The 223,434-nt window shown below is 32.7% G+C and overlaps 7 protein-coding genes across 12 annotated transcripts; 5 read left to right on the top strand and 2 right to left on the bottom strand.

Annotated features, from left to right (window-relative positions):
* The first annotated feature begins 4,991 nt into the window (after positions 1-4,991).
* LOC111420529 (peroxin 6) lies at positions 4,992-12,226 on the top strand. Of its 2 annotated transcripts, XM_071196994.1 has the most exons (6): positions 4,992-5,324; positions 5,381-6,097; positions 10,486-10,709; positions 10,766-11,318; positions 11,378-11,968; positions 12,024-12,226. In XM_071196994.1, exons 1-6 carry the CDS (start codon positions 5,270-5,272, stop codon positions 12,173-12,175), a joined length of 2,292 nt encoding a protein of 763 aa, XP_071053095.1. In that variant the 5' UTR covers positions 4,992-5,269; the 3' UTR covers positions 12,176-12,226. The 2 variants fall into 2 exon arrangements, with proteins under 2 accessions (XP_071053095.1, XP_022909312.1); XM_023053544.2 differs by having other exon boundaries at positions 4,992-6,097.
* A 182-nt stretch (positions 12,227-12,408) lies between these two features.
* Positions 12,409-19,753, top strand: LOC111420519 (general transcription and DNA repair factor IIH helicase subunit Xpd). Its single transcript, XM_023053534.2, has 9 exons — positions 12,409-12,512; positions 12,579-13,167; positions 13,227-13,447; positions 13,509-13,642; positions 13,695-14,052; positions 14,112-14,283; positions 18,767-19,045; positions 19,105-19,281; positions 19,343-19,753. The coding sequence occupies exons 1-9, from the start codon at positions 12,508-12,510 to the stop codon at positions 19,685-19,687; spliced, it is 2,280 nt and encodes a 759-aa protein (XP_022909302.1). The 5' UTR covers positions 12,409-12,507; the 3' UTR covers positions 19,688-19,753.
* Positions 19,754-23,796: 4,043 nt separating this feature from the next.
* Positions 23,797-26,271, top strand: LOC111420539 (UTP4 small subunit processome component l(3)72Dn). The gene is made up of 5 exons (XM_023053558.2): positions 23,797-24,040; positions 24,099-25,405; positions 25,465-25,847; positions 25,909-26,001; positions 26,070-26,271. The coding sequence occupies exons 1-5, from the start codon at positions 23,949-23,951 to the stop codon at positions 26,187-26,189; spliced, it is 1,995 nt and encodes a 664-aa protein (XP_022909326.2). The 5' UTR covers positions 23,797-23,948; the 3' UTR covers positions 26,190-26,271.
* Positions 26,272-31,890: 5,619 nt separating this feature from the next.
* LOC111420499 (putative leucine-rich repeat-containing protein DDB_G0290503) lies at positions 31,891-74,839 on the bottom strand. The gene is made up of 6 exons (XM_023053504.2): positions 74,377-74,839; positions 64,025-64,329; positions 40,661-40,732; positions 35,544-35,834; positions 35,301-35,494; positions 31,891-35,243 (listed from the first exon to the last, which is right to left on the bottom strand). The coding sequence occupies exons 2-6, from the start codon at positions 64,224-64,226 to the stop codon at positions 32,208-32,210; spliced, it is 3,795 nt and encodes a 1,264-aa protein (XP_022909272.2). The 5' UTR covers positions 64,227-64,329; positions 74,377-74,839; the 3' UTR covers positions 31,891-32,207.
* Positions 74,840-96,905: 22,066 nt separating this feature from the next.
* On the top strand, positions 96,906-222,670 carry LOC111420504 (homeobox protein OTX2). Of its 5 annotated transcripts, XM_023053510.2 has the most exons (6): positions 96,906-97,257; positions 137,051-137,083; positions 170,220-170,289; positions 208,173-208,430; positions 215,012-215,184; positions 220,721-222,670. In XM_023053510.2, exons 4-6 carry the CDS (start codon positions 208,262-208,264, stop codon positions 221,351-221,353), a joined length of 975 nt encoding a protein of 324 aa, XP_022909278.1. In that variant the 5' UTR covers positions 96,906-97,257; positions 137,051-137,083; positions 170,220-170,289; positions 208,173-208,261; the 3' UTR covers positions 221,354-222,670. The 5 variants fall into 5 exon arrangements, with proteins under 5 accessions (XP_022909278.1, XP_071053066.1, XP_071053068.1 ...); XM_071196965.1 differs by lacking the exon at positions 137,051-137,083; XM_071196967.1 differs by lacking the exon at positions 170,220-170,289.
* On the bottom strand, positions 115,082-116,143 carry LOC139430116 (histone-lysine N-methyltransferase SETMAR-like). Its single transcript, XM_071196785.1, has one exon. The coding sequence runs from the start codon at positions 116,141-116,143 to the stop codon at positions 115,082-115,084; it is 1,062 nt and encodes a 353-aa protein (XP_071052886.1).
* On the top strand, positions 166,787-167,152 carry LOC139430100 (uncharacterized). Its single transcript, XM_071196749.1, has one exon. It carries the CDS (start codon positions 166,787-166,789, stop codon positions 167,150-167,152), a length of 366 nt encoding a protein of 121 aa, XP_071052850.1.
* Positions 222,671-223,434: the final 764 nt, after the last annotated feature.

Raw genomic sequence — 223,434 nt, 5'->3', positions numbered from 1 at the left:
AGTAATACCATTAAAAATATATCAGATTCCAAAAAAAATGAAGAGGAAGATGATGAGGACGTTGAAGATGAGGAATTGTCAACAATCAAAGACGTATTATCATTAGACGAATCTGCCGTAATTTAGATTAGATCAAGTTATTATCATTATTATCATCAAGCAGCCCTCTGCGTCCATTGTTGGACATAGATATTCTATTCTGTGCTGTCTGAATCCAATTGTTGGTCATTCTTTTGACGTCTGCGTCGTCTATTCGCTCGCGGTCTCCAGTCAAGCAACCGTTTTGTCCACTGCTCATTCTTCATTCGCGCGACATGACCCGCCCAGTTCCACTTAAGCTTTGCCACAATGTTGACCACATCATTTACGTCAGTTTGTCTTCATAGGTCTTCATTTCGTATGTAGTCCCTCAGAGTTAGACCCAAGATCGACCTCTCCATCTATCTTTGCCTTACTTGGACCCTCCTGTTAGTGGCTACCGTTAATGTTAAAGTTCTGGAGCCTTATGTCATAACCGGAAACACGCATTGATTGAAAGCCTTTCTTGGCCTTTTTTCTTGAAGATTTCTCTAAGTTTCCCGTAGGCTGCCCTGTTTGATTATCTCTCGATACGCGAACCATATAGCCAAGATATACATAGCTGTCAACCCTCTCAATCTCATTATCTCCAATGTTGATATTAGAGCTGGGAACAAGATTTATCATTAATTTTGATTTCTCCTCGTTGATATTTAGCCCGACTCTTGCACACACCTCCTTTAAGTCGTTCAGCATTAGTTTAATCTCTCCAAGGCTATCCGATATAAGTACTATATCGTCCGCGTAGCGCAAATTACTTAAACATTTGCAATCAATGTTTATGCATTGTTGGGTCCAATCCAGTTGTTTAAATGCACTTTGAGGACTGTGATGAACAATTTGGGTTCAACAGTGTATCGCCTTGTTTTGCTCACAATCAGTAACACCAGAGTATAACACCAGAGTTATACACCAAACGTGGCCAAAATGTATGACAAGGCGTCTTATCCTGCCTTCTCATTCAAATCAAGCTCGTACACTAGCACTGTTACAAGTGTGGGCACTTAATATCTTAATAATAATGATATATATTTTTAATTCACTAATTTATGGCAAACAATGTTCAACTTAGGAGTTAAACAAAATCAAATGATTGCATTTGAAAACTATTAATACAACGGGCTTGCTTTCCTTTGAAATTTGTTTATTTCTTGGTTAAATTGCTCTGGCGTTGAGTACGGATGGATTCCCTTGCTTTGTGTTTGAGTTGGAATGCTATGTGATTGGGTAGGGTTCCCAACACAACCCAACTGTATGTCAAGTTTAAACTATAAAGGATTAGATAGTCGTGGTGTTGGCTTATTTTGGGGTTCGGTTAACTTTCTTTGAACTCGTGTTAATATGTGGTTGAGTTGCTTTTGGGTTAGATTTGTTTTTTTTTTAAGTTGGGTTGGGTTAATTTGTGGTTTGGATGAATTGCCATGTATGGACTTCTTTTGTACTTGAATTGGTTTGCGGTGGAGTAGATTATTTTGTGGTTGAGTCCATTTGACGATGGATTGACTTGTTATTGGTTTAGTTTTTTTTTTACAAAGCAACCCCAATCAATCACGTGTAGAGTTTGAATTACAACCACTTGACTTGGAGTTGCTTAACCACTCTTGCTTTGAGGCTAGATGGCTTGCTTTAAAATCGAGTTACCTTCTGTTTGAATTTCTTTGGGCTCGAGTTGGCTTGCTGTAGAATTGGCTTTTTATAGAGTCGAGTTACTTCGTAGGTATTCTTCCGGTGTATTCTTTTCTGGTTGAATTGATTTGGTTTGAAAATGTCTTACTGTATGGTTAAGTTGTATTCGAGTCATGTTGGCTTGCTTTGTAATTGAAATAGGTTTGGGTTAGGTGAATTGGGTTGGATTTGTTTGAGGTAGAATCGAGCCTAATTTTGTGGTTGTGGTTCTTTAGAGTTGAGTTCCTTTGACAGTGAGTTGGATTGACTTGGACATTGTACTGACGTGTCAAGGTTTGAACTACAGACTTTTGTCTTGGATAAGATTTGATTTGTCGCCCTTAACACCAAAACTGAAAATTGTTTATATCTGCCAATTAATTGTGTAATTAACTACCTCATTACAGAGTCCTAAAATTTGTCAATACACAGCGTTAACAGCAATAACAGCGTTGTGGTCGTTGTTTATTGATCTTCTTCTTTCAACCAATCTCAAGCTTCGTTCTTAATTATTCTTTAGTTATTCACACAGATAATAATTCTGATCTAGTATAAGACGCAATAGAATCTTTACTTACCAACCTGTCATTATCGATAGTGATAACGACAGGTGATGATTTACAACTGGTTTTAATGGTATTACCGGTAGCAATAAATAATATACCCTTTTGCATTTAAGAGGAATATTTTACAACAACCAAAGATTTATCATTGTTGGTGATGTTTTCAAGGAAAACCTAACTTTCGGTTTTGATGTCAAACTATATGACTCTATATTACATATTATTATTCTCCGAACATACTATTCATCATAGATGATTATAGTTGCTGTGCATTTCTCTTTCCACTGAAAATGATTTATGATATTGTAATTATGAATGTAGTACCGTTCTTTTCCCTTCTTGGGCAACCGCAATCTGTATGGACCTAAATTAGGTTCTATCATGGGGAGAATATCAAGAAATTGAATTCTTAGAAGTTTCTATGGCGGCTGTGGAAGCCATGCTGAAAAGTGCCAGGTTGCCATACACTTACTAGACATTGAACTTCATACAGTTCTAGATGTACCATACGTTCTTCTACTTTTGTCCACGATACGATGGATCCATAGATGATTATGTCCAAACCTCGGTTTGGTACCGCCAAACTCAGTGGTTCTAACATCAGATATCCTTTAGCTCTATCGCGCAATATTCAAAGTGTTATAGTAATTAGACAATACTTACTCTCTACTAGTTTACCCATCTTCTTCATGTTTTAGTATCCAACAAATATTAAGACACCTAAAGAAATGACAATTTTTCCCATACAATGTTGTAATATTTGCAAATATTACTATTGGTTAGTCATTAATACCGGTAGAATAAGAAATCAATAGAAATAAATAATAATTTATTTATAATTAATGTTAACGATGTGCTAATTATACTCAGCAATAATTTTTTGTCAATCGCTATTGATAGTAATTTTTATCAGATTTTCTCAGATCTTCTGTGTCGATATATCAGATCTTCTCAGAAAATTAGGCATCACATCGCACAAGTCACCACAATGACGTGTGTTTAAAGATAGCTTTAAACATGATTATAAAGGTGTTCTGTTGCATAATGGGAATGCGCAATAAAAGTAATGATATTAAAATGGTTATCGATTTACCCAAATATCGTAAACACAACCAAAACGCTTTACTAAGTCGCCATGCATTTTAATACTATAATCAATTAAAAGAAATTGTCTAGTCATGTCACAGCAATATACCACGCTACTTTATTGATAACATGTTACAAGCTATCAATCATGAATCGATCGCATTGGCATGTATGTAAATTTTTTAAAAATTAAAAGAATCTTCCTTAATATCAAATCTTCTTTCTATTACATACACATATGTTGTATATGTAGTATTAAAACTTGTGCCTACCCATGTGTCAATTTGTATTTAACAACATTTCTTTTAACTACAGAGTATATAGGCATAGGCCTTAACCTCCTCTGGTAAGACTAACTCCACATCTTTGTGCACCAACTTCCACCAATTTACCACATGCTCTCCAGATTCTAACCACGTACGCAGATATTTCGGCAATGTAGCCAAAAGGCGTTTTCTCTCACCTAAGGTACATCGGAGGTACTTCCAAGGTACTTCCTCGAATTTTAGACCATTTTTCATGTATGGCTCCCCACACTTAAGAAGCAAATGCTCTTTGCGCTAGGATAAAAACAATATCCATTATTGCTTCACCTGTCGGATAACTCTTACGTTTATGCAAGATCGGATAGCTATAATCCAATGATATGAGACCCGGACGTCAAATCTGCAAACGGATTCATTTCGGATGCTTCACTTGCAAAAGACTATAGGTCATTTCAGCAAGAGTTCTAGGCTTTCTTTAGCTTTCAGCTATACGACCGTGTTGCTTCAGAGGTTCAAAACTAAATAGAATAAAGGTTTTTTAGGCAATATATTACGTTCCTCTGGCTGTACACAATATCGCTTCACTATAAAATGACTATTTTCATTATTTGCCATTGCGGGGCAAAGGTTAAGGCATAAAATCAAATGTGTTAGCAATGTATTATAAAAATTGAATTAATGAATTTCAAGAATAAGTTATCTTTTTCTATCTAAGCCCTAAATTAGTCCGAGTGACGACTTTTTTACACCTAATTGCCAAAGCTGAATCAGGATAATAAGTTCCAGAGTATTATTGGCTTATAGCAACGTTATCCCTAGAATACTCAACCTTAATCCTTAATCTCTGACTACTATGTTATGATTACTTCGGTTAAAACAAATTCTATTATCAACTTTTCATCATTGTTTTAATTAATAAGCAAGAGTTAACTTAAAAAAATCGCAATAAATAAAAAAAAATCCTTAAAGAGCCATTCCATATTTTAATCTCTAAGTGGCCAAGTCCCTGAAGACGGACCTGACTTTCTCAACGACTGAAACCGAAGGAATTTAAAATACAAATATTTTTGTCATACGCATAACGAAAATCCTAAACTGTCCTGATGTTTTACTGTTAAATTTGAATAATTTTTCAATACATTTTTTAATAATAAATATAACTTAGCTCGAACACCTGTTAGATGTTAGATAACAATTTGAAATCGTGGGCAAAACGAATAAAGTGATCCCAACATAATTTCGCAACTCTTTCTAATACAAACGATTCATATAAGTCGTTTTCTTTCTAATCGATATCAAAATCAAAAAGTTTCTAAACTCCTTATAGAATTTATAAAAAGTCATTGACTGTCAATTCAAAGTTCATAAAGTCAAAAACATAACCTCTCTTATCTAACCTAAAATGTAAAATCGAAGTACTTTTTCGATCAAAATAATTGTGTAATTTGTGGAAGTGCGTAGTGAAAGTGTATAAATAATGTTAAAGAATATCATCTTCACAAAGGAAAATAGTTGACACAAAAAATTATTTGATAGTTAATGAAAAATAGGAAATGGAAAAAATGTCTTCATACAAAATTTTAGATAACGCGTATATCCGGATTATATTTTATGTATCGAAGATTCGATTTAGAAATTTACCATCATTCTTTTTTCCTTTACACATGTACGTAGTTTACATGCAAATTTGTAAAAGAAGGAAATATTTTAATATAATTTCAGTGCCAGATAAATTAATCTTAAAATTATTAAGCGAACACTCGAATTTGTCGAATCATGATCATTTAAATTGCGTAATCGTTTCGAAAAGATATCAATTGGAAGTTGAATTGGGTGATTATGCCAGATTGGTGTCACATAACAAATTTAGAACTGCTCAAGTATTAGGTTTAGATATTAACTATAATAATATATACATTGGACACACTTTGCATCATAATTTAGTTAAAGATGGGATTACGAAATCAGCAAGAGTTTGTTTAATGAATGCATCAAATATACGAGTTGCAAACGAAGTAGAAATATGTATAAATAATTCCAGAAACGATTTCGGAAACCTCATTACAGATACGATTTTAAAAAACTATTTTCTTACTCCAAAAATTATTCGAATGGGTGATATTTTAACAATAAACATTCAAACTTACGCACCCGAATTTATTGTAAAAAATTTAAAAATTAAAGATGACCTTTACGTTAAATGCACTAAAATTAATGGAAGCCGAGAGTTTGAGTTACCTTATTTTTGTGTTTTTGGTAAAACTACAGTTAAACAATCCGCTCATGTTATGGAATTTATACCAAGAAAAGAACAAATTATTAGTTTTCAATCAAATAATATTGAAAATGTGGAAGAAAATTTAAATACTGCTTACCCTGAAGGATTTCAAACTAGATTTTCTTCATTGGAAAAAGCTATTACACCATTTTTAAAGAAAAGTAAGACTTTCTTAGTTTAATAATGATTCAAACATTAATTCATTGAAATTTTTTTATTATAAATAAATCTTTTGTATTTAAAGAGGTGTTTGAATACCTCTTTAAAGGTATTTAAAGAGGTATTTACCTCTAGTATTAGTTAGGCTATATTAGCTTAAAAAAGGCATGAATATTAAATAAATTATTTACCTCTGTGGTACTTATTATATTTTGTTTGTAATTAAATAGTTGTTGAAGTTTGTTGGTTTAAATTTGATTGATTATGTTAAAAAGAAGATTATGGTCATTCACCAATGATTAATGATTTTACACTGATTTCAGTCTAATTTTAAACTTGGTATTACTTATAACTACCATACCATATTCGAAATAAACGTAATTCTATCTTGTTGGGTTGTATTTTTAGTTGATTTGTGTTGTAGTCGTTTCTTTGAAATAATATGTGAGATCTTGGATATTTATCCAATTTATGTACACAAAATACTTTGTACGACATCAAAGTGAAATATTTGTCATGGTGTATACAGGGTATTAGAGGTTTGCTTGTCAGAAACTTACACTCTCTTGAGTCTTCTTACTAAATTGGAATTCTTAAGAAGCTATGTATCTATGTTGCCATTTGTCATCAATTTCTACATTAAGGTCCCTAGGAAGATCATTCTGGCGAGAGTACCAGGGTGCATCAACTGAGTTGCTTAATACTAAGACTACGCTTTTGCTAATTCAATTGCAAAGTTAAATTTCTTACAGCTAAACCTCTTTCAGTAATTGCTTGTAAAGGAGCAGTTCGTTATATGGTTTGCTTATCAGAAACTTACACTCTCCTCTTGAGTCTTCTTATTAAATTGGAATTGTTAAAAAGTTACGTATCTATGTTGCCATTTGTGAACAATTTTTACATTAAGGTCCCTAGGAAGATCATTATGGTGAGAGTACCAGGATGCATTAACTGAGTTGCTTAATACTAAGACTACACTTTTGCTAATTCAATTGCAAAGTTAAATTTCTTACAGCTAAACCTGTTTCAGTAACTGCTTGTAAAGGAGCAGTTTGTTATATGGTTTACTTATCAGAAACTTGCACTCTCCTCTTGAGTCTTCTTACTAAATTGGAATTCTTAAGAAGTTACGTATCTATGTTGCCATTTGTCAACAATTTCTACATTAAGGTCCCTATGAAGATCTTTCTTGCGAGAGTACCTGGGTGCATTGACTGAGTTGCTTAATATTAAGACCATGCTTTTGATAATTCAATTCCAAAGTCAAATTTCTTACAGCTAAACCTGTTTCAGTAACTGCTTGTAAAGGAGCAGTTTGTTATATGGTTTACTTATCAGAAACTTGCACTCTCCTCTTGAGTCTTCTTACTAAATTGGAATTGTTAGGAAGTTATGTATATCTATGTTGCCATTTGTCAATAATTTCTACATTAAACTCCCTATGAAGACCATTCTTGCGAGAGTACTAGGATGCATCGACTGAGTTGCTTAATACTAAGACTATGCTTTTGATAATTCAATTCCAAAGTTAAATTCCTTACAGCTAAACCTGTCTCAGTAACAGTAAATACTTGTAAAGGAGCAGTTTATTATATGGTTTGCTTATCAGAAACTTACACTCTCCTCTTGAGTTATCTTACTAAATTGGAATTGTTAAAAGTTATGTATCTGTGTTGCCATTTGTCAATAATTTCTACATTAAACTCCCTATGAAGACCATTCTTGCGAGAATACTAGGATGCATCGACTGAGTTGCTTAATACTAAGACTATGTTTTTGATAATTCGATTCCAAAGTTAAATTTCTTACAGTAAACATCTTTCAGTAACTGCTTGTAAAGGAGCAATTTATCATATGGTTTGCTTATCAAAAACTTACACTCTCCTCTTGAGTCTTCTTACTAAATTGGAATTGTTAAGAAGTTGTTATCAGTTGCCATTTGTTAACAATTTCTACATTAAGGTCCATATGAAGACCATTCTTGCGAGAGTACCAAGATACATCGACTGAGTTGCTTAATATTAAGACTACGCTTTTGATAATTTAATTCCAAAGTTAAATTTGTTACAGCTAAACCTGTTTCAGTAACTGCTTGTAAAGGAGCAGTTTGTTATATGCAGAATTTGGATTTCTTTTCTTTTTATAGGCTTTTTCTTAGGGATATTTCGTTTGTGTGTATCTATAATCCTTGGTACTTAGCCGATGGTCGAGTAATTTTTTCAAAAATCAAATTGATGGAAAAGAATAAAATCAACTTCTTCCATCATAGACTTTAATCTTTCTTACTTTCTTGTACAATTTTAAAATTACATTCGACAGAGAAATGAGTGAAAAATGGTTTTTTCGACTTTGGTATCATTGTCACCTTCACCAGTTCTTGCATCTTAGGTACATACTCCATTCTAAAAGATGTATTGATAAGATTGGTCATCTTAATAATAGCTTTCTATGGAAGTTGTTTCATAATATTCGACTGTATGAATTTTTGGAGACCTAATCTCAGAAATATTATTCTTTGCTCCCTACTTCCAATGGGACTAAGAGATCAAGCAATTGCTCGAAACCATCAATCTTGAACTCTACCAGTCTGTTCGCTTAATGTCAAATTTAGATTGCAAAATCATTTTATGCGAACAGTATTGACGAATAACTTGAGTTTATACCTCATGTGTCTTCAAGAGTCTCCAAGTTTGTGTCTTTCACTTATTCCTATTTCACAAATTATATAGAAGTCTATGAGATCACAACTTTTGTTTCGATCTGTTGCATTTTGCTTTCTACTTGATACCCCTTTCCCCTTAATTATTGTTAATGTAAGTTTACCACGATGTGTGTTATATTAAAGTTTTCACACACTGCGAATTTGTGTTACGGCACCTTTAGGAAGATAGATATGATCCATTCTTGTGACATGCCTTTGTTTGAACATAAAGCTGTGATTGTAACATTACAAATTCTTCCGTCTTTTACCGTATTATTTGGTCTTCCTTTGTAAAATGAGTTTCAGCAATTAGATAAATACCAGATTCATCTACTATACTATACTGGTCTGCAATTCTGGTGCTACAGCAATTCATTTACATTCTATTCAACATTTCTTGCTGAAGAGCCATTGAAACATTAGGCTCGATATTCCAAATTTGATATTAGCTCTTTCGCCAATTAGTCTAGGATACAAAGTTTTTTTTATGTGTTTACTTTTTCTTTTTCTGCTGCTCATTAGCTACAATACAATAAACTTTTGGTAGATAGCCGAGTGACCTTTACCTGTATGAACATATTTTGGTTTGTCATATTGCGCTATTAAGCGTTTTTCTGTACATCTGATTCACCTTGATTCTTTTGAGCATTATTTTTGTCTATGCCCTTATCTGTCTTAAGGTCCATTCCGTAATCTCTCTGTGAATTCTTTGATCCATAGAACTAGGGAATTTAGTTATGACTTTTCTTCCTGAATATCTGAACGTTCTCTTCATATATCACCTATCCAAACAAATTTAATATTTAAAGATGTATTGGATGAGAACGGAGTTGACCAGTGTCAATTATGTTTCCAATGATAATGGCGTGATATTACAAAATGTCAATTCATGTCTTACACCACAGTCTTACACAAATAAAACAAACATTATAAACCACACCTATCAACTCGAAAATAGGAGTCTGATATGTGAGTTCGAAATTAAAAACTTGGGACTTTGCAAATATTTCGTAGATGGTCTGAAACGGATTATTCTTACTATTAAAAGTACTTGCTAGTTTACTTGTAACCTCAATCAAGGCGCTCTATCATGCATTCTTGAGAATCGGATTGAAAGACTGTGTTGTCGTCATAACATCCTTGCAGCTGAGAAAATGTGAAGGAAAATGGAGTCATCGTGAATGCTTTATCGCTTGAATATAACATACGTACCGTCAAAGAACAAACGCTGATTAAGGACTGCACTCTCCTAGGAATAAAATAATGCACACTGCCAATGAGATACAGAGCTTCAACCAACACCTTTAGATTTCTATCAGTCTATTACCATTTTGTCTTTCAAATTAAAAAAAAATGCTATACATAGAATTGCTATACTTATGGAAACTTTATTGGGAAAACAATCCAGGCAATAATGGCACTTCTTTGTCTTACTTCTTGTCTCCCTTTAAGCCCATAAGTTCTTCAACTTTTTGTTTTCTCTTTGGAAATATTCAATTGAGTAACTGTTCTGTGGAGAAATAATCGTTGACGCCGTTCTTAGTCAAAATATTAACTAAAAAAATTTTTCTGATGATGTACTTGACAACCATCAACGATAAACTTTTGCAACCTTGAAAAAAATTAATTTGTGTATTCTAATTCTTGGTAATAATCTTGAAAATGTTATAACCCTTTTTTTTCTTACAGAAAAATTAAAATTATCACCAATTTTTCTTATCCACGGTAATAAAGGATCGGGCAAAAACTTTTTAGTACAAGCATTAGCTGATAAACTAGGATTAAGCGTTTATAAAGACTTTGGGAACGAACTTTCTTTACCTACCTACACTCAAACTGAAACCTTAATAAAAAATACATTTCTTCGAGCAAAACTTTCCGCGCCATGTATTTTTATTCTAGACAATTTCGAAGTAGGTTTGCTCCATTTAGAATCTTCATTAAATATTAAATTTCATTTTTCTTTTAGAGTTTCGGTAAAAATTCTGAAGGCCAATTCGATTTGCGTATTGTAAACTATCTAAAAACCCAATTACAAACGCTTCAAAGTAGTTTGAATCCGGTCATTCTGATTTGTTTAAGTAATTCAAAAGATTTACAACCGGATTGTAGTCGAATCTTTTTGGAAACGTTCGATTTTGGTTCTTTAAATCAAGAAGAACGATGTAGCGTATTAGAATGGTTAATTAAAGTACAATTTGGGATTCAAAAAGATGTTGATTGTAATGATATTAGTGGAAAAACTCATGGATTTTTATTTGAAGATCTTAAAGCATTGGTTTATTATTCTTATAAAAATGCTTATGAAAAGAATCGAAACGAAATGATTTCTGATGATTTTTATAAAGCTTTGGATATTTTACAAGCAAATTACACCGAAAGTCTTGGAGCACCAAAAGTACCTAAAGTACAATGGTCCGATGTTGGTGGGTTAACTGACGTTAAAGAAGAAATTATAAAAACTATAAATCTTCCATTAAAACATCCGAAACTTTTAAAAACGTCGGGATTAAAAAGATCAGGTACTTAAAAAAGTTTTATTTTAGTTTCTTTTACTAAATTTTTGTCTAAACTTTTAAAGGAATTTTATTATATGGACCCCCTGGAACCGGAAAAACTTTAATAGCAAAAGCAGTCGCTACAGAATGTGGTTTATGTTTTTTATCAGTGAAAGGGCCCGAATTACTCAACATGTACGTTGGCCAATCAGAGCAAAACGTTAGAGAGGTTTTTGAAAGAGCTCGAGAAGCATCACCATGCATTATTTTCTTTGATGAATTAGATTCTTTGGCCCCAAATAGAGGATTATCAGGTGATTCTGGAGGCGTCATGGACCGAGTTGTATCCCAACTTTTATCCGAAATGGACGGATTAAACGAGGAAGCCACTATCTTTATTATAGGAGCTACAAACCGTCCAGATTTAATTGACCCAGCTCTTTTAAGACCTGGAAGATTCGATAAATTGTTGTATGTAGGTCCCGCACAAGATGTTCCATCAAAAACAAGCGTTTTAAAAGCTTTAACACGCAAATTTAATTTGGATGAAGACGTTAATTTGGAAAATATTGTTGAAAAATGTCCAAAGAATATTTCTGGAGCTGATTTTTATGGGTTGTGCTCTTCGGCTTGGTTGTCCGCCGTTAGAAGGTTAATTAAGAAAATTGAGGAAGGTTTGTTTATTTGATTTGTTACTATACATAAGTATATTAATTAAATTATTTGTAGGAAGGCGAAAAGTGGAAGAGTTGAGTCATGAGGATGTTATTGTTAATTCTGAAGATTTTAAAGTTGCTGCTAAAACGATAAAGCCATCAATAAGTCCTAAAGATTTAATGTATTTTGAAAAATTAAAGCTAGAGTTTAGTGCTAAGAAATGAAATTATTGAAGTGATTTAAATTAACTTTGACAATAAATTTATGACAGTTAATTGGATTTTTTTTCAGACATATTTTAAATTAATCTTTATATTAAATTAATGCATTAACAATGAAGTTTTTAAGAGATTTTATATAAATATCTCAATAAATTATATTTGCAACAATTTTTCTTAAAATTAAATTATTAAATACAGAAATCTGTTTTATCATTATCAACAACTTTAACATTTGACATATCAAAACAGCATTTCTAACCTATCTAAACTTTAATTAAATATATAAATATAATAAATTAATAATAGTAAATAAAGTTTAAATGTGAATTAACACCATGAAGTAAGTACATATTACTTACAATTAATAATAAACGAACTTAATCTCGTTTTGTTTTAATTTTTTTAGGTTAAGTGTAGATGATTTAATAGTTTACTTCCCCTATGATTACATTTATCCCGAACAATACGCTTATATGTGCGAATTAAAACGGGCTCTAGATGCAAAAGGTCACTGTCTGTTAGAAATGCCTTCTGGTACAGGGAAGACGGTAACATTACTCTCTCTGATTGTCGCTTACATGTTGGAACATCCTCATGATGTGCGTAAATTGATTTATTGCTCACGTACTGTACCGGAAATCGAAAAAGTAATTGAAGAGTTAAAAAAGTTACTTAATTATTATGAAAAACAGGATGGGGTTTATCCTAGATTGACAGGATTAGTTTTAAGTTCAAGAAAAAATATGTGTGTTCACCCAGAAGTTAGTAAAGAAAGGGAGGGAAAAATTGTTGATGGAAGATGTCATGCTTTAACAGCAAGTTATATTAGGGAGAGACATAATTATGATGATACTACACCTATTTGTGGATACTTTGAAGAGTTTAGTATTGAAGGGAAAGAAAGTATCATTCCTTATGGAGTTTATAATATAGATGATTTGAAAGATTTTGGTAGGGAAAGGGGTTGGTGTCCTTATTTTTTATCCAGATATGCTGTAGGTTTAATATACCTTTTTAATTTTTCCATACAATTTAAAAAAAATCTTGATTTTAGATTACATATGCTAATATTGTTGTATACAGTTATCACTACTTGTTAGATCCAAAAATAGCGGAAGTAGTATCAAAAGAATTAACCAGGGAATCAGTGGTGATTTTCGATGAAGCTCACAATATTGATAATGTTTGTATTGATTCAATGAGTGTTAAAATTCACAGAAGAATAATTGACAAATCTATAGCAAATATACAAGTTTTAGAAAAATCTGTCGCAAAGTAAATTTATTATTTTCTTAACTCTCATTGCAAGTAGAATTTAATTTTGTAATATTTTTAGAATGAGAGATGAAGATCAAAAAAGATTACAGGAGGAATACCAAAGACTTGTTGAAGGTCTTAGAGATGCTAGTGTTGCTAGAGAAACTGATGTAATTTTAGCAAATCCAGTATTACCAGATGATATTCTAAATGGTAAAATTTATTTGCTGAATCACAATCTTAAAATTAATGATTTATTTTACAGATGTGGTTCCTGGTAATATAAGAAACGCAGAACACTTTATAAGTTTCTTAAAAAGATTTGTAGAGTATCTAAAAACTCGTCTTCGTGTTCAACATGTAGTCCAAGAATCTCCAGCTGGATTTTTAAAAGATGTTCAAAGTAAAGTATGCATTGAACGTAAGCCATTAAAATTTTGTGCAGAGAGATTAGCTTCTCTATTGAGAACTTTAGAGATATCCGATTTAACCGATTTTAGTCCTTTGGTTCTTATAACGCATTTAGCAACGTTAGTTTCGACTTACACAAAAGGATTTACTATAATTGTTGAACCATTTGATGACAAAACTCCAACAGTATCGAATCCTATTTTACATTTTAGGTTGGTATTAAATTAATTGTTTGTAAAAAGTGTTTACTTTTATTCATTTATTTTTGTAGTTGTTTAGATTCATCAATAGCTATTAAACCAGTTTTTGATCGATTCCAAACGGTCGTTATAACTTCAGGTACACTTTCTCCACTTGATATGTACCCGAAAATTTTAAATTTTCACCCAGTTATTATGTCATCATTTACAATGACTCTTGCAAGACCTTGTTTATTACCAATGGTTTGTAAATATTTCTTACTATAGAAATAGTTTTATATGAAAATTACCATTTAATTAAAAAAGTATTTTGATTTAACTTTAACTTAACAAAACACTCTATGTATAAAATCTCTAGTAATTCACGAAACATAATTACGTTATACATATACACAGTGTCAATTAATTATCGTATCCGACGTCGTCATTGCAAGTATGCAACCAATGTCACAGTATTGGTATTGCACTACGCAAATCGCGTATTGTGTTGCATACTTGCAATGATGACGTTGGGTACGTTGATGACGATAATTAATTAACACTGTAGTTATTTTGCTTGTTGATGCTGTACTTTGAGACATGTGATTTATAATATTGTTTGTGTATAGGTATACTCTTATTACTATCGCAATATCCTCAAAAATATGCTCTGAAATAAGGAAGGTAAAAAAAAGTCTTCAATAGATGTTGGCGCGTTAGAAAAACCTATGAATAAGATTGCACATAAATTTTGAAGGGTAATCTTTGTTTGTGGTAATTAAAGTGTGTATTTTTTAAAATGAATAAGTTAATCAAGAAAACCAGAAATTTAAATGATGATCAACCAAGTACGATCAAAGCTAAACATCATGATCATGAAGATACTTTGTCTGAAGCCCCCAAAAGCAGATCTGCATTTCAAGATATACAGCGCCAAAACAACAAGCGTAAAGCTAATTGGACTTGCAAATATTGTGGCGAATATTTACGGTTTGGGTTCATTGCCAAACTAATTTGCCTCTATGTGCAGAAATAATGGAGTATATGTCTATGTGTTATTTGCAATCAGCAACTGTCAAATGAAAGTATGAAACCGTCAAGCATTTAGCCACACTTCATTCTGAGTATTCTGATAAGCCAATTAACTTTCTTGCTGATAAGAAAAAACAATTGATGGCTATTCAAAAAAAAAAAATAAAAAATGCACGGAGAACTAGCAAGTTAAAGCTAAAGCAAAAAAAGCAAATTTCTTTCCTTGCAAGTAGATGAAATGCAAAAGTTTTACGAGAAAACTTTTTGTTTTATAAAAGGCTACCGACAAGAACGACCCCATATGAGATTTTTAAGCTTACCAATGACTTTGTCCCTGGTCACGGTATTGATTGGATGAAGTGCGTTAGTCTAAGTAGCGACGGAGTACGTGCAATGACAGGCGGTCATATTTGTTTAAACAAATTCAAGAATTAGCTATTAATTATGTAACAGTGTTTGGATGCACTGTAGTATCCATAGACAAGCGTTGGTGGTAAAAGGCTTTCCTTTAAATTTAAACATAACTTTGGACTAACTACATAAAATCTCGTCCAGAGAGGAAACGTTTTAAAACGTCTATTTCAGCTAAAAGACGAAGCTTTGTTATTTCTGAATGAACACCAACTATCTAAGAAAGATGCTATTTTTCCATTTTCCTTCGATTCCTCGATTTCGAGTGGTTAATAAAAGTAGCTTATTTGTGCGATAAATTTGCTACATTCTAGTTTTCTAGGTTTACATCTAGAAACACTATCAGTTTTAATTCAAAAACATTTTTCGGGGCTAATCGCGAACAAAAAAGTTTGGGAAACGCTGTTCCAGAAGATTGAAACTTAGCTTACATCAGTTCAATCTTCAAAAAAAGAAAGGTTGTGCCAAAATTATCGAGGCATAAATGTTAGTAGGGCAGTTAGAAATGGCAACGTCTTAAAAAATAAGATTAAAATGCAGTAGACTTGTGTTGATGTTTTCGTCGTCCAACAAGTAATTGAAAAACGCAAAGCGAAGGATTTGCCACCCACTTAGTCTTCATAGATCTAGAAAAGGCCTACGATACGGTGCTCACGAATAAGTTTTTTGAGATCGTGACGAAGTCATTAGTAGGGTGAATATTCGGTCCATTTGGAACATTTATAGGGACCGTAGGAGTGTCATTAAGATTGGAAACTCGATATCTGACTCCTTTTCGACAAGCAGGGGTGCAGCCTATGTACGTTATTTAAAATATACATCCAGGAAGCGCTGAAAACATGGAGAAGACAAATCTTGAAAATGGGTATAGAAATGGATGATCAAAGTCTGACAACCCTTTTTTTTTGCTGGTGACCAAGTTGTTGTAGCAAATGAAGAATATATTGACTTTGTATTCAGGTAATTCATGGAAGAATATCGGAAGTGGGGACTTAATACCAATATGGATAACCACAATATATGATAATGAAAGAAATAATGTAAGGAGTAGCTGTTACTTTGACGTGTGTGTATGCAATTATTAATTTGGCCAAAGACATGGAAATAAAAGAAAATTTAATGTTTAATCCTCTTCTCCAACTCGAACTCTTCTTTGTTTCTCTCATCAACTGGAACTCTCCCAATTGATCCAGGACTGACTCTCCAGTTCTTCTCAACAAATATACATAACTAAAAACTTCTCTCTGAACTCTCCAAGGAACTTCTCCAAGAGAAAACTCTTGTTCTTCTTCCCGTCTAAGATTTTAAACCCTTTCGTTCCGTGCACTCTTAATCTAAACAATCGTTTCCATTGACCGAACAACTCGGACAGTCGAAAACGTTCCGCATTAAACTAAAGTAGGGGAGAAATCATATAGAAAATCTTTTTCAAAATAATAGAGCAAAAATTTGAAAATCAAAGACACCAATCAATTAATAATTTTCTTCGCTTTTCTTTCTCCACTCCATGCTTGCACGACAAATGACAATTTTATGCAAAAAACGTTTTTCTATAGAAAGCCTTTCTATGAAAGCATTTTCTATGGCAAAAGTAAAATGCGCACCCACAGTTGGTTTGCAAAAAAAAACTTCCCTTTCTTCTTCAAAACAAGTTCGAAGCAATTAAGAAATGCGAACTCATATTGCTTATTGATCAACATTCATTCACACCTTTGAACCCAACGTACAGAGTTTTCTGAAGCTTAACTTCTTTCTGATGATTGAGTAAATACTTCCATAGTTGACACCAAATTCTTCCGAAATTTTAACCGAACCCGCGATTCGCTACAATAACATGAGTGATCCTCAACTACAAATAAACAATAAAATAGAAAGGTGCAAGAAATATAGATATTTGGACAGCAAAATTTCCGAAAAAGGAACATCTGGTACAAATATCCAGAACAGGGTGCAACAAGGTCGAAAAAGTGTTTGTATGCTAAATTTTTTATTGTGATCAAATGAAATGAAGCTAAATTGGATATGTACCTCAACATAGAAGAAGGGGAAGTAGACGAAATATATCCTGGATTCACGGGATCAGACAGACTATGACTGATCGAGTCTTTCCAGAAGAGGGATGGAGGAATAGAAATGGCGATCGGAATGCGGGATGCGGCAGAGGCTGTAAGAACTCCACGATACTCCTCCCTTTTTATATAAATAAAATTTATTTTACAGGAAACAGCTACATTTCTACAAAGTATTAATACATTTCTACAAATTATTTCTATATAATTTCCTTCTTTTATGATACATTTTTCCCAACGTTATAGTAATTTGTTCATTCCGTTCTCGTAAAATGAAGTTGGACGCGTATTTAACCAGTTGTGCATTTGATCGTTGATCTCAAATCGCTTGGCTCCAAGTGCTTCTTTGAGAGGTCCAAACGATGTGAAAATCGCATGATGATAAGTCTAGACTGTATTTTTTGCGTCGATACTGGTTGCGTTGATGGCCTAACGTCCGTGTAAAAAATCTACCAATAGCATACCCACTTTTTGAGACTAGAGCAAAGAACTGTGACCAACAATTTACCCGCAAACAATCGAGTTTTGGCTTTTATGGAGATTTCTTCGCTTTTCTTTTTCCACTCCATGCTTACTCGACAAATGTCAATTTTATGCAAAAAACCTTCTGCCATGGAAAACTTTTCTATGAAAGCATTTGCATTCTTACAGTTGGTTTGCAAAAAAAAATCCCTTCTTCAAAACAAGTTCGAAACCATTAAGAAATGCGAACTCGTGCTGCTTTTTGGTCATCATTCAGCAACCTTGGAATCCAACATGCTGGGATTTTTCTGAACCTCAACTTCGTTCTGATGATTAATTGAACACTTCTATAGCTGACTAGCTAACGAAATTTTAAGTACTGAGAACTCAATCTGCTGCTAGGGCGATGGAGATGCGCTTGATTTACAACACGTTCATGGATTTACTTCAATTCGTTGCACCAAACCAACTTTTAACCATGAAAGGGCAGCTTCCCCGAACTGGGCATACAATCTGCGGTAAATTTCGGCTGGTTCCACGAACCCGAAAATGAGATTTTTTTTTAAATTGAGAATCCCTTTTAAACCTTATTAGCTCACCAGTATATAAGTTTTCATAAGTAATCATTAACCTCACCCCATCTAAAGATCGTAAAAGATAATGAATGCATTAAATTTTATAGTAATTGATATAAATGGTAAATTTTATATAAAACTTTACTTAAAATTAAAAATTTAATTTCAATTAGTAGTTTACGTTTGTTTACTCCGTAGATAGTTTCAAAAGGAAACGATCAAGTGGCGATATCCTCAAAGTTTGAAACTCGTGAAGATATCGCAGTAATTAGAAATTACGGTCAACTTCTCGTAGAGGTTGCCACAAACGTCCCCGATGGTGTAGTTTGCTTTTTTACTTCTTATTTATACTTGGAATCGGTCGTAGCAAGTTGGTACGATCAAGGTGTAATCGACAATTTACAAAAACATAAATTACTTTTTATCGAAACTCAAGATTCGGCTGAAACTAGTTTCGCCCTTATGTATTATATCAAGGTAAAAAGCAATCTAAACGTATTTTTAATTAAAATGAATTACTTTTGAATTATTTTAAGGCTTGTGAATCAGGTAGGGGAGCAGTTTTATTATCGGTAGCTCGAGGAAAAGTATCCGAAGGAGTTGATTTTGATCATCATTTAGGACGAGCGGTTTTAATGTTTGGAATTCCATACGTTTACACTCAATCGAGAATCTTAAAAGCTCGCTTAGATTATTTAAGAGACCAATTCCAGGTAAAACAAATTTAATTTAATCCAAATCTTTTATAATTAAATTTATTCTCAACATTTTTAGATAAGAGAAAACGATTTTTTAACGTTTGATGCAATGAGACACGCCGCGCAGTGCGTTGGTCGTGCTATTCGTGGAAAAACCGATTACGGTATCATGATATTTGCAGATAAAAGATTTTCCAGGTCAGATAAAAGATCGAAACTGCCGAAATGGATTCAGGAGCATTTAAAAGATTCGTTGTGTAACCTTTCAACCGAAGAAGCAATTCAAATTGCCAAAAGATGGTTAAGACAAATGGCTCAACCTTTTACTAGAGAGGATCAACTTGGAGTTTCACTTTTAACATTGGAACAGTTGGAAAGCATGGAAGCAAGTAAAATCGAGAAGCAAGCACAACAAAATTAATTGTCATAAACTTGTGAATTGAATTAAATGAAAGAATGTTTAGTATTAATAAATATTTTTTAAGTACTTGGTGTAAAGTTGAGTAAACATACTGTATAAGGTTATCCAACTCCCAAAGGCCTTACTGTGACGTCATTGGAAGAATTGGCATTTCTGTCTTTATTTATAGAGTGAATTTCGCTTAAGATGCAATACACAAAAATATATTTTCATAGAAACGAGAGCATACCTACTTACTTTGTCCATGTCCAAGGACAGTAGAATCAAACAGGACTGCTACATCCATTGTTGTTTTGTAGCCAATGGGTTGGTTGCGCGTACTCTACGTTACAATTTGCCACGCCCAGTTTGCTGTCATTTGTTCTATGCATTTGCTGCTTTTTAATTTACTTTTGAAGTGTATATGAATACGTCTACGATATATGATATAACCTCTAAAAATACACAGCAAACGTATAGAACACCACAACAGCTGACTAGGCGTGGCAAATGGTGTGACGTAGTGAGCGGGCACGTAGTCACAACAATGGATATAGCAGTCCTGTTAGATTCTACTGTCCGTGGTCCATGTCAATATAATTTGACATTACAATATCAACCTCGATATAACGATCAGTACGAGGAACGCAGTGTCCGTTACAGCACAATAAAAATAGACAACAATTTAGCGCTGAATAACAAATAAAACTAGACTAACACTAGAAACATTCCGTTTAGCCGTACTTCTCTAAGACGACTGGTAGGTGATAGATGGCGATAGTTAACATAAAATATCACTATGCTGCATATTTTTATTAAACTAAAACTAGAACTAACACAAAACAACTAAACATTCGGGTTTAGCCGCACATCTCTAAAGTCGGCTAAATCTGAATGTTTCTAGTTCTAGGTCTGATGTTAGTTCTAGTGACAGTGGTAGGTAGCGCTAGTTAGCATAAGAAATCACTGTTGCATATTTTTATTGCACTAAAACTAGAACTAACACTAGACCTAGCACTAGAATCATTAGGGTTTAGCCGTCTTTAGAAACGTGCGGCTAAACCCAAATGATTCTAGTTATAGGTATAGTATTAGCTCTACATAGTAACAGTGCTAGTGTAAAACTAGAACTAGAAACATTCGTGTGTCTGAAGACTAGCCGGGCGTCTTCAGACCCAACCCGAAACTTTCTAGGTCTAGTGTTAGTTCTAATTTTAATTGTTATGCACCGCTAGATTGTTGTATATTTTTATTGAACTAAAAGTAGAACTAACACTAGACCAACAACTAGAATCATGCGGCTTTAGCCGTGTTATGAGACGCACGGCTAAACCCGAATGTTTCTAGTTCTACTTATAAAGTTACTTCTAGTGACAGTGCAAGTATAAAATTAGAACTAACACTAGACTTAGAACTAGAGTCATTCGGGTTTAGCCATCTTTAGAGGCGTGCGGCTAAACCCAAATGATTCTAGTTCTAGGTATTGTGTTAGTTCAACATAGTAACAGTGCAAGTGTAAAACTAGAACTAACACTATACCTAGAACTAGAATCATTCGGGTTTAGCCGTCATTTGATATGTGCGGCTAAACCCAAATGATTCTAATTCTAGGTATAGTGTTAGTTCTATGTAGTAACAGTGCTGGTGTAAAACTAGAACTAACATTATATCTTGGACTAGAATCATGCGAGTGTAGCCGTCTTTAGAGACATGCGATTCTAGTTGTAGGTATAGTGTTAGTTCTAGTTTTACACTAGCAATGTTACTATGTAGAACTAACACTACATAGAACTAAAATCATTTCGGTTTACCCGTCTTTAGAAACGCACGACTAAACTCGAAACTTTTTAAGTCTAGTGTTAGTTCTAGTTTTAATTGCTATGTAGCGCTAGATTGTGGTATGTGGTATATTATTATTGAACTAAAACTAGAATTAACACTAGACCAACAACTACAATCATTCGGGTTTAGCCGTGCGTCTCTTTAGACGGAAACTCAGAGTTATCATAAGGACGTCACTTTTTCCAAGCAAATCTTTTCCTTGACAAAACTACCCAATGCCTGTACAATTAAGGTATGTTGCATTTTATGTGGCACAGTGCAAGTGCATAGTAGTTTCGTAACTATGGTTACTGTATTCTAGTAATGTGCCCTATTATGAGCTGAACCCTATTGAGGCTGGGCGGTGGCTCAGCGGTTAAACTCTCGGGTTGACACGCAGACGTTCCGGGTTCGTGCCCCGGTTTAAACATATTCACCAAGCCGCCCACCCGTCCTTCGGAGGGGACGTTAAGCCGTCGGTCCCGGCAACCAGTCGTACACCTCTGGTTGTCGTTATCACCCATGTGTGTAAGGGGTTTGAACACATGGCTGAATGCGCGTTAGCGTTCTTGAAGCCACACCTCGTGAGAGCGTACCCGGCCAAGGGTTGATGAGCAGCTTTGCTCCACCTTGGTACGGAGGGGCCAGCGAGTGAGTGGCATCAATGAGCGGCACCTGACAGGGGCGAACCCGCACTGGGCCTGTGCCGTAGCACGCCCGGTGAGGGGGTCGGTCAGGAAGCGGAATCAGCCAGAAATCGAGTTAAGCTCGCGTTTATCATCTCAGACCTCTTAGAGGAGGATGTACAAGGGGCCCGTTGGGGCCTAGGTGCCGCGTATAGTATACGCACTCCCCGTAACATACATACATACATACATGAGCTGAACTTATTTTTCAAATTTCATTTTGCTGGTGTTTGGCTTTCGAGAAAAAAAATTAAACCAAAATATTCCGCCGTTTTTGATGGAGCGTAGCTCCCCAGGGGAGTCGAAGTCGCTCATAGTTCATATGTGGTTCATATAATATACCTTGGGTGTAAAAAGTACTTTTTTATAATTCGCGACTGTAATGAAAGCTATTACAGTACTGAAATGGGTGCTGTAATGAGACTCCTTACAGCATCCGATGCTGTAATGAGATTTTAATAACGTTTTATGGAATCAGTTCAAGTTGGTGACATTGGGTCATTAATTTTTCTAGTTGCCAATGTGACAATGTTTGTCATTGGATGTTTAAACATGTTTTTAGCATTGAATACGAGCAATTTCTCAATTTTAGGAGGTGTACATGAAACATTTTTTCAGGTGAATACATTTTGTGTTTTGACAATTTCTAATTGTCAATTCAAATTTCTATTTTCAAGTGTTACCAACTGCTTCATACCTATTTCCCTACATTGTTAAAATGTATTTCATTTTTGTTAAAAAAAAGGATAAAAACGCGAATTACAAAAAATAGCATAAAAACACGTTTCATAAGACTTAAAGCACTCATTCATTAAAAAACTCGTGGTTTTGCCACTCGTTTTCAACTTTAATTTGTGCATTTGAAGCGTATCTTACGAAACTAGTTTTTTAATATACTGTCTGGTTTATATATAAAAGCTCCAACCACAAAATAACTGTTTTGAATTACTATGTGGCTCCAATTAACGTTCCGACTGGTTGGTAATCCCTCAGATGCAATTACCTATGGCAATTACACCTGTCAAATAATGCCGCACATTTGAATATCACTGCATCATATGACATGTGAGATTGTATCTGACAACAATCTGAAACAAAGCTATAATGTCAATTATAATCTAATTATAATCTAATCATACTATTATTACTTTATTAAATTATTATACTCTTACCGAAAAATCACTTTAAAATGACGTTTTGATCTGTCATTCTGAACAAACTTCAACTTTATAATTTTAAAAGTTGAAGTTAGCGGCAAATTTAAAAATATAACATGAATTGGAATCTGTACTTTTTAAATTAAAAGAATGATACTGGTAATAATTGTTATTACCACTATCATCATTACCACTATTAATAATAAAATTGTTAGTTTAATTAAATTATTTCAGTTTAGACGCTAATGCCATCTTACGGTGAGATTTCGACATACAATCAGTCCCAAGATCTCCTATCAAAGATCCCTGGGGCTGATACCGCTGATACTATCGACTGCTTTTGACATGGGATATGTTCATTTATAGATTTTGCTTTATAATAAGAAAAACATTAATTTTTTATTTTAATTTATCAAACTTTAAAGACATGGAAATACCTGTATTATCATCATTTTTTCATGTTTGAATACGTTCTTAAATTAAGAAACACGTGTGTTTGTTTTGATGTTTATAGGTTATGTATTCTAACCTCAAACTTTAGAGTTAATTAATAGAGTTAAAACGTTTATTTTTTTTATAATTTTCATCAATAAAATAGAATAAAAGTGCTTTTAAAAGATGGTACAGGTTCATTATGCTAGATTTTATAAACCTAAAACAAAAGGAATTAATTGTATGACTCTTTCCAATTCAAAATTGGCCCTTTCCAGGTAATTTTTTTTTTTAATTTGGATATATATTTTATATTTAATAATTAATTAATTTTAGATCAGATAATTCAATCGAAATATGGAACATTGCAAACACACCATTTATAGAAATAATAATCCCTTACACATTAGAACAACATATTCAAGGATTAATTTGGGTTAAAACTCGTTTATTTAGTTGTGATTTACAAGGTTTTTTAAATGAGTATGATTTAAACCTGCTGGAAATCAAATCTAAGCTTTCCGTAACAGGAGAAGCAGCTTATTGTCTTGACACAGACACATCAAATCAACACATTGCTGTTGGAACAGACCAAGGATACATAAACATTTTTTCAATATCTGAAGAAAATGAAGTCCTCTTCAAAAAATTCCTCGATAAACAAGAAGGAAAAATTTTATGTTTAAAATACGACACCACGGGAAATTTTATTGTTACCGGAAGTATCGATGTTATAAGAATTTTTGATGTAAATCATGGTCACGCTTTACATAAAATGTCTACAGGTCGATCAGAAAAAAATAAACCCACCATAACTTGGTGTTTAAATGTCTTAAGCGAGTTTGTAATTATAACAGGCGACTCAAGGGGAAAATTAACATTTTGGGATGGAAAAATCGGTGCTCAAATTGAAACCTATCAATCGCATAAAGCTGATATATTGAGTATCTGTGTATCTGAAAACGAAGATACAATTTTTTGTGCAGGTGTTGATCCGATTATTTCAAGTTTCGCGAAAGTTAATGTTAAAGATGGTTGTAAATGGGTTAAAAACATTCAAAGACGAGTTCATGACCACGACGTTAAAGCTTTAATCCAACATAAAAATAAATTGTATTCTGGTGGTGTTGATGGTTATTTAGGTCTTAGTTATCATCCTCCAAAAACGTTGGTTAAATATCCATCGCTATATAACGATTCCGTTTCATTGAGTGAAACTAAAATGATGCTGTTACGTTATTCTAATTATTTGGAAGTTTGGAAATTGGGTGAATCAGAAGGTGAGGTTGGTTTTAATCAAATGTATCAGATCAAGAATGTACCCAAAAAAATCGCTGTGATTGAGAGACAAATTAAAGATTCTCAAGGAAATAAAGAGAGAGAATTTATATTGTGTTGTGCAATTTCAAAAGATGGGAGATGGATTTGTTATAGCACAATATCATGTGTTAATCTTTTAGAGTTAGAATATGTAGATGAAAAATTAAAACTTTCATCAACTAAATTAAATGATTTATGTGAATCTTGTACTCGACTTGGATTTACTCAATTTAATGAATTAATTTTGATTACGACAGAAAAAGTCTTAATCATCTATGATTTAGAGACTAAATCATTGAAAAATAAATTTGAAACAATACCACGTAAATTCTATTATTTTTATAAATTTTTAATGTTTGTGTTGAAAATGATTTCATTTTAGATATAACTAATAATGTATTATTATTAACAATTTCTCAAGAATATTTTTCAATCAGCGACATAACTGGAAACGCAGTTGTTTTTAAAAAGGATAATAAATTATGGAAATTTTATTGGGCATTACCTAAATATTCATGTCCCATTATATCAATGGCAATTGGTCCTAAAAGTAATTTGATTGTAGCGTATTCAGATAACCAACTATCTGCATATGAGCTTTGTAATAAGAAAATTATGACAATTTTTAAATCATTTAATTCTACAAGTTTGGATCATTATAGAAATAAACATTTGCCAATTAGAAATATAACATTTGATTTAAGTAATGATAACATTATTATTTTACATGATGATGTAACAATTGTTGTAATAAATAAAGATAAGGTAAATAAACGATTATTAAATTAAATTATATGTAAATAAAGTAAATCAAATTTGTTTCTAGATTCCAAGTGATGAATCTAAACCGAAAATAGCTAAATTGGATAAGGTTTTGTCAGGAAATAAAACTGGAATAAGAACAATAAATGGCCATCAGGTAAGTTTTTAAATTATTAATGTTTGTAGAAATTTATTTTTGATTTTTATTGTTCATTATTGTTGTAGCATCTTCTATATTTAGAACAAATTTCTAAGAAAGAGTGTGTTGCTGTTGAAGTAAATCCAATTTCTTTTCTAAGTGAGCTTCCACCTTGTTTGAAACAAACACTTTTTGGTAAAAAATGATGAATACTTGTTCTAATTTCTTTGTTTTAACAATAAATTAAAATTAAACTATGAAACTAAAATATATTTTTCATGAAACCGTCATGTAATGCAATTGCAAGGTTGTTTTTATAAAAGAAAGTTGATTATTTTTGCCTTCAACTTTTTCCTATCCTAAAGCCTAGTGTAAATTTTTTCTTTTTCCTCTTTAGTTAAGACTATGTCTTGCTTTTTTTGCTTCATCAGGCCTCTTGGGATGCTAAAGTCCTGCATTCGTGACAGCTTTTCTACGATCGTCCCTCGAATCGTCAGATCGAACTTGGTCTCTCCAACAACTGCGCCTCGCGTCAGATACTTTCAGTTCATCCCGTATGGCTGAGCTTCTTATCTGATCCGACCTCAGTGGTAGATGCGGACTTTGCTCTCCTTGGACATTTATTTGTGGCTCCATATGATGTCTCTTAGATATCCAGATATTCTGGAGCCTTTGTTGACTTGTGCTCTAACTTCTTGCAAATTTGAAAACAGTGCAAGCTCTGTCTAACGGGGCGACAATTTACTGTTAATTTGCTCCCGACAGACTTTCGATGTCATCATTGCTTCAGTCTTCTCCTAGAATATCTTTATGTTTAGTCCTTTCGTTTTCTGGTTTAGATTCGCTATAACATTCGCTGCAACAATAAAGGTTTATTGAATTCTATGGCTTTTTCGATAACGGATCGGACTATGAATCAATTGTAGATCTGTTTTGTCTGAAACCACACTGTTCTTCCCTAATCCTTACCCTCACCTCATGGATACCTTCGACGTGATAATTTTTGTTAGTAGCTTGCTTGTGCTGTTTAATAGAGTTGTTCTATACTTGTCAGTGTCCTTTATGTTTCCTTTCTTGAATACCGGCATTGTAACGCTATGTCCACAGTTGTCCGGAACCACTGTGGTAGACAGAATTCTGTTGATTAATGTGGTCAAGGCCTTTTCCAGATCCGGCTCCATGCTTTAGGCTTCCTCGCCTTCTTCGACCGACATCTGTTCTTGTTCTTCTTGGTCTTCTTGTTGTAAGTCCTCCCTGTTATCCCGTTGACTACCATTTAATGTTCGCATGTATGCTAACTATTCCTCGGGGGTTACGGAGTTGATTGTTCTTGATTGTTGTTGACCTGTTCGTTAACTTTCTTAGTACATGCCATATCCTCTTTTACCCTCCGTGCTAGTCCATGTCCGTCTTCCATCTCCACTAAAAACCAACCTCTCCCAGTACGTTTCTTTCAGATCCTGAAACATTCCATTAACCCTGTTTCTACCGGTGCGTGTAAATGTTGTAGATAGGCCTCTCTCTTTTCTTTAGCCAATGTCTTTACCTCTTCAGTGAACGAAGGTTTATTGCCATTTATTTTCACCTTCCTGGTTCCGAGTGCTTCTTTTGACTTTCGGTTATGCTTGACCTAATCTTATTCCATATAGTGTTTTGGTTATCGTTTTCTGTAATTGGGTTTAGAAGTAGTCTGTTCTGCTATAGCATCTTGGTTATATTGCACATTTCTACATGAATTGATTGTCGAGCTGAAATTGCGTGTATTACTAAAGGTAAACTTGTGCAGCTGTTTATGATCAAAAAACGTATTATTGATCCGTAGCTCATTTTGGGAGCATGTACTTATCAGCATTTCTCTGTTGTTGCTAATGGGATAGGAGTATTTCCAATTTGAGAATTAAATTCATCCATAAGCAGCGTTTTTGATTTTCTCAGGTAGTCCGTCTAGTACATCTTGAAGGTTCCTAAAGAATATAGTTCGCTGTTCCTTTTACTTTGTTATTTCTGGAGTGTACGCACTCACGTAATTTGTTCTCTCCCCATCGATCTTCGGTTGAGGTGCATGATATTATTGTTTACAAATAGTACCTATTCGATGTAACCCTCGAATTTCTCATGCTCCATGTAATTTGTTTGAAATTTGAATTAAAAAAATAAATAAACTCACGGAAGGTCAGGTGAAATGGAAGTAAATGCAATTATATAAATATTTTTGAGATCAGAAGAAAAGTTTGATGTAAAATACGGCAACAATATAGAAGACGAAGATTCCAAAACGTTCAAAGCAATTTTAGAAAAAAATCCGTACGGAAATGAATGTATATATTCAGTATGTAATTATCATGTATATATTCTTATATCCGACATATAAGAAAACACAAACTTGGCGAGAAACGAAAATTGATAGATTGTCTAATAAGAAAATTGACTACATATTATGGTCTGGCTATTCGCAGAAATATCAGTCCAGAGAATATGAAAAAAGTGATAATGGCCACTTATTATCACATATACCCTACAGACGAATTATCAGTGCTGTTCGCTAGAAGCTGAGAGTTGATGTGAATGGCAAAAAGCTAAAGCTTCTGGATCGGATCACTTAGTGAAGCATCCTCTACCACTTCATCCAGATATACAAAACATGTACTGCCAAAGTGAACTTGTTTCTGAAGAAAGTTGCAACATTCTTAACCAGTTAAGCAGTTAAATAGCATGCATAAGTGCAAAAGTAACCAACTCAGTTGTGTATACAAATAACTTGCAAGAACTGAGATGTGCCATATGTAGATGACCAAAAAGATGTTACTACTTACATGGGATTGACTTTTATTTCAATAACATACACTATGTACAGGGTGTCCCAATTTCGATGTCCGCATAGACCATCTCCGAAACTAAAAGAGATAGAAAAAAAGTAGCTTACATGTCATGATCTCGTTTTTCGAGAAAATGCTAATGCCGAAAACTCCGAACAGCTATCATCTTTTGTTTTCGCCCTATCGGCAAAAACTGAAAATTTTGCAAAAACGACAATCGCGAATATCTCACTTATTATCAAAGATGGAGTATTATAAATAAAACATTATATGGGCAATTTTTTACGAAGAATTCAGTGGCGTAGATAGAATTTTTTTCCCATCTTTTATTTTCGAGATTTTAGACGTAACTTTATTTTTTTAAATGGAAACCATAGTTGGCTATGAGTTAAAATAATTTGTTATTTTCTTCTGATAACAAATATATATAGTTTGTGGGGTATATTTCTTATAGTTATTGAATAATTAACAAAAATTCATTTTGTTCCATCTAAATCTAATGTATGTATTTAAAAGTTAATGTTGCTATGGTGATAACTAAGGCACGGAACTTTTGTGACAAAAGAATAGGATTTCCCCCCTCCACTTGTTCTCAGTGGCTTCCTAGAAAACTAGCCAATGAGAACAAGTGGAGGGGGGAAATCGTATCGTTTTGTTACAAAAGTTTCATGCCCTAGTGATAACCATACATACTATGATGGAATAAATTTTTCAATTTTTTTTGTTCTTTCTAAAACTATTGTATGTATTTAAAACGTAATGTTGTTATGGTGATAACCATACCATGAGGGAAAGCATTGTTTCCAATTATTGTCAAAGTTTGTAGCAAGGAGTTTGTAGTAGTATTTAAAAAATCACTAACAACTCTGGCATTATGTGCTGGTGCTCCGTCATATTGAAAATATATCATTTGAGACATATTTAGTGCCAAATTGTCGACCAAAGGCTCAAGTGCTGCCTTAATATATTGAGGTATTTCTCTGAGTTTAAGTTTTTATGGTAGATACTATATGGCAAAATTCTATTATCTAAAAGGGCACACCATACATTGAACCCCAAGCTTCTTTGAACACTCAGAGACTTCTTCGGTCCAGATAACATTTTGAACAAACAGCAGACTATTTAATTTTTCTAAATATCATCTACAAAATTCTAATCTTAGATTGACATCTCCGGCACGTAAATAAGGAGTTAGCCCCGCTTTGTATGGTTTATACTTATTTTTCTTTCATATTCGGGAGCAACGGCTTTTGGGTCAGACGTCTTGTTGCAATTTCTCTTGCAGGTCATTTTGGTATGTTTTTGTATGTGGTTTGGGAAAGGACCAAATATCTATTAAATTTTCTGCTAACCGGCTGAAGGTTCTTACGTGCGGTTGTCTTCTTTCTGGATATCTTGTGAAATAAAATTCCGCGGCTAACGTCGCATTCTTATCTGATAACATATAGCATTCCATCATGTTACATTTTTCATAATTTTCGAAATTCATTGTAAAGTTTTATTCAGTTTTGTTATATTTTGACACTTAACATGCTGGTGCATCGTACCAGCACATAATGCCATAGTTGTTATCGAATTTTTAAATACAAACTTTGGCAATTATTTGATACATTATGTTGCATCATAGTATGTATGGTTATCACCATAGCAACATTAACTTTTAAATACATACATTAGTTTTAGATAGAACAAAATGAATTTTTGTTAATTATTCAATAACTATAAGAAATATACCCCACAAACTATACATATTTGTTATCAGAACAAAATAACAAATTATTTTAAGCCATAGCCAACTATGATTTCCATTTAAAAAAATAAAGTTACGTCTAAAATCTCGAAAATAAAAGATGGGAAAAAAATTCTACCTACGCCACTGAATTCTTCGTAAAAGGTTGCCCATATAATGTTTTATTTATAATACTCCATCTTTGATAATAAGTGAGATATTCGCGAATGTCGTTTTCGCAAAATTTTCAGTTTTTGCCGATAGGGCGAAAACAAAAGACGATAGCTGTTCGGAGTTTTCGGCATTAGCATTTTCTCAAAAAACGAGATCATGACATGTAAGCTACTTTTTTTCTATCTCTTTTAGTTTCGGAGATAGCCTATGCGGACATCGAAATTCGGACACCCTGTACACGAGTCCAAATGATGCTATAGAACTAACAAATAAATTCTGTCGTCATATATAAGGCATTTCAGAGAGTATAGTGCGAACAATCGATGTTATGCGTTGTTTTGGGTCATTATGTCAATAGGTTTTGTAACGTATATGCGTTTTGCACCATTTCTCATAGTCTAAAGTCACAATTTTAGTGAGCGTTGAGTTACAGTTTCACCATTAAAAAGATATGGACCAAGTACTCCAAATATCAAAATACCACACTCTTCATTTACTTTCGAAGAGGATCCAGCGGGCTTAGTTTATGGGGATTTTCTGTACTTCAAAAGACTTGCCAAAGCTTATTCACATTGCCAATGATATGGAATATGGTTCCATCTGACATAAAAGAAACACAGCAGTAGTGTGTACATTTGACATTTCTAATAACACTTCTGCAGCTTGTATACAAGCAATTTTATCAGCAGTAAAAAGTGTTTGAATTATTTGAATGTGGTATCGACTTGTCCGCATGCTTCTGGTTTAAAATGCAAGTCTTGAAGTACTTGAATTTCCTGGACTTGTAATCATTGCGCCTTGATCCGTTATGATTATTATTATTTTTTGATCGTATTCTTCTGGGATGTCCTTTGCAGTCATTGATCACAGACTCTGTTATGACTCTATTATGTTTTAGTTTATAACTTATTCTTACTAAACCACTCTAGTTAATTTTATTTTAAATGTTTGGATAAATGCTCTTAAATTCTAAAAATAAAATACAAATGGAAAACAATAATAATTATATTTTGTTAGACTGATTATTTACAAACATGTTAAAACTTATTACTACCCTCTCGTTTTATCCCTATTTTTAAAAATTATTCCATTTTACATAACACGATAATACCAGATCAATACTATACAAGGTTCAAATTAGAATAGTTTTCTTTACATTTTGTATAAAAAAACTAAACGAAATCTTATTTATGAAATTAAATCAGATAAGTTAATTCATTCCATTAGTAATTCAAAACATGTTGAATTCATGGAATATGTAATTTTATGTATACATCATTTTTATAAGTAACATTTATAACAAAATAATTCTTAAAAAAAAACATACAAGTTACCAAATTATTGCTATATAATGGCCATCTTCAAAAAAAAATCACAAGAAAAAAAGACAAAAAGTGAATAGATTTTATAAACACTTATACATTATTAACAATGAAATATTTTCTATTCTTATTTTTTATGTCTTACTGAATTAATGAATTTGTATCCAAAAATTATTATTGGCACTACTTTTCCATTTGATGATTTTCAGCTACAGTAATATTAGTAATCGAATTATCCGAACTGGGACTAAAAACCCACTGTTTAAAACTAGTTTCCGTATTTCCATTTGATGACAATTGTATAATACTGCTTCCTTCTTGATTTTCACTTTTACGTGGAGGTACAGGTGGTCGATTACTGTATGTAGGTAAACCAGACGGTATTTTAGAACTTCTTATCGACGTAACCGTCACGTTTTTACTGGGATTTTTCGGCTGTTGATATTTCCCAGACGTCATTATTTCAATAATCTCTTTATCCATTTCAAATTCGTTTTTCGAATCGCGTCGTTCCGGCGACGTCGGCGGAGTTTTAGTCGTAGCGATAGGAATTCGCGATTTAATTGGAGTTTCCGGTTTCGCCAACGTTTTTGGCGGACTTCTTTCAAAGTTCGATCGTAAAATTTCAATTTGCGACTGACGTTTTTCGGGGATTTTTAACGGTTCATAACTGGACGTTGAAAATCTCATTTCAGGTAATTTTTTCAGTTGTTCTTCGGCGATTTCTTGTATTTTATGTAATTCTTTTTCAGCGTCAATTTTTTCAAACGGAGTTGGCGATTTCATTTCAGGAATACTTTCAGTCGAGATTGATTTCGTTTCTAAAGTTTTCGATTCAAAATTTTTTACGAAATTTTCAAAATCGTTATCGAGATTTTTCGTTTTTTGTACAACTTCGACTTCAGATACGTTTTTGTTATGGTTCGGTGTTATTACTTGAATTTCGGTTATATAAGTTAAACTGTTATTTTGTTTTTGATCTTGATGGTGATCATCTTTATGTAAATTTCCGTTACTTAAACTTGAAAAATGTAAATCTTCGCACATTATATTCGATTTATTTGTGATTGGTTCATTTACATCCGGTGATTTTATTTCGAACGTTAACGATGTTGGTCCTTCGATTGTAACTTCGTTTAAATCATGAATAGCTTCTGCTATACTTACATTCTTAATCAAATCAGGTGTTGATACTAAAATTTTATCGTCAGTCTTATAAAGTTTATTATCTTTTATTGTTGTGGATGAGGTTGTTTGTTGTGGAAATATTTCGTAATGAGGTTTCTTTTCGGAATATCGATCCGAAATTGTTATATTACTTACATTCTCGTTTAAATGTGGTTTAACTGGGATTTCATTTGGTTTTATCTTATCATTGCTTAACGAATGTCTAGAAACTTTGATATCATCAGAAACATTTGTATCTTCTAGATTATTGTGAAGATAATCTTTTCTTTCAGCTATTAAAAAATCCGTTGAAGCGTTACTTAAATTATTTGTTTGTTTTTGATTTATATTTAGTTGATTTTTATCATCCTCAAAGTTTAAACTTGACACAGCGTTTAATACGTCAGTTACAAAGGAAGAATTTTTATTAATGTTAACATTAATATTAGGATCTTCAATTTCAACTTCGTAAATTTCATTTTTATCGATAATTTCGTCGTTATCATTCTTTTTTTCAAAAATTTCATATTTTACATCATCGATAACTGGTTTTTCTTTAAACGATTCCATTGCTTTAGTTAAAGTTTCACTTGCTTCATTCCAGCTTGCTCTCATCTCTTTTTCTTGTTCTTCAATATTTTTCGTTGTTTCCTCTTTAATTTCTTTGATTTTGTTTACTAAAGCATCTAATTCAGGTGTGGTTCTGTCAAAGCTACTATCATTCGATTCATTATCAAACATTCTTTCGCCGGTTTCGCAATTTTCAGAACTATCGCTTTTATTAAGATTTAAAATAGCATCTTCTAAGTTACCCCATTCAGTTGATTTTTTCAACCGATTTCTTTGAAATGTATTTAAACCGTCGAGAATTAATGATAATCTCGGTTCTTTATTGATTAAGGTGTTTCGATACAGACTATCATTAGAGCTTCCAATTGAATCAAAATTTTCTTCAAATTGCCCGGGAGCTTTTCGTTTTTTTCCTAAAGCTGGAATTCCGGTGTCGGTTATATCTAAACTTTGCGCTCTTTCTAAAGTCCCCGTGTTACTTTTTATTCTTTGTATTTTTGATAAATCACCTGTACTGGCGGTTCTCCGATTTTGTTTATCTTCGCCATCTTCAGTTTGATGAATTGTAATATCATTTGAGTTTAATTCTATTGTATTAACCGATGATTGATTATCGGTTTCTTGGTCTGAATCTGATTCGTATTGTCTAATTTCAGGCTTTATCATATTCATAGGTATATCTTGAATAATTTCGGGTGTTTTTATTGGGGGAATTTCATTTTCCGCGGTATAAATTTCGTCTAAATTTTGATGAAGCTTTTCTTGATTTTCTTTTTGAAGTTCTGGAGGGGGAGGAGCTTTACCTTTTTGTTTCTTAACTTTTTCCTCCAAATTTTCTTGTGAGGACGTCCTATTTCTTCTCGCAGCTAAAGCTGCGTTATACATGTGACTTGGAATTTCTTGCGGGATTCCATTTTCATCACGTTTAATCCCGGAACCCGTTAAACTCCCCCCTCTTTTAAAATGTTCATCAAATGATTCGGGTTTTTTCTCTCTTTTCTTAACAGGAGGAGCACTTTTCTTATCAACCTCATCGAAACTTTTTACTTCTTTTACTTCTTTCGGGTCGGATAATTCAATATTAATATTATTATCATTTTGAGATAATTCGGCGATTTTAGGACTTTTTTGTTCTTTATTTTCGATTGGGAATACTTTAATACCAAATTTTTGATAACTAGAGTCAGTTTTTTGAGTTTCCGATTCAACTTTTTGTTGCGTTTTGTCAAAATTTTGTTTGTTTTTAAGTGTTTCTTTGTGATCTTCTAAAATTGTTTTTTCTAATTGACTTTTGAGCTGTTCCGGAGTTAACGCGTTCTTAATCGTTTTCTTTTGTGGTGTTTTTTGTACGGGCGAATCACTTTGCGTTCTCTCCAACGTTGTGGCATTACTTCGAGTTTTTTGGAGACTGGAATAATTTGAGTCAAGTGATTCATTTAATTCTTCAGCTTGGAAAAGACGTTTTTTAGCGGATCTATTAATCTAAAAAGTAAAATTTGAAAAATAAATCAAAAATTTATCAAAAAAGAGTAAACTTACTTGTAATAAATCTGTACTTGATGCGCTTTTATACAAAGGATGTACAGGTCGAGCACATTGGGTTGTTCCAGCACTTAATTTGCCGTTAGTAGCTTGAACAACAACTTCATATGGACTTGCGTAACTCAAAATAGTTAAAGCATCTTCGTATACCATATGCTCAAAGTTTATGGTTACACTTGTTATTCTATCTCCTAAAAAAATCGTTATACCATCGTTTATTTTAATCATTTAATTACTTACCTGGGTTTAATTTTCCAGATTCTGAAGCTGGTCCATGTTGGAGAACATCTTTAATAAAAATACCATTTCTCATATTGCCACAAATATTAAAACCAAGTCCGGTAAAATCGTGACTTCTCAATGAGACAACTTTGATTTCATTTTCTCCTATTGCGGAGTCGTCTACGGTTTTTTTCTTTTCGGATTTGCATGTGAGGGCGCTTAACGGTGCCCAATTGGCCCATTTTGGTTTGTTAGACGATTCTGCGGTTGGTTTTTCGATTATTTTTCCCAACGGTGATAATCCTGGTTCTATAAAAATTAAATTAATGCTAATAAATATGGTAAACTAGAAAATTAGTGATTTATTAAAAAACTTTAAAACATTTATTTTATAGTAAAATGTTTATATTTATTTACGTTTCCTTCAACGGAAAAATATTGTAAATTGACACAATAGAAGACCTTGAACGTAAAGTAATTGGTTTTATTACGATGGATGATAATTTAAATTAGAACATAACAAACGATAATAAGCAATAATAATCTATTTTTAAATTTTATTACATATTGACTCATAGTACCTATTTTGAAACTAAAACTTCTATTCATAATTCTATAACACAAATTTTTTATTTTCTACATACAAAATCGCCAGAAATATCAAGTGTGGAAGAGTATTGCTTTGCACCATGTATTATTTTCTAATGGTATGTCGGGGGTGCTCTTAGGCTCAGCGGTTTTTGCAAATACCCTTACCAAGCCAAATTTTATAGAACAGCCTGGCCATGGGAGTTTCAAAGGGACAAGTTGCCGTGACATTGATTAAGGCGCTTCTGAATCAAGAATACTACGTTCTTTCATAATTATTATACTTCACTATAACTTGCTAATTATTTAGTAACAAACTCATTCAGACAAAAAACTTAAAAAAGGTGATTTAGCTGCTCAAAAAGGAAAAGTTATGATGCTGATGTGACAAAATACTACTGTCCACAATTCTGAAAGAGCAATAAGTAAAACAGATAAAGACGGTAATATAATTTTAATTCCAAAAGTTGAGATAGTTTATAATGAAACGATGTTTGGATCAACGTTTACATGATTATCTCATTACCAGTAAGAGAGGAAACATGTACTATAAAAAATATTTTTCCATTTGTTGGATATTTGCATTTCCCTGGTTTTCAGTTTCCACTAAATAGTATGGCAATAAAATACAAACCAAGACAGCTTGGGGTATATCGAAGGAGTTGATTAATCGACATTTTTTCGTATTAAGCTACACTAATTAACTCAAAAACAAATCATTTATAAATTTACCATTATTTTCAGTTACCATTGAAAAGGGGAATATTTCAATATCAGAAACAAGAGTTTGTACTACATCGGAGAAGTTATTTACCTGTTAAGTTGAGTTGCATTAATCGAATGTGGGAAACACACGCGGTCCATGAAGCTGTATAATTAATGTTTGTGAACTTTGACATAAAGCAACTACGTATGAGGTCTAGGTTTGGATGAGACAAGTTTCATTAATAAATTTATGCACCTACAACACTAACTCAGCGTTAGTCCTAAAGGTATTAATCCTTTGGGTATTTCGTTTATATCGTATGTTCGTATATCTACCGAAATATATTGGAGATATATAAGTTTTTAATGAAAATTGAAGAGTTTTAGAAAAACACTAATTGTCAGCTGTTTTATGTCAGCTGCTTCTAATCGATATTAGCCATAGAAATATTTATCAGATTTTTTTTACTGCTAGCACCAGATCCCCAGTGTATCAACAAACATGTAGCTTTTTTGACGTTCGGCAGTACACGTCCATGTTTATTACACATCCTACATATCATTATTAATCTTGCCCAGAAGTGCAATGTAATGTGCAGATTCACAAGAATAATCAGTGAGTAGTTTGTTGGTGTTTTAAATATATTCCGTAATTTTTTCGAGGACTATACTAATATTTAGCGAAAGTTTATAAAAGATCTTTACCTCTTCAAGAGTTTTTGACAGAAGACATCCATGGTCATACAAGCGATAATAATACCAATTGATGTCGTATTTACCACAATAACAATTACCGGGCTCTGCTTGTACTCATTGGTATAATTCGTTTTCCCAGATAGTGAGCGTATTGAACACCACAAGAATACAAGTAGCAGATGATGTTGAATTACCATGAAATCGATTTGAATCCCTACGAAATAAATTACACATTGTGGATGAAGATGGGGATCAAAAAGCGATGTGAAGAATTGGTATTCAAAGAAAATCTATGCATTGACGAATCAATAATTCCATTCAGAGGACAACTTTTAGTAAAGCAGTATCTAAAAGGAAAGCCAAATCCATGGGAAGTAAAAGGGTTCATGCTTTGTGGTGCTTACTCTACCTGCTGGTTTGGAAGAAAAGTTTTAGACTGCTAATTCATCTAATAAGTAATATTCCATAGCATGAAGGACACAAACTGTTTTGTGATAATTATTTTACATTACTACTATTACTGCAAGAACTATTAGAAAAAGGTGTTTTCGTAGCAGGAACCAACTCAGCAATAGACTTGAAAAATGTTCCTTGAAGTCAGAAAATAAGCTAAACAAAAGTGAAAATATCAGAAAGCATTGAATTTCGTAGGTATTGAACCTGAAGATAGGACAGAAAGGAAGGAGACTAAAAACTGAAACGTCCGGCGATTATACGATTGTATCATATTCCCATGGGAGGGTTAGATAAGCGTGATTTTTTGTACTTTTATTAGATTAAGAAAGTGGACTTTAAGGGTAAGTTTCCATTACTTCAACCTAGCCGTTTGTAACGCTTGGTTAGAATATCAATCAGAAATGGAACGGCGAGGAGTAGCAAAAAAGGATAGCAAGGATTGTAAGGAGTTTACTATATCAATAGCAAAAGGTTAGCACTTTCTGATACCAAAACGAAATAGACCATTGTGCGAAATTTCCAGAAATGCATAAGTGCTAATCAAGTGCAAAAAACACATACTATTGCCGATACATAAAAAAGCAACGCTGCAAGGTACATATGGAAGGCATTCAATGCGAAAAGTGCCAAGTGCTCCTCTGTTTATCAAATGCAATGATAAGGTAAATGGAATATACCATAGCAGATGATATAACTAAATAGTGATCGCTGGTTTTCAGATTCCTACGGAGTTACACCAAATATGATTTCTGGTATCCTCAAGTAACTACAAATATAACGTACAGAAACAGATTTTAAGTAAAATTTATGTACAACACAAAGTGAAAACATTTATTTAAGTTTATTTATTGTACCTTATGAAATAACAAAAAAAAATAAACACGTTAGAAAAAGCAACATTAAAAAAGACAATAGATAAATCCTTAACCAAGTATTTGATTTAACCACTTAAATTTGACGGTCTGATATGGTGGTTTGGCGACATAAATGCTTTTTTCTCTTGTAGGATCTTTTGTTAACATACAATCGATTGTGGTATATTTCACTTTGTTGTATAATGTGCCTTTCACTGCATTTTATTTCCTCTATCACCTTTATGCCATTTTGTATGAAATTATGCACTTCCATTAATTTTATGATTAGAACTTTTTCTGGTTGTGTTCAGCAACAATTTCATCTCTACCACTTTATTATTGATTTCATTCACCTCGTCAACGATATAATCATTCGGTAGTACCCCTATTATTTTAAGAGGATCAAAACATTATGTCAAAAATTTTTGCATGATCATTTAGCTGATCATCGAATATAACGACTAAAATATTTTGATAAATCCTTAATTCCGAGGTAGTGTAATAACTGTATAGTAACGCAGTTGTATTTAAGGGCAAAAAATTACATTGACGCGAGGATCATCATTTATAAGCGTAGCCTATTGTTTGGGTGTTATGAACAGTTGCCAGGAAAAGGAAATGTAAAACAAAACCAACTATTACTGGTTAAAAGGTTTCATCTTCTGCACCATACTAGTCAGCTACAGAAAGTTCGTGACTTATTGTTAGTCCAGCAGTGGACACGAAATGGAAAATGAAACTCAACTCCACGCAAATTTCACGTATTGTATATAAATTATGTTGTATTGTTATATACTAACACCGAAGAATAATTAGGCATGACATAAGGCTCAAATGAAAAGAACCCGAGAAGATAAAACGTGAAGAACTCTTCTGGGGCTACACTCCAAGATGTCTACTCAAAATAAATTAATTGCGCACAACATCATCTTTATACCGATCTAAGTATCTGATATTCAAGTATGGGGATGCGCTAGCCATAGCAACGTCCAGGCCATCTAGACATGGCAGAATAATCTATAGAAAGATTAAAAGGTTCCTTCATCAGCGAGGAAATTAAATGGGTCGCTGGGAAGTACGAAGATAGCCTTTATCAACACACCAACGCACAAATTCAACACGTACTTCAGCATAACTCGCAACCTTGGCTGTCAGTGGATAAACTATTGTAATTGTAAACTACCATAACAATTATGTAAATTGATAGATGGTCTTGTTAATGCCCAGTTTTAATGCATCGCACCATTGGTGCTAAAAAACGAATAAAAAATATTTTGAGAAACCTACTTCTGTATTCACTCAAAGTGAAACAAAATGAGACTCTTAATATAGTTTGGTAAAAAATTGTTTTTAACATCGATATATGAGGTTGGATTTACCTTTTTTATCATATTTGGCAAAACAAATAATTGTTTTAATAACATTATTTGATGTCATCTTTATTACTTGTTTCACACAATAAACCTCTATAATTTTTAATAAAAGTTAAAATCTGTTATACGAATCAATATCAATAAAACTGTAATTAACCCTAATTGTAGGAATTAAATAAAAACATTGTTGACAATTAATGTTGGTTAGATGTTATTCTGACGATTTCATTCAACAACAACGATGTTCTAACACACTGACCCAAAGAGACGAATCGTTTCTAAAGAACTGAAAGGAGTTTAGAAATTACTTAGCGGAAAATCGATTAGCGGAACTAGCTCCATTGTGACATCCTACCTACTTGAACACTTGCCTAACATGCATACACCATTTGCGGTGTTTATTCAACGACACGTTTCGCAGGTAAGAAACGAAAATAAATTAAATAAATTTGTATAGTTTTACCTTTAAAGCCGGGATTGTCGAAGGCGTATTCGTCACCTTTTTCCGGATCTTTTTCCAATATAAGATGTTTCCCTGTAATAAAAAAAAATTTTTATTAAGAAAGTCTAAACGGATTAAGTTATTAAAATTATTTAGTTGAGTGCACACTATAATAAACTATTTTTAATTGATATTTTTACAAAAGGAGAAAGTTAATTGTCGGATAACCATCCATTTAAGTAAGTTGATTACTAATTGTTAAAAAAAGTAACACTCATCAACACTATTAATAAATTTACTAGAGCACAGAAAATTGATTGCATGTTAATTAAAAGAGTTTAGCGTTTAAACACTTTAAGATTTTCCTAAGGGGGGTCTTCGAAACAATATTTACGATTAGTTTTACACGAATCTATTCCCACATAACATTCTTGTGAAACAGTAGATTATGTTAAAAAGGTCGTAAATTCAGAAACATTTAATGACTCACGATAAAAGAAGCGGATTAAGAGAGTTTCAAAGTATAACTAATGAGTCGAGTGGGTCTCGTGTGGGAAAGTTGTGGTGATGATAATAACACCATGACTGTCTTCTAATCTATGTAACGCTACTCGGAGTCAATCGATTAATTGCATCACATCAATCACACACCTATAAGTTATTTTCAAAGTTTTCTTTTCGATATCTGTACTAAACGGTAGTTTATTGACCGAATTAGGAGGACTTCTTTAATGAATATATTAAATACTAATCTATATGCTAAAATTTAAACGACCAAAAATTAACATTAAATGATAAAGTATTCTAATACATAACAACTGTTTTAGGCTTTAAATACTTATAATATTTTAATATATGATAATTATTATAATTATTTTTTCTGATTCATTTTAATAAGTTAACCGCACTAACGGAATTATCAATTAAAATTTTTTGGGTTTTTCAACGTTTTTATTTGTATTGAGCTTAAAAATATTTTTGATTTTGTCTATTATAAACATGGATTTTTTTAAAACCTTATATATTAATGTTTATACATGGCTTTCGCAGGTTTTGTTTAGGCAGTCTGTTTGCGATTATAACAATCTACATAAAATACCTCGTCATTATTGTTCATCGTTATAGATATATTGCATATATCAGGATTTGGAATTTTTATATGATATTAACCAAATTAGTCATATGGCTGCAACAACCATGTGCAAATTGCGCCTGGGGCAACTGATGGCTGGGTCGAATAGCCCATCAGTTTGTCACTACTGGTCCCAAGCATTATTACTAGAAGTAGGTAATACTAGACCTAGAACTAGAAACGTTCGGGTTTAGCCTCACCAAAAGCCGTTGTACTTATAACACATTAGTATTTCAAGGAAATATGAAATATTCGTAACATGGAATGTCAGAACCTTAGATAAACTAAGAGCTCAACTTGACAACAATATAGGATACAAAGTGGCTAGGAAAGGGATTAAAGACAGTAGGACACATATTATATTTCGTAGTGGCAAGTAGAGAAGAAGTAAAGAATTGGGCGTGGCGATTATAGCAGACAATAAGTTTAAAAGGAGTGTAATAGAGTTTCAAGAAAATAATGAGCGAATATGTCCACTAATAAACGTCCACTGCCACACAAAGGAACATGAAGAGGGTATCAAAGTAAGACGTTTATGATAACTCAAGTAAGTAACGAAATCAAAATGATCTCTATCCTGTAAACTGCATGATAGGGAAACTCTAATTGCAAGGTGAAAATAATGTGAACGAAGAATTCATAATAAACCATGCCACTAGTAAAGATATGACAGTAAGCTCAACATGCCTCCTCAAAAAATAACCACAAAGAAATATGGATACTACTGAATGGAAACACAGAAAATCAATTAGACTACATTATGATAGATAGAAGAGGAGAATGCTGAATATCCAAGATTAGTACCCAAAGAGATAATAATGAAACTGGATAGAGATAGATTACAGTTGTCAAACCTAAAAAAAAAAGATAAATAAGATAAAAACTGATATCTGAGTAACATTAAGAAGTGACCAAAACAACAATAGATAGCAAAGACAATCTCTGCAGAGTGAAAAAGAAGTATCTGGCCGGTGCACCAAAAAAAAAAAGGAAGTGCACAACTTATAGTGCGATATCTCTTCTCCGCAGTATCTACAAAATATTGACATATATTATCAACAAACATCTTAATCCTCTAGCTAAAGGGATTATCGACATTAAACAAGCCTATGAGTCAATAGATCAAAATAAACTATACAAAATATTGGACGAATTGACGCTGCCACGGAAACTGGTGCGACTGATATAGATAATAATGGTATAATGGATTTAATTTAGCATTGGATTATGTAATAACACAGATGACCATTGGGAGAAAAAACTTATTAACAACTAAAAGTGTGCATTTCGATGCTTACGCGACAATATAGAGTGTACAAAAGCTGAGTCAGCGTAATAGGAGTACTCATAAATGAAGAGATATACCATAGGGGCCTCATTGGACATAAATACACACAAAACAAAGATATTAACACTGACAAGAGAAAGTCAACCGACATGCTTTGGAGTAAATGATGGAACCGGTTGAGCAATTTGTATACATGGGACGGAGCTCAGCTTTGATGATTATTTTTATTATTATTATTATATAACATCAAATTATAACAACTCCTAGAACCCCTAAAACCCCTTTCGTACAGTTCATCAGACTTTCAAGACTACTATTGGCAGGACATGTTATCAGGATCGAAGAAGGAAAATTACCAAAGAAAACTTTCAATGCTAGAATGCATGGGAAAGAACCGGTGAGGAGACAAAGGAGGCCATCGCTTCATTTGGGTTGTAGTGTCATAAAAAGGAAGGAACAGCTATATGCAATTCAAATTCTATTGATCATGAACTATAACAACGTAATCGAACAATTCAAGCAGCTGTTTTGTATCTAAGACATCGGTTCATGTTGGAATTTCAGCATTAGAAAAATTTCTTCTTTCTGTTTAGTTTGTATGTTTAGCAAATTAATTGTAATAAGAAATTGCATTATTCAATTCAACAGATTATTTTCCTCGTTGTTTATTACACGGTATTCGATATATTTATACAAGCAATGCACAGCTTTGAATATTTTAGCAAGATCACTCTGCTAAACGAGGTAAACGTAACAGAGACTTTCAGTTTTGTTAAACCATTTAATATTTTTTGCCGATTTAATTCTGGCAACATTCAGCTCTTTTTCTGAGAAATTATGCTGGCATACGTCAAAATTATCAAAAGAATGTTATATTTTAGTTGAATAGTTAGACTGGCTACAATAAACATGTTACCAGATGCAGCGGCATAAACATTGGATTTTTCTGGAAGATGAAGAATTAACGAAAGAATAAATAGAGAAGGAAAGTGATATTCATTAGAACTCAGCACAGAACTGAGAGATTCTAAATAAACTAAACCTATCATAACCATGGTCGATTTAGTTTATTTAGAATCAATAGACGACTGTTACAGTTTACAGCATCAAGGTCAACAAGATCAGTATGGTTGAGTTGGTGATCTTTCTATGGTTAAAGCAAACGAGAGTAGTTGATCACGAAATTTACTACGATATTTCATGAAGTTCTGTCTAATCTATCAAGTCCACCCCTTGATATTGAGAAAACATTAAACTGTTATATCATAATATTTATTCAATAAGATTTTATTCTAATAATTTATTTTAATTTTCGAATTTTCTCTGTTAATGTTTTCTCCTATTATTAGTACCCTTGCTTTTTTCTCTTGCCTAATAACCTGCTTTATTCTTTCCGCTTCTATTGTATACGCTACATGGTTTTCTCCTTTTACATTTTTTATTTTTCTCTTCCTTTATAAGCCCATACTGCTCGGAAATAATTTCCAGGTTACGCTTTTATTTATAGAACTAAAAAGTTATTAACTTAGTTTAGTATATTTGTTAATTTGTTATTTTGTAACATTCTAGTTGCGCTAATCATGTTCATTATTTTTTTTGTTAGTTTTTTTTCTGTTGTTTTTTCTATTAACCGTACTAGGTAAATGAAATTTGTTCACTGGTATTATTCACCAGCCATTATTTTCGCAGTGCGATTTGAATGATTTTGGGATTTCGAACACTTCGTTATACAACAGTCATTATTCATTATAAAGGGCTCAATAACATTGAGTTTAATGAGTATGTTTTAGAATTATTTATTAGGATATATTGTAGGATTCAATTAATCATTTCTCACATGCCGTTCTCTGTTGACATTATCTATAAATCTGGTAGTTTTCTGGAGTGTCCTTTCTGTGTTTGAGGATGGTGTTTTCGTTTTCTTTGGATTCTGAAAGTAATGTGTATAAGGTGATATAGTTTTTTGGGCTTCATCATATAATTTAATTCTGCCGTGTGAATCAATTACATGCTGACTGAGGAGTTGTGTATAATGTGGCAGATAACTGCTGTAACATTTCGTTTTGTTTCATGATTCATAATTCACTGAAGATGGTTTCCCGTCCATATTCAAGATGAGTACATAAACAAGTTGATTAATCAAGTTGTGAATCAGTAAGTTTAATTTAGCATATTTGTTTCTGTAATCTACAGTGGGCAGTTAAAAAGTAGGTGAGAAGTTACAAGTTCTCTTATAACTTCTCTAGCAGCTGTACAACCGTTTTCCAGTTTGAGTTATACAAGGTTTACTTTGATTTTTAATATTTGTTATTTTTATAAAAATAATGTAGACAATTTTTTATTTAATGTCCTTGCATAGACGGGTAATCTAAATGTATATCGTAAGTAATACAAGCTTTATCGAATCATAATGTGGTTTATGTATAGTCTGGTTTAGACCTTTATTAAAGTGATTCTCTTAACCCACGCATGGCACAGAAAGAGGCCAATCAATCAAATTCTTCTTGAAGATAGTGCACGGTTTTTATATGAAGAAATATAACTAAAAATAATTTTTAATAATACATTTTATTTCATAATTATGTTATTTTCGACTATGTCGACATTCCTTACATAAAAATTTTTGTTTTGTAACAGGTGTTGATTCATCAAATTATTCTGAAATTGGCACTTTATTGAGCAATACAGTACATCGCTATCATTATTATTAAATGTCTATTAATATTAAACAAAAAATGTGTACTCGTTACAATGACAAAAAACACATGGTAAACTCATTTCATATTTGGCGCAAGAAAAAAATGTATATTTAAATTACCCAAAAAGTATTGTGGTTAGTTTTACTCAAAAAACCATTGTATTTTAAGATTCATGCTTTCTGAACATAAAGAACAAACGTTTGCAATGAGATGATGTCATCAAAACAATGACATTCGCATTTTTACTGCAAATAGAAATTAACATATATAAACTATTAAACAAATTCCTACATTTCTCAATGTGTAAATATAAATAATCAAAAACTTATTATTATTAAAAATTGTTTATCTACTTGATATTTTTTAGTGCAACGTTAAATTATGTTTGGAATGGTCTGAACGCAGTCTACGACGAGGTCAAATATAATTGTATTGAAAAATGTTTAGATTTTAGGTCAGGATCGTTTTATCAATTAAAATACCTTATGAATTGAAATATAATCAATACTTATACTATCACTTTACCAATGTTTAAGTTTTATTTGTAATTGTATTTTAGACCTTAAAATATGAGAAATGAATTAAAAATTTGTCCGGAAATACTTTCTAAAGGAAATGTAGCACCTTAAAGGCATTAATAACACATAGTTTCTTACTAAATACATTAACTCAAGAAATATAATAAGAAATATTTATTATTCCATTTTTGTTTATAGAAAGTTATAGAAAGGTTAAAATTGAAATTCAGTGTATCATTAATGTTAAGTTGAAAAGAAATAAAAGATAAAGATTTTTATAGCCATCCAATAGTTTAAAATGTTCCAGAGTTAATATAAAACAAAGCGATAAGAATTATTGATATTATATTACGATTTGTTTTATTCCTTGATTGATAATAACAGATTTGTTATAGCGGTTTCTCTCTATAAATATTTGTGCATTGGTGTAATATTCAACGAGGTTAGTTGTTGACCCAAAAAGACACCTCCCAATATTTAATAGCTTTATCATTAACTTTCTATTGTATTTCTTTCTGGATTGTATAATACAAACAGCATCTCGATAAGTCTGAGATTAAAAATAGTTGTATCACAATTTGGCCATCAAATTTTTTGTGTGCTTCTATTGCAACGTGAAATTAACACGTTTACTCTCAATTATTGCTGTTTCACTTTAGTAGATATAATTACTAAGCCTACGTCTCATAGAAAAGTATATGGAAATTAAAATGAATATCAATCTGAAAAAAATTCTGGCTTTGAACATATTATCAGAGAAGTTATGAAACAAGTTCCAGAAAAAGCTCCAGAGATTCCAGAGGTTATTAAGATAAGCAATTTTATTAAGGTAAAATGCAGTAAAGTCCTAGTCTCACACAGCAAATGTTCAAATTATTACAAAAACCATTAAACCCAAAAATGAAGCACTTGCCACCTTGGCTTTAAAATGTCTAAACAAATGTTTAATCTGACAAACCACGTTTGTGACAAGAATGGTGAATCTTTTGGTAAAGGGCTCATTCACTAACTCTCGACAAGTGTCTGCGTTTTTAAAACGTTCCTGTTGAAGATAGAGAAGTTTGACACAAAAAATATCGTTTTGCGGACGATAAAAAGACCTTGCTAGAGATGGAGATTAAATGGAAGAAGGACAAGATAAAAACGAATTTAGTATGGGACGAGGTTGATCCTCGCCTTAATTAGGTTCGCCAATCTAAAATGCTATTTCTAAAAAGCAAGGAAACTGCAAAACCGGAAGCAAAAATCTAACAAAAGAAAGATGTCATGAGGGGAAGAAGAAATCTTTTTTCAAACAATTAAGAAAATACTCCAATATATCCATCATCTCAAAGATGTCTTTCTCAAATAACTTTTTTCATGACTGAAAACACGAAGAATTAAAGATATGAGACCCAAGGTCGTGTCTGCAAGTAAATTTCTAATATCCTCTACAAAAATGACTTGATTGAAGATGACTCATCTCCAAGAGTTACTTTATGGTGAATTGATTTGGAGTTTGTTTCAGGGTTGCAATGCATTGGGGTTGGGTTGGCATGCTTCGAAGTCAATCCTAATTCAATGAAATTCAGAAACAACCCAACATCACAATCACTTTTGAGTTGGTATTTGAGGTGGGTTACTCGGTGATTAGCTAGCTTTGGGATTGAGTTGCGTTGGTGTTGGGATATAGTTTATTTTTGTGCTAGTTTGAGATTGGGTTAGCTTACTGTAAGATTGACTTCTTTTGAGGTTTAGTTATTTTGTACTTAGCTTGATTTGGAGTTGGTTTACTTAGATTTTTGAACTGTTTTACAGTTGGGTTGGCTTATTTTTGGGTTGGTTTGCCTTGGAGTTGGATTTTTTTGTAGTATATTTTATTTGAGATTAGCTTCCTGTAGTTACGTGTGTTAGATCTGATTCTTTCTAGTTGAGTTGGGTTGCTTTGGGGTTTGGTTGAAGTTACTTTGGAACTGGGTTTACTTTGTGAATACGTTGCTTTGAGTTGAATTGGCATGCTTGGTTTTCTTTGGGGTTGGATTTGAATTAGGTTGGGCTTACTTCGAAGTTTACTTAGTGGATAAGTTGCTTCGAGTTGGTTTGGCTTCCTTTGTGGTTGGAAATAATAGTTAAAGCATGATTAAGTGCAAACGTGCGGGTTTAACATAAACAAATAAATAAAATTCAGTTGCATGAATAAAAAATGTTAAATTAAATGTCATATTTTATATGATATTCTTTTTCAATTTATGGCAATTGCTCGAAAATTAACAAAATTAACCAATACAGGCTATCGTCATCAATTTGGCTAACACTTGTGATCCGATTCAGACAACGAAAGAATTGGGAAACTGCAAATTATTCGCATATAACATATTGCATCTATACAACCAGATACTGAATGTTCGAAGTTCTTTGCAGTTTAGTGTTCAGTTTGCTTTTACACAGTTGTTATTTCTACAACTATTTCTTTTTTGCCATTTTTTTGCTCCTTTCCCTCTTGGTATTATTTGTTATTGGGAATATTATTAGCGCTTTAAATAGATGATGGTCACTACCTCCTAAAGCTTCTTTGATTACCCTGAACATTCCAGGTGACAAGATTCATTGTTCTGTTCTTCTGCTTGGTTCGTCGTCTTGAATTTTCCAAGTAATCCAAATTATGTACAGCTCATACTTGGTTAAATCAGAATTAATATCTTCTTTATATAAGGATAAGCAAGTTAATATTCCAACTTGATAAGTTTAGTATTTTTGAAATAGCAAGCAAGTAAAAAATGTAAAGTAAAGTATTTCTTACAATAATTATTTCACCACCTTCTTTATTTGATTCTTTTATATCTAACTGTTTAGTAATAGACAGAAGATTTACAAAAAAAGAAGAAGAATGCTGTAAAACTACCAACAACACTTATGTGGCGCTTTCTAGTCAGTTCTCGATTTGAAACGTACGGAAACAAGGACACAAGATTTTACATTTGACATACATTGACCGTTTTGGCTATGACGTCCACTTCTTGTTGTTCTTCTTTTTTATGCACACAATTTAAAGAAACTCTATTTTATTCAAACCTGCTTGTTTTTTCAATTGCTTCAATTGGATTTCACAAAAAAAATGTTATTAATGTTTTGAATGATATTTATATAATGTAAGAGATGGAAATAAAACGTTCAAGTCGTATTAGGCATAAAATTGTATAAGACTCTATTAAATATCGTGAGAATTTATTTGAATTACGAAATGGTGCATCGAAATATTCCTGTGTATTTCGCCTCGATGGAATTTCTAATGAATGCAATAATGGTGCGTTTCTAACGGGTCAAAATCAATACGAATATCGGCTCTTAGCGAGCCGCGAGAACCATATAAGTGTGTGTGCATTCTTCGGTTCGCGAGGAAGTAACAGTTTCTCTTGCTTTGGCAACGTGAACGTGTCGAACGAGAATTTCCTGCGACCATGTCCTCTTACGTGCCTTGCTCAAGTCCTCACAAATTAGCAACGGTACAACGGTAGTTTTCGGTTTTAAATTAAACTCTAATCGTTAAAGAATTACATTTTACATTTACCGAAATAGGTATGAACTAAATACGTCGTCTAAAAGAAATTATTTTGTCACATTAAGTAGGGATTAACGTGTAATTTTAAACAACAATACGTTTTCACTTTCCTCTAATGCTATGGTAGGTTAATCGAGGTGTTCAATGCGGCATAAATTACCGTGATTCATCTCAATCCAAATTAAGTAACTGTAATTATGTAAGAATTCTCACTGTAGTCATTGTCAAGGACAATCACGTAATTGTTAAGTTGAGGTTAAACAGGAAATTCCATTTGAGTAATCTTTAGACATTTCTCAAATATGAATATATAAATAAAATTTTACTGCTTTTGCAAACTTCTTTTTATTTAAGTAAAATGCCGTAAAATGTAAACGTATATCCGTTATCCTTGTTATTGGATACCAAAAATGTTAGAGATAAATTCTGTATGGTTTTAAATTCCGTTAGTGGTCCCATATGGGTATCTTGCTTAAGATTTCTAAGTGTTAGAGTCGACAGTTACAGTTATCTAAATCGTTATATACAAAGCTCTTTGCAAATACTTTGAAAATTACGGAATTTTTCTTAAACTCACATAAACATTATAGTAAATTGGCGTTTTTTAATGAATTCTTGGGTAACAACTAAACAATATGGCGTATAAAAAGAGAAGGCGATAATTTTAAATTGGACATAAATAATTTTGTAAGTCCACTATATACTTATCTTAGAAATAACTCACTTTCTCGGAAAAATGCAGAAAAAAACATGGTCAAACCACAATCGAGAGGAAAACGAAATTTTTAACGATTATCAATGAAAGCATTTACTTTTAAATGAAAAGCTACGCTTTGAAAGTTAACTTTTCATTTTTAATCTCGATCAAAATATTATTGTAAATTGTTTCAAAATTCATTCACTTGTAATAATCATGTCTTAATTTGTTATAGTTAATTTTTTTAGGTTGCCTTGCAATTGGTGAAATCTTTTACCACTATTTTTATAGTACATATAATAAGAAATATATATTTGTAATAGAATGCTCAAATAAACTTTCTTATTGATAAGGTCACGTTGACTTTCTTTAGAAATAGTTTGATTAAAACCTCCATTGGTTTTTTCAATGATTTACAATCCGAAAGAACCACATAATAAAAATCAATTAATAGCAAACTATGTTAAATTTACATGATTCTTATTAAGTTTAGTAATTTGCCGATGAACTATTCTATTGGTTAACAAAGTTGCGTGATAATGGTTTGAATATAGCTGTATTTGCAATAAAGAACTTTTAAAAATATAAATGTAAACTTAGAAAGCAGGAACCATAAGACAGCATATGCACAAGTATTAAGAAATTCCAAACTAGTACTTATATGATTAACGTTAAGAAAAAGAGTAGAAACAACGTAGTTGACGTTTGGTTTTATAGAGTCCTATTATGGACTAACTCTAACCTTTATGACTCAATTTTAGAATGTTGCCATCGCGAAAAAGGCAATCAATAAATTTTTAACGCATGAAGGTGTCTTTATTGAAAAATTGTTTAATAAAGCTTTGATTACAACAGGTATTATAACATGTTAACAAAGAAGAAAATGAATAGTGCGTGTAAAGGTTGTAATGCTTCTTCTATAGAACAATTTGAAGTAATAGATCAAGAAGTTATAATTGAAATAAGAAACCATAACATTGATAAATTATTCAGTGGAATATCTAAGCAAGAAAGAGCATAATCCGGAGTCGGCAAACAATAGGATTCTAAAAATCTCTCTAAAATGAACAACGTCACAACTCACGTGATAAGCACCTGATATCTGAAAACCACTCGAAAAAACAGTACATTCCTATCAACAGCTCCAAAAAATAACTAGCGTCACACTAGCGGTTTTTGGCCATGATACTGTGCAGGAAATAAAATAGAAATACGAGTACAACGAACAATACTTAATGAAAATGGAGAGGTGCCAATAGACTTCTGTTCCAGAAACAAACTAAAAATAAACCTATACATAACTTGCCACATAAATAAAAACATAAGAATACTTTTAACAACAAGCAGAAGCCACAGATCAATGAGAGACTACGTGATTCAAAGAAGAAAATGCAATACTTCCATCACAAATACTAGACGTTAGAGAACCCACATCTGCTCTGATCATTCAAAAAGCCACACAAATTCATTGAAAAATACAACCTAAAATCACTAATATACGAATGCACAAAGCACCAACACGAAGACAGAATAAAAACTAAATAAAACAACACTAAACCTGAGAAGGAGTTAAACGTGGAAGCAACCTGGTAGAGCAATCAAAAATGTGGCTTTACGCAGAGGTTATGCATCTGGCAGAACTAAGAAAGAATTGCAACTTATCTTACAAAAGCATACTCACAACCGCCACGTTAGGTGAATATACTCGCATCAGAACCGAAGTAAATTCTAGAATAAAAGCTATAAAGCGAGAATATTGAAATAAACTTATCAGCGATATGAACTAAGATCTGTATGCATCTTAAACTACAAAACCGAAAGAAGCCACTGAACAAGTAGGTATGTACAAAAAAAACGTGTTATTAAAGGAAGATTGAGAGAAATCTTTTAAGCAACTATACATACTCTATCGAAGAGATAACACACGTTAGTGAATCCGTAAGCACAAGAACAATTATGCAGATAGAAGAAGTAAAAGAAAAACTTGACTGAAAAACTGACACAAAGAGGTACACCAACTGACATCATAAATATAATACACAAATTCAACACTAACAATACGATCAATGTAAAGGGAAGAACTAACTGATCTTTGTTTAATTTATTATTGATCAAAATAATCGAGAAGGTGATAACTGTAAACCTAGTGTATAAAATGAGCCAAAATCTATATAATATACTTTGCTGATGACGCTGCAATAAACGCAGATGACGACCTTGAAAGGCAACTAATACGAATTGAACATGGCTGTCTCTACATCACAACCTAAATGCACAGTGGAGCAAGACAGCCAATACAATGTAACCTAGTAGTTAACAATCTCTCATCGAGCAAGTAATGGAGTTTTCCCTCATAGATCAAGAGCCTACATAGGGTGTGAAAAGTCTGATTATTAAAGCGTCCCCAATTTCAGGCTGCTTTCAAAATACTGTTTGGTCGAATAAATTCATGTTTATGGATATTAAACTGCGGATATATAACACCTGCATCCGACCAATAATGACTTAAGGCATTGAATTTGTCACAAACTAAGAACATGTTGAGAATAGGAAAAATCAAGGACAATCTCAGGAACGAGCAGATCGGTCAGAATTAAGAACTTCAAAATCAGAAACCCATGCGTTGTTTAGGACATTGTGAGATAGGGAATCCAGCGTAAGAGATTTTAGTACAACCCTGTCCCTAGAATATCAGATAAAAAACTACCAAAAATTGTACTTACAAATATCCCACCCAGAACCAGTCCACCAAGCAGACCATCAGAGAAGTGGAGAGACAGCTGGTAGTTAATTTTTCAGGAGATATATGTATAGTCGAAAATTGATTGAGATAGAGATGGATGATCACGAATTGGATTGCATTTACAGCGTTGCATGATAGACTAACAAAAGATCAAATAGAAAGTACATACTTATTTGCAGCTCTGAGTCGATGATACACTAATTAAATTTCAAGAAATGCTCAATCGTTGTGTATTTTAATAGCGAAGATTGTATTGAAGCAGAGTACGAGAAGGAGCTCATTTGTGGCTTATTTATGGTATTCGAAGTCGTCAGTCACCTTTTCTAATCTCAGTTTGTGATAATCTCAATAATATGTATAATGTTGTTTTTCGCACCAAATCCTTTCTGTATAATTCGCATCGATATAAAAAAATCATCTATTTAGCAATTCTAAGTAATATGCAATCGTTATCTTTATGCTCATGCTGGCATCCGGCTGAGGTGGTTCTTTTATTTGTTTTTCTTTCTTCCTACTTCTAGGAGTTGATCGATTTCACCACAAAGAAAAAAAATCAAACAAAATATCGCTTTCCTTTCATTCTTTTTTGATGCGTATTAGTTATTTATGTAGTCATGTTTATTATAAAATTGTTTAGTTATTTTAGTTACATTGACTTCTTTGCTCTTTTAGCGTTGGATTTTTGTACTTTTAGTCTTATTTTGTTTAATTTTAGCTTTTCTGTATAGTTTGTGCTTAAAAACGTTTCCTCATATTTCTGGCAACTGAAGCATTTTTAGGAACGTAGACAATTATTATTTAAGGAAATTCGAAAGCTAATAAAAATGAAATGTATTGGGAACAACTGGAAAATATTGAAAGCTGTTGTTAGTTATTGGACTTATAGGTCTTGAGGCAATGAGAAATATTGGGATTTATTAAATACATTGAGAGCATTTGAAATCGGAAAGCTTTGGAAGCTATTGAAAACCAGTAACAACGAAAACGTTAGGACTCATTTGTTAATTATTTTGAGTTATTTGACGTCAGTTGGAGCAATTGGGATGTTCGGAGAACCATTATCTTTAATGGCTTTTAATGGCGTAAAGGGTGGAGTAATGGCACTAACTTGGAAATATTAATAATGAAAACTATAGGGAGTTAATCGGTGATAGTGAGAAGAATTAGGTTGCATTGAGAAGCCCTGAGAGGCTTTAAATCCGAATGTTGACCCAGTAAAAGCAAAACCCACTGAGGGCTATAGATAACTATTCAAAGCAATGGAATGAACCAAAATTTTCTTTTAATTTAAAGTTCTTTAAAAAGATGTTCTAGTGAAAATATAGTTTATTTTGAATTGTGTTAGATATTTACACATAATTTGTAATATAGAATTATAGATAAATTCTTCTTCTTTCTAGTCGTTCTCAAATTGAGGTTGACTACGGTTTCGGGCTTTATGTACAGAGCCGTATAATCTTCTGAATCTGATGCATCCATCGGGTTGGTGAGCATTCTCTTTACCTTCGTCAGTCTATATTTCTCGATATTATCAACTTCTCCATATTATTATCATTTCTTGGTGTAACGTCCAAAAAAACGTCAGGATATTTGCATGACAAATAGAAGATAGTCTATTTTGGATGTTCAATTCTGTACGAATCGATTTGCTCGATCTGCGCATTGTCCACGGAATTTGAAGTACGGAGCACATTTCAAACGCATCAATTCTCTTTCTATCCGTTGTTTTAATTGTCCACGTTTTAGCCGCATATTGGAAAATGAAGAAGATCAGTGATTGAACTAGCACCATTTTAGTACTTTTGTTATACTCATTGCTCTTACAGCCAGTCCTATTCTTCTTCAGATGTCGCCTAGGTACATGACCTGGTCTACGATTTGAAATCTGCGTAATCATCCGTCCATTGCAGAAGTCGCTGTGTTAATCTTAAGGCCATATTTATTATTCTCAATCTAAACTTGGTTTAGTAGATCCACCGTTTCCTCTTCTGATGCAGCTATCAAAGTTGTATCGTCTGCATATCTCAGTTTTATAACCTTCTTGCCCAGAACCTCTAATAATACCTTTCTCATTATGTGTTCTCCATAGATGTTACAGACGTTTGAAGAGAATATGCATCCTCAACGAAGACTTAAAGGCCAAAGAGTATCATATGGTCATGTTGTTGTCGTAGACGTTTGTTACGAGTTTAATTAGGTGTTCAGGCACTCTCATCTCTCGAAGAACCCTCCACAGCATTTTCTAGTTGATCCAATCAAAAACCCAAATGACCATTGGGATATTGAATTCTCGGCATTTTTCTTTTCTTTTTACAAAACGTGCTTGCTCGTGATAAGATAATAAAAGAAATAAGATCAATTTTAAAATAATCTGAAATAACCACAAAATTTTAATTAATATAGGTGAGGTTCAAACACCTTTTCTCCCTGATTTAGTTTTTTTAGTGATGTTTCAAAATGTTTGGATATTAGTTTTTATAGATATCGATCGTTTAAAGAGTGTCATAAAAGCTTGTATATGGTAAAGTTGTAATTTGTAAATTGTAACGATAACTCGATAACAATTAGGGTATGCTTGCAAATAAAAATAAATTAACACTGCCTTATTTGATGGAAGTATGTCAAAAATTCCGAGATAGTATACAATAGAAATAATGATACCGATCGATTTTATTAATAGAAAACGATGCGAAGTGCAGCAATAAACAACATGGATTGGTCCATAATAACTGACAGAGATATTTGTGTTAACATAACACTCCAATCCATCTGTCACTCTCGTAACATAATTCTTGCCTACTCTAATTGAGAAATTATAAAGGTATGGTATATGTAAGTGTCTATCGTTAAAGTTGAATAGTTTTGCTGTATACATATACCGTTCGGAAAGTTGATTCTTTTCGCTTTAAAATAGGCATTCGCTCAAGGCTAAAATAGTTTTCCTACCACCACCTTTGCGCGCCGGTCAACACGACGGCGATGTTTTGCAACGGACGCTTTACTGTTAATGCATTATTCAATAGAAAGCAAACCGGGCCGTTCGTTGGAAGGCCCGGCCGATTAATGGAATTGGTGGTCGGGTTGCGGCGACCCGCGAGAGCCGGAGGAGCTCTTTTGCCTCGCTTCGAGCTCGGCTATCACCTGCTGGCCTTGTCACTTCGGTTAATTTACATATTCGGAACGTATAATTCAAATTTATTACGTCTCCGCCCATAAATGAAGAGACGAAATACTTTCTGGTATTGATATAAACAAGATTCTTGAAGTTTTAGAGGATTTAACCTTAGTACAATAACCAATGTATGTTGTATACGGATGCAAAGTACAACGTGAAAGCGACATAATAACTTCAGTGGTCGGCGGCGCATCAGCTTTGCAAATGACCCTCCTACGTGAGTTTCAGTTATATTGTAGCCGCGAGTCGCGTGGATGCACATTCATTCCTTGTGTAAGAGAGTAGTATGCAACGTCGATTCATAACCGAAGAAGTGATTCATTTCCTGCTACGATGCGAGAAATTTGCATAGAAAAATGATGTTGAGTCGTGCATAGTATATACACTGAATAATTATAATTATCCTTTGAAAATACCTTTCTGCTGCACCTAAACGTTTTAAATTTACAACATTTTGATGTTTCTTCTATAAGAGTTTATATTTATCCGTTTTATGGCCTCCACATGATGAAATATTCATCTGTACGGATTGTAAGTCTTAAAAACAATCTGGCTGTTGAAATATTTAAGAAATTCTGTACAATAAAGGTGGTAAACTATGGTAAACGTATTTACGGTGAACGTGACGGAGAAGCGGAAAAAGAACAGACACGAATCTCTGCCATATACAGAATTCGTCTCTCCTCGTCGTAAAATTCCGCATTCAAGGCAAACTGCATTTTAATTCCAATTATACACACACTCGACGGAATCGAGAGAGACTGAGAGACTTTCTGTGCGCAAAACAACCGCTCCCGCCAAGAACTAACCGATTTACTTAAACCGATTGAGGTCTACAACTTTGCTAATCGAAAGTAATAAATCAATGAAAATTCTCTCAGCTTTACAAAGTTTACAATTTATATTCTTATAATACATTCCAGTAGTTTGATGAATAACATTTTAAAAATTTCTATCAATTTCCTGTATCCGTGATTAGCACGTACTTGAATTTGACTCATTCCAATTCCAATAATAACTTTACCAGTCATTCAGAAAACAATTTATTTTTCGATTTGTATCTAAGGTATGCGGCATAGCTTAAGTACAATGACACACGTGTTTAGCATAAAATTGTATACTTTGGGCGGAGATTTCTCCAAGTGGCACTATACAAGGGAAGTAACAATGAGATTAATTGACGGAGATTCGAAATTGTGGGAATGACGATTGAATTTCTGTATTACAATACCAAGACTTGAATTAAATAGAGAAGGAAATTGTAAAAAATGTTACATGGGTTATATTTTTTTGTTCAAAATGTTTTAATACAAGATTTGACATTTGAAGATATTAAATTTATACGTGTAAATTATGACCAAGTTTCTATTTCGTAACCGGTAAGTTGACGATGGACTCCAAAGAATTCTACGTAGATTAGAAAGTAGCCTAAAGGTATGTAAGTAAGTATGTATTATTATATTACAAGTGATTACTCTTATCGTTATTTGGTAGAAATTCGCGCACGATTTTGGTTTCTTATTTATTCGATTTGTATAAAACTTTTTGTTTTATTTTTATCGAATTGCGTCTTTATTTTTATTTTGAATTGATGTTAATTTTGGACCTTTCAATCTTTATTTTACATAGGGTTCTTTATATGACCTTCACCTTCTATACTACGTTGTTCGAATACCTTCTATTATCGAAGTATTCGAAGAACGCGATTAATCAACTCAACAGTTTTAAAAGTTCTAACATAGTAAACGGAAAATAATTAGCGTTTCTTCTACGTCGAATTCGTTAGGATTGTAGATTTTAGGAGCTTTCTAGACTTTTTGTTTTGGACTTTCTTAGCTAATGGTCAAGGTCAACTATTTTTAGACAAGGAGTGTTTCTAGTTATGGTATAAGTTGTAAAGGTTGATAAGGAAAGATCATCTTTCGAATTGCTATCAACCGGATATAATGATGCAAAAACATTCTGTTCCAAAGGTGTCGAAATAGAAGGAATAGGATTTTTATATGGATCCACTTCAAATGTGGAAGTTTATACTTTACATATATTATATTACCTTCATTCCGTAATTTTTATGCAGCAAATTCCTAGTCTTAAAATATAGAACCAATTCTTACAATAAGGTCTTGTTGAAACAAAATATTAATTGCAGGGCCTCGGCTGTAAGTGATTTCTGTTTAATTAAATTAAATTCGGTGTTCTCTGGTCTTAGTTAGGCCCAGATCAATTCACCAGCTATGTTTTAACTAATATTAATTGTTCAGTCCCGGCCGCAAACTACCTCGGCTTAATTTTGTAAAATTCAACCTCCTCTGTTCTTAGTTTTGCCGAGGTCAATTCATGCAGGGACGTTGCAATACTCTGGCCAGGTTTGTTTTAACATGATATCAATAAGTCAGCCTTGGCCACAAGTGAGCTCGGCTTAATTGAGTAGAATCCAACGTTCTCTGCTCTTAGTTTGGCCGAGGTCAATTCCTGCTAACACGTTGCAATGTTAGTCAGTTTGTTTTAATGTAATGTTTTAATATGATATCAATTAAGTTCTGCGGGCCTTTGATTGTGTGTACCATAATTTATTAATAACGAAGCTGAGTAGATATAAGGTGATAGTAGTATTAAGATGATTCAATCGTACCTTGGTGGCAGAAGACAAATAGTCTGTTGTAATGATAGCTATTCTACATCAGAATGCATTTCTATTGGAGTTCTACAAGGGTCAGTGTTGGGGCCTCTGATTTTCCTCATTTACATAAATGACTTACCTGCTTTAATATCTAAGTCTTCAATTATATTCTATGATGACGACACTACTTTAATCAGCTGACATAAAATCCTCATTGATGCTATTGTAGTACATCGGGCGTCGCGCTCTGAATTGTAATAAAACAGCTGAAGCTGTCTTTACACTGAGAGGTGTTCAGCCAGATCTAATGGGTAAGCAATTCATAGATTTTTTGGGTGTTCGCTTGGTCCCCACATTGAAATGGGAGCAGCATGTAAGTATACTTTACGGAAGGCTGAGCAGCAACGTTTTAGTGTTGTGCATTTTAGGTGGCAATGTGTTGAGATCGGCGTTGAGAATTGCTTACTTTGCACTGTGTGAATCGCTATTATCATATTCTCTGTTGGCCTGGGGGAACTGTTTGGGTTGGTCTAGGGTTTTTCGACTGCAGCGACGTGCCATTCGTGTCTTATGTGGTGTGAAGTATCGAGACGAGTGCCGTGAATTTTTCATAGATCAGAAAATACTTGCACAACAATGTAGATAAATATACTGCCCACAGAGATATACGTAGCTACAGAACCTAGAGTCTGTAGACTCTCTAATTGTAAGTCACAGAAAGGTGTAGATTTTACTGCGCTCAAGTTTTACAATAAATTACCTTTAACGGTTACACTTTTACCTATGAGCAAGTTTACAACATTGATAAAGCAATTTCTGCTGTTGAGAGGTTTCTATTCTTATTCTGAGTTCCTTGAATATGAATTTTTTGAAAGGGATTTTGTGGCATTGGGCATCGGTCGTGACAACATCAAATCATAGAATGATGATCTATATGTGATTTTACTATATATTATGAGTTTTTTCTATATGAAGTGTGTAAAAAATGTATATTTTGGATGCACTAATAAATATTATTATTATTAAAAAATTGCTGAGCCTCGGCCGCAAGCGACCTCGGCTTAATTAAGTATAATCCGACGTTGTATTTTCTTAATTTGGCCAAAGTCAATCCTTGCTGGACCATTGCAATGAGCTGTTCACCCTTGTTATAACAATATCAATTGTAGAACCTCCGAATGAAAAAGCTCCACTACTTGGGATTCTATGGCAGTTTCACCGCTTGTTGCTTTCCCAAAAGATTTTTCTACAGTACCTGCGATTTGATATAGCCCGAAAGTTCGACCACAATGATTTTTCAATCATCTGGTCATTTTGTCAGTACATGAGGCGAAAATTTATGACGTTTAAGCTTTTTGTATGTGAGCTATTATTAAAAATAATAAGACTTGAACATTTTTGCTAATATTTGGTTTGCTCACCAAAATACTTCATAAATTTTAAAAAGACGTCTCGAGCAATCTAACGTTTATCCTGAGTAAATGCTGAATTTGCATTAGGAGCGTTGTCCATTAATTCAAGTAAAATTTTCTTTCTACCGAAAATCCTGTATTCATTTTCGGCATAAAATTTCCGGCTGCATTCATAGAAACAAGAACTGTGGCATCCGGGATAATATTTTCCATAAGGTCTGGTGATTTAGGAACACGAAGACTCATATCTCTACAACTTTTTTTTTTAATTATAACCAGTCATATCAACGGTACAAAAACAACAATCGATAAGGTAGTTATTCGGCTTTTTCCATAGCATTGGAGCAGAAAATGTAAATGCTTCTTTTTATTTTGTAACCATTTTCTTAGATTTCCATCAATGGTTATAATGTGAAGTGCTGAAACATCGATGCTTTGGAGATCAGTGCTTAAGAATTATTTCTGTAACTTTGTCTATAACGTGACCCTACAAATATGAGTCACCACACCGGCTAAATGATTTCCAATGACCTCTGAGTGCTACAAAGTTACGCATTTCCAAAGTACTCTGACAATGTTTCAAACATTATTAGTCCGACGGTGTACTTCGCCCTTCATAAATCATATCTTGTCTTAATTTGGGTCATTTTGTATAATAGGAATGATATCATTTTCTAAAACATTTATAAATTGACCAGTAGGCATTTCAAGAAACATAGCAATGATGATCGGCGCTTTCCATTGCACACCAAATTACACGTTTGGAATGAAGTAACTTCTCAACATCACAATGGAGAAATGTAAAAAAAAATTTCTTTTGCACATCCGACATTTTGTTGTTTATTTAGATATAATTATAAATCTACTTGGAACGATAATAGAATGTCTATATAATAAAACAACTAGAATTGTTGGATTCAGATCAGTAGAAGTTAAGACTTCTTTGGAGAAATCAACTTATGTTTCCAAAATCTTTTTTGAAAGACATTCTTTTGTATAATGCAAGATGCCAATAAATCCACATATGCTTCAAGAGACTCCATTGCAACCACAAAAACTGACCATGTTGTGTGGATTTCATGCCGAAGGTGTGATTGGACCATATCTTTTCGTCGATGAACAATCGTCATATTACGGTTCATTATTGTGACACGTTAGATGTCTATTTTTGGCCAGAATTGGATGAACTTAACATCAATGATATGTGATTCCAACAAGATGATGCCACACAGCTGGTCCAACAATTGATCTATTGAAGTGGAAGTTCGGTAACCGGTAATCGCGAGAAATGGTTCGAGTGGCCATCTCGCTAATGCGATTTAACGCCGTTAGATTCCTTTTTATGGGGTTCCGGCCTAGATGTCTAAAGGAGTGGTGCAATATTGAGTCCTAATGTCATATGCGGTGGTCATATGAATGATATCGAATTCCATAGCTAAATGTAAGCTGAATACTGCATCTGGAATAAATTTCAATCCAATATCTCAATTATTCTGTTTTATTTAACTCTATATAACTTTTCGTACTCATTTAGAGAAAGCATGGTTGCGCATCTTGGGGATTTTCTACAGTGGTTTTTCAGTACCCTTTGCTATCCAAACGGTTAAATACAAAATTGTCCAAATTGTTATTTTTGCCATTACCAGAACATAATATGAGTGCATTTTTATAATATCTACGAATATTTTTATAGAGACTTCTTAACCTTGTTGCCCAGTAATCCTCTAGATGAATTTTGCTATGCATCTGCTTATCACAGAAGAATTTTCAAATGGAATGTTTAGTAGATTCGTAGATAACACCTCATTACACCCCACAGCAAGTAATATAATACTGAATTTATGTTATTATTGAAGTGCTGCACAATTTAGTGTTACTTTGTATTATAATCAATACTTGTTATGAAAGGTGTTTGAGGGAGATTTGCAATTTTGTTCGTGTCTCTACAGCATATTTTTTATCATTGTATTTTCTTTCTGGATTTGCTTCATTCATTCGAAACTGATGTTATCTGAGTCTGCATCCTCTTATCCCAATTTTTTTAGCAAACGATTTGAACCTCCCAAAAGCTTATCTTCTTAGTTAGAATAGATCAATGTACTGGCTATGTATATAGCCAAATTTACTTGTAAATCGAAACCAGCCTTAAACGCTCTTATACCATATTCCTATTTAATTTATTTACAAGATAAATCAATAGCAACAACGTGTTCAACAGTTTTTTTTTTGATTCCAAGTTAATTGTTAGTTACAAATTGCAAGTTTTATTCCATTTAGTTTACAATTGTCTTGTGTTATATAAAAAAATGCAATCAATTAATTTATGATAGATAAAATATAATCTTAAGATTATATTCGAAGGACAAACCAAATCATAACAGTTAATCATAATCGTTACCTTGCTCCAATACACCACAAAGTGCTATTGTCAATTGCAACGAACTGTACCGAGCCGTATAACTTTTATTGCTCTGTGCAAATGTCATGTTTACCCAGGTATAAAAATACCAATGACGTCAGTAAAGCATTGCATAACGTAAAAAAGGCAAATATTTGCCTGTACAGCCATATAACAACGTTTTTGCTCTGCTACCTTAGAACGTATGGTGCGTACTGGTTATAATAGGTCGTAACAAATTCAATGCCAAATAAACAATCTACAAAACCCATCAAAACGCTAATGGTTTTTGCTATCGGGTTATATTGAAAATTGGATTAGATTCGATTATCAGAAATTACTCATGGTCGTTAATAGATTGGTGGTCAACAATATTGAACAAAGCGAATACTTGATAGTTTTATTAAAACAATGAGTATTGTAAATTCCAGGTGAACGCGAAACGTTTAGCGCATTACAATTTCAACATTCATCTAACCTTGTGTCGTGATGTTTTTTTCTTTTCAAAATAATAGCAGTAGTTATAGATAGCACAAATATTGCATGTTGAGTAATGAAATAGAAAATGAAGGTCTTATAAAGTTAATATATCGTTATTTCGACGAAAGTTTAAAAATATTATTATTATTTTTGAAAGTGGTTAATATGGCTCATTCGCAGGTGTTATTTTCTGCATCAATACATTTGACCAAGGCTACATGTTTCAATAATAATATATTCTTATATCATAAATCTAAAGGTAATTTGCAACTGCAATTACATTAAATTTAAAGTAGATATAATAAAGATAAGCATAATTATTAAAGAAGTCATTTACGTCTCGTGTAAATATTTTTAATTTCTATTACTATATTTTTATTAATTATTTTTTATCTTAAAACATTTTATTTATAAATCATTTTTATAGAACACCAACAGCATCACTGATCCCAGTCAACGACCTTTTAAAGCCGCATTGACATGAGACCAGTGGGCCAGTTGACAGACAAGCCATCAGGAAAGAAGAAGCCTGACCTGCCTATTAAGTGGGCTCGTGCCAATCCTTAAAGCTGTTTATAAACTCAACGATAAATCGTAAAGCTTACTAACTCCATTAGATTTCAATTAAACCAAAATTACTCATCGCTTTAAGAAACAATTTTCGATTAATAAATCATTTACTTACCATTCTTGTATTTTCCATATCGCTTCCATCCGTAATAAATAGCACCGCCAAGCACCAACAAGATAATAATCGTAACAACCACAGCCGTAGCTATCGAACCACCGCAAGATACAGTTTCTTGAGAATCTTGAGCTTTGGTTATTCCAAAGTGAAACGAAAATAAGATAACCAACAGGTACAAGTTGAACATTTTAGATTTCATTTTTAATTTTTTTGCCAATCCTTTTTGATCTCTTTATTTATGTTGTTTCTGTAACGTTGTTTTCATACGTGTCCATCCATTTTAAATTTACATCGACAATAGACTAAAACAAAGAAAGAAAAACAAATTTATTATTTTATAATTAACTATTTATTATAATTTTTAAATTAACTATTGTTTTAAAGCTGAGATGTTGACCGGAAAGCTAACTGTTTACCGAATGCCTTGATCGTCATTGTGTCAATTTTAATCATTCCCGACCAATTAACAAAATAACGGGCCCGTCCGTATATAGTTACAGTAACAGTTTCTTTTTAAACACAACGCAAAAAAGGAAAAGTTATCGTTCGTATTGAATTCAATAAATAATAATCGATGTACAAATTGAGATTGAATTACGTCAGGAAATTGAATCGAAAAACACCGGGCGTACTTTAACGCTTATTGTTATTTTTTTATTGTTTGTTGTTGTTGGATCGTTGAGTAAACAAGTTAATCGAAAAGGAAATGGGTGCGTGACAGATATGCAGGTCGATTAAAAGTACGGTTTCCGAGTAGGTAATTGGTGTTTATTATTGAAAAGATTCTTTCATATTGTTCGGTTAATTAAGGATTTTAAAAGCACATCATAAACCCAAATTAAACTGAATTAAACTAGAATCAGAAAATAAATGGGACATGAAATCATATCTTAATTCTAAATTTGTGAATTAGAGTTTTGACTTATTTAGGGCAAAGCAACATATTGAAACAATTTAATTATACGAGATGATAGCTTAATTAATTTTCTTCTCATTTTCTCTCTAGAACGCTCGGTCTGTTGTTTCTAATAAGGTCTCTGAAATATTTCCTGAGAAGTTGACTGTCAGCTATCTTGTGATGGTCTGCCTAATGTAAGTCTTGTACTTTTTAATTTATCTATAATCATGAAATTGTTCGAGAAAGTAAACATATTTGTGAGAATTCAGAGTAAGGCTAGAAAAGCTAATTAGTTTAAATGCAAAACTAAAAAATAAAGATCATTTTGAGATTTATGCTCAAAATCTTATAGAACAAATTCGAGAAGCTACGAAGAAGGCAGGTTAAAATATGTTAGTTACCTCCTTGAATTAGAGATATGATAAAAGTAACAAGATGTGCAGGAAGAATATGGTATAGATCCAGAAATACCGCAGATAAAAGAAAATTCAACTACATAAGCAACCAAACACATCACAAAATTAAAGAATTTAATCAGAGATGCTTCGAAAAATATCTTAGTGATTCAAACTCGGAAGCAGATAGAGACTCACTATGGAAAGCAACTTGTAGATTCAAACGATCAACTGTACGTGTGTCGCCGAAATAAATGGGTTAGATGCAGTGATAAAAAAACTAGATTATTTGCCCAACATCTAAGTAATGTATTTTAACCAAATAATATACAGTCGACAGTGAATATAGCACCTATTCATCAGCAAAAAATAACTATAAAGCTGAATAGAAGTTACCCTGGAAAACGATAATAGTATTTACCCTAAAAAAGCTCCAGGAATTGAATTCACCTGGCTTATTAAAAGAACTGCCAAGAAAAACAATTATTATGTTAACATACTTGTTTAATCCCTGCTGGAAATTGAAGCATGTCCAAAAATGATACACCGACATTGTTTTGAGAATACAGAAATTGGTTTTTCTAATTCAATTATTAGTATTAATTTTAGTAGGGATATTATTAGGTAAAGTTATCTAATTTCTTTGTTCATTTAACCATGAATTTATTAGTTCTAATGCCAAATTCTTTAGAAAACCTCTTCTATTTGCTATTGTTTCTTTATTGCGGGCTCTACTAAATCGCAGCAAGATCATAGAATTTATACCAGTAGTGTTTAGTAGTTACTCTTTGCCTTTATCTTAATGTTGATAACGACTTTACAATTTTTATAGGCTTCCTTTAGGCGGACAATAAGCTAACTTAGGATAAACTTAGGAAAGCAAACTTGGCGCAATTTTTCTCAAATATATGTAGAGCATCGAAATATGTTATATTATTTTCAAATAATCTTAAATCTTAAATTGTCGCATGTAAAGTTTCAATTCGTTCCATGCATAGGAGCTGTCAGAGTCTGCAAATAACAGTCTGCAACAGATTAATTTCTTGGAAAGCTGCAGTTTCCTTAGTATACATATTTATCATATAAAAGGCTTTAGCATCATATAATAATATGATCTTTATTTCACATTTATCTGGTTTGTTTGGAATAAAACTCTGTACTTTTAGTTACAATGTTGTGAAATAATTCTCTTATAGAGGCCAAACAATTTTCTTTCTGACGCTTTTCTCAGGTATATTTATCATCGAAACGTAAACAATTTGTGAGGAATTCAAATCTGGATCCACTCATAGTCGCCCTAAAGTAAACCACTCCATTCATCTTTGAAACTCTAGATATGTAATATAAACCAAATAAGGCTTTTATTTCAGTAGCAGTGACATCTCGTGTATATATCTATAGTTTTGTCGTCAAAAAATAAAGACCAGGCTTCTAAGGGGGTAGGAATGTGTTTGGCAAATCCTTTATTACTTGGAGCATGAGCATGAATATTACTCCAAGAAGTTTGCCTTGGAACTCGAGATCTTTCTCCACTCCACTTGAATCTATTTACATCATACATTCTTTTGGGTACATCCAATCCCTTCGTTAGATTCTTTTTCTGACTTTGCATCTCCAACATATTCACAGTTTTCGACATCACACTCTAGAAGTCGCGCAATATCGTACTTAAAATTTCGACTCGGACTCGCCATTTTATTTTGCAGCACCTAAGTACAAATTTAATGCGTCTTATATTATAATTGAAAAGGTTTCTTGATAATTTTGTTGATTTTACTACCCATGAGTGCAGAGACATCCTGTACTAATTATTTAAACCACTTATCGTGAAAATGTGTGAATAATAACGTTAATGATTAATCAAACACTCAATGACAGATGAATAAGAAACCATACAAATTAGTGTTCCGACACACTAAAAATATATTCCCTTATAAATTAGTCCCAGGGTGCTCGGGAGCCCTGGATATGGTTCTAGGGTTAAGACGGCAAAGATAATTATGCTCAAAAACCTGAAACTAACGGAACAAATTAGATCAAATAGGTATCTGGTTATTACCTGCCATTTTGAAATTGTTTAAAAGACTACTGTTGAAACGTCTTAAATCACTCATCAACATACCAGTTATCCAGTTTAGATTGTGTAATCGGCATTCTACAATTTCAAGTGTATAGAATGACAACCGTTATTTAGAATTTTAAGACCAAAACTAGTTATGCCGCAGTTTTCCTGGATGTGTCACGAACGTTTGACAGGGTGTGGATCTAGGAACCTTTCTACAAGTTAGGCAAAAAGTTGCCGTGGAACTACTGCCAACTATTGGAATCATATCTTTCTGAAACCGATCTTGGGTAGAATTCCACAAGGTAGTGTGTTAGGACCAATCTTCTATCTACTGTATACCACAGATATTCCAATTTCAAAAGATGATGTACTTGGGATATTCGCTGCTGACACAATTATTATGGTAAAGGAGTCAACTTAAAACAAAAAAATAAAGGTCCTCGTCAATTTTGCGTTAGGGCGAATAAACAGCAACTTAACTGTGTCTCTTGGAGGATGTTCGATTCCTCAAGCAGAATCAGCAAATATTTCGGTCTCCACCTTGATAGCAGACTTAACTGGAAGCATGTTAGATAAAAAGCTAATCAAATTTGACTTAAAAATAGATTTGAGTCAACTACATCTGTGATTAAAGAGATTAGCTATGGGACTGTATCATCATAGTGAAAACAAATTTCTTAGACTGATTACGCATCCTTACCGTTATTAAATGTAAGCAATCAAAAACTTCAAAATCAAATTAGTGTACGAAGTAATCAAAAAATTTTACAGCGAAACATCCTACTTGATAATTCATACTTCACTAATTCATCAGGTTCCTATTGCAAGTCATGAAAAGCTTCAGTATTAATCACTTTTAAGCTTAATACATGTTGACAGTGACAAACGTTTTCTGTCTCGATTTCTGTTAAAATTCTGTATTAAGCAAAATATTTTCAGTAATGCTATAATGCGTTAACTAATAGATACAGCAAGCAGATTATAGCTTTACAAAAACGCATACAGTTGTTGCCACAGCTCCTTTTGAAAAGAAAACTGGCAGAATACTTATAGGTCTAAAATCACTTTACCCCAGTGGTTGTATTTTATATATTGCATTTTCTGACACAATTTTACATTTGAATGAGCATGTTTGATGTAATTACCTTTATACAAACTTAACAGAAACTTGTGGATTTGATTGAAATAATTGTGGTTAGTATATATAATTAGTTCCACGTTATTATCAGTAATAATAAATTTATATATTAGTTAAATTAAACGGTTGGTTTGATTTTTCATTTTCTTTGTTTTATATAGTGTTAGACTTAATATCATATGTTTACCTTCAACAGTTTTCTATAAAATCGATATAATCGTTAAATATACACACATCACCTTGAATTTGAATGAAAGAAAAAAGAGCAAAATGAAAAAGTATCGATTAACAAAGCTAACATTTTTTTCAACATAATAGTCCAGTTATTTTAGGTATCAATACCATACCACTATTGATTGGTGTCAATCGCATACAATGGAAGTGATTCGTTTGGAATCCGATAGGTTCGCGTTCGACTTTAATTTACGACCAAGCGGAATGTTATTTTTCTTGCAGGAATAGTTCGTGTTGCATTCCTCTGATTCGATAAATAGAAAAGTTATGCGTCGTTCGATAATGCGTGAACCATTCGTTTTGAACAGGTTAGTTTTCTAATATACTATAATGCAAAGTGAGAGATAAGCAGAGTGTTGGTTAACGAACCGTGGATAAATACGCTTAGAATTGATGATGTATTGGTAAAAGAAGCCGTACGCCTTCGATAACTGTGTCATGTACTGGTTTACGCCAGATAATGAACAGTAAAGGAAATGATAAATACTCGGATGTATTAAGAATGAAAATAGGTGGGAGAAGAAAAAGGAAACTAAGAAGAAGTGATGAAGAAGTTATTACTGATTGATTCATTGAATAATGTTTAATTAATACCTATTGGAAATTAATTCGTTTCTTTTTTTCTGAATATAAAAACTATTTAAGGATGTTTAGAAATCTTAATTACTTGCATAAGTCAAAACATTCATTTGCATATCCGCCTACGGTTTTGTATCTTTTTCTCTCTAAAAATAATCTGGTCGAAATGTCATATTATCTACAGGATGATTCAGAAGAAGTGGGCGAAACTTACAGACGTTACAACGAAATGACTAGTAATAATAGTGCAATGACTAAAAATTAAATTTAAAGGTTGTGGAAAATCATACAATTATCTAATTTTATGTCCATAAGAAGTTAATCAAAATTATATGATATCCTCAATTATTTTTGGTAATCCCAATAAATCTTCGAGAGGAAATTCCGTCTGTATAGTTCTTTCTGTCTGCTGTATCTCTAAAAATATCAATCCAAAACAACATTTTTGAGAGATACATATGTAAGATAAATTAAAATATCGATCATTGTGAGTCTCCAAAGATCACTAAAGTATGGCGAGAAGAATTTGATAGATAGACAATCTGAGTTTTTTTTTTCGAACGTGCGAGGTCTCTTTAATCGTTATTTCTGATACCTATTTTTAAGAAGATTATATTGGCAATTAAAAATAAAGTAGCTCACTATAAAGTGAAGGTTGCTGCTCCAAAGCGAGAATATAGGTATTTGTTGTTGGATATGGAGAGAATTGTTCAGGAAATTTCTGAAATGGATAAACGTAAAAGCATTGTTATTTATGGTTTGATGGAATGTTTTTATGGGTTTAGTGGTTTGTATAGGTCAAGGATCTCAACGTGATGCATTATTAAGTTTGATTGTCACCAATCTCTTGTTCCCCTGAACTTGACGCATTTTCGACTTTCCTCAAGAGTTTCTGATTCTGTCTCCTTTTACAGGAAAACAGAATCATATATAAGAGATTCTACGCATTTTGTAAGTTTCGATTTGGAATCTCTATTTACTAGAGTACCAGTCAAAGATACTATAAACTCATTTCAGAGGGCTTACCGAACTATGACCCAGGGCTAACGGAATACTATTTAACATCTACGTATTTTAACTGGAAGGAAGAATTCCTTTATCATCGGTAATAAATGCTAATTTCTACATTGAAATGTTATCTGGATGATAATTTACCATGGAAACGGAAGCAGCCCCAAAACAGTTACCTTTCCTAGATGTTTTGGTCACTAGGAAGACAGATGGGGTCATGGAACTGGAAGCCTGTCAGAAGAAGACACACACGGGCAGGTATCTACAGGCTTCGTCCCATAACTATCCACAATAGAAGGGGACAGTGATCCAAGTCCTGTTCCAGCGAGCAGAAAGGATGTGCGAGGAAAAAAATTTAGAGAAAGAAGAAGAATTTCTGGAAGAAGAATAGTTACACTCTGAGGGATATTTTATAGCCAGTTTTATCTGCCTTCCTTATGTTTCAAGTGTGACGAAATAGATTGCAAAGTATCTGAAGAAGAACGATATCGTGGTACGATACGGTACAGTCAGCAAAATACGGAACGCTTAAACGTCAAACACTTTTTTATCAAAAGACGAAGTTCTAGTTTTAGTTCGAGAGTTTCTAATTATTGCTAATTACGATAATGTTTTTTTTAAAGCCACAAGGAAAAGAAAAATTTTTACCCAAATCACATCTAAATTCGCAAATCTAGTATTTTGTATATTACCGTTGAGATCCTGCACTCTGTTATGGATTCTCTAATTAATTTTTGTGTCGATTCTCCGAGTATAATATAAATCTCGTCAAGAGAAACCAGTTGAATATTGTATTCTGCGATGATGTGAGGTGTAAATGTGGTGTAAAAATTTCGTCACTCTGTACAGAACGTTACAAGATGCTAGCAGTGCGTTGTTTACCACTATGGTTTGTTTGGAAATCACACTTTTTTGCTAATGTACAGCTTGCAATATCTTGTTAAAGAATTAACGAGATATTTTAACTAAATTAGGATGTTTACTTTCAACATCTCTTCATCTTACTTAAGAATAAACAGCGGTCTCATTTCACTGTTTATCGAATTTGTGATATTGTCATTTCTTTGCTACCCCACCACTTGTCAATTCAGTCACTTTATGTAAGAAAAATCTATTTTCTGGATACTTCGAATACATATATTTTCGAATACAAAGGGGCACTGAAATAAAACCATTTACCTCTGTACTAAGTAGTTAGAACGGGGTAGTGTACAGAAATATAAAAATAATAATACTTTATTGAACCAAACTCAATGGCTGCTAAAGCAGAAAAGGCAAAAGTGCCACTAATTTTACTTGCACAAAACATTTTCCAACTAATTCCTTCCTTTTCAACTAACGAGCAACTTGGTACGAAATGAACACTGGAATTATGAGAAGAACAAAACTTACAATACACGACCACCTCTTCGAAAATTATACATAAAACGAAGATACACTACACAAGAGAATCACAAAGGAGTCGTTTCAGATACTGCGATAAAAACATCTTACTGCAGTAGACTTCTTAGGGAACCATAAGCACGCCTACATAATAAATTAATACAAGCACCAAAAACAAACTGATTATCAATGATAATTGTAAGTCTTATAAATAAGTCTTGACCGAATTCCCTAGTTTTAACTGTACTCCACCTATCTTAATATCAATATCATCATTATTAACAAAATAAATTATCTTTTTTAGTAAATAAATTACATTGAGTCTTGTAAGGGTTGACCAAACGAGACTCTTCATACATAAGTGACTTAAATCCTCCGTTATTTTATCACAAACTTCTGATCGATCACCAGGCAGGAAATCGAGATTAAGTTGGGAATCATCAGCATAAAGATGATTACAACAATACTTTAACTTTGAGAATAAATTGCTAGTATAGATTGTAAATAAGATATGAGCAAGGATAGATCCCTGCAGAACACCAGCAACCAATTTGATAGAATCAGAATACAATGACTTCACTTTAACCGCCTTCGCTCTATCAAACATATAACTCTTAAACAAAAAACCAGCACAATCACCACACCAATAAATTTAAGAATAGAAAATAAAATTCATGATTTCAAGTAACACAATCAATGATCTATCAGCATCAAGAGCTCTACATATATATATTATCAGTTATGTGTGGCACAGGTACACTGACTCCTGAAACCAAGTTGTTTGTCAGGTAGTATGTTATAAGTATCTAAAAATGGTCTTAATTGCTCCGCCATAATCTTTTCTAACACTTTAGACAAAACCGGAAGGATGATAATAAGCCTCAAGTCTTTAAGCTCTTTAACTAGTTTAGTTTTAGGAACAGGAGTCACCAGACCAGAGTTCCATACCTTAGGATAAATTGACATTCTCAAACAAAAGTTAGAAATATGACAAAGAACATTCAAAATACGACGACAATCCAACTATATCTAGAGAAATATTATCCGAACCAACATTAGTAGACTTAAACAAGAGCAGGAACTACTAAATAGAATCCACTGAGAACTCTTTGAAGGTAAAAGGAGTACTGTCAGAATTTAATCGATTCGTATGATCGAAATTCAGTAAATCATGGAAGAACAGAACAATTTCGATCACACAGAGAGCAAAGAGAAATTGTATTATAAATTATCTATTTGGTTCATATCCATTTCTGATATTTCTTAATATATGGCCAAATCGTTTTGGACTTGAGTCTCGTTAAATATTATTTAAAAAAATTAAGAAAACATAAAATATAATTTTTACACACAAAACTTTTAAAGCAAATAAAAATATTAAGTAGGAACTACGTAAGTATATTTCTATGATAATTTTCATAATATATGCACATATTTAGGTGGGACATCGACGCGACATTCTTTAGGAGTGTCACAAACATAAGTATTACATAAATATTTACACTACCATCTGCTAAAAATAGTAGGCATTTGTATTATATTCTTATCAATCGTTTTTATTGTATCTCTCTACATCCACATTTAAACGCTACCTACAACGTAGCTAAAACTGTAGATAAAAAAGTATTTGTACTGTAACGAATCAATCTGGATTTTTTTAATTATATCCTCTTCTATTGAATGCGCAGAAAATAAACGAAAAAACTAAACTTTCACCAGTGATTTTCGGTCAACATATGCCGCACGATTGATGATAAAAGGGGACCGATCCTTTCTTTTTTAAGGAGTGTCTTGAAAGATAATTTATTCAACGACTTCCTTTAAAACAAAATCTCTTCTCCTCTTTATAAACTAGAGCTTTACTTTTTACGCAAAAAAAATAAGTCGCTATTAACATCATTCGGTTGTTAATTAAATTAAACCAACTTGTTGATTTAAATCATTGTTTGTTTCGTTCTAGGTTTTTCCAGAATAATTAATGAAACTACACAAGGTGTATTTTTAATTAACATTCCAAGTATGCAATTCCTTGAGTGAATCACTTCAAAATATTTCCACGCTTTTTACCTTTAAACGATTTTAATTTTTACATAATTTGTCTGTTTTTTTTTTTTATTTGTGTTTTGTGTTATGTACTATTTTTAACCAAAATAATACGCCATACGCATTCTGATAAATTACCTTTGTATCCAGAATAGCCACCGCAATAGTCCTTGAGTTTAACATTGTGGTAATCACGATTTCAAAGTTTCAATCGTGTTGTGTGAGTTTGCATGAGAGGCACAATTTAAGAACAAGTAGGAATAGATAAACAAGTTGTTTCATCAGATTTTGATTTATTACACGAGTTTTAGACGTGTTAACCCATTTAAGACAATTAAATACAGCTTATACAAATTTAGATGGTTGTTATTGATTTTAATCAATTTAAAATAAATTGTTTTTAGACATTTTTTTAGATTAATTTTAATATTATTTTATCTTATTAATATAATAAAATTGCTTTATTTTTTTACAATTTACAATTCATTTCCAGTCTACTTTTAAGTAAAAAATGTTGTTTGTTTACTACCGTGTTCACTGAACCGACTCAACACAACCCAACCACACAGAACAAAAATGAAAAATGCTGGTTAACACACATACCTGGGTGCGTTTAGTCCTTCGAGCGAATAGGAAGATATCCTCGGGATCAACAACTAACAGTCAAAACCACAAGTAAAATTTAAAAAAAAAGTCCACGCGGATTTATAAAACTTTAATAATAATTCAACTTAATTAATTTAATATTTTAACATAAATAAGTAAAAAAAGTTAATGATTTCTATTTAGTGTTTCGATTAGTTTACGATAAACACAAAAAATTGGTAAAGGAATGTCGCGGCGTTCCAGAATGAACGAACTCGATGAGCCAACGAACGAACGAACGAACAGGTGTCGATACTACGATGGTAGGTCGAATACTGGAGTGGAAAGTCGGCAAAGCAGCAGGTGTTCCAGTTGCCGGTGAGGTCGGCTCTCGAGCCAGCACACAACCTCAACTTCTCTCTGTACCTCCAACGGGCCCCAAAACGTTCCTCTTTTGCCTGCTGCTCCTCCTCACTACTATAATACACCTTTTGCTGACCGACTCCCGGTAAGCTTCTTCTTCTCCTCGTTCAAGCACGAAACGCAGAACGTGTGTACCGCATATGAAGCACACACGTAATACGAAGAAAACTAATCTTGGATCTCGAATTCCATCGCAATTGAACGGACTTCTTTTTCGAGAGATACCTTATTTTTTTCGCTTTTTCTTCTTCAAAACCGTTCGTTCCATATTGTTGTCCTTATTGTGACTCAAAAAAGAATAAAATAGAACGGATGCGCATACTTTTCTATATTTAAATTTACTTCCTTCCGGTATGTTATTTGGTTTAGTTTAATTTTTTTAATTATGGTAATGTTACTAGCAGTTGACAGTACAAGGAATGTAAGCAAATAAACCATATTGAATTTAAACTATATTACTAAATTACTAAATAAAAAACTGTACGTGGAATAATTAAATTATTATAATCTAAATATTTAGTATAAAACATGGAGATTTTTTAATATACTGCAATTAACTGATGTTGCTCGTATAAGTAAACAAAACTGTTAGTATTATAAACACATTTATTCCCGGAATAATTCGAATGTAAGTTCTATGTAACTATGTAATTTTTACATAATTTTGATAAGTAGTGGCGTTCGTGTATTCAGTTATATATTATTTGATTATACACTTTTTTATTAAACAATATAACCTGATTGTACGATGAGGTTCAATATCATGTACAATATTTTTATTGAATTTTAAAAATTATTTTTATTCTACCACGTTCTAGGTTGTTAATAGATATTTTATTTTTTTTTAACCTGTTTTTTTGTTTTTTGTAAATTATATAACAAATCATTTTATTTAAAAACAACTTTTCATGGCACACTACAATACTCCCCCTTCCGTGAAAAAGAAATTAATATGAAGAGGAAGGTAAAACAATGGTACAACTTAAGAAAGTAATATGTTGTAATGATAAAAAATAACGATTATATGTTAAAATGTACTTTTCTATTCGGGGATGACACATGTTTATCTATTTCCGAATTATTAAATTTAATACTTTCATTAAAGATAAACGCGGGCTAGGCGATCGATATTAACAACAATTTTATCATTGCCTTTCTGAATTACGAAATATTTGGTTGCTTTTGTCAGAACTGTGAAAGGTCCTTCGTATCGTGGAGATAACGACGGTTTCAAACCTTCAATTTTAATGAAAACGAAATTTGATTTGTGCAAGTCTTTATGAATAAAAGGTTTTTGAATAGAGTGAAAAGACGTATTCACTGGTTTTAATTTTGAAAAAGTGTCTCTTAAACTGAAGAGGAAAGGCTCATAGTCAATAGATGGATTAGTAGGTATGAAGAACTCTCCAGGAAGTCTTAGTGGTTGCCCGTAAAGCAGTTCTGCTGAGGAGCAACCTAGATCTTCCTTAAGTGATGTTCTTAATCCTAGTAGGATGAGGGGTAGATTGTTGTTCCATCTAGTAGAGTCTCCTTTAGCGATGATAGCCGTCTTCAATGATTGATGAAATCGTTCTAACATTCCATTTGCTTGGGGATGGAAAGATGATGTATGTATTTGTCGTGTGCCAAGTAATGTGTTAAATTTTGAAAAGAGGTTTGATTCGAATTGCCGTCCCTGATCATGTGTTATTGTGGTAGGTATACTAAATCGACTAAAATAATGCCGGAAGAGTGTGTTTGCTATAGTAGAAGATGTGATATCTTTCAGCGGAAAAGCTTCTGGCCATCGAGTGAAGCGCTCGATAACTGTAAGTACATAAGTACAACCTAGGGACGGAGTGAGTGGTCCAATCAAGTCGATATGTATATGATCAAATCTAATTTTAGGAATTTTGATGTTGATGATTGGCGATTTTGTATGTTTTTGAATTTTTGCTTGTTGACATTTTAAGCAGGTTTTGGTCCAAACATGAATTTGCTTTGACATGTGTGGCCAAAAGAATCTTGTTTTGATTGCATGAATGGTGGAACGTATTCCGGGATGAGATAAGCTATGAATTTTGTCAAAAATTGCTTGTCTGAACTGTTGCGCAATATAAATTCTTGGAGATGATGAAGAGGTTTCACACCACAGTTTGATATCGGATTGTGATGTTGTTTGATGTGTTAAACGATAAGATTTTGAAGGATTGTTGGAAAATTGCTTATTTAGTAAGTTTTCCAATTCTGTGTCAGCAAATTGAGCGTTGCTAACGACTAGAAAATCTGGATAAGATGAATTTAGAGATCCGATGTTTGTTCTGGATAGAGTATCTGCAACAATATTTGAATTTCCTCTGATGTATTTGATATCTGAAGTAAATTGTGCAATATAACTTAGATATCGGGTTTGTCGGGGAATTTTGTCTGTGGACGAAAAAATTGATGCGACAATGGGTTTGTGATCTGTATATACTGTAAATTTATTTCCATGTAACGAATGTTTGAAAAATTTGATAGCAGAGTAGATCGCTAAAAGTTCTCTATCAAAAGTGGAATATTTGGTTTGGCATGAATTAATAAATAAATTTTTTGGAAAAGAACGCTAATGTCACACACAAATCATTTTATTTAAAAACAACTTTTCATGGCACACTTTGTGTGGTGCATGGCACACTACACTGATAAACATAACTTGGGATAAAAAGTTTATGGTGAATTTAAATATTTCATTAAAATTAAAAGAGCCACAATCCCAGCATTTGTACATACACTTACAGAATTCAGCTCTAATTGAATTGGCATCGAACATGGAGCTGATTTTGATACAACTGATGAGATATAAGATCTATTGTAACTTACGCCCTCGAAAGATTTAGTGCAAAAGTAGGTCCTTGATGAATGATGAACCTTAGTATTGGTCTAAAATCTTGTTTCTTTATGTCACTACTATCGGTGCAAAAAGTCAAGGCCCCTCACTTTAGAGATCGATATCTTCGCAAACGCTACATAAAAAAAATTGCGACAAAGTTTGTTGTAATCACTAAACATTTCTACGTAACTAAGTTAATTTGAATATTTTCGGATCCGCGGTTTTCTTTTTATCGCGAGTTAAATGAAAAATGTACCCGATTTTTTACGGTGCAGGCAACTTTATCCACTTTGCAATTTTTTTTCTCATAAACTACCTTATGGTGGGTTTCAGGTCACAAAAACATTGTGGATAATGAAAAAACGGACACGTTGGCCAAAGAGGCAGCGAGGAGCTCAATCCAGCTGTGGACTACAAAAAGCTGCCTAAAACAGATGATTAGTACAAGGGAACCTCAAAGGTAACTTTGCGGTGGAAAGAACTTCAAAGACACAGGCGGGTGAAGAGTACTGCGACACAAAACAAAACTACTAGCACGAAGGAAACCAAGAAAACCAAAAGAACTGGTTTTATGGCTTAGTAAAGGGAACCTAAGGTCGCTCTTAGGATTCCTGACAGGCCACAAGTCCCTAAAATACCATCTCTTCAACATTGGACAAGCTGAGGATCAAACTTGTCGACTTTGCAATGACAAGTCAGAAACTGCTAAACATATTCTGTATGACTGCGTGGCCAGAGATCACCTAAGTGATAAAATTTTGGGAAAGGATTGCCTGACACCTACTATGGTGCAAAAAGTTAAGGCCCTTCACTTTAGAGATCGATATCTTTGCAACCGCTAGATAAAAAAAAATTGCAACAAAGTTTGTTGTAGTCACTGAACAATTCTACGTAACATATGTTAATTTCAATATTTTCGGATCCGCGGTTTTCTTTTCATTGCGAGTTAAATGAAAAAAGTAGCCGATTTTTTACGGTGCAGGCAACTTTGTTCACTTTGCGATTTTTTTCTCAAAAACTGTATGATGAAAAAATTTCAATTTTGAACAGGTGGTAGCCTGATGTGTTCTTAATGAGGGACATATTTTATTTTCTCGATATTCCATACAGTTTCGCGGAAAATCGCGGTTTAGTAAGACGCCGTTACGTCGAAAACGGCTGGGTGGATTTCATCGCGGATTTGACCAAAATACGTCAAATAATTGCGTTTATCGGATACCGTTATCAGTTTTTCAAAGTTATGTCTCTAAAGATGGTCCTGGTGTGTCTTCCAGAGACAGAACGTCGCGCCTTTATTGCTTTATGTAGAAAGATAAAGGCGCGACGTACTGTCTGGAACGCAGCACCTTTTCCGATTGGACGAAACCCTCCTCTCCCCGCATAGCTTATTTCCGTTCCTTTTTAATTTATAAATCGCTCTAAAAAAATTAGAGAGACATAACTTTTAAAAACTGATAACGGTATCTGACAAACGCAATTATTTGTCAGATAGTTTTTGAGAAAAAAAATTGCAAAGTGGATAAACTTGCTGGGACCGTAAAAAACCGGGTACTTTTTTCATTTAACTCACGATAAAAAGAAAACCGCGGATCCGAAAATTTTCAAATTAACATATATCGATCTCTCAAGTGAGGAGCCTTGACTTTTTGCACCGATAGTAGTGACATAAAGAAACAAGACCTTAGAGCAATACTACGGTTCATCAAGGACCTACTTTTGCGCTAAACCTTTCGAGCACGTAAGTTACAATAGATCTTATAGATCTTATATCTCATCAGTTGTATCAAAATCAGCTCCATGTTCGATGTCAATTCAATTAGAGCTGAATTCTGTAAGTGTATGTACAAATACTGGGATTGTGGATCTTTTCATTTTAATGAAATATTTAAATTCTCTATAAACTTTTTTCTGAAATTGTTTAATTTCATTACCTCTGGTGACGTTGCTCAGTGTTATCGGTAGATTCTTTGACCAGTACGAATTAACACCTGTAGGCCTGAAACGCTTTTAGGGTGGCCCGACTGTCCGTAAAGATATTTATCAAAGCCTCTTTCAAGGTTCAAACCGGTTTATGACAAGAATTTCTGCCTGAAAAATGGTTGTATCCGAGTTTAAGGGCATCTTAATGCCTCATTTTGGTCCGTTGAAGCCCATAGCAACTCCGGATCCAACTATCTTTGAAGCATCGATGTATCAGATTCCGAGTGCTCTCTGAGGTTACCTTGCATCAGCCTCCTTTTGTATATACAAGTGAAGTGGTGTGACACCAAGTAGAGTTTCAAAAGCAGCCGTCGGACAAGATCTCATTGCACCCGTTATGTTATGACAAGCAAGCCACTGGATTTGTGTCAGCTATTGTCTTGTGATTTGTTTTTAACCACCACACCAACGAAACATAGGCGAGCATGAGTCTGATTATTGGCACATAGTCCCAGTAAGTCATTCGTGGTTTAAAACCCCAATTCCTTTCAAAGAGCCTGCGCCAGATCTGATTCGCCATAATAACCTTTTTCCTCACCTTGGCGATGTGGGAACTCCAATTTAATTTACTTATTTAAGGGTTATTTAGAGGGTGTCCCCCCGAGTGGTGGTTGGGAGAAGTCCTAGAAACAGGATTGCTATGAGTGTTAACAATAAACAACCGTGGACCAAAGACATGCGTCGCTTGGCCAATCACTCATATAGATTACCAGCTATTCAGAGTTTTTACTTAAGAATTGGAACGTGAAACATTAAAACATTAATTGGTAAAGATGAGAAAATAGTTGAGGAGATAGAAATATATAAAATGGGTATACTTGGTATCAATGTGGTCAACCTCAGAAATGTACATTTAGTTACGCAGAAATTCCGGTGAGGAGTCGAGTCAAAATATTAAACTGGAAAGCCAAGTTTTGCTAGCTTTCACATTCGCATGTCGTGTTCTGATGTATTCTAACGATATTTTGAATCATCAATATTATAGTTTGTCTAAACACAGTTCGAGAAAGTTCATTAATTGATTGAAAGGCACACATTTTATTTTAGTCTGGTAAAGTTTTGGATGTTTAACTGCTTTGCTCATGCTCAGTTAGAACAAGTCTGTTTCATCCACATTTTGCTTGCTTAAAATGTTGCTTTCGAAGTCTCAAATCGTATGAAAACTTCATTAAATCATATAGATCCTGTAAGTTGGAGTGCGTAGAACTATCAGAATGTGATGTTACTGGGCGGCTTTCTGATTGAATTTTATGTTTAGATAGCTTGTGAGTAAGATTCTGGTAACTCTGAAGATGACATAATATTAACAACAATAATGGCTTAATAGACACTGGGCCATTAAGTAAAAGTTCATTTGACGAAGCCCTCGAGCCATATAAACGATATTTTGTAAGGTATCTATAATTACAAGGTAACACCAGGTATAATTAAATAAAGCATTGAAGTTATTATATTGCTTACGACATTGTTTAATTTTTCTGCTATGTCCTTCCAAACAGTTGCTGCGATGAATTGACCCCTACATTCTTTACATTTCGTATCATAAATCACTTTATACATTTTCGATAAAGTCGTCCATACCTTTCAATTTGCTGTATGTATATCAACGGATTCATCATATCAACACTACCCTCTTTCTCTACTAGTCTTCTCTCTCCTTATCCTATCTCTACTTATCTCCACTTTATCTTAATATACTCATCATATTTAGAAATTCCTTTTATTTCATATCTGTCCTGTTTTGGTGGTCCGTTTGTTCATTTAACTTTACTGTCTCTGTTACATGTATGTGTCTATGTACAATATTTATTATTCTTTAGGGTTAGACCGAATTGTTCAGATTGGTAGGCATTAGCATTTATTTCTTGTGTTGAAGTAATAGTGGTTGTAGAAAAACTTATAGAACTTGTATTTGAATAAAAACTTATTTATGTTTTAACAATTATCTGGATTTTTTGCTTTCACTTCAATTGGTTTTGTACCTCCATCCCGACTGATACCCAAAATTCCGAAAATTAAACCTTAAAAACTTTTATTTTAATTAAAATTATATGTGCAGTTTACTGATTTATACCAAAAGTGTGATATATCGTTATTTTTTAGACCCCTGACATCAGGTTGGACCTTAATAACTTCGATATCTGACTACTACTAGATTAATAGTGTATTGCAAGCAAAAGAAAAATAATGAATGAGAGTAGTTAATAAAACTATCAATTTTAAATTCCAACATGTAATAAATCTGTTACACTACGGGAATGAAGCGGTAATAAAATAAATAAGAATCGACAATTACGTTGCAGCTTATGTCACACGAGTTAATTTCAATCAGAAATAATTCTGTCGGTCCTAATATAAATTCTTTTATATATTTTTTTAAAGTCGTTTTCAATTAGCCATAAATGTTTTATGTTGGTCATCAATCAAAAATGCTCGTTTCGACGAGACAAGCTAATGAGTAACGTGTAATGTAATTTCTAATACTGTATAATAATTATTTTGAGAGATATTGATTTATAGGGATTAAAAATAAATAATGATTTAATTTCCCAAGAAATATTTTAATGTTGAAGTTAATGAAAAAACAAGAATAACTTATTTTTTCTTATGTTTTATCTTCGTTTTATTGAAACTTCTTTGGAACGCATTCTCTAAAATAAATGAATTATTTAATGAGCTATTATTATAATAAAAACATTATAAGTTACCTAGGTGTGATTCCTAGAGTTTTAAAAATTTTCCTGGATGCTTGAAATGCTATCTGATCGGCGTATATATCGGACTTATAGATAACGTCTTCTATTCCTGATTGAATTATCAGTTTAGCACATTCGTTACAGGGAAATAGAGTTACGTAAATTCTGCAACCTTTCAGGTCGGATTGATTTTTATTGACAATAGCGTTTAATTCTGCATGACAAACTGAAAATAAAAACTAAAAGTTAAGTAGAATAAGTATATGTATATTGGCAATACCATATAAGTATTTAGAGTCTAGGCCTTGATTTTTTGCCCATGTAAAGTCCTCATCCCGACCGCGCGGCATTCCATTAAATCCAGTTCCAACTATCTTATTGTCACGATTTACTATGCAAGCACCAACTTGAGTTGAAGGATCTTTACTCTTTTTGGCAACAAGAGAAGCAATTCCCATAAAATAATCATCCCAATCTTTCTGATTTTCAATTTCAGATGATGCCGATTGTTGAGTACGTCCATAAAAATTAAAAATATGTATAAAATAAAATTTTGAAATTGGGGTACTCACTGTCTTTTGTTTAAACCTGACATTTTTGATGCAGTATATCGCGAATGAAGGTGGTAATCTAGATATTGGTGTAAAACCAAACATATCCAACAGCCATTAAATAGGTATTGATAAAAAAAATCAAGTATGAACTGATAAAAATCAATTATTTTTAGATAAGACTTTACTATAAGGTTACAACTGTTTGGTTATTTATTTATTCGTACAAGTTCATGTATCATACCCAAAAATGTTGCTCTACAAAATTAATTACATTCAACAGCAATCAACGTCGAGATATATTTACATATATACCTATAAAGACAGTAAAATAAAAGTAAACTAAATAATGAACAATAATAATAAAATCGACACAACATCGCATTACAAATCCTAGCATTCTGTACTATTCACCACTCCGTCAAAATGCAAATTAAAAGTCAACTTTTGATCAAGTGTGATATCAAGGTCCCGGACGGACGAGGATCGGTGTAAGACATCATAATCGAGCAAATAGTTATATATAATGTAATTCTGTTTCTTTGTAAAAGTTATTATTGCGCATTGCGAGAAATTAAATGTAAGGTAGTTATCAAAGCAATACCTGTACAAATCGTCAAGGTCGCTCTGCAGTTTGACACAGTCGTTTAGACAACTTATAGACATGAATATTTTAAGATCATCGGCGTACCTGAGACAGCGACAATGGGGAAAAGAGGCAAAAATATCGTTAATATAGATAAGGAACCAAAGTGGACCAAGATGACTGCCCTTAGGTACACCAGATGTAATTGAAAATGACTGTGAAAAGAACTCGCCAATCCGAACGACGAAAGTTCGTCCCAAGACATAGGAAGGAAACCAGTCTAACAGAGAGCTCGTAACGCCAATACGCACTAATTTGTCACGTAACAAATTATGATCAACTCTGTCGAATGCCTTGCTAAAATCCGTATATATTGCATCTACCTGAACATTATTATCCATGGAAGACAAAAGGAGATCCGTATACTCAATCATGTTCGTTCCCATAGACCGACCCTGAAAGAAGCCATGTTGGTTTACATGAAGAATATTTTTTAACTGAAAAAACACTTTATAGTATATCAGCTTTTCGAATACTTTACTAAACAACGGCAAGATGGAAATTGGGCGGTAATTAGCGGCTAAACTATGATCACCAGATTTGTGAACTCGTACAACATTGGCGCGCTTCCATGCCACGGGAAAAACTCCAGCCTTTATGGACAAAAATTATTTGATGAGGTATGGAACGAGCAGCAGCACAATTTATAATCAGAATTGATGGAATGCCATCAGAACCAGGACCCTTGTTGGACGACACTTGAAGCGCTACTAAAAGTTCCAACGACAACAGTATATCCCCAATCTCCTCATCAAGACGGGGATATAGGCTGCGGGTTGAGTAAAAACAGACGCAAAATAATTTGCAAAATGTTAAGTAATCCAACCGATTTCCATAACGCTTCCACTTCTTGTGCATACGGTTCTTTTCTCGGATAGTACGAATTGTTGATGCAGAGAACCAAGTAGGATATTGATTTGTTTTATGATAATTTTGCGGCAAAAACTTGTAAATTATTGATCCAAGCTGAGTATAAAAGTAATAAAGAGCAACATTTACATTGGCAAAATTAATACTTTGAGTTCCTACCAAAATATGTCTTTATTGGTCTGTGTATATTTAAAGCACATCTTTTTATTTACCTCTTTCGAAGGTAAACGTGTGCTGGTAGTATAAATCTATGAGGTTATTACTATGGCCTGTGATTTTTGAAAGTTGTGTTTTTTGACTTAAACTGTAAATGTTCCTTTACAAGTTTTATCAAGGTCTTTTACAAAAAGTCGGGATAACATTAATGGTCTTGAATTTATTAACTTGATAACCAAACCGATTAATACCGTCACAACAGTATATTTAAGTTTGATTTTAGATTTGATATTAAAGAACATATTTAATTAAATATATAACTTAGCCCAAATATGCGTATTAAAAGTCTTATTTTTAGTCCTCAAAAATACCCAATAATTTGCGACATGAGCTGACGAAATGACATTTATATTTTGAAAGCAGCAGGAAAAGATACAGTTGGAAAAGAAGTTATGCGGATTTCCGAACAATTTGTAGAATCGCAGATATAAAGAAAAAAAACATAGTAAAAAGAAAAAAAATATATATGTAATTAAATTAGATGTTTGAAACACTCTGTATAGGAAAAATTAAATTTAAAAAAATTTGTTGCGGTACTATTTCCTAGAATAAAATGTAATATTTGTTATCTTAACAAGCTTAAGATAATAATTCAGCCGGATTTTTGTTTGAAATGGCACTCACCCAGCTGGGCAAATAATTCAATCGTTTCATTTAAGTTGAATTGAAATAAATAATTTTTATTAAATGTTGTAATCGCGGTGAAATACCGAGAAAACTATAAGTGCGATATCAAATGCCAAATATGCCATACTAATTTATCAATATAAGTTACGTAACTCTATTTTTTGTAGATGGTTCCACTTCTAATGAAATCGAAAATCGATATCAAAATTCAACCGCTAACAAAAACTTGGTACGAAAATTGTATCGTTAATTGTGTAAATCAATTAACGTTTCCGATATCAGGCACACAGGATTGCTTGAAGCTCTTATTGATAGTCAAGGAATCTGTTGGCAATAATCTACTACAGATTTAATCTGCATAATCTTGTTCGAATCGAACCACACGTGAGTGGGGTTGTTGCTAGAGGATCGTTCTTGTCTGAACATGCAAGCTGTACGTGATCGTGACAAGAATGTTGAAGATACACATTCCACAAAAGAAATTGGTTTCTCTAAAAGGAATACTGTGGCAAATTAAAACCGCCACATCAATCTGAAACTCGTTTGTATAACATTATAAGACGTGGTTCAGGTCCTACTACATCTAAAATATTTTGGCCCCCCTCGAGATGCTTTTGAATATTTTATATCAGAAGGAATTTTATGGTAGTAGTCCACAGAAAAGTATAACATAGCGCAACATTAGATACGGAATAAAATTCTTTTCGTATGTGCGAATAGGTATCGAGTTTTGCTAGTGACTGTATATTCTATGTTGGACGACAACCAGTTGAAGGTCTTCAGAAAAATTTTGCATTTGGTAAGTAATGATGTATTACAAAGAGAAGTCAAAGAAAGTATGAAAAATTTGGTTAAGTTTTCGAACGCTCAAACCATCACCGATAATCCAAAACGTAGAAGGTGTTCATTCAGCAGGATATAGGTAGACAAAAACTAAGATATCAGTTATATCAAGAAAATTATGCGTTGGAACTTTAAGGCGATTGTTAAGTAACTAACAAAAATGATGTTAAACAAATAAGAGAAACTAGTAAAGACAGAAGGAAAGGAATATAGATAAAATATAAGTTATTTGGAAAAACTCTAGAGAGTATTGTAGAAAAGATTTCAAGGCGACATCTTTGAATGGGCGGTTTAAACCAGATAGAATAAAGCGAAAGGAGAGAAAATCTCTGTTGTATAGAATCTAATATTGCTAATAAATATTAGATGGAACTAAGAAGATAAATTTGATTTTTAAGAATCATTGAATACATATATTCTGATCACAATCGTTATATATAATTATTATTAAAAAATCATTAAAGAAAAAATACCATAAAGTTGGTTTTCGAATTTACCACCAAGTCTAGTTCCACTTTGTAACTTTTCGAGATTTTTTAATAAGTTAATTTTTTAAGAGATGACGACGTAAGGCCATAAAACTGTAATGAATTAATTAATTGAATAAATGCTTCATGGATTTGTTACACATTGTCTTAAAAGATGGAGATCATCCCTGCAAAGTATGTTTTATAAAAGAAGATTTATAATAATTATTACCCGTGAGAAATATAATTAGAAAAAGTTATCTAAAAAATTAAACTAAAGTACGATAACAAGAAAATAAGAACATAAATACTATTGAAGCAACGATAATGAAGCTATTAATTACTCAGCATAAACTCTACATGATCGTAACGGAATGTTAAAGGCATACCCATGATTAATGACTCGTTGCATATAATTAGAAGTCGAATGATTAGCGAATTCTGATGATAATTAGTGTTAGATATACTTAATCGTCATGAAGTGTTGTTTCATGTAAATCGTTGTATATAGAGAAAAACAAGCAATCGGAACAACAAAATTTGGTAAATATAGATGAAGAAAATGTTGACTAAGATGGCAAGACTTTCTAACAAGGAAAAATATTCAATATTTTTGTGTGGAGTGGAGCTTATTCCGAATAAACAAGCTAAGAACATTATTAACTTTAAGGAAATCTGCAAAGCTGTATTAACGTTGAACAACATTCTAACATTTCAATTACCAGAGAATAACTATACAAAGAATTATTGCTCATTAACACCCAAATTTGTCAGATGTGACGAAAACCATATTCATGCTCAATGTAAGAAGAAAAAAGCGAATCCTCCGAAATGATGTTAAAATGTCCACATAGAACTTTAAAAGAACAATCTTCGTCTTCAAAACCAGCTTTGTACCCAAAATTTTAGTGATCAATCTAGATTGAATCACCCTCGAAATCAAAAAGTAAGAAGTTACTTTTTCTTCATGATAACAATAGTTAATTTACAACAAATTTGATGTCCACTAATTTCACAACTGAAACTTAGTTACTTAATGAGCTACTTACTAGCCTTGTCCATGGCTAATTCACCTTTAAACACAATCCAAAACATTACTTTTTTAACATAAAGAAGAACTCAGTGTTCCCGGTTATACTATTTACAGAACTGATAGAGAATATCAAGTTGAAAATTTTGTAAATTCCAACTTAGGCAGCAACATTTATGCCAAATACCGCTAAGAAAGAGTAATTAGTTATTTAAAATACAAAAACATATGTAAATTATTGCAAAACCTATAAGACTATAAAATGTAATTATTACTTATTAGTACAAGACAAGGTCATGACATTTGGAATGGCAAATTGTATGTGATGCCCGATACAAGCACTACTTGGGTATGCGTTTCAATCATCAATAGTTTTGTCCTTTAGAGAGAGAGATAAACATCTCTCAGTTTTTCGCCTGCTGTTCTAAAGGTCGACAAGATTCTTGTCTATGATATTTAATTTATGTACTTGTAGACAATCTGTTATCATCCTTACGCATTCCAGTATTACTTTTGCTATGTACAACGCTACCATTTATATCTTAACTGCTTAGATCGTCGCATGCAAAATAGCACTAAGTATTTACTAACGACATGTGGTAAAAGTTGGTATGCTGTAAATCTTCAGAGCTGTTTTCTTCGAAGGCGGAAGTAAACGTAGAAGTTAATAGTTCTGGATAAAGCTGAGAATTTACGGATAATCCAACATTAACGGATATTGATAGCAATATATTCGCACTGTGAACTGGAGATGTCATTTCTTGAGTATATTGGATGGTAGTTTTCAATTAGCCATTTTGATTGTCCTTCCAAATAGTTCCTCTTATAGTGAACGTTTAATGGCATTATGATAATTTAGCTTGTTACTTCCGTTCTTATGGATTGGAATGATTATGTCTTTTTTCCATTGTTTGGGAAACTGGCCAAGTTCCATCCTAATATTTCATATATGCATCAAGGGTTTAGTACTAATATAAATGTATTATTATAATTATATGTAAACAACTTGAATAAAACAAACATTAAGGATGTGTATGGAATGACAACAAAATTACTCCAGAATATAGAACCCATAATAAGGGAAATACTGTGTAACCTATTAAATAAATGCTTAAGAGACGGTGTTTTTCCAAATGAACTGAAATATGTAAGAGTAACTCCAATTCATAAACAAGGGGATGCGAATAATAAAAGTAATTACAGACCGATATCACTAGTACCCGTAATATCCAAAGTCTTTGAAACTGCAATAAAAAACAGGATCATGGACCACATAAAAGACAATAATCTAATAACACAATATCAACATGCATATCAAAAAGAAAAATCAACAACATCAGCACTGCTTAGTGTAATCCAAAGTATAATATCTGGTTTTGATACGCAAAATTATACACAAGTAGTTTTCTGTGACCTGAGTAAAGCTTTTGACTCAGTGAATCACCAAATTCTTCTGAAAAAAATACAAAAATACGGCATAAATGAAAATGGAAATAAACTTATTGCTTCATACCTTCAGGATAGACAACAACAGACACACTGGAAGGGAACAATTTCTGAATGGAGAACAGTAGAAACAGGAGTACCACAGGGCTCTGTGCTCGGACCAGTTTTATTCCTGTCATATTTAAATGATTTACCAAAAGATATAAAGGCAGACTCAATGTGTTTGTATGCTGATGACACCTTCATAAATACCATTCATAAATAGTTCTAAAGACTTAGAAGACCTAAAAGAAAAAACAAATATAACATTAAATGAAGCAAAAAATTGGTTCGAAGTAAATAATCTACAACTGAACAGAGAAAAAACACACGTACTTACCTTCTTCACAAAACAAAACCAGGAGGTTAGAGATAATACTACAATGTTTCTAGGAGTTACACTATCGGAAACTCTATCATGGAGGGGTCACATAAAAAAATTGAAAGGAAAATTGGCAACGGCACTGAATTGTTTAAGAATGTTAACAAAAAGTTTACCGGAGGAAGAAATAAGGAATGTATATTTTGAGTACTTTCATAGTATGGCGATATATAGCATACTTACCTGGGGCGCATCTAGTGAAGCGGTTGAGATTTTTAAATTGCAAAAAAAAGCAATTAGAATACTTAAAAAATTAGGTTAGAGAAAGTTGCAGAGGTTATTTTAGGGAATTGAAGATACAGACTATACCATCCTGTTTTGTTGCGCAAAGAGAAACATTGGAAACAAATATAGACTCTCACAACTACAGTACACGAAATGGAAACAATTTACTGGTACCCTTACACAGAGTACAGAAGTCACAAAATACTTTCAAATATATTTCAATAAAACTATATAATGCTTTACCATCAAGAACAAAACAATTAGACGAGAAGAAATTTAAAGCAGAAGTGAAGAAACACCTAATAGAAAATGAAATTTATTCAATTCAAGAATACTATGAAAGTAAGATGCAGGGTATTACCTAGCAGAGGGAGAGGAAGAGGAACTTGAAGTTAATTTCATGTATTTCTTTTCTGTTTTTTTCTTTTTTATTGACGAATTGAATGTACCATGTTTTGTATATTTAAGAAATAAACTATTATTATTATTATCCGCTACACCTCTTAATTCAGCGCTGTCTTGGCGGTATCAGATTCAGTCTGTTTGTAGGAAGGTCTATTTTTGTTTTCATTCTTTGCGTAAACTTGGTTGTTTTCTTCCCCTTGCTGTCCGTCGTAATCTCTGTTACTCATTAATACTGCCCCACATAGATTATGCTGATGCTGTGTATCCCGATCTGGCAATTACCCTCCGTAACAAATTAGAAAGATTGCAGAACAACTGTCTACGCTTTATTTTTGACCTGGGTAAGTACGACCATGTTACGCAATATCGTAATCACCTTCAAATGTTGACTATCGAAAACCGCAGATCATTCCGTATACTGACAACGCTGTATAAGATACTTTCTTCTCGGACCCCAGGATACTTGTACACGAACTTTCAATTAATGTCGTCTCGCGGTCTGCCTACTAGAGCACAGTCTGATACGTTACTCATATTTCCCATTCATCGCACCTAGAGATATCATGGATCTTTCAGGGTGCAGGCTATAAAGCTTTGGAATAGTTTACCCATCGAAATACGTAACACTCGTAGTTTTCTGACATTTAAGGTGTGCTTAAGGGATTATCTATTATCATTACAATTATCGGAATCTAACTATTGATATCGCCTGCTTCTCTCCTCTTTTTCTTTCTCTTCCTCTCTATCAACTGTACTCGTTGTGTTGTTTTTCCTCTTTGCTCTTTTTCTTCTTTTTGCTTAAATGTTGAATTATTTATATAGCCATACTGATTTTTTTTTTACATACGTTGCTGGTTGGGTCTTTTGGAAGACATCGCCTTTGGCGATAAACTGACCTTTTGTCAACATGCATTACTTATTCATTTATGTGTACATATATATTATTTTTCTCTTGTATTAACTATGTGGCAATAAACTTATTATTATTATTATTAATAACTTTACCGTTATGTCACTTGATCCTGTTGCCTGCGTATTATTCAGAGATATTCTTATGTTGAAAATTTCCTCGTTTGGAGTTGTATCATTTTCCATGCTGCCTTTATTCTATTATTGCCGTTTTGATTATTTGATCCTATTTTTGCTCTTTGGTATTATATCTTCTCTTATAAACACGATATTTTAATTCCAGAGATAATCGATTTAGGTCGCTGGCAAGTTTTTGTCTGAATTTTAGAGGAAAATATGTGCTCATCTAGTTATTTATGATAATATATATTTCAATTATTAAAAATCTACACAAAATTCATTTTGACTCAAATTGTACTTGTACAGTTTTTTTTTTTTACCTTTTTATTACAGTTGAAATTTCGAGAGTAAAGAGTGTTATCTATATGAACGGAACTTCAGCGAATTATTTTATAAGGTCGCAATATAGACAACCTTCTTTACATAATTAAATTCAAACTGGCAAAAATATGTGTATAGGTACATTTATGTTGTTACGTTATTATTCCACCCCCTTTTTTTTAGAAATCTTTCCAATTTTTAATCCCTATTATTCATTCTTTATATACAGATCGAATAATAGCAACTATTCTATAGATTCTACACTACATTCGTGGAGGCTATCGTCAGTAGGTATTTTAAAATCTAAACAATCTCACAGTGGCATTACCCAGCAACGACGACTGAAACGCAGCAGCCTTTTGAAAGTCGTTAATACGACAAGAGATGAGCATTTACGCGGGGTCACTATAGAGAGAACCCCGTCGGTAGGTGGGGTAGTTGTTACGCCGAGGTGGCGGGCGTCAAACCCACCCCCATTGTTAGCGTGACACGGTGCCGGCCCCTGTGTTTGTATACTGTGGGGGTTATTATCGGTCCAATTTCTGTGCGACAACGAACCCCGTCGTCCCATAATATACAATTGACCGTGTAGCCGAAAACTTTTCAATTCAAAACTTGCTCTCTTCTACCAGAGTTCGACCGAGCAAACGTTTCAAAGCAATTTCAAATCGTTTCAATTAACCTAGTGGAAAATTAGCTGAATTCTACAGATGACAAATGACGAAATGTGGGTTATGGCAATTGAAAAGCTTGATAAGACTACAATGAGAAAAACTAAGAATGATATTGTCAGAAATCACAAAATTATGTTTCGATACATCTTTGTGTATATCGGTTTTTTTCTCATCAAGTAGTTATAGTATAAAAAGAATCGAAAATTGAAATAGTCTTTTAATTTTCTTTACATATTCGATTGATATCTATAAAAAAAGCTTCCAATTTCAATCTCACCTTTCATAACATACAATATAAACTTTGAAAAACGATCTACCTGATACTTTTTTTGTATTGTCGTCTTGACATCGGCGAAAGACGTTTAAATAGTGAAACCAAAAACCGAGGAGGTGTTAAGGAACCGGTCTTACCAATAATGGCAAAAATTGGACACATTGGTGTTGACATTGAAATGTCGGTGACATTGAGACGTTTGTGCAATTGACGACGCGACGGTTTTGCGAAGGAAACCCAAAAAGGGAATGCAAACTATTGTTGCAGATTGTATTTGTATACAAGACTGTAAATAAAGTTGGTGTATTTATGAATGAAATGCCCTTCTGTTTGACATTTTCAATTTTTATTTAGTTGTATGTTTATTAAAAGGGGATTTCTAAATTAGTAATTAGATATTATTAATATTTAAAATAAATGTATCCTAATGAATCTGCTGACACAAAGAGGTGCACCTGATGATATCATGAACATAGTATACAAATTAATCACTAACAAGTCGCCTAATGAGGGCCAAAGAAGGACTAACTGAAGAGCTTCCCGCACCAGGAGATATCAGGCAAGACGATGGAGACTATCGTTTCAATCCACCAGTATTAGTACAGGTTCTATAAAGCGAGGGAAGTCCTGAATATAGCTGTATCTACTTCAAAAACTACATGGTAGTCAACAATACCCCTATGGAACAAGTCACTATCCCGCAAAAGACTTGAGAAGTCAGATCAACGAAGCGTCCGTAATTTTAAGCTGCTTACGATATACTGTTTAGTTAAACAAATTCATGCATATCGTTAGTAAAGTGCGTAGATATACATGACTGCATCCGCCCAATAACAACTTACGACATTGAAATACGAGAAGGCACAAATAAACCTAAGAGCATTGGGTTGGGCATATGGGAAACTAAGCTCCTACATTAGCGGACAGAGATTCAGATTTAGTTGCTGGAAAATATTCAAGATAATCCCGTCCAGTAAGTCTCTGAAGAAAAAGAACGTTGTTAAGTCGACGCACCTTGATTAGGGATGCTGATATTTTTCCACGGTTTCCTGAAATACATCCTACATTAAGGCTAGGTTCTCATTAAGCGGCCAGAAATCTGAGCTGTCTTTTATAATTTGTAATTATATGATAATAATAAAATAAGTAATTATACAATATGCTTATGGGATTTCGGTCTGCTTGACCTAGCCGCCTAATTCGTACCTAGCCTAAATCTAAAAGATGCAATAAAATCTTCTTGTAATACTTCTTGTCCCGTTTTTTAGAAATTGGATATTCAATTCCTCCCATTGTAATCCATTACGACTATTGGATTGTTACCACTTCCCCTTTTCGTTTTTGCACCTCCTTCAATTTAATAGCATAGACTTTTCTTCTTTGAATGCTAATAACTTCTTCTATCATCAATTTTGTGTCCTTGAGGTTTTTGGGTATTTCTTTTCGGGATAATTTTATGCTGCCAGAGACGTAACTACTCTTAGACTAGGAGAATAAATATGAATGAAATAATGATTACCTTCATCAACGTGAAGAATATAACAATATGAAATATTCGTTTAGATCACTGATTGATAATGCAAAACAGATATTCGACTGCTTTTGTTTGGTTCTTTTGTTATGGATTTAAGTACGGTGGGTACTTCCGTTCCCTGCAGTATACATATACATATTTTAGGCCGTTATCTCCTATGAAAATGGTTCAATCAGTGCGTTAAAGAATGTATCAGAGCGGGAACTGATGGAGTTGGAGTAAGAGTTCTGAAATATGTGACCACTGTTGTTGTGAACCATCTCTTTCTTATTTTGAATTGGTCATTATTGAGGGTGTTTTCCCGTCATCTCTTAAAGTTGTCAAGGTAATACTAGTTTTCAAGAACGGTCACTTAGAGGCCCCAGTGGGCCCCTTGTGCATACTCCCTTGGAGGCTCGAGATGGTAGAGAAGATCTCGTTAGGTGACGACACCGCTTACTCGTTATAAGAACGGTAATATGACCTATATTGAGAACTAGAGACCTATAGCTATTTGCAGTATTTTCTCTAAAGTATTTAAAAAATTGTTAGTAACAGGATTTTCGATTTTCTTGACAAATTAGATGTTATTAGTAGTTGCAAGCATGGTTTCAATCGTTAGTTGTCTACTGATTATGGTAATTACGTGGTTGGATTGCATACGAGATCCAATCCTGACTTGTCGAACGTTTGTTCGGATGAGTCTTCCGCCAACATTTTAATTTTGCATGGTTATATTTTGGAACCGTTGCTGTTCATACTTTTGATACTATTGATTAACGACCAGTGCTCAATTTTGTAGATTCTCATTTGATTATGTATGCGGATGACTCATCTGGTGCGGATGCAGATCAGTTAATTTAATGCCAGCTGAATTTGCAGACCACACATAATTTCTTGGTCTGGTCTTAGATTGTAGGCTATCATTCGAAAATCACATAGAAAAATTACATATAAATTCACTACTTAATATGTAATTAGGTATGTATACTGACTTGTCTCAGCTACAGATGTAGCGCAAGTAAATGAAATAAATATTATCATTATACAGGGTCCGGTATTGCAAATCTTTTTCTTTAATAGTACGTGGTGGCATGACTGGAATTAGTTGCGGCGCGTTAGTGTTTTTAGCTTTTAACATTTTTGGGTGAATTTGTTTGAACATCATCAGCTGTCAAAATGTTTCGGGACAGAGCAAAGCGCGTTTGCCGTAGCACTACTTTTCACAAGACCAGTCAATCGACGTGATGCAGCGGGCGTCCCGTCTATGGTAGGATATTTTCCTCGAGGTGCAGTTCCTGCCGGGGGATCCATCTTATCGTCGGTGGAAGTTTGTAAGGCAGTTGGAAATGTGTCCCGCTAGAGACCAGGAGCAGTACAGATCGCTAGATTATATGCAAACATCAACGCAGTCCGTGCTTCACTTTTGGGATCTCTTAGGTAAACATGTGACTGCCCTGGGGTTGTCAGATCGTTCAGCTTGCCGAATTCTTAATGATGACTTACAGCTTCATGTATACAAAATGGTACTCGTACAACGATTTTCTGAACACAGTTGTGCGGTTCAGTGATGAGGATATATTTAGTAGAGATAGTTTGGATATATTAATCCAAACGAACTCCAAGGGCTCTCTTCATTTGGATCGGGTAACAGTTTGGACTGCGATATCAAGAGTAGGGTTCATTGGGCCAAATTTTTTCGAAGAGGAGAATTCCACAGTAACAATAAATTCGTTGCGTTATGTGGTCATGCTTGGTAATTCTTTTTTGCTAGCTCTTGAAAATTTTGCTGTTTCAAAGTATAGTTTTAGCAAGATGGGGCAACTGCCCACAAATCACTAGTTTCAATACGTGTTATGAAAGTAAATCTTCCAATGCGATTTATCTTTAATAGAGGTAGTCCGCACACTCGCCTGATTTTACCCCATGAGATTGGTTTCAGGGTCCTGCAACTCTGGACGGATTAAAATACAATATTCGTCATGAAGTAGTCAACATACCGGTTTCTATGCTGGAGACACAACGGTGGACACTTGCCAAATATTCTTTTTAAAAAAATTTTGTATCAAAGTTACCATATTAGTACATAATGGATTACAATTATGCAGTAATAAAAGAAAAACTGTAAAGTGAATACGGATAGTTAAAAATAATATATTGAAAGAAAAAAGATTAAAGATTAAATAAATGGTAAATGAAAAAGGGTCATATTTACATACTTCAAAAACCTTCCATGAACCAGCTTTGTATGAGCAACTACTTATAGCTAATTTACATCCGCTAGGGACCACCACCATATAAATATATTTCTTTTCGAATTTTAAACTGAAGTTTCTTCAGGTATAACTATCCTTAGGTACACAGGTTGTACCTATACTATACTATTGCATAACCTTTTATTGAGAGCAAAAAATAAGTATTTGTACATTGGAACATCTTAAAGAAATGATAACAAAGATAATAAAAAATTGTATAGAAAATCAATGACCGTTGTTATTAAATATGTATAATTTATAACATGAAGAAGAGGGTTGTAGCCGTTCCACCGATTCATTCGTCGTTCGTTTCCCTTTTCTGGTACGTTTTTCGTAAACACCGCGTCTACAAATCGCAATTTATTAACGTGAAGAGAGCAAAAAGGAAAAAGGGCCAACCGTCCGGTTCGGGCGCCGAGCCGCCGTTGCCTCCGGGGGGACGACGACAAGATATCAACATGAATTTAATATCGTATTTCGTAACAAGCGGCCAACTACGACACTGAAAGGGGCAGAAGAGGAGTAAAGCGGGAGGATTCCCCGTTGGGTCGTGAAGAGAGGAGGAAAAGCTTCGAAAAGAAAAGATCGACAAAAAAAAAGAATGAGAAATAAAATAAAAACGCCGCAGGCGGCGTCGAAAGTAGTTCGAAAGCTCGCTCCGCCCGGCGTCTGTGCGTCTACCAATCGCAATATGGCGTCGGCCGCCATCTTGAATGGGAGGTTAGGCCGGCGACGCGAGCGCCCCCCTACGGTTTAGTGCGCAACTAACGCGCACATCAACCAAGTGTTCCGTTGGCGTTCGCACGTTCCGTTCAATCCTCTGACGAAAGAAAATTGATTGCCAGTGTAATTGTCGATATTCAATTGCGGAGACGATCGAAAACGGTTAATTAATTCAACTACCCAGTGTATGTTATCATATTTTAAGGACTACTTCAATGATATCCTCATCTTTGTACATTTTCAAAAAGTGACTTGGCTACGAATTTGTTTAAATTAGTTGATTTCAACATTTTTGTTATTAACTTTGTTGTGATTAATGGATTGTATGCAATTGGTGAAGTGACTGTTTGTAAATAAATAGATTTTTACAGACTTATAAAACTTTGGGAAGTGTTTAGATAATTATTATATTGGTAAGTACTTAGACAATAATTATTTGTTTACATTAATTACTTGATTAAGAAATCAAATAAAATTGATTTAAAAATATCAAATTTCCAAAAAAAAACTTTATTTTCTACTGCGTGCTTGCATAAAGCTTTGATAAAATTGGGTTATTAGGATTTCTGATACATACAAGTAGGTACCATAAGTATGTTAATAGTTATTATCTAACTAATAATCTATTAATGTTTGAGGAAAGTACAAGTGTGAATTTATGGTATAGAATGATTTGCAAAAAATGCTCAACAGGGATTCAAAACTTAAATCATATTTGCGTTGTTTATAATTTCTTTCAGTTTTAAATTTTTCTGCACTCCTTATTAGTGTTGTTTTTCGGTGTTTTCAGAAACTACCGCCATACATGACAATGCAGATATTTAAAAGAAGAAGATAATACAAGATTGTATGTAATAGAAAGAGATAAATATGATACACAACCTCAGTAGCATAGCTGGTATATTAAAATTTGATACCAACTAACACTTTACTAACCATGTATATTTGTAAATTGGTGATATTGATAAATTGATACTTTGTCATGAAAATATGATCTGTTAATTTTGGAAGAATTTGTCACGTGAATAGACTTTTTGAAAGGGCTTTTAATTTTAAAACTATTAACTTATCATGAATAATTCCCATGAATATAGCTAGTTTAATCTTTTATGTAACATTACTTGTTTTTTGTTGACTTAACAATTACTGATATTGCAGAAATTGAGTTTTTGCAGAACTTTGTTTTTGAGGATACATGTTTACCTATATGGATAGATGCCCCACCATGAAATTAATAAGAAGGATAGATGCCTGTAGTGTAGGATAGATGCTCTATGGAATAAAATAAGTAAAACACATAGTTTTAAAGTGTTTTATTTATTATAATTAAACTTAAGCATAAGTCTAACAAAAAAATCAATGTTGTAGTTTTAACATGCACAATCATACCTAATTGACATTAAGTAGTAATTATTTAAAATTTACAAAAAATCAACACACTTAATATAAAGATCTATTCTACTTAATTTAGATTGAGCTGGAAAGGCTTTTCAGTTTTCCACATCTTGAGCATAGTTTTTGAAAAACATACAGTTTATCTGTATGTTTGTGTTTATCTGACTCAATAAACACTTAATCCAGTCGGATTTTTGTAGTTATTAAGGCATTCTATGCAATAATTTTCGTCTGTATCTTTAGGGCTTTTTTTTATCTATCTTATTTTCTGAAAAACATACAGATTTCGTGCAGCCACATATGGCACAATAAACACTTAATCCAGTCGGATTTTTGTATTTTTGTAGTTATCAAGGCATTCTATACAATAATTTTCGTCTGCACCTTTAAGGCTTTTTTCTTTATCAATCTTAGTTTTCTTCACGGGCCAACTTTTAGTTTTCTTTCCTTTAGTTAGTAGTTATTGGGTGAATTGTTTTCATTTTCACTGTAAATAATTTGTTTTTTTCGTGATCCTGGCCCGTCATTTGTTTTGGTGAAGCTTGATCTACAATTTTTGAAAGTGTTTCTTTTTCTACTGTACTATCTAGAGACTATGGAGGTGTATCATCACCAATATCAACATGTCATCACCATATCATAGTAATTTTCAGGATGGAATCCCAAATTGTCTGGATATTTCGTTGATCCTCACGTTTTTTTTATCAATTTCATCCAAAGCTGCGGGGGAATGAAGTGTGTGGTGACTGCGCTTCTTATTTAAATAATTAATACTTTGTTGCGATTTTTTGCAAACGAGGCGCCTATCCCATTGCGGCATCTATCCCGGTTTTAACCCTAACTACGTTCTTTATAAATGTTAACTAACAGCACAAACTATATAAACCAAGGTATTTGTTTACAATTAATAATTATATTGAAAAAGTCTAACTTGTTAGGACATTGATTTAAATTAGAATTAGTTTCGGAGTTTTCACCTAAAACTAGGTATACATAGAAAGTAATTATAAAGCTTGCTTGATTAAGGCATAGTCTGTATGTAATTAGGTACAATCAGTCATTGCTTAGATAATCTAAGGAGTTAAATTCTTAAATAGGCGTTGATCACCGTCGACATTCACATCAAGCGATTCAACATTTTATATTTTTGCAATAGATGTTTAATAATATGAAAAGGCTTTCCATTTCAAAATTGTTTGTTGTTGTTTATTCTTCTATTACTTAACATTAAACTATATTTTCTACATCGATATTTTAATTACTTGCATAAAAATGTTTTAATTAAGTGTGTTACATTCATCCTTCCATCAGCTAAATATTTAAACATTTGTCATTTTCTGTTCTCTTTAATTATTTGCTATCCCTCAGTTTGCAAGTGTTGTTTTATAACAATTCTTATTGATCCTAAAATGTGTACATCTTAATATTTTCATTGTTCCTCCAGTTTTGATGATTGAATACTTGAATAATAATGTAACGTATTGTGAATTAATATAACACAATTCTTTATTGCCGGTTTAGAACTGAATCAAACAAATTGATTCAACTTAAACTAAAACTAGAACTAATAGTAGCACTATTACTAGAACTAACACAAGACAACTGACGTTACGTTTACAAAAAAAAATGAATGCATTCAATGAAAATTTATTGAATGCCCAAAACCTACTAGCGATCCGCCGCAAGGTATCTATTGTAATGATAATTAGTCAATTACAGAGGATCTAAATATTATCTAGAATAAATCAATTTTTGAAACAAATCCACCTCTAGCAAACCATGTCCACAAGAGTTTACCAATTCAATCTTATGGGCATAACGTAATCTAACTTAATCCAATCAAAAATACAAATGCATCACAAAACCAAGATAAACCCAGAAGTTCTTACCTAATCCCATCACTGAACCGCAGAAATTAGGCTAACTAATAAATCTATTCTTAATATTTTTTTGCATACAAAAAACCTAACGAATCCCTTGTTGAGGAGGACACCAATTGCTAATATCAGTCGTCAAATATAAAGAAGAAATAAAATCTACGATGTGAGTGACAAATGGCGAAAATTTTTGCAACCAAATTCGTTGTAAAACGAATAATATAAACAAATAAGAAATGAAGTTGATGCGTACCGAATTGAAGTTTTCAATAATATTTAAATAACATAGATCCCAATAACCACGAAATACGGAAACCAACAAGACGAAATACGAAGAAATCTAATGGAGCATCAACTTTGTTGGTGGAAAATGAAAACATGCTAACTTATGAAGAAAAGTGTATTGGTTTCGCAGAACACTTAGAAAAATTATTCAGACCTCACACGTTCAATATTCCTAATTTCATAACGTCTGTGATAATGGATATAAAGAAAACCAAAATCCGGTTTTGAACCGTACCTTCCAAATTGTCAAAGTGAATGAGATACGGAAGATTATTTCTCAGATTTGACCAAATCCCTAACGTGCATTTCTTGAAGAGACTGTTCATTGGAAACCTGGAACTAGTTAGTTCCCAAGTCTTAAAACCAGGGAAGCTCAAGAACAACATCACTAGCTACCAACCGTTTAGTTTATTATCTATATTTTCCAAAATCTTAGAAAAGATAATCTATAATTGTCTATACAATAGAGAATCTAAATAAGATTCTGCACTTCCAGTTTGTATTCAGAAGCCAGTTCTTGAACAGCTATCAAATGCAACAATTATCGAACATAATTGAAAACGGATTTGAAATGAAGCATTGAAACAGCAAGGTGTCGGGTTACTACATGTATTAGTTTCTGGTTTACTAAGGTTTTTTCCAAGTTGACTGGGTACTGTTGTTTTCAGTTCCGTTCGGGGCTGTACGAACATGCTCGTTACACAAACATCCTCGTACGATGAAAACGATTTAGTGGCGACGTTGGTTAGTTATGTTTCCAATCATTTGGCAACACAACTGATCATTTTTTCCTCCTCTCCAAACGCAGCAAATGTACTTTTCATGTTTTCCTCTTTTTTACAATTGCGTCGTCATACCGAGTACTTTCTTGAGGCTCCTTTTCTCTGTTGGATGTGCCCAAATCTTCAGGTCTGATATGGGACGTTTTTGATATCCAGTTGATAGCCCGTTTTAACTCACAATTTCACATTATTGGGCACTTCAAAGTATTCATTAAGTTTTTGATAATTTTTAATGCAAAATGTGACCAATATGTAATGCAAAGAAATTTGTTAAACAAAAATACCACCAGTACATGTGGCACTATATGTACTATATGCCTGTGTTCTCCACGAAATTACTTTTATGTAATGTTGTAATATACATATATTTTTAATTTTCTAGTCTTTCATACAAATAGCTTATATATAATAATATACTAATAATTAATAATATACTAATATGAAGTAACTTTTCATGAAATCATGAAGTTTATTTAAAAACGTAACATAATAGATTACAAATACGGGGTGTCTCACGTAACTGGTTCGTTAGAACTTTTTTAGGTTTAAAGGTTTTAAAAAAAACCATTCATATAACAACACCTCTAGTTCAATTTATCGTTTAATTCCTATATTTATTTATTGTAGTTTCTCCCATATTTGTAAATTTATCAAAACATGCAGAAAATGCAGGAAACCGTTTGTATTTTTATTAGAAGGTTATGACATTTTGACAGTTTTTTGTTTAATGTATTTCTATTATTATTTGTACTATTAACTACGATTGATAATCTTTTAGTTTACTAGCTTTTACTTACCAAAAATAACAAACAGAAGATCAAATAAATGAAACTATTAGAACAAAAAGTTAATGACAAAAATTAGATTTGAATAAAAACATAAATTTATAATATAAATTTGTTATTAAATTGAATTTGGAAATGCAATAAAATACATTAAATTATTTATTTCGTTGTCTTCATCACTGGTGACCGGAAATATGCGATTTCTTTTGGTCTCGATATATCCAGAACTAATAAATTCTTTATCAATTTTTTGAAATTTTTCCTTGTGATGGGCGTTAGGTTTGTTAGGCATCTCTCATTAGGTGATCGACACGTCTTGTGCGAAAGTTTATTACATTCGCCATCAATACAAAATAAATTTCATATATCGGCGGTGGAATAATTTACCATGATGTTCAATAACTTACACCCGTCGTCAAATGTAACTAATGGCAACAATAATACAAACATGGATAAAAAACTGTCAAAATTCCATAGCTTTCTAATAAAAATACCTGTATTTCGTGCATGTTTTAATAAATTTCGCAATATAAGGCAAACTACAATAAATAGGTATGGGAATGTTTATAGATAATTTGTAGAGAATTAAACTCTCTTTCTGATAGGCTAAAAAAATATGGGGCGTTCCATTTAAAATTTTCGACTTTCTCGCCATTGAATATGGAGAAACAGTAATTCTATTTTTGACCATCCTGTATAAGATACTCCGATACAACAAATAATGACAATCTATTTGACAACATCTAAAGAGTACTCGTGCCAAAGTAGATCTTTTTTGAATGAACTTTGGCTGAGATATGGACTTTTAAAGAGCATGTTGAAATTTACCAAAAAAAGTTTAAAACCAAAATAACTCGAAAACGAAAAACGCTAGGTACCAATAATATTTATCAAAGTCAACCTATTTTTTTACGTACAATTAAATTGTGTAATAAAAACTATAACATTCCATTTAAAATAGCGAAATTATGGTCTACTTCCGGTAGACCGAAAGTGGCGGCCATCTTGAAAATATTTTAGATCGAAAGTTCCGAATGAACAACCCATGCTACCAAAATTTCAAATCTCTACGAATAGTGGAACTTGAAAAAGTTCTAACGAACCAGTTACGTGAGACATCCTGTATATGTATTAAAACGGTAATGTCTTATATTTTTTTTTATATGAAACACGTTCATTAAGTTAAACATGTATGCTGTTTTTGTGGACTATAGTTTATTTAGTTTTACACCAGTTCTCGTCAATTGCGATTGTGATCACAAGCGCTATCGCAATAGAGTTGAAAAATATGTATTTTTTGAGTAACTTTTTGGTGCTACAAAATGATATATACTGTAGCAGTATAATACACATTGGAGTATTTAACTGCAAAAATTTTACATTTTTGACCATCTAAACTCGAAAAGTAGTCAATTTAATTATTACACTTAGGTGGATTTAATCTATTTTGCATACAAATCTATTAAACATCCACAGGGCATATTTAGTTCATTCTTTTTTTGTTTCATAAACCTTGGATTCACCAATTTAGAGTAAATTATCTAAATAATTAATAGAAGTAAAAATAATTTAGCACTTTAACAATGGAAATAGTAATTTATTTATCTGCCTTTACCGGTTTCGCCTTTTTGGCATCATCAGAAAGCAACGTCAATAAACGAATACATGCACACGTTTAAGTTGTTCCATATGACAGGTTAAAAGCCTTTTAAAAGGTGTATAAAATGAAGTAACAATGAAATCAATGTAAAGAGTGCTGTTTCTATGTCTCACGTGGACTCACAAAATGATGTGTGCATGTATTCGTTTATTGATGTTGCTTTCTGATGATGCCAAAAGGCGAAACCGGTAAAGGCAGATAAATACATTACTATTTCCATTGTTATAGTGCTAAATTATTCTTACTTCTATCTAATACGCAAGAAGGTAACCAAATGGTAAGCAAGAAGAATCCAAATAAATAATTAATATCTTTCCTTAGAAAACAAAAGCTTCAAAGGTTTTCACGGTATTATTTCAGGCATATCAGTACACTCATTAAAATAGTCTTTGACGATTTGACCGCTTACTGCTGCTATCAGAACTTCAAAACTTGTTGGAAACTTGGTATATGTATTTAATACTTAATTAATTAATTCTATTTGGTAATTACTAGGACATCTCATATGGAGATCTGTTATCAAGTGCCTATACCGTTTTCAATATTGTTGATGTTCTTGTGGCTGTAGTTGTTCCCCATAAGTATTTTGTAGTATGTCTGTTCAGTAGTGTTGATAAGCTCCATTTTGTGATAGCATTCTATTTTGTGATTGGTCGGCTTTCGCAATTACACGATCATTTACAGGATGGTCTCAAGTCCCCTATCACATTTAACGAAGGAAGTTTATATGTTGTTATCGATAATGTGTTCACTACTTACCTTAACTGTTATTTGTTGCTTCTATTCTTTGTTGGTCCGTTAAACAAAACAAGATTTCTTATATTATTACATCAAAAAGACATCACCTCGATGTATCAATAATCAGGATTAACAGAAGGTTGAAGAAAATATGCGTTCAGGATAATTTGAGGTAAGAAAGACTAGTAAACCAGTAAATGTTACTTTTATTAGCATATGTAAAGATTAATAAATCTTTTTAAATATAATATAAAAAACGACTCGATTCATTAATAGGTTTTGTATGATTAAGTTGTCATAAAATAAAATATTCTTTCCACGTCATCGTTATATTTTAATTTGATATTTATATGGAACAAAAATGCAATAAAAATATGGGTTTGCTTCTTCAATAATATTATCTAGCACAATATTACGAATAAAATCAAAAATCCGGTAAAATATCGTTATTATTACTTCATAAAGTAATTTATGGAAAATTATTGCTCATTTATTTATGGGTATATTCTATGTACGCTGATTGGATTATTAAAATATACATGAATTTTACAAATATATTTCTAAATGGAGATTTGAATTTACATTAAATAAATGTTAAACAAATTTTACAAGAAACATAATGAGTATTATTTATTGTCGCGGTTCTCGAATACCTTTTACAAAAGTCAAAATTTTTTTTTTCGTTTAATCCTATCTCATCATCGGTGGTGGTGGAATTTTGCACGCCAAGGTCGACCCCCAGTGACCCCGACCGTCTTAACAAAGAGGGAATAAAATAAATATTATGATATGCGGACGGCATCGGTGTTATCTCGCATTAATAACGCGTTGCGGGGTGAGGAGGTGTATAAACTAAAAGCGGGAAACGAGAAAAAGAAAGATCGCGAACGAGAAACGTGTCGTATACCAAATAAGTACGCAATTAAAAGTGCATATATGCAATCTAGATAAAGATCGCGCATAATTTCCTCATGCACCGGTCGCACTCTGCCTTTAACTTCTTTACCTTTCTCTCTTTTATACAGACTACCAACACTTCGCTTTTTCTCGCCTTTTTCTCGTCTTTTACAAAGATTTCCCAGTTGTTTCTCATTTCATTTTCTTTTTATTCTTTTGTAATCTCAGCGTGAAGAAATTTCTTCTTATACAAGTTTCATCTTCCAACAAGTTATAGTTTTCAATCGTTTTTTTTTTGTACCACATTTTCCAACAAGTCGAGAATTTTCTCTCTGTATTACGTTTGCGTGTTTAACGTTTTAATTGGATGTGGATTTTTGCATGCAATGAAAATTTATTAGAAACTTGGTGATGTATACTTACGGGTTATTAAATTTATTGTTGGATACAAAAAAAAATAAAGATGAGTTTTACTTTAATTCATCAATATTGATGAATTAAAACTGTATCAAAACTTAAATCTACTTTCGTTTTAGTATTTTTATGTTCAGTAATTTCTTCAATTTACCATAACTACTACATTTAACTAACAACTTCATTTTCCACTTAATACGGAATTAAATTGTTGATAAAAATACTTATTGAAATGTTTAAATTGTCGAAGTATGTAAAAGCTCTTAGCCAATGAGTCACATTTTCATCATTATGTTAGGTATACTTTATTTATAAAAGTTTTTATATTAAATCACTGTTTTAGTAACTAAGCATTTAATGTGTAAGATGGTTTTCAATTTAGTAAACTAAATAAAGAATTACAGGGACAAATTGTAGAAATAACACTAAACATTCAGGCTATTTGTTAATATGCAGCTTGTTGGTTGTGGTCCATGTTAAATGATATAAAACAAAATTTAGGTAACCAGATCTTCAACCTTTTGGCAACTTTGTCTATCCAAGAAACACCATCTTTTTCTCTGGTGATGTTTAAAAATTCTGAATTCACTTCAGGAAAATATCTTTTGTCATCCATCCAGACTGCTGCAATAGCTCAGGAGTTCCTATAGAAGAAAGGAATAAAGAATTTACAAATTCAAAATGCAAAAAACTCAACAAGGAAATACTCAATTCCTCATTTTAGCATCTAACCCCGACGTCACTGTAAGTACTGTTGTTCCACTACATTTATAAATCATTAACAACGATTCTAGAGATTGCACGACTGGCGTTAGGAAATAATTAGAAGCTAGAGAAGCTTGCTATCCTTTTGCCTTCCATCTAGCTTCCTTTATCTGTCTTTATGGTCGAAAATTTTAATTGTGCCAAAAAGATCATGTGTCAAAAATAAGTAAATAAACGCCGGGACTATGTACATAGTATCCCATACTACCATTTGGAAGCATATAATTTTCAAAATACCATTACAAAACAAAACCGGCAAAGCAACGAGAAATACAATAGAAAGAATCCAAAGTTAACTTAGAAAGAAGCCAATACGAAGGAAAAAATTGTAGAAAGAAAACTTGTTTCATAAGTTTCTTGCTTCAGTCGTATTTAATATTTAAGGAAAGTAGGCACAAAAAAGCAGAAAATGCCCAAAAATGTTTGGTAATCTATTTCTAGCTTCCTTCTACTTTTTACTTGATATAAATAGTTATATCGTGTGGAAAAGCGTTAGGGTTTTCTTAATCTTTCCGAGAATGAATTGTAATGTCTTATGCTAATAACTGTAATAATAATAATAATAATAATATATATCTTTATTGCCCAACAAAGTACCAATTACAGGAGAATATTATACTATACAAAAATACAAACTTACATTAACACGAGAATCAATTAAACACTAAGCGAAAACATGGTAATCTTCTTTCAGGTTTACAAGCCTGCACATTCTTCGTATCGGAGCGCTGCAGGCTCGTTGGTTCTACTATTCTTCAAATAGAAGACACAGCTGTATCGGGTAGCGTGGCTGGGTACACTGAAGTTGATGTGAGAGAGTGATGATAGGTGCATTTAGAGTCGGCAGAACTGGTGAATTAATTAAATTATTGTGAGTTTCTGTACATTCTGTTTGAAGTCTGTGCTTTAATTCTAAAGCATAATTGTCAAAATTATAAATCGGCACTACATCGATGGTCAAATGCGAGCGAAATTGGTAGAAAAGTACCAATACTAAATTTAATTGCTCCAAACCCTCCACTGTTGTTTGATTGCGAGATGATCACCTTTTCTTTGGTATTTGTTGAACCCATCACATCTTCTACTTATGCTTCGTTTAGCTGGTTCTTGTATGCCATTTTCACTACCATCCATGAAAATCTGCCAAACGTTTATTAACAACAAGATTCTGTTGTAAACGGAATTCCAAAAATTTGTATAATGTAAATATGGAAGAAGAAGACGAACATTGAGCAAATCAAAAAACTTAAGTTATTATAACATGTTTTGATGAATAGATACATACTTTAGATTCTTTTCGTTTGGATATCATTCTAAGCCTGGCTGATATTTGTTGAAGTTCACAAGCTGAAAACTACAATCTATCAGAATAAAACATGATATAAATCAGTTACCATATATGTAGAAAAGTCCCAATAAATGGAGTAAAATAAATGGAGATGCAAGCAATTTGGATTATGGTGGTCATTAAAACGGATTACCTCAATATTCTGAATAGGAAATATGTAACGTTTTTTTTATATACGAAAAACATAGAATAAACAGAATTATAATTTGAATTGTGAATAGTGTAAAACACAACTGTAAATTTTACAAGTATCATAATCTTATAGGTTAGAGTCTACATTACAAGGAACGTTGAATACATGGTTGATAATCTCAGATGCGTTTTCATAACCAAACGCCTTAGTTCGCTGCTATATCTATTGCATAATTGTAGATCTTGATTTGCTAGTAAGTAATAAACACGCAGAGAAGTGGTCATTCATGTTACTAACACTATTAAACCCTATAAGCAACTGCCATATGACATTGCTGACATTTAGAGTGGAGTTTGAGTTTAAGGCATCTGGGTTGGTGTGTAATATATCACTCCTTATTAAATTGATCTCAACCCATGTTAAGGTAACACCAGTCTACCAATTTGCTTTCCTTGTGCAGCATATCAGTAGATAAGAAAAGAAAGTTTTTGACTGGAAGTGAATTTTCTTATCTATTTAAGATCAGTGCCCTCTGTCGCTGAGTGGTAAAACTTTTTGTGCAAAGCTGTCCTAAACATGATAATTTTTGTTCACGGCTGCTCTGAATAATTCGGTGGTAGCTTTTGAGAATCATATCCTTTTTATCCTTCTCTTTCCTGATCCTTTTCTACCATATAATTTCTCATAATATGTTCAAGATATGCCAGTTTTCTTCTCTTGATGGTGTTTAACACTTCCAAATCCTTTCCTATTCGTTCCATCACTGTTCTGTTAGCTACTCTACCTAGCCATGCGATGCTCAATACTGTTCTATAGAGCCATATTTCGAAAGGTTCGAGTCTTTTTTGTGTAGCCTCGATTTTGATTTGGCACATTGTGAACATTTTGGGGACCTTGATGAGTAACAAAGTGAATGCTTTAATCAGCGTATAAGTATATTCGATTTCTTTTAGTTCCTAATGACAAAAATCAAAAATTTCCAAAAGCTCACGTACTTTTCATAATATATGAAAAGTGAAAAGAACAAAACTGGGGTGTTGGGTCATCCTGGGTATCTCTTTACACTAAAGTGCTAGATTTTTTTAACGCTTGATGATTTTAATAAAGTTAGATAAATTATTTGTGATTATTTGAATAACAGGAAATTATAGAAATATTAATACCAATTTTGATAATTTATTTTAATAAATTGTTGTGTCTTGATAGTTATATGGTCGAAACATTATTCTATTACTCATTTCCAATTATAATCACTTTCTTCCTCTACATTAAACTAATTATTCAGCAATTCAGGTTGCGTCAGTGCATCAATTAAGAATTGAAAATGATAAAATCATTTGACAGACCGGACATATTTCGCTCATTATCGATTGATGACGATAATTAAACTTCCTTTAATAACGTATTTACTCACTTGACTAACCAAAGTTATTAACAGGAAGATTTGAATTTGCATGCAAAGTGGGTGACACCTTCGACACGGTTATTAATTGAACCGTAACGGTAAAAAGAAAATCCCTACAATCACGATCGTGACTCACTTAAAACTCGGCACACAAAAACCTTCCTTTTATTGTTAATAATTTTGTTATTGTTAGGAAAAAGAAATTTAAACGAAATAAATAAAAAAATGTTATTATATACTATTGTTTTAAAGCTTCCAACTGAAGCTTTCGCGTCGAGAAATCTCGTTTTATGTTATGTGCATATCTGTATATCAAATTCCCATTTGCCTTTCATTTCCTTGAAACGAGAATTACATCCGCATTTAGAAGATATGGCGTTGTCGGTTCGTCACTTTTTGTTACTCTTCTTCACCTACTCAATAACTCCGCGAAGAGAAGACGCCAGCATTTCATGAATTATGTAACGTAATGCATACTACAATAATTACATATACAATATAAAAATGGAGCTCGCAGAATTGTTTGTAATCTTTGATCTAAATTTACTTAAAATGCGTTAATTACCAACGTTATTTATATTTATTATTTCATTAAATACCTTGTAATAATAACAACTTGATGTTTTTAACGCGTTAATAAGACATTAATCTCAAAGCAATTTATGATACTATCAAATAGGATTGATTTGGTATTTTGTTAGTTTGTGATGCGTTATGGAGATAAAATTAAAAAAAATACTCTTTTTAGTTAAACTTGGACTGATTAACACTTTATCGTTACCTTCGTTGATTTTTGTAAAGTGACTTTTTTGTCATTTTAATGTTCTGAAAGCAGGGTTATTATATCGTCAATGAATCGGCCAATGTCGCATCGAATGTGATAGGACGAAGGCGAACCCTCCTTGTTCATGTCAACTAATGAAGGTCAAAAAAAAGGATTGAGAGTCTCCTGTCCATCAAGTGGCTATCACGGCAGATGATCTTCAGCGCACGGGCACAATTAGCTTAATTGAATTACAAAAGACCCCCTCCACTTACAAGTGTTGTGTAAAGAGATGAAAAAGACATATAATTAATGAAAATCATTAAAACTATAATAAAACTAAATAAAAAATTATAAACGAAACATAAAGTTTTATATTTAGTGTTTTTCTATTCGCTTAAACATAAATTTCATAATCCTTTGTATGTTACGAACCATAAACGACAACGTCGAAACCATATGGTACGGAAAATGCATAAGGTACGGTCTTAAAGTTCAATACAAAACGATGAGCGATATAACTGACAATTAGAACCATTAACTAACTGTGTTATTGTGTAATGGTGAATAGTAAAGCACTTGCAAACAAATTACCCGCACATTTCACTGCTCTCTTAAGTACAAAACACCAACAGAAATAGCTGGTCACGGTATGGTTCGTGAGTGAATTGCATTCCAATGAATTTTTTATAAAGTATCATGTACATCTATCTACATACTACCTCCATGTACATTTATCTTACTTTTTTATAAACAACAATGTAAGTAACAAAAAGAAATAAAATATATTTTAACTTATATAGTTATTATATATTATATTGGAATTGTTATAAAGTAACGAAATTTAATTTGTTTAATTTATTACTTTATAATTAGTATTGGGTGAAATGGATAATCAAATTAATCATAATTATTACTTTATCTATATATAGGTATATGGCATCTGCTATAACCTTATCATTGTGCTTAATTTTATATAGACCTCATCAAATTACATTCTCGAGTAAGTGGCCAGAGATCCTACATTACATACTTCAACAAGATATCTTAAATTACACTGCCTTAGAAGAAGTTAACAGGTTCCAGATTCCAAAAAGATTTTCCTTTCAACTCCAAAAAGAAGCTTGGGGATTTCAGAATTTTAAAGACGAGTCTGAAATTACATTCCACAGATTACATGTATTCAAAAAGATTGCACTGCATAGATTTCAAGTTTTAGTCACATTAGTCACATATTGCAGGCTTCAAGTAGAAGTCCAGAATTACACTGGACAGATTGCAAGTTAAAGTCGGAAATCGTACTGCATGGATTGTAGATTACTTGGAAGTGCAAGACAAAGTCGGCTGGAAGATGTTGCAAGAATGCATATACCACAAGATATTTGAATTTAACATATCTCGATTAAAAAATGTATCAAAGAAACTCTGAAATTATATTGCAGAAATAGATTTTCAGCTATATTTCAGCAAATATTCTTAGACTCAAAATAGTTAAGAATTACACTGGCCATAAATAGGGATTTAGGGATCGTTTCTTCTTTTCAATATTGCTAAATACATAAGAACTCTTAAATCTGTCTTATGTTGTTTATTTGCATTCAACGCATGCAGCAATACATAAATGCGAAATGCATGTGAACAATTCGAGCAGCATTAAGGCCACGTTACACGGCGATGATGGTTGGTTGTAGTTTTCGTTATTGTGCAGACACAATAGATTCTAGGATTGTTCACAATACCTTTCTTTCGAAGATATCAAGTTTACCATTTTTGATCCATCAGTATTTTTAAGTTAATGACATATGTAGCTGTTAGATATTAAGTGTAGTAGACTGGCATCTATAATTTTAAAATGTTTCAAATACCATTCTTCAACATCTGCAAACTGTTCATGATGGATGCCGGGATATTAAAATATAGCAATCACTGCAATTTTGATTTCCTCAAGAACTCTTTTGAAGAATAACGACACGAAGTCATCTAATCTCCATTTTCTTTACCAGTAGAAACACCCCAATCGAAATTTGCTGTTTGTCTTCTTTTGTCAAGCCTTTATCTTGTAGTCTCATAACATATATGTCGCTTAAGATTAGCCTCGTATTGTATGTTATGTTTGCGAGGAATTTTTACAAGAGTGAATAAAAAATAAGAATACGTAAGGGTTATAACCTTTTTATTAGGGAAAATAATAATTAAATATTATTTTTCATGAATGTACCGTATATCTAACAGCCGTTCAGTAGAAGATTTTCCATCCTAATATATCTTCCCCAATTCGACCTATTTATTTTTCTAAAGAAATCTAGTTTTCAACTTTTAATGGGGTTGCAATATCCCAAGATAAAGATGTTCTGATATCAAAGTACTGAAATTTATGTTTCTGGCAAATTCAATCTAACAGAATTGAGCAACTCTCTGGATCTTCTTATTGAGCTCTATATCAAGCCTTAAAGGCATAATAGCGATCTTATACTTCAATTGGTTACATTTGTGATAAGAACATAATGACATAATAATATTATTATGAATTACATGAAATGGCGAGCTTTCTCATCAAATTACGAAGTTACCATATTTTTTAAAAAAGCGTCTGAATCGCGAAACTCTTGAAGTGGTTAGTTCTAGAGAGTTAAGAGTGTTTATGCCATAATTCTTGGATGTAGATTAAAAAAATATGAACAATACGAAATGTTATATCTAATCGTGTATCACGATTATGAAACCTTATGCAACATTTCACTAATTTGTCTTAATTTAAGATACTAGCTAATATGAAAAGAGCTGGGAAAGAGAAACTAGAAATGGATTCAGGAGCATTCAAATTGTTTAGATCCATAAAAATCTCCAGCTCGAATTTTTGCACGATATAGTAAATTGCGACATGTTAAAATTGTATTATTAGAAATAGATTGTACGAATCATATTATAGAATAGTTATTTATATTACAAGTGGGCTGGAAACATAATTACTGTACGAGTGTGGAGAATTGCACGACGAGGTCGTAGACCGAGTCGTGTAATCACACGAGTACTGTAATTATGCTCTAGCCCACGTGTGATATACAGCATTTTATCTACGACTGCTAAAATTACTAAAAAATTAATTTCTTTAAAAAAGTCTATTTGACATTTATAAAAATATTTTGAAATGATTGTTGACAATTTTGAATTGTCAGTTTCAACAACATGTTTACTCATCTGGAATAAGTGTTTTGAAATGTAAAAACATAACAATTAATGTTTATAATAAATAGTATTGTTTCTTTGTAAGTAGATAACACTTTTTCTTTTGTATTGTTGCTCGTTTCAATAAATTAAGTCTGTTCTGATTGGGCTAAAAATGCGTTACGTAATGAAACCAGTGCGGTAATGAACTTCGTTACGTAACTCAAATCACCTCAAATGAGTGCGGTAATGATGACTTATCCAAGCTGTCGTAGATAAAAAATATTATACATGCAGCAATTCATTGTATACATGCAGCAGTTAATTGTATTATATTCATTATATTTATTGTACTGAATACAATCTCGTCTCACTGTCACTAGTCGTAGTAAACGTATTATACCTTATAGTATATTTTTAGTGCATAGTACAATCCATTTCTCTCAGTGTACAAGAAATAAACTGCATAACTTGTCATCCAACTCCGATTTTATTTTTTTTTGTGGCAGAACGAATATATTAGATGCTTAAACGAAAATTCATACTTCGATAAAACAGAATTGAATTATGACGTAGCATATCTCCTGTGTAGGGCAGTAATTGATCTCCAAACCTTAAAGTAAGCTGTTGTCCAAAAGTAACAGGTTAACTGAAAATTATTACTGGCTTATATGCCATACGTTATGTCCTTGTGGTCACATTGCGAACAACAATGATTCGTAATTATTTGAGAACCAATGATATTTTGACCTACAAGCTTAATTTTGAATATTGTGGTATTGGTCTAGTTGAAGATTGTCTAACTGATATCAGGATTATTTACCGATAAACCAGATGCAGGTATTGTTGTCTTTAAAAGATAGTCCTCATGCATTGGACTGGAATATTTATTATCAAAAATCTTGAGTTAAGAGAAACTTATTGACAGACATTTTTTTTCGCAGATTTCTATAAAATGTTAAGATACTAAAGCAACTGTAACTAGAATGCATGTCATCCGAAAACTTAAGAAGCATCTTGATTCTCTATTCTTTAACTATGAATAGGCATTATACATATTATACAGGGTGAGTCAATAGTGCGGGGACGGAAGATAGTGGCTATACTATTGAAAATAAAAGAAATGTTTTTATGCCATCATATATTACCATCAAAGCTGTATCGATTAAAATTATTTTCAGCTATACAGGGTGTTTCACTATTCCAGGACCATACTCAACTTCATTTTTTTAAATGGAACGCTATGTATTTTTTTACATATTCTGATTTGCTGTCTTAAATGCTACGACTGCATATCTTGTTTTTAAATTTTGAATGCAAGGTTGCCAAGTTATTATTTTTTTTGTGAAAAAGTTTGAAAATTCAGGTGGTCACTTAAAATTCGTTATCTGCATTAATATTGAATATTGAAGATTGCAATTTGGGGTGTCGATAAACAAAGCTTGGGTCTTTCGAACACTGTTCATACTATTGGATATCATTGTACAGGGTGTTTAGCAAAAGCGATTAATTTATGCAATGTTTGGAGAACCATAACTTTGTTATTTTAAATGGAACACCCCGTATTTTTCTAAGGTTTCGGATAGCCTTATTAATTCTCTTTTATTTTTGTTAAGCATATGATATATCTAATACGTGTACTTTTTGAGAAAATTAGACTGTTTTAAAAATGTCAGTATAAACGTGATTTATTTACAAAGTGTAGGCTATGGAACAACATTTTTGAACATATAAGTAAGTTTATGTCGAAAAAGATATAGGTGCAATACACAATATTAAAAAAAATACAATGAAGAATTAAGCAACAACCATTAACAAAACAAAATTAAAGTAAATGTTCAATATAGCCTCCTTGTTGTTGAACACAAGTTTCAATTCGTCTAAGAAATGAAACATTAACGTTCTGCAACATGTTTACGTTTATTGTTTCAAACGCATCGCGAATACGATTCATCATATTTGCTTTCGTCGTTGGTGGTTCTTCATATACCAAGCTTTTTACATATCCCCACAAAAAAAAATCTAATTTTGTCAAATCCGGAGAACGTGGTGGCCATCTAACAGGACCTCCTCTGCCTACCCACCGATCAACAAAAATTCTGTCTAAATGTCTTCTAACTATCCTACTATAGTGAGGTGGCGCACCGTCGTGCTGAAACCACATTCTTTGCCGAACGTTTAGTGGAACATCTCCTAAAAGTGCTGGCAGGTGATTTTCCAAAAAATTCCAATAAGATTCTCCGTTAACGTTTCCCTCGAAAAAATACGGCCCGATCAAACAAGATCCTACTATCCCTGCCCAGACATTTACAGACCATCGATGTTGGTGGTCTACTGGTCGTATAAAATGAGGATTGATAGTATCATAATAATGAAAGTTATGGCGGTTAACGTAGCCATTTTTGTGAAACGTTGCCTCATCGCTGAATAATAGATAATCAAAAAAATTATACTCTTGTTGAACTTTTTCTAATGCCCATTCCGAAAATTCTAGCCTTTTCTGGAAATCAGTTGCATCAAGTTCTTGTACTAATTGAATATGGTATGGATGAAATTTATATTTTCGTAAGATTCTTGAAACAGACGTTTGGCTGACGTTAAGCTCATTGCTTATTTTGCGTGTACTAGTGTGCGGGTTTTCAACTACCTTTAATAATACAGAAAGTTCGTTCTCTTCCCGAGTGGTTCGTTTCTCGCGATCTTTTTTTTCGTATTTGACGTGTCCTGTTCTTTCAAACCTTTCTTGAAGGTTTTCAAATGCTTCAACCCTAGGATGCCTACGCTCTGGAAATTGTTGAGCGTAAAGTCTAGAGGCAAGAAATGGATTTCGCTCTCCCGCACCCAAGAAATATACCATATCAATAAGTTCTTCTTGACTAAAATTCATTTTAATCAAACAACAGATTTTGGAAACACGTTATGAACAAACAAAGAGAAATCAAAACTTAATTGTTTGACACTTCGTATTGCTATAAAAATCTTTTCAAAGCCTACTTTTTTTTAATAAATCACGTTTATGCCGACATTTTTAAAGCAGTCTAATTTTCTCAAAAAGTACACGTATTAGAGATACCATATGCTTAACAAAAATGAAAGATAATTAATAAGGCTATCCGAAACCTTAGAAAAATACGGGGTGTTCCATTTAAAATAACAAAGTTATGGTTCTCCAAACATTGCATAAATTAATCGCTTTTGCTAAACACCCTGTACAATGATATCCAATAGTATGAACAGTGTTCGAAAGACCCAAGCTTTGTTTATCGACACCCCAAATTGCAATCTTCAATATTCAATATTAATGCAGATAACGAATTTTAAGTGACCACCTGAATTTTCAAACTTTTTCACAAAAAAAATAATAACTTGGCAACCTTGCATTCAAAATTTAAAAACAAGATATGCAGTCGTAGCATTTAAGACAGCAAATCAGAATATGTACAAAAATACATAGCGTTCCATTTAAAAAAATGAAGTTGAGTATGGTCCTGGAATAGTGAAACACCCTGTATAGCTGAAAATAATTTTAATCGATACAGCTTTGATGGTAATATATGATGGCATAAAAACATTTCTTTTATTTTCAATAGTATAGCCACTATCTTCCGTCCCCGCACTATTGACTCACCCTGTATATAATACATTCAGGTATAATACTTATTGCAATACTTACAAACAACCTTCCGACCAATTAAAACTATATACTATACTGAATAATTCAAAAAGATAACCTCGGTTTGAAACAGTATATTGTAATTGTCAAGTCACACATTACTCTCAATGTAATCAATTTGTTTTATGTCCTTATTGATTCCAGGATCAATAAATGAATTAATACCGTTGACATGGTAATTAATATGCACTATCTACCCGATACCTATGTTATGTTTGATTTGCCGAATATGATAACTTTAATACCAATGTATTAGTATTATGGACTGTCGGAATAGATTCATTATTGAAAATGGTAACGCTATACAATTCCGTTCTCTTTAAAATCTTGTAATGTTGATATAATTTGTCTAACTTATGTCTACAGAGTTAAAAATAAAAGTTATAAGGTAATAGTAATAATAGGTAATAATTAGTTAAATCAACAAAAATTAATTATAGCACAATGGTGCTACACAATTTTAAGGCTAAACGAATTTCATATAATACTTCAGCCCTACAACCGTTTTGAATATAAATATTGACTATTAAAACTATTAAATTGATAGTTAACAATTTTTTTCATGCGATTCTAATCTGTTGTGAATAGATTAAAAAAATCTTTCTCCACTTCGAGATGTCAGGTGTGGAAATTAATTAGTTTTAGGTATTTTAGATTTATTGCTTGAATTGAACAATTGAGTCGCTAATCTGGTCAATTATTTGAATAATAAATAAAATATGTTACACAAATAAATAAAGCTGCTGCACATTCCGACGAGTATGAACTAAAATATGATAAGAAAAAATATGATAACAAAAGATTTATGTTTCCTTTGGAACGTTGAACAATAGCAAAGTTGCACAAAAATATTTGTTGCATTAACAATTTATTGGTCTGGTAATTTTAGCAGATTCCTCAATACCTCTGTGAGTTTGTATTTTTCTGATAATTAAAAGTTTATAGAGCACACATCCATACGAAGAATAGTGAAACATATAGGTGGTAGTATGAATTGAAAATATTTTTAAAAGAATTTCTTTCACAGATAGGTAAATTTTTGATATTTTTTAATTTCTTAAAAATTAAAAATCTATTAAATGGTTTTATATTCAATTTTTAATATTTAGTGGAAAATATTAAATAATGAGTTGAATCCTATTGGTGTTATTGTGCTTTTCTGAAATAAGTTATATTTATTTTCAAAAATAACATTATTAGTTTCAATGTTACGGATCGGCAATACATTTGCCTTTAAAAAGTCCTCTAAAATGAGTCGACTACCTAAGAAGAACTGTTATTTTAAAATGTTACTAGTTGGTAATCTCGTTAGTTGTCAAAAATCGGCATCACACTCGATTTTCTGATGCGAGATGTTTTCGAAAATATAATTTGTCAACTGCAGCTCTGTGAATGTTCAGATTGAAATTTTTGGAAGACAGATCACCCGTCGATATATTCTGCCAAAATATGGAAGCATACTCACTTTACTAATTCTCTTCGAGGACATCCCTTTACAACAGCTGACAACTACGATGATCTAGACTTTTATTAGTAGTATCTAATTTTCTTCTAACAGTAGTCTTCTGAAAGGTAGTCTTCTGTGAGGACGGTCTAGTATCTAGTTACTTTCCAGCACTATCTAATCTTTTGCAATCAGTATTCAGCGTTTAATTAGGACGATCTAGTCCAATATTTATATTTAAGCTAAAATCTTTTCAAATCTTGTAGTTTTCCTCTATAGACCGTCATGGCATAATTTTAAATTACTAAAACAATGTAATAAAAATATTTAAGATTACAGATGTTCAAAATGTCTCCCATCATAATTAATGTATAAATTACATCTTCTCAAAACAAAATGTATTACTTTTTACAGAATGTCGCACGACTTTTGATATACTCTATCTTTTACCATTTACCATAAATAGTATAAGTGAATTTCAACTAGATTGGGGACTCCAAGTGGTCATACAACTGGCCTGTTTCTTCTTAACCATGAATGCAAGAATGTTTCGTACTGTTACCTGATTACATTTGATTTGTGTTAAAATCATTTGAGCATACAATAATGGTTTTGCAGAAACTAAAGATAATGATACCCATTCAATGTAACTTAACTTGAGTCTCCTGTTTAATACGGATTTTCTTATATCCATAAATGCTGATTATATCTATTAAATAACCACAAAAATTTAAATTTGCAGAATTCGATGTCTTGCATAAACACTTATGTTGACCCGTACAATTTTTTAGATTATACATACGTAGTACGACTCACAAACCAGGCAAATTAATCTTGTATGTAATGTTAAATTAGAAAGAAGGTGGTATTTTATATTTTGTGAAAAAAATGCATCTAAGGGGTTTAAAATTTATTTAGCAAGTATACCAATACCAAATGGTAAAAAACTCCTTAGTGTCAGTGAAAATCGAAATCAATCGGATTAGATATGTGGGTGGATTAAAGAGTTATTCCAATGAATTTTGTCTCTCAATAATTGTAAGCTTCATGATGGTTACTAAAAATGTTTGACAGGCGCCCCTATTAATGTGAAAACTTCGTTAGTTCATATATTACTTCATTAAAAATACATATAAGTCATGCTTCTTAATTGGATCGATGGTAAACAACGAGACATCCAATGATGGCAAAAAATAGTACTTTAAATTTTATTATAATAACAGAATCAAATTATCGTCTTAATGGAATACATTTTCTCAGATATTGTCCCATTGCATTGCGACATATCACGACCTTGTAAGAGGGTTCAAAATTTGGTTTGACCATCAAATAACCACTTAATTAGATATCAAACTTTCTTTGAATACACCAGGTTGATTTCAATGTCTTAGATATTGGCACCAGAGAATACAATTAACAAAGTAACAAGGATTTTCTAAAGATAAAACCGTTGCCAAGATAAGCTTACTTTTACTACAGCAATCAGTTAAAATAATCTGTGGCAAATAAAATTGGCCACAAAATCAATAACAAAAAAATATAATTTTTCCAAAAGCATTTAACCATTTAACAACGTACAATATATTTACAAATGAAAATTAAATTTAAAATTTTTTTTTTTAAACTTTAAAAGAAACTTTTCAATAAGTGTGACTAGCACACTTTGACCATACACCATAAGGTCTACTTGTAGAAATACTCAGCTGCAGTATAACTTATCCCATATCCTACCATTTCTACCAATCTTTTATAGAATTAATATGAAGTATGTCGTATAAGACTTCTTTCTGATCTTTGCCTTCATTTTCTGCCTCGCCTTCCCTCCCTCCCTCGTCTTCATCATTTTCCATTATTTCTTGTTCACGTTAATTTTCTTCATTATACTGGAACATTTGATTTATGTCCTGCAGACATAGCACGATGCATTCATAACGTAGCTCGTTCTTTGCAGAATAAAATATTCAGCTCTTCACAAACTGAATACATTTAAGCCCGTTAGATGAGTTAGTGGTTTTAAAACTTTATCCACATCTTCATTTACCCTTTTAACACACCCTTGATTTTGGCTGTGATGCATCCTTACGTTTACTAGATGTAGTTCAAGCCAATAAGACACTAACTGCTATGACTTTCGATACAAAAACCAAGTACCTACCCGAAAATACCTATTCCAGCTACCATTTTTCCATTATTATTTTCTCTTACGATTTCGTCCTTTGAATTCTGCTGCTTATTATTGATCAATAACTTCGTGTATTGTAATTACTTTGGATTGGTGAGCCGTTTTGGATGTCCGTACTATTAATAAATTTTTATTTTTTCCAATTTGAACTTGTGTGTTTTTTTTGCAACGCACGCATCTATATCTAAATCGAATCTGTATTCTACGAATCTTTTTCATTATGTCATCCAATTAGAAAACATAGAATATGAAGTGACCTCTCACAGACCGAAAGCTTTCTGAACCTCTTATGAATGAATCAGATGAAATCTATTGCGGGTTACCTCTGGGCGAAGAATTTAGTGATGTGCAGAAACCGAGGACGCTACTGAAGTGTCCATCGAAAAAGCTGTCAAAATCTATGCATCTGACTCTTATTTTAATAATGGGCGGTGTTGATCACGAGGTTTTTTTAACAATGAGTTACCACGAAGGAGAGAACGTTTGAGAGATAAAAAGAAAGATGACGCCAGTGGTTTACCCTGCCCTTTCCATTAGCTAGGAAAATAATTTCAATATTTTGAGGGGATTTGCGCAGGGATTTGGTCGCTATCAGGTGACTTATTTTTGCTTAGCGTTAAAGGGGTTCTTCTACCTATACGAGGGTTGATGTTTCCTGTTCTTCAGCTGATCAAAAAACTAGGTGTACCTGTTTAGTATTAAGTTGGTGCTCAACACAAAATTCCCCTCTTTTTCCTTGCACAACATGGTTCTGGGTTTAAACTTTCATTGTTCATTGAGTACTCCGTAGAACATTTTTGTTTCGTGCTGCCTCATATTTCTTTTATATCTTTTAAGCCAGTTGTTAAGAGAGCTGTTCTACATTTTCCATTCTACATTTGTCGTCATGTCCTCGGTGGTAAGCTTGTCGCTAGGTCTTCCTGAAATTGTTTTAGCTTATTTCTATCCTGCAGCAATTAGATGTTAAATCTGGATATTCTTTCTCCTTTCAATGTTTTTTTTTTGCGTACGATATTATAGCCCTTATTGCAGCCCTTATATATTAGCCTTTATTGAAATAGTCAATGCCAATGTTTGTTTCTTTCCAGCTCTTTATGTTCATGAGAATTGAGTTGTGACGGTCTATTTGATTTTAAGTATGTCCATCGGGGGATACCCAAGTTGCCTTAAATATTTATTTTCTTTAGAATAAGATGCTTCTCACTATTAAACCCCTGGAAGTTGCACTCCATTCTCACTGCTTTCCTCGTGAAGGCTGTTGACTTTTTTCTATTTGTGCTTTAAAGTCTTCAATTATAATCTTTATGTCATGGTTTGAGGCTTTGTTATATGCCCCTTCCAGCTCATCGTAAAAAGACATCCTTTTCTTTTATGTTGTTGTCCTCAGTTTGAGCAAGCACGTTAGTACCGCTAATACTAAAAAGCTTCCTTAACGTTTATTCCGCATGTTCTGGGACTCAATGGTTTGAAACTAATGATATTTTACTTAATTTAACTCTTGTCTGCTGTTATGACAGTTATAGAAAATGTCGTAATCCTTCTTATATAATTGTCCCAGTCTTGTACTTTACTAGGACATCTCCTAGTACTTGAAGAGCTGTGTTCTGATACGGAGTCCTCACGTTTAGCGTTAAGTCGTTGTTCCTTGTTCGTACCTTAGGTCGATTCTTTGGAGTCTGTTGTTCTCTTGCTCTCATTAACACTTATCCTGCATCCCACTGGGATTAGTTATCACAGTCTTCCGCAGGGTTGCTCAGATTTCCAGTGTTCAAAAACTTGGAGGTGAGAGTCGGAATTGCATCACTGCCCTATTTGGATCACGTTGAATTTCTACTTCTATGCAGTTTTCTATCAAAAATATGGAATTGTCACCAAAATTGAGAGGAAAATGAAATGGATTTTGGTTATAAAAAATCATAACTTTTTTAAAAATTGAGTTAGAATCACGGTATTTTTAGGAGATGCACTAAAAAGAGTTTAATTTTAAATAACAATCACGATACTTTTGCAAAAATCGAAATAAAAATGTTCAGAGTAGATAAAATGTAAAGTCACGAAAAGCAACAATAATTTAAACTTTTCAGGGTATATAAATTCATAACTTGTTTAATTAACTGGAGTGGCCTACACTTAACTTTCTCGCATATTTATCTGAAATTTCATATCGGTATATTTATCATGATTATAGAGGTTTATACAATATAACATGAATTTATCTCAATTTAAAGTCCTACTTTGTATGAAAAAATAAAAAATTGGGTGTATGGTCAGATAAAGTAGTACTTCAATATTAAATTAAATTTCCACCAATACATTTAGAGGCACACTTAACGTAAAGTTTTTGCACGATTTAAATTTTCTTTTTATACTTTGGATATGTATATGAGTAAGTATAAATGTGTAAAGTTTTTTAGATTCTAAAGACTCTTAAATTATTTGTGACTAATAAACACAGTTGAATAGAATTATAAAGAAATGGCTATATATTATGTAAGGAAAAGATAAAAATATCTTTTTTTCTTTTTGAAGTGGTTGGTAGAGGAGTGAGAATTTGATGGCATCCATCGTCCTTCCTTTCAGGCCGGTTGGGTCGTTTGGTTGGACAAAAGGACGAGGTGACGCGGTGACTGTCCGTCACCAACCTTAGTCCTCAACCTGCCGGTGATTATTTCAGACGGTAACGAGGCGAATTGAAATATAACCATTAATCACGCTGACGTCTTATTACTACCACATTACGCCTCGCCGAGAGTTAACAAGGCTGTTAAGTCGTGATCGAGAGCGCACAATCATCGCGCCTCACTAATTGAAGGAAGAAGAACGAACCAACGAACGAATCACCGCCGCTCCGGTCTCGGAGTCCTCCTGGTATGTACCAAAGAAGAGTTTCTGTGGCGTTGTTGTTCCGTCAAGGAGGAACTACGTCTTCTCGAAGGAGTTCCGAGAAGAAGTCGGACGTTCCGATTGTGTGGAAGTTGTCTGGAGTGTGTACGAAAAGTTTTTTGGGCTCAGGTGATTCCGGTCACGATCTACTCGGAGGGCTTTTGAACGCGCCGGCCGCGAAAGGGAGATTATGTTTAATCATTAATCAAATCCCGGGGACAAACGGAGAACGCTTTGTTACGCAGACCGGTGGAAATAAAAGGGTGTTTTGAATAATACCTTTTTGAACGTCCGTCTGTTCGATTGTTATATTTTCGTTCATTCGCAAATAATGGTTGACGTCGTTCTGAGAAATTTGATAACTAAATTAAAATGAATTATACGTTTCTTTTTAAAATTAAATGAGATTTTGTTGAAAAAAATAAATTATTTAGAGATCGACACAGTATTTTCTATGTAAACTGAGGTTACGTGTATACACGTGACTATCATTTAAAACTTTAATGGAAGTTTACGTGCAGAATTCGCGTGTTAACCGCATTACGGAGCGTCCGTTCCCGTTCGATATCGCGCCGTCGAATCGCGGCATAATTTCACAATTAACGAGTTTTCTTCTACAAGGAGAATATGTTTTATTTATATCAAGAAGAGACGTTATATTTTTTATGTATGTTTAAGTGGATGAAGAAAATACTATTCTTAAATATAGCCTTCGAAAATATTTCTTTTAATAACGAGGTTATTACATTACCGCGAACACAAACTGTCATAACTGAAATTATGTTGTTGGCTATTTTCAGTATGTAGTTTACAAACCGGACTGAAGACGAGGAAGAAGAATGACTTTGCAGTTTTACGGTGTGCTGTCGGAATGATGGACAATATCGTTAGGACTACGATCTCAACAAAAGGCACCGTTTTGAGCGTTCCTCCTCAATGAATCGAATTGATCAGATAACGATCTGAAAGGGTGGGTGCACGTCAAAATGTATACTACTGCCGCTTAAAGAAGAAACGGATTGTTATTATTACATCGTTAAAGTCACGACAGGTGGTTTTTAAAATTTACTTATCGTTTTATGCTGATTTTAAAAAAGTTTATTGCTACTGGAAACTTTATTGGCGAATCCAAATAAAAATTTGTAGTGTTAATATGAGCACGTGTTATCTTTTTTATTCGATAATCGTATTATAATAAAATAATAGAGTAAAACATCGATATAACAGACTAATCCGGAGAAGGGAATAAACAAAAGTGCATTATCAAGACTAAACTCGAATCTTTCTAGTTTTAGTGTTAGTTGTAGTTTTAGTTCAATGAAAAATATACAACAATCTAACGCTGAGTAACAACTAAAACTAGAACTAACGCTAGCATCAGAACTAACACTAGATTTAGAACTATAAACATTTGGGTTTAGCCATCTCAAACATGTGCTGTATATTTTTAAATCAAACAACATATTACTAAGTAGCAACAAAAAAAAATTTAAAAGCTTAGATAGATATAATTCAAACGACGAAAGAACCAACTTGCATCATCAAATTATTGCCCAAATGACATGTTGAAAAAAGGCAACGTGTGTGCTTTATATCCTTGAAGTTTGTCGAAACTTGGACGATAATTATATGACACAAGTTGGTTCTTTCGTCGTTTGAATTATATCATATTTTTTCTTAGTCGTCTAGATTATCACATTGCGAATCTTCCTCGTCGTAGCTATCATAATCTTCGACCAATGGCATGCTTTTATCTTGAATCTTTAACCTACAATAGATATCACCAAGTTTTTTTGAATTCTCGAATATGAGCCTATTACGTAGGGGTCCATTCTATTTCCCCAGAAGAAGCAGGAATTTGTAAAAGCTTAATAGCTAATTTCGGTAATTCATTACACTGCATTTCTGCCAAGCGCCAGTACAGCAAAAGTTTTGTTATGTTTTTACTCGGCAAAATCTTGAAAAACTCTTACATTTCATTTAAAGCTATCCCATTATTCACACCCTTCATTAGAAAGGTATTTAAAAAGAAAAGTATTAATTTCATCCAGATGTTGTTTCTTTAACCTATTATTGTCGTACAGTGGATGTAGTAATAAGCAGTGAGGTAGAATTTATCGTTAGGTAGCTCGAGAGATAGTCAAAAGTGTACGGCGTCTGCAAGGAATGTACAGTGCGATTGACATTTATTGATTAGTTCACAGATGAGTTCGTAAAATAAAATGTTTTCATGTACTTCCTCTACAAAGTCATCATCAAAGATAATAGATAGAACGCTCTGCTTAAATTTTTTACTGTTTGTGGTTTCAGCAGTAGCTACTCGCATGTATTCTATTGCACATAGAATGCCATAAACAATGCTTCATATCCTTACCCATTATTACTCATTATTATGGCACTTGCATTATCTGATAGCACAGCATAAACCTTAGACTTATACATATCCTCATGTATAACATCAATGGCTTCTGGAATTATTTTACATAATTTATGACGTGTTTCTGATTCTCCAGTGACATTTCAAGCATTGGGAAATTCTTGTGGGCCTACAAATGTTTGTTATATAATCACCACAGAAGTGCTTTAATTAAAAAATATACAGGTGTCCTTGAATAACCTCTCAGGATTTGAAGGAGTGATTTCTTGGCGAAAATTAAGGTGAGTTATCCACATAAATGAAAGCCGACTAAGGCTTCCTTTGGTGATTGTTTACATAGCTTCTTTAGCCACATTTTTTGAGTACTACCCTATCCCCACAAGGGGTAAAATCTGCAACCTTTTACACATTCCCCAAGGAATCACCCCTTAAAGTCTTGAAAGGTTATTCAGGGACACCTGTATGCTCACCATTGACTGTACTCAAACTGCAAGTCACGATTTTAGTATTATTTGAACTGTTCTTCCATCCATCAATTCAAACAACAGTTTCACTTTTAAAATGACTAGATGAAATTATCTTATTATGGATGTCATTAAGAAGGCGTGCTGTTAAAGTTTTCCTATTAGGAATCAGGTTTCCGTATGCAGGCCTTAGAGTTCTAATCATGTTAACAAAGTATTTAGATTCAATTCAATGTGCCATTGCATGTAAAAAAGAACTCAACAATGGCCTGCGTAATGGAATTTTTTTTCGGAGTTGGCAGTATCTCTAATACCGTATTATCATTACTGCTATTAGACAAATCTCTAACTTCTATAACATTATTGTCATCGTCTATAAAAGAGACATCCATAGCAGATATATCTAAAGCGCTGTAGCTGTTGCGATCAGTATCATTTTGACTTGACGATGCTTTTTTTAACATAATTTACTGCAAAATATTGTATAAGCACTTACAGCTACCAAACAGTTGTGTGGATACTACTTATTTATGTGTTTTAAGCCTGCTGATTGCAGTGGGTTTTAAAATAGAATTGCAGAACGTACATCTTACCGAATATATCTACCAGTTTTTGTATATTCAAAACGCAATTCTTCATATTCCGTTTTTCTAGGCCTACCTCCTCTACGACAGTACTTTTTTCGACTAGAATCAGTCATATTTAACGTATATTTTATCGCAGAACTAACACTACACCTAGACGTCTGGTGTTAGTTATAGTTTTGCAGTAGCACTGCCACTAAAACTAAATCTAGACCTACAACTAGAAACATTCGGCTTTCGCCGTCTTAAAACACGTAAGGCTAAACCCGAATGTTTCTAGTTCTAGTGTTAATTCTACTTTTCGTTCAATAAAAATATACACCAATCTAGCGCTGAATAACAACTAAACCTAGAACTTGTACTGTAACTCAAAACGATTGAAGAGATCGTGAAGTAATTGATTCAAACAACAAAAATTACCATAACATAATAAGGCCTAAATTGAAATAGATTTAATTCATTTTGATGCGGCATGTCGGACGCGTAAAAGTGTTATCTTCACGTGTGGATAATGAGACTTCTAAGATAGCTTTATCGTGTTTCTCTAAAACGCACTATAATTACATTAATTAATATTATGAATTTTCTACTTCGTTTACCGTGAATATAATAACGAACGATCCATTCGCATAACGCCTTTCTTTTTCTTCCTTCCTCCTTCTTGTTGTTTAATAAGTCTTTTGTATCTCATGACAGGAACATGAGAACATCACTCTTATCTTTAACTTTAAAAGTATGTACTCATACAAAAACATTATGTTTGTAATACAAATCTGTGTTATTTCATCGAAAATATTCTCCTCTTTTTAAAATAAACACAATTGTACCTAATTAATTTGAATAAAAGACGACGGAGGAGGGCAATAAAAATGCGTGTGCGTGCTGAGTCCCTCTTGTGTGCAGTTGTTCACGCACACGTTCACGTCGTGTCGGATACACACTTGGTGGCTTCTATACGCCCGCCTTCAAAAAAACACGAACTCATTGTTATCATCACTTCCTTGCCACTTTCGAGAAATTTTTACCCTCCTCAATTCGACAAGCGATTAATTAACGAACGAGTATACATAAGTGTAATTCTATCAACACAGAAATGGGGTGAGAGAGATGAATAAAACAAATAAATATGGTGTTAGTAAAGTGAACTTGGCGGGAAGCAAACTTGTTGGGGTGATTTTAATCTTATTTTATAATTAATTGCCACACATGCTATTTATAGAAACAAGAATAAAGAGATTTGAAAAAGAGATGTAGGTGAAAATAATTCTTGTAGGCAACGCACATAAAAATCGTGTGCTTTTGAGGAGCAAATTTGCAATGCCAGTAAATTATTAGATTTGCATCTTAAAATAAAAACTATAATTTACTGGTGTGTATACATTAATAAATCATCCACAACGGGGCAATGACTCTTTAAGGAATTTCAAGATATCGATTGTTGAAAAATAGCTACTAGAAACGGTCATAAATATTACGACATAGTCATAAATTAGCTTCCACGTACGTAACTTGCTGCAATTTTACCTTTTCCATTAAATGTTTTTATTTATTGCGTAGAAGTCAATTTTGAATATTTGAATGAATGTTTAAATTTATTAAAATCATAAAAAAGAAGAAAGTTTTCAAAACGATATTATTTCAAAAAAATAAATAAAAGAAAAAGTTATAATGATTTTATAACGCTAATAATATATTTTTTTTATAATGATTTTTTTAGAAAAACGCTAAATAACAACTAAAACTAGAACTGACACTAGCTTTAGAACTAACGCTAGACCTAGAACTAGAAACATTCGGGTTTAGCCGTCTTAAGAGACGTATGGCTAAACCCAAATGTCTCTAGTTCTAGGTCTGGTGTTAGTTCTAGTTTTGCACTAGCAGTGTCACTAGAACTAACTCTAGACCTAGAACTAACAGTGGTCTAGGTCTAGTGTTAGTTCTACTGACAGTGCCAGTGCAAAACTCGAACTAACCCGAATGATTGCAGTTTTAGGTTTAGGGTTAGTAGAACTAACCTAGACCACTGTTAGTTCTAGGTCTAGAATTAGTTCTAGTGACACTGCTAGTGCAAAACTAGAATTAACACTAGACCTAGAACTGGAATCATTCGGGTTTAGCCGTCTTGAAAGACGTACGGCTAAATCCAAATGTTTCCAGTTCTACGTCTAGTGTTAGTTCTACTTTTTGTTCAATAAAAATTTCATATAAGTATAATAAATATAATTTTATTTTTTCGATTAAATGTTTTTATTTATTGTATAATGTTTAAATTTATTAACATCATAGAAAGGTTTCCAAAACGTTATGATTTAAAAAAGTAATAATAAAAGAAAAACTTATAATGATTTTATAAAAAAAGAAAAAAAGAAGATAGAGGGGAGGTGCAAAATCTCTTCAGAGGTTGTCAATGCAACGATGCCATGGCAAGTCAGGTGAAGATGACGCGTCACAAAAACTGAATCTCAATATAAATGGATTTCGACCTCGATATGATCATTAAAAACGTAAGGAAAAATTGTGGCGCGATGGTCGCGACAAGGGCTCGGCGTCGATCGCGACCCAAAGATAATGTCCCTCCACGCTCCGATCTGTCAGTTTCTTCAGCACGGTCAGGCATTACCTATGCGGGAATTTTGGGATAGGTTCGGCACTCGTACTGTGGCGCTACCCACGGGATTAAGAAGAAAATCGGTGGTGCCCAGCCGACGCTTGCTAATCCGATCGCGATAAAGCTCGTTAGGTCGCCTAAATATTTGGATTCTATTCAAATTCATACCTGACACATCAATTCAAATGTATATTAATCTCTAACATTTGATTGTAATTCAATACATTCAAAAAGGAAAATTTAAGCTCAATGATGAAACACATCAATGTTTCAGCAAGCGTAGAGCGTAGAGTGATTTAAGGTGGAAGCAAAGTTAATGAAATATTGTAAGGATGAGTTACAAATATGTACAATTTTATTGACTGAACACAAAAAGGCAATTTAATAGGCAACTTTCTTGACACATTTATGAATTTATCATTTCTTTCTAGGCAATTTTCATTGGTTTAACATTTCTAGTATTTAGGAATGAATTTAAATTGTCGATTGATTTTAGATTTTAGAGATTATACTTATTGTACTTGTTTGTTATTAATGTTATTATAGACTAAAAATATTTTTGAAATACATTTTAAAACAATTTGTTATTGCTTTAAACAAATGCATATAAAGTTGGCTGCCTCTTCCATGTTTGGCATTGACAAGTTGTTAAAAATCCTCTATTTCTTCCCTATACTCCTCTTGCCATATATTAAGTTATTATTTTCAAAACCATCTGATAAAGCCGTCTCCTCCATCTTTCAAAAACACCTAACTTTGTGCTTTCGGAAGTACGCCGCTTTTGTCGATTGATGCTTGTGCTTTTCGGACCAATAATTATACCTTGCATACATTGTAAGAGGAAAGTGTAGCCGCCATTGAAAATATGATTCGCTATACTTAAGTGCTTAGGAGCCAAACACCATATTGTAGCATTAAAGTTCTCATTAACATATCGAGAATGGCGACCTAAGCATCGTTCTAGAACCGATTCCCAAACAAGTTATACAAGTGTTTCGAAATGCGATCTTATATTTTTTGGACAATTTGACACGTAATTAAGCAACCCAATTGTGAAGTATAGATGTGGTTAGAAATAGAATTATAATTTGCAAAGTTTTGTTTCCTAAGTGCAACAATTCAATGCAAAAGTAAGTCCAATTCGGTAAAAGCAATTAAATATAAGCTCAGAAAATATTTGTTCTTGTGTGCCAAATGAACACAATTTTTTAAATGACTCATGATTTACTGAGCTTAAAGATATCCAATAGGCCACTTTGATAAGAAGTCTGAAATTTCTTAAGCTTTTTGGACAACATTTTTCAGATTGGGAAAATTGTGCTCCTGAACGTTGTGCTTTCATAAAGAACACATTCATTTCTTTGTTGCGTAGATTCCAAATCAATCCAGTGCTTGATTGGAAAAGATCTCATGTTTATAAGTACGAAGGCTTTCACGGCCGGTGTGAATTAAACTAAGATTAGAACTAACACTAGAAACTTTCGGGTTTTGCCGTGCGTCTTTTAATAAAAGGTTTGACGTTTCGGATGCCATGTTGCAACCTTCTTCAGAAACTGGTTCGAAGTGACGAGATTAAAAATCGGTAACTATATATAAGTCGGAAAAACTAATTAATAATCAGTTAACGCTAATTACAAACTAATTAATAACTAATTGCGTCGCGTCCGGTGTGAGGCGGGAAGAGGTCTTTGTGTTCACCACCATCTTCCATGTTCTGCTAAGCTCCCAGCCATCCTCTCTGTTGACGTTATTTTTATGTCGGTGGATCTCTATGGCTTCTCTTGTCAGTCTTTGGTAGTATCTGTTGTCCCTAGCCAGCACCTTTGTTTGTTCGAAGTCTATTCGGTGCCCCTCTGCATGGCAATGTTCCGCAACCGCCGACTGCTGGATCTTCTTCAGCCTTACATCCCTCTCATGCTCCTTAATGCGGCACTCGACGTTGCGTCCAGTTTGGCCAACATAAGCCTTCCCACAACTACACGATAGTCGATAGACTCCCGCTCCTTTTAATGGAGTTAGTTTGTCCTTGGCTATCGGGAGTGTGTTCCGAATTTTGCTGACCGCGCCGTACCGCACTACGATGTCGTTCTTCTTGAGGTGCCTAGCAATTCGTTCCGTTACACCTGAAACATAGGGAAGACAGATAAATCCAAGTGGTTTTGTACTTACCGTGTCCTCTTTCTGCTTTCGCTGCTTGATGGCCTGGTTGATGTCCCTCGAAGTGTACCCATTCTTCTGCAGCACTTCTGCACCGACATAAAAATAACGTCAACAGAGAGGATGGCTGGGAGCTTAGCAGAACATGGAAGATGGTGGTGAACACAAAGACCTCTTCCCGCCTCACACCGGACGCGACGCAATTAGTTATTAATTAGTTTGTAATTAGCGTTAACTGATTATTAATTAGTTTTTCCGACTTATATATAGTTACCGATTTTTGATCTCGTCACTTCGAACCAGTTTCTGAAGAAGGTTGCAACATGCCATCCGAAACGTCAAACCTTTTATTAAAAGACGCACAGCAAAACCCGAAAGTTTCTAGTGTTAGTTCTAGTTTTAGTTCTAATCCATTTTTACTTTCCATTTCTTTGCATAGTTGTGCGAAAAATCGTGTATTCGACCAAGATCTTTTTTAATTTCACAGGAATTATTCTTGTAAACACTGCTTCTCAATTAATGGCATATGTAGATACTTGCTTTATTCTAACCTGTACATAAAACCAAGAAATTTCTTAATAATTTTAGTACAACAACAACAATTTAAGAAAAGCTCCTTATTCTTTACGAATTTTTACGTTTTGTAGAACAACTTATTATTTATTTTAAAAAGTATGGTGTGGTTTGGGGATTCTTGAACCCGATATGAATGCTTTTGGATGATCATTTAAAACGATTCTGTCCACAACAAATTAGTTATCTATGGGGATACACTAGATCAAAGATTTCATAAGAAAGTGCTTAAAACCATCCGACATGCACCTTAGTAGTAACGACCTCAATAGGGATCTGAACTCTGTTGCCGCGACTAAGAAGCTTAAGAAAGTTGCTAAGAGTCATGAAGAAAGACTTCCTCATCATTAAGGTTGAGGCCATATAGCTCCTTAATAATGTTGGATTACAAAGAAGAAAGGTTGTTGTAGCAGGATTGATTGTTTATGAGACGTCAAGTTACGAATTATTCGTGTATTTCTCGGCATGATTACTTATCTGCACATTACTGAATAAGCCCTGAACTGGTAGTACATTTAGTATAGTTGAGTCTTAATTGACCCAGCTCTAAATTTGGAGAGAATGGGAATTTTGCTACCTAGAATAAGAGTTTTTACGCATCTTTACATTGACTACACAAAATTCCTTTACTTTTCATTTTCAATTCTCTCAGTGGGTGTTAATTATTGCATAATTACCTCATTTGTAAGGACATACTCAAACTTTGGATGAAAATCTTCTGTTCATTTTCAAACCTTTAACAATAACCTGCTATATTCAACATTATGTAAAACATAGCAAGAGTTATCGCCTCGTTCTGCGATTATATGAAAGCATTGCAACATTCTGATTTAAAGAGTCAACACCACAATTTATAGAGTTGTGGAGGCTAACGATTTCCGTTTTTTTTCGTTTCTATTTTAGTTGTTGATTGGTCATGAAACTAGAAGCACTCTTCTATATTTTTGGTATTATTTTTGGTTAATACATTTGCGTATTTTGTTCTTTCTAACCGTATCCACATATGTTGGTTTTCTTCTTTCTAACTTTTGTAGAGGTTCGAAACAGGTAAACAAGTTATCTCCTTTTATTTTATAATTGTAGTTAGTCTTGTAGTTGTTCATGAAACTATTGGAAACCTTCGATACTGCAGTAAGTTTGTTCGTCATTGTCAATTTTTCTCATTTCTCTTATATTGGGATTGTCAAATCATATAACTGAAAGCAGGAAAAGGTTCATGGTTCAACTTCTTGCAGCAGATTTTTACAACGAATATAGTTTTCGAACTTGAAGGTTGAATTTTGAATTTGCTTTGGCCATAAAAGTACTGTCCTTGTTGATCCTTTATCTTGACTCCCCGACTCAGTATCTATCAGTATCTCAGTATATTTATACTCAGTATCTCAGAATGTATACTTTCCAATTTTGAATCATTTACGTCGCTGTGACTTTTTTGTATTTTATTATATTTGGATCCTCGATTCCACTAAATAATTTTCTCTTAATTATTACCATCTAGTACTCAATATGTAGTTTAATATTACTTATTTTAACGTTTCGTAATTGGCTAAGTTAATGTGGAATTTGGCAAAGACGATTACATGAACCGGTTCGAATTTGCAGCTAAGATTTTAAAACAACTGTAACATGCATCGCAATGACATTAATGCTAATACGCTCTGACGTCTTCAACACACTTGCATTGATATATTATTAACTATTATACCAAAGTTTGTTGCACTTATTTAACTAATCGTTGTAATGTTATCAATCATTTTGACTAAAATAATGTGCAGTAAAGTAACTGTATCCGTAAAAAATCTGTTGGGTTAAAATAGCACAGAGAATATTACCTCGATTATGGAAAATCAACAAAAACGAGTTATTGTTCTATTATTAAATCAACAACCGATAACTATCAATCGCGATTGGTAACGAGGATTATTTATGAATTGGTTGATTGGTTTTGTTAATTTTGACTGAGGTTGCATATATCATTGTAAAATATGATTTAAACAAATTTTTACAAAATTGTGCATACATTGCATTTTTAAACTTTAATTAAAGTAATTGTAAGTAATCATTTTTATTTTTAAACCAGAAATAAATCATATCATCAAACAATTCGATAGTCTTCGAAGTCGACCGATCCATAAGAAATAATCTCGGCCAACTTCGAAGACTATTTGGATATAGTTGGAGATAGTTGGAGCATAACTATTCTTCATGACACTTAGGTTGGGTTGGGTTGATAGCTGGATATAAGAAATAATCTCGTGATACTTAAGGCAGCCGACGTTTTCGAAGTCGGCCGAGATTGTTAATATAAATAAATAAATAAATAAATAATCGTTTATTGTGCAAAGCTACAAATAAGCAAAAAAAAAATCATAGCAGTTTAACAACAATGCATATATTAAATACAAGTTATTAGAACGAAAATAAGGAAAGCTACTAACTATTCGCTTCGCACAACCGCCGGGCGACAATTCAGGAACAACGACCTGATCTTCCATTGTCACCCTGATACAAAAGAAAGAGAAAAAAAAATAAAGTATACAAAAATAAAAAGATTTAATAATACTAATAAAACTAACATTAATTCACATTCCGATTACTTAAATTAATCTACATCAGACACAACTAAGAGAAGAGAAAAATGCGCATATATAAATTTTACAGACTTAATATAAAGATATCAAAAATTAAACGAAAACAAAAAAAATGAAAATAGAAAAAGCAAAATCAAATATGCCAGACCGTCAAATAACCAACCAGTGCTACCAACTGAAAGCGTCGCCCAATACATTCAAATATCGTCCCTGACTGATAATCAAAGTCTGACTCTCGAGTAGCCCCGCATAAAGTGCCATTCGAAACCGCACCACACATATCCAGCTATAAATCCAACCCAACCTAAGTATCACAAACAATACTTATGGCTGATGGCCTGATATAAGAAATAATCTCGGCCGACTTCGAAGACTACTTGGAGATAGTTGGAGATACTTGGAGTGGCCGACGTCTTCGAAGTCGGCCGAGATTGTTTCTTATATCCAGCTATAAATACAACCCAACCCAAGTATCAAAAACAATACTTATGGCTGATGGCCTGATACTACCACCATTTATTAATTAAACTATATTCTTTTTAATGCAATAAGCCGTTTTGAAAAATCACATTTAGTTCTTGAGAAATAAATTTTTGAAGTAATCGATAATTTTTTCGAATTTTGCAATTTTCGCCGATTAAGTTTTAAAAATTCGTATAACATCCATTTCTTGGAATATAAGTATGAAAATTTCCCAAAGTGTTAATAAAAGTTTCTTCTTTCCAATGAAGTAACCCGTTTTGAAAAATAACTTTTAGTTTTTGAGAAAACAATATTAGAAGTTTTGATAAAATTTTCGATATTGCAATTTTCATCGATAGTTTTCAAAATTCGCTATAAAATTAATTTCTTGAAGGATCCTTGTGGAAATATCGCCAATTATTAATTAAAGTATTTTCTTTTTAATGCAACAAGCCGTTTTAAAAAATCACTTTTAGTTCTTAAGAAACAAATTTTTGAAATAATCGACAATTTTTTGGAATTTTGCAATTTTCGTGGATTAAGTTTTAAAAATTCGTATAAAATCGATTTCTTGGAATATGTGTATGAAAATTTCCCAAAATGTTAATAAAAGTATTTTCTTTCCAATTAACCAACACGTTTTAAAAAATAACTTTTAGTTTTTGAGAAAACAATATTTGAAGTTTTGATAAAATTTTCGATGTTGTAATTTTCATCGATAACTTTCAAAATTCGCTATAAAATTAATTTTTTAAACGATCCTTGTGGAAATATCACTAATTATTAATTAAAGTATCCTCTTTTTAATGCAAAAAGCCGTTTTGAAAATCCCTTTAGTTTTTGAGAAAAAATTTTTTGAAATGATCGACGATTTTTTCGAATTTTGCAATTTTCGCCGATTACGTTTTAAAAATTCGTATAAAATCGATTTCTTGGAATATGAGTATGAAAATTTCCCAAAATGTTAATAAAAGTGTCCTCTTTCCAATGAACCAACACGTTTTGAAAAATAACTTTTAGTTTTTGAGAAAACAATATTAGAAGTTTTGATAAAATATTCGATGTTGAGAAAATTCTGAAATGCACCAGAAATTATAACCATAATGGCCGGATAGATATGCCGGATATCCGGCCGAAGGGGATGCCGAATATCCGGTATCCGGCTTTTCCAAAATCACTATCCGTTCCATCACTAATAAGTATATTTAAATGTAAATCTTAGCGTTCGTAGATAGAATCCAACTCGGGTTATTCCTCAAGTTGCTCTATTCCATGTTCATAGATAAACTCGGGGTATTCCCCGAGTCATCTATACGATGTATAAATTCAAGGACGATAGTTCTAGCTTTAATTGTTATTCAGTGCTAGATTGTTGTATATTTTTGTTGAACCAAAAGTGGAACTAGCACTAAACCTATAACTAAAAACATTCGGGTTTAGCCGTGGCTAAACCCGAATGTTTCTGAGCGGTGTGGAAATTATTCATTCAAACAGTTTAAAGTAAAGTTTAAAGATGGAAATTAAAATGGAAGAGCTTTCTGAAAACGAAGATATAAATTTGCTTCACTTCATAGAATCGCGAAAGGAAACAGGATTTTCACTATGTTTATTATGTAAATCTAGTTAATAAATTTATTATTTTTTCTCGACGTTCATTAACTTCCCAGTCAATCACATGCTAATTGTATTCAATTAACACCTCATCAATTTATAATTGCATTAATGTTTTCTCAATGACCTTAACAACTTATTTCCCAACAATTTCTTTACTAAAATATTTTGGTTTCTTTTTACAGGGTAACAGGAGTGCACAAAGGAGATTTGGTTTCGTAAGTACATGTTTTCAATGATAATTTATCTTCTTCATTTCATATATGGAATCGCTTATAAATAATAAAAATTATTTTTTAAGTGGAATAACCGCAATTTAAAGAAGAAAAATTGTACAAAAGCAAGTAAAATTTTCTTTATAACATACATTATAATTTAACCGGAATTTATTACCTTTTTATCGTACGTATCAATTATTATACATAACAAGATAACGTACATACAATGCATATATAAAAACATTCCCCTCGTCTTATTACCGCGTTAATTTACTGCTAAAAAGTTATCGATCATACCGTTGCCCGTAATAAATTATTACCTACGTACACATGAAACGGCGTGTTCCGGAATTATAGCCAACCTAACCAAAAACTGATTGGATCCGTTCGATTAAACGAGAGAACATCTGTCTGTTCATTTTAGTGATACCTTCGTGTCACCGGTCGCATACCATCTCTTTTCAACCCGTTCTTTGAGACGTACCCGAAAGAGAAAAATATAAAAGTATAAATGCGAACTAATCGAGTGGGTAGAACGGGTCAATTAAGATCTATTAATTGCGATGAGAAAACTCTCATTCAAAAAATTATAATAAATAACCGGACGTTCGATTTTATTGTCAGTCTTTCGCCGTTATCGCTATCCGATAACATCCTTTAATTGCTTGTGCGGTTTAATTTAGTTTTCAGTTAATCGATTTCGACTGAAACAAGAACGAGATATATAAATAAAATAAGAAATGTTATATATGCAGGTGATATATAATAATTGAATAGTGAACAAACGATGGGCAAAAACGGTACAACTTTTTCGTTAGAAGGTAAACAAGCGGTATCTGTGCAAACTGGGGTATTGTGCTATTTCATCTAACAACCTGAGGCGAGGATGGAACAGAGACGTTGGATAACGGCGGGGTCCATTCAATTTTGTACCCGGCGAAAATACTACAATAAATACACCGCATCTGTACCGAAATATGTAATTGATTTGTCACACCGTGTTGGGTAAATATTTGCCTTACGGCCAGACCGATTATGATCCGGGGCTTTTTGGAAAAATGGATGGTCGTTTATTGTTGAGCCAGCTGAATTTATGAGTTGCTAAAAATTGAGGTGAATACTATAGACAACTAAATTCAAATTGATACAATGGAAATTTCTGAATTAAGAACTAAATGTTAGTGTTTATACAGTTTAAAAATTTAATGTTATTAGAAATAAAATTAAAACTAGAAATTTCCGGGTTGAAAATTAGCTAAAAATTCACCTCTGAATTTGTTGCTGAAGAAGGTGGCAAAATGGTATCCAAAACGTAGAAATAAAATCAAAAATAATTTAGATTAAATTGACTATAACTAAAGAACGGTTTGACGGATTTTAATGTTTTATGTCAAAATTACAGCTTGGGTCTAGCTAAAAAATCACTATTTAATCTAATTTTCACATATCTGATTTTTTCTGGATATTTATGCATCTGCGAGCAATATTGTTAAGAATACAGTTTGCTATAACTTTTAGACTAAAACATTTTTTTCTAAAATGTTCCTAACACCATGCCAATATTATCTAAATTATAGTTCATACGTGTATAAAGTACGAGTGTCTTACGGTATCTTTCTAAGGACTGTAAAAGGTAATGGTGAGAATTGAGATTGGGCATTTTGTAATTTCGATAAAAGAAACTAAGTCGAATCGAAGGACGTATAGATCTTGATAATCGAATATAATTTACGACTTATGACCATCTAAGAAAGTAATTTTTGTGTTATTTTCGTGTACTTTAGCAATATTTTGGCGTTTTAGTGAAATTCGAAAGAGATTTCGAATCGGGCCATTTCCACTTTCGTATTTGCCGAGGATTAAGCTTTCGAATGAGATATTGTTTCACAAAATCGGTTGAGAGGTTCTCTTGTTATAATAAAAAACTGTACATATAAAATCAACAACAATTTTAGTTTGATTTCTTATAAAACCGGCCATGAATGCTTACAAATTTAGGAATACAATATTAACTGCCTATATAATAACTGCAAGTACATGATGTAAGCCATTCTTCACTTTTCTGCGTATTACATAAGAATAAATTTAAACCGTTCAAAATTTAGATAATGCGTAAATTAACTCAAGATGACTTCATATTGATTCAATGGAAATTTTTGAATTATGAACTAAATGTTAGTATTTACACAGTTGCTGTATTTTATAAAAGATTTAAAAAGTTAATGTTATTAGAAATAAAATTAAAACTAGCAACTTCCGGGTTGAAAATTGGCTAAAAATTCACCTCTGAATTTGTTGCTGAAGAAGGTGGCAAAATGGTATCCAAAACGTAGAAACGAAGTCAAAAATAATTTAGATTAAATTAAATATAACTAAAGAACTGTTTGACGGATTTTAATGTTTTATGTCACAATTACAGCTTGGGTCTAGCTAAAAAACCACTATTTCATCTAATTTTCACAGATCTGATTTTTTCTGGATATTTATGTATCTGCGAGCAAAAGTGTAAAAGAGCAATATTGTTAAGAATACAGTTTGCTATAACTTTTATACTAAAACATTTTTTCTGAAATGTTCCTAACACCATGCTTAGATTACCTAAATTATAGTCCATACGTGTATAAAGAACGAGTGTATTACGATGTCTTTCTGAGAACTGTAAAAGGTTAATGGGGAGAATTGAGATTGGGCATTTTGTAATTTCGATAAAAGAAACTAAGTAGAATCGAAGGACGTATAGATCTTGATAATCGAATATAATTTACGACTTATGACCATCTAAGAAAGTCATTTTTGTGTTATTTTCGTGTACTTTGGCAATATTTTGGCGTTTTAGTGAAATTCGAAAGAGATTTCGAATCGGGCCACTTCCACTTTCGTATTTGCCAAGGATTAAGCTTTCGAATGAGATATTGCTTCACAAAATCGGTTGAGAGGTTCTCTTGTTATAATAAAAAACTGTACATATAAAATCAACAACATATTTAGTTTGATTTCTTATAAAACCGGCCATGAATGCTTACAAATTTAGGAATACAATATTAACTGCCTATATAATAACTGCAAGTACATGATGTAAGCCATTCTTCACTTTTCTGCGTATTACATAAGAATAAATTTAAACCGTTCAAAATTTAGATAATGCGTAAATTAACTCAAGATGACTTCATATTAATTCAATGGAAATTTTTGAATTATGAACTAAATATTAGTATTTACACAGTTGCTGTATTTTATAAAAGATTTAAAAAGTTAATGTTATTAGAAATTTTAAAAAAAATTGAAAATTAGCTAAAAATTCACCTCTGAATTTGTTACTGAAGAAGGTGGCAAAATGGTATCCAACACGTAGAAACGAAGTCAAAAATAATTTAGATTAAATTGACTATAACTAAAGAACTGTTTGACGGATTTTAATGTTTTATGTCACAATTACAGCTTGGGTCTAGCTAAAAAAAACCACTATTTCATCTAATTTTCACAGATCTGATTTTTTCTGGATATTTATGTATCTGCGAGCAAAATTGTAAAAGAGCAATATTGTTAAGAATACAGTTTGCTATAACTTTTATACTAAAACATTTTTTCTGAAATGTTCCTAACACCATGCTTAGATTACCTAAATTATAGTCCATACGTGTATAAAGAACGAGTGTCTTGCGATGTCTTTCTGAGAACTGTAAAAGGTTAATGGGGAGAATTGAGATTGGGCATTTAGTAATTTCGATAAAAGAAACTAAGGCGAATCGAACGACGTATAGATCTTGATAATCGAATACATCCTTTGAAGATTTGAATTTAGTTAGACGACAATATCGTTAACATGTGTGGTGATTTTATTCGCCATAATATAAGGTATTGGAATGATATACTCGTAAGTCCTCACTGGATTCGTGAAAACCGTACTCAAAGACCACAAAAGTTAAATGTATGGTCGGGTATAGTGAATACTCAGTTAATTGGGCGTTTCTTTATCGAAGGAAACTTAGCAGCTTTCAATACACAGGAAAAAATATAGAGTAAAAATCAACTCTAAAACATGGTTCAGATCGGTCCAATTTATTTAGAGTTATTTTTTTGCACTATATAGTGTAGGTGAATAGATTAAAAATTTACACTAAATAGTGAGAAGATGGTGTTTACTAAATAGTGTAAAATCGTTACTCTATAACAGTGTATTATATGTAATCTAACTAGATGTTGTCGTCACTCTAATTAGATACATTTCTAATCTAATCAGTGTAAATTATTAAAAATTCGCTCTAATTTTACTCTATTAATTGACGAAATATCACTAAATAGTGTGTATCTTACACTTATTAGTGTTAATTTTTAATAGGAAGTGGAGTATTTTTAGGGAAGTTTTACGTTTGTAATAAAAATCAAAATTATAAAATATTTGTTTTTATTTTTACTTGTAATATATTGTTATAACTTAAATTAAAAAAAATTAAATTCTGTTTATACATATAACATATATAATACTTAATTCATTTTAAAGTTTCCACCGAGTCACCATCAAAACTGCATCTAATGAGTCTTCTATAAGTTTCCTATTTGTATAGTTGCATCAAGTTGCACATTTTTACCAATCTTCACAAGGAACTTGTATGTAAAATCTTCCGGAAGTTCCACTAATTTCACATCATGAATGTTTTATTTTGGCAAACATAACTAAAATAAAAATCGTTCTTTCTTTCTATATCGCGTAAATCAGGTCTCGAGTTCGTATCGAGTTCCGACTCGTTTAGTACGTTTAGTAGATGACCGTTAAATTTTAGCTGTATCACACCACATGTTGATCACGTGATACCAACGAGTAATCCCGAGCAAAATAGTGCGGTGCCTACGAAGTACCCGAAGGAAAAGTACACGTCTAGTGTAAAATTTAATGTTTTATATATTACATAACTTCACTAACATAAGTAAAAAAGAACTCTCCTTTAGAGAACTGTAAAAACTACTCTATTAAGTGAATAATATATGAACTCTATATTAATATTAAATATAGTGTTCATTAGAGTTATTTTTACCATGTGATATTACAATTTTTACTCTAATTCTTTTTACCAACTACTCTAAAATTTTTACACGACACGATTTTTTCCTGTGTAAGACGTAGCTGTTGCACAACTCATTTTGGCGTAAATGTTCGGCGTTATCTAGATGAGGTATTTTCTGGACAATGGATTAGTAAACGAGGTAGATTGATTGGCCTCCACGTTCACCAAATCTCAATCCTAAATACCACTTTTCAAGTATCCTCAATAAAACGCTTAATTAAGTAGGCATTATGTATTTTAGTAATTTGGTTGATTAAATTGATACGTTAAGTGCTCCATAAGATTTAGCTTGTATTGAAGGGTAGATTATGTTACGTTTGGAATCCCCGTATCCATTTCTTACACAACTAAAAACTAAAAAAATCTATTCTGGGGCAAGACTCAGGTCTATACCCATTTTGGACTTATCTTATATTTGTTTTATATATATATGTGTAAGTCCAAATAAATATTGTTCTCTCTCTCTCTCTCTCTCTATTCAGGTCTTTATTCTTTTTGCTGATATAAAAAGGTTATACGATACGCGGTTTGGTTTCTAAATGTAGTACATGTACAGTCTGACATATTTAATCATGTAGTACACTAAAACCGTAGCTATTACAGGTACGTGATGTTTTTCATAAATTCGATACAATTCACAAGCATATGATGTGCCTTCATCTACATATTTCAATAAACCTGACCGCTGCGCTGTCTGAATTTTGGCCAGTTCTGCATCTAACATTTTCATCAAGCTTATGTGGCAGTTCTTATCTTTTCTGCAGAATCTGTATTTCTCATAATTGCCAGACAATAGTAGTTTTACTATTGTTTGATCACAGTCAGTGTCAGTGTCCTTTTTTGAATATGATCAACACACTTAACATTTTTAAGTCTAACCTATTTGCTTTTTATCACATACTGATTAGTGAGGTGTTGAGTCGATTAGCATAACAGCGTTTTCCATGATTAGACCTAGACTTATTGGGATTGCTTTTATAATTTGAACAAAATATAAATAACACCAATTCTGCGTCAAAAACAGTAAAGTACAGTAAAAAGTACAGTAGTAAAATTTTAACCGACTCATTTTTGGTCCATTTGTTTAAAAAATTCCTTAATATGTGCACAAATACTATAAAATTGGTTTATTTTAAATATGAATGATGACTGTTATTAAATTGTTAGATCGTTATATATTCGTTTTTAATATCTGTGATATTAATATCTGTAATATTAAAATATTACTATTTAATTCCGAAACAAATCAAAGAATCATAAATTATTCAACAAATTTGCCATCAAAATTAGCTTAACTTGAAGAATATACAGTTACTTTTTTTGAATTTGTTTAAAAACAATTATAGAAATTTGTAAGCAAAATCGTATTTCAAACTTGAATTCCAAAATTTACATTTCTGTATCTTGTATAATCTTTAAAGACTTAATTAAGAATCATTTTAATATTCAAGAAATGTTTGAGTGCTATAAATTGTGTTCGATTCTTAATCGAGTTTATAACTGTTAAATATTTATTGCTACTCCGATCACCATCTAGTAGTTGTGGTTGTTCCTGGTACATGTTCTTAAACTTGATTTTGTGAATTTAGAAACGTATTCAACTGTTTAGACTTAAATCTAAACCTGAGATGGAGGTTCGTGAAATGTTACGTGTGATTGATGCTTCTGTATGGAGTGGAAAGGTGGACCTTGAAAACAAGAGTAATAAATAAATTGGAATATGAATATATGGATATTATATAATATGAATATAAGCTATAATCCATACTTGGAGGAATATAGAAGAAATGGGTCGCAAACATCCATTTATGGATAAGCATTGCAAGAATAAGAAGATAGACTAATGATCATTCAGCTGCATAAAAACTACTGTCTTGTGGACAAGATAAATATTTAAGTTTGTTTTGGCTAAGTTCCACCTATTGGTGAACTTTGTTAAAAAGTTCTTTCGAATTTTCCATGCAATAACTGTATGAAGCCAGTTTCTTATCTTCATCGAAGTGGAGCATCGCAAACGTTGCAACCTGTTTCCTCTCAATATAATCCAATTAGATAAGAAACTTATGTATGCTTCTTAAAATTGAATGTTTGGTGAAAAATCCCCAACAGTTACGAGAACTATCCAAAATTACCTTTGGTATCTTTACGGTGTTTATCACAAAAGTTTTAAAAGGAATATATTAGCTCATAAAACACGATAACATATTAATTTATAGCGCGATTATTAAAATGCAAACCCAAGCCAATTGCGTGTTGCATAGTTCCAGCACCAGATAGTGAAATTAATTAAGTAGCGGTACAAATGTTATAAGCTGATTAGTGTCATATAAAAATTCGAGAAAGATTATCATTTAGATTGATATTATTCTTTTCTTTGCAGTGACAATGTTTCTCGGTGCTTCTTTTAGTTCTTCTTTACTGCAACTATTCTTGTCGGCTTATTGTTTGGAACTTTGCCGATGATATTTTGTATTTCGTTTGCCCCCATTCTTTCTCTTCTTTATGCGTTTGTTTGGTAGTCATTTGTTACCAAATTAATTCAGGATACCTAAGAATACCTAACATCAACCTCTGGTGTGAGTCTTCGGTTACTAAAAACCGTAAGGTCAGAGTTCACATGTAAGCTGATAATTGTATAAATATACATCTGCAAGTATTGTTCTGCATTTATTCACTTTGTAACTTTGATATAGTTTCTAGTAATATTGACCGAATTGTATTGCTCGCCTAAACGACTCATAATCTCTGAACGAGCCATACCAAACATCACTCGATAATTTTCGAATTTAGAAGAGTTGCCATTCAAATGCTGATTCCACAAAAAAGAATAATCCAAACACTTCACGAGTAAGGGTGAGGTACTCAATCAGGTACTACAACCAGATAGTACTATATGCTATTCATACGTAATTTTTGTGATGTACTGATTCAGTATCATTTACTCTTGGCAATAAATAATACTCGAAACTCTCAACTGTGATTGGTTCAAAATCCCTTGTAAGAGATCAAACTAATTTTCGACACGAATTTTCGATAAATGAATTGTTTTTCACCAAACTAATGTTGGTTTAACAACAAATTTAGTAGTCAGTAAATGTGACTTAGAGAATTACAAGTTTTTTCCTAAATATTCTGGATAACCTGAAATAAAATTCTTTGTTAATATTGTTACTGTTAATATAAACGTTATCAAAACAATGTAAGTTTTATTTTTTTACTTAACCACCTTCAAAAAAGCTCTCAATCTCATCTTAATAGCTTCCACATTTTCTGGAAAAAAAGAACAGAAATTAAAGAGCATTCCCGATTCCTTCGACTCGAACTCTCTGGTGTCGTTCGAAGGCGGTTTCAAGATAAAGAAACAAGAAACGTTCTAAGATGATAACGGCGACGTTTTCTGTGTGTGCCCTGGAACATCAAGATGCTGGCAACAGAAGGACTTCTCTCGACTGCGTCGCGTCTGCCCTGGATCAATCAAACGGTGCCGGTTATCTGATCGCGTTCTGAAGAATTTCGCGTTTCGTTAAGTGACCAATTAAGAGAGCGCGGGACGCAGATGGACCTTTCTCTCTCACCTCTTCAGACCGATGCGGTCTTAATTAGGCCTTTGGATGCTGGTACGGTATTCGAAGCCGTAATTGACTAGATAAATTCGACGATATAATTGAGATGCTCGCGCCAAAGACGACAACGATCCACAATCGTATTCAATGTCCTTTTCAACTTTTATTTTAAAGAAATATATTTTTTACGATAATTTATTTAAAACTACACTAAATTTATACCTACCTATTTTAATACAAAACTGTACTAAAATATTTTTTTCTAAAAATGGTACAAAAATAAGTACATACTAATAAAGGCAATTTAAAACTTTAAAAACATTATTTTTGCACAGCTGTTAGCATTTATGCATATATAGATTTTTATCAATGCTATAATTTGACGGGTTTTAATACTTAATAATAGCAAGGAATATACGGGTGAAGTAGAATTAAAGAAGATATAATTATGAGTGATTTTAGTAATCAGCATTAAAAATGTTTCAGTAATTTTTTTATTTCTTTAGTCATTTTTCGTAGACACTTTTTTTTCATACTTCGATAGACAGTTTCTTTCAGTTCTGGTCAAGGGACAGAAAGTTCGAATTCGTCTTTTAGATAAGAACGATGTAGAGAGTCGGTAAGGCCAACGATCAAAGAGGTCGATCCGGCTCTAAAGGGTCCTTCTTCGGCGCGACAACCGTTTCGGATGCGTTAAAAAAATAATAATAACCCAAAAAGGTGCGAGGGAGGAGTGGGACGGGATGGTGACTTGGTCTTGGTTTCTTCTTGTCGTCGTCGTCGACAACGAAGACTTCGGTATAGGTAAATTTAAAAAAAAATCTTGTGACATTTACCAGTTTTCAAAAGGCCAAGTTGAAGAGATCGTTCGACCGAAAGCTAAATCGATAAGGTTATCCCTAAGGAATTTTTAATTATTTGAGAAATTTAGACTGCATTTACCTCAACCACTCTTTATGTTTGACGAAATTGATGCAGAACTGAGCCATGATATTTTTTTAAATTCAAATTAATACGTTTGTGAAAGTGGTTCTTAACAAAAAGTTTATTGTAATGAATAATTTCTAAAGATTCCACAAAAAACTCGTATCTCGTATATAAATGTCAGTCAAGTTTTCCCGTGTTCACCAAGCGTAACCAATTTACGGATATTATAATTTGAACGTTAATGATAAGTAGCACGCTAAAATACGTTTTAACTTATTAAGAGGGTGCGAATTAATGCTAAAATCTTAATACCGCGTTCTTATCGTTTTTAGAAATGTAATAAATGAAAGTGGGAAGTTTTTGGTTTTCAATAAGAAATTTATAAATCGTTTTGTACTTATTAAAAAAAAAAATACCTAAAGAAATTTCTCAACCCACGCTATCTCAACGACAATAATAACGGCCAGAATTATAACCGATAAATTATATTCACACAATTAAACGAATATTATGCGTTCGCTTTTCTCCTCCGTCTCCGCCTATCATCTTTCTTCGCCCCTTGTCTCCTAAAGATTCACCGGGTCCGGGAGCCTTAATGTCACCTCTTGGTTAATTTATTGGGTTTGAATTCGGCAGCGCTGTTTACTGCTTTATTTGTCCGAACCGAAGGTACGACGGTGGAGATGCGACTCCGGGGTCGCAGTAGCTCTTTCTGGGCCCACCGAAAACTCTTTTTCACACCGAACCTCTCTCGCATCCTCTTCTTCTTCTTCGTTCCTAACCGCCGAAGTCTTTCATCTGACGTATGATTTACGATTCTATGATGAGTTAAAAGAGCGCATGGAAGTTTATCGGTATAAAACGCAAAACGATAAAAAATATCACTGTTTTAAAATGGTATGTAATAATTGGCTAAAGATTTTATGGGAATGAAATCAAATTAGAATTAAATTCTTTTCTGTCGATTTTAGAAAGGGTTCCAAGAGATTAATTTGAGAAACAAATGTTATACACTTGTTACGTACTGTTGTAGATTCAATAAGACGTGCCATTGCGTGCATCATTATGCAATCATGGATAATTGCCGAAAACGCAAACTGTATTGAGTTCTCTAATACTTTAATAAATGAGTATCAGAAAGAGTTTCAGAAACAAAATGGAAGAAAACGAAAAGATTCTGAACAAACTCCTACTCCACAAGATTATCCAAATAAGATCTTCTTCTTTGCACAAGTCATGGACGCAATTTTGGAAATCCTTGGCAATTCCAGAGTCTCCTACAAGCGCGTGTCCTTCTTACCACATCTTCCATATTACATTCCTCCCGAATATCCTTGCTTCTTCTCTGATCTCATACTGTGTTTCCAGTGAATTTTCTTTTGCTTTCCGATATGTCTATCTGCGCTTTCGCAGACCCTGTGTATATCCCTGTGTCAAATCATGACTTATACAATTAAAAGAGAAATTATTCATTATGATTATCGGCTGGAAGATACAAGTCTTGAACGTGTGTCTGAAGGATCTGGGGGTTTGGTTCGACAGTAATCTGCTGTTCAGCGGTCACATAAGTAATCTGTCTTCTGATGCCCTGAAAGTTCTCGGGTTTATCACTCGAAACAGCTGCGAGTTTGCCAGATTGAGCTCAGTGTCCACTCTCTATAAAGCGTTCGTGAGAAAGAAATTGGAGTATTGTGCAATTGTCTGGTCACAAACAACTCAGAATAACATCTCCGCAATAGAAAGGATGCAGAAAACATATAAATGTATACACTTCCTAAAATTCGGGCATTATCCTCTTGTTTGTCCAGATTGTCTTAGTGCTCCACCTATTTTGTCTGACTTGTTGACCTGTTTTCTGACGTAGTTTTTGAGTTCTCTACAAGACGATATGGTTACGCCCAAATAAGTGTAGTCTGTTACTTGTTCCATCATATAACTCTTCACTTCTTGTTTACATCTGCGCACTTCTCCCTGTTTTACCTTACGCACTTGTTCTATGATCCCGTCCATTAAGATGTTAAAGAGCACTGAACTTAGGTTATCACCCTACCTTATACACACATTCAAAGGAATTTCTTTTGTGTATGATGTGTTTTTTTTTAATTGTTGTGACATTGTTTATATTAAGTTGTCTGATTTTTTCTATTATCGAGTCAAGTCAAGAGTATCGACTCTTGACTTGTTTTTTCAAAAACTCCGCTAATTGCTTCAGACTAACACCTCATTCTGAAGAAGTCGGGAAAAAGTGTTTAAGAAAAAAATTCCTTGGTAATTCTCTGGTTCTGATAATGTTCCCTTTTTAAAGAGTGAAATAGCAACTGCAGCTCCGTGAATTGTTCTGCTAGTCTTTCTCCTCACTTCACCAGCTCATTGGGAATATTGTCCCATGACTTGCCATTTTTTAGTTGCTTCATCTGCAACGTCACTTCCTCCGTTGTGAATTATTTTATTTCGTCTAGTTGTAGTCCTTCAACGAATGTTACATCACCTTTTCTTTCTGTATACAAAATTGTCCTGATTATCCTTCTGGATTTGTATAATGCATTTATTATGGTCTTCTTATTGGACAGTATTTGGAATTCAAGGATTCTACTAGTTATAAGGCTTAGATTAAGTATGGGGTAGCTCAAGAATCGGTGCTGACTTTTTCTAATATAAGTAAATGATACTGATGATACTGTTTTAACTTCGTATTCTCTAATCTTCATCATGATCCGGACAAAGTTTAGTTTTGGTCTGGTGATATTAACGTTGTATTAACTCGTAGCTGGGGTTTATGAAACAATTACTTAATAGTGTATATCGCAGGAACTGAATATATTACGTTCATACAATTTTTGTAACCTATAATAGTACTTGATAATCTTTTAGATGGAACTGTGGTGAGCTCTTCGCATCAATATATGAGGATTAGTAATTCGGAATTAGAGCAATGGGAAAATGCATATCATGAATTTAATAAGCGAGTTTAGCAGTATAATGATGGCCCTGATTTAGATCCCGATTGATAGAAATTGTAGAACAATTGAAAAAAAGCTGACTAACTTATATTATCAGAGACATCAAAGATTTGTCTTTGCTTATTCAATTCTGAAATGACAAATCGTGTAATTTTATTATATTTCTAAATCTAATAAGTAATGTAAAATTACCACTTGGTCACATATATGATTGTGCTGGTGGAATTAACAATCATTTATTAGTTTTTCGGCAAATAATTTCATATCAGTGGTTTTTCAATATTAAGTCAGCGATTCCGTATTATTGTCATTTTGTTTTAGGTTTCTTCTTCCATTAATGGAATATAGAAGTTTGTGGACTATTGTTTTCTCTCTCCATTTAATTTACCCTGTAAAAAGTACATTAGTACCTTCATATAATGAAAAAAAAAAAACAATCTTACATCATTAGTGTCGTCAAAAAACGCAGTGTATCAAATCCTTCGGATTTAATCGAATGATGATTTAGCTCATGTGGCTTTAAGTATTTGGAATGTAGTGCACATTGCAAAGTAATTTTCGTAGTCTAACTTGTTCTCATTGAACTATAAATCTTGCATATTTATAATGAAAGTTTCAATAAAAATTGAAAGCTTAGGCACGAATAAATTAGGATTCCTCCAACCCAACCCAACCCTCATTGTAATTTCCACTATATACTCCCCTCTTAAACTTTGTATAACCAGTAGTGATACTTTACCGCAACCTAAAAGCTTCTATACATTACTTTTTCCTATTAACTTACATTTATAAATTGAATTTCCATGTCTACAAGAATTTAATATTTACATTTTCGCTTGCTTTAGGAGGCTTATTTCATACACCTGCATTATCCTCTTCAGCTGATACAGAGACCGTCACTTCTTTGTATCCATGGAAAACGTTTATAAAAGCGAGTATTAGTATAGTACCATCGGAGCAACTCCCAAATATTCATTGAATAGTTTAGTTAGAGTTTTAATTGTATCTTGCAAAAAAAAAGCAATGATAAGCGTTCTTTGAATCATTAATCCATTTGGATTTAATATTATAATGTTTTTTATAAGATACGAGTTATTATTTATCACAGATAAAAAAATTTTTCGAATGACTTATCATGGAAATTGTAACTATGGAAGAGGAAGTTTGGGATTTATTTTAGTTTGAGAAGAAAAAAATATCATTAACGTTATTAGACTTGTCTTGCAAAACCTTAAAAAGATTTAAGATTAAAAATGTGAGTACTTGTACTGTGAAGATTTATATGGGCAATTTGTACACTTAGGATGATCAACGGTTTTTTGGATACTTCATATGAATTAATATTAATCTTATTTAGTTTTGTTGTTATAAGTTTCTTCAATGTTAAAAACTTGCTTCGCCTTTTCACAAAGAGCAAAACCAATTATTTCTCATAATACGTCTTCAGCATTAGATATGGCACAATTGTGCAAATCACCAACAAATTCAGTTCTTTCCTGCATTTCGATTTAAAGTAAATACATTATTATGAAATCTCATCTTCAAGATCAACATTTTCTTTCAAGTCAACATAATTGTGTTCCTCATATCTTATATACTGGGTCTTCTTCGGAATAAGAAAAAAAGCTCGTTTATTATAATTAAGGCGTACGTAATTGCATACAGCAATTTTCAATTTCATGTTTGTGATATTGGAGAGACCTAATTAATTCAATTGGTAGATTCGATATGATTTTGATTTCAAATTATAATCGAATAAATAAAAAAAAATAACTTTATTTCATTCAAAATTGTAATAACCATAATTATTTCAATATTTAATAACTTAATATTAAGATATAGAGATATTTCTACCTGCTTTAACATTTTTTTTCCATAGAATTTATAGCGGTGTGTAAACCGTTTGACGTAAACACCTCAAAATTTGTTCGTATTTCAGCTACTGTTCGACCACCTTTCTACCTTTTTTCAGGTAAAAACGATCTGAGGAATCGGTGCGATGAAAAAGTTATCGAAGAAGGTTCTCCCCATATTGAATAAGATAGCTGCTGGCTTCCGGACCGCAAACGCCCTCTTAAAAGAGGCTAAAGTTTTCGACAGATTCGCGTCATCGCGAGCAACGAAGAAGGAAAGGATCGTAGGTTAAAAGCGTGCTGGTTCGAATGATTTAAACGGTTTGACGGCTCGTGTAGAGTACTTAGGGAGCAGCTCTTCTGATTATCGGCCACTTATCGTACCCAAGAATCACAAAACATTGTTAAAGCGGCGGGGGTCGTACTTAAAAGGATACCGCAAAGTCCTTTTAGAACATTATTAGGTCCTTTCTTTAAACTTCCTGTTAAGAGGTGGTTGGTAACAATACGGTAGCATATTTAATTTATCGCTTATGATTGGATAAATGGGTGTTATTAGAGAAAGCACAGTGATTAATAGCGGTAATTAGGTATGAAGTTAAGTAATATAACGTGTTTATAATCTTTGTGTTAACTGGAGGATGTAGTAGATATTATAAGAAGTTATCTATCTTTGGTTATCTGTTTATATCGTAAGATATATTACTTAATTTAGCTTTTTTTATCCCACATTTTACACGGGTGTCGGCGTGGATACCATAAAAATAATTTACAGATCAAAAAAATGGTGAGATAAAAACCGCTAGCCGAAGTTTATATACGACATTAACACATTTTTTTCAAGCCATAAGAAATAATTACCTGGTACGGTGCAAGGAGCCGCTCGGACGGTCGCAAACCAGAAGAAGAAGAAGAAGAAGAAATACAAGAAAAAAGTCCCTTCCTCTTCCTTCTTAATTATGTTGTGGTGAGTAAGTGGTGCGGTCGTCTGGGTAATGGCCATTCTTTAATTGATGCGAAAAAGTGCGCTCTCTAAAGCTATATTCATAACGAAACCGAGAGCGTCTGTGGGTAATTAGAGCCTCGAGAGCTCTTGCTCTCGAAACGAACAAGTCTCTGGTCGGTTAATTGGTTCGAGATTTCGGTTTTGCTTACTTCTTCTTGACCAAGTAGAAGAAAATTAAGTTGTTTTGTGGTGATTACATGGTGTGCACGTTAAGACGGTTTACGTCTAACACAAACGGATGAAAATAAATCTACAAATTGGAAACCTATTTTTTACATTTTTTATGTAGTTTCTTTTAATTAAATAACTAAAGAAATATGTAAGAGTGTGGGTATTTAAATCTCATTGAATTTAGTGATATCTTTCTGATATTTCACTCTGTTTAACATTTATCTTTTTTTTTAATTAATTACAGAATCGCGTGAAGAGAATGTAAATAGATTTGAAATGTATTAAGGAATCTCAACAATTACAAACAGAAATTTATCATTTACTAATGCAATAAGATCTGGACTTAATGTCGACTTAACGTTTTATTACGGGCTCAACTTTAAATCCGGTTATCGCGGCAAAACGACATCACCACAATAACGCAATAAACACTTACACCAGAAGAATTAAAATTACTTCGGAGGTATTGTGGATTATAGGTTGGTTACTGGTAAAACGACCGGAAAACGTAAATACTTGCGGCAAGAGAAAATCTTTCGTGTTCAACTAAATTATAGTTATCTTATATTTAACACAACAAAAAATTGGTGTACTTTAAATGTGTTAATAATTTTATGTTTAGAAAGGAAATGTTTATCTTGTTGCGTAATGTATGTTTGAAGAAGTTGGATTTAAAAAGTGACGTTATGGACGTGATAGAAATAGTCGTTATATTTTTTTAGTACAGATTAACTTTTAAATTGAAAACGTAAAGCTTAATTTTTTTTAAATCAATTTTCCTCCCCCATTTCTACCGGTTGGTAACGCACTAATCCCGGTTGAAAACGGTCTCGGGAATGTCGCAGATGTATCGCAGTTTTGGGGTCCCGCGTGCGTATCTACATTGTGCGCGTCGACAGAAAGCTCGTCCCAACGACAAAAGCTCCCCGCGTTCCCGCCCCAAAGTTCGGCCGCAAAATAATTTTCTGCTCGGGCGAACGCCACCCCGAAATGTTTAACGAATAATACGATCCGCCAGGCGGAAGTAACGATTTACCCCGCAACACCCTCTCGGGAAAATCACGGTCCATAAGGACTAATGGAACTCCCGTCACGCCCTGTATATACTCTTACTATATATACTACTTTACAAAGAGGGCAGCTCCTTTTTGTTCACTTGTTGTCGGTCTGTTTTTGTGTATCTCTTGGGGACATACTGTGGATAGTATAGAAAAAGGAGGAAAGTAGCAGGGGTTCCGATTTGAAAATTATTTGTTTTGTTAGGGATGTCAATAGGTCCCTTGGTGACCAAAATACACGTGTTTACATAGTTATTTGTCAAATATAAGATTTTAATTGTCGAAATCATTAACAATATTCATTATATAAAAAGTTTTTTCTCAACAATCACCACATTTTAATGAGATTTTTTGTACGTATTGAGATTTCATTAAAAAAGTACACATTCATTAAACGTTGAAAGAAAACCATCATTAAAACAATATATACGTACATTTAGTTAAATTATGAGTTTATAATTAACTTTAAATGAATAACTTAATTTATTTTAATTAATCCAAATGAGGGACCCCCATGATCTTGTGCTTATGATTAAAACTAATTAAATACGCGATGCGATTACAACCATTATGCGAAATATTAAACACGACTCATCCAGTAATTTAAACTAAAAATATTATACATCAAATTTAAACTAAACCATATTCTCAAATATACTTTACCAAAAACTTTTTTGTATCAAATGCTTGTAAGAAAATTAGTATAAAAAGTAAATTTTCCGGTAGACCGACAAGTATCTCTTTTACACATGGTATAAAATTGTTAAAACCCAATGAAATGAAACAGAGAAGCGTGGAGAAATCCAAGAGGGTATTATATAAATAACACCCGGCAACTCCCCCATGAGACGGCAATTAGTTAACAAGAGGACTATTATTAAGGTCTTATTGTGATGCGCGTTGTACAACAAGAGCGCACATTTCGAAAGTGCTCGACATCGCATCTTTTATTCTCTCGTTACGAATCAACGCAAAGCAATGGCACCAATTACAACGTAAACGGACAAAGTCTTTCGATATAAACTTATGAAATATTATTGTAGATATTATTTTATAAGAAAATCGCCGTTTAATAAGGGGTTTAAAAAATAAAAGATATAATTGTGCCTAAAGAAATGATGCAATCGGTATTTAAGTCGAGCATTGAAAACATCTTTGAAATGTTTCACATGCGTTTCAACTTCCATGGTCGTCCTAATTAAAACTAATTAGAAGAGCCATCTTTAATTATAAAGAAACAGAGTTAGTATTGAAATTTAATGCGTGAGAATAAGTGCATTTATTTAAAATTTCTTTGGTTGTTGAAGAACAAAATTGTTGTTAATATTGTAATGGAACAATAATTTTAAATTAGTGTAATAGTCATGCACATTTGTACTAAACAATTTGCTACTAAAACATGTGTATAAAGGAAAGGACATCATCCTCGTTTTTCATTTGACCAAACTAATTCATACACTCCATACACGTTACCCCATACACATCATTCGGTTGAGACGTTATTAATATAAATATGCTTAAAACACAAGTTATCATTTCAACACTCTCTCTTGATGCTTGAAGATACAAAAACTTGATTCCATCGGTAATATCTGCAACGAGTATCCACTATTATAATAGCTCAGCTGTCTTTCTAATATGGATATCCATATTTATTGTATATCCATATATACACATCCTCCCCGGAAGATAAAGTCCAGCATTCCCACTTGCTTGGTTATTCATTTGTGCGTTTTTAATGAGTCTGTCGTCTTCGACTTTGAGTGTAGGCTAAAAGAACAACTTGAGATGAACAAATCCTTAATCGTGATTATTGAAACGAACAAGAACGATTCGATAAGGTTAAAATTCCATTAAAGAATTAAAGTAACTTCCAAAATGTTGCAATGAGAAAGAAAAGCAGTCAAAGTTCTATTACAGCGTGATGAGTTGTCCAGAAAAATCTTAAAAGACAAATGAAGAGCTTCCAAAGAGAACACACCGTTAGGACAAAAACATTTTCTACACTACTTAGCATCTACTGTATTAGATCTAAGTGTCAAAAATGGCTAAGAGTCCTCATTACGAATTAAGTACGCATTACCTCTTTTTCACAGAAACTATTCTATAAGAGGTACTCAATTATCATCAAATCAATAGAGTTCAGTCAACAGTGAAAACCATTTTTTTTTAAGATCAATTTGAAAATATGAATGAAGACTTTGAATTTGTTGATTTGGATCATAAAGAAAGTAACGATTATTCTAGAAATTAATTAGATGGTGATAAAAATTGTAAATGGTAAAGTCTTTTCCAGCTTCAATTCTGGTGCTAAAAGCGTTTCGATATCATATCAATAAACTAAGTAAAAAGCAAGAATCAGAATCAAGGATGCTAGAGACAGTGAGGAACTCAGTTATATTGAAAGAAACAGAATGGTGATTTTTTGCTCAACACGAAAGAAATCAGAAAAATAGAAGCTTAAAATACAAGCAGGAACTAGGTTTATTGTAGGTACTTATATGTTTTCTGCAGATTAATTATATCAGTCATATCAGTAGGCGCAATTTGGGAATTGCCTATCTGTTTATAAAGAAGTTAAATCAAGTAAAACAGTTATTACAAAAATTGGTGTAATTTCGTTGGATACGTAAAAGTTTACTGGTAATTGCAATCTGTTGAAATTTTCTTCTACAAGATCAAATTACAGTTATGCACAATAGTTCAGAAATTACTACATTATTCAGGAATTATTTTTACACGTGTAATAAAAAAGAGATACAAACTTTACTCATATTTAATAGTAGAGCCTCCATGTATGCCAATTACAGTGTCAACCATTCCTGACATACTTTCCACAAGTTCCAATCCATACCAGTAGAAACACACCCAGATCATAATCCTACTTCCGCTGAACTTTACTGTTGGCATAATGCATTTGGATAAGAGCAGTTCTCCAGACTGACGACAGACTCAGACCCTGCCATCCGAACGGTAGAGTTCAACCTTGATTCGTAGCTCCAGATAACCTGTTTTTACTAAGTTATGGTGTACTTTCGTCCTGTTTTATAAAACAATTACAACCAAGCAGATGTACTTCCTTATGGATCATATTCATCGAAATAACAGTTCTGGATGCCTGTTGACACTTTTGGTGTATGTGGACAACATTTGCCGGTGTCTATCCTCCAGTGTTGTAGATATGTCGACTCGATGTGTATTTTGAGAATCACCTTCCACTTATTAATAACATAGACCACTGTCGATTTTGTGTAATTCAACTCTACAGATATGATCCGTAAGGATCGGTTACGACCAGTTATATTTATACAGATAACTTTGAACTACCTGGAATATTGCATGCGAATAAAACTAATGTTGTTTACTACACGATATTAAACGGTGGAGACCACATCTGAACTACTTATTGGTAGATAGCGTATTATTCTTTGCAAATACACTTCCATAAGAGGGTTCTGTCTAGATATTTAACTTCCTATGACAAGAATATTTATTCATCTTTAATAATTGAGAGAATTAGTTCACTTCGCTTTGTTAAAAATAAAAGACAAGTTTTTTTGTGGGTAGATGAAAAGGATTTTCTCCTCACACCACTTGCAACCTGCGTCAGGTGTTCCCTAATGAATAGCATTGGCTATCATCTTCATACGTTTTTATATCACCACCCACAAGCTTAACAACCTCATTCAGATCAATCACCAAAACACATCAAAGCAAAGACACCTTTAAGCGATGTGATATAAATACTGCTATCAGAATTCTGATACTATCACTGAAAAATAAACCTTTTTGATTGTCTTATGGCTGAAGAACTACTTTGATAGTCGTGCATGAGATACCAATTGCTGGATCTAGCAACAAGATTGGTTCGTAATACATAAACAATTCCTCAGAGTCAAGTTGTAAATACCAAGTCAATAAGTAATTTTACGCAAAATGTTTGTAGCTTTATCAGAATCGACAAGGCCATAAATGAATATCAACTAGTGAGCAATAAATACCTATCGCACATTGAAACCAGCAAACTGAAATGGCTACGCGACGTTCTCATCTCTTCTAATGATATCTATAAAACGAATCATTCTGATCAACTTGAATTCTTGTCACAACGTCGCGAGATAGGCATGAAACACAAAAACGTTACAATGTTATGGCATAGAAATCGAAGATTACAAAATAATCTAACACAATTCTCTAATGTGAATCATCAATAGCAACATCCTAAGCTCTTAACAAAAACAGACGGTTTAAACTATAATACTAGCATACTAAAATCAACACTATCCCCATTAGCAGGCAAACTACCCTTGTTAGTAAATAAGGTAAATTGGGGCTTATCAAGACTCACCTTAAGAATATGCCAATCCAGTTTCCTAGTTATTCTACTAAAAAGCCCTTAAAGCTTATCCGGTTCAAAATTAAACTATAACTAAATAACAGCTTAACTTTGAGGATAGGGTACTTGTGTTTGTAAATAAAATTATACACAAAAAGAGCTTTTCGGTACACAGGTTACAACAGGTCAAGGATCAGAATATTTAGATATCATCTTAACCGATTGTGTTCTATCAGAAAACTAGTTCCAAAATAATAAATCAATGATGTAATCAAGAATCCCCAAGATCACCCAAGATAAAACAGCTAGGTTCTTTTTCTTTCAGTACCCTATCTTCAGTTTATCGAGATCATTGCTGCTTCTAATAAGAACTGTCATTTCACTATCCCTTCACTATCCTCATAAATTACTAGCTTGGTTGCTTTTAATTTATTCTAGGCTTTCGATGCAAAATTTGATTCTACAGTCATCAACACCAGAGTTCCAAAGAATTTTTTATGAAGCCAATAATATGTTCCTTCATCAAACGCAGTTTTCAAGTCTTGCGTTCTTCAAATCACTCTATCATGCACCGAAATCTTTATAAACATGGTATTTATGGTCGTAGTGCATCTGTTTTGCGTGAACTTGAAGTTTTGCAAAACTTGTTTAACAAGAAATGACATAACATGAAATCAGAAATAATAACCATGGATTGATTTTCTATCATACGATTAATAACTTTCAAGTTAAATTTTACTATAAAGCGACAATCTAGTAGCTAAATTTATAAATAAGTCGTTTTTGTAGATTAGGAAGAGAATAAGGGTAAAAAGGTTTTGGACTTTAGGTAAAATTATTTTTATTATTACAACCGGGGCAACATCCAATAATATTAGTGACACAATTCTTAAGTTATATCTACCTGTATTGGACATAAAAACTAACAAAGAATTTAATGTCCTTAATTATGAATTACTTGTTTGCTATCTTGCATTGAATTTTACTTGATGTAGACATCAAAGTAAAATGCAACCTCATTAACAGTCGCACTGTACTTGTCATTTATACGTCCTCCTTTAATAAATGTCATGAAAACTTTGTTTAAGTGTTATTGAGGATATAAAGTATATGAGTCGTATCTCGAAGGAAGATAAGTACTAAAAGCGTGGTTATCAAGGTAACAAATACTGAACTTTAACGTTTATAATTCCAGATTTTATTGTAACTTATGATACGAATGGGGTCAATAGTGACCCCATATTCTTGTGTTGGAGACCTGGTAATACTTATAGAAATTTACAGTTTTACTGTGAATGCTCGTAATACTCCTCCTAGGTGAAGGTTAAGTTACTAATCAAGACGCGAATTATTACAGCAATATTTTCAATTTACAAAGGGAAAGATTGACCTGCTAGCATAGCGGTTTGAAATGGTAACTGAAAGAAAAATTCAGTTCTTTCTGGAGGATCTAGAGTAATGTGTAGGTGTAGTTAGTGTATTATGAACGCTATAGTTTCACAAGAATCTATTCTTGGTCGACTCATACTGAATCATTCTGAACTGTTTACATATTTTATTTAAATAAAATATTTCTCATTATCATCATGATGAAACGATATGAATTTAGCAATGATATAGCTATTATATTGAAATATCTTTTAATGAATTACTATATTAGTTAACGTAATATTTTTTTACTTTCGGCTTTGTAAAAAATGTTATTCATCTTTTATTTAAGATTACTTTCAAGTTTTTGGCATGATTTATTTTGGTTGCTTTTATAATATTATAAAAAAATGAATCTATAATAGAAACGGAAATGATGAAATTCTTTACCGCCGTGGGTTGTTCTGTGAATTTTCAAGGCATATTAAAAAAAATCTGAGACTAGGTGAATAATCATAAAAAAAGGAAATCAAAGCATCAAGAGTGTGACCCAAGACGACCGCTCCTTCTATCGCGGTCCCCCAAAGAAACACCTGTGCGCAGCATATACAGAAGGGGAATTTATCATTCATGGAGAAAATATATGACCGAGCGATTGTCCTGCAACCTTCCCTAATTTTGTCCTCCCCTCTTTCTTTTTTCAAAGAGGCGTGCGGCGTTTCCGTCCTAGTGTGGTGGCTATTACACGCCACAAAAAGCCCGACGGTGAACGTGGAAAAAGAAAGCACTAAGAAATGTCACGAAGCAGTAGACGACGATATCCTCTTCTTGCAGGGTCAATAAAGAGGTGGAATTCCCTCTCTCTTCGGTGCTTCTTTGCGCCACCACTGCGGTGTGGCCGAGGCGGCCCTTGGCGGTAACAGCCAGAAAAATGCTAATGTTAAATTATGAATTACACCCGGTGGACCGTATTTTCAAATTAAGGTGGTCGTAAAATGCGTTTTTATATAAAACCAGTAGTCGGAAAGTGTGTTCTCTTTTTTATTCTTTCAAAACCGGGTTATAGAAGACTATAAGCGAGAGAAAAAGATTCCTGGTGTGGTCCAAGCGTGTTCTTCTCACACCGGCTGTAATAACTTTGCGTTTTTTTGATATTTCTATTCATCGACTATAAATTTTCCTAGATTTTTCTTTTATTTTTTTTAATCAATTTTTTTAGATGACCCATAAAAAGGGCAATAGTCGGGAACGAACCGTTTTCGATTTGCCATCATAACCCAATGTTGTAAACGTCAGCTGATTTGAGGTTTTATTGGCGAGAAAATTGGCTCGCATCAAAATTTATGTTTATATCTTCTTAATGACCCAAACCCTAAAATTCAACAATATTTATTTCATCTCGACTAATATCGTTTTAGTTATATCATTCAAATTATAAACTGATTTATAAAAGATTTAAAATTTATGCTGGAATACCATTAATATTTTAAATTAATGTAAAAAAAAATATTATTTATGAATGTTGATAATAAAACGTCATCAGGAAATGTATGTAATGTGTTGAAACGGAACGTTGGAAAGTGTTGAAAACGGTTGTTAGTAGAGCATTTAATTACGTTACACAAAAGTATTACTAATACGAAGAGTCGCGACTGCTGGTTGTGGCGGCGGTGGCGGTAGCGAAACCGGGGGCAATTTAACGCTAAACTATATATACGTAATGTTAATTGAGTGATTAATCTGGATAATAATCTCCGGGTCCGTTTATCACAATAAATAATTTACGGAAAGAACGGTGTTCTCGGATCGCTAATTAAACTTTAACGTTCGCAATCTCCTTCGACTTTTTCCTTTCGGCCCGGCACCTGCGCGGTTTACATATAAAAACCGAACGCAAACCCTTTCTGCGTTTTTAAGCTCGGTCAATAGCCCTTTGACACTAATTGGTGTCGGCTTGTGAACAGAAAAACCAACTTTTTTTAAATTATTCATTATATTTTAATTTTGCTTTATTAATAATCACACATTAAATTAAAGATTACACATGGTGTGAAAAATTAGAGAAAATTGTTCGTCTAATTTAGGACGAATTTTAATTGTTGTCATGCAAGTTTTGACATGTAATTAACATTTTATGCCAAGGTATTGTATATTTCATTGATTCCAAATTCTGTTGCATTTAAAGAAAGATTGGTAGTGTAATAACCATTACTTTCTATAAAAATGTGATGCACTGAGTTAAAGGACATGATAAAAAAATTTGATACTAAGATGTGTAACACAGTAAGTAGACTCGTACTAAAAGTACCTGTCATAACACTTTTATTGCGATTTAAAATCCGTTGAAGGATTTTGGCCGTGCACAATCAATATTGATAGTTAATTAAACATTTGGTTTATTGACATCAACTTACTGGACATGGATTAAAATGATGTATTTACCGAATACTTACAAAAAAGAACTCGATAAGAAGAGTCGTGTAAAATCTCTAAGAAAATCTACACTAAAAAATTAACGGTGGGTGGTCTTCACACGCACGCGCATATCTCCTCCAAATCCCATGCGATTTTCCAGATGCTCAGAGTCGAACAACATTTTGGAAAGCGATGGCTATAGGCTCTTCTCCGGATATCTATTAAGTTCGTTTCTAAAATCTTGTGAGTTGTCTTCACTCATCTTGTATGCAAACCTATGCTCTAAAACTATGGCCAACGTAGTGTGCATGCAGCCAGCATAGGTTAAAAGTGCTCAAATGGTCCATCACCAGAGCTTTAACCCTGCAATTGACTTGTGGTTTAAAAATCACACCGTTCAACCAGCTGGGTTTCTCAGACCCAAAAATTTATTGTAGTCTACTGTTAGTCCGTCTTATTTTGTACTGGTGAAACTAGAAATAGTTATAAAAAACAATTGTCCAAAGAATTATTATTTATTAGAAAAAATGTTACACTTAACGTACATTACATAACAAATTGTGAATAAAAAAATTTGAAAACAATATGACAAAAACATTTGCCTAAACGTAAAGTAAAATGTTCAATAAACACTAAAAAAGAAATTTTAATATACAGGGCGAGTTATTAGTATCCCGGCGGACGATAGTTGCTAAACCGTTTGAGAAAGAAAAAAATGTTTTATACAAAACTTGATTGACTCACCACTTTCTATTACGTAAAATTATTTTCCCTTACACAGGCGTAACGGAGAGTATGTAGATATTTTTAAATGGAACACCCTATATATTTTGTCATGTTGTGAATAGCATTAAATTTGTTTATACCGCTAATATGTTACTAACTCAATAGCATTTATAGTTCCTGAGATATTCAATGGTTTTTCCAAAATGTGTCCATTGCAGGATCTTTTTAAAAACCATGTAAAAACGACATTTTTTCCAATTTTGCCTCGAAATTATGTCAGATAATAGTCAAAGCCAGTAGATAAATGATAGTATCCAAAGATATTAGATACGCTATACAGCGTGTTCATAAAGCTTAGTTACTTTTGATGTTTTTCAAATAGCTTTTTCATAAGTTTTTTCAATGGAATTTTGATGGGTTGAATTGCCCATCAAGTTACCTTTAATTAATAATAAGTATATCATATAGCTAACTTTAGTAGTTTTTCTGATATTTAGAGTTTAAAGAATAATGTGTAATAAAACATACCGTTATTGTACTTAATATTATATTCTGTCTATGTTTATCAGTTTTTTTTTGTTCTTCCTTTTATTATTTGATTAATATTTTATAATGTAAAATAATTTTGCTGCCATATAGGTACCAGATTTTAATGCGACTTGGTACTTTATATGATTTAAAAAGATGTAAGTACATAATAAAATATGTAATTGTTCTGCCATAAAATTTACGATTTTAGAGAAAATAAGATGCACATGTTAAGAGATAAATCAAGATCTTTTATACACCGCATTAATGCTTGTCGAAGAGAAAATGGGCAGCATTTAGAACAACCTCTAAATATTAATTAAATTAATACCTACTTGTTGAGCAACGTTTAGTAATTGTTTATAGTTTGTTGCTGCATTTCCTTCAAATAATTTAGTAATTAAAAAAGGGATTTATTGTTCTGCCATTTAATTGTATTTTTTGTATTTTTAACACGTTTTGATTATTTAATTATTGAAGTTTTTTTTAAATTGTATTTTTATGTAATATTACTGATTCACAAAGGACAGACAAACAAAAAAGAAAAACAAAAAAGGGTGACAAAAAAAGAATATATTACATTCTGTCACTGTTTTAAATACAATAATGATATTTTATTACACATTTTTCTTTTAATTCTAACTAACAGGAAAACTATTAAAGGTAGACATATGACATACTTATCATTAATTAAAGGGAACTTGATGAGCAATTCAACTAGCACACAATGTACAGGCTGTTCCATATAAAAAACTTAAGAAAAAACCATTTGAAAAACATCAAATGTAACTAAGCTTTATAAACATCCTGTATAGTGTATCTAATATCTTTGAATACTATCATCTACCTACTGGCTTTTACTATTGTCTGACGTAGTTTCAAGGCAAAATCGGAAAAAATGTCGTTTTTACATCGTTTTTAAAAAGATCCTATAATGAGCACATTTTGGAAAAACAAATGAATATATCAGGAACTATGAACGCTGTGAAATAGTAACATATACGGTCGTATAAACAAATTTAGTTGTATTCATAATATTATTATAAAATAAACAGAATTTTACGTAATAGAGAGTGATGAGTCAAACAACTTTTGGATAAAATATTTTTTTGTTTTTCAAACGGTTTAGTAACTATCGACCGCCGGGATACTAATAACTCACCCTGTATATACAGTCCATGCACAAAATGTAGATGGTCAAACATCTTAAACAAAATTCTTTGCGCAGTCGATGCAGCATGGTTTTGTATGCTTTTAAACAGATGCATGTACCACAAAACATGCAAAAGTATTTCGATTTTCGGTCTTTGCAGTATTTGCACCTTTGTCGACCAGTCGAAACCGTTTGAGATTGTTGTATAGTTGAGAGTCCTGATAATTTAGAAGCTAGTCGTCTTAGTATTCTAGTCCAGGATTATTACTTTTATTTATTATGAATACCTTGATTGCTGATACATTTAATATGCCGAAGGAAAACACCAATGGTCATCTGCTTGTGTTTCGTGCAACGTGGTAAGATGTAAGAAATATGGTTGGTCATTCTCATAATGACCGCGGGTGCAGTATTGTCCACTTGAAAGGATTCTGCAAGTTGCAGTCCAGCATAAATCCCGAAATACGATGTGTAAAAGGTTTTTACATCCACTGTAATAAACACTTTTATCCCATATTTATTTGGTTTATTTGGAATGTAGATTCTTAAGTTACATCTTCCACGAAATGCTAATAGCATTTCGTCTAGGATCACATACTCACCCATGTATGATAGCAAGTTTGTCTAGTTTCTATTACTCCTTTCTTGTATCGGTATTGCCAAAACGTAGTTACGAGGCTGGGGATGCCCTAGGATCACTTTATACGCAATTGAAATCATTTAATTGCATTTAATTGTAATGTCCAAAGCCTTTCTCATAACTAAACGACAAAACCTAAAATTTAAAAAAAAAGAGAAAAACATGTATTTAGTAAAAATAAGAAGGTACCCAGAAGATAAATCAATTTAACAAAATATTTGGAAAGATACAATAAAAAAATGATTTTGGCAGATCTCACAGATCCAGCCCGTCAACTGGAGGGTTAAAAGTCGAAAGCGTAAATACATAAAATACTATATGCGGATATATCCGTCAGCTGTTTTGAGTTACTAAATGTCAAGACTAAGCTCCTTACATGTCGTGGCCGTGCTATAATTTCTATAAGCGACAGCAATAAATATTTACAAATACAACATAGTACAGGAGACATTGTAACGCTTTCTAAATCGTGCTTATGCCTAACATTAGAATTAAGAGCTATGTGTGGGATTTAGAGACGGAGTTGTACAAGTTATACTATACAGATAGATAACTTACATTAAATTAATTAAACCCTACAATGCAGAACAACCAACAGAGTATCACGGACGTACTTTCTATTGCCGTTGATTCTGTTAAAATTACTCTTAAAAATATTTTACTACTATTGAAACCTGGACGAAAATAAGATTGGCGAATACGTGAGATAAAAAGATTTATCAATCAAGAAGAATACTAAATAAATTACTACTGCAAAGGAATCTGAATCTTAATGAAGAAACTAATTTAACAATCAGGTTTCTAGACTTATTGACGAAGTGGAGTTTATGGCTATCAACACTCATAGGCAGACATTCTCGCTCCACACTCAAGCACAGATACGTTCCTAAACACGTTGACTTCTTCGCATTAATGTTTAAGTAAAATTGTGATGTTGGAGCAATAAGTCTAGCTAAATCTCCATTTATACAATCCGAAGCACAAATGAGTTGGTCAATAGAAGGAGTGATGTAAATGGATATAATTAACGAAGGTATAAAACTTAAAATAAAACACGCAACAGGTTATTTTAGCAGAGGACTTCAGTACTTAAGTAGTTATAGCTAGTCAGTAGATTAAATATCGACTTTGGATTTCTTTATTTTCTGTTGATATAATACCCGAAGAACATTTCCTGTTTTAATTGACTTGTGAGATTAGTCGCAAATCAAAATTTATTATGGTACAGTAAGTCTCATTAGTTTTTCTGGGTTGATTTTGTTCCAGAAGGTGTATTTGGTGATATATTTCTAGTTGTGGTAGTCGTTTAGTCGTTCAAACTGTATAAAATGATGAACAAGGAGACTTTATTAGGCATAGCAACTTATTCATTGGCTATGCGGACCGTAGATCAAACGATGAAAATAATTCATCATTAATAATGCAGAAGATAGACTGTGCTTTTTAAATATTGAGTTCTAAATGGAGAATATTATGGACACTAAACCTAATCTTCTAAATATTTAAGACGCTAGAATATCAACACAACATTCCATCTAAAGGATGTGAAAGGGACACTTTCAAAAATTTTGTGGATATAATGCAATTTAAACTTTAATGATTACTCGTAACATCATCGATAGCTGTTTCAATTCTAAGTTATAATCAATAACGCCAAGTATTTCTACGTCAAGAATTTTTAACCCAAGTTAATCTACTTTTTTAATAATCTATCTTTAACAAAACCCTTTTAACACTAAACCTACCACGACGCGACGGGTCAAATGGCCCATTTTAAACTTTTTGTTAGAATTTCTTGTAAATAACATCGCCATTTGCCTTTAGTACTTTTATTTAAAAACACATCAAATGTATTTTTCAATATTTACTCTTTTCTACTATTTTATGAGTCAAGAATTCTTATTTCATTATTTTACTAATAATTTTTATCCCAAAAATGTCGAAACAATCAAGATATTTGAAATCATTAGAAATTATAAATAACATAGATGAACAGTGTTCGAAATTTAGCGAACAGGAACTACCTGAAAGTGAAGTGGATAGTATAGAACAACATGATGACTCATTTGACACTACGGACGAATGTGAGACCTCAGGACAAGAAAGTAAAGACGAGAATATTTTGAATATATCTAGAGGACAAAAAAGAGAAAGATCGTTATCGAGTTCCGAAAATGAAAGTGATCTGGAAGACCGATGCACTGAAATTGCCGCTAATGGTACAGTTTGGCAAGAACTAGAACCAGGACGAACTCAACACCTAGACGACCGTCAATTTATAATATTTTTAGGGAAGTTTTAGGCCCGACAGCATATACCAAACGAAATATTATGAAGGGGAAAGTGAGAGAGGACTACATTTTCTTTGCTTATTAACTATCATGTAATAGAGCACATAAAAAAATGCACAGAAGAAGAATCCTCTCGAGTATTAGAAACTAAATGGAATCTCATTTCTATGAAACAATAAATGGGCCCTGCTTCTTTTTCAAAAACCATGAGCACGAATGCTTTTTGTGAAATTATGCGGTTTATCAGGTTTGATAAAAAAAGTCAACGAATCCAGCGTTTACCAACAGATAAATTTGCACTAATATCTGAAGTATGGTACAAATTCATCGAGAACAGCCAAAATTGTTACAAGCCTGGGGAACATGTAACTATCGATGAACACCTTTTCTCAACCAAAGCGAGGTGTAGGTTTACGCAATATATGTCGAATAAACCGGAAAAGTTTGGTATAAAATTCTGGCTAGCATCTGACGTCAGCACCAAATACACTATAAATGGATTTCCATATTTGGGGAAAGATGAAAACAGAGGAGCTTCATTTCCGCTTGGGGAATTCGTTGTTTTCAAACTACTGGAACCATTCACAGGATGCGGAAGAAACGTCACTACAGATAATTTCTTTACAAACGCATCACTAGCTGCAAAATTACTAGAAAAAAGAACCACTCTTGTTGGAACTATCCGCGGAAATGAAAGACAACTACCAAAATTTGCCAAGCAGCCGAAACACGGTATGCCACGCTTCTCAATAAAATTATATAAATCGAGACATTGTTCATTTACCATTTGCAAAAGCAAGCCAAACAAAAAAGTGCTTCTACTAAGCTCAAAGCATAAACCTATAAATATCGAAAAAAGCGATAAGCGTATACCTGCAACGACATTCTTAACCTGGCTGGGTTTTATACAAAGAAACAACTCCCGAAAAAAATTCTAGACAACAATTTTTCTTTCAATTAGCTGAAGAACTTGCCAAAGGACACATTATTCCGAAGCGAATTTTCTAATAAAATTTTTTCGAAATGTTTATAATAACCGCACGGGAAATGTTTAAAGTCGTCCAATAGCGGTTTACGGAAAAAGTTTATTGTTCTTTCCGTGTCGAATCTATTGGTGAGTACACGTGAGAAACGAGTTATGAACGGCGCGGACCGGCCGAGGGTGAGACCGATTGCCTGGGTCTGATTTACGATCTGCTATTGGACAGTTCCCGTGCGGTTATTATAAACATTTCGAAAAAAATTTATTAGAAAAATCGCTTCAGAATAATGTATCCTTCAACCGTATAATGCTCTGATCCGGAAGATACGGGATACCGTGTATATAACATTTTAAAGACGGGCCACTTGATCCGCTGTGGTAGGAATAGATATACATGAAGTATCGGTAGGTTTAGTATTAAACTAATAAGCCCACAATACATGCAGTACAATTAACAACAAGATGTGAAAAGGTGACAAGAGAGGAGGAAAGACCACAGGCACCTCATCACCATATAAAGTGGAACTACAAAAAGAGATTAATAAGAAAAAAGAGGCATTTGAGATGTTGCTGTAAAAGATAATGCCATGACATCATATTAAGGCCATATGGCCTTTGAAGATGCCATCACATTAGTTGACAGAAGTTGTGGAGGTCTTGTGGAATTTTTGAGAAGGAAGAGAAAATGCAACGTTTACTATCTGGTTATTAATAGGTTATTTAAATGTTGATTATCTACTAGATTTTAATAAACTGCGTTTAAAGTAATAGGACCACAACACATTCAGTACAAAAATATGGTCTGGGCTACTTTTGGGACGAATAATTTTAGGTGCTAAGAAGTTGCCGAAGTAATAGGGTCATCCAAGGAGCAGCGTTGAATATCATAAAAGTATTGCAGAGACGTATGGAGCTAGTTGTCGTGATTTATGTTCAATATAAAGTTAGTAACATTTTTATTTTTTCAAGAAGTCAGAGCTAGATTAACTTGGGCAAAAAATTCTTGACGTAGAAATACTTGTCGTTATTGATTATAACTTGGAATTGAAACAGCTGCCGATGATGTTATGAGTAATCATAAAAGCTTAAATTTCATGATATTATATTAATCAGCGTCTAAATAACCTACTATTAATAACCAGATAGTAAATGTTACATATTCTCTTCCTTTCCAAAAATTCCATAACACCTCTGTCAAGTAATGTGATGGAACCTTCTTCATTACATCTTAATTTCATTCGAAACATTGTTTCAATGTGGTGTCACGGCATTATCTTTTACAGCAAAATCTCAAATGACTTTGAATTGAAAGTTTCATCACGTATCATTCTCTGGTAAAGACCATGTAGAAATTTTTCAACCTATTTCTTTTATTATTCTAATGATCGGCATGTATTAACAAACACCTTCATTTGAATAATAGCATAATATGCGTAATTTTTGCACATTCCACCTTAATAATTTTTTCGATGAATATATTAGTAGCATCTAGGAAATTGGCTAATTTAGTCATAATTTGGTCTATTTTTGGGTGGTTATAAAGCAGTTTTTTTTATTCTATAACAGGATAGCACTAAAATCCCAAATTCAAAAAAATCATCGAACACTAACATTCGATGTTTCATAAATTATACACAATTCCTGTACATAAATATGGTAAAGAATGTCATTTCCGCTTCTATTATGAATTTAATATTCAGTATTTTTAAAAACTGTTCATTCTTTTGAAAGGAAACTCATAATGGTTGGTTTTTATATCTAGTATTTCTTTTATTAGTTGTGGTTATTTATTCTTTTGTTAGTTACCAAAGAAAAGAATTTAAAGCTATGTCATAAACAAGAATTCACTTGAAACCGTAATGGATTCGACATTATAGAGAGGAACTCGAGTAGCCCGTAAAATGCATACAACTTGTTAACTTCGGTCGGTGAAAAGAATTAACCAATCATGGCGTAAAAAAGAGGAAACTATTATTCTAAAGCTTTCGTTTTCAAGAAAGAATAAAGTTCTAAGAAGCTATTATGAACCATTTATGTTTAAAAATCTAATTGTAATTTTACCATTTCAAAATATATACATTTATTTCCTTTTCCAGGTTGAATGAATCGATATTGGATAGCGGGAAAGGTTTTTTCTACGAGCTAATCAATTTTCTGCCTTAAAAGGTGAGTTTTTATAATCGTTTTTTTACAACTAGCAAGTTGTAAAAACGTGTCGAGTTGTAAAGATGTGGAGTATACGACCGATGACTTCACCCAATGTCTAATTTATAACTCTGACCGAATTCCATAGAAGTGAATAAGTAAACGACCTTCATAAAAATCTTAACTCCTTAAAAGAACATTTTTTAAATAAAATTTTCTTTGATTATTTAATCTTAATTCTTTGGTAATTAAAAAACTGTGTTGTTATTTTTATGATTAAACGATTTTTCTTTTGATATTTTTGAGGTCAACGTCATCAATGTCCCAAAATTTCGAATTTAAATATTTATATTCATTGTAAAGCTTTGGTGGTCAGTCCGGCATAAGTTAAATTCGTCACGGTTTCGAACGAAATTCAACTTGGCGTTATTAATGCAGGTACCGCTAGCGGATCCGTGCGCAATGTATTCCGTTTTATTCATCTTAATACAGGGACACATATCAACCTGCTCTGCTTGTCCCCTTTCCAAAAAAAAAAGAACCCTTATTCTTGTTTCTTAATAAAAAAAATAAAAACAAATCGAGTATTAAATGAGACGGCTACATCATCTCAAGTCCAACTCATCTTCCAACGAATAAACGCACTTTAATTATTCTCTTCATTATCACCACTTATTTTACTTAAAACATAATCCCTTAACCCTAAGAAAAATCAAAAATAAAAAATATATTTTGAACTCATTATTCACGAGTAATTGTTTACCTGGAAAAGTGTTACGTTGTAATCGCCTTAAGCGCTTAACATAAACAAATTCGTCAGGTCAACCGAATCACCCACCAAAAATAAAAAAAAATTAAAACAAGAAGAAAAGAATGAAGAAGAATAAACAAGAAAAAAACATACAGCACAAACTGGCACTAATAAATACGGGGAAACGGAAAATCGTCGACCAAGAAGGTCTCTTCAAACCACGAAGAAACAACCCAATAAGAAGAAGATGGTGGAAAGAAAGAGATGGAACTAGAAGGAGAAAGCGTTGCGGATACACCAAAAAACGATTCGAATTGGAAGAAGCAGGCGGAGAAGACGACGACGCTCAGAAGAGAGCGCAGAAGGAAAGAGAAGAAGAAAAAAGGAGGTGACAATTATAAAAGATGCGCGTCCAGTTCTACAATGGACTGTTTATAAATCACTCGGGGCAACCTTCGGTCGGCCGATAAGGCAGCGCCTGAATTACCTACACTGCTACCGTGGATTATGCCTCCGTAATCCGAATTTATTGGTTTCTCATATTCGTTTTGGTTTGTTAATGGCGTTTGTTCTACCGGGACCCGTCCTGACGACGCCAAACCAACAACTCCAAGAACTAACACATAAAGCAGTACTACACTTATAGTAAAATATGATATGATCAACAGATGCTTAACTAAATATAAATTATTGTAAATAATTTAAATAAATAGAGTAAATTAAAAATCTTTTATTGTTACATTCTTATTAAGACAGTGGTTTTTATTAATTTCAGTAATTGATTAGATAACTTTATTAAGATGTTTCAAACAATCCAAACTGATTACAAATTTCAACAATTTTTATAATGCATATTCGAAAATATTTAAGTTTTATAAATATAATCTAACACTATCACAAAGTGAGTTTTTAAAACGCTCCGTTTAAAACAAATCGAAAATTGGCGAGTTTGTGACTAAAATGATAAACAGAAATCTAAAATGAATGAAATTTATTTAGAAACTATTGTTTCTGTCTAACAAAAACGTATTCATGCAAATGCGCTATCGCCGCGTACATGCACCATTAGAAAGAGCAGAAAATTTTCGATAAGATAGATATGGTTCTAGAGTTTTATCCTGGTCATATAAGGAAGTTATCGACCCGAACAAGGTTTAAAACTAGCTAAAAAGTGTGAATTTAGTAGTTTTTGGACAATAATGTACTTGTGCAAGCGTGTTATACACCATTAGAAAGAGCAGAAAATTTTCGATAAGATAGATATACTTCCATAGTTTCCCCCCTATCAAATAAGAAAGTTGTTTAGAGAAAGACCAATTAACCATTTCTGGTTGTAGGAATGTATATTAAGGGTGATCTAAGCATGACGCCGATAGATATTGACGAAAACCCTGATTAAGATCGTTGAAGGAGCGCTGTTTCTGACTATGATAACAGTTTTTTAAAATTCGGTTTGATAACAATTGCACAAGGGCTTGAATGTTGGTGATTTTGAGCTATTTTAAGTACAGAGCGGTGTTCTTCAGTTTTTATTGATCTTAATATCAACTTATCGGCAGACAAAAAAAGTGCGGTTTTAGATAGAGAAAGAATCAAGCTTTCAAAAGGTGCATATAGTTTTTCAGTATCTCTAATAATAAGGAAGATATCAGCTAAGGAAGTAGATAGGAAATTACGGGTAAAAGTTTGTTGCTGGGAGGTTTGTTGCCATCTTTGCACGGGTTGATACATGTGTGGTAAGCAACCTAAAAGAATTTTGCACGGTTAAACAAAATCTCCATGAAGCTTTTATCCCAAATATAGAGAAATTTTGCCTTAAGAGCCATATAACATTAAATGGGTATATTTTTCTTGTTGATTTGGTAATTCTTAAACCTGGGAAAACAATCTAAACTTGCAAAAGTTATCATCTTGATAAATTCATCTTTATCCAGTCTACGCCTACTTCAGCTGACTTTGTCCTCTATGCCAGCGGCCTTCCACACTGAAAAGTGGAAGTTTTTATAGGTAATTATGTTCCGATGCTCTCGACACTTTAAATTCTTTAATTTCGCATTTTTGCAAATCACCCCTTTTTATGATAATCGAACATTTTCTGTTCATGAACGATATAGTACAAAAAGTGAAGTACTCTATAGTTCGTGTGTTGTTCTCACCCTGAATGAGAGAATATAAACAATTTACGAATTTGTTAATTTAAATCGCAGTGAAGTTTTATTAGTACATATAATCGGTGTTTATATTATGTAAGGATCAAGCAAAAACTCATATATTTCTTGTATTAGTCTGGAATAAGCAAAATATTGTTTAATGCTCAATAATACCGTTCAATTGGCTTCGTATACAAATGATATCAACATTATGATCTGAATAAACAAAACTCATGCTCCAAAGCAAAACCAATACGATGACTAGCAAAATTTCTCGATCCTGTAAAACGATACAATCACTTGAGAAGTGTGTTAGGCAACAATGCATATTTTGCACTGGCAAACTCATTCAAGTCAAGAACAATACATTGTAACAATAAAATTAGACCATACAATACTCGATATTGATATATATGAAAGAAAACTAAGGAGAATTTTAGCCCCAATTCAAGAAAGCAACGAGTAAAGAAGTTGATACAATTATAAATATCAAGGGACCAGAGCTATTCAATTACATCAGAATCCAGAGACTACAATGGATGGATCACGTTTCGGGGATGAAAAAAAAGGGGTGATTTAATGGCGATAAACAGCGAAATACAAGGAATAAGACCGAAACGAAGGTCACGGAAAAGATGGAAAGAGAAGGTTGATATTGATGCAAAAGAAATGTTAAAAACGAGAAGATGCAGGAATTAGAAGAGAGATACAAAAGATAGAGACGTATTTAGGTGAAATTGAAGGATGTTGTGCAAGAACTTTTTCTTCAAATTGTGGTAGATTGGTCTTCAAAAGAATTTTTGGTGCTATAATAACTAAAACGTCTCTTGAAAGAGATCTTGAAATCTTTGTTTTCATTGTATCGCTGGCATAACAGCCTGCAAATGTTCGATTGAGGTCAATATGGAATAAAGGCTCGACGCACACGACATAGATGTCGAAGGCTCAGTAGACCACGCGACATCTAAAGGCAAGCAGGCAAAAATTAAACACTACTTGCACAAATACAGAATGCCAGAAACACAATGTTTGGGTTTTAGAGCAATCGTCATGATAAGAAATCCACTATTAATAATTCGTTGCATCAGCGCCAAGTTCGTGGTATCGTAGTATCGTGGTTTTTATATTACACGATTATAACGGAGACATTTAAATAATAAATTCAACAAATCTTCGTTCTTCCTCTCAATATTCCTATTCTATCCGGCTGTTCTAGTTAGTTCTGCTCTTCTGATATCGATGTCCATCTTTCCGGTGGTCTTTTAATATGCGGCTACCCTACTTTGGCACTCTTTGCTAATCTGTTCTCTCCCATCGACCCCTATTAGCCTTAGCGTTTGTATCTTAACCTTTCTCAAAATTTCTTTCTTCTTGCTTGTGTCTGACCTTATCTCAGTTCTATATGTAGTAAAAGGACGTAATATGGAAAAACAAAGCCATAACTACGGCTTTATATTACCCACATATCCTGGTGGGTTTATTCGATGATCAATACTAGTCATTAATTTTGTTTCTGGTATTGATATTTCCATGTTATAGTCATTAGGCGTCTGGTAAAATATTGTGAAGTATTCGCTGAGGATTATCTTCAGTGTCGGCAATGAGTATCATCTTGGTCATCTGCGTAGCACAGTATCTCTATCTTTTCGGCTAATATGTTATATCCTGCTATCGTTTCATTAACATACTCGATGATTTTCAAGCTGGATTTCCGCAATTAGTTTATCATCTAATTTAATCTTACTGCAAAATCTGGATTAAATTGGCATTGCACAAGTTGTAGTAATGACATAAGATGGTCAAGGAAGATGTGAGGCTGCAGAATATGTTGGTAAGGACCTATATAGTGTTCATAATATAGAATAGGTATACCATTCAGATTTTCAAATTGATCAGACTCTCACCTACACCATCGTCCTGATTATTTCCACATAATTTCTCTCAAAATTTACAAGGAAGGATGTCTTTCTTCTAATACTTAGGATCAGTAACTCTATCAATCTAAACTATTGTAGAGTACATTGCGTTCTTATAATTAGTTGTAATCAAGGTCAGGGCCCATGAAAACCAAGCGCTATCTTGTCTTCTTTAATAAATGGAGAAATCCCATAGCATCTATGAAATTCCCATAGATGCTATGATGCTAGAACGTTAAATCTATAACAAAGTTCTTCCAATCATTATTATTATTATTATGTACGTGACAATTAGTTATAAAAAACGAACAGTAAGATATTCCAGGTTAACTAGTTTTTTTCTTTTTCTGCTGTTTATTTTTGTATACAAATTCTTCTGGACAGTCACAAGCAACCGCGTTTTTTTTGACAATCATTGGTGGACTCCTATTTTGCTTAGATGGTAAAATGATCTTCAGCATCTTGATGGATTCTAAAAAAAAACTAAACATTACCTTCTACCACCTACCTTCCAGCACCTCTAAATTGCGGATTATACACATTACGTCATGGAAATGATGTATTTTGGACATCTAGAATTAACCGCAAAGAAATATCATCGGGATAACTAAAAACCAACCGCGACTATCCTCAGAATACAATTATAAAAGTTTATTACAAATGTTTTATAAAGATTACTTACTGGGATTTATAATATTTGATTAATAAAGGCTTAAGTCCTATTACTAATAGTTTTATTGTATTTGTTTTATAATGTTACTCATATTTTCTTATTTATATTAGATATCGTTTCCTGTTTTGAAATTTTTAGTTTTTGGAATTTGTCTACATAAAACGTTCGTTTTCCTCTTTACCGGCTTTAAAAATATCGTCTAAACAAACAATAATACAATCTAATGGTATGGTAAATTCATTACCAAAGCGGTGAAATATTCGAGTTGCGTTTTTTAGCCCAAAAAGTTTTCGTGTAATTCGAAATGATGGAAAGAGGTTGTAATTCTTGTGTAAATGTCTTCTTCTGCTGCAAATTGCAATTACTAAGTACTAAATCTTCTAAGTAGGAATGTAAATTTGGTATCGAAATAGGACCAATCCAACGATAACGAAACAGGATTAGAAATGATTTTATTAATTATATGGAAAATAAAAGTAGATTTCTTTGAAGATAATTTTTATTTAATAAAATTCTAAATAAATTTATTATGACAATTACAATTAAGAATTCATATTAGGGTATGTTTCAAAACATCTTTATCTTTTTCTATTAAAAGAACAAATTCTGTTCATGTTAAGTATAAAAAATACAAATGAAATTTGATAAAACATCTCTTTTTTGGACTTACTTAAATATCTCTATATATTTCTATTATTCGAATTTTAGTGAATCACGTATTTTCTTTCCGGAAGGATCCACATATTTAGGTGGTACATGAATAGCTACTTGTGTTGGTTGGATAACCCTTGCTTTTTCCATAGTATTATGATTATTCGCCTTATCCACTTGAATATGCCTATTAATCTCTGGAAAGATAGATTTTGGAACCACATTTTCAATATTATCGCTCATTTTACCATGAATTATGTACCATTTATTACTCAAAACTAAACTTGCTTCGCTTTAATACTGTTATATAACTTGATTATGTTGACTTTATTTATCGCTGTTTATCAGTTTATATTATTTGTTTAGAAAAAAAAATAGTGGGTATTACAATTTTTTATGTAAATGTTTAAGAATATTTTAAATAACAAATTTTATATCCGTTTCTATATCCGTTCCAAACGTTTCTACCTATTAGCCATCTATCCATCTACTTCGCCCAGTTCCCAAAGATCGATCATGAGTTAGTTGTTTCTGGCGAAGGTAAATCAAGCGAAGGCATAAATCCTTTGCTCTAAAATAAGCCGAGGTCGCTGGCGGCCAAGACGTTACACTAGGTTAACTAGTTTTTCCATAAGATGATAATAATTATAAAGCAGAACTTTAAAAAAATTTCTATTATGGTGGTCCTAACAGAAACAACTATTCCCACCAATACCAATAGAATAAAAAAAGCAAAGTACCTATAGTGTAAGTGCACCTACCAAAGATTATAACAACAGATTTTCTAGGCTTTATATTTTATAGTAATTTCCTAAGAAAGTAGCTTACCAGTCTCCGAATATCCTCAATTGGTTTCAGCAATCCAGCCCCAACACAAACGAACCTAACAACTTAACTCAAACAAACAGAATTCAACCTCACGACTTAACCATATATCTTACAACGTAACCGAGCTTAACACTTCAATAGTCGCGTGTCATTTAAGAGATGACGTAGATAGTTTGTCTGGACTAACCTGTTAATACTTTTGCATCATAGAAAAATTTATATATATTTTGCATGCATTGAAAGGTCATCTAAGGGATGAAGTAGGCAGTCTGCCTGGACTAACCTGTTAATACTTTTGCATCATACAATAATACATAATATGTTTTGCATGCATTGACAAGTCATCTAAGAGATGACATGAGCCCACTCTTGTAGTAACCGGAGGCACGACTACTGGAGTGTTAATCAACCTGAATCTAACTTAACCTACCACAGCAACTCAATACAACTTCTAACCTACAACCCAACTGAACTACGGATCTAAGATAATTTACCTTTAGAACTCAATTAAAATTTACAACGTAATCCAATCTTATAACAATCAATCCCACTCCTAACCACAACCCAATGTAATCATAACAAGCTAACCCAATAGAACCCAACCCAATGCAACCAAACATAGCAACTCAATTCAACCAAATATAGCGCAAATTAACAACTATTGCCAACCTTACTACACAACCCAACGACATAATGTAACCCAACTTAATTCAACAAAATAACCTAACCCAAACCAATCTAACAACACAACGGAACCTTACACAAATTAACAGCCCAACGGGCAATCTACCTTAACATAGGGATTGACATAACTCGTTAGGCTAGTCATGTTAGTCTTTGTTGTTATAAATATAAATATTATAGATCTTTTTCCGTACCTATGTTGCTGGACGAGTTTCCCTCTCCCCACCTGTCTGCCGTACATTAACAATAATAATGAACTTTAAGAAGTTCATCAACGCCTTCGGTGTAACTGTTTCCGCTGTAAATGTATCTTAAACTTAAAGTATTCTTAATTATAATGTCTCTCATTACCTCCGGAAGTCCTCCGGAAAGAAAGAAATACATGTATACATTTGTGCTAAGGGCAAAATACAAGAAATACAAACAAATATAATGGGCAGAAAAAGTGATATAAAAGATACAAATAGTATATCTATATTGCATACTATGCAGGGTGAATCAGGTATGAGTAGAAAAAATTTGAGGGATTATAGATTCCCTTTTTATGAATAAAAAATTCTTATAACAATGTCCTATTCTTTGCCATTCTTAAGATATGATACGATAAAGTTAAGGGTTTGAAAGTTTAAGTACTGCTGTGTAAAGAATTATACTAAGCAGGCTTTGCTTATGTATATAGCTTTAATTTGACACATAAAAGTTATTTTTGAGATATTTTTTTAGAGGTTATTATACTTTATACGAATAAATTTATCACTTCTGTTTTATCATTCTTTAATGTGAAAATTTACAAAAACTTACGTTTTAATAAATAAACTGGCTTATTGTATTAAAAACACCAAAGTTACAAAACTAGAAACAAATTAGAATTTGCAAAGCAAAGCCTGCTGAGTATAATTCATTAACCACTAGTACTCAAACTTGTGTATCTTCTGGCAGTAGATACTAAACACGGCGGAGATGGTATAGATACAGCAAGTTTTTGTTCAATGTTTTTCATACCCACATGGTAATTGGTAATCAATAAATGTATGGATCGTCGCGTACTAACATTGGAATTGCACTCTATAATGATTTTCTGCAATGGTTCTCTTTTCCTACAATATTTTTTTGTTACTCGTTTGTACTGAAATGAATCGGACACATGTTTGCATGAACTTTTTACTAGAAATAACTTAGTGAACATGCTCCATTAGTGCTTGTAGAACTTCATGAAACAAACAGTATACTCCATTAGTAGCCGACATGGGTGGTATGCTGAGACATTTATTCAACTTGTTGATATATCTGTGAACGACGATTGCTTATTTGAGAGAACTGACATGCAAGTTTATCCAAAAATAAATTTCGTTTCATTTAATTCCAGACCTAATGATGTTAGGCCAAAAAAAATTTGACTTTTTCCAACACTTGTGGAAAAAGGAACATGCAGTAACTCTAATTTTTTCGTAATAATGAACAAAAATATGTATAGGATTTCATGTATATTTAATGGCAATTCATTACCATACATATGTATATTTGAAAAATTGATATAAATTTTCAATTAAATAGGTCGTCCAATTAGAATTTGAATTTCCTAAATATCTGCATTAATGACTCTAATTAATAAACCTTTTTTTCTTATTAAATTTAAACCATTCTATTCCTATTTAAGCCGTCAATTTTAATTTTATATTTAACAACTATATTATGCAAGAGAGATCTTCTTGATCGGAGACGATATAACTCGTCGATCAATTAAATGGCTTCGGGTTTTTTTCTCACACACGGTTGGAGAAAGGGTCCTGCGGTTGTGTCGTCGTCGTTCTCTCCTTCGTCGTCGACGCCGTCGCAGTCGTCGAAATCGTCTTTTTGTAATTAAGGAACAGTTAGAAAACGCCGCCACCACCGCCGCCGTCGCCGGTGTGCAACTGAAAGAGCCAGACCGCTTGCTACCGAATCCAGTCGGACGGCGATAAATCGCCTTTTTATGAACTTATGTAAATGGGATACGTTGATGGGTATAAATAGATGGAGGCGAGGCGAGGTCGTCGTGTGCGTGCCTCTTCTTCTCTTTTACTAAGAAGAACCGGGAGCTTCTCTTCTCACCTTACTTTACACGCAAATGTCTAGATATACAACAAACGTTTGCCAACATATCGTATTTAAGAAAATCAGATTATTATCTGAATTAATCTTTTTTTTTACTTCACTCTTAAGCTATTTAAACCAAAGTTATTGATAGGAAAAATTTAATTAACAGTTACTGTCATATAAATCAATCAACAGCTGTGGAATTAAAATGGGGAACCTCAAGGGCATTCTATTGTTAACGTTATCGTTGCTTACCTTACTCGTGAATCTAAACGGCACGCGAACGACATGTAATGACCGCTTAATCAATAAACGCCGCCATTAAACTTTACAACGGATAAGTACCTACTTACTGGCGTATTGCAGGTTGTAATTTATACGACCTTTCAATCACGAAAAAATAAAATGTCGTGCTAATAATTGTTATGATCTAGTAATTACAAAATGTAAATCTAGTTTAATATTGTTTACTTACCATGAACTCCTAGACCATGGCAGAATACTGGAGTATTGGAGAAAAACCTTCGAGATGTCGGCGACTGCTATCACGTTATCCAGCAGACACTGCCTATACTCGTTGTGGAAAAGAACACCTAAAACAAAAAGAGCAATCTTGCAAATCTTGAACATTATAAATCATGATGAGGCATGGATCAGAGACTCTATACAAACAACAGAAGAATGCATATGATGCTGTAAGTGCTCATCTTTCATTTAGTATCAACACAAACGATGAGAGCATTGACTTAATATCACCATGTAAAGTGGCATGCGAAATTTACATCGACTTGAATTCTAAGAAGCCTGAATATGACATCATCACAGGCAAAGTATTCAAACAATCCCCTCGAAGAGTTCATGATGTATTAAGTATAGCCGCAATGAGACACGCCTCAGACATATCCCAGATTGCTGGAATGTAGAAGTCATCATGCTTCCAAAATAAAAATAATAATAATAATCCATCAAACTACCGGGTTGGAGCATAGCACCTCAACAAATGCAGCCATCTTCCATATTCGCCATCGTGTTCGATTTTGAGCTATCTGTTTCACTTCCGGCCAAGGTCTTCTTATTGCCTTTATCTCTTTCATAATGGATCTCCGCCACGTTACTGTTACACAACCTGACTTCCTTGTTTCTAGTTACATGTGGGTTCTTCCATACCTCTCTCAGCATTTTAAAGATTTCTTTGCCTTTTTTTGTTCTTATATCTGAACTCCCGAACGTCTTGTATTTATGTATTGTGAACCTTTCTTGCTTGCTGTTAACTCTTAGGGGTTTTTGAAATATTTATCTCAAGGCTGTTCACTCAGTTTCTCTAGGCACGCTTACATATCACTGGAAGTATGCGCTACCAGGCATATGTCATCTGCATAATCTAGGTCTAGTAGTTGTTGGTGGTTTCGTGCTTAACCTGTACTAAATTATTGTTTGTATTTCATTATCAATAAGATGCCTTATAATTAAGGTCAGCAATCTTCCTGTTTTTGATGATAGAAAATATCTTTCACTTGATTACTTGAATTTACATTTAACCATATCTATGCATTTTCGTCTTCTCCTTCTTCTAAAAGTAAGATTATTATTAAATCGCGTAAAGCAGACTGTAGCTTAAGAAGAGTTGGGTTTACTCAATTCTTCTTAATTTCAAATACGACAATTTCTCATGTAGGGAATTGTTGGAATGATTAACGGTCCTTGGAATCATTCACCCCATCTCTTCTAAGGATAATACTACAATGACATTGAAATTGATCGACATGATTTCATTAAAGCTTTGATTCTACGTAAATCTATATCTTTACACAAATAATTTAGGAGTTAAAATCCAGGTAGAATTCTTACGACGTCATAAATATCCAATCCGTCCTTAATCTACTTTAATAATGAATCGAATTAATTAAAAATGAGAATCCACTCGTATTAAGAGAATCCACTACCTTCCAAAATTAAGATAGAAGAATCGAAGTAGAAGAAGTTTTTAAAAGATTCTCTTTTTATGTCGTTATTTTGCAAAACTAGCAATATTGTGATAGGCAGGACTTCACATTTAGCAATATTTGTTTAAAGGAAGTTTTAGGAAAAAGTGAAATCTTGTAGGCACTTAATGCACAACAAACACTCACATTTTTAACCAATGCGAGAGGAAAGGTAAATTAAATAAATTTAAAAATGAAACTTGTTCAAAACCAAAAGTAATCTTGACCTTTATTTAATTGGAAAAAAGTAACAATTATGGCATAAGATTGAAGGTGTAGATACCTAATCTGATACTTAAACACTATCAGAATACGCAAATACTATTAATACTGCATTTTACTTCATGTTCACAATTCTGCCTTTCCTGACAATTTCTTGTAATTCTTTTTGGACTAGTAAGGTTTTGATTTATACTTAAGATATATTGCAAAATGACTTGTCACGATAACACCCTAAAAGTGCTTTATATGGCAATCGTCCAACAATTCGATGAAGTGACTTCATCTATTTGACTTTGTATAAGATATCCAACGTCAAATCATATTTTCAATGTCCTCATTTGATTATTCAAAGAAGCACCTTAACTTGGGAAATGTCTCGGAAAACCATTGTATTCTTGGCCATTGTCATATTGTGAATATTTGGTGCTCTTATTTATAAAGAAATACTTTAGAACTGTGATGCAGCTTTTTTGCCAAATTTATTTCAATGGTTTAATTAATTTAATATCTAGTTAAATCAACCATATGGTCACCATATTTTTCGCTTTAATATGCTAACTAATGTATTTTTGTAATACTTACTATCTTTGTTTATCAATAATTTTGTGCTTGGTGTAAGATCCTTTGTTTAGGATGACGTTAATCTAAATAAAGTCAATTTTACATAAGGCTACTTAAAAAAGAGATGCAGCAAACATTATTGTAAATGAGTACAATAATATATAATATAATCTTTATAGAATAATTAGAGCTGTAATAAGATATTTTAAGAAATGTTTCTCCAATGTTTTTTCACAATCAGGTTTGATGCGGATTGTTAATACCAAATTAATTATTTACCAGCAAGACCTTAAAGTAAAACAATGTAAGAATACGATGCTTTGAGAGTTTGCTGTATATGGATTACAAGCTAGATTTTAGAAAATAGCAAGCTAACCAAGGATTTGTATCCTCGATTGGAAATGCAGTAACAACTAAAAAGGCTCAAACATTATAGAATTGCAATTTTGCGAAAATATGGGATTATTAGTTAATATGCCAAATAGCAAGATAGTCAGAATATCTCTAAAGCGTATCGTAAATTAGCAGATATTATAGGACTAGATTCTGCAACTTTAGGATAATTCAATGCACTACACGCCGTTTAAGGCAAGGTATTATGCGAAGATGCATTCTGTCCCTAAGACAATTAGAAGAATAGCCACATAACTATTGCTTTCTGTATAATAAACAGTACAAAAACATTCAGTATCAAAATTTAAAACAAGACACTAACAAGATGTTTTAAATGTAAGTCTTATTTCTAGTGATCCACTACTTAAAAGATTACCAATTTTCGTTACATATAAACTTTACATATAACTCTAGCAGCCCCTTAAATAGTTATGCACTTTATCGTAAGAGAACAACTTCTTTACTAACTAATAACATTGCCCCTCTTAATATTTTGACAGCCTTCATCTTCAGCTAAAGCAAACTCGTTAAAAGTTGAAACTCTAAGTTTTCAGAATTTGGAATAGGATATACTCAGATAGGAGATCTGAAGATTTTTCTTGGAAATATGGAAACTCTGAAAAGCGGATCCTTATATTTTCTTAATTTTCATCTACAGAATTTTTGTGACCTTGTGGACAAATGCTCAAGAAATACTCAACATACAACAATACGTGATGTTCGTAACCAAAGTTTGTCAGAACTCTATGAAAAGTTTTGAGTGTTTTTTTATTGCTTGGTTTAATCCGCTCCAAACGCCTGCAATATAAATTTTCACATAAACCGACGATGTTATGGATGTTATCTAATGATCGTAATTTTATAAAGCTTTTTCCTCGCTTTGACAATCCATTTTGATCCAATTTTCTTACGTTTTTGAGTGAATTGAGTTTGACTTGAAAATATTTAGTATATATTTAAAATTTAAATCTTGTTAAAAATCTGTATAAAAAAATATAACGGATTTATTATAAAACGTGTACATTCGATACATAAGGTAAAAGGTAACGGAGGAAAATGGGTGTTTTCAGCTGTCTCTTTAGCGCGTCAAAAAGCTCGTACATCATTTGCTCGTCGTATAATTACGTATTATTTGGGAAATTGCTGGTGTCACGGTCTTCATGATTTATCGTTTGAAACGGCGGCGCGCTGCTTGTTCTAGGTCTTGTCGTCTTTTCTGCTCGATCGCTGCTGACACTGATGATCCGGCGATTCGAAAATTTATTTCGTCCGGAAATTTGCATAAACACAGCTTGCCCGGCGTAATTACCAACGGAAATGTTTTTTTTCTACCATATACGCGAATTCGATCGCGGTTTCAACAAGACAGCCGCTTATTTTTTTTACAATTTAATTGAAAAACATTGCAAATTATTAGATAGAATGGTTAAATAATTATTTAATTATAATTTTAGATGTATCATATATCCAGATTTTTATCTTTTATTACGGAGACAAGAAATGCATCTGAAGAACGAACGTAAAGCAAATACTCAGTTGGTTTATTACTCGTGTTTGGACGATGCGTGAGCTTCGTGCAGTACTATTTTTCTTTTGCGATTTGATTTTGAGGGCATATCGGATACCGCAAGTGTAATAAGTAGTTATTTCACATGAATAATTATTGCAGTTTTCGTTTCCTGATTATTATTGCGTGCGAAAATGCATTAAAAATATAAAGAAACAGGAGAAAATACGCTTGGAAGATTTATTGTAATGTAATATCGATGGTAGAACTTAATTAAAAATGCCATTATACCTACGTAACAATTATTAAAGGAAATTGTTCTCCATATACGATAAACCTACTTTACATATTTTTTGAATAAACCATGTTGAAAAAGGAATGAAACAGAATATGTAAAAAAAAATAATATAATTGACAAAAATCCAAAATTTAACTTCAATTACGTTAATTGAGTCATGCCGTTTTAATTAATGATTAAGTAAAATATATATTAAACAGTTTATTGACCTGTATATAAATAAAATTTGTACAAATCCATTTATGTAGGTAGGAAATAAATTATTCCACTTCTCTAGAAGTATAAACATTTATTAGTTTAATTAATAGTTGATCAAGGGAAGATTAAACGGATTATTTCAATCTAATTAAATGGAATAATATTTCTTCTACTAGGATGAAATCTATTACTAAATGAGTTATTACTTTCTCCACTTCCATTATAACTTTATTATGATCAAATTAATAGTTCGATTAAATTTACAGATATTTACTTAGATTGCCTTTATTTTACTTTCTACAAAAAAGATTTTAGTCTTGTGCTAATCTCATTTTTAGGTAATGTTATTCATTAAAATATTAACAGGGATGGCTCCCAATTACTACCACTAAATTTCTAATTGTAAGTAATTTTTATGATAATTTATGAATATGCATTTTTAACTTTCTAGTACACGCGTTTATACAGTCACACGTAGCGGACTTAAACCATAACTTTTTGCATCTTAAAACTAAAAGTAGAACTAACACTAGCACTAGAACTAACACTAGACCTAGAACTAGAAACATTCGGGTTTAGCCGTGCGTCTCTCAAGACGGCTAAACCCAAATGTTTCTAGTTCTATGACTAGTGTAAGTTCCATTTTTAGTTCAATAAAACTCTACAACAACCTAGCGCTGTATAACAGCTAAAACTAGAACTAACGCTAGCACTAGAACTAACAGAAGACCCAGAACTAGAAACATTCGGGTGTAGCCGTCTTGAGAGACGCACGGCTAAACCCGAATGTTTCTAGTTCTAGGTCTAGTGTAAGTTCTAGTTTTAGTTTAATAAAAAATATACAACAATCTAACGCTGGCGCTGAATAACAATTAAAACTAGAACTAATACTAGTTTTAGAAAAAACACTAGACCTAGATCTAGTTCTTGTTTCTAGTTCTAGGTCTAGTATTAGTTCTACATTTAGTTTTTAGTATTAGTCATTTAAATGTTGTCATTTGAAACACCTAACCAACAAAAGATGGCGCTAGTGTGTAATAAGAAATTTAAATTGTGTGGGTTGATACTACGCGTGTATTGAAAGGTGAATCAAACGTGATACCAAAATCAGAAATGGCCTAATTTCTTTTTTAAATTAAAAACTTAAATATTACAAATTAGTAACTTGCAATTATAATAAACATCTACTTATTATTCGGAAAACTCTTAACAAGTAACCAGAAAATAGAGCAGACTTCCTGTATGTTTAACTCCAAATTTATATTTAGGAAGATTATGCTTCCTAAATAGCTTATGTTATCTTTAATCTTTGTTATTATGTGAAGTGTAAACCACCTAAGATACCCTCTATCCGACCCTTTAAACGACCCTTTCCAACTCGGTTCATATCTATATGCCATAATTCTCCATGTTTGGATCAAATTGTATTGAATTGATAGCTGACATTGATTAGCTGACAAAACTTTCTGTCTGATAACGGTCTTTTTATTTCATATTCTCATTTTAATGCCTCTTTTTATTTTTTACAGTTTTTAATATCTTCATCCAACTTCCTGATATTATTATTACACTCCTCTTAAAAAGCTTTGTAGTATTTGTTCAAGCTAGACTAGCTTCTGCATATTCTGGTTGAATTTGTTAAACAGTAAAAAGTATGGAATTCGAATTATTTTTACTACCTTTTTAACTACCTTAAAAGAAGATGGATCAAAATTCACATTAATATTTATTATCCATAATCTAGCCTATCAAACAATTGTGAAAAAAAATTGTCATTTTTCCAATGCTTTCATCCCTAACATACTGGCGGATTAATTAATGGCATATCGAACTCTGGATGTGAATGTGAATTTTCATCCGACGCCTACTCTTCAATCTATGCTACGGGAAAGCTATGTTACACTATTTCGAAGAATTTCATTACTTTCTGCAAACACTGTTCGTTTTTTGTGCGGTAGGCTTTATACAGTGTGTCCCAAGATAGATGTTACAAGAGGTATAATGTCTTACAATTTTTTGAATTTTGCTTGTAAAGAAAATTTTAAAAATATTTTCATATTTTGAAAACAAAGCCGGCCTTGACAGTGAATCAAAAACTATTTTTAGTTTAGGTAAAGTAACCTTTTTGTTCATGATACGGAAAAATTTTGTTAAAAAAAGTTGTTCCAAATGAGAAATTATGGTCCTATACAAAATATCTACTTTCGTTGAACCATCACATTTTAGTTTAAATAACATAAATATTGTATAATTTTATTTTATTTATAAAAAGTCTAACGTAAACATAACTATCGTTTATTCAACATAACATCCACCTTTTGTTGCACACTTTTCTATACAATGCCTAAATTCTCTAAAGCAAATTTTTTATTGTCGTTATATTTCTTTTTTTCTCTCTTAACGTTAACAACGCTTCCCAAAGTAAGAAATTTCTTAACTATTCGCATAACACTCATACGTGTAAGATTGGTATTAGGAAATCTCTCGTTAAACTGCTGCACCACTACTCTTAGTGCATTTTGCCCAAGCCCATAACACTGCAAGACGTAAATTTTCTAATGTTAACATAATGTAAGAATAATTGAAATATGAACTAAAACTGAGGGATAATACATTTTTTATGGCATTTTTCATTGTTGTCTTTCTTCACTCGGATCTAATCTAAAATATAGTGTAGGTAGATCTTTCTGAAATTTTACATAGTATATGTATGTCATAATTTCTCATTCTGAACAACTTTTCTTAATGAAATTTTGCCGTATCATAAACAAAAAGCTTACTTTACCTCAACTAAAAATAGTTTTCGCTTCATTGTCAAGGCAGAATTGATTTTTCAGAGCTTAATTCCCCATCCTTAAAATAAAATTCAAAAATGTTTAGGTCATTATACCTATTGTAACATATATCCTGGGACACACTGTATACGTAATTTCGATGATGATGCGTAATTTGGATAATATCAAACTTGACTCAAATCAATCTGTCAAAATCTAACTGACGAACATTCGTGCGAGATTAATCGTAAATTTAAGAAGCTGTGAAGATAGGGGGTGGAGAAGAGGGAGGAGGAGGAAGAGGATCATATTCCCCTTAGCCTTTTAAAATCTCCATGTAAAACAACATTTGATAGGGAAACAGAGGATCTAGAGAGGGAGACAGTTTTATGGCACTACAACTACAAAGCTACAATTGATATGTTTCTATATTGGTGGTCTATATTCCGTTTCCAATTAATTTGATAATTTTGTACTAAATATTAAATATAACTAAATATTGTATTAAATATTATTTCTGCTACGTGTTTATGAGCAGATGTGAGCCATGAAGATGAAGTCTGCATTACGTCAGTATGTGCCAATAGGGTAGGTTGATAGATATGAGGAGAGTAAAATGTGAAAAATATTTGCGAATACCTACTCTGGGCAACAATATTTATCATGCTTTAGTTTTACGGTATACATGGAAGTGAAATTCGGCTAACGGAGAAAACCGGTAGGACGTGGATATGAGATATAGAGCACATAACAACGTTTTTATTACAAACGTGAACTGTGTAACAATTTAATCCGTTGTGCAGAAATTTTTGCAGAATTTGCGTATTAACTGACAGTTAAATATAACTTGCCACCACCTTCTATCCCTAAACATAGGCATAAAAATGTAGAAACAAAAATGGTTTCAGTCTTTTATGAAAAGAAACTTCGATCTATCAGTTCGTATAGCGCAAGCAACAAGAATTGGAATAAAAATGGTTTAATAAAATTGGTTTTCATTAAAACCAATTAATAGTTGTACATTGTTATAAGTTCGGACCACAAAACAGCTACACTGCTGATTAGAACTTGTGTATTTACAGTTCAGAAACCCGATAAAGTAGTAGCAAGATGTGGACTATGACAGGTTGGAGCATTCACTTTAGCAGATTACGTTAGTTAGTGTAGCCTTAGCACCAAAAGCTGTAGGATATGACGTTCCCCCAGTATTTTCCGGAATATTTCCACGGTATTAGGGCTATTTTATATGAGATGGACCAGTGGGGTCATTTGGTACTGCCAATCTTGGTTTTTATTTACCGATCTTGACTTTGCTCCAAAAACGATCCAGAAACGGAAGCAGCAGAAGTTACTTCAGTGATCAACGGTTTCTTGATTTACAGAATAGAGTCCAACACCACAAATCCACAACCTTCCAGTTTTTCTAAATTCAGCAGAACCACATTTACTCCTGATACTCCTTCTTATTACTCCTGAAACATTGATTAGTAAGGACCGAAATCTCGTATGAAGAAGAAGAATATTTCTGCCTTATCACCAGTTGTATTTTATTGTTTCGTTGCAGTATTCAATGAATAAAACTTTTATAAACAGCTGTATTTGTATGTGTTTCAACTGACCTTGGTATGGGGAATGGCAGTTTCATTTTTAATTGTTGTTTTTGGAAAAGTAATACGAAAAGATTATAAGATATAGTGTTCATTAAAAAATAAATAGTTTGGCCTTTGAGTAAAAGTAGTTACAACTGCATCCACCCTACTTTAAGTACATCTTATTTAGATACTTCTCTAAATATTGCGGTTTACTTATAACAGGCATTTCCTGAGTGCATAAATTATGTCATTTATTTCCACAATTTTTCTACATCTTTACCTTTAATGGTGTACCTAAGATCTCGAGTAGTTTATGTCATGCAATTATTTCTGAAAATAACATATCTTTTTGCTTCATGGTATAGTATGCTTTTAACGGAAAATAGTTTATTTATTTCCTGTAAAATTTAATTATTATAATGCCAATGATATAACTACTCACATTATTACTTATATATAGATATAAAAAATTGAATCAGTTAATTTTATATCTCATTTCATCTCCACAGCTTCTTATCTTTTTTCCCTTCTTTCTATCCCCATTTTTTGCTGCTTTTCATCTTGACATCGTTTATTATCCCATCCTTATTTACGCCAGAGTTAATTCCCTCAAAATTTACCGGGCCGGATTTTTTTCTTTTTTTTTTTTCGTGGTGTATTTCAATTATCTCTGTAGGTTCCCGTTTCTTCGATATCCTTACTCTTTCCCTCTCCCACTTTGTTTTTCTTTTCTTCTTTTTTTTAGGTCGCTTTTTCTCCTCGACCCCGTCATCCTTGTCATCGGCATCGTCTGTAGTCTCCTCCAAGTAATTAAACGCAAGGACGCGTTTTCAATTTAACTCTCCCGACAGCAGCCAACCAAGCCCGGTGTATCCATAGGGAAGGGGTCCTCCATTGTTTCAATATTGACAACCGTGGAGAGCTGGAAATAAAAAAAAATCGTTGCAGCTGCTCGGAGGCGTTACCAAAGACAAGATATATCACGCGTGCGCGAGAAGTAGGCGTGGTAATGGTGGGGGTATTACACGCCCATTATACCTACTCTATGTATTGCTCTTTACAGTCTACCAACTCTGACTTCTCATTGGTGGTAGTCTTCAACTTTTTCTTTCTGGGCAGGTGTTGCCACGTTTGGGACAGCTTTTCTTTCAGCAGAGGGTGCACACACATAGGTATGATGTGTGGTTGGATACGTGTGTGCACTATTCAAAATTAATTTGAATTGAATCTGTTGAGATGCTGTCGACTCTGCTGTCGCCTCTTGCATCTGGTTTTAATTAATTAATGAAATTGGCCGGTGTATCAGGGTAGGCGATTTAAACGGGTTGGCCAAGGGAAAGAGGACGAAAGCTTCGTTACGGTCGTCAGCTTAAAAATATCTATATATGGCTTTCATCACGAATCAACGGACATTCTCGAAATTATTACTGGGGATTTGTTTTAATTACGTTGACTTTTAATAGTTATCTATATTTCGGTTATAAGATCTATAAGATAACGGTGATTGGCCCATAAATATTATTGACCAAAATGATAATCTTTCCAATTTGGGGTCATATCTTTTTGGTCAATCAATATATTCTTTAGATTGTAAATTATTTAAAGTTATATCATCTTGATTTATTACCATTGAAGTCAATTAAAATTGTTTTGCCAAACTTGAATTTAAATCTGTTCTTGTTTTTGCCAAGTGTTACTTAATAACTAAATATGCCTAAATGATATAAGTAGATGCCATCTCGATAACATATCTTTAACTTGCAACTTTCTGGAGGGAATTCCGAGTTAACTACATCATTACTGCTTCAGACTTAAAAATGGTAAAAAATAAATCATCTCTGAAGCAGAAAATAAGAATTGCTATATTTAAACACCTTTTGAAATTCATGTTTATATTAGGCACGGTAAAAAAGATCATTTCCTTTCATCCACTCACCCATTTAAACAATAAATTATCATTTGTGTATTCAAAGTTTGCATTAAAAAGAACATCCGGTTTTTTTCAAATGCCATATAGCATCATAAATCCTTATCTAAAAAACAATTTGTCTTATTTTTGAATAAAAGAGTTTTTCGAAATAATTTCTTTCTGCTTCTGTATTTTATGTTATTTTTATTAGTGGTGGAATAAAAAAAGATAAAAAATAGGTTGTAATAAAAGTTGTGACCTATATATCGATTACCTAATCGATTTAACACCCCCCTAGTAGGACAGTGCAACGAAGTCGTTAAAATTCCACCGAAGGAAACCCGTTAAATGTCGTAGTCTTCTTCGTCGTCGGAGAAGTCGTAAAGAGGGTTCACCGACAATCACCATAAGTAATAAGGATAATCACATCCGTAACTGTCTGAGTTGGTGGCGGTGTTTTCACTGTATACTTTACCGTGCGTATAAAGTGGTTTGGTTCGCTCCATCGCATCAAGTTTATTTTATTAGAACGTTAGCCCCCGTAACGTAATCGGATACTGACGCCGAGGATTTTGTCTATTTGATTTTCAAGTTTATCTAGGTAACTGGTTTTCAAAGCAAAACTGTATTTCTATAAGATGATAGAAACAATTTATACCTAATAACCAAACAAAACAGTTATCATTATTCAAAGATATAATCTTTTAGCTTTGAGATTGGTTTTACGTTGAAGTGAAATCTTTATTTTCCATATATATTATATGAGATATATTAAGTGTTTTGTGAGCAATACAATAACATTTCAAACAAATATATGTTTTTGAAGATTCGCTGTCTCCAACGCCGTGAACACAACAGTAATATCATGACAGTTGTTTGCAAGATCGTCTTCATTTTCACTATCGCCTGATCTCCAGACTCTTCAACTGAGGTATCAAAATGGTTGTCATTGAGAAATTTATAGTTCAGATCATTATTGTTTACATCCAACCAGCATTCTGTAGTATTAAGCACAATCATGAAAACAAGGAAACTCTTTTAGACTTTCAAGTGCTTCTGTTTAATTTTTATTGATCCATTGGCTGAGTTACTGGCGTAACATTAGGCAGAAGGAACATCACCTCAAATTTTTTCATCAATCAGATTTTGCACTTCAACAGACGGATACGTAAGCTTTTTTCTTTTTGAAAATATTTCACATTTAGTATGAACATGGTCGCCACTACCGTTGTTGCACAAACTGTCGCTGTAATTGAGCAGCGTTTTCTCAGCAGCAAAGTTAGGATTTTCGAGGCAGAGCTTTCCACTTTATCCCGGTTTCATTACAGTTATCTTCTTTAGAAAAGCCACAATTGCATATAAAATTCAAAACTTTGATCTCGTATTTGATCCTTTAATTGTCAATTCCTTTATCACATGTCTTGACTTGGATGTAACCATCCTTTGCTGGCTTCAAGGTCAGTAATAGAACCTAAAACGGTTTGGGGTAAAGTATACCTTTGGATAAACCACAGATACACGATATACAGGGTGATATAAGATACGGAGCAAACTAAAAGGGTAGGTACTGGATGTAAAACTGAAGAGATTTTTTTAATAATGTTTTGTTAAAAACTTAATAATTACATAGATATCGCATGTTAATTTTTTAAATAATTTAACGTCAATTTTTGAGAATCGCTGATATTCATTAAAGAATAATTGAAGTACTTGTCCGTTGCAGTAAGTAGCCAAATCAACTGGATTGACTTCTCAATAAACAAACACCACGGTTTGAGCGTTTTAACAAATTTTTAAATAGCCGTAACTTTTATATTATAAAGATTTTATTATTTTTGTTAATTATGCATTGTTTAAGTAACCCCGAAATATTCGCAGTTTGAATTTAAACGTACCGTAATACCGTATATGGTAAGAAATGCTCGGCCATTAATTCAACTTTAATGTTCTATATCTTTGTGATTATTAAGTTATGGTTAAAACATTATTAAGAAAATATCTTCAATTTGGCTCCTAGTACCTACCCTTTTAGTCTGCTCCATATGTTATAAATCACCCTGTATATCTTGGATGTAAAGTTCAAAATATCGTCTTTCATCTTTTTGATGTCCAATATTGTAGCCACTTCGTATATTATGGTCTATTTTCCCCCTTCTCGAATCTACTCAAAATCTCCACTTTATTTTCAATCGTAAGAAATACATATTCAATTATATAAATGTTAAGAAGCTACACTGTATAGAGTATGCTGACATAAGATAGGGATTCCCCGGCTATTGTTGGTCGCTATCAAATTCAGCGTCAGGCGATGTTGGGCGTCTAAATTCATTGAAATCTCAAATGAAGCCAGACCTCTCAAATATATCCTGGAGTTGGGATATATTACATAGTGCTCTTGAAAATCATTCAAATCATTTCACTATGATAATTTTGACAAATTTTGATATCGTTAAAGAAGGAAACAGCAGCTATGGAAATAACTATTTTAGTTTGATATTATTGAGTTCTAAATTCAAGGATGATTTTTGCGGTAGTTCAGAAAACAAGAAATGTGTCTGAACAAAAGTCTTATCGAATCATGTTATATATGGTTATATACCTTACAACATTTATATAGTGTAATTATATAAAAGAAATAATAAATAAGTCTGTTAAGTAAGTGAACCCTATTGCATGTAACTAAATGTAACCAGAATGATTACTTTGCATATTTATTAAGAATCTAATTTCGTAAGAAGATTATTGATGCAGTTGACAGTTATTTGTGGTTAAGGCTCAATGAAATCTGGCGTCCTAGTATTTATTAAATACTGGGAGAGTTTGTCTAATTTTTGTACTGTTCGTTAAGAAACTGTTGACACATCGACTTATAAAAACCAGAATCTCCTAAGTAGCAACCGGGCAATTATATAAGAAGAAGCAAAAAGTATACCAGACGTGTGCAGTATGTAGACATTTAGAAATATCTTAAGCTAAAACTAGAAATAACACTATCATTAGTAGTACAAGTTTGAAGTGAACTTGTTTTTGAAGAAGGTTGCAACATAACATCCGAAACGTCAAACACTTTTTCAAAAGACGGACAAGTTAATCCGAAAGTTTCTAGTTCTACGTCTAGTGCCAGTTCTAGTGATAGTGCTAGTATTAGTTCTAGTTTTAATTTAATTAACACCGGCAGTGAAAGCCTTTGTACTTATAGAAATATCTTATTCTACAAAATTTCACTCTGGTCAGAACCGATTCTTGAATAGTCTGAGAAAATATGTGCTATATTTTGCCATGTGTAAGCAATAGTAACGTTTACTCGTATTAAATAGTTCGGATTACTTCTAGTTTAATAAGTTGTTTCTTTGGCTTGTTTAATTTGATCGTTCCCAGAAAACATAGTTACGTTTACTTTTTAGTTTTTTTCACAACACTGATCAAACAACTTTTGTGGCCTTTCGATGCTTTTAGGCTCTTCTGATAGAACGGTTCATTCTGTATTAAATTTGATGTTAAAGAGTGGTTACGACATCTACCAATTCTTCCTCAATGTTCTTATGTTTTAAAATAATGCATATTAATTGTAGACATCAGATTCTTCTGTGTCAGTTCAATTTGATCATTACGCTTATACAATATGTCAGAACTCTACTCGCAGACAGTCCAAACCCAAGCTTTTTAATTTAACCGGAATTACATGCAATATACTAAGAAGATATGTCCACTTTAATTAAATAATATTACATCTAGAGTTGACAATTATTGAGTGATATAAAATAAAAATTAAATTTTTAAAAATTACTGATATTAAGAATGTGGCCTATACGAAGAGCAAATTTCTGTAAAATTCGCTTAATCGTGTGAAGAATAGTGTTGGTGAAACGCAAACGCTGTTCAAGGCAATAACACTCTATAATTGATGAATTTCATTTTTTAAGCAAAAACGTTCAGAAAAGTATATCAAATACCTAAATTCATGAAGTGAGAAAATTAAAGCGTTGAGCATAATTAAAACAGTACAATATCGAAGACTAAACAGATGTGATGGTGATGACAAGCTTATTGCTAGAGTTGCTGCAGGGTCACAAGATATTTCGTATGTTTCGAAGAATTGTTTATAATCATTCTCGACGCTCATCTTGCAACTGGTCATGACAGCAGAACTAGAATACTGAACGTGGTTAATCTAAAATATGCAACATTCAACCTATTAAACTGAATAGAAGCTGAATACTGCAATTTATACATGTGAAATCTGCACAAAACCAATAGTCAGCACAATACTAATATCATCATATAGAGATTTGAATTTACAATCTGTCAAGTATTAATACATTTTAATAGTACTTTTTCCATATAATTCTGAATTTTTAAATGATCCTGAGAGCAAGTTAGATTAGATAGCGCTAGATTGTTGTATGTTGCTATTGAAATAAAACTAGAACTAACACTAGACGTAGAACTAGAAACATTCGGGTTTAGCAGTCTTAAAAGACGTTCGGCTAAACCCGAATGTTTCTAGTTCTAGGTCTAGTGTTAGTTCTACTGATAGTGCCAAGTAGAACAAGTTAGCATTAGATAGCGCTAGATTGTTGTATATTGCTATTGAACTAAAACTAGAACTAACACTAGACCTAGAACTAGAAATATTAGAGTTTAGCCGAACGTCTTTTAAGACGGCTAAACTCGAATGTGTTTAGTTCTAGGTCTAGTGTTAGTTCTAATGACAGCTCTAAGTAGAGTAAGTTAGCATTAGATAGCGCTAAATTGTTGTATATTGGTATTGAATTAAAAGTTTGAGAAGTCTGAGAAGGGAAGAGGAAATTTGTATTTCTTCGAATATTTCAAAATTATTCCCAATCTTAGCTGTTTTCTCCAAATAGCTCTTATTTACTCCTAAAATCTGCAAACTCAATTGTTCGTTTTACATTTCTCCAAAATGCGTTTAATACCTCTCAATCGTTATTAGCTACACCTGACGCCTATCACTGGCTTTGAAAATCTTCTAGTTGTTCTAAATGGCTTTCAATTACTGCCAATACGAAACTATAACGAGACAATAGCTAATACTAGTTGAGACGTATTAGGAACCGTTTTCAAAAATTGAAAATCATTCAAAGTAATCGGATTAATTTTGTTTAGCTATTCGCATCGATTGAGAGGCATTAAAAAGTAATGAGATGTATTTAGAGGTCGTGTAGGAAGCAACTCAAAGCCATTTATAATTGAATGTAATTACATTAAACGTGGTTTCAGAGATAATCGGAGAAAACTTGGAAATTACAATTATTATAACGACAGGTATACTGGTTTAACCAATCCCACAACATCATATTCATATTAAAACATGTGCTCAAAGATAAACTTCACATAAAATATTAAATACAATTATGTTTTAATTGTTTTATCCCGTTAATATGACGATTATAATTATAATTTTGCAAATTGCGAATTTTGAATAAATTTTTATTTAAAAAATCTTTAAATATTTTGTTTTTGATCGGATCTATTTCATATCTTTTGGGTAAAACTATATTTTTTTTCTGTTACAAATTTACTGTTATAATCCCAATTTTTTTTTTGCGAATTAGGATTACTCAAAAAGCGACCCAACTTACGGTGTGTAAAAAAAAGAAAATTTTTACTAAAAACCAGAAAAATGTAAAACACTCACTCGTCGACATATACATATTTGGTTACAATATGCGTGTCGAAATGTGAAAATTCATTCCAGCCGGTAAAAAAACAAAAATGTACATCCAACAAACCCCACAAAAAAAGTCTGGACTTGTTTATATTACGGATTTGTTTTTTGATGCTTAAATCTGAACACTATACTAGGAGGTACTACTTTTTGTCCCACATTGTTGTAAAAATGTTATGATTTAATAAATATTGTAATTTTATTATTTTTTCTTAACTCATTAAAGCTTCTTTAAAAAAGAACGTAAAATTTCCCGTTTCATAGTGGATTTTAGTTGAATAACCAAGTCCTGATCACCGTTAAATATCTTTACTATTCGACCACTAAAGGGTATAAAAAACCCCGAGACACCAAGAAAAGAAAAAGAATTTTTACAAGAACTTGAAAACTGGTAATGAGTTATTGTCCGAAGGACCACAAAACCCAGTGGTAGGTAGAGGAAATAAGGTACGAGTAAAATAAATACAAAGTGCCTGCTCACGACCATCTCTGTCCCTTTAAAAAGGGTCGTAACGGTAAATTTTTAGTGCAGTTGTTATTCTTTGTATCGAACCGTAACTAATTAGTTGCGGTTTTTAACAATATTTTGACAAAAGTTTCCCTTGCGGGATATATTTTTATCTGCACTATAGTTTACTTAAAAACTAATTTTATCTAGTTATAATTTAGAATAATTCATTAGATTGATTTAAGAAAAAAGAGATTAAAAGAATATATTAAAAATTACCATATTAAAAACATTTAACCTTGATTAAATCATTTACACAATAAAATTAAAAAATAATTTACAATTTAAATAATCTATAAATCCTGTTTCTATAATAATTCTTGAATATATTTTTTTAAAGAAAAAGCTTGACTTTAGAATAAGTATTCTAATATGTTTTATGACACATTTATGTATTTCTTCACTTAATAATTAACCCATTTGATCATATCGATTATATATGTGTAAGCTCGGCAGATAGTACATGATTTTTTTCGGGTACCATTTAAATTTAATTTAGAAATGTCCAGGTAGGTTTCAATAATAATTCAAACAAAATTTGCAAATAGTATTTATGATTTCACGGAATTCTCTGTTATGGAGCACATTTTTGCAATCATGTAAATTACAAATACAACATGAGATTCCCTAAATTGATGTTTCGTCCTTCGCTTTGCGAACAAATCCACGATATAAATGAGGAGGAACAAAAAAGTATTGTAATGAGTAATGTTGTATTATGAAGAAGTCGTCATCATCCACATCGTTGTTATTGTAATCATCATCATTATCATTTTGACATGGATACACTAATAAATTCAAAGCTTCTACCTTGTTACCTACTATTATTATTTGTTAGTGATTTTATTAAGAGAATGTGCCTGTCAATAAGGTGTAATATAGAATGCAATAAAGATAAAAAGTCTGTCAACACAAGTCTAGTGAACTTGGTCGTATAACTGCTATCAACATAATTCACCTCCTTCAGATTTCTTATGTAGAAGAAAATAATAATTCCAACGTTAACAATATTATGTTAATTATATATTTGAACAAAGCCAAGGAAATGAATTTGTTCAAGTAACATTTTATACAATAATATATTCCTCAAAGTTATTTTCGAAAATTCAAGTAAGTATTGTTATCTATAAACGCCCCCACTCATTTTTCGCATAATGTTCCTGACCTACATTCTTATAATTTTATACTTTTCTTATCAACCCGTCTGCTTACTTGATTATGTTTGCGTTCAGTTCTGCATTATTATAAATTTTTGTTAATATCTTCGCAACGTTTTTAAACTCTATGATGATCAGTTTGATGTTCGATAAAATAATGATCTTAGTATTATTGACGGTAATTATAACTTACAATAATTTATATTGTCTGTTTTTGTTTCTACCTATATTCAAAATAGTGGTGCCCGATCTCGAATAATAAATATATTTCTTCGTTTATCTTCTTATATCATTTACCTTAATAATAACAGCCACTAATTTCACTATTACTAACACCTGATCATTTTTCTGGTGGTGGCTGCGATTATAAACGTTATAACAGTCTACTTCGCTTAACAGTTGTTCCCGCGATAATGATTTCTTAGTAAGAGAGGCAAAAATTTCCTTTGTCAGCAACGATTTAGTCATTTCAATCTGCAATTAGTCTTTTAGATCTATAATATCTTTGATAATTTGTATTTCTTTCAGCAGAATGAACAAGATTACTTACTATGGAAGATACTGTCATAATTGTATTATTGGCGGTGAAGTGGTATACTCGAATTTAGTACCAATTAGTGTTTTCTTCTATAGTTTCTTCTTCGTCTCTTAAACTAGATAACCCTTTAGATTTAGCTAATACAGGGTATAATAATTGTTGGATTTTTGAAGATTTGTGGCAGCTACTTGCGATATGGATATCTTCCAATGCACTTTAATACAAGATTAGTATTTTAGCAATTCTTCCTGAAGGCTCAAGCGTTTACATCGGAAGTATTCAATCATCTCATCAACTTGGTCACAAGTACAAAATAGAGGGCCATCAATAAGCTTTAAGTTAAGTGTAAGAATGCATAGGGCATTTTTATTTAGGAGCACAAAATACTGATCAGCCTCCTCCTGAATGATGAGGTAACATACCTATCTTGGTGATAACCTGTAATTCTATCCAACCAATCTAAAAATTTGATACGTCTTAGATTTTTGATGATCTCAAAATGGGATGAGCCAATTATCAACTCAAGCGACTTGGGTCTAGTTGTAACATCTCTTTCAGCTATATTTTTCAGTTATATTTTGCTTTCAGTATATGGTTGTTATCTCGTAAAATAATTATAAGCTTATTGTCTGATATTGAGATGGTTGGTTTGAAAAAGCTCTCTACCAGAGTCTCTCTAAGTCTCTCTTTTTTCCCAGAAAATCTCGTTGAAATACTAACATAGGACTCATTTGAATCATCCACATCAGTATTCCTAGGGTTGTGCTTAAAATATTCTCAATCCTTTAAATACCTAAATCGAAAGTGGCCTGACAGTGAAATTATTTTGGAATCTTTCCAGTTATTGATTATATGTTAGATTCCCATCATGGCCAGAATATAGACTTTACTCTTGACCCGGGAGAATATCGATTTACATTGGACAGTAACTAAGATTGACTCTAAGTCTCGATTAAATATTCAAGATTACTTGATTTGTGATTTAGTTTAATAAATCTGACGATTTTGTTTCGACATTCAGTTCATAAGAAGAAGTTCATCGCTTGAATATGAATCTGCTCTGATCTCTTTCAAATTTACTACTTTTCTTGTTCAATAAAGAAATATAGTAATATAGTTCTTGCATGTCTTATGACCTTTGCCTTTTGTTGGTTTTTTGCTTATATAAGAACTCAGTATATAGAACAATTTATATCAATTTCGATTCTCAGATTTTCTATCGCTCTTCTTTCATTTTCTTTCTATTTATTCTCATGCCGTATTCCTTTAGTATTTAATTTCATTTTGTAATATTTCTCTGACGGTCATCTTTATTTCATGTGATTATCACAATATCATCCACAATCCGCAATCTCTATTTAACTTTTAAATATCTATAACCCAACCTTAGACCACAACTTTGTTTGATGTGAGAGATAACTGGGCATCACCAATAAGAGTATCGTTTCAGTTGAAACTTGCAACTATCGTGTTTTAGCATTTTAGTTATAACATTTTAACCATCACATATGCTTGCAAATCTTTTATTAATAATGATAAAAGATTAATTTTATGAGAATTTTCCAAGATAATGTTGAGTTCAAAGAGTACTTTCTCGAAAACAAATTTTGAATAGATGATGTGAAAAAATAGTTGCAATAATCAACATTTCCTTATGTAATTACTTTATTATATATAATTCAATAAACGTTTTTAATTCGTCGATAACTATCTTATTGGTATGGAAAAAAACAAATCGTTTTCCATGTTAGAAATACGATTTTATTATATCTTTACAAGTTATAATCTTGTTTATCTACCACATTATAACAAATTTATTCTCTATTCACACCTTACGCGGAGCTTTTAACGGATTCAAACGCTTTAAAAGTCGTTCAAAGATTATCCAACAAATTCCCCGAAAATCCTCAATATCATCGCTATACTATTCGACTTTTCGTTAAATACTTAATCTATTTGATCTATCTTGAACTCTTTGATACTTTTGGTAACAAAATTCAAACTGACTCAAAAAATGTATTCAATTTTTCTCTATTCTTTTACCCTTAACAAAAAAAGGAACACAGAAAAAACAAAAAAAAACTGCATAGTCTCACGCCCTGAAACCAAGAAAACAATAAACAACCAATAACTGGGCGTCCCTATGGCCTCCTGGTAAAAGCCGGTCCCTCCTCTTCTGGGGCTTTTGTTCGGCCCTCAGGTAACCGATCCCCTGACTCCCTCCTCCCAACTTCCAAGAGAGTCTTTCCGTACCGAAAGGGCACTAAACCGTACCTCTATGCAATCAGTCTAAACTACTCGTGCGTTCCGAACAGATCGATATTATACACGTTTTTTGGATTTCTGTGTTGCGTTTCTTTATTTTTATTTTTTTCTTCTTTCGTATTTCGTTCGTTTAACCAGTGCCGAGTTTTTGATTATTTTTATCTTACTAAAAACTCGCGAATTGTTGTGATCGGCGAAAACTGTTTTTGAAGAATCATTTATTTCTGTGATATCGATGGTGGTGTGCTCGTTTTAATTTTCTTTTTTTGGTACGCGTGTGTCTTCATGACTTTTATGAACGCCGACGCACTCGATCATCTCGAGTACGATAAGAAACAGTTTGGTGAGTAATTTATTTATAAATTATTTTAATTACACCACAAAGATTAAAAAAGATTTGATTATTAAAAAAAAAACCTTGAAAATATTTTCTTTGTTACTCTATTTAATTTGAATGAGACAAAAACCGACAATTAACAATAAAATTGAAATGTCAAATGAAACATATTATTAACTAGAGTGTAACTGTGAAGTAATTAATAAGTAAAGACAACCTTTTACTTGATAAATCTATAAAAAGAGTACTTTGAAAAGTAATTTGAAAGTTTTTGGTTTAATTTATGTCTCAACAAATTTACATAAACATTGCAATTTACAAGCTGTTAGTAACGACTATTTTTACATATGACCCTCATCTTCGATAACTTTAAATCTTTCTATAACGGTAATTATTAAAAAATCTCTTTGATTAAATACGTTAATCAGCACAGTTAGGTACATTAAACTTTGTTCATAACTGTTAGTTAATTAATTTATATTTTTATTACATACTTTAATACTCCTATATTTATAACGTTAATGAGCAAATACTTAATAATGTAAAATAAAAAAATTACCTGACACTTTTACTTGTTTAATTGTTTTATTCTCAACTAATATTTTATCTTACGTGTTTCGGTTATATGCTGTCATCAGCGTCTGTTATAATAGGTGTATTTAAATAACATTTAAACTCAATGCGACAAGTTTTGACGCGTTTTAGGTGTGCTACATATAGGAAATATCTTTTTGGGCGCTTCTTAGCGGGTAGTTTAGTCACCTTCATACTCAACATGCATATGTCCAAACCATCCTTTAGGAATATTGGTATTTTGTTAATTCAGCCAAGATTTGGTCCAGAAAATAAAAAAGTTTCAAACCAGTACTTTGCCAAATGAATTTTGCTGAATTCACTGCTCAAAATGACCAACAGAACTTCGAGTGCAATACTTATTTCTAGAAGATGACGTGTTTTATTCCTGAAATATAATGAAGAGAACGTGTTTCGTTAAGAATTTGTTGGGGTCTTGTTGTATCTGGAAGTTTATTAACTGTGTTGTATTATGTGTTTATATACTATTGGGTTGGTTTAATTGTTACTTATAAATATATTTAGCTTTAAGATATTTGGGGATTTTGAGGCAGAAACGAAAACTACGCGCTATGTGAAGTATTTTTCATAAATGTCTATCATAAATAACAAAATACAGTTTTGCTTTGCTTTGCTTTTAATATCAGTGAACATTACAAAATGTGTTTATAATAATGCACAAATGCTATTGTTGAAATAACACCATCTCACTCTCTTCTTTCCATGTTTTTATAAAACATGTTTAAGTTGCTATTTTTATGCTGTTGAAATCCGCATCATGCGATAAGTGCATGAAGCAATTTTGGTTGATCCTTTTAAGAAATTGTTTGTGCCTAAAAAATATTTTATGGTTGATGTAACATATTTTGTCACATTTTAACTTTCAGTATAATGAAGCTATATATCTTCTGTGAGTGATCTTAATAACAACTTGTGTCTTACTGACAAACTATTTTCTTCTTCTATCATTACTGTTTTCTTTTGCAAAATATAAGTAAAGTAAAAGAATCTTTTGCCAAGCATTTCTGGTCATCATCTTCTAATTTCAATATCCTCAAAAATACGCTTTAATATGCAGAAACCAAAACTTTATTAGAATTAAAATATTTTGTTTGGCATTTTATCTCTACATGTTTGGAATTCTTCGATCTTTAACTATTTATTTTATTACTTGAAGTAAACTTCAAAATAAAAGAGTCCTGGTTAACTTGTTTTAGCAAAAATTATGCATGAAACACTTCTACAGTTAGACGTTGAAGTATGTAGCAATTCACGTAGAATTCTACTTTACGAATAAAGTAAATCATTAACTCAGCAATGTTAATGATTGGAGATTACATGCTTTAATACCAATTTGAGTGAGCAGATTTTGAAATCAGATTCCAACTTTAAACCTTAACATTGTTTGGAAAATTTTAAAGCTAAACTTGAATGTTATAGACAATATAAATAAAAAAAGAAGTATGCATGTTTCCAGTTCGTTTGAATGTTGATCGGATTTGATAAGTTCTTGTTTAATGTTTAGAGAAGCACTAAATTTTTTAGAAGCCACAAAATCAAAGCTTCACAGTGTGTCAAATTGGAGTTTTTGCTCGATAAAATCTTAAATTGATGTAAATATCATTTTTGAATCTCTCCAAACACATCAAAACTTGAAATTTTCTAAATACAATTTCAATATCGGTTCAGTATAAGTAAAGATCGTTATAGACAATTAAAATTATCTATATGGCAGCTATTAGTCTCGTTCTTTATAACCGGAAGATCGATAAAAACAAGTTCGTTATATCTACAGTTGAATGTAACGCATTTTTTATTAACTCAAACATTTCAAACATATATTTTCCGACCTGTTTCTCACTACGTATCTGCGCTTCATTATTTAATATCCTAATCTTGTTTGTCATGTTTTAATTGTATATAATTGAACATAAATATTAATTGTGCTTCATTTTCTTTTTTACTTTGAAACTTGGTTTAACCTTGGTGTCCTTTTTTTTGAAATCAAATTGTTTATCTGATGAGGAATAGCATACGAAATAAATCTGTGGTTGTATTTTCGCTCGAAGTTTGTTGAGTATGACAAATACTCTTATGCTTCTTAGCAATATTACTAAGCCATTCCGCCATTTTTTTTAGATTTCCCTCAACTCTTTCATTGCTCCTTATTGGTTCGTATGCTAGTTGGATTTAATAGTTCTCAGCGATACATGCATGTAATATTGATAACCCACATTAAACATCATCTTTATTAAAGCAAAATATTTAAAATTTTGTCATTTAATCGGTTTATGACACTTATGTGGTTTTTATGTAACATTATTATCATTTATTCAATTCATTACCTTAATATCGACCATAATAAGTTATGTTGAATATAGTTGTATGCCTGCCCCTATGATTACTTGAAATGGCTAGAGTTTTCATAATTAATATGTGCTTTATAGTGCGACAAAAACATTTAATTTCTGGTTTTACCATACCTTTAATATGGGTTGTTTTTTATTTTCTAATGTATTGAAGTGGATTTAGCTAAAATAAATAGAGATATTTGTCACTGTCTACTTTTGATCTAGAAAATATAAAGTTTGCATGTATAGGTTTGCAAGTTCAAGTTCAGAACTGCAAAAACACTAATGTATACTTTTCTCAAAGCACATTCTATTTGACAACAATTCAAAGATGATTCATAACAATAAGTTGGAAAGAGCACGTATAATGCTGTGGTTTATAATATTGTGTAACCATTTTACGTGATTAATGATACGAGTATATAGTTAATTGCACATGAGTAATTGCAACATAACTTTGAATCAACCAAATTGAAAGAGTTAAAACAAAGTCACAAATATTTTAAAAAAACAGTCCATGTCAATTTATAATATAGCGTACAAAGTTCTATATTTGAAAATTAGATGTTCATCATGAACCAAGAAAAAAAGATATACACAAGGTAAAATAGTGATCGTTAATCTGCTTATCTATGCGAGTGTCAAGAACAATGACTAATAAGTATCATCAAATTTTATATGTTACAGCAAATACTAGGTTTGACGAAAAGTTATGCTTCATTGGATATACGGATCTTGTTTTTCACTGATAACATGTTGGAATATATAGTAAACAACACTGATGAGACAAGAAACAAGTAAGATATAGACTAATATCTGAAAAGTATACGTTTGGAGAAAATTTAAGTTTGATACAACTAAATGTTTTATTGGTAGTATCTTATATTTGAAGATGTAATCTGGAAGTATGCCGCAAAGATGAACAATTGAAGATAAAATTGTATTTTTGGGAGTTATATCGCAAAGTAATTATTTGAATATGAGTAAACCCTTCTGATATATCCTATTAAAAAATTCTACACAATCTGCACTGAGATTTATGTCTGCTGTTACATACAATCTACCAATAAGTATTTGGACATATTTTGTAGATCACAGATATTAACTTCCGCCTTCCACCATGTATGATGGCTGCTGCTTTTTTCAACTCGACTTGGAGAAGACACACAAGTTTTTTCACTAATTTTAGATGATTGTTACACACTGAGATTCGTTTTAGTGATTTTCGATGGGGTACAAGCCTGGGCTTTAGACATTCTGATATCGTAACATAACAGCAAGCGTTATCGTCCTGAATGTATTATGGGTCACCTCCATAAAACTACCATAATGTAGGAAGAAAATTGATATCTAAAATTGTGCAATAGGTGTCGCCGTTGATCTTACCACGAATTGGGACCAAGGGTTACCTGTTTATCTTCCCCAGAAACATTCCCAGTACATAATCCCATCTCCGCCGAACTTGCCTGGATAACTTGGGCCATTCGAACGGTAGAGGGCGAATCTTGATTCTTCGCTCCCGAAAACGTGTTTCCACTGATCTCGGTTAGACTTAGTGATCAAAAGATTACGGGCGGCACCACGACCATTAAAGTCAAGCAGTTATGCTGGAAAAGTCTGGCGTATATGGTCCATCTGTTGGGTGCAGTGTTTTTGAATTACTCTGAATAGAACTCGCCGGTTCCTATCTCCCAGTTTTGTGGGTCTGCCGACTCGGGAATCATTCCGACAATTTCCGACAAATTTCTAAATAACATAGACAAACAGTCGATTTTGGGTAATTCAGTAATTAATTTCCGACGATTAAACCTATTTCGCAATTAGACATACCTCAGATGTTGATTCGCATGAGTGTCCATATCTTCTTATTAAAGCACCTTCTCTATTAAGGTTGGCAATAATTTCAGCAAAGTGTCCAGTCAATATTGGCCATATAACTTCACTAACTCCATGAATTCTTTTATGCACATTTTTGCTCCCAGATGCATCAATGTAGAGAATTTTTCAAAAATATGAAAATTAGAAAAGTGTTAATAAAAATCGGTATCCGGAGCATGATGCAGACAAACTTTTAGAACAAAAGGTGTAGCAAATTGTTCCTTTAACACAATGCTCTGTAACATTTTTGCTCCCAGATGCATCATTATAGAGAATTTTTCAAAAATATGTGAATTAGAAATGTTAAAAAAATCGGTATCCGGAGCATGATACAGAAAAATTTTTACAACAAAAGTTGTAACAAATTGTACCCTTAACACAATGTTCTGTAACATTTTTGCTCCCAGATACATCAAAGTAGAGAATTTTTGAAAAATATGAACATTAGAAGAATGTTCAAAAAAATCGGTATCCGGAGCATGATACAGAAAAACTTTTACAACAAAAGTTGTAACAAATTGTACCCTTAACACAATGCTCTGTAATATTTTGCTCCCAGATGCATCAATATAGAGAATTTGTCAAAAATATGAAAATTGGAAGATTGTTAAAAAAAATTCATACTTTTCATTTCTCTCACAATGTTATGTGTTCTCAATTTGTGATTTATATTTTATTCCATTTTTGAGTTGGGTTGGTTTGGGTTGCAATCTTCGTGGTGATTCTTATCACCCCTTGACCACTTGGTTAAGGACCACGGACTAGAGGTCTTTGGTTTTATAGAACTTTCCATAATTATATTATCTTGACAGAGTTTAGTGTTTTAGCTACAGCGGCTATTTTTCTATTTGATCGTTGAAATTTGTTGAGCGAGGTGTATCATACGATCCGTTAACAATCAATTCATTAACAAGATCTACAAAGAACGTTGGGTAAATATGTTATCTTTGATCCTAAAATTGTACTGAATTCATGGGAATTTAGCATGATTGTGTATCATATTTTATACCATTTTTCATGTTTCTCCCATTGGCTTATCTTATTGTTGGTTCAGTCAATTTCTGAGTGTCGTACTATTTCATACATAAACATTTCGTCTTTATATACATGAATATTGATTCTCTCTGTTTGAGCTTCCATTCTGTTGTACGTTCTGCTTTCTTAGGTCGACTGACTATTTACACAATACCTTCCATTACTGCCACATATTTGCTTTGCTATACGAATGCTTACTGCAACAAAGATAATAGTTTGCGATAGATTTATTTGCAGTGCTGAAGAAATTATATTATAAGATGTTGAAGCAAAACCAAACCATAAAAAATGTTGCGATTATTAATATAATCTTCTGTAATACTTCTTAGTGACTGTAATTGTGTTAAGTTATTTTATTTTTCTATTTAGCAATTATAATTTAATTTTTTTATTTTTTGTTGTTTTCAGTGATTCCAAATCCAAGCATCACGTCTCCCACGTCGTCCGATCACACCCCGACAGCCGGATCCAATTCCGGTCTGTTTGTCTCTAGTCACATGAACATGGCCGGCTATCTTAGGCCCTCGGGAGCCCCCCACGGCCACCTGCCAGCCCACGCTGGTCTCGGCACCGGTCTCGGACCAGGCCTGGGGGGAATGCCCGTTCCCGGGCTTGGCCACTTCGGCATCTCGAGACCCATCGAGGCGGCGCTACCATTTGCGCAAGGTAAGTCTTGAATCTTGTATGAACGTCAATTGCACATTTTAACATCTGTTCGAAATACATTTCTTTAAAGATCCTATTGTAACGAAAAATACATTACAACAAATAATAATGTTTCCTAACACATTACTAAATCCAATACAAAACATATTTTTATCTTTATTATTAATATTAACCGACACGTGTTTATAAATTTTTAAACATATTTACTACCTTTGTAGGTTTCAATAATATTTGAAATCGAAATACGTAACGAATTTGTTCCGATTCAAATAATAAATGAATTCGAATTATTTTTATTTCCGATATATTTTTATTGATGTACACCATGCGCTGTATAAAACATTATCACGCAAATATAGAATTTATTTTTTTTAAACATATTCTCTTTAATTTTTATGTAGCAACCCTAATTCAAAACAACAATATATCATTGACCCTCTCTCTATACATACACGTTAAAGTGAAAATGTTTACCCAGCACGTAAATTTGCCGAAGGCTCCGGTTACGTTAACAAACCCTCCACAGAACACGTCCCCTTTGTAGAGGCATAGGAACCCGGCAGTATTTGCAGACCTATTAGCCACGAACGTCTCTATATTTTATTACTACCGTCGGAGAATACTCCCGGGGGATGTTTCTCGGATTTTGAAAGTAGAAAAGATTCAAGAAAAAAGAGGGTGGTTCGTTTTTACTTTCAAAAAGGCACACCGCGCGATCGGATAGATGACAAAAAGAAGCCCTTCGAGGATCGAAACTCGTCTGTCTGTCCTTTTTATCAGGCTTCCCTTATAGATTTTCCTCGGCGGGGGCTGTCAACCCCTCGGTGACCTCGCCACGTGATGTTTCTTCATCATCGTCGCACGTACATCGAACAATTCAATTAGTTTAATGTTACCTTATACTAACAATCGTTATTTACTTCATACCTACATTCGATATAGGATTTAATTTATTTTTGAAACTAAAAATTAAAAATCTAGAAATATCTCTACAAGGATTTCGAACGGATAATAACGACTCTTATTGCAAATCATTATCTGTTATAAATTAATTTATTTAATTTAAATTTCTTAACGTCAATTAAGAAAATTAAATATCTTTCACCTTCACTGGAAATTATTTTAATTGTGTAAAGCTTAAATCCATCTCGTATAATGATCCATTAAAACGTTTTCTTTGTAAACAGTCATTTACTCCGTTCGATATTCTACATTTGGTTAAATCGGGTTTCAGTAAATAATTCTATAGCGTCACCATTAACACTACCTTATTTTACATTCTAATTGAAAGGGTATAAAGCTTTAATCGATCTCGTATCCAGCTAAACTTTTTACCATTCTCTTCAGTATAATTCCTAATTAATAATAACGATCGTTTTAAATCTTAAATTTTGTCCTTGTGATCGTTTTAATAAATCAAATGACTTAACATTATTCACAGTCCCAACTAATCTAATCAAAAGAAAATATTTACGATTGTTCTAATCCGTTCACCCCCTTTTTGCAAACCCCATTAACGTACACACCATAGAGTAAACATTGATTTCAACCTCCAAGTTTTTCTTTCTCAACCGACATTTCCCTTTTCGTTCGTTCGGTTTAGTAGACTTAAATAGAAAGCAAACGCGAATGACTGAGCCATTTTCTAATCGCAATTCGTCCAAAACGGGAACAGAAGCAAGGTTTGGTTCCCGAAAAAAGGGGACGACTTGAAGGAAACGAAGAAGGGGGAATCTGCGAGAGAGCGATAAAATATGCGAGGATTTGTTTTCACGCTAGAAGAGCTGCCAAATGGAATCGGAAACGTGGTGCGCGTTATGGGAAATCGCAGCTGGCCAATGAACGCGTTTACCGGCGGTGTGGTGTCAAAAGAGTCTATTTTGTAGGGGTGCGTTTTATTGCGTTTTTCTAGGGTGATGAGAAACCCCCTGTATTCCCGGTCATGTTCCCAAAACGTAAAACACGAAAAAATTGAAAAGTTCATTCTTCGTAGTTTTTATTTTCAATTTTTGATCGTTTGTAATTCGTTGTGAAAAAAAGAAGGGAAAAATAGGAGATAAAAATGAAGGTTGGGTTTGGAGAGTTGTTCTGGGTAGATTCCCTAGGGGGATGAGAACACATCACCAGAAAATAAGCGGTGCCCCGTGTTCGTTTGGTAACTATGACGACGGGTTCCGCCCTTTACCGCCCCCATAATCCGCTCAGCGCCCTTCAGTGGCATTCCCCCAAACCGGGGGAAACGCTCCAAAGTCCGAATCCTCTCCGACGGTCGTCATAAATAATACTACCATCCGATAGGACCAAATGAGTTCTTGTATAAAAATATTTCTAAAAAGATGTCTAATTTTTCTAACTACATACTAAATCCACAAAAGAAAAAGGAAATAATAAAATGATTTTAATAGATAAGAAGAACAGATTAAACCTATTATTGTAGTTAATATAGGATATAGAATGAATTACAATGAATTGAAGCGATATCACCAACATGAATCTGTAACTTAATCTATATCTTAAACGAAAATTTTCGTCGTCAATACTATCATTCATTTCCAAGTTTTCTGCTCTTTATGCAGCGTTTGAAATTTCACAATGTTCGTAGTCATAGTTGGCCGAAACACCCTAATAATAAGGTAATATGTCATATTGTTAAAAATTAAAGTCATTGGAGTCGCAAAAGGCATATTACTGGCGAAAAAAAGCTAAACTGTTAGAAACTTTGAAATATAACACATTCTACCTGATCTTCTGGCAGCAATAGTATCAAGTCTTCTACAAACACTATTTAGTTTTCTGTCAGGAGCTTTCCTTTACTGGCCTAGCTTTCTATTACTGGTACAGCAACATACAATAGTGAATACTCGAATTTATCCACTGCACGAAAATTAGAGTAAGTGCTGTTAAAGTTGCAACTACCGGTTTAGAAATGCGGTAGTAATTGTTAACAATTTCCAAACGTGTTTTTCGTGAACTTCGTGATTTGACGTTGATTATCAAATAAAGGATTATGAAAAACATTCAAGGGCACATTCCTATTAAAATACAAAATTGTTGCGTTGATAGCCGAAAACCCGTTATACTCAAAGCTGTATCTGTGTGTAACAGACTTAATAGTGGTATTTATTTTCACCTTACTTGTATGGGATGGCGCGATTACGAAACGATACGAAACGATACGAAAAAAGTTACAAACCGCGTAACAAAGATCTTCTGTCACTAGTGCTGACTATCCAGGGGCCAGACAGATATAAACTATGTTGCATAAAAAATGTTCAATAAATTGCCACCAATATTTCCTTTAGTAATACTCAAAATATATTTAAAGAATTGCTGCAATGTTGTAATGTTACAAGTGACGCCTATCATAAGATTTATGTACAATTTTTATTTCAATGTTATAAACCAAATTAATACAACCCTAAGCCCTAATACGTTCCCTACGTTCCCTAATTCTAAAGATCAACCTCATCTCGAAAGTAGCTCAACCCCAAAGTACTGCAACTCATTAGATACTTGTGTCATATCAGTACTCATCAGATAAATGAAGAAGCCTCAGAACAAAATTTAGCAAAAAGCAAACAGCAGAGAATATTTATATATAGTTCATTGCAAAAAAACGGCTTAAAACAGTAGCGGAGAAGTTATAAAACATAGTAAAAACATCGTTTCATATTGCCAAGGTGTACAATGAACTATGAACGAGTATCAGTCATTGTAGTAGAAACAACTCGCAACAATTTACCTAAATGTTTCTCTCAGATTTATCCCATAATTGCATAATGAAGAGATTTCAGAAAATTTTGAGTTCAATATTTCAGCGCAACACAATAAAAAAGTACAGTAAAGGATTTCAAGAAAAAGCTAATGAGAGTTCATATCATAAATTCATTGCTGAATTGTTTGCAACGAGAAAATTTTCCTTACAATATGTACTAGGAATAATTTTAATTATTAGCAAAAGACCTAATACTACTTATTTGATGTTATATATTTTTATTGTTTATTTCTTCCTCCAATTATATCAAACATAAGCTATATATTGTTAAAAGAATAAGATGCAAATTTTAAATAAAACACTTAATCCATGTTCTAATAAACAGAATTACTGTTTTTGTTCTGCTCAAAAGTGGTTAATGATGTAGTAATGTATCCAAGCTAGATAATTCATATAAGGCATTTATGACTGTATCATAGATAACTCTTTTGAAATGTTACCAAAAAGGTTATTATTACATGCTCAAATCTTCCTAAAACTTATTTAAAATTTTTTTTCTGTTTAAAATCTGAATACAGTCCGCCATTTCAATCTTTCTGCAGTGATTTCTAAACATTAACTTCAGATTTTTATAGAATTTTGTACTTGAATCATCCCCTAAAGCTACACAAATCTTATTAAAGTTGGTTTCAAAATCTATTCGTTGACTAAAATTAATGCCGGAATGCACTCAGATTTTGGATTCAGTTTGAATCATTTTGCATCGTGATTTCCAACCTTAAACTTCAATTTCCATATAATTATGTACTTGACTTATCCTTCAAAGATCTTATTTTAACAGATTTTAAAATCGATTTGCTGACTAGTTAAAGTCTGAGTGCATTGAAATATTTGAATGTTTCTGCAAACTGATTTATAAATGGAACTTAATTTTCTATATAATTATGTACATGAATCGGGTTGCAAAACTAAAAATGACTCATCGTCGTTAATCTTTATGCAGAATTTATGCACAATATCTGATTTTACATGTTGGACATTCTTTTGGAGATCCCGTAGCAACAATTCCTCCTGTAAAGTCTTCGAACTTCTAAATTTCAGAACGAACTCGTCGATTCTCTTGCGACTCTTTTTACGAAAATTACAGTTTTAAAGCATAAGCAAGATCATCATTGAATGTTTTCGATCAACGATGGTTTGTGTTTCAAAAAGCAATCTAGCGTTGTATAAGCTTATCATATGACTATTCATGACTTATCTCCGACGTACCTTTACAATATAGTGAATTTCTTATGTATTCTCTTAACACAGCCACAGAAGAATATAGAAGTAATAGCTTAATATGGTTGAAATTATTTAAAAACTCTTGACTTAGACTTCTGACAAATCCATCACGTCCCTAAATCACAAAAATTGAAGACACAATGTCTTAATGGCTTATATTTCTTATTATTTCTACTTATAACTCTATTAAGTCTGGTAATGTTGCGTTGGAGGTAATAATTTGTTCCTCATAGGTCTTCGTCTTTTTTGTGTAATTAACTTAAAACCCATTTTATGGTTTGGGCTCAATTATCTAAAATTTGTTGACCAGTATGGGCGCCTAAAATTTTATTCTTTTGACTTGATTAGTGTCTTCATTCAACAGGCCATGATCTTGTAGACATATTCATTAAGCATGATTATTATATTAAATCTAAGTGCGAGTGCACTGCTGCATCTTCTGTCTTCAATAAGAGCTTCCTGGATAAATGTAAAAATAGCTCAGAACTCGAGGGGTTTGATAGCAGACAACAATTTTATCCTGGTTATACAATAATTTATTATATCTTGCTGAAATAAACAATTACTTTTTCGTAACCTTTCTTTATTTAAAACAGGTCACCACCAAAACCCTGGTTGAGAATGAATTTGATATTTGGTAAAGAGTTTGGGCATGTTGCAGAATTCGGACCAAAGCATAAAAGTTTTTTGCCACGATGTTAAGGTGTTATTAATCACGACAGAACTGCATCGACCAGTTTTCTTTTCTACTAAATCATCCACAGACTTTGTTTCTTTGTGTCTCAGATCAATCTTTTGGCTATTTTGCGTCATATTAAAGCAAAAAGAAGATTTGGTTACCATATTGCCAAATTGATATTGGTTTCTCAGTGTCAATTTTAACTTAAGACGCCTTAGAATTGCAAAATTAATTTGCGTACTTGTTTTAGTTCCACCTCATTAACAAATGTTACAACACATTGTTACAAATATATCATATCACTGCATACAATATAAAAAGATTTATTTGAAATTTTTTAATTAAGCAAACAATTTATTATCCTCTACAAAAAACTGAAATGTGTTATATTGTTCTTGTGTAACTTATTTTGAAAAGTTTATTTTGTCAATCCCCTTTCAAAAATAATCTCGGTTCCAATTACGTAATCAACCGCGAGTGCGAAGACACTTCCGCTAATGTATTCGGTTTCCCCCGAGGGGAGGGGGGCAAAATAAATTCAATTTGGCGAGAGCGGTACAGAGCAACGGAGAAACACCCTTGTTTTCGCACGTTACGGGCGGGTGCGCGTGAGATTCGACACTTGTGGCTGACACCCAATTTCGAAACACAATTTAACCATTTACGAAGCGACGCCGTGGAACCAGCTTTCGAGCTTTTAATTTAAACGACCGTCGAAAACGGTCGTCCGCTATCCTCTATACATACAGATCGTGTAACCATCAAACATTATACAATAAAAATCGAATCAATATAATAATAATCATAAAAAGAATCTCGGTGTGTATTCGAACAGATAAAAATGGTGTAGTTAGCAAATTGATTTTGTCCGACGTAAAGCTTCTACAAGAGCGTAAATCGAAGTCTGTAATTATTTTCCAGGAGTCAACCCTAGAAAACAACGCCGAGAAAGAACGACGTTTACGAGACCTCAACTTGATTTGTTGGAAGATCTTTTCGCGAAAACTCGGTATCCTGACATTTTTATGCGCGAAGAAGTTGCTGTTAAAATCAGTTTACCGGAATCAAGAGTACAAGTAAGTAAAAATATTTAATAATTATTATTCAATTTTATAATTTAAATATTTATTTGTACCCGATAACCTTTATAGTCAAATAACTTTACCTTGTATTGCTTAAGAATTTGAATGGCGTTTCTAATTTAGGTAGTTTCAACTTCTATAATTGAAATCTGCAAACGATATTTTCTTTCTCAATTACGAGATACGATTACAAAACAACCTCGGTATGCTTTATTAAACTCGTTTTAGATATGATCTACACCCATAACGACACACGCCTTGATATGATATATTGTAACGTTGAAATTTATAACCAAGATTTTAATTTAGTTACATCATAACTACATCTTAAAAAAATTTATTGTAATTTTTTTTTGTTATTGGTTGATGTTCGTTATTTAAGTTTCTGGTGTGTGACGAACGTGCAAGATTGCAGACGTCTCGTTGTCGAAATGACGGCAGATGTGGTCCTGTGAAAAGGCTAACAAGCCATCAAATTGAATCATTACCGGGGCGGTTAGCAAACAAGCCGCCCCTTTTCTATTGTGAACCGAGGAATTGTTCCGTCCCTTCAAATATACGCAGTGTGTACTTATAGGGAAACCACGTAGTATCACTCTTCAACAAAAAAAAGCAGTAACAGCAATTTGGTAATAATAATTCTCTCCATATTATATTTTTGATTATAATAGGAAATTTCATAATTTTACACGTTCATAAAATTAATCAAATTGGTTCTCTTCATCGAATCAATTAGATTTAATTTGTTGTTGTCCTAATTCTCTTAACATCTAATAACAAGGACAATAGCTCAAGGATGTCATTAGTTAATAAATAGGATTAATGAGAGAGAATTCCACATGACGAATTTCAAACCGCTTAATTTCTTCAAGTAAGTAGGAATTCTGAAATATCCTTTGTGATTGTTAAATTTACTTAGTACTGGGTGAATTAATTTTGTAGACAATTTGAAGAAGCAGGTTAGGTTTCGCCTGTGTGGTGTTAATGCAGGGATTGCGATGAATTCTCTTGGGGTGTATCCTTATTTGATGTGTTTTTGCTTTATTTGTGGTGAGACATGTTGGTTGTGGGCGACATGGTGTCAATAAGGGGAGTTGTCCAAAATATAAGCAAAGCTGGACAAAGAAAATAATAATTATTTTAGAAATTAGTATTGAACATCAATGATAAACGAAACATCTAACGAATTAGAATCATTCTACTGGTAACAAAGAAGTTTTATTTTTGTTTCAAGTCCAATTGAATTCCCATTTATGGTTTAAATGTTTGAATATTGCTGAATGTCATCATCTACTATATGTCGAAAATCATACAGTGGGCAGAAGGACTACGATCGATAGCCCTTTTGGGCCAACGTTCAGCGTAACGTTCTTCTAATTCTTTTTTGTTGTACTTAACTATTTTAATGTGTATTGTTGGCCTGTACAAATAACAACCCAACCACTTTACTGAAGGAGTATAGGAAAACAAACATGAATATAGGAACATGAAAAAGATGATGAGACTGACATTAGTTAATATCCATTCAAAAATAACTAAAATATTCCACAAAGGATCTGGAAACAAACTAAAAATTAAGCAGAAATATTTTATAAAGTGGAAAAATGGAAAAAAAGGAGAACTTAAGAAGAAACGCGGTAGTAAAAGGTAATGAAATGAGACCGGGAAGATGAACATTTGTTTTGGAGCTATTCTATGCTATCTGACTGCAACTTCTTGCCATCGAGTACCGAGATAAGCTCTGCATGTTTGTTAGTTTTGCTTATGTAATATTTCTTTATCTTTTTCTTTTTCTTCTTTATTCCCCTATTTCCAATATTTTCATGGTTCCATAGTTTTTTATTCTGGCCGAAGTACTACTATCTTCTAGATCATTAGAATGGTTTTGAAAAGTCTAAATCATAGCCTTACATCGAAATCACGTGGACACAACTAAATTTGAATTAAACTATCGAATTAACCTTAACTGATGTTAAACTCGAATCGGGCACAATTATTGTGATTTGAAACAAATATCCCAAATTGATCAAGAAATGGAATGTTGTGTTAGTTAGCCCACTGTAAATAACTTGAAACATCAAAAAAGTCATCGTTGGTTTGATTCATGAATGGGATAAATTACCATATCTTATCATTCTTGCACGCTTCCTCAAATTGCTTTGATATGTATGCACGTGCTCGTCCTAATCTATCGTCAGACTTTAACTCAAGCCGTGTAGAAACTCAATTTCGAAGAAATACACTTTTTGCATTAACCCTAGGATGATGAATGCCTGGATAGAATAGGTAGAAGTCCTAGATAGAAATAAGTTTATTTGCTGAAGAACAATTCGCACATAAAATGGTTGTAGGAGTCGCATGATTATTACTTATTATAATATATAGAATTATACATTTTACTATATTTATTGTTGTTTCCAATACAAATATGACAACATAATTGTTTTGAAATTATTGGTAGAGTCTGCTTCTTGTTTTTATTGTTCTATTGTAAGCTTCAAATGCTTCTGCTATAACTTTGTGTAACATTATAGCTTTGTTTTCGAACCTTTGTGCTCATCGCTCAATATCTTTTGTAAACAACGAGATCTTTTCAAAATTTCAACAAATACTTTTCGTTTATGCTTCATCGAACTTTTGGATTTCTATTCAGGATTTTTGATCATGCAAATTATAATTAAAGTGTATGAAATTAAACTTTGAAAGGACAACGTTCACGATATATTATTAGTTATTCATCCACAGTACCAGTACTAGACATCTCGTAAGATTTGATTCAACTTGCCTCATACATATCTATTATTTTTCCTATAGCTGCTATTTTATGTGCATTTTTTCTTTCGGCTCGGGATTACATATGATCGAATTTGCTGAACCTCAAAAGATTTGTCAAAAGTTTTCATGATATTCTCTAAATCTTCCAATTAGCGATAAAAATCTTACCAATACTTGGAGTTCAATGAAATCTATTTTTTTTTCTTGATTAGTATGTGTTTCAATTTTTGATATTTTCGGTCATCGTAACAAATTTGATACATACTTGCATAGATTTTACATTTCGATTATTGTTTGTTAAAGAGCCGCTTTCACAAACACACTGTGAAAGTTCAGCAGAGTTTGGCACAATAAATCTCCATATGCAGTTACAGACCATTTCATCTCGTTTATCATTTCCTTTATCTGATTCTGAGACAGTAAATATATCCGGTTCACTATCATGAATTTCTGGTTCCACATCACTTATTGTACTACATGATTCTTCCTCTGAAAACTGATCGGCTTTGTCGTTTACAATCAATTCTTGCTTATAGACTCAATTATACAAATAAATTTCACATAAGTTTATAAAGCGGCTAATTTTATAAAGTTTATATATTATTTAGAGTACACTTGAGTTTATTAAGAGATTTCTTTAAATCCATCACAAAATCTGTTGCGCGAGATGTAGATCAAAAATATAAAAATATATTAAGTTTGGTTATCTACAAAATCAAAGGGAAGAAATAAAAAGAAATGATGAATGTCCTGAACGAAGTTTTTAGGCATTAGCATATAGGCTGATCATGAAACAGCTTGATGAGATCTTGACTCTGGCAGATTTCGCCGATATGCTTTTTTATTGTAGACGCCCTATTTTCCGAGCTAATCTATTTAGAAACTAACTAATTTTGAAAGCGTAAAGGCAAAGTTATTTAAGCTGTAGAATAAATTTTATGTCTTCAGTTGTGATTGCTATATCGTCAGGATGCATAACATCATCTTGCATAAAATTGAGGTAGAACATTTTTCGCATCGATCAAAAACTCCGAAGTCTGAACTTTAACCCCGTAGTATCTTGCAGATACCATATTGATGAAATAAATCAGATTTATAGCGTTATTACAAAAAATTATAAAATTCTGATTTTGTATTAATATGTAGTCATAACCTTTTTAGGAATCTGTAACAGTGTTAGACAATTCCTGAACTTAAATAAAACAACTGCAGATCTATATTAGCTATCTATAAAGATTTTTTCGGTTTCAAAATTATCATAATGAGTAATTCAGCTATCATAGACTGAAAAACTTTCTTTCTTTCTCTCTCTAGACCTCTGTTTCTGCTGGGTCTCATGAGGCCTTGTTTTAAATTGTTCTCAGGATCTTCATTTTTGCTAGTCTTAACACGCTCTTAATTTTGTTTGTGTCTTCGCATATTTCAATGCTGTAAGCCATTATTTGGTGAATGCTGATCTTGTATATTCGCAATTTACATACTTTTCGCAATTTTTATATCCATAAATTCTGTGGAAAAACAGTATCTTGTAGTGTTACCACTATGCATTTAATTTTTGAAATAGAGACAGCTATGTTCTGGTCCTAGAAGTCTATATTTAAAGTTGATTAGAAATCGGACTACCTTGTCGGGTACCACTTGGTGTTTTGGATTAGTTTTTCTCTGGTCCTATAATAGTTCTTGTGTTTACAGGTTCACTAACATGAGTTATCTACTACACTAAGTAGTACTACACTTGTTTAAAATATTTTTCCCAATATTTCTCTGACACCACAACAAACAACAACAACATTAATCAAAAATTATGGCTATAATTTAAATAACATATTTCTATTAAACTTTATTCAATTTAAGCTCGGATTGAAACTAAATCATTAAATTTAACAATATTATCAATAATCGTATACCTATATGAAAATGAAATCAATCTATTCATATAGTATCCTTTCACACTCACACATCTATACATTCATACGCGGAAATAATCCGTTAAGGGTGACTCCGGGGACATAATGCGAGGCCGGGCTGAAAATTAGCATTAAAATCACATCCAGCACCCATCACCACCACCTAATAATTCTCGGGGCGCGCACGTTTCACGTCCCCTTTTCACCCCTCTTGCGATCAGTTTCCATTAGATTTCACGAGGGCTTCCACCCCGTACGAAAAATTGTTACCGTTTCGCACAATGCCGTCGTTTCGCGTGAAAGCATGAGGGGCGGGACGTTTTACCCCAAATAATCCCTGAACTAATGGAAACTAACCCCACGGACTGCCTCCACGTTACCATTATGATGACGGTTTCGACCCTTCCCTTTATTGAATAAAATACGATGCGTATAACATTTGAGTTTGTTAAAGGTACGATTTACTTTTGATAGTTAACTCACAATCTGTGAAGTTTTTGTGATTTTTTTCTAATACGAATTAATACAAATCATCATAAAAGTTTACAATACTTAATATTTGTGTAATAATATAATAATAATTTAAAAATAAATGGAATGATCGAGTTTTCGTTCGGAAGTAATAAAAGCCATCAATTGAAATCTGATATTTTATTTATACATTTATTTATTTACGGATTGTTTAACTATGCATATTTGCTTCATAGAATATTAAATAGCAAATAAATAAAGAGACACCGCAAAATGAATACATGAATTTCTAAAAACTTGTGTATTTTTAATAAATTTTCAATTCATATCACTTTGGATTTATTTGTTTATTTTAATTTTTATTATTTTTGTTTTAGGTATGGTTTAAGAATCGCCGTGCGAAATGTCGCCAACAACTACAACAGCGACAACAAAAACCAACAACGAGAGGACCAACCTCTCCAACGAAAACTGCGAAAGCCGGGAAAATGTCTCCAAGCATCACGACGTCCACTCAGCAACAACAACAAAGTACGACCCCGCAAAACGCATCTTCACTTCCAACTCCATCAACATCCAGATCTCCAACGACGGTAAATGTTAAGCGAGAATCACCACAAATCTCGACGAATTATCGTACAAACGGCAATTTAACTCCAATTGGTAGTTCAAGTAGTGTTATAACGACCCCTTCTCCGCCGATGCCTTCCCCATCGAGCAATCCTCCGCTGTCATACCAACATGATTCCTATAACAGTTTCAATTGGCAATTTAATAACACCCACAATAGTTCCCCGCATCATTATTACGGTCAGAATTATAGTCAGGCGTATTACAGTCAAATGGAATATTTTAATCAACCGAATGCGCAAAATCAAATGCAAGTTCCGAATCATATGGGCGCATCGTATCAAATGACCGGTTATCCATTAACAGCTCCATCTCATCACCAAAATTTCAGTCCGCGTCATACTGATTGTAGTCTTGATTATATGAATCAAATGGTCTAGTGGTTAAACGTGCGAACGGCGGCGCAAAAGTACAAAAGATATCGTCGAGAAATTGATCGAAATGATAGTTTTTTTGATGGAGCATATCAGACCAGAAATAAACGCGGATAATATTTTTTTTTCTAAACAAGTTATTTACGTCTGATGTGAAATTTGATTACAAATAAAATAAATAAAAATCATCCAAAAAAAGCTTATTACTGGATGTGTAATAGGCAGGTTTACAAACATAAGGACACAAAAAGAAAGAATTTATTTTTTCGTAGTTTTTGGACTGGTTATGAATTCATCAAATCAAATTTTTAAGATAGATTATTACTAGCAATTTTTAACTTGGGAAAATTCGCAATCAGTGTCAAAAATTACCTTAAAAACACATTTTGTGTCTAAAATCGTGTAAACTTGCATTATTTTTGTTTAAATATAAACATGATTAATAAAATATCATTAATCTGAAAAAGAAAAAAATCTGTACAAACTAAAACGACAGCAATGTAGTTATTAGTAGGCAAATTAATTTTATAAACGTTTTGTATTTACGTCCATCATAAATTGATTCAGTGGTTATGTCGTTATGTAAATATGCAATATTAAAAGAGTTTTGTACTCTTCTTAAAGAAACTATTTAGAAAGTGTGTATTAACCGTCAAAAAGCGAGTCGATCAACGAATTTCAGGCACTAAGAAAAGAAAATTAATTTTACAAAAAGAAAAAAAGATGATGAGTTAATACAACATTTTCTTTTGCAATGTTATTTAGTCGTCAATTTTAAGTGAATTTTGCCCTTTTTTAATTCTCATTTACTTATAAAAAAATGTTTTGCTTTAAATATCTTTAAAAAAATTTCTTTCTCGATGTATCGCAACGATAATTAATAGAAAATGATATATCGCTACGATATTTTGTATTTTCACTTGTATTTACGCTCGAAGGTTAATATATTGTTTATAATATTTTAATAATTTTACAAGATTAAAAAATGTCTGTTTAGATTTTAAGAACGTATACATCGTAAAGTGTTAAAATTCTCAGGAAATAAGTTTCATTGGACCTATTCAGGTCGAATGAAAGAAATATTGGTCTAAACACTAAAATATTGATATTTAATACGTGATAATTATGGAATTTTAATACTTTATGGAAATAGAACTCTTTTGGTCTTCTGTATAATGTACTATTCATCATAACTATTTTACGAGATACCGTTTGATATTTTTATCGAATCATTTGTACATAGTGAAAGAAACGCTTTTATCATTTAAGTTGATTCGAATACGAATGTGTAAATTGTATATACATATAGTCTTATAGAAGTGATTATTCGTTTTTTCTTCTTCACCTTTCTTCTTCTCCTTTTATTAAGATTATTACAGGTTTTTAATAAGGTAAGTAATATTTTCATTTATTATATGCATATTTATTAACAATTCACGAGTTATTTCGGTCTTTATTGTACATGCTCCCAATACACACAGCTCAGCTATATCAACCACCTTAAAGATTTACTAAAATCCAGAATGCAATTTTCGTGACCTTGAATCCTAGCTTGAGGTCATTTCTAACATGCATAGTCTTTGATCTTGAGATGTAGATTAGTCAAACAAAATGTGTTCTGTAAGCGCATAGTATTGTTTACTAGCACAACAGATTTATAGACAGTGTGTATTTAACATCCACACGCGGCGGACTTTGAGTCTGCAATTACCAATAGAAACGATCGGCTGACAAAAGATGGCGTTAGTTAGAAATTCTTCTTTATCATTTCCCGTAGATGCCATCACATATTCTTCACTTCCTGCACACTTCCTCCTCTCTTGGGCACTATCTCTTCCACTCCATCCTCCCGTTGTATCCTTGGCCTGCCTCTCCTTCGTTTGAAATTTGAATTAGAGATTATTAAAGTTAAAATTTGTTATCCAAATTTCATTATTTACTTTTTTTGTATTAAATCCATATAACCCAACCCACTTGCATCAGAAGCTCAGTTATTAGCGGAATAACTAAAACTAGAACTAATATTAGCACTAGCACTAACACTAGACATAGAACTAGAAACAATCGGATTTAGTCGACTTAAGAGA

Source organism: Onthophagus taurus, chromosome 1, assembly GCF_036711975.1.
Source record: "Onthophagus taurus isolate NC chromosome 1, IU_Otau_3.0, whole genome shotgun sequence".
Classification (NCBI taxonomy): domain Eukaryota; kingdom Metazoa; phylum Arthropoda; class Insecta; order Coleoptera; family Scarabaeidae; genus Onthophagus; species Onthophagus taurus.
This window is presented reverse-complemented; position numbering and strand designations above follow the sequence as displayed.

Excerpts from the sequence above, each read along its gene's own strand:
- LOC111420529 (XM_023053544.2), top strand. The coding sequence starts at position 5,212 with ATGGAAAAAATGTCTTCATACAAAATTTTAGATAACGCGTATATCCGG. Across the intron at positions 6,098-10,485 it reads TACACCATTTTTAAAGAAAA|AAAAATTAAAATTATCACCA; the intron begins GTAAGACTTTCT and ends TTTTTCTTACAG. Across the intron at positions 11,319-11,377 it reads GTCGGGATTAAAAAGATCAG|GAATTTTATTATATGGACCC; the intron begins GTACTTAAAAAA and ends AAACTTTTAAAG.
- LOC111420519 (XM_023053534.2), top strand. Across the intron at positions 13,448-13,508 it reads TTAGAAAAATCTGTCGCAAA|AATGAGAGATGAAGATCAAA; the intron begins GTAAATTTATTA and ends TAATATTTTTAG. Across the intron at positions 14,284-18,766 it reads GACCTTGTTTATTACCAATG|ATAGTTTCAAAAGGAAACGA; the intron begins GTTTGTAAATAT and ends TTTACTCCGTAG.
- LOC111420539 (XM_023053558.2), top strand. The coding sequence starts at position 23,949 with ATGGTACAGGTTCATTATGCTAGATTTTATAAACCTAAAACAAAAGGA. Across the intron at positions 24,041-24,098 it reads TCAAAATTGGCCCTTTCCAG|ATCAGATAATTCAATCGAAA; the intron begins GTAATTTTTTTT and ends AATTAATTTTAG. Across the intron at positions 25,848-25,908 it reads TTGTAATAAATAAAGATAAG|ATTCCAAGTGATGAATCTAA; the intron begins GTAAATAAACGA and ends ATTTGTTTCTAG.
- LOC111420499 (XM_023053504.2), bottom strand. The coding sequence starts at position 64,226 with ATGAAATCTAAAATGTTCAACTTGTACCTGTTGGTTATCTTATTTTCG. Across the intron at positions 35,835-40,660 it reads CGACAATCCCGGCTTTAAAG|AACCAGGATTATCACCGTTG; the intron begins GTAAAACTATAC and ends TAATTTTTATAG. Across the intron at positions 35,495-35,543 it reads ATCTGGAAAATTAAACCCAG|GAGATAGAATAACAAGTGTA; the intron begins GTAAGTAATTAA and ends CGATTTTTTTAG.
- LOC139430116 (XM_071196785.1), bottom strand. The coding sequence starts at position 116,143 with ATGAATTTTAGTCAAGAAGAACTTATTGATATGGTATATTTCTTGGGT.
- LOC139430100 (XM_071196749.1), top strand. The coding sequence starts at position 166,787 with ATGTCGAAACAATCAAGATATTTGAAATCATTAGAAATTATAAATAAC.
- LOC111420504 (XM_023053508.2), top strand. The coding sequence starts at position 201,876 with ATGACTTTTATGAACGCCGACGCACTCGATCATCTCGAGTACGATAAG. Across the intron at positions 201,934-208,172 it reads GTACGATAAGAAACAGTTTG|TGATTCCAAATCCAAGCATC; the intron begins GTGAGTAATTTA and ends TGTTGTTTTCAG. Across the intron at positions 215,185-220,720 it reads TACCGGAATCAAGAGTACAA|GTATGGTTTAAGAATCGCCG; the intron begins GTAAGTAAAAAT and ends TTTTTGTTTTAG.